This window comes from Equus przewalskii, chromosome 4 (assembly GCF_037783145.1).
Source record: "Equus przewalskii isolate Varuska chromosome 4, EquPr2, whole genome shotgun sequence".
NCBI lineage: Eukaryota > Metazoa > Chordata > Mammalia > Perissodactyla > Equidae > Equus > Equus przewalskii.
Genome location: NC_091834.1, coordinates 83,491,610 through 83,735,402, shown reverse-complemented (window position 1 = coordinate 83,735,402; position 243,793 = coordinate 83,491,610). Strand labels below are relative to the sequence as shown.

Here is a 243,793-nt window from a genome sequence, read left to right as displayed (position 1 = left end):
ACCCCCCAAATCTACTGGAAGCACCAGCCCCTCTCTCAGGGGCTGGGTAGGGTCATGCCAAGGGTGAGGCCAGACTGAGTGCCCAGGGGTCAATGTGGACAGATCTGGCCAGGCTCTGGGGTCCCAAGAACCTGGCATTGAATCCAGGCTCTGTGGTTGACTCCCCTGGTGACTGTGAGCTGCTTACCCGCTTTCTCTCAGATTCCTCATCTGTAAAATGGGAGGGAAGGTGCCCTCCTTACATATGTGGGGTACCGGCTAGAGATCACAGAGGAGCAGTAATAAGAGCTAAGGCCTGCATGCCGGGGACCATGCAGGGGGCTCCTTGCAGCCATTAACTGACTTAACCCTCACAAACACCCTAGGAAATGGGTGCTATTAGAGCTACATGTCACACCTATGAAAAATTAGCCACCGAAGTTAAATGACTTGCCTGAGGTCACACAGCAGAAAGCGTCAGACCCAGGATCTGACTTGGCAGCCCTGGCCAGAGTCTGCTCTTAGCCTCCCTTCCACCCAGCCTCCCAGGGGACCTGCCTTATGACAGGCACCATTTTCCTTAACCCTGGTGGGAACAGCGCTGCCACTTCCCCGTTCTTTTTCCGGTGGCTGGCCCTGGCTTTCCTCTGCTCCTGTGAGCTTAGCTCAAGGCCAGCTGAGGCCAGCGCTGGCTCCAGGCCTCCCCTGCCCCTGCCGCCAACAGCTCAGGCCCTTTTAGGGGCCCACACTCTCAGGGAGAGATGCTGCCCTCTCTTAAGGTGCATGGAGAGTGGGCTGGGGGGACCTCTAGTCCCTGCCTGGGCTGGGGGGAGGGGTGGCTTCTGACTTGCTGGACTTTATGGCAGGGAGCAAGACTGCTTTGGCAGGACTCATGGCTCCGCCCTCAGTGTCCCTTTGCCTGTGAGCTTGGGGCCCATCCCCACCTCCCCCTGCTTCCCAGCTGCACTGAGGAGTTTCCCAGCCTTGCGGGCCTACGTGTCCAGCTTTCCTCACTTCCTCCCTTTGGCCCCCTCCACCCGCTGAGCCCAGGGCCCTGCCCTGCTCCTGCCCTGCCTTCTGCCCCAGCTCCCCACTCAGGCCAGGCTTGAGCTCAGAATGTGGAATATGGTCTGGGATCAGCCAGTGGAGGGAGGTCTTGGCATTTGGGGCCAAGCCTGGGACTGCTGGAGTGGACGGGGTGGTGAGTAGAGTCCAAGAAAGAAATGTACAGGGGGAGAAAGGAGGAGGAGACCGGGGCCCTTGACTTCTGAGACCAGTGTCATTGTCATTCACTGAGCACTTAGCATGTGCAACCACTCCCCTAAATCCTTGATCTGCATAATCTCACTTAATCCTCACCACAAGTCTGTAAAGTTGATAGTACGATCCCTAGTTTACAAACAGGGAAACTGAGGCACAGAAAAGTTAGGGGTCTGTCTAAAGGTACATGGAATTGGCTGAGCAGGGACTCGAACCCAGCTCAGTCGGCTCCTCCTGTAAACAGGTGAGAAAGGGAACATGGTGATGGGGGATGGAGGAATCCAAAGGGGCAGGGAGACCATCTGTCTCACAGCCCAGAGCATGAATTCGTGTTTATTTTCAGGGTCTCCTCCAGGATCACATGCAAGAGACGTCCCTCTTACCCCCTCCCAGCTTCCTTGAGGGCTGGGGCTGCTCTCAGGGGCGGGGCCGCTGCATCTCTGAGCCAGGGCTGGGGTCAGGGTGGTGCTGGGGCCCAGGGGTCCAGGTGCCCAGCAGCGAGGCAGGCGCCATCGGGCTGGGATGACAGACACCAGAAGCCCTACCCTAACAAAGACTGGGCGGGAGGAGGCCTGGTGTCTCCCCACCCCGCCTCCCCCAGCGCCTGCTGAGCCGCGACCACAGACAGCGAGGCGGAGCGAGCATGGCGGGGCCCCCGGCAGCTCTGCTGCCCCTCGTCCTACAGCTCACGAGCCTGGCGCTGGCCCCCGGGGCCGGCCGAGGTAAGTCAGGGCACCGAGGACTTGGGGGCCGGCCAGGAGGGGCCCCACCTCTCGCTCAGCCCAGTCGGAGGGAAGAAGCTGGGGCTGGGCAGCCTCTCGCGGACCTCTCCCGCCAGCCCCAGTCCTCCCCGTCGGTGGAAGAGCCGGAGCCGGCGCGGTGGGGGAAGCACCGAGGCCAAGGCACCGGGGCCAGAAGCGGGAGGGGGCTTCCCGCTATGGCCTCGGGAGGAATTCCTGCAGACAGTGGTGGGGGAGAGGCTGCCCTGGAATCTGGGAGTCTGAAGTTAATTATTTGTCTTGAGAAAGAGGAAAAAAAGGAGGCCTGCGACGGGAGCTGACTTTGAGTCTCCGTGTCTGGCTTTCACCCAGGAAGACAGGCGGGAACAGGGGGTCATTGCAGGGACTGCACGGGGAGGAGGGGGGAGGGGAGTGGAGGACAGTTCCATGGGGAGCCATCAGGAACAATCAGGACCTCTTTCTGCAGATCTCTCCAGGCAAGGGGCTGACTCTGTCCTCCCTGAGGGTCCCAGAGGACCCCAGCTTCTCTGCGTCCCCTTTATTGTGCCTGCTTAAGCAGGACTGGAGGAGGGATCCTGGGGGATGGGGTGAGGCCACATGCAAGTCAAGCTGTGGTGGAGGCTTCCAGATGCTGAGGCCCATCGTTGGCCACCCTTCCTGGGGCTGGGAGGGAAGCTGGGTACAGGAGCCATACCAAGACAGAGAGCCGTTCCAGGTGACAGGATTCCTGCACAACGGAGGGGGATGGGAAGATGCACAAGAGTTTGGGCGCCTGCATTTGTGTTAGAACAAGTGTTAGAACCTGGGATGGGGGGACAGCAGGGCAGGCTGAAAAGCTGAGTGGCACTTGCCAGGTCACATTTGGACTTGCTGCTGGGAAACTTCAGATGTGTGATTTAGGAAGGTCGTGCAGAGAGAGGAGGAGCAGGTGGAGGCAGGAGGCTGCCTCCCCCGCCCAGGCTCTGCGGCCTCCTGAGTAGAGGAGGAAAGAGGGGACGGATTGAGGGATGACTGAGTGAGACCAGAGACAGATGGGTTGGGGAGTGGGATGAAAGAGGAAGCTGAGCCCCAGTTTTCTGCGTAGGTGGGGATGGCATTAACCAAGCCAAGGAACTCAGGGCAAAGCAGGTTTGGGAGAAAGAGGACAACTTAGGTCTTGGACTAGAATCTCTAACCGCCCTTGGTGGTGGCAGTGGTGGGAGGAGTGGGTGACGTTGTTCCTTTGCATCGCAGGACTAGTGTCCATGAGAAACCCTTTTAGCCACCCCAGGCCTGGCTTTACTAATGAGCTGCCTCTGTGGGAAAGACCCTCCCTTCTCGCTCTCCTCTCCCTCCTCCTCTCCCTTCTCCTTTCCGTCCTCCTCTCTCACCTCCTCCAGTCTTCCTCCACTGCCCTGCCCACCTCCACTGGTGGGAGAGGAGTCAGCCTACCCTCCCATGGCCTTTCCTTTCCTGACTTAGGAGAGGGATCATCGTGAGGTGAAAGTGGCCATCCCAAACCCAGGCCTGAATCCAGACCCCCACTTTCCCTCAGCATAGTGTCTTCTAGAACCAGGGGCAGGCTGTCTTCCTTTGGCCCAGTGCCTTGAAAGCTAGTGGGGCCCTGCTGGCACCTTCCCCAAACCCTTCATGAAATGCAGCCAAGTCCCACTTTCTGGAGCCTACCCTCTCCAGGGTGGGGTCCCAGGCCCCTCTGCCGCAGGCCTGGAAACCCGTGGCAAGGCTTGGGGGTGGGAGCAGAGGGAGCAGTTGCCTCTCCCTGTACATAGTCTCCAAAAGCAGTGCCCGTTCTGACAGGTGAAGACAGGTGGTTGGAGGGCGGGGTCTGCTCCCACCAGGCCCCAGGCACCCTACAGCAGCCCTGCCTTTCGCGTGTCTGTCTTCCTCTCCTGCACTTCAGCCTGTGCTGGCGTTTGGGGCCTCCCAGCACGACCTGTCAGCTCCCCAGGCTGCCCCTGGCCAAGTCCTTGGCCCAAATGAAGATGAGTGACCTTGACAGGCCCCCTATGGCTGGGACCCCTGCAGAGTCAGGGCAGGCTGCAGGGAGGCCCTGGGCTACACGCCCCATGCCCCAAGCAGGTCAGGGTCCCCGGGGCTTGGGCCTGACTAAGAGGTTCTTGCTACTTGGGAAAGCTGACCTGGGTCACTTTTGTCCACCCAGGGCTCCCTCTTCCTCCTTCCATGCTTTCACTCCAGCACCCTCATAGACCATATCTCCTTCCCTGGACGGTGGGTGGGCAGGTGGACAGGGGTGGGGCGCAGGACAACATGGTTGGGAGGAGAGAACCCAGGAAACCTTGCTAGCCCCTCACCCACAGGCCCACCCTGGATTCTTATGTCTTCAGGTGGAGCCATGCCCAGGGAGCACCGTGGGCTTGCTGACATCGATGACTACCAGCAGCAGGCACCTGCCCACTCAGCCCCTGCTGGGGCACCCCAGGAGCAGTGGCGCCCCCTGGAGGCCAGGCTGGGAAGGCTGGAGGCTGAGGTGACCGAGCTCAGAAAGCAGGTACCATTGGAAGCTGGTGGGTGTGCATGGGGTAGGGCAGGCCTTGTGCAGTGGGAGGAGGGGAGAGAAGAGATGGGCTTAGGGGGGCCCAGGGGACCCTAAATAGAGTTTTGTTTCAAATGCGTATGGAGAGGTTCTTTTCAGAAGAGTTCCTCAGGTCGGTCCACATGAAGAGCCTCCAGGGTAGCTGATTTGTCAGTCCAGATGTTCAGTTCTTTCGTGCATTTGGCAAACATTATGGAGCACCACTGTATATAAGCATCATCAGGAGAGATTTTGGATGGACAAAGAAGTCTTTAACTGTTCGGCTAGGGGGATTGTGTCCTCTGCTGTCCAAAGGAAAGGCCTGGGGGCCCCATGCTCCCTAGGAGCCTGTCCAGCCCCCAGGCCCTGAGAACTGGGACGGTTTGAGTGGATGCTGACTGGAAGGGGACCCACCTCTGCTCTGGAACTGCCAAGTTTCCTTCTCATCCGGCCTCAGTTTTCACACCCCACAAATCTGCAGGAGCTGGTGGGGGAAGCTGAGCCAGCTTTCAGCCCCCAACCTCTTTCCCCCAGAACAAGGAGCTGCAGGTGAAGGTGAGGCAGCTGGAGTCCTGTGAATGCCGCCCAGCTGCTCCCCAGTGCTGGGGGCTGGGGCGGGCCTGGCCCCAGGGGGCTCGCTGGGAGCCTGATGCCTGCACAACCTGCATCTGCCAGGATGGGGCTGTGCGCTGTGACCCCAAGCCCGGCCTGCCCCATTGCCATGGTGAGCACCATCCCATCTCGCTGGGACCTCTCAGGGCCTGAAGATGGCCCTGAGCACCTGAATGACAGCACCGTCTCCTCCTCAGGCTGCAGCCATGATGGTCAGGCCTATGGCAATGGGGAGACCTTCTTCCCAGATGCCTGCACCACCTGCTGCTGCCGGGTGAGTTCCTGTGATGCCCCCCCCCCCCAATATCGCGTACCTGTCCCCTTCACCTGTATACCTGTTGCTGTAGCAGGTGAAGTGATAGGGTCTGCTCCTCCCCCCAAGCCTTGCACCTGTGGCCTTCATCTGATTCTGAGTAGTTCTACTTTCTGGAGTTGAACCCCTACAAACACGCTGGGGCCCCCAGACCCCTCTGATTCGGGCCTGGCACACAGTGGCATAGAGGACAGAGGATGGAGTTGCTTGTCTTTCGACATTGCCCCCTTACCTGTGGACCCTCACTGTCCCTGCTCATCCATCTGCCCCTGTCTTCTACCTGCCTGTTCTCCCTCACTCGGCTCCACATCCACCTTCTTCAGGCCTTTCCTTCCTCACTCCTCCATTGAGGAAGCCCTTGGTTCCCTTCCTAGGCTCTCTCCACTCTGGGGAATTTGCTGGCACCTGGAAGAGATGGTTTCTGGGGGTCCAGAGCTGCAGCAGATGAGGGAGTGGGAGTAGGATGTCTCTCTTCTGCCCTTGGACCAAGGGTAGTCCACATACCCTGAGCCAACTCAGCCTCTTGCTCCTCTGGTGTGTCCCGGCCTGGGGTGACGTTTTAGTTCTAGAAGAACTCCAGGGTTCTGAGGCCTGTGTAGCTACCAGTCTGCTTCCCTACAGGAAGGAACCATAACTTGTACCCAGAAGCCATGCCCAAGAGGACCCTGCCTGGAGCCAGGAGCATGCTGCCCGCACTGTGAGCCACGTCAGCCTTCTGCCAGCCTTGGCCCAACTCCTGCAATCATCCTGGGGCCCCCAGAGCCTGCTCTGCCACCTGCTACATGCCTGGAAGGTGCCTGTCCACTCATGCTGGCAGTGCTGGGGAGTTCAGAACACTCCACTCAGCAAACACTGCCTCAGCCTGGGACTGAGACGGAGGCTCTGTATGATCTTTGTCCTGTCCTGAGGGAGCTTCTAATCTAGTTGATAAACTGTATAAACTTATAGCTAATATAGCACCAGATTTAAGATCCAATGACCAGGTTAAGAGATGTGTAGAAAGACAGTAAGCGGTTAGATGGTTAGTTGCCAGAGGAGGGGGCAGGAAGGCAGGGGGAGCTCACTCAGACCAGGCAGACGGGGTGGTCATTTGACCTGGATTTTCAAGGGAAAGTGGAATTTTACTAGGAGAGGGAGTACTTGAGGGCCTTCTGGGCATAAGAACTGGGTGGGGAGAGGTGAGTCGCAGGAAATTAGTCTGGGAAGGCCAGTGGGAACAAACCACTGTCAGCCTTGCAGTTTGAACTTTCTTCTGTGGACAATGGGGAGTCATTGAAGGCTGAAGAGCCAGAGAGTGGTATGTTCGAAGAGATGTTTTAGGAGTATTCATAGGGTATGGGCTAGACACAAAGAGACCAGCTAGGGGGCTCTTACAGCAGTGTTTAGGCCTGGAGCCAGGGAGGGCAGTGGGCTGCAGAAGGAGGGGTGTTTCCAAAGAATGGGCAGGAACTGGTGACTCATTGGATCCCACAGAATGATGGACGAGCTTGGAAAACTAGGAGGGCAATGGTGCCAATGATGTGGAGAGAGCCAGGAACTGGAGGCAGTGGCTCTGCTGGGGGGTGTAACTAGCTCTTAGTCAGGGAGATAGGGTGGCCAGATTTAGCAGCTAAAAATAGAGGATGCTGTGTACAGGGTGTCCTATGTCTCATCTGGCAGCCCTACCCCAGGAAGACTCTCAGCTACTGGTGCGAAAGTGGGGCAGGGGCTCAGGAGACCAGTGAGGCCTGGGAGTTTTGGCCAGAGATGAGGAGTGAAGTCTTAGGAGCTGATGGATCTCATAGAAAAGGGACACACACAGAACTTGTAGGACACGTGCCTCAGGGCCACTGCTAGCCCATGTGATGTCTTTGGCAAAGAAAAAAGAAAAAGGCACCCTTTCCTCAAGACACCTCACTTCCCTCTTCTAAGATAATGGAAACATGCTGATTATGTTAAAGTCAGACACTTTACTGCCATCAGCTGGAAAGCTGTAGTAAGTACAAAAATCTCTGAGGTCTGTCACCTGAATGGTGCCCCTTTGATGTGGTGTCCTCGTGGGTGCTTTCACCCAAGTCCTCCAGGTCTCTTACTTGGGGGCCTGGACCTGGTTTTACAGGCTGCCCTGGAGGCCACAGGGCTGGGGACACGTGGCAACCAGAGCCCTGTGTCATCTGCACCTGCCAGGTAAGGGAAGCAGGGCCTGGCCCCAGCCACCACCCACGTCCCTGCTGCTTGGCATACCCCAGGCCTGGCAGTGCCAAGCCCAATCTGGGGGCCAGACAGGGCTGCTGCTGCCAGCCAGGCATTGAGGTCTGGAGCCTGCTAGGCCTGCTCAGCCAGCAGGGGAACCCGGCTTGGGCAGTGGAGAGGGAGGGAGGGCTTAGTGTCTGCCCCGCAGGCAGGGACGGTGCGGTGCCAGGGGCCCTCATGCTCAGAGCTCAACTGCCTGGAGAGCTACACCCCACCTGGGGAGTGCTGCCCCATCTGCCGGCCAGGTGACCTCCCCGCCCTGCCCTGCCCCTCCAACCCCTCCGCCCCAGAGGGTCCAGAACCTACCTGGGGTCATTCCTTCCCTCGGGTGATGTCTACCCGCCCTGCTCTCTGCTGACCAGCCTGTCATCCTGGGAACCCTCCCCAGGCTGTGAGTATGAGGGGCAGCTTTATGAGGAGGGGGCCAACTTCCTGTCCAGCTCCAATCCTTGTCTCCAATGCTCCTGCCTGGTGAGTCCCTCCAACCTTTGCCCGGGCCCTGCTCCTCCTTGGACACCCCCTGCTCCATCCTGGGCCATGCCTGCCACTCTTTCAGCCCCTCATATGCCTTCCAAGGTTGGGTGCCAGAGAGATTCTCCCTCCGGGCCAACCCTGGGCCCCACCCCTCCAAGGGTGCCCGACACCTGCTCCCCTGCCCTCTCTGGGAGCCAGCCCTGAGGCATTACAGCTGTTGGTGCATTACAGAGGAGCCTGGTTCGCTGTGTACCCATGAAGTGCCCGCCCAGCCCCTGCCTGGAGCCAGTGCTGAGGCCTGGGCACTGCTGCCCGACCTGCCAAGGTGAGAGCCCTGCCCCGTCCCCGCTGGAGCTCCAGGGTGCTCTTAGGCGATTTCTTCAACTCCAGAGCCCACTCTGCTGGCCTCTTAGTTGGGGGTTCCGTCTGTGGGGCAGTGATGCCCAGCCATGCCTGCTCTGGAGCTGGAGTGCCTGGGCTCAAATTCTGCCCTTGCCACTTCGTGGTTGTGGGCATCGGAGGGAGTTACTCACCTCAGTTCTGCATTTGCAAGGTGGGGATAATGATGTTCTATACCTTCATAAATGTTGATTGTTATCTGTGTTGTACCCCTAAGATGCGGGGTGGGCCCTGGAGCAGACCACTAGAGGGTGACACTGAGTCGCACGCCAATACTACAGCAAAGGCAGGATTAGAAGCAGGTGCCCAGATACTATGGCCACCAGAGGAAGGAGCCCTAATCCAGCCTGGGCACAGGAGGGAAAGCATCCGGGGGTGTGTGTCCCGCGTGCCCCTTGAGGAGGAAGCGCAGTTAGCTAGGTGGAGGGCGGCGGGAGGCAGAGTGCGTTCCAGGAGGAGAGGGCAGCCGGAGCGAGGGCTGAAGGCCGGGGCTAACGCTCGGTGTGAGGTAGGTGTCTGTTAGGTGGGGAGGTGCAAGCAGGCACCAATGGCACCTCCAGTGAGAGGTGGGGAGGGGCCAGACAGAGCTGGGGAGGTGGGCAAGGCCGTGCTTGGTCCTGGAGGGCCTGGAAAGGCAGGCTAAGGAGGTTGGGCTTTACTCTGCCTGGGGTGCTGGGAGTCCTGGGGGGCTATAGGCAGAGGCATGTTCTGCTGTGGTCTGGGCTCAGGGGAGAGCCCTCAGAGGGCGTGTGGGGGAGGGTGGGGGGAGGCTGAAGCTGGGGTCCAGGCGGCTCCTGCCAGGCCTCCTCTCTGCCCATCTCCTCCTCACCTCCAGGTTGCACAGAAGGTGGCTCTCACTGGGAACATGGCAGAGAGTGGACTGCACCTGGGGACCCCTGCCAGATCTGCCAGTGCCTGGTGAGCCCTGATGCTGCTCCTGGGCTCCCCCACTCCTTCTTGCCCCCAGGCCCTCCATATTCATTCCCTCATTCCACCGAGCACATCCCATGCGCACTGTGAGGGGACAGAGATGGAGAAGACCTGATGATGGGCGCTGTGAGGGCGGGGGCTGGGTCATCCTTGTCTGTACGTCCCCTGTGAGCGCAGTGGATGTGCAGGATGGGTTTGTGAGCCAAACTCAAGGAGCCTACAGGCAACAGGAGGCCAGACAGGACATGAGAGGCAACACAAGCTCCAGGGAGGGAGAAACGCAAATTGACTTGAGGCATCTAACTGTGCTGTTCAATCCATAGCCACTAATACATACAGCCACTGAGCCCTTGCCATGTGGCCACATCAGATTTCAAGGACTTAGTACAAAAGAAAGGAATCTAAAATATCTCATTCATACTTTTTGTTGATTCCAAGTTGACATAACATTTTGGCTATGTTGGATTGAGTACAATACATTATTAAAATCTAGTTTCATCTGTTTCTTTTTACGTTTTGAAAGTTGACTACTAGAGAATTTAAAATGACATATGTGGCTTGCGTTATATTTCTATTGGGCAGCACAGATCTAGAAAATCTTTGTGGAGGGGGAGGTGTGTACCTAGGTCTTAAAGGGTGAGTAGGATTTGAGCAGCGAGAAATGGAGACGGACACTCCAGGTGTTATAGACTGAATGTTTGTAACCCCCCCAAATTCATCTGTTGAAATCCTAACCCCCAAGGTGATGGTATTAGGAGGTGGGGCCTTTGGGAGATGATGAGGTCATGAGGGTGGAGCCCCATGAATGGGATTAGTGTCTTTATAAAAGAGACCCCAGAGAGCTAGCTCCTCTCTTCAGCCATGTGAGGACACAGCCAGAAGACAGCCAGCTAGGAACCGGGAAGGGGGCCCTCACCAGACGCTACATCTGCCACAGTCTCCAGCCTCCAGAACTGTGAGGACTCCATTTCTGTTGTTTGTAAGCCACCCAGTCAGTGGTATTCTGTTATAGCAGCCTGAATGGACTAAGACACCAGGTGTGGGGAACAGTCAGGACAAAGCCTGGGGCATGGGGGTGGGGACACGGAGGCCTAATGTCCGGGCAGGGTGCGTGCTGAGGGCTATTTCCTGGGGACTGATGCCAGAGCCACAGAGCTTCCCGACAGCCTGCCAAGGACTGTGAGGACTCCATTGTGAAGGCCATGGGGCCCCTGACCCCTTTGCAACCATGTGCTTCCCCTCCCTGTTCACACCGACCCCTCCCCAAGCTGTGAGAAGAATCACTGGCTGCCCAGACACTAACGAGGCTGGAGGTCTCGAGCCCAGGTGTAGGTGTGAACTCAAGGTGGGGATCTGTCTGGGAAAGGCCATGGGGAGCAGCGGCAGCTCCTGTTTAACTGCCAGCTTCCAGAGGTGGATGCCACACCAAGACACCCTACCTCATTTCATCACTAAACAAGGCTATAAGGACAGAACCATTATTGTCTCTTTTTTGGGGGTGGGTAAACTGAGTCACAGGGAGCTTCAGTAACATGCTGGCTTACACATCAATATAAGTGTCCTAGGGCTCCTGTAACAAAGTGCCACAGACTGAGTGGCTTAAACAACAGCAATGTATTGTCTCGCGGTTCTGGAGGCCGGAAGTCCAAGATCAAGGTGTCAGCAGGGTTGGTTCCTTCTGAGGGCCGTGAGGGAGAGTCTGTTCCAAGCCTCTCTCCAGCTTCTGGTGATTGTCTGGCAATCTTTGGTGTCTCGGCTTTTGCCTTCATCTTCATGTGTTGCTCTCCCTGTGTGTGTGTCTGTGTCCAACTTTCTCCTTTTTATAAGGACATCAGTCCCTGGGTCAGAGGCCACTCCACTCCAGTATGACCTCAACTTAATTGCACTGAACTTAATCTTAACTGCATCTGTAACCTAATTACATCTGCCATGACCCTATTTCCAAATAAGGTCACATTCTGAGGGACTGGGGGTTAGGACTTCAACATATGGATCTGAGGCAGGACATAGTTCAAATCATAACAGCATCTAATAAATGGACAGCTGGGACTCGAATACTGTTTCTGCCACTTTGCTGAATTCTGATGGCCCCTTTCCCCTGTCCACTCTGCCCGCTACCAGGAAGGCCACATCCAGTGCCGTCAGCGAGAATGCACCAGCCTGTGCCCATACCCTGCCCGGCCCCTGCCAGGCACCTGCTGCCCTGTGTGCGATGGTGAGTCAGTGGGTGGAGCCTGGAGAGACTCAGAAAGCTGACGGATGGCCCAGCTAGGGTCTCCCACAAAAGGACAAGACATAGGGTGGTGGGGAGCCCTGAGGAGGGTCTAAGGCACACTCTTCCCAACAGGCTGTTTCCTAAATGGACGGGAGTACCGCAGCGGGGAGCCTGTGGGCTCAGGGGACCCCTGCTTGCACTGCCGCTGTGCTGTGAGTGTGGCTGCCTGGCAGGGAGGGCCTGGCTTCCTGGCCTGCCTCTCACATGCTGACCAGGCCCTGTTGGCAGAACGGGAGTGTCCAGTGTGAGCCACTGCCCTGCCCACCTGCGCACTGCAGACACCCAGGCAGGATCCCTGGACAGTGCTGCCCAGTCTGTGATGGTGAGTGGGGGCTCGAGTCACCAGGAGAGGGGCAGGCACTGGCCAGAGACAGGCTCCGGGTGTGTGTGTGGGTTGCTTCCCTTGGACAGTACAGGGGAAATCCTTTATAAAACTAAGCTCCTGTCACCATGGGTGAGGTACGAGTTCTCACCTCATCTTCCCGTGGCAAACTGGGCACCGTGGTGAGGCCCCCGCTTCTGGGGGTGAAGGGAGACTGGCAGGGCCTCCTAGAGGACACAGGTGGCTGCCTTCATCAGGGTGAGGGGTGGGTACCTCAGTGGTGTGAGGCTTCCCCATCAGCCTGCAGCCCTGTCCCCCGGTCCCTTTGTCTTCCTGCCCAGGTTGTGAGTACCAGGGACACCAGTATCAGAGCGGGGAGACCTTCAGACTCCAAGAGAGTGGCCGCTGCATCCGCTGCTCCTGCCAGGTAGGAGGTCACACCCTCTCATGCCCCAGATCTGTCTTATCCCTTGGGGACTTCTCACCCAGCCTCCTTCCTAGGCTGGCGAGGTCTCCTGTGAGGAGCAGGAGTGCCCGGTCGCCCCCTGCACCCTGTCTGACTCTGGCCCCCAGCTGTGTCCAGGTGTGTGTGTATGTAGGAGGGGGGGGGAACAGCAGCAAAGGGGTGCTGTCCACAATGGCTGGAGATGGAGGGGTGTTCCTTCACAGTAAGGAGGGGGCATTGCTAAGCCCACCAAGAGTGCCAGAGTTTGTTCAGAGGCTGTCATGGGGATGGCAAAGCCAGGGTCCTAGGAAGGACAGGGATGGATGGAGGTGTCCGCGTTGCCATGGTGACAGCTCCCTTGTTGTAGCCTGCGTGCTCGATGGAGAGGAGTTTGCTGAAGGGGTCCAGTGGGAGCCTGATGGTCAGCCCTGCACGGCCTGCTCCTGTCAAGAGGGGGTACCCATGTGTGGGGCTGTGCTCTGCTCCCCAGCCCCCTGCCAGCACCCTACCCAGCACCCTGGTGAGTGCCCCACCCCGATCTGGCTTTCTTCTCTACTTTGCCCAGCCCCCACCCCCATCAGCTGGGCTCTGATCAGCCTGCCCCACCCAGGTGCCTGCTGCCCCAGCTGTGAGAGCTGCACCTACCATGGCCAAGTGTATGCCAACGGGCAGAACTTCACGGATGCAGACAGCCCTTGCCACTCCTGTCGCTGTGAGGTACTTCCCCAGGCTTGCTGTTGCCCTGTGGAGCCCCTCCTGGGGCCCGTCGCCATTGCCCTCTCTCCTGCTCCCAGGATGGGACTGTGAGGTGCGCCTTGGTTGACTGCCCTCCCACAACCTGTGCCAGGCCCCAGAGTGGACCCGGCCAGTGCTGCCCCAGGTGCCCAGGTACGTGCTTACCCCATCTGTCTGGCCGGGGGACCCTGGACCCTGCCCTCCCAAGGCCCCGTGGGCCCAGCACCTACCTTAGAAAGCAACAGCCTTCTGAATTGTTTTCGGTCGACACAGCTTGGAACTCTCTGGAACCCACAAGGTGTGGGTGGGAGGGAGAGTAGAGGTTTGTTTATCCCTTCGGTTACTTCACCACCCTTCCCTCCCATCCTTCAGTTCCTCTCCAATACCTCCACCACTCAGATTATTCGTACATCTACCTGTATAACACAGGGTCATGCGACAAACGTGTGGGTCTGCCATGCAGAAACTGCGTGCTGGGATGCAGTGTGCCCTGATCCCTGCCCGCATGGAGAGTGTGCTAGGGCGCGTATCCCAAACACAGCACACACACGCATGAGCTCTTCAGCTCTTCAGCCTCAGAGGCACACACAGCTGTCTGCAGGTAAAGGGACTCAAAGACACACACACACACACACACACACACACACACACACACACACACACGAATGTGCTCAGAGAAATACCTGTGCTGCAGGCCCAGCCCCCATCCTCCTCTCCCTCCATGGGACAGCTTCCAAGTGGCCCTTACACAGTGGCTCTGCCCTCAGACGGTAGCCTATTCCTAGCCCTGTCAGTCTCTGGCCCCACTCCTGTCCCCTCCTACTGCCCAGACTGCATCCTGGAGGAGCAAGTGTTTGTGGATGGCGAGAGCTTCTCCCACCCCCGAGACCCCTGCCAGGAGTGCCGGTGTCAGGAAGGCCATGCCCACTGCCAGCCTCGGGCCTGTCCCAGAGCCCCCTGTGCCCACCCGCTGCCTGGTCCCTGCTGCCAGAGCGATTGCAATGGTGAGGTGGACTGGATGAGGGGGTGGTCTCCTGAGATGGCCTGGCCCCACCTGTGAATGTTTAGAGCTGGGAGGGTGGCATGCCCAGGGGATGCCTCTCCCAGTCCATAGCTGCCCCCTCCCTCAGGCTGTGCCTTTGGTGGGAAAGAGTACCCCAATGGAGCTGACTTCCCCCACCCTTCTGACCCCTGCCGCCTGTGTCGATGTCTGGTGAGTCGGCGGCCTGGGTGAGAGCAGGAGTCCAGGGGAGTGGGGGTGGGACTCGGGGAGGCCAGAAGCGGTCCATCGCTGTGGGGGTGGGAGGGTGGGGGTCTCCTCCGCCTCCCATCGCTAACCCGGCCTGGTGTGGTCCGTCTGCCCCTTGCAGAGCGGCAACGTGCAGTGCCTGGCCCACCGCTGCCCGCCGCTGCCCTGTCCAGAACCGGTCCTGCGGCCGGGAGAGTGCTGCCCGCAGTGCCCCGGTAGGAGCCGCCGTCTCCAGCCTCGTCCAGAAGCCCCCTCCGCAGCCTCTCCCCGAGCCGCCTGACGCGCGCTCTCTCGCTGCAGCCGCCCCCTCCGGCTGCCCGAGGCCCGGGGGCGCTGGCCCAGCCAGCCACCAGGAGCACTTCTCCCCGCCCGGCGACCCCTGCCGCCGCTGCCTCTGCCTCCACGGCTCCGTGTCCTGCCAGCGGCTGCCCTGCCCGCCCGCGCCCTGCGCCCACCCGCGCCAGGGGCCCTGCTGCCCCTCCTGCGACGGTAACGCCTTGGCGGCGCCCTCACCACCTCCGCCACCCGCTTTCTCCGGCTCAGCCGGGGAGCCTCGCCCTCCCCGGTCCCTCTCTATTCCTCTTACTCCGTGTAGCCCTTTCTTCAGCCCCAGACGCGGCGCCACCGGGGTGTCCCCCTTCCTCCAAGCCCACCACTCCCAAGTCGGAGTTCTCACTGGGAGTGTGGGAGTGCCAGTCCGCAGGGCCTGGGAAGTTGTGGGCCTGGTAGACGGCCGCCACGGCTCCGCAGCCCTGCCCTCCTCGGCTGCCCCCTAGGCTGCTTGTACCAGGGGAAGGAGTTTGCCAGCGGGGAGCGCTTCCCTTCGCCCACTGCCGCGTGCCACGTCTGCCTCTGCTGGGAGGGCAGCGTCAGCTGCGAGCCCAGGGCCTGTGCCCCTGCACAGTGCCCCTTCCCTGCCAGGGGTGACTGCTGCCCTGCCTGTGATGGTGAGGGGCAGGGGGCTGTGGGGGTGGGAGGATGAGAGGGCTGGGTCACATCATCTTTCCTGCCCTGGAGTGGGTCCAAAATATTTATTACAGTCAGAAAAAAAGCACTGCACTAAAACCTGGATTTTTTCCTGCCACTGATGCTATTTGGCTGTTTTACCCTGGACCATAATCTTTCTGGGCCTAATTTTTTTCAATTTAAAAACAGTACATTTTAAAAATGTATATTTTTGTAAAATACACATAACACAAAATTTACCATCTTAACCATTTTTAAGTGTAACTCTGGGCCCAATTTTAACTCCTGTAAAAAAGAGGGTTGAAACTAGACCCAGTTACCCAGTCTTCCATCACTCTTGTACTATGTTAGCGATTTTTGCTACATACCCTTTACCACCAGTAACTTTATTGAATATTTTTATTCAAATTAACTCACTTTTTAATCTAAATATATTTAGAAAAAAGTCTTTATATCGTACTGTAAATGGGAAATTAGACTTTCTTGGAATAGAAGATTACCATAAAAAGGAATACAATTAAAAATACAGTATTAAGTTCTAGTCAGATCTTTTCCCTGCCAAGGCTTTGAGCCTGGAAGTCACCCTCTGCTTTGTTTTTTTTAAGACTTTATTTTTTTTAATTAAAAAAAAGTTTTTTTTTGAGGAAGATTAGCCCTGAGCTAACTGCTGCCAATCCTCCTCTTTTTGCTGAGGAAGCCTGGCCCTGAGCTAACATCCGTGCCCATCTTCCTCCACTTTATATGTGGGACGCCTACCACAGCATGGTGTGCCAAGTGGTGCCATGTCCACACCCGGGATCCGAACCGGTGAACCCCAGGCCACCAAAGTGGAATGTGTGCACTTAACTGCTGCGCCACCGCACCGGCCCCAAGACTTTATTTTTTTAGAGCAGTTTTAGGTTCACAGCAAAACTGAGAGGAAGGTACAGAGATTTCCTGCCTCCACATGTTTATAGCCTCTCCCATTATCAACATCCCCCTGGAGAGGTGCATGGGTTACAGTTGCTGAACCTGCATGAACACATCGTTATCTCCCAGAGCGCCCTCTCTCTTTTTAAAAGGAGGTCCGCAAAGGGCAGGCTGCCACCAGCTGGGACCCCCTCCCCCCTTGATTAATCAGAAGGCTTGAAAGAACATTGGAGAGTTGATAGCTTGGGACCACCTGAGTCATCTTTGGCTACTCCTGGCTCCCCTGGCTAGGAAAATTGGTGCCTCTAGGCGGGCAGTGGCCTGCTGAGTATTCAACCCCGGGGACAGATTCTGCGTGGGTCTCTTCCTGTAGATTGCAGGCTGAAGGGGAGAAAGCATGCCCTTTGGCCAGTCCACCCTGGCCCGAGACTCCTTTGCCCGCCAGCCTGGATTGAGCCCTCCCCTCCCCCCAGTTGCCTTTTCGTCTTTGAGGCCTTGGACTCAGGCCAGGCCCAAGGGCAGAGCCGGATGCCCTCTCTCATCCCCTCTGACCCCCGCCCTGCCTCTCCCTGTCCTCTCTGGAAGGCTGTGAGTACCTAGGCGAGTCCTACCTGAGCAGCCAGGACTTCCCGGACCCCCAAGAGCCCTGCAATCTATGTACCTGCCTCGGAGGCTTCGTGACCTGTGGCCGCCGGCCCTGTGAGCCTCTGGGCTGCAGCCACCCACTCACCCCGCCTGGCCACTGCTGCCCAACCTGCCAGGGTAGGGCGGCACCTACCCCTCCACTGCCCCTTCTGGCTCCAAGTCACCCAGTCTCACCACCGTCCCCTGTCCCCTGAGAGAGCCACACAGCAAACCCACACCCTGTGTCCCCTCAGACTCCTCACGCCATATCCATGCCCTCCTCTGTCCCCGCTGTCACCTCACACTGACTGTTGTACTCACCCAATCACCGGTCCCTGTGCTTCCAGGCTTTCCTGTTTTTACATTGTCTCACCACCTTCCTAAAATGTCACATCACAACTCAAAACCGTTCAGTGGCTCTCACTGTCCTTGAGTCACCCATCATGAAGGGCTCCTGCTTCCTTAGCCTACCCTCCCAGCCCAGCCCATCTCTCCCCTCCATTCCAGGTGTGCCCATCCCCTCACATCTTCTTCCCACACTCGCCCACACAGACAGAAAACTCTAGGCAGTGTGTGATCCAGCTCCAGTCCTCCGCCCCTTCACGTGTGCAAATCTCGCCACCTGTGGTCTGGCTGAAGTCTTTCCTCCCACCCCTCACCTTCCCAGCCACTTTTCTCTCCCTCTCTGACTCTCTAAGCTTTGGTAGAGGTCCCCAGGCTCAGCTCTGTGTGTGTGTGTATGTGCGCACGTGTGTGTGTGACTGTGTGTGTATGCGAGTGTGCATGGGTGGGTGTGAGTGTGACTGTGCATGTGTGTGTGCATGTGTGCATGTGCGAGTGTGACTGTGTGTGCGTGCATGTGCCTGTGTGAGTGTGTGCATGTGTGAGTGTGCGTGTGCAAGTGTGTGTGTGTGTGTGTGTGGCAGCAGAGGGCCCTGTTGGTGGCAGCTCTTCCATTGTGTTCCCCGCTCTGCCAGGATGCCTCTATCATGGGGTCAAGGCTGCCCCTGGAGAGACCCTTCCTGACCCACTTGACCCGACCTGCTCTCACTGCACCTGCCAGGTGAGGTGGCCCTTTGAGCAGTTGGTAACCCTTCATCCCTTGATCCTCTTCTCTGGCCAGGTCCCACAGTGCCCTCTGGTGGGACGGGGTTGGATTCAGGTCTCCGGGGCCAAGGGAGGGGGTCGGGGCCTGGCAGGCTCAGCAGGGGCACCCCACCGTGGGGCAGCGTGAGGGTGTGATGACACCGGAGTCAGGAGGTGGCACTGTGACCTCTCTCCCTCAGGAAGGTTCCATGCGCTGCCAGAAGAAGCCGTGCCCTCCAGCTCTCTGCCCCAACCCCTCCCCAGGACCCTGCTTCTGTCCTGTTTGCCACAGTGAGCTCCCTTCTGCATGCTGATCCCCCATGCCTGTCCCTGCCTTCCTGCCAGACCTGAGGTTGGACAGGGCAAGGTGACACAGCCCTGCACCCAGGAAGCATGTTGCCCACAGGCTGCGTCTCTCAGGGCCGGGAGCGCCAGGACGGAGAGGAGTTTGAGGGGCCCCCAGGCAGCTGTGAGCGATGTCGCTGTCAGGTATGGTAGGGAGGCGGCAGAGGGGCTGGGGCAGGGGCTGGGCCCCGGTGTCTCCAGGGCACTCGGCCTAGGAGGCAAGTCACTGACCCTGCCTCTCCTGCAGGCCGGCCAGGTCAGCTGTGTCCGGCTGCAGTGCCCACCCCTGTCCTGCCCGCTCCAGGTCACAGCACAGGGGAGCTGTTGTCCTCGCTGCAGAGGTACGCCGGGCTGGTGGGGCTGCCGCCTTGTTTCCGTGCCTGGGCCCGGTGCCCCTCTGTCTGCCTCCCCATCCCCACCCCAGTTCTCCTCCAGCCTTCCCACCTCCCTGCCCACCCATCAGCCCTCCCACATTCAGCCCTTGAGCTCTCACCCAGGCCCACCTTCAGCTCTTCCTGCCTGTCACTGCCCCTGGTCTGCCCAGACCATCTCCCCCTCCAGGTCTTATCAGAATCCCCTCAAAGCTGCTCCCTTCCTAACCACACCCCATTCACAATAATCATAGGGATAATTAACATTTATTGAGCATTTATCATGTGCCAGGCCCTGGGCCAAGCACTTTATATGTATCTCATTTAATCCACACAGCAACCTCTTCAAGTAGCTACTATTATTATTCCCACTTTACAGATGAGAAAACTGAGGTACAGACAGGGGATGTAACTGACCTGTGGTCACTCAGCTAGTAGACAGCAGAGTCTAGATTTGCATCTGGGGCCATCTGGTGCTAGAATAGGAGCCTTTCTTAGCCTGCCCGTTGCCCTTTGCCCCGTACACTGCCCAGCATGGTGTAGTTGCCACAGGACCTGCCCTGCGAGGTAAGCAGGACAGACGAAATCCCCGTTTAACAGATGAGGAGACTGAGCTAGTGATAGAGCCTTTCCTTCATTCCACATGCGTTTATTACATGCCTGCTGCATGCCAGGTCCTGGTGCTGGTGCTGGGCTGCAACGGACAGTGCCTGCTGCCTGGCACTTGGGCTAGCAAGCAAGCAGACATGGAACGGGGTTACAACCCGGGTGTTCTGACCCCTACCAGTGTCTTTCCCCTCCACCACAGCCTGGACTTCTGCCCCAGGCCACCTTCCTACCCTATCCCTGCAGAGCCCCCTCCTGGCACCCACATGCCCTGCTGACCACCGGGGTGGGGGTCAGGGGCAGACATGCAGAACCCTGCCTCAGAGCTCATCCTGCCCACCTGGAACGCAGGCTGCCTGGCCCATGGGGAGGAGCACCCCGAAGGCAGTCGCTGGGAGCCCCCCGACAGTCCCTGCTCTTCCTGCGTGTGTCACGAGGGTGTCGTCACCTGTGCCCATGTCCAGTGTGTCAGCTCCTGTGCCCAGCCCCACCAGGGGCCCGGTGACTGCTGCCCTCGATGCTCTGGTACTAGGAGCCTGGGCGGGGTGGGGGAGGGTGGGGGGCAGAGGCCCAGCATCTCCCTTCCTTTGTACAGGGCTGGGCAGCAGAGATGGGCTGCTTCAGGAGAAGTGGCCCCCATTCTTATACACACCCCAATCACTGAGGCTGGGGAGCACTGGGGGGCAGGGAACCCCACCCCCTGGCATTGCCGTTCTGCTCTTACCTCACCCCCCCAAGACTGTGAGCATGAGGGTCGGAAGTATGAGCCTGGGGAGAGCTTCCAGCCGGGGGCAGACCCCTGTGAAGTGTGCATCTGTGAGGTAGGTAAGGGCGACACTGAGGGACGGCGCACCATGGGGGGGCAGACTAAACACTGCAGGGAGCAGGCGCCGTGGGAGTCAGAGACAGGAGTGTGTCCCTGCGGCCAGGAGGTGAGGCAGGGGCTTGGGGTGAAGAGCAGAACAGGGCTAGGAAGTCTGGGGTTAGGCACAGGGCACAGGGCCGAGAGTGGGGGAGGCAGTGGGCAGGCCCTCCTGGCTGGAGTGTAGGGTGGGTGTGTACAGGAGGTAGTGGGGATACCTGGGAAGTGGTTGGGGGCCGTATTGGGAAAATTGTACACAGAAAGGTAATGGTGAGCCAATGGAAGGTTTTCAGCAGGTGAATGACACCATAGGTCAGGAGATTAGGCAGTGGGGTTGGGGAGGAGGATGGCCTGAGAGTACAGGAGGGTCAAAGGTCACATGAAGGTTCAGGCCCAAGTGACCAGAAAGAGAAAGGGACATCATCTCTGGGGGTCAGGCATGGGATGAGGAAGAAGTCTGGGGAGACAGCCCAGAGGAGGGATAGGAGACGGAGAAGCCTGGAGTCCAGGAGACGAGGGCAGCTCTCAGCTTTTAAGGCCTGGCACCCACCCGCTGCTCACTCATTCTTGTAGCTGGAGCCTGAAGGGCGTCCCAGTCTTCGCTGTCACCGGCGGCAGTGTCCCAGCCTGGTGGGCTGCCCCGCCAGCCAGCTCCTGCCCCCTGGGCCCCAGCACTGCTGCCCCACCTGTACCCGTGAGTCCCTGGATATGGGGGTAAAGAGGGTAGGGCTGCCACCCCCAGAGTGACCCTGGAAGAGCCAGCCAGCTCTCCTCCTCAGTCCCAGCCCTTTCCTGAATCCAGTGGATTGTTCTGGAAGCCCATGCCCTGGCATGTGAGACCTGCACTGCCCCAAGGGGGACTGAGGAAGTTGGCAGGGACCCCTTGACTCTGGAGCTGTACATGGTTTGTGGAGCATCTTGCCCACAGGTGGCACTGCCAGGTGGCAGTTGTGTCTGCTCTGACTTAAGGGCAGTGATGTGGGAACCAGAGAGGCAGTGAATGGCCCAGCTACAGACGTGGAGAGAGCTGTTCTTATCAACACTTGCTAGGATGTGCTTCAGGGGAAGAGAAAAGGACTAATTTATTAAGCATTTACTGCATGCCATGCACCGTATTTGGTGCTTTTAGTAAATAATATCTCATTTAATTCTCACAGTTACCCAGTGAGGGAGGTATTATTATTCCCTTTTTACAGCTAAAGAAACTGAGGTTCAGAAAGGTTGATTAATCTGCCTAAAATGGCACAGGCACGAGCGCTGGAGCCAGGACTGGAACCTGGGGTACCTGGCTGTTTGAGCTTCCTTGTGCTGTTTTAGCCAGAAAATATGAAAGGAAGTGGAAGGAGGAGCAGGCCGGGTAGCCTGGTGGTCCTTAGTGACTTCAGGCTGAGGAAACCACACTTTGCCCGTTTCCAGGTCCCCCACTCTAGTATCCTAGCAAAGTTCTTTTCGAAAGTCCAAACTTTTCTTTGCTGAACCAAAAGGAAAGAGGATTTATCCTTCCTGGAGTCAAGGTGCTGGGGATATGGGTATGCCCTGGGCCCAGGAAGTCTGGGGACACAGCGGGTAAGTGGGGTCAACTGGGATTTCATTTCCTGCCTCCCTTTCCACCCCCCACACCGTATTCTTGTCTTCACAGAGGCGCTGAGTAACTGCACAGAGGGCCTGCTCGGGTCTGAGCTGGTCCCACCAGACCCCTGCTACACCTGCCAGTGCCAGGTGAGCCCTCCTGCCTTTGGAACTCCCACAGACCTCTCTGCTTCCTCCTCTGTGGGCTGTGGCTGCGACTGCTCTCCTGCAGCAGCTCTGGGCTTCCCATCCACCCCGACATTGGCCCACTTGTCCTGAATGTCACATTCCCCCTAGGTCCTGCTCCCTCCCTGCTGTTCTCTACCTGTGGTATTCTCATGCCCTTCTCCAGGACCTGACCTGGCTCTGCATTCACCGGGCCTGCCCTGAGCTCAGCTGTCCCCCATCAGAGCACCATATGCCCCCTGAAAGCTGCTGTCCTGTGTGCCGGGGTAAGTGCCCAGCCTTGGCCGGCAGCCTCAGAGCATGAGCCCAGGGGGGAGACAGGAGGGGTGGCATCCATAGGCCAAGCCTGGGGTCTGCACTCCAAATGCAGGCTTCATTCTTTTGTAGAAATTCACTGGAGTGGAGGGAAGACCCATGAGATAGAGGGAGGCAGGGAGTGAAGCCTGGATTCTCAAGGCCTGGCCTGAGGCTTGTTAGTGGGCTCAGGGACCCCAGGCCCATGAGCAGGGCATTGCACAGCTGGGCTGGCAGCCAGCCCAGAGGAGGTTTCTAGCCTCTGGCTCTTCGGGCTCACAGGACCCTTTAGACACCCTGAGCCCTGGTGCAGGGCCTGCCAGCTAGTAGGCCGCCTGGATCCTGGTTGAAGAAATCAACACCATCAGGGTACTAATTGGATGGAGTGGGCACCCTCCTGCTATGGGCCTCCAGGGTGATCTTCAGGGAGGAGGGATGCCTCTGGAAGGACAATGCTCCCCATCCCCATTTCTTCCTCCTCAGAATGTGTGGTGGAGGCCGAGGGCCGGAAAGTGGCAGATGGAGAGAGCTGGCGGGACCCCAGCAACGCCTGCATTGCTTGCATCTGCCATGTGAGCTGGGGGTGGGAGGGGAAGGGGAAGAGGAGTTTACAGATGGATAAAAGGAGGAGCCTCAGGACACTGGACCAGTGAATATAGGGTCGTTGAGGTCATTAGAAAAAGGTGCCCCCTCTGGGTGAGAGGGGCCAGAGGCATCCCCGCGCTGAGGAGGGGCTGCAGCCTGGATTTCATCCCCCACTTCCACATGAAGTGGGTGTTCTGGTGGGGCAGGGGCAGAGAGAGAGGGCCTGCTGCTCAGACGGTGGCCCAGAAGACCCCCGGAAGTGTGAGGCCAGGGACTCCAAGCCTTGCCCAAAGTCCCTGGAGCAATGACGTTTGTCCTCAGCGGGGCCACGTGGAGTGCCGCCTGGAGGAGTGCCAGGCCCTCTCCTGCCCCCAAGGCTGGGCGAAGGTCCGCGAGGCTGGCCGGTGCTGTGAGAGATGTCAAGGTGCGGGCCAGGACGATGGGGGTCGGGGGGAGCTAGACCCAGTGTGAGGGATGGGCAGGGAACCCTCGCCCCTTCACGTCCCCTCAGCCCCCGCCCAGTCGTGCGCGCACCAGGGCCGGGAGGTGGCCTCCGGGGAGCGCTGGGCCGTGGACGCCTGCACCAGCTGCTCCTGCGTGGCTGGCACCGTGATCTGCCAGAGCCGGCTCTGCCCGCTGCTCTCCTGTGGCCCCGTGAGTGCCGCGGTTTAGGGCGGTGGGCTGAGTGGGCACGTGGCACCGCCATCCTCGTGCAACCGGGCGGGCGGGCGGCTAGGGCTGGGCAGCCGCCGCAGAGCCGTCGGGGACCCGGGGCCGCGCAGTTCCTGATGCGGCCACGAGATGGTGCCCTGACCCCATTCGTAGTGAGTCCAGGGCGATCGTGGGTCCGTAGGGCGGCTCTGCGTGGGCATGGCGGGGAGGGCGACGTGGCTGACGGTGTCTGGGGCTGAGGCCAGGACGAGGCCCCCGCCCTGAGTCCTGGCAGCTGCTGCCCCCGCTGCCTGCTCCGGCCGGCTTCCTGCATGGCCTTCGGAGACCCCCATTACCGCACCTTCGACGGCCGCCTGCTGCACTTCCAGGGCAGCTGCAGCTATGTGCTGGCCAAGGACTGCCGCGGAGGGGACTTCAGGTGCGCGACTTCCTCTGCCTTCTCCCTAACCCCCTACATCCGTCCCTGCTGACCACCGCATCCTGGCCTCTCACAACCACAGTGTGCACGTAACCAACGATGACCGAGGCCGGGGCGGCGTGGCCTGGACCCAGGAGGTGACGGTGCTGCTGGAAGACGTGGCTGTGCGGCTGTTGCAGGGCGGGGCGGTCATGGTGAGTAGAGCAGAGGAACCGAGGAAGGTCAGTCCCGCGCTGTCCACTCGTCCGTCTGCACGTTGCCCCTCCTCCCGCCTGCCTTCTCCTCCAGGTGGATGGGCGCCGGGTGGCCTTGCCCTTCCTGAAGGAGCCGCTGCTGTACGCGGAGCTGCGGGGACGCACCGTGATCCTGCACGGCTGGCCGGGGCTCCAGGTGCGGCGCCAGGGCGAGTGGGGGCAGGGGAGGCTCCCAGCGCGGCCTGCTGTCTCCGGCCTGTTCAGGCTGCTGTTTCTGTAGAGGGAGCGGGGATACCAGCCACATGCCGGGCCAAACGAGGCCACGGAGGTGAGAGGGTTCTGCTGGATTCTCAGAGGAGAGAAATCAGGGTCAGAGACCTCCACGTGCAGTGAAAGGGGTTCTGAGCCTGGATTCTAATCCCCCAACACATTGGGGCCCTTAGGCCAGGACCACTCCTCTCTGGGCCTCGGTTTTCTCCTCGGGGGGCGGAAAATGGGGGAAGGGCTGGGGGGGGGGGGGGAGTCCGGTGATGTCAACTGAGGTCTCCTAGTTGGTTTCAGAGATTCCTCCCAACTCCCGTGTCAAAGAGTAATTCATTCTCGGCTCCAGCAAGAAGCACAGTTTGCAAATTCATAAAATAAGGCTTGTGTACACTTATAATCCAGACTCGAATCGTGTTTTGTCCTCTGTAAGGCCTGAATGCCCATGAGATAGTGAATCTCTAGAAGTGGGTTGCATTTCACCTTGGAGCCCAGTTCAGGGCTGTCGATGGGAGAAGTTGCCCTTCTGCGGGAGCTGTGGTCAGCTCTTCAGACTTCTCTGAGGCCGCGTGCCAACTTGGCCTCAGCCAGGGCCACAGCTCACGTGTGGAGAGCCTCCACCTGCCCATTCTCCTCCCCTACAGCAGGGGGCGCGCTGACACAGTGCATGCGGCCAGGATGGACTGCGGGCTTCTTGGGGTCCCTACCTCTCCCCACTTCCCAGTCACAGCCTCTTCGCACAGGTGCTGTGGGATGGGCAGTCCCAGGTGGAGGTGCGCGTGCCCGGCTCCTACCGGGGCCAGATTTGTGGGCTCTGTGGGAACTTCAATGGCTTTGCCCAGGATGATCTGCAGGGCCCTGGGGGGCTCCTCCTGTCCACTGAGGCTGCATTTGGGAATAGCTGGCAGGTGAGTGGCACAGGAACCCCGGGGAGAAGGGGCACAGTTGAGCATGAGTCTCAGAGCAGCCCTCAGGTATGAAAAGAGGGGGGCTTTGGGGCTTTCAGGATTTTGAGGGGGCTTCTTACCTGTCATGGTGCTGGGGAGGCAGGATGGCCTGTTGAAAGAGGCCTCATCATCTGAATCCCCAAGCCCTGCTTTGCCACAGACTGGCTGTGTGACCTTGGACAAGTCACTTACCTGTTCTGGGCCTTGGTGTGCCCATCTGTAAAATGGGGACAAAGGAAAAGTAGCTGATGCTTCCTTTGCTGTTTTGTAGGAAGGTTTTTGAGGCTAAAACAAAATAGTTGGTGGGAAACTCTTTGAAGAACATAGCATGTGGATGCTGTCACATCAGGGCTGCTCTCCCCACATAGGTCCCAGAGGGGCAGGGACCCGGTCGGCCCTGTTCCAAGGGTCGTGATGTGGATCCGTGCCGGGCAGTAGGTTACCGTGCCAGGCGTGAGGCCAACGCGCGGTGTGGGGTGCTGAAGTCCTCCCCCTTCAGTCGTTGCCACGCCGTGGTGCCACCGGAGCCCTTCTTTGCGGCCTGCGTGTATGACCTGTGTGCTTGTGGCCCTGGCGCCTCAGCTGACGCCTGCCTCTGTGACGCCCTGGAAGCCTATGCCAGCCACTGTCGCCAGGCAGGGGTGACACCGGCCTGGCGGGGCCCCACGCTCTGTGGTGAGGGGGCAGTGCCCAGTGTGAGCTGGGGAAGGGGGTGGCACAGAGGGCTCAGGTCTGGATAGGGTAGGTACAGGGAGGGCCACAGGGGTGAGCATGGTGACTGGGGCAGTGCTGGGGGTGCCCCTGTGACGCTGCTCCCCCTCTGCCTGCAGTGGTGGGCTGCCCCCTGGACCGCGGCTTCGTGTTCGATGAGTGCGGCCCGCCCTGTCCCCGCACCTGCTTCAACCAGCACGTCCCCCTGGGGGAGCTGGCGGCCCACTGTGTGAGGCCCTGCGTTCCTAGTTGCCAGTGCCCGGCGGGCCTGGTGGAGCACGAGGCCCACTGTATCTCCCCCGAGGCCTGCCCCCCAGTCCTACTCACCAGGGACCAGCCGCCCAGCGCTCTGCCCAGCTGGGAGCTCCAGGGGGCAACCTGAGCCGGACGACACCAACTGGGACTCATCAGGCCAGAAGCCTCCCCTTAGAGAGCAGCTCCCACCCTGGCTGGAGCTGCAGAGACAGGGCCCTGCCCAGCCACTGGGAGCTTGGGCCCATGTCAAAGACCCCTGCCATGTTGAGTCAGAAGCAGTAAACTCAGGGCCTGCCTTAAGCTTTCTTGTGTGTATGCGTGCTTCCTTCTGGTGCTGGGGTGGCAGTGTTGGCTGCCTGGAACATGGGGTCCAGAGGTCAGTGTCCCCAAAGTCACAGTGGTGGCAGCTGTAGGGGCTCAGCCCTGGACCTTGCTCACTCTTTGTGCCTGCATCCCTGGGCTGCCCCCACCGGCAACACCCTGGTGCTGCCTGGGAAACCCTGCAGTGGGCAGAAGGAGGACCCAGGTGTCCTGGTCCTAGCCCTATGCTCACATGTCGCAGGCATGACCCTGTGGGTCCTTCTGTGGGACCCTCTGTGGATCCATGTGGAATCCTGCAGGGGCTGAGGAGCACAGAGGAAGGTCTCAGTCCCCACATGGCATCCCTTCTCCTCTTGGTTTGGGGCCCCCTGAGTGCTCAGGTACCTCCAAGGCCCCTCTAAGGGCTGGTGACACAGGGACCCCATGGCTGGGTTTGGGGATCAGAAGAGACAATAGACCACGATGAAATATGGACACATGTGCAAGTGTGCATGCGTGCACACACACACACACCCACACACCCCTCAGAAACCCAAATAAACACAAGCACATATACCTGTGTGCACTCACAGCCACACCCACCCCCCCATGGACATGTGGGTAGGGGGCACACATGCAATTTTCGAAGACATCCTTGTAGGAGAAAGAACATGGGTTTTGAAATAGAAAAAAAATCTATTTCTTTGAAAAGAAAGGTCACTTTTCACCACCTACCTGCTGTGTGAGCTTGGTGCTTTAGGGACCTTAGCTAAAAGTTCAGCGGGGACTTGATTCTCATTGCCCATTCCCTAGTATTTCAACAGGGAGGGAAGGGAGAGCGTTGGGCTGGGTTGAGCCCACCGGCCAGCTTGTTCCGCCCCTTCTCTGAGGCTGTTCTCTGGGCACAGAGAAGAGAGTTGTCTCTGTTCTCTCCTGGAGTGGTTACAGAGCAGCTCATGGCAGCAGAGGTGGTGACGATTACAGACCGCCTCGTGTGTACGTTCCCTCTCCCTGTTATAACTTACGCAAACTGTGTCCTCATCCGATGTATCTCACATGTCTCGAGGAGTAAGTGGAGTGACCCATGGACAGCACTCCACACGTGAACAGCCTGGAGCCAGCACTCGGGGAGGGCTCACCCTGGTCCTGCCTGTTACTGCTCACACTCGAGGACCGTGTTTCCCAGAGTCTGTTCTCTCGGCCACCTGTCTCCAGATGAGGGAGACATTGCCACGTGTTGGTTAGGGCAACTCACTCTTGGGGGCCCAGTTTCCTCATCTATAGAATGGGGATGAGAATGAGAGCACCTCCTTCATGGGGTTGCTTCGAGGAAGGATGACGTGTACGTGGCCTTTTGTATCCTGGCAGAGAAGAAACTGTTGGTAGCTGCTGCCCATGTTGGTCATTATACCTGCCTGCATAAGACAGTTGGGAGCTTCATGAGTGTAGGTACATAGGTATGTGCAAAACACATCCTCGCTTGGGATTGCAAACCAGCATATGCACACATCTCTCTCCATCAGGGTCACCCTCACTCCTTGACCCACAGTGCCACCCCCGTGGCTAAGTAACCCACATCAGAGTCGGGCAGAGTCCCTGTGAGACTTGGCTCGGGTCCAGACCCCGGGTCAGATGTCAGGGCCCTGCATTATTGAGCTCAGGAGCCTTTGTCTCCTCCTAGCTCCTGTCCCCAGTTCCTGTCCTCCTCTCTCCAGGCTCCAGCAGCAGAGGGAAAGGAGGAGGGGACATCTGCCCTGGCCCCCCACCCCATGGAGCAGGCAGCCACACCTGGGGGCCTAGGGCTGCCTTGTAGCCCCAAGCAGGCCTTGGCTCTGTACCAGCATCTCTTCCAGCGCCCTGCAGGCCTGGGCCAGCTCCGGGCTGCACTGCAGCAGGTGAGGGCAGCAGGGCACTGTCTCCAGCAGGGCAGGCTCTCTGTGGGGCCTGACTCCACCTTGCCTCTGCAGGTGCAAGAGGGCCGGGCCTGTCCCTCAGGCCTGGAGCTGCCCACCATGCTCCTGGAGATGGAGCGGAGCCGGTGGGCCCAGGAGCAGGTAGGTAGGGGCTGGCCAGGGAATATGGCAGAGGATGGGGTGGGGGTGGGGGGTCCCCTCACGCCCTGACACCCCATCTTTTTGCAGCTCCTGTGGGACTTGGAGCTGCTGACCGGGGCAGGGCTTGGCCTCTTCTGGCCTCCTTGGGCCCAGTTCTGTGGTCCGAGGGACCAGGCCTCGTGTGCATGGAGTCAGTGCAGTAAGCCCTGTGGTAGGACAGGTGGGGGCTCTGAGCGGCTGACGAGAGGGGTGAGCAGGGGCATGGCTGAGGGTAGGGGGGTCGTGTGACATTTGGGTGATGGGAGTGGTGGGGGCAGTGGAAGGAGGGAGGGCTTTGGAGACAGATGGATCTGGGTTCAAGTCTCTGCTCTGACATTCCCTGTGGACTGTAAGTCTGTTTCCTCGGCTACAAAATGGGGTAGATAACAGCTTTCTCTCAGAAGGCTGCTGGGAGGACAGTGACCTCATACATGTAAAGGGTTTAGCGCCGTGCCCAGCCCACGGGACCTGCTCGTTCTGTGCAGGCTGCTGTTACCATTCCACAACTAACTCTATGGCCGAGTCAACTGCGTGGTGATATCTAGCAGCCTTTAGGCATGGCTGTAGCATGGGAAGAAGCAGGCCTGCAGGGTCCCAGGGGGCAGAGGCACTGATGCCCAGGGTGCCCCTGAGATGATACACTGAGCAGCTGCAGCCACAGGCCCCTCCCTCCAGGCCTGGTGGCTGGGCCCACTCCTCTAGGAAGGAGGGTGCTGTGGTGACTGGAGAATAGGAACATGCCTCCCAGTCCTGACTCAGCCACCAACTGCCTGAGGCACTTTGGGCAGGTTAGCAGCCCTCTCTGTGCCCAGGCATCCTCAGCTGTAGCAGGATGGGGTGTTGCTGATGACCACTAAGGAAGTGTCTGGCCAACATTGTTGGCCAGGACTGCAGTCTCATCTGAAGGCTTAAGTGGGAAGGAGGGATCCGTTTCTAAGCTCCTTCACTTGGAGGGGAAAAGGGGAGTCCCACAAGGGCATGGAGGCCAGGAGGAGGGAGCACTGGGGGCCCTCTTAGAGGCTGCCTATCACACTGGGAGATGATGCCCTGTGTTGGACTAGGGCACCCCCCAACCCTCCCAGAGTTCCAGGCTGTGCCCATCGCCCCAGGCTGGAGACTCCCTGAGCCAGAACCATGAGCTCCTGAAGGGGTGAGTCTTTCTCCCAGGGAATTCTGTCCACTCCGTGTTGCCACACAAAGTGACCACACACTGGACCCTTTTCCCTGTCTCCTTCCCCAGTCCTGCCCAGTGCCCCCTCTTCGTGCCCCAGGCTCCTCCTGGGGTTCTCACTCTGTTGCACTCACATGGTTGACCCACAGCTCCTGGAAAGGGGAACCCCAGAGTTCCAGTTCCTGGGATGCAGTGGTGCAAGAGTTGGGGGAGGCTGCCCTGGACTGACTTTGGGTGTTGGGGTGGGAAGGCTCAGCAGCCTGTTGGGGGTGGGGAGACTGGCAGACAGACTGCCCCCACTTTCAGAGCCCAGACGCAAGAGGTGCATCTGAGGCAGCCCTTGCACTCCTGCAGGGGGCAGGCGGTGGACCCCTCATCAGCCCTGGATCTGGGTGAAGCTGGGAGTGACAGAGATCCAGGGTGGGAGAGCCCTGGCATGCCTGCAGACCCCACACCTGGTATGTTGACAGGAGGGGTCAGCAGCCAGGAGAGCAGGAGCCGCTGGGCTGGGGTGGCCAGACCCCACTGTGGGGAGATGGGGACGTCCCAGGGTTCCAGTCCACTCCTCGCTCATTCTTCATCTCCTACCTTTTCATTGGGTGCCAGGGGCATCCAGGGATGACAAGTAGGTTTTATTTTATATGCCAATTCCACCCGAGTGGTCCTAGCTGGCTCAGGCACTGTGTCCAGGAGGATTCTGAAGCTAAGCTGGGGCTCAGAGGAGAGTGTGCTGGGAACGGCTGTCCATGGCTGCCCACAGAGGAGGGAATAGAATAGCAGCTCCATGCTGCCTATTTGCCACCGTTATGCCAGGCATTGGGGATACGCAGAGCACAAGAGAGACCTGGCCCCACCACCTGGTCCTGCTCTAGGAGGAGATCACAGCCTAGTGAGAGAGCGTGACAACAAAGAGGCCGTTAGGATTCACGGGGGAGGGATGCTGAAAGCCTGGGGTCTGTTAATTTAAATGAAACAGACTCTCAAATGATTTGTTAAATAACAAACCTAGCAAAGCTATAAGCTTTTAATTGTTCCATCATGCATGTGAGAGAAGAGGAAAGTGCCAATGATTATTTTCTGATTGACAGAGAAATTTTTACACATATATTATCTCTTGGCAATACAGAGATATCAATCACAACATTATTTCTGGAGAAATAAATTATCTAGTAAGACAACAGATTGGAATTATGGGGGGAGAGAGATGGAGGCTATTTTCAGAGTTCATGGCAATAATTTCTAAAGGCTTGGGAGTCTTATTAGACCCCTTTGTTCAGAAACTCTTCAAAAGACATTTATTTTCACAGAGAACATTCCCATTTGGTTACTGTTATGAATATTCACGCGTTCATATTGCATAAAGATGGAATATTCTCATGAAAGTTCTCAATTTAAGACCTTATGAAATCAAGTTCTTTTAACTAGTTTTATGGATGCAGAATGACTCTCCTTCCTCCACAGCTGCAAGGGAGCAGCGACATTTCATCTCTTTTTTTAGATTCCTTTTGTTAATTATGAAGACTTGCAGTTTTTAGGCCAGGCTCTGGCCTAAAATTTCACTTCTTGAATTTCATTTGATTTTGCTGTCACTAAGAAAGAGCTAAAGAGAATTTTCCTGAATAATAGTAAAGTAAGGTACACACAATGGGCTGGCCGGGCCTACCAGAACAAAGTGGGGTGTCTTTATGAGGGACTGAGGAGCCCGGCAAACAGTCCCTTCCTGCTCCCAGGCATCCCCTGGTGGTTTTGAGGAAGAGGGTATGCAGGTTTCTCTGAGGTGGTCTGCCTGGGCTGGGAGGATGAGGAAGATGGGGTCAGCTGTCGGGAGGCAAACCTGACAAGCAGGCACACGGCAGGCTATGTAAATAAATGTGGAATGAGGAACCACGACAGCCTTGAAGTTCAATACCAGCCCTCAGGGCACCCCCTCCCCTTATGTGCTTGGGACTCCATAGGCTTCCTTCTTGGTTCCAGTTCAGGTGCAATGTGTGTGAGGGGCTGGGATGTGAGCAGAGGGCTCCCAACATCCGTCTTTCTCCCTCAGGTTGCTTACAAGAGCTGAACCCCACCATCACCAGCAGCTCTGGGGAACCAGGAAGCTCAGAGTTCAAGGTGACAGTGTTGAAGCATCCTAAGCAAGAACCCTCTCAGATTGGGGATGGCAGAGGTGGGGTCTGCCTGGGAGGAGGCTGCTGGGGTGAGGTGGGGCCACCTCCTGTAGCCAGGTGGAAGAAGGGACCATCGCTGAAGCACCTTTTACTCTACAGAACATGGGTTAACAAATTCAGGAATCAGGCAAGGTCTGTAATGGAAGTGAGGCCCACTGAGGCAGCCCCTGGGGTCTCCAGGCTCCCCTGGGGCAGTGGACCCAGAATGAGGTTTCCCTGACGAGCCTGAGACAACATGTTCCTCCTTCCCAGGACCTGGCCCGAAGGGAAGAGAGGGGCCAAGCTGAGCCTACCACCCAGAGGCCCTGTCAACTGCCATCCAGGAGCCAAAGGGGGAGAAAGCTCACTCAGGGAGCCCCAGGGCCCTCAGGCCTGCCCTCTCAGAGCCTGCCCGAACCCCAAGATCCTCCTGAGGGGCTAGGCTGGAGTCTGGGCCAGGAGAGAGCAGAACTTCAGAAACTGCTGAGGATTGAGATTCCTCAGAGTGAGAGAGAGGAGGACCCTCAGGAACAGAAAGAAGAGACCCCCCAGGGTCAGAAAGGGGAAGCGCCTCCGGGGGAGAACAAAGAAGTTCCTCGGAGTCAGAGAGAGAAGACACACCAGGGTCAGAGTGGGGAGCTGTCTCAGGTTCTGAGGGTGGAGGTCTCAGAGGGTCAGAGGTGGGAGGCCCCCCAGGGTGAGAACAAAGAGGCTTCTCAAGGTCAAAGAGGAAATCACCCTAAGTGCCAGAGAAACGGGGCCCTTGTGGAGCCGACTAAGGAGACTCCTCAGGGCCGGGAAGCAAAGATCCTTCAGTCTGCCGAGGACGGAGGCCTTACCTCACAAGGCTGGGAGGGGGCTCAGAGAAAGGCATCCACACAACCCCGGGAGGAAGGCGACTCCCTGGGAGTTCCGGGGGACTTCTGCAGGTCCCTGGGGGAACAGATGCCAAAGCCTGGGGAAAGGGAGAGGCCAGGCTCCCGGGGAAGGAGCGCCCAGCTGATGCAGCGTAAGACCAACGGCCAGAGACCAGAGTCGGCACCGGCCGCGGGAGAGCAGAGGGCCGCCAGGGACGGGGCGCGGGCTCCCCTTCCATCCCTGAGGCCCCCGGCCCGGCCGCTGCCCCCAGGCCCAGGAGCCGTGATGCTAGCGGCCCCCGGCCCCGGGGGCCCTGATCAGCAGGAGCGCGATCCGCACGGGTTGCAGCACCCGGGAGGAGGCCGCGGCCCGGCGGCGCAGGAGCTGGGCGAGGCGAGGGGGCTGCCGGCGGGCGGCTGCGCGGGGCTGTCGGGCGCCCCTGGGGAGCGGAGGAGCGGCGAAGAGGCCCCCAAGGCCTCGAAGGCTGCGTGGCCCGCGCCCCCGGGCAGGGAGCAGGCGGCGGCGAGCGTGAGCGCCGCGCAGCAGGAGACTGCTCTGCAGCGCCTGCTGGAGCTGCACCGCGAGGCCCGGCGCCGGCGACGGCAGGACCGCGAGCAGCAGCACCTCCGGGTGCGTCCCCGGGCCGGGCGGGCCCGCTGGAAGCCGGGGCGCCGAGGGGCGGGCGACGGGCCGGCCACTGACCGCCGCCTCCCTCAGGTCCTGGAGCGCCTCCGCATCGCCAGGAACCGCCACTGCCGGGTTCACCCGCTGGGGCCTCCACCCAGCCCGGCTCCGCTCCTGCCGCAGGCAAGACCTCCCGGGGGAAGGCGCTGGGGCCACAACCAGCTTGCCCCGGCGGGGGCGGGGCCGAGCTGGGGGCGACCCGGGTCCCTTTGAAGTGGGTGCCCCGCGCACCTGCTACGACACCTAAGGAGCGCAGGAGGGGCGGGTCTGCCCGGGTGCCGCCCCTTGGTGGCTCCAGCGAGCCGGGGGGCTGGGAGGTGAGGGCGCTCAGCGCCCGGCACCGCCCCAGGAGGACGCAGCGGGGCAGCGGCGCGCCCTTCGGGAGCAGCTGGAACAGGTGCACCGGGAGAGGACCGGGCGACTGCGGGCCCTCAGGGCCAGGTGAGGGGGTGGGCCGAGGGGTTTGTGGGGCGGTGGTGGTCCTCTTTCTTTGGCGTCTGGGATGACAGGCTACTTTCTCCCCAGGAACACCCAGAACTTCCAGCAGCTACTGTGGTCCCCTGGCGCTGAGGAGCCTGCCCCTGGAGAGTCGCGCTCACCCTTCCCCGCCCCCTCTAGCCATTGCTGAATCCTCAAGGGGATGATTAAAGAGATGGCGGTTAAGGAAATAGCAAAAGGAAACCTGCAGGTCAGCAAGTGCCGTGGGTGGTGGTTTCAGAAAGGCCCATAATGCAGCCTCAGGGCCTGGGAGAGCCACAGACACACAGACACACAGACACACACACAGCAGCTTCGCCCCACCAGGAGGCGTCGTATTTCCTCTTCCCTCCCCTAAGCCCACTGTCTGGCCCAAGGTCAGAGGGCTAGGTCCCGGGGGTCAAGCAGTGCGAAGGCCCCGTTCTTGCGGAAGAAGGATTCAATGCGGCACGTCTTGCAGGAGACCATTTCTTGCTTCACTGGGGGCCCTGGGAAAAGATGTCAGAGGCCAGGAATGGGTTCCTGGGAAAGGGAGCCATGCCTGCATAGCCCTAGGAATCTGCCCATGTTGTATACTTTGTACATGTAAAGAAATAAAAAGTACTTCTGAGGAGTGGGGCTATGAGAAAAGAGGGAGCTGGCTGGGTGCCCGGGGTCAGTAGTGACGGCAGAATGTGGGTCAGCATCATTACCCCTGGCCTCAGGATCCTCCACGGAGGGAGGGGGAGTAGGACACCTGGCCTGCTTGTCACAGGTGCGGAGTTAGACTTCTCTGGGAGAAATGGGGCTGCGTCTACTTCCTGCTCCCCTTCTGGGGCTTGCCTCCTGCCTTTGTTGGGAAATTGCTCCCTTTACTCCCCCTTTAGGGCCCTGGGGAAAGCGGGGGGACTTTTTAGGCAAAATCTCAACTGTGTTTATCCCCAACCATCCACCTTTGCTGCGCAGGCACTCCAGCAGCTGGAGAAAGACACATGACTGTGTAGTCTCACTTGAAATTCATGACCACAGACAGCAAAGCGACACTCAGCATCACTCAGAAATCCTGCAGCACTCCCTGGCATAGTCCTTTTCCCACACCTAACTCTTCCTCTCTCTCCCAGCTGATGACCTTGACTCAGCCTCACAGAAAAAGCAGACTCAGTCCAGATGGACGGCCTTCCTGCCAACATCTCCCTATCCCTCTCTGTGCCCCCTGCCTCTCCTCCTGTCAGATCCCAGCTTCTCGAACTCCCTGGGTGAGCCTGCCCAGTCTCCCAGCTTTAAAGAGCACCTATATTCCGATGACCCCAAATCTGAATCTTCAGCTCTGACCTTGCTCCAGAGGGCCAGACTTCCAAACACAGTCGCCTCACTGACACCCCCAGCACAAGCCTCCAGCCCTGCCCCTCTCCCAAGTCTTCCCTGTCCGGGCCACTTCAGCCAAACACCTGGGCATTACCATTGCGTTCTTCCCCCCTTCTCTCATTCAATCCATCAGTGAGTTCCATTGATTCTTCCTCCAAAACATATCCTGAATCTATTTCAGGTCTACTGCTAATCACCCTAGTCCAAGCCACTGTCATCTCTTGCCAGGATAATTCAAAATGGATGCCCACTCACCTGCTACTCTTTCCCCTGAAAAAGCCCTTACCCACAGAACAGTGAGGGTTTTTTTTTTTTTTTTTCAAGTACATCAGTGTCACTTAGCTGCTTAAAACCCTCCACTGGCTTCCCCTTGCACTTAGAGTAAAACCCAAACTCCTCCTCCTTGTCATTTAGCTCTCAGCCTTTAGGTCTGCAGAGGCCTTGCTGACAATCCAGCCTACAGCAGCACACACCCCTCCCCTCCCCCATCACTCCCTAGTCTCATGACCGAGCTTGTCCCTCTCAGACATTTCCTTGCTCTTGTTTATGGCCTGGACCCCTACTAGGATGGACGCCCTCAGAAAGGAATGTCCACGTATCTGTGTGTCTAGTGCCAACAGCACTGCCTGGCTCGTGGCAGGTGCTCCGTGTTCATGAGGTGAATCATTTCTGGGAGGTTGGGGCTCACCCAGCTGCCAGCCATATGTGAAGTTGGTGGTGATGGGGAAGAGGTAGCGCATCTCTGGTATATCCAGTTTTCGGGTGTTGAGGTAGCGGTAGCGCCCCTGGAAGTCGTGGGAGATGCCTTCATACAGCAGGGCCCGGGTGGCAGGCAGTACTGGGTACATTTCTGACTGAATAGGAGCCTCCAGGGCAGGGCTGGTGGCCCTGGAAGGGACTGCTTTGGGGGCAGGTGGGGGTGAGAGTGGGGCTGTGGGGTGCAGAGTGGGCAGTTTAAGGGGCAGGTGGGCTGCAGCCTTAGCCTTCTGCTTGGCCTTCGCCATCGACCCATACTTGCGGTGCCATTCACAGCGCACCATTTTCTCCCTCAGATATTCCTCCTTCCAGAAGTTCTGCCGCAGCGTATCCATGTTGAGTTGACGTGACATGGTGGCAAGGGAAGAAAGAGTACCAGGGTGGCTGCCGCTGAGGGGTGAGCACAGCAAGCAGAGTCCTTCTGACAGCACGTAGCTGCCCAGGGAGAGTCACCCGGCAACCAAGCCTCACCTCACACAGGGCCAGGGTTCTACTTGCCATGCCCTCAGCAGACCTCACATGCCTTGCTTCCTGAGGCAGCCTCAGGCCAGGGCCCATTGGCTAAGAGCCTTGATCCCCAAACCTCTTGCAGGATCCAGGCCTGGTCTAGTATCACAGACTTCCAGCTTTCCTGTGCTTTCTGCTTCCGTCCCTTGGGGTGAGGTCCTCTCCCAGCCCAATACAGACTGAAGTGGGGGAGCTAGGAGCCTGGGCACCAGCCTCCTCCTGTTCCTCCCCACCAGAGCTGGTCTTCTTTGATTCAGAGCACCAGTTCTTGAGTTATGGCCTTCTGGCACAATCTTCCCAGTACACCTCGTCTACACCCGGGTCTTTGGCCGAACCTTTTCAAGCCCTGCCAATCTAATCCCCTCAACAGCCTCACCCCACAAGTGTCCGTTCTAGCACCCAGCCTCAGTTTGGAGAGAAGAACATTTCTTTAATTTAACATCAACAATGACTCTATGTAACAGCACAGGGAAGAGGTAGTGGAGAGAGAAGACACTCAGGCTTCCTGTTCCCTAACCAGCCTTGATTTTAATGGCAGAGCCCCGGCAACCTAGAAGCACCTCACCTAGCCTCTCAATGGAGTGGGAAGGGCAGGGAATTGGAAATCAGAGGCTCAAAACTACAGAAGGGCTGATGGCAAGCCTGGGGAGAGGCCTGGAATGGAGGGAGGGGCTGTGGGGAGTCCCCTAACGCAGGTCTTCGGCCGTGAACATGCCCTTGGCCCTGCGCAGGATGGAGTCCTTGGTGGCGTCATAGGGGTGCTCCTTGGATGGGATCTCCAGAACGGCCGGAATGGAGCGCTGGTGGGCATCGAGCGCGTGCCGCACCATCTCTGCGATGTACTGGTTGATAAGGATGATGCCAATGTCATCCCGGTTTAGAAACTGCCTGTTGGGAGAGATGAGAAGGGAGTCCAGGGCAGCCCATTCCAAGCTGGTGGGTTGGGTTGCAGAGGAGAATGGGCTTGACCCCGAGAGCACAGAGGACAGGGGAAAAGGTGACTACACTAAACTCCCTCCATTCTATCCAGAATCAATTTCCTTCAAAAGCTAAGGGCCATGGCTGTCAGGGTTGGCATCTACGTCCCCTGCTTGGAAGGGGACTGGTGATGAAGATTAGGGTGCATGCCAGTGCATTGTGTATGCTGCCTTTGGGTAGGAATGGGAGAGGATAAGAATATATACGTCTGTCCCTTTATTTTTGCATAAAGAAAGAAACAAAGTGGTTATCTGTAGGGGTGGAGGTGGGAGGTAATGAGGTAGAAGAGGACAGGGGTGGGAGTGAGACTTCTCAATGTGTATACCTTGCAAATACTAATTTGCAAACCACATGAACACATTAACTTCTCAAAGGAAAGCAAATTAAATTATTTTTTTTAAAAGAGGGCTAATGAGACCACTAAAGGCCTCAAGGTCTATGCTGATGAGGTGCAGAGGGGAAGCCTGGCACAAGCCCATAAAACAGCAAAGGAAGAGGCAAATCAGTAACGAAGGCGTCACACTTCCCGGACAGAGAGAACCTGGCACTGGGATCTTCCTTTCTTGTGATCACCCATTCATTAATTTATTTATTCATTAAAAACTATTTACTGAGAACCCACTCGTGCCAGGCACTGGGGGAGGTTCAACTTGATGATCTCTGAGGTCCCTTTTGGTTGGAAACATGGCAAGTTCTTGGAGTAAAACTTGTCCTTCTCCCATTACAACTTGGGTCATTTTACCAGACTGCTTAGAGATCAGCCTCCCGGGTCAGGGCCTCTCATACCCCAGGCAGCAGGAACCAGTCTCAGCCAGCAGCTCAGGGCCCGACTGTTTAGGGGGAAACAGGTCAGAGTGGTTTGTTCCTGAGACTTGGCAAGAAAGGCCCCAGAGAAGGGGTGAGGAAAAGAGTTAGTAGGCTGGCATCATCAATGCTAGTCACCAGGACGCCTCCTGGATTGAAGGACATGCCTGCACCCACACCTTAAAGCTATCAGTCTTGATCCAGGGCAGAAAATGAGGACTTCAAGTGCAAGGTCTTAGCAGAAGGCAGGACAGAGTCCTGGTATTCCGCCCACTGTGCTCAAGACAATGGGAAATTCCAAGGCAGACAGGAGAGCTGGACAAGCAGAGTGTGGACCTGGCTCAAGAGAGGCAGGAACGGTTGGCACTGGGTTCAAATCCCCAATCTGCCTCTTCCAAATGGTGTGACTTTGGTATGTGCCTTAACCTCTCTGAGCTTTAGTTTTCTCACCTGTAAGTGCGAATAATAACCCATACCTTACAGGTCGATTGTGAGCCTCTAAGGGAGATGCAAATACGAGAAAGCCCGGGACCACCGCCTAGGTATTCAGTGGATGTTTTGTTCCTTTAGGGATCAACTCGCAAAGAGTCGAGTGCTTGCAGTGCCGGGAGCCTGCTCTACGGATGAACTGGGAGAACCCCTAAAGAGGCGCCGAGACTGATCCTCTCCGGAGGCTGGGTGCTCTGGACGCCCCGCTACCGCGGGCAGGCGGAGTCGGGGGGCGGCGCCCATCACGAGCTCTGTTCCCCTTCTCTCCTGACACACCGTCATGTGAGGGGGAACTCGTGGACCCGACGCAGCCTCGGCCCTGCCGAGCCCCAAAAAGGGAACTTGGGGCGCGGAGACCTCTGCTCCGGAGCGGCGGGCGGACCGACTTCTCTGACCCTCGAGGTTGGGATCTGACCCTCGGTCAAGGTCGGTAAACCCAGCGCAGGCCCGCCCGCCCGGTCCCCGCGCCGCCCCCGCCTTCCTCCCGCGCCCCCACAGCAGAGGGTCTCGCTCAGGCCTTGCGGGCTACCGTACCGGAAAGTGTCTTCGATCTCATTGATGGGTGTATCTTTCTCCACCACCAGGAAATTAGGGTGGCGGTTCTTGTTAAGCTCCCCTATGCCGCCCAGCAGGAAGCCAGTCACCGTGTCCTCGTCTCCGATCACCGCAATTAGCTTCCCCCTCCCTGCCATCCTCGCAGCCAGGCGGAGCTCAGCCGAGACCACCTGAAGTCACCGAAGCTCCGCCTCCGCAGCGCACCGCCTTTTCGGCCTCACCTCCCGCCCTTTAGACATGCGCAGTTCCACCACTCCGCCTCCCGGGACATGCGCATTAATCGCAAAACCGCCTGGATCTAAATACGCCTGCGCCATAAAGAGAGGCCCGAACTCGGGGACTACAATTCCCAGAAGCCTGCGCGGCCCCGCGTACTTGTCCAGGGTCGTAGGATCGCTCGTTCAAGGAACGGCTTGGAGTCTACTGCTGGGAGATGCCGAGTCGGCAAAGAAAAGACATGACTCCTGTTCTTGACGGCAAGATCTATATCCTGTATGTATGTAGGTAACTATGGCACATAGTTAACAATCAGTACATACTTATTCAGTTAATAAAAGGATGAACAAGTTAGCGATGATACTGTCTAGTGAAGTAGAGCTTCAAGTGAACAGGCAATTACAAAGCGGTGTGTGAATTGCTAAAATGTGAGAAGTACGCGGAAGCAGGCATCAGGAGTAACTAACCCAGGGGGCGAAGGGGCACTCAAAGAAGGTTGCCAGCAGGATGGGGGGGGGGGTGGAAATGAGGACGAGAGAGTGTTCTGGGCAAGAGTAACAGCATGTGCAAAAAGGCTTAGTGACTAGAGAGCATAAGTGCCTTCAAGAAAAATTAAAGAACCCAAGGAAGTTATCCTGCGGACCAAGTTGTCCTGAAGCCGCTGAAGGATTTTAAGAGAGAGAATGCTATCTCAAGATTTATGTTTTGTTTTTTTTTTTTTTTTTGAGAAAGATTAGCCCTGAGCTAACATCTGCTGCCAATCCTCCTCTTTTTGCTGAGGAAGACTGGCCCTGAGCTAACATCTGTGCCCATCTTCCTCTACTTTTTATTTGTGGGATGGCTACCACAGCATGGCTTGCTAAGCGGTGCCATGGCTGCACCTGGCATCTGAACCCCTGAACCCCGGGCTGCCGAAGCAGAATGTGTGCACTTAACTGCTGTGCCACCAGGCCAGCCCCCAGATTTATGTTTTAGAGAGCACTGTGCTGTCTGCAGAGGCAAGACGGAAGGGGGCAGGGTGGGGAGGAGAAATGTTGCGCTTAGAGATGATGGTGGCTAGTGCTCAGGTAGTAGTGATGGGGACTGTGGAGAAGTAGATGGAGTCAAGAGATATTTAGAGACAGAATGGACAAAACCAGTTTTTGGGCTGGATGTGTCTGGGTAGTGAGAGAGAGACTGAAGTGACTTCCAGGTTTCTGGCCTGTACAGCCAGGTGGACAAGCAGAGAGCGTGAACTCTGAGATGAGCCGGTCAAAGGGGAAAGGGCTGCCCTGTCCTACTCCATTTTAACAGGCACCCTGGCGTCTGGCATGTGATTTGCCACTTTAGAGTGCTTGAGACCGCCAGAGGGGCTGGTCTAGTGGTTATTTGTACGGTAGACCTGGGATGGGGCACACCTGGTTTGAATCTCTGCCCTGCTCCTAGAGGTATAATTTTGGATTCATTACCAAAATTCTCAGGGCCTTGGTTTCTCCAGAAAATAGTAACCCCTCCTCAATGGGGTTGTAGGACTAAGTCAGATAGAACCCATAAATGCTCAGAACCCAGGACCATACTGTGGTTGGGGGAAAGCAGCTGGCTGGACATCTGTAAACACAGCAACACACGGGTGGAGGGCGGCAAACCATCCAGGAAAACACCCACATCTGGGGGCGAGCTTGGAGGGAAGGCAGAGAGTAAGGAAGGGTGTGCATAGAAGCACCTGCCTTAGTGCCTGGCATGGAACTGACCCTCAGTTGCCACGAGTGGTTGGTCCTTAAGAGAACGGATCTCGCCTTCAATGGGTTTGTCAGGTAAAGCAAGGAGCTGGGACAGTGCCACATTCATCACTCACTCCTTCGTTCAACCAGTGTTTATCAAATGTGGCCACAATTAGAGGCTGAGGATACAAGATTGATAAAATATGGCTTTTGTCCTCTAGGAGCTCCCTGCAGGACTGAGGGGAGGCTGAAAAATATCACAGGGAGGGCGGCATACAGAAAGAGAGGCCCTGGAGGGGTCTTGAAGGGGCAGGATTCGGAGTGAGGAAGAAGGGAAAGAAAAAAAGAGGAGCAAGGCAGATAGGCTGCTGAGTGAAGAGAGGAGGGGGGCTTGGAGCAGACCCACCACCTCGTGCTGAAATGTCCGGGGACAGGACTAGAGTTGGGGGATCAATTGAGTGAAATACTTCTTTGCTGCTCTGGCCACTCAGTTGCTCATTCGTTTATTCATTGGTCACACCTGTCGGTATCCGACCTCCCAGGGTCAGGGAGCTCAGTCTGGTGGGGGAGGCTGACTCACAGATACATGGTCACAGATCAGGGTGGTAAATGCAGCCAGAGATGTGCCCCAGGGCAGTATGGGAGCTGGGGTCTGATCCCGGAGGGGCAGGGAGGGGTCCAGGAAGATGAGGGTGGGAAGGCAAGAGTGTGCCTGGGTAGAGGCCCAGACTGCAGCATGGGTGCCCAGAAAACTAGAGGCTGTGAAGAGGGGTCGGAGGTGGAGGTGCGATGGATAGTGGGCGCGCTGCCCAATATGGGGGGCTTCTTGGATGAATGGGTGGGGAGGCTGGTGCCTGAACCTAAAGTCCTTGTTAGGAAGAGTAAACTTTAGCCTGGAGCAGGACAGAGCCAGAGAATGGCCCTGAACCAGAGCGGGGTATAATCCCTTTAATGTGTCCCCCTCTGGCTACAGCAGTCAGGGAGGGGGGATGGATTCGGACTGAGCTGGCTGGGGCAAGGGAGGCTAAGAGACTGATGCAGGAGTTCAGGAGGGAGACCCTGAGCAAGGTCAGGGCTGGAGGTGGGGAGGAAGCAGGGCTAGCTTTGCCCCAGGACCTGCCTGGAATGAAGGTTCCTGGATTTGCATGTGGTTCTGCCTGCCTGCCTGCTGGGTGAGGAGCATTTCTGTGAGTCAGCGCTCACTGTTTTAAGGTCCTAATTTGGAGAACATCTTTGAGATCAGGCTGAGCTGAAACTGGCCTCCCAGTGGTCCTAGGGCAGTCTTCTAAAACGTAGTGTCCACCTCCCTCTCCCATTAGATCTTTAGGAATCTGAGGACCGATCCCACATCCCTGAGCCCCACGTCCCTGTCCCTTAACACACCCCACCTCCACCCTTGGGTCTTTCAAGCACCCCACCAACATCCCAGACCTCTCCAAATAGGTGGCCCAGAGGGGTGGCCCTCTGCCCCAGGCCCTTCATCTCAACCTGGGTCAGTCCTCCAGGGGACAGCCAGCCGGCCTGTTCCTCCCTGGGGCCTGATTTAGTGTCAGCAGGCCAGAAGGTCACCAGCCATGGAAAGTAAACGCAAAGGAACAGCCAAGCCTCTGCGACAGGCCGCACTTTATTTGGAGTTTTCCACCTAAGTGGCTCCCAGCTGAGTCGCATGACATGTGCAAAAGTCCCCCCAGAAAGCTGGGCCTCGCAGTGTGTAAAAAAGGCCCCCAGTGGGGCAGAGCTGTGCAACCATAAAAAAAGAGAAGTCAGTCCCCCAGGAGCCTAGCTGGGGCGGAGGATAAATCACCCCCGGCTGGGCCACGTGCCGATGCTGCCACTGGTTCTGGGTCTGTTTTCTTCTCTGATTGTGCTTGCTTTTCCAAGTCCTTAACACTCTGGGGTTGTGGCCACAGAGGGGCCAGACACAGTCCTCAGCGGCAAGGAGTATGGCCGGCGGTGCGGTTTGAGGGTAACCTCTCTCACACACACAGACGCCCCCACACATGTGCTCCCCCACTGGCCTCAGCCCATCAGAAAACTCAGGGCTTCCCTGGCCCCCCTAACCCCCCGGCCACCCTCACATCACATTTGAGGGGAGGCACACTGCCCTGAGACAGACAAGGCCCTCCGCCCCCGGGGGGCACAGCAGGGTGGGGAGGCTGTGCCTTCATTTCACACCCCAAGGCAGGTGTTTGTGGTAACTGATTCTGCAAGTGTGCATCTGGGTGTGGCACATTTGTGTGTGTGTGTGAGTGTGTTTGGCCAGAGGTGGGGATCAAGGCTGGGGGAGGCACTTCTGGGATTCAGGGCACATTGACTTTGAAGGGGCTTCCGGGGACACTTTCGTCGCCCCACTTGACGATGAGGATGTAGTCTCCTTTCTCCTTGACGGTGTAGGTGACGTTGTACACCCGGTTCCCCATGTGCTTCACATACACCTCCTCACAGGGGGTCTTGGGCCCGTGCACACCCACCATCATCATGTTGGTGCCTGGAGGGGGCGGCAGTGAGAGACAGGCTCACACCAGGGGCCCTGGGCCCCCGCCAGTCCCTACCCCACCCCCATGTTCTTGCACACTTGCCCACCCTGGGAGGCTGCCCCTCTCCCCCTCAGCATGCCTGCTTTGCTGCAGTCCACGGTGAAGGAGTTCTTCTGGCCCACAAAGGCCTGGGACAGCCCGGGGCCCCGCGTCACCACCTTGCTGGCATCCGAGGAGAACTTGGGGATGGAGCTGTAGCTGGAGCCCCGGCTTGAGGATGACTTGGTCACAGTCTCCACCAGAACCGTGGATGTTTCGTGAAGGCTGTGGCCTCCCGATAGCCGGGGACCTGAGGGACAGAGAGGAGTGGCCATGAGCTGGGTCAGAGGCCTGCCCTTCCCTAGGCAGCAGGCCCTTGGCCAGCACTGACACTCCCGTGGGACTCAGGGTCCCGGGCCACGTTCCCTTCCTCAGCTGTGGCATCCTAGGAGAGGCACCCTATTCCAAATGAGCTTGGGCTCCGGGCTCCAGGGCAGGCTTATCCTGAGGTCTGGGGCCTCTGATGGCTCCATCCCTCGCCCCACAGGCTTTGTCTGGGAACTCAAGCCACAGGATAAGAGTCTTGCTTTAGAAAGGAACATGCATCCAACTAATCCTTCATGCGGCTTCCAAAAGGACAGCTTGCTAAATATTTACTGAGCTCTGTCTTCTGGGAGGCTGGAGGGCAGAAAGCTAAGCTAAAGCTTGGGGAGCCACCGCAGGGGACAGATTAATCAACTGATGGACAAAAATAAAGAGGAAACATTTGGTTTTTAAAAATAATTCTTCACAACTCCACAGAACGGTGTGTTACGTAAAGCCAGGCCCACCTTATTCCTGATAACTTGTCCATGATGTTTGAGGCAGACTGTGACCCGGATGTGAATGGCCACTGGAGCCATCCAGGATGGGCTGGGCTGCAGGCTGGACTGGAGGGACCTTCTCCCACTTGGGGCACTCACCTGTGACTTTGGCCTTGAAGGGGCTGCCCACGATGTGCTGCGGGCCACCATACTTGATGGCGATGAGGTAGTTGCCAGGGGCCATGGGAGTGTAAGTGACCACGTGGCCCTCAGGACATTCCCGACAGTCCAGCTGCACCTTGGAGGGGCCATCGATGGTGACAGACAAGGCCCCTGAGCCCGCGTTCAGGGTGTTGACAATGAACTCTGATGATACACCTGGGGGCCAGAGGTAGCAAGGCTGTAGGAAGGAAGGTCTTGGGGCCTAAAGCTGGGATGGGCCAGGCCCCAGGCTCCCCGGAGCAGGCCTCTGTGAGGACTCATGAGTACCACCCCTACCTCTGGGCAGAGTAGTACAGGACTGCAGGCTGAGCAACCCACTGTTCACCCCTCCCCAGCCCCAGCACTCACCTGTAGTGCCTCCCTCCAGCCCGGGACCATAGGCTGACACCAAGCCTGGGTCCCCAGCTTGGCTCTGCTCCCCAACACGGATCTTGAAGGGACTGCCAGGGATGTGGGCACCGTTGAACTTGACATCGATGGAGTGGACGCCATTCTCGTGGGGGATGAAGCGGATGGTGTGCTTGTCTGAGGGGCAGAGGGTTGGTGGGTGAGTTTGTCTTCCCCCCTCCACTTCCCAGAAGCACGGCAGGGGTGGGCAGGGGCAGGGCCAGCTCACCACTGTCCAGCTCGGAGACGTAGCACTCCTCCACCGCACCCGAGGGCGTGTGCACCCTAGCATCGATCACGCCCCGCGCACCATTCAGCTGCACCGCAAAGGACGCTGGCTGGTTCACCTTGAGCCCCGTCTCCTGCGCAGACCATGGAGGGTGCTCAGACTCCTGGGAGGGTCTGGCGCGCTCCTCTGCAACTGGGCACTGCTCTTACTGTATGCCCAGCCCGGAGGCTCCCACCTCTCACCCCCACTGTGGCTCCTGCCGCCAGCCCAGCTCTAGGACGCTCTCAACAAGGCTGCAGAGGGAGGCGGGGGCTGGGTTATGGCCCCGGCATGCATCTGCTGGGAGGGGGGGCCACCTGGCTGTGCTGGGCACAGTGGGGTTGAGAGATGATGTGCCCTTTCCCGGCTGAGGAGGTAAGACCCAGACACTGTAAAGCGAGCCTGACGGTAGAGAAGCCAGTGCTAAGATGGTGCTGTGAGGAAGAAAAAGGAGTGTGGCCTGGACTGGCCTGGGGTCGCTCCATGGAGGAGGTGGGCCGATGGGGAGGCACTGGGGGAGGTGAAGATGAACCTGGGGATGGGGCATTGAGCTCAGTTCTAGGGTGGGATGGGGAGAGAGGCACAGGGACTCCTGAGGCTGGTAAGACTGCTCTGAGGGGCACCTAGAAGGGGACATGGAGCCCCCTGCTATACAGCAGTGAGGGAGCGGGGACATCTCACTGGCCCTTCCAAGATCACTGCTCAGCCCTACATGGGCCTACCATTATTGACTCCTGCCCATGTCTCAGAGTGGCAGAGGGGCCCCACTCCCTGGCACACACCTGGAGGCTGGTGACAGTGAGGCGGCGAGCATCGTCTGAGAGGGAGGCCACAGGCACCACAAAGGGGCTGTCTGGGATGTGCTCATCATTGAACTTGATGGAGACCTCATAGTCACCTGGGGAGGGGAAGCCAGTCAGCATAGGCCCCAGGATGAGGGTCAGCAGGGGGGAACCACCCCTACCCCAGCCTCATCCCAGGACAGGCTCCTTGGGTCAGGGCTCAGCTCTGGAGACAGACATGCATTCCCAGCGGTGTGGGGTGGAGGAAGATGGGGCAGAGAAAGAGCAGAGGCCTGGGTGAAGAGTCAGTTCTGTAGCCCCAACCACCTCCTGCCTGGTTGGTGAGCAGAGACCCAGTCTGGAAGGTCAGGCAGGTCCAGCCCTCATCCCTATTGTGGACACTCACCTGGTTCCTGGACAACATAGGAGACCCCACAGGAGCCGTCTTTGCGGTCCTCAAATGCAATCTCTGCCTTGCTGGGACCCTCCACAGCAATCGACAGGCCCCCGGCACCTGCTTCTCGGGTCCAGATGCTGAACTCAGCTGGACACAGGGAAGTGGGGCAGAGGTGGCTCTTCAGGACCATTGCCCATCCTGCTAGCTGCCCTGCCCCCATCCCTCCCTCCTCACTACCTGTCCCTCACCTGGCACGCCAGCCACACCTCGCTCCAGCCCTGTGCCTCCAGCCCGCACCTTGTGGGCACCACCTTCACCCAGTGGCCCCACAGTGAACTGAAAGGGGCTGCCGGGCACGTGCTGGCCACGGTACTTGACAGTGACAGTATGGGGCCCCATCTCCTGGGGCACAAAGCGCACGCTGTATGCACTGTCCTCCCCCTCGACGATCTCTGCGGCTTCTGTCTTGCCCGATGGGCTGGTCACCTGTGCGGTCATGTCTTGAGAGCTGGCCTCACCTGCAGGGGGTGGGGACTGTCAGGGTGACACTGGGACTGCTCCCGGCCCTGGACCTTCCCTCCCTCCTCAGTAAAACTGCCTCTTCCACTCAGACCAGCCCTGGCTGGCTGACAGCACTCTCCCCAGCCCAGCCTCCCTGTGAGGTCCCTGGCCCTAGCCCAGCCCTGCTCACCCTCCTGCTGCCGAGAGATGCTGCCAAAGGAGCCCAGGCGTTCGCGGCCCAGGAAGTCCCCGAAGACCGCGGGGAAGGGGTCTCCGCCAACCTGGGTGGACTCCTCCACCCGCACCTCACGCTTGGTTTCTCCGCCCCGGGTCTTGCTGATCTCCGTGCGCTCTGTGCGGGTGTACGTGTGGCTGCTGCGCGTGAAGGTGCGTGTCAGGCGCTCCTGGGCAGACACCATCTGGAACCAGTTCCCTGTGGGACACAGGGAGCCAGGGAGAGGAGGGAGGTGAAAAATGAGCAAGCAGGACAGAGACCCCTCGGGGCAGGCTCTCCACAGGCCCTCCCCAACGCCCTGCCCTGCCCAGGCTCCTCCTGGCTCACACCTGGGATCTTGAGGTTGAGGTCACAGGTGCTGCCAATGGTGGCGATGGAAGGTGCCTGCCTGCGCCGGGTGATGCTTTCCTTCATGCGGCCCTCACCGGTAACCTTCACAGTGAAGGGGCTTCCTGTAGGGGGAGAAAGGGCCGGTCAGGCATCTCACACTGCCCGCCTCCAGCCTCCAGACCTCTCCCTGCCCAGCCACAGCCCAGAGCCTTACCTGGCACATGCTTGTCAGCAAACTTGATGTTGATGATGTAGGTGCCGGGTTCAGTGGGGCAGTAGGTGACTTTGCATGTGCCATCCTCCATGTCCTCACAGTTGATGTCCACCTTGCTAGGGCCTTCAATACTCAGCCCCAGGCCCCCATAACCTGGCAGGAAACAAGGGACACATTTCCCTCAGTCCCTGCCACCCACTACAACTCTGCTCTCCCCTCCCCAAACTGCGGCTCTGTTCAGAATGGGCACCCAAGGTGTATAGTAACCACTAACGAAAGATAGATCAGCAGGAGGAGAGGGTGTGAGCAAGGCACTGGCCCAGAGGGCCAGGAATAGGTAATCTGGAAAATTCCCTAAGGTAGGCCTCTTGGGTTCCAGTGAGCCAGGGAGAGGCAGAAACTCAGGACAGCTGAGCTTTCTCTTGAAAGTGAGAGAACCGACACGAGGACATTCACTTTCCCCTACATGGGCCCCAGAATGTGAATCCCAACAGAGACTGGGCCAGGACGTTCAGGGCAGAGGCTTTGGCCAAGGGGTTGCTGGGCAGGAAAGGACAAGTCCTCACTGGAGGCATTAGCGGAAATGAGGGGTCTCTGGGGCAAGAAGCACCTGCATTACGAGTGTCCACGATGAACTCCGCCACCTGGAAGGTTTGTCCCTCGGACAGGCCCTTGCCCCAGACCCGCACCTTGCTAGCGTCCCCGATCTCAGAAGGCCCCACCAGGATCTTGAAGGGGCTATTGGTGACGTGCTTCCCACTCTTGCGCACGCTCACCACATGCTCCCCAACTTCCTTGGGGGTGAAGGAGATGCCTGTGGAGGAGAGGGGATCAGTCATAGAGCCCTGGGCCTGGCAGAGCATCCCTTGGGCTCCTCTCAGGCCTCCAGAGGCCCCACACTTACCAATGTGCCGGTTGGGCAGGCGCTTCAGCAGGCAGGGCTCCTCGTTGCCCGAGGGGGCACGGATGCTGGCGGTCAGCAGGCTCAGGTCACTCTCGGTGATCTTCAGTGACACATCCGTGGAGGTGCCCACGTTTAGCTGTGACGTCCTCATCGAGTCATCGCCTGGTGGGGGAGATGGGGTACCGGGCAGTTGTGACTCCAGGGTGGCCCTACCCTCCTGGGGCTCAGGAAACCTCCTGGCAGACCCTGCTGGACTCAACAGACTGGGGACCACTCACAGGCAGAGAGGCCCAAGGCCTGGGAGAGCACAGTCTTCATTCACATGTTAGCTGCCAAGGATTATGGAGAGGCCCAGCACCCCAACTGCCCTGTGGATGCCTCAGTCCTGAATGGGTTAAATCCCTAATTTGTGTTTTTTAATCCTGAGTCACATAGTTTCTTGGAAACAAAACAGTAGATTGGACCAGACAACAGAGACCCCTTACTGGCTGTATGGCTCTGATCAAGTTGCTTACCTCCCTGGGCCTACTGGTTTCCTCAGCTATCAAAAAGGATAATCAATACCCTAACTTTGCAGGCATTACTTTGAAGACAAATGAGATGATGTGTTTCAAAGCATGGGGGGTGGCTGGCTGTGTCTCACCTGCTAGAGAGATAGAGTGTTCTCAATCTTTATCCAAAAATGGTCCCTTCCATCTCGAAGGGCCCCTACCCTAATGCTCCAGGGTGACTTGAACATGCTGGGCTTATACATTTGTCGTGTGCTGGGGGAGTGTGTCATAGGCTGTATGTGCCCACACATTCACCCACCTGTGATCTTGGCTGTGAAGGGGCTCCCCGGGATGTGCTTGTCATCAAAGCGCACGATGATGCTGTAGTCTCCAGGCGCTGTGGGTAGGTAGGACACCGTGCAGGTGCCATCCTTGTTGTCCTTGCAGGTGATCTCTGCTTTGGACGGGCCCTCCACGGCCAGTGACAGACCCCCTGTAGGTGGAGATGGGGCTGAGATCAGAGGTCCTGCCCTCACTCTTGCCCCTGGCTGGCCCCTACCCCAGCGCCCTGCCTACAGCTCTCTCACCTTCCCCAGCATCCTTGGTGACAATGGTGAAGGTGGCCGGCTTGTTGACCATGCCATGGCTCAGGCCTGGCCCGTAGGCACTGACATGGCGGCTGTTGATGGCATCCACATAGAACTGCAGGGGGCTCCCTGCGGGGTGGACAGAGAAAGGGGGCTGGGTCAAGAGTGAGGACTGGGGCTGCCTGAGCCCAACTTGGCCCCCAGCACCTTCCAGCAGCCTCCCTGCTGAGCCTTACATCTCTGCCATAGGGGTCTGCATAATGGAAGTCTATCAGCCTCCCTAGTGCCTCACATGATGTCTGCACATAGCAGGCGCTCAATAAATGTTTGTTGAAAGAAGGAAGGCAAGAATGAAGTTGCTATGGGCTCCACTCAGCTCAGCTCAACTCAGCTCAGCCCAGCCCAGCCCAGCCCAGCCAGACCCGACTCACCAGGGATGTGGTTGCCATCATACTTGATCCCCATCTGGTGCAGGCCTTTCTCAGTGGGCGCGTACCTCACTGTGATGGTGCCATCCTTGTTGTCGGTGATATTGGGCCGGGCAGTTTTCCCAGAGGGCATCCGTACCTCCCCTGCCAAGCAGACACAGTTATGTGGGGGACTCTGGTTTCTCCTACTTCAACCCACCTGCTGCCCCAGGCTCCCAGTCCTGTGTGGTTCTGTTTCCACCCCAGAGGTTAGGCACCTCGAGCAGTGAAAAGAACCCTGAACTGGGAGACAGAAGGCTTGAATCTGAGTTCCAGCTCTGCCCAACTTGCTGTGTGACCTTGGGTAGCTCGTTTCCCCTCTCTGGGCCCCAGTTTTCATCTCTAAGACAAGGGGCTGGACCTTGAAGAAGGTGTCCTCCCTCTGAGCCCTCATGCCTCAGGGCCCCAGGGCAGTACCTGTGAGCTCCCCTTTCTGCACGGTGAAGGGGATGACCAGGTTGAAGGGCCTCAACATAGACTCCATTGGCTCCACAGGCACCACTGGCTCCTCTGTGGCCTGTGACAGGTGAAAGGGAATAGTCATTGGCTGGGGAAGGCCTGAGGAGCTTGGCCTGAGCCATGACTGAAGTCAGAGAAAGTGAGAAAAGAACAAGGTGGTTAATGGTGAAATCAGAGGGCAAGACAGGCGTGTCAGCTGCAAGAAAAGAGGTGCTGTGCCAGCTCAGGATTCATCTGCCCAGCCTGTCCCCCACCTCCTCCACAAGATGGCCCCGAAACCATGCCCCAGCCTTAGCTGCTGAGGGCTAGGGGAAGAAATGAAGGAAGAGGAGGAGCAGGACGAGGTCTCGCCCAGGTGGGTGGCAGCAGTACCCAGTGTGTGGGGTAGGCGCTGGGCCGGTGCAGCTGCAACACGTCAGAGGGCTCCTCCACGTGGGGCATGGGGTCACACGCCTGGGAGGCAAGGCATGGGAGAGCACAGGATGTGGCAGGCCAGTACACACCAGCTTGAGTGACAGGAAGCTGACTCAGAGAATGACCCAGGGACCCCCAACCCTGGGCTACCCACAGGGCAGGATGGATATCTTGGGTGCTTTACCCTCTGGAGGGCTTCATCGTCCTGCAGGGCCAACGGGGGAGATGTGTGGGGACAGTGGGCCCGAGGGCCAGGGAGGAACATGGCAAGTTCCTCCAGAGAACTGACCAACTGCCAGAGGGCCCAGAGGAGGGCTGTGCTCACCTCCCAGGCTGGGAGGCTGTGCGGAAAGCAAGGGCTTGACTCAAGCAGTTGGCCCAGAATTCACCAGATGTAGGGACAGGTCCTAGGATTCTTTGCTGCCCCTAGGAGGGCCTGGGCCCACCTCCCCAGCCACCCTCTAGCCTGGCTGCAGCGTGGAACTTACCAGCACATGGAAGGGACTGTTGGGGATGTGCTCGCCTCCAAAGCGGATGGTGATGACGTACTTGCCCGGCTCGGGCGCTGTGTAGTAGATGTCAAAGGTACCGTCATGGTTCTCAACCACGTCCACGTCGAGCTCTGCCCCATCCGGCGTGGACACTGTGCATGTTACCTTCCCCTTGCCTGCTGCCTTGGCGTCCACTGTGATCACCGTCTCCTCCCCGATCTGGATGCGGGGGCCTAGGCAGGCACCTGCCACACGGAAGAGCCTGGTCAGGGGTCCGTGGGGGCTGTGCCCAGCTTCCCTCCATTCCCAGCTGCCCCCACCATCTCAGCCCACAGCAAGAAGAGAAAGGGCACTCACCCAGGCCATGGCCTCCAATGGACACTGGAAATAGAGAAGAGTGTGAGGCCATGCAGCGCTCAGGAGTGGGGATGGGGGCAGGGGAGGTGGGAGGGGAGGGCTTTCTGACCAACAGTCCCCTGGGGACTGGGCCAGGGACCTGGAAGAGCTGTGAGGGCTGCTGGATGGTGAGCAGGGGCAGAGGAAGCGGGGTGGGAGCCCACCTGTGACGAGGCACTTGCTGGCGTCCCCAGTGGGCAGGGCATGGATGCGGAAGGGTGAGTAGGGGATCTCGTCACCGCCGTACTTGATGGTGATGGTGTACCGGCCACTCATGTCTGGCAGGTAGGACACGGTGTATGTGCCATCCCCATTGTCTCGGATGTTGGCCTTCTTGGGCTTACCCTCGGGGTCCTAGGGGAGAAGCAGAGGTCAAGCCCTGCCTGTGGGCAGAGCCTGATGTGGGAGGTGGGCTGCACATGGACTCACCAGGATCTGGACGGTAAGCAAGCCCTCACCAGCATCCCGGGCATCGATGGTGAACTCCACAGGCAGACTGGCAGGGATGCCAGCGGCGTTGAGGCCAGGGCCACTGGCCCGCACCTTGCTGGCATCATGGGCTGGAAGCACCTTGATCTTGAAGGGGCTTTAGGGGCAGAAGGGATAGACAGTTGGCCAGGGGGTCGGAGTGGGGGAACGATCTCATTTGGGGCCTGGAATCCTCCCCGTAGACATGAGCAGGGTAGGAGTGCCCTAGAGCTCAGCACAGCATGGGAGCCCAAAGCTGGGCCTCACCTGCGTGGCACTTCCTGGTCGGCATACTTGACGGCTACCGTGTATGGACCATCAGTGGCCGGGGTGTAGTGGACAGCATGGGTGCCATCTCCATTGTCACGTATCTCCACAGGCTCAGCCACACCTGGGCAAGGGGAGCAGGGTCAGCAGAGCCTCCTGGCACCCTGTCCCGCCTCCCTCCACCCTGCCCCAGCTATCCCATACCTGTGGGGCCCAGCACAGCCACCTGCAGGGGGGCCCGGCCAGCCTGGCTGCAGTCCACCGTGAAGGTCTGGGGTACCCGGGCCCTGACACCGGCCCCCAGCCCTGGTCCTGAGCATTTCACTTTCCCGGGGTCCACCACATCCTTCACTGGCACCCGGAACGGGCTCCCTGTAAGGAGAAGGACATCAGCCCCTACCCACCTGCCTGAGAGGATCTCTCTGACACTGAGGAACCAGGAAGAAGAGGCCTTCCCCACTTTGGAATGCCCCAGGGAGGCCAGACCAACATGTGCAAATGTTTAGGAACTTGCTAACAAAACATAAACAAGGATAAATAAACTTGGCTGCAGACTGAGGCTGGGCAAATCTCATTTGAGCCACAGCCCTGGAATAAGGCCTTCCTAAGTTAAGAAAATGTTAAAAATGGGATATTTTCAAAAGAATGCATTTTTGACAGTATGAAATTAGGAAAGTTAAGGGGGGAAAAATATCCAATTTCAGCAGGCCCAAGTTACGCAATAACTGAAGCTGTGACCTGCCCAGCAGCCTGGCCCAGCAGGAGAGCAGGGGAGTTCTTTGCTTTGTAGACGGAGAGAGCAAGCACGAGGCTGTCCTCACTGAGCCAGGGAGAGCGGCCTGGACTGTGTCTGAGTGACCGAACCCATGAAGTCTGGCACTCCAGGCAAAGGACCAGGAGGCCAGCATTGGGCCTCTGGGAATGAACCGGAGCACCCACTGCCCTGCCTCTTGGCCACAGCCTCGGAACCCACACGTGCCTCCTATGCGTCCCCCGCTGGCTGGACTTGCACCCATCCAGTTCTAGGAATGAATTTCCATATCCCACTTCCTTGTAGTTTCCCTCTCACTGAGCGAGCATCCTGCTGCCCTCCCTGAGCCCCCCACCCACCCTCTCTGCACACCTGGGATGGGCCGCCCCCCAAAGGTGATATTGACGTCATAGTCTCCAGGGGTGAAGGGGATGTACTCTACGGTGCAGCTGCCATCCTTGTTGTCTTTGCAGGACATCTTGGCTTCCGAGGGGCCCTCGATGGCTAGGCCTAGGCCCCCAGTGCCTGCTCCCCTGCAAGACGACACCCATCAGCTCCACTACGACAAGTGAGTGGGGATGGAGGAACAGCTGAACGGGGCTGAGGGGAAGGAGGGAAGGCCAATGAGGGTGTGGCTGAGGAGGGATGAGCCACAGGGGCTGATCTGAGACACTAGGGTAGGTTTGTTCCTGGGTCACCTTTGAGAGGTGATGGGGTGGGGATGAGGCACACACAGAAGGACAAAGGGGGAGAGCAAGCGGCTGGGATTGGGGTGGCCACAGTGTCAGGGTCAAGGTTAGGAAAGTGGGAGGATACCTGGTCTCCACAGTGAAGCGGTTGGCCTTGTTGACCAAGCCACCCTCCAGGCCTGGTCCATAGGCCCGAACACGCGTGGGGTCACAGCCCTCGGTCACACCCACTCGGAAGGGACTCTTGGGCACAGCTACGTCATCATACAGCACCTCCACCAAATGTACGCCTGGAAGCCGGCCACACGGAAAGTCAGGGTGTGCGCGGCCCCAGCACCCTCCTGCCCTGAGAATGCTGTGATCAGATCCCCCATCCCCGCCCAGCCGGCCCCTCACCCTCTTCATAGGCTGTGTATTGCACTCGGTAGGTGCCATCCCCGTTGTCCGTCACGTAGGTGTCCGTCTTAGCACCCGAGGGGTTGAGCACACGAGCCGTCACATGGTTCCCACCTGTGGCTGTTAGGGATCTTGCATCCACAGTGAACTCAGTGGTCACCTCACGCAGGACACCTGGGTCCCAGGAGAAGAGAGCTCAGCATGGGCTGGGATCAACCTTCACACAGTTGCTCACCCCTCTTTTCGTCTCCCCGACTCCAAGGCTGCTCTTCCTTTCCACTGACTGCTTCCTAGCGTGAGCCAGGCCACCCTCTGCACCCCTGTGAGCTCCAGGCCCTGTCTCCCACAGCCCCTGCCTTTGCTCGCTTCACCATATGGTGACATTCTGTTCACGTCAGTTGCCCCACCAGGCTGAGGGCCGCTCATGGGTGAGTCTGGGTCTTACGTCCCTCGCCCACCCTCATGCCTAACCCAGGGTCTGGCCCCCAGCAGGTGATCCACTCTCATTTACTGAATGGAGCTGAGCTGTCTCCTGGCTCTCGTCACCCCCTACCCCAAAGCTTTCCCTCTGCACTGCCTAGAGCAGGGTTCTTAGCTTTCTCAGATCAGGGACCCCTTAAGCTAATGAAAGTTAAGAATCTCCCCAGAAACATGTCCATGGGCAGATGCAATTGTGTCACAAGAGCAGAGACAAAGCTCCACGCCCCGCCTGCACCCTTGGCTGCTTCTCTGGGGTGTCTGAGCCCTAAGGACGCCAGGGCTGTCCCCAAGTCCTCCCTTCAGACTATGGTGCTCTGCTAAGCACTCAGGCTTGCTTCCGTCCCTTCTGCTGCCTCCCCTGGCTCCCTGACGGGCTCCTGGCTCCTCTCTCACTCACCGTGCGGCTCCACACCAGGCCCCGAGACCTTGACTCCACTGGTGTCGATAGCGGGCTGCACATGGACGCGGGTGGGGAATTTGGGTACGGGGTGCCCACCGTACTTGATGGTAATAGTGTAGGTGCCGGGGAAGGCGGGGCTGTAGGTGATGTGGTAGGTGCCGTCAGCATTGTTGTGGATCAGCACCTCGGCCTTGACGCCAGCGTCTGACAGGATCTCGATGGTCAGCTCAGCCTCGCCCGCCTCCGAGCAGTCCACAGTGAAGGTGGCTGCCTCACCAGCCTTGCCACGCTCCAGGCCTGGCCCACTGGCCCGCACCTTGCTCGGGTCGAACACGGGCCGGATGGTAGCCTTGAAGGGTGAGCCGGGGATGTGGGCTTCGGCGAACAGGATGTTGATGGTGTACTCGCCCGGCTCCGTGGGCAGGTAGCTGACCGCACATGAGCCATCACCATTGTCCTGGCACTCGATCTTGGCCTCACAGGGGCCCTCCACAGTCAGCCCCAGGCCACCGGTGCCAGCCCCCTTGGTGTCGATGGAGAACGGCGCTGGGCTGCCTACCAGCCCACCCTTGAGACCAGGGCCATAAGCACAAACCTAGAGGGAAGAGCAGGTATGTGAGTTCCCTACACTTGGCCTCACCCGTGCTTGGCCTTCATGGCCCCCCACCCAGCCAGGCATCTTCAACTGTAGCAGCTACTACAGACTGAGGCCCTATAACAATTCCAGGTGCAGAAACGGAAGCAGAGAGATTAAATAATTTGTCCCAGTTAGTAGACTTGGGATTCAAGCCCAGGTCTGATCCAAGGCCAGGTTCTTACTAACTAAGCTGTCTCAAAAGGAGGTCCTGGGGTGGGGGATCGCCCTGGCCCTGGGTCCTTGGCTGTGCCCACTCCAGGACATAAGGCCCTCTGACCTCTGCCCCTGTGACTCATCCATCTTCCCTACAAGCCCCTAACTCCCAGCTCCCATCAGCTTCTATCTCCTCACCTTGGAGGGGTCGGGGGGCAGGACACCCTCCACAGTGAAGGGGCTGCCAGGTACCGGGTGGCCGTCGTAGGTAATGTCCACCTTGTAGGGACCCTCCTCAGGAGGCATGTAGCGCACAGCCTGGGCTTCAGCTCCGCCCCCAGGCTCCAGCTTGCAGGGGATCGGTCGTCGGGAGGGTGAGGTCATCCGCACATCCAGCTGGCCCTGACCACCAGCCCCTCGTGTGTTCACAGAGAATGCCTGTTCTTGCCCCACAGCCACCTCTGCATAGGAGGCAAGGGACACCGTGAGCAGAGGCTTCAGCCTACCCCCTCCTCCAACACCCCTCACTCCAAGGGCAGCTCTTGCCCCACTTACTACTGTTGAGGCCTTGAACTTTGACTTTGCTGAGGTCCAGCGGAGGTGCCACATTCACCACAAAGGGACTCTTGGGGACGGGGTCCCCACCATAGGTCACTGTCACTGCCATGTTGCCCTAATGGATTCAACAGGAGGTCAGAACTAGGTTGCTTAGACAGCCTGGCAACATGCCCTTGGTCAGTGTGGACCTAGGCTCAGAGATCCACAGCCAGAGAGGATGGGAGGCAGGAAAGGGGCCAAGATCCAGAACTGGCCCTATGTGAGGAAGGAGACCCAGGACCCCCATCAGCCAGGACAGGCAGGGGCATGGGAGGGGGCAGAGCCCACCTGCTGGACGGCGGTGTACTTGACGGTATAGGAGTAGTCGTGGTTGTCGATGATCTCAAAGTCCCGCACAGCCTCACCCTTGCCGGCCCCGGCAAAGTGCACGTCCAGCTTAGCCTTGCCAGCTCCCTTGGTCAGCACCGTGAAGTGAGTGGGCTTCCCAACTTCTACACCTGGGGAGCCCACCCAGAGACAGTGGTGAGGGCCTGGCAGCCACCTAGCGCAAACCCCAGCCCAGCCCAGCCCCTGCCCAGACACCTACCTGTGCGGTTCAGCCCAGGGCCCTCAGCCTTGACCTTGCTGGCATCATGGGATGGGTCCACCTTGATGTGGAAGGGGCTGGCAGGGATCTCCTGCATGGAGAAAAGGCTTCGTCATGGTGGACAAGGGCAGTCTCTGAAAGAGCCCCTTTTTTTTCTTCTGAGGCATGCTCCCCACACACAGGAACGTGCTCAGTCAATGGCTGTGGAATTGTCCCCAGATGACAGCATCTCAAGCTGCTGGTTTAGAATTGGGAGGTGTAGGCCGCTAGTGAGTATCAAAAGCTGAGGGCAGGGTACCTGGTTGGCAAACAGCACCATGATGGTGTAGCGGCCGGCCCCTGGGGGTGTGTACTTGACTGTGAAGGTGTCATTGTCATTCTTGATGATGTCAAAGTCAATGTCAGCCTCTGCGGGGCCCACCACGCCGGGGGCGCACTTGATGCCAATGCTCACATCGCCTGAGGGTAGGCAGACAGGAGGCCATGAGATGGGGGCTCAACAACCTGCCCCACCTGAGCAGTCCCACTAGAGCTCTGCCAGGAAACAGCTCTGCCAGGAGTACTAGCCCTACCCACCCAGACCCCGCCCCAGGCCCCGTCTCCTACTCCCCCGCCTGGCTGGTGCACCTTGCCCCGCCTCGCTGCAGTCCACGGTGAAATAGGTGGGCTCGTTGGCCTTGAGGCCCGTCTTCTCCACGCCAGGGCCGTACACCTTCACTTTCTCAGGGTGACTGCCCTCTCCCACGTTTACCTGTGGGAAGGGGTCAATGCTCAGCATGGTGCCCCTCCCTCAAAGCCCATCCTCTTCCCCAGCACTAGGCGCCTCAGCCTTAATGGGATCAATCTTAGCTCCTTCGTGGGGGCCTTGAGGTGGGGAGCAGTGACCAGGGCCCAGCGACAGCCGACATCTCCTGCATAGGGCTTCACCCTCCCTCTGGGACCCCTGGGCAGTGGGCACCAGGCAGGGTTCAGAGGACGCACCCGGAAGGGGCTCTTGGGCACGTTGACACCTCCCCAAGAGATGATGATGGTGTGTTTAATGGGCTTGGTGGGCACGTAGGAGCAGCGGAAGATGCCGTTGCCAGTGGTGAAGACGTTGATGTCGATAGGGCAGCCGTCGGCGTCCTGTGGGCATCATCCGAGCAAGGTACTTAGAGCACTCTGGCCTTCTCAGAGCACCGACGCCCTCTGCTGGCTTGGGGCTGTCCTCCCTACCCACCGCCAACACCCAGCGCCCCAACCGCCATAGACCTCAGGCCACACAGCCTAGTGCTCTGCGTTCTGGTGGCCAGGGCGCACCCTGGGAGCCAGGAGACAGGGCTCTAGGCCGTCTGCATGGCCTGGTCTCCCAGCCTAGGTCTCTGAAATATGTTGGCAGGGGGGAGGCTGGGCTAAATCAATCTTCCTCAAATTGAATGATGAAGCTTTTAAAGAATTAGATACTTTTGGACCCAAGAATATGTTCATTAACCTCTAGGGATCAAGGGACGCCAGTCTGAGAAACTGACCTGGGAATCCAATGTCTTATTCAATCAAACCATCTTTTAACTACAAATTATTAGTATAAAAATACGTTTTTGGTAAAATATGTTTTTAAGATTATTATCAGTAAGAAAACAAAATTTCAAGTTTTCCATAGTTCTTATGGACCCACAAGAATCAGTTTTATGATGCCCAGAGGCCCCTCTTCTAATCTACCCCCACCCTCTCAGGGTCCCTGCCTAGGGCAGTGAGGGGCAGTGGGATTAGGCAATGCCCCACCTGGGCATAGAGCTTCAGGTCTCCCTTGCCAGCTGCAGAGGCATCAATGGTGAACTCCGCAGGCTTGTCCACGATGCAGCCAGTGGGCTCCAGGCCAGGCCCAAAGGCCTTCACCTGTGCAGGAGCAAGAGAGGAGGGCTGGGTTGGGGACTGGAGGAGGCGCTGCTCACCCCATCCCGGATAGTGTGCAGGAGCCGGGACCACACCTTGTCCGGGAAGCAGTCAGGTGGGGCTGGCTGGATGTGGGCAATGAAGGGCGAGTCTCGGATGTCCTCATCATCGCAGATGACATGCACGGCGTACTCCCCGGGCTCAGTGGGCCAGTACCGTACATCGCAGGAGCCATCCCCCTTGTCATCACACTCGATCTTGGCCTGTGAAGGCCCCTCAATGGAGAAGCCTAGGTGCAAGGTGGGGAGGGTGAGAGGGCACAAGAGGCAGCCTGGACATTCAGATAGGTCCCCCATCACTCCCACAACACCCCACCCCAGGTGTCCCCATGTACCATCTCCCTGTCTCATCTGGACACTCCCTAGCATTCCTGCCTCTTGTCCCCTAGTCACTCCCCAGTGTCCCTCCATCACACCACTCCCCAGCATTCCCACCTGCTGCCACCCGGCCACTTACCCAGTGTCCCCACCTCCGTGCCAATGGCCTCCACCACAAAGTCAGCTGACTTGCCCACCTGGCCAGTTTCCAAACCAGGCCCCCAGGCCCGTACCTTCTGCGCTCCTGCCTCTGGGCTCACCTGTACCTCAAAGGGACTGGGCAAAGAGGGAGCTGATGTCAGTACTGTTGGTGTGCCCCTGCCAGAGGGACCCCTCCTCTCTTCCCTCAGAGTCCCAGGTAGCCCCTCTCCCACCTCCCACCCTGTGAGGGCCCAGACAGGAAGGCATGCGGGGAGCGTGATGCTTACCTGCGGGGGATGGCATAGCCGCCCCACGTGATGGTCACCACATACTTCCCAGGCACCACAGGGTAGTACTCACACTCGAACACACCGTCCCCAGCCTCTCGCACCTTCACCAGCTCCTCTGTGCCCTCTGAGGAGATGTGGGAAGTAGGGGGATCAAAGGTCTGCAAGTCCCAGCTCCTCAACCCCCTCAGGGAACCCTTGGGATCCAGGCCTAGCCTGAGGGCAGTGCTGCTGGTGGGCAGGGACCACACGTCATCCCTGTGCATAGCAGCCCAGTATAGCATGTAGGGCAGAGAGGGTCATTCCCAGCTTACAGACTGAGAAACTGAGGCAGAGAAGAGATAATGTGCCTGAGGTCCCAGGGGACTTCTGGTCAGTGTCTCTTTGGAGTCTCCCCAGCAGGGAGTGGTGCTAGCTGTCACTGCCCTGAGGGAGTCAGAACCACTGGCCAAATTCCCTCCCTGTTCCCTGATCCCCACCACTGGCCCTGGGCCCTGGCACTCACTTGGCCCCTTGACTGTGACCTTGAGCTCTCCGCTGCCAGCGCCCTTGGTGAACACCTTGAAGTCAGCCACCTCTTTCACCCGCACACCCTTGGGCTGCAGGCCCCGCCCAGAGGCGCGGCAGGCATTGGGGTTACAGGCTGGGGGGAAGAGGAGAGGGGAGGTTGGGGGTACTGAGCGGCCCTGGACAGAGCCTCAGCCCCTCACCACTTCACTATGCACAGTCTTCCTGACCCCCTCACAGGCACAGGCCACAGTCTCATGCAACCCTCCCATGTGCTCCTTGGTGTCCCCAACAAAACTAGGGCTGCTGGGAGCCATGCTGGGCAGGGAGCTGGCCACAGCCCCCCTCAATCAGGCTGGTCACAAGAAACCTTTCCTGCTTGGCTTCTCAGAGTCACTCTTGCTTGGGACAAAGGCATGGCAGAGCCTGGGCAGAGAGTGGAGTGAAGAGAGGGAAAGCCCCTTCACCCACCCCAAGGCCATCCACCTAGAGCCATTTGAGCCTTCTCAGAGCCCCCATAGCAGCTTTAGGAAGTAAGTCATGCCACAAAACACTCAGCAACGCCATGGAACCAGAGATAGTCCATATAACATGAAGCCTGCCACAGATCACAGGCAATGCATGGAAATCAGCCTGCCACAGAACACCTGCCACAGAACACCGCCACAGAACACCGCCAGTGGCAATGAACCCAGACCTTGCTACTGAACGCAGGCCAAAGAACAGTGATCTCAGCCTGCCACGGAACACATAAAATGGCATGGAACCCATGGAGTGCCACAAAACAGGCGATGACACGTAATCCAGGCCCACAACGGGACACAGGCAATGGCACGGAACCTAGACCTCATCACATAAATCATCAGGCAAGTGGCAAAGAAACTGGATCTGCAATGAACACAGACAATGGCGTGGAACCTGGGGCCTGTCACAGAATGCCACGGAAGGGGGAACGATTCCACACCACCTGGGCCATGCCACACAGCACAGGTGAGGCCAGTCAGCTATGGCCATGCCTGGCCCCGCCTTCGCTGGAGAGTACTAACGTGGCACCACTCTCTTGGCCTGGTGGACGATGGGCACGGAAGGGGCGAGCGGTGGCAAGGGCTCTGAGTGGCAGGGAGAGAACCAAGTCGGGGGAGTCACCACCTGAGGGTCTGGCATATGAGTGCTCACCATATACACCCCAACCCGTGTGGCCCTGTTGCTTCCCCCTCAACCCTTCCAAGGTGGCACCTGTCTAGTATCCTTCACTGTGGTCTCCTGACCCTTCTCAGGGGGTAGGGGGAGGAGAGACGACCAGGACATCTCTCCAGAGCCCCACCCTCTAGCTGTTCCTTCTGCCTGTTTTAAACCTTCAGCTGGCTCCCCATCTGCCCCTGAATTTAGTGCTTTGTTTCCCATAAATCCTCAGACCCGGAATTGGTGACAATTCTCTCTGCGTCCTGGCCTCGGCGAGGGTGATTGTGAGGATGGGTGAAGATCCTTTACCTTCTGCCACATGGACGGGGAAAGGACTGCGGGTGATGGGGGCACCAGCGAAGGCCACATGCACTGTGTGGGGCCCCTCCATCACAGGCCTGTATGTGCAGCGGAACGTGCTGTCGCCCTTGTCCTCCAGGGCCACCTCCACTGTGTCCCGCCGGCCCTGCGGGTCCACGATCACCACGGCAACATCACCAGTGCCGGCCCCTACCACAGACAAAGGACATCAGCCCCTGCTCTGGACACACACAGCTGCTTGGGGCTCCCTCACCCTGAGACCACCCACCCTCTGGCTGGGACCTCTGCCCGAGTCTCCCATCCACACTGCCCATGCACAGTCAGGGGCTGCCTGCCTGACAGCCCCCTGGGCCCCATCCTTACCTGCAGTGTAGATGTCAAAGTAGGTAGGTTTGTTGGCCACATTGCCCACAGGCTCCAGGCCAGGGCCACGGGCTGACACCTTGTTGGCATCCCCAAGGGCCATGCCCACATTCACCTCAAAGGGGCTGCGTTCGATGTTCTGGCCAGCAAAGAGCACAGTCACCTGGGGGTCAGGGGTCAAAGGTTAGCTTCTAGGGGAGAGCAATTCTGAGAGGGAGTAAAGGGGCAGAGCACAGCCAAGGAGGGTGAGAGGTGGGTGGCTAGTGCCCCGGGGCGGGGCAGAGTGCCAGCTGAGAGAGGGGTCCACACAGCCAGAGCCAAGGATGTGAATGGAATGGGTAGCCCAGGGGCGGACCTGTAGGCAGATACCTTGTGCAACCCAGCAACCTTAGGCACGTAGGAGACAGCATAGGTGCGGTCCTTGTCATTGTTGGGAACCACCTTGGCCTATTGGGAAGGGAAAAGATTGGAAGTCACAGTGGCTGTAGCCACTCTTGACCCCACAGTGCCTGGCGGCCCCCGTGGTGAAGCCTCCCCCAGTCTCTAGCATAGCAGGTGGCTCTGGCAGCCATCTCCAGGCCATTCCTCTTGTTGGCCTGTGGTCTCTGGTTCCAAACCCACACTAATCCCTCTTATCCCCAGCAGCCTCTCCATACCTCCTCGGTGTGGCCCTCAGGATCCTCAATGTAGACCAGCACCTCGCCCACACCGGCATCCACCGTCTGCACGGTGAAGTGGGCAGGCTGCAGCACGGTGTTGCCCTGGGGCTCAATGCCTGAGGGGCAGAAGGCAGAGCCACATTACTTAGGGAGATCTATCCCAGCATGTGCCCAGCTGCCTGGGGAGGGCTGACAGGGGCTCAACACATACCAGGCCCATAGGCAATGGCCTTCTTGGGGTTCAGCTGCTTGGAGCGAACAGGGGCACCAGGTTTGAGCTTGGCCTTGGGGAACTGGGACAGGTAGGTCATGACAGAATGCTCATCTACATTGGGGTCCACAATCTCCTCGGGGGCAATCACCTGCCACAGGGAGGAACAGAGTTACAAGGTGCCCTCCTTAACTGGCAACTCTGGTTCTCATTCACATCCTGACCAGGTTCCTGATAGACCCAACCCCCACCCTTGGCCCTCCAGCCCCTATACTGTCCACCCACCCCGAGCACCCACTTGGGGCACCCATTTGCCCCAGAGCAAGGGTACCTGGGGCACCCCGAGCCAGTCGTCCGCCTGCTGCATGGCCTCCCGGGCGTTCTCCACAGGCTGGTTGGGATCCCAGGCCTCCCAGTCAGGGCAGAGGCCTGGAGAGACGGTGGAGGGAGACGATGATCAGAGGAAAGCAGTCAGCCAGAATGCAGAGCATTTGTCATCCAACACCCTCACAGGCTGTGGAGTCACACCCCCTCCCACGCAGCTCTAGGCCCCTAACCAGCCAGGTTCCTGCTGACCCCTGATATTATGGCCCATCAGCTGGGATGCCCATCACTCTTTAGAGGCACGGCAGCCCTGCGTAGCACCAACAATGAGGCCTTTCTGCCCTGGCTGACGCAGCCTGGCACCAGCCCTGCCAGCCGGCCTCCTGCCTGCCCAGGCCCCAGCACAGACCCTGGACACCAGACCCCTGTGAGGACACCCCCAGACCCCTCCTGCCTCATTCCAGCTGCCTCGAGGGCAGGAGAGGAGGTGAGAGTCCCTGCCACATACGCCTCAGACCCATCCCCGAGGTCTCCTCAGAGCTGCCCTCAAGTCCTAGATCTCTAAGCCCTTCCCACATCCACCTGAGGGCATGACCCCCTCTCCTTCCTAACTGCCCACTTGGGGAAAGTAAGGATCGAAGAGCCTGTTAGGAGAGGATGGGCTCCCCTCTGTGGCACCCAGAACCCAGCCCTCCTAACAGAGGTAATGCTGAGGCAGCCCCAGATCACTCCTGCGGAGGGGTGCAGGGGTGAGGGGGTGCTTGGTCCAGGCCAGAGCTGGAGGAGGGGGCGATGCTCCATAGCGGGGAGGGGGCCGGCTCAAAGGCTGGAATCCATGACTGGCCGGAACAGCTGAGCTCACTGCTGGCAGCCGCATCAGCTACGGGCAATGGCTCAGCAGCCGGGAATGCTTCCCAGGCAGCGGCGCCCCCGCCTCCCACCCCCTGCTCTCCAGCTGACCCTGGGCTGAGGGAGGACTCTCCCAAGGGGCCATGACTCCCCAGAGGCAGAGCTGACCCACCCTGCGGGGAAGACCTATCTTCTCAGGAGGTGAGGGTCACAGGGTCGGGCTCCAGCCTGCGAAGCCTCAGTCTCCTTAGGGCCCTGAGCTGCCCCACTGACCAGGCCAGGACCTATGTTGAGAGAGGGCAGGACTGGGTCATCTGCCACTGGGCAGTGCCACACCAGCCTCAGGCCACATCATCCTGGGCCTCAGCCCCTTCTCAAAGCTGTCCCAGCGTCTCACAAAGAAGAGCCTTCTCAGGGTCTAACTCCTCGCCTTCTTGCTACCAGTCCCACCGCATCTCCTTCCTCTTGGCTGAGCAGAAGTGGTACCCATGTGACAAAACAGGAAATTCATGGAGCAAGGATTCGAGGCCCTGGGCTCTGGTTCAGTTCTGCCAGGGAAGCTGTGTGGTCTTGGACAAGTCCCTGGCCCTCTCTGGATCTCAGTGTCTTTGTTTGTAAAACAAGGGGTTCTAAACCTTTTCTCGCCACTGCAGGATCTGGCATACCCAACAGGAAGGGTCTGACTCCAGCAGTGATTCTCAGCTGGAGCAGGGGGCAAGCCCCACAGGTGGTCCTCATCCCCTAGCCCTAAGATATGCATTCTGATAACCACAGGCCTCAGTACCACCAGCTCATCCCAGCTCTCCTTTCCAGGCCAAGGGCTCCATGGCAGGCCTGCTAGCCCACTCACCAGGGGCACAGTTGTCCACCAGGGCACCCAGAGCTTTGCCATCCTGCCAGTCGCGGTTGAAGTTAGTGATGGGCAGCTGGGGCACCTTGTTCTGGATCCAGCCAAGCAGACGCTGCTTGGGCGTCTGTTTGCGGGCATCTTCATCATCCTCATCTTCCCACATGGGCATGGAGATGGAGTAGTGCAGGATCAACGTCCAGATCAGCCCCAGGATCAGCTTCAGGTTCCCATCCACGATGGCCTTGCTGTCTGCAGAGCAGAGGGAACAAACTGGGCTCAGGGGGACCCCACGCTCTGCTGCCCAGACCCCTCTGCCCCCACAGCCCCCTCCCTCCCCTCCCCAGTTCCTGAGGCAGCTGCTAGAGAGCTGGGGTCAGGCCTCCTACCTCTGGAACCCACCTGCTTCTCTTCCTCCCAAATTCTCTCCCTCCTGCAAGGCCCAGCCCAGAGGCCACCTCTTTTATGAACCCTGGAGTGAGGCTGCTTCCCATTGTGCTCCTGTAGCGGGTACTTGCACCTCTGTCACAACACTCAAGGGGGCTTCCTATCCCTCCTATTGGGCTGTAGGCATCCATGCAATTATCTAGGATTGGAAGCCTCTTGGGGGGAGACACTGTTTTGTTTCATTTTTCAGCAGTTTTTTTGAGGTATGCTTGACATACCACGAACTGCGCGTATTAGAGAGTACAACTGGATAGGCGTGGACCATATGCAAATACCCATAAAGCCATCGCCACAAGTCAAGATAATAAACCTATCTATCCGTCCCCTAAGTTTTCTTGTGTGTACCCCTTGGTGATCCCTCCTCCACTTCTGCTTGTCCCCCCTTCCCAGGCAACAACTGATCTGCGCTCGGTCACCATAGATGAGTTTGCGTTTTCTAGACTTTTACATAAATAGAATCATACAGTATGCACTCTTTTCTGGTCTGGCTTCTTTCACTCTAGACACTGGATTTTCTCTCTCTAGACTCAGAGCCTAGAACTTAGTAGGGTCTCAATAAATACTGGTGGAATGAATGAATATTTTAAAAACTGAAGTCGGAGAGGAGTAGGACCAACCTGGTTCCAGCCAAATTCTTCTCGGGACGCCATAAAAGGCTTTTGGAACAAAGTTCTGGGAGGAGGATGGGGGTACGGTGCATGCTCCGTTAAGGCTTGAAAATCATGTTTTCAAATGCTGGGGGCCAGCAGGATTTCACAAGAGCCAGGAGAAATGTCACCCACGTGGACTCAAGTCTCAGGAGGTGAGGCTCTGCCCATTCCCTCCTCTGAGGAATACGATGGACCAGAACGAGTTCCCTAAGATTTAGGGGGCCTAGTTCCCCTTTAACAGCCAGAAAGAAATATCCAGGAGCCGGGGGTGGCCTAGAGTATAGATCTTTGGAAACCAGCTTATTTGTAATGGACAAGCAGGCCTTAAATCCATCAGCTTCCTGGAGCACTGCTTTCAGGAGGCTGGGAGGGGATGGAAGACTCGGCCTTGTTTACTGATGTTGCCAGAGAGATGGGAAAGGGTGGGGCTGGAGGGGCCGCCTTACACATCTTTTCCTGCCCGCTCTAGATCTTGGGGGATGGGCTGCATTAGGAGACCGAGGGTTGGGGAACCCTAGAATCCCCCATCCACCCCCACCTGCCCCCAGGAGGGCAAATCTCAGTCTTTCTGTCCTTCTGGCCTTGGGCTCTGGTCCCCTTGGCTCCCCCCACCCACTTTCACTGATTCATCCTTCCTTCCCCAGCAGCTCCCCAGCCCTCCTCCTCTCCCCCTGGCTCCACTGCAGCACAATGGTTTGGCAGCTTTCAGATTCCATGACACACTCACTCCCAGCCTCCCGGTGCAGTGCTTTCTCTCTCAAACACACAGGGCCACAACACTTTCACACAGTCTTGACACCCGGTGCCCCACAGCCTCTCACGACCCTGACAGCCTCCAAAGCTGGTGCTCACACACTCAGAAGTGCTTCTTGAAAACTGGAGCCAGATCCCTGGGCGGGAGGCCTTGAGGCTGCTGGGGTGGAGGTGGGAGGGCTGGTGGGGGGTCATTCATATTTGCTGCAGAGAGAGGTCTCTCCCCGGCAACTGGCCCTGGGCCAGACAGCAAGTGGTCTGGTGCAGCCAGGGGCAGGAGAGGGGCGGGCCCAGAGTCCCACTCTGGTAGCAATGACCTTCCTCTCCCTTACCCGCCTCAGAGGGTAGGTAGAGGAGGGGAGGTCAGCTCAAGCCCAGCTTCCTCTCTCACACCCCATGAGCCACCACTTCTCTGTCTGCCTAGGGATACCCCCAAAGGAGTGGGAGGAGCCGACAGCCAGTCTCTGAGGCCACCCCAGGCCTCAAGTGGAGGGGGAGGAGAGAGGGCCAAGAGAGGGAGGTGCCGGGACAGCTGCTGCCCCCTCCAGCCCCTCCCTCGGCTGCTGGCTCAAGGAGAAGGAATAGCAACTGGGGAACAGCTGCGGGACAGAGCTGCCTCACAAGCCTCTTTGTTCCGAGGGGCTGAGGGGGTGGTAGGGGCCGGGACAGGGATAGAGGGGTAAGAAGGGCACGCAGCTCCTCAGCCCAGGCTGAGTACCCTCTCCTTCAGGTGGACTTCTCAGCTTCTACTCTACTCCTAGATATGGAAGTGGGGAGTCTTTCCGACCCCCCTCCCAAGTGCCCAGATGCTCAGTTTCAGTCCAGAGACAATACCCAGAGGAGGCCCCCTAAGCAGCCCCTTCCCACCTCAAGTGGGACAGAGGGAACTAGAGGAAGCAGGATGCTGCTTCTGGCGAGGAACCCCTTTACATGTTGTCAGGGTCAGGCAGCCCCTGCCGCCTGTGCCCCCTCCCCTCCAGCCTCAGCCTCGGCCCAGCAGCTGAATTGCTGACAGCTTATCTCATCAGCGCGAGTGAGCCACTTGGCCCAAATGGGGAATGGCTCCCCTTCCTCTCAGCGGGAACCGAGGAGCTTCCCTCCCGCCCCTAAACCAGCTTTTGCTTCTTCCCCCGCTACTCTGAGCCGGCCCCTCCACAGTTGAGCCAAGGGGCTGGAGCCAGGCACCGCCATGGGGGAGGGGAGAGGTGCGTGCAGGAAGGATGAGGCCTGGAGAGGGGCTGAGTGCCCCCACAGCCGGGAGGGGAGGGGAAGGCTGAGTAGTTTCCTATAAAGTCTTGGTGAGGCCCTGGCTCTCCCCTTGGAGACCCCACCTGGGACAGTCAGTCCTGTCTGTCAAATCCAAGCGTGCAGGGGGATGACAGCCCCAGGGCTGACTGTGTCTGACCCCCCCTCCACACACACACACACACACACACACACACTCCCACTCAGAGCCCTCTGCCCCACTACACATACCAGGGCCCCCTCCCCCATCCCCTGTCCTCAGGCTTGTCCTTCTGGAAAGCTCAGAGACATCTGCTGTGTCACGGAGGCAGGGCTATTTCCAGGCCAGAGAGGGTGGGGTGGGGGGGCAGTACTGGAGCAGGAGGAGGTAAGGCCCAGAGAGGGGACTGGACAGGGCAAAGGGCCCTGGACTGACCTCAGCTGCTAATTCAGGAGGCCTAGCGATGCCCTGGGGGAGAGTGGGGGTGGACAGACATTCAATTATCTGGAGAAGTTTCTGGGGCAGCCTAGTGGGGGAGGCACCTGACCCCATGTGAAACTCCTCTCCTGTGGCCCTAGGGTGCATCCCCCGAAAGGCCTCTCTGGTAAATCACAGCAGGACTCTTAGGAGCTCAGCAGACGGGTAGGGGGTCTTCCCCAAGCCCCCAGCCTGCAGAGACGACTGCAGGGCAGTGAGGAGAGGGGCAGCCTCTCGCCACTGGGAGCCCACCCTCTGCTCCTCGGCTCTCTAGCCTAGAGTACCTCCCCACCCCCACCCAACACTGACACACCTTCCAAATCTGGTTACACTCAATGACTTCCTCCCTTCTACAGGCTTCCCCTCCCTCCCCTCAGCCCGGACCGTTAGCTGCAGCCAATCCCGGCTTAGGGGGTGGGTTGGGGCCAGGCGCGGACGAGCGGGAGCCCCCTCCCGGGAGGCTGAAGCGGGAGGAGGACAGGCAGGGGTTAAGGCTCCCTGCGCTCGCTCAGTGCCTTTTTAGGTTTCTGAGGCTGGGCGCTGCCTGCCCCGGCCCCCGGGCCTGAACCCAGCTGCTGAGCACATGCCTGCCCCGCCACCAACTCTCCCTCTACTCAGAGCCCTTGGATCAGGCCGTGGTTGGGACCTGCCTTCAGCACGCTCCTCCCCTGTGGAGGTGCTGGGAGGCTGGGAAGCCATTTGCTTTGTCTTGGGGGGAGATGCCCCCAGCAATCACCAACGGGCACTGACCCTGTCCTCTCAAGCATGGGCTGGGTTGCCCGATGGCAGCAAAGGGGACAACGAGTAGAGGCGGGTTGGTGGGAGTGGGTAGGGGGAGGCTGAAGCTGGAGGACTCAAGAACAGTAAGGTCTGGTCCCCCGGCCCCCTCCGGGATGCTGGCTCTCCTGAGCGGGGTGTGAAGGCAGCGCCCGCGTGGCCTGCGTCAGAGGGCGGGAGAGCCGGGCCAGGGTCCTCTCCCTGCGCCGGGCGCCGCGCTCTGCCCTCTCTCAGCTCCCCGCGCCCATCGAGCACCTGTGTCCCCTGCCCCACGGGCCAGCCCAGCCCCGGGGCACTCTCGCCCTCCCCGCCCGCACTGACCGATGGACACAAGCTTGATGTGCTCGCGCTCGAGGAACTCGAGGGCCACGGACACGTTCTCCAGCTTCATCTGGCGGAAGTTGGGACGCGGGTGGAACTTGCGATACATGCGCTTCTGGCTGAGCACCTCGAGCAGCGCGATGAGGCGCAGCCCGTCGCTGAGGTCTCGCTGCAGGTCGGTCAGGCGCTTGCCCACGCACTTGAGGTGCTCGTTGCACCAGCGCGTGAACGTGTTCTGCTGGATCTTCTTCCACGGCGCGTCCTCCGCCAGGTCCTTCTCCGTGGACGGCATGTCGTCCGCCTCGTCGCCCAGGCCGAGGCCCGCGGGCTCCGAGTAGCCGCTGTTGTTCATCATGCTGGGGCTGGGGCGCGGGCTGGCTTGGCTGGGCTGGGCGCTCTTGGGGCGCTGTCGGGGCGCGACGACGGGGCTCGCAACTCTGCGCTGCGCTGCTCTCAACTTCTCTCGCGCCCGGGCTGGCGGGTCTCGGCGGGCCTCCTCGGCTCCTCGGCGGCGCGCTCTCTCTCCCTCCGGGGGCGGAGCGGTGCTGGGGAAGTGCGGGCTGGGCCGGGGCGGGGGGTTTAAGAAGCCCCCGGGCCGCGCCCCCCCCCGCCGCGCCCGCGGCCCCCGGGTCCACGTCAGAGCGCCGGCCTCCCAGGAATGCCGCCCGGGCCGCGGGTGGGGGCCGCGCCGCCTGGCCGCCCCGCCTCCTCCTCCCCTCCCCCACGCGGCCGGGCGGCGGCTGGGGGCTCCCGCCCCCGCTGGTCTGCGGCCAAGGGGGGCTCGGTCCCTGGTCCCTGGTCCCCGGGGCCGCCGCGCTGGAGAGGTGGATAGCGGAGCTGGAAGGTGGGAGGCGAGGGCACCCAACACTCCAAAACTAACCATTGCCAGTCAGAGATGAAATATGCCCCCTCCACACCTCGTGGGGCTAGAGATAAATAGGGAAACTGAGGCCAGTGCTTAGGGCCAAATACACTGATCTGGTGTTGACAGAATTTTCTGTCTGAGTTGGTGGCAGGGCCGTTGACAGGGCCTAGGAGTCCTGGCTCCTAGCCCAGGGTATTGTCCACCTGCGGACAGGGAAGGGAAGTGTGTGTGCTTGTGTAGACGACTGAGAGGAAGTAGGGACACAGTGCAGGCCGATTAGGGAGAAAGGCTGGGGGGTGGGCGCTGCTCCATTTACAGGTAAAAAGCCTCACTTGAAGCCCAATCTCAGGGACCCAGGGGAAAGACTAGGCTGCCCCTGACTCAGTGTCCCTGTCACCAGCCCGTTTAGCCTCATCCCCTCATAATGAAACTGAGTTTAGGAAAAGAGTACCCAGTGAGTCACACTGTGCCCCCCTCCCTCAAGTCTGACTCAACCAAGGTGATGAGATGGGAGAGAGAAACTCTGCCCCAGAGTACCAGGGAGCCCCCTGGGCATTGTGCCCATTTGGGCCACAGGGCAGATCCTTCCAGCAAAAGGGCCAGTTAGCCAGACAGAAACAGGGAGAGCCCTGCCCAGAGCAGCCAAGGGGAAACGTGACAGGGGCTGGTGGTCAGGGAGAGCCTGAGGGAGCCAGCCAGGAACCTAGGCAGGACTGAGCTCAGGGCAAGCCAAGGGCGGCTGGAGGCCTAGGGAATGGTGACAGAAAGGAAACTGAGGCACTCAAACAGAGGAGCTGGCCTGGGATGGGGTGTAAGAGCTATAGACTATACTTATATAAGGAGAATATGCATTCTGCAATTCTGTAGTATACGTGTATTCCATATATCCTGGTACCCCCTTTAGGCCAAACTTCCTCAGCTTTCCTCTCCTTCTAGACCCAGTAAGTTTGGGCCAAACAGCCCCTCAAGCTGTGTGATGGCTGAAATTTGGGAAAGTTCTGAGACCTTATAGGTGAATCATTCTACCTTATTCCTCTTCTCCCCTCAGGCCCAGTGCAAAGGAAGGGGATAGTGGGCATCTTTGAGGTCTATCTCCCCAAGAGCGAAATGAGGGCAATCCCCCTTATGGAGCTCAGAAAGAAGTTCAGGGGTTTTGCGGGGGATAGTGCTTATGGTGAAAGGGGTCCATGAATGATTTCTTTCCCTTCTCATTAGGTAGAGAGGGGGAGGAGTAGAGAAGGGACCAGAAACAGAAAAGGGACCTGCTGTGCATGCCTTGTTGGGGGGGAGCTCTGGGGGCCCTGATAGTGACAGGCGAGGTATAAATAGCTTGAGCCCTTCGGCTCATGTTCTGTCGGCTGCCTGTGACGAGGTGCTCAGGAATTCCACTCTCTTATTGGCACCCCCCTCCCTATCTCCAGAACTCTCATCCCCCCATGCCACCTTTGTCCCATGGCCAAAACCAACCATCAGGCATCAGTGCTGTCTGTCTACTTGAGAGGCTGAACTCTCCGGTGGAGACATGCCCAGCTCCTGGGGACACATGACACATAGCTGGGTCTCACAAGGGAACTCTGTGTGTGTGTGTGTGTGTGTGTGTGTAAAAAGGTAGATTTTTGGCACCCAGTCTAAGGTGCCAGGGTTCAGTGATGTTGTCTTTGAAGCCCTGATGAAGAAACTGAGGTACAGCTCTGAGGAAGAATTCATTCCTTTCCCTGAGCTGTTGGGGAGGAGAGAAAGGGATACGGTGGGTTTGCTTGGAGCTGACAGCCCCTTTACAAAGCCTAATGGCTCACAGTCCTGTTTTGTGGGCCTTACCTGAGGTCCCCCAGTCAGTTGAGGGCCTCTGTTAAGTTCAGAGGGAAGCCAACAAGTGGAGACAGAACTCCCGCGTCCAGCCTCCCCTCTCCCCCTTGGCAATCCCTATCTCCAGGAGAAGTCTGTGTGCTGGCCCTAGGGCTGCGAGTGAATGATTGGCAGAGGAGTCTGCCCAGTGCCAAGGATGGTTCCCGGCACCCTTCTCACTCCCCTCCCCCAGAAACTGGAGCCTGTTGCTCTCCAGGATAAATCGGGGCCTGACTCAGGCCGCAGCCAGCCAGTCACAGACAGCCTGACCCAGGCGCAGGTTGGTGACTCAGTCCTCAATATAGCCCATGAGCCCAGAGCCCAGGCCCCAGGCCTGGCCATGAGGGCTGGAACAGACCGTGCGCAATGCTGGTCCTGGGGCCTGCCAAGTGCGGCCCCCTCCCTGAGGAGGGCGGATGTGTTCCTCCTCAGGCCTGGCAGGGGCACATAGAGGGGCTTACAGGGGGTTTCATCAGCTGAGTATTTGGGGTAGTGGTGGCTAGGGCCATAGGCCGTTTATAGCCCCCTGACTCACCACTGGCTGACCTGTCTCAGGAGACCAGGTTGCCTGGCCTTTCACCTAGCCCTGCCTTTCCCATCAAGGGGCACTGCTCATCAGCCACTGACATTGGCCATATTTAACTCGGGCTGAGCAGAATCTGAGTGAGTGAGTCCAATGGGCCATGTTTGAAAATCCTGTTTTTCCTGGAGCTAGGGACCTTTCCACAGTCACCTGTGATGATACCTGGCTGGCCAGACTCACAGCAGGTGCTTTGATCAATCATTGGTACTGACTGTGGCCCTGACCCAGGTGCCAGGGACAGTGTGGGAAGTGTGGAAAGATCCACAGGCTGAATTCAGCCTCTTCACGCTGGTTCTGTAATCTTGGACAGGTAATGTAACTCTTTTGGGCCTCAGTTTTCTCATCTGTAAAATGGAATTAATAGTACTCTCATAGGGATTTTTTTTTTTATGTGTGAAGATGAAAGGAGATAACATGTAAAATGATTAGCATTTTACATGTGCCTGGCAGCTAACAGGTGATCAGAAAAAAGTTAGTTTGCTTTCTCTGCTGGTATCTTGGGGACGACGTAGGTTCTGGTGAGCTAGGCCTTCCTAACAGTTCTGTCTCCATCCCCTGTGGAGTCCACTGCCAGGATCTCCTCTGCGCTCCCCTCTTCCCTTCCCTGCATCCCAATACTCCACCTGCCAGAATCAGAATCAGGGTACTTCTGATGTTTAGAACCACCCACCCTGCCCCCCAATAGCAGCTGGTCTTTGACAGGAGTGGCAGGTGGCGTGGTGGTGTGCTCTACCATGTGGCCGGGGAAGGGAGAGCAGAGGGGGCTGTTGTGCAGAGAGAAAGAAAGCAGTTATGTAGAGGGCAGTAGAGGGAAGACCCCCGAAGGTGTTTTGAGTCCTTGTTTCTATCTGTACCTCGGCCTGGGGATGTGCCTACTTGTGGCTCCTGAGAGACACCCCTGTAGACTTAGCGCTAGCTCAAGTGACTGCTTCACATTCAACACAGAAATCTCTTTCGTCTACGCTGGTAACAGTGTACCAACAAGACTAGGAGGCACAAAGCCCAAACCAGTGAAGAGGATGGTGACCTAAAATGAGACAACAGGGGCAAGTGTCCTAAAGAGAAGAGTTCTGTATTCTAAGCCAACAGACCACATTCCTGTCACTGCCCAGGCTCTAGGTTTGGGTCTGGGAAGGACCAGATAGAGTCCCGAGATGGGGCCGACTGCCTACCAGACTGTGACCTCCATCTTGGCTTCTAAATCCAAGTCAAACCAGTGATCCTCAGTGGTAGGTGATCTTCCAGTACTTTCCACCACATATATTCTCAGCCAACTGGTGGCCAGAGTAAAGTGGATAAAAACCATGGTCTCACTATACTCAACAGCAAGGGCCAGTGGCCAGGTGGGTTGTGAAGGAATTTCTTCAATTAGCTTACGACTGAGAACACACAATCCAATAGAACTGAGGGTAGTGCTTCTCAAATTGGGTTGTGTATACTGCTCAACTGGGGATCTTATTAAAATGCAGATTCTGTGTCAGTAGGTATGAGGTGGGGTCTGAGATTCTGCCTTTCTAACAAGCTAACAATGCTGAAGCTGCTGGTCCTTGGACCACACTTTGAGTAGCGAGGGGCTAGCCCCACCTAAATCAGTGCTATCTTCAAAGACGAGCCATTTAGAGGGAGGCGAAAGGGATGTGTGGCATTGCCCTCAATCTGCCTAGGTGCAGCCCTATTTATAGGGGCTGGTCACGATTTCAGCACTGACCCCAGGCCTGCTAGGATGCACTCCCAGTTCAGCCTTGTCACTCTTCTGGGCTGCATACAACTTTAAAATCTCCTAATTCTACATGTCCTTGCTACTCCCCCTCGGAAAACGCTGGAGAAGAAATGAATCCATTTAGTGCTTAGCAGTGCCCACCACTGTACACACCCTAGAGGTATGCTTTGGATATTTGGGTGAATGAAACAAACTCCTTTGGTATCAGGTGGAAAGGAGGAAGGGAGAGGGCTCCCAGGAAGCTAGCAGTCATGGGGGCCATTCTGTCCACTGTGGCTTATGAATACACTTGGGGGCGTTCATAGGAAACATTCATGATGAGACAACCAATCACAAATGGTTCCACAGGAATGAAGATAAAAAAAGGACACTTGTAAATTATCCTCATCATTCTGCTTGTCCCCACTTAGATCCATTCTCAATCCTCTGCCTCTGCTCCAGAAGGCTGACCTTGAAAGGTTATGTCACCTGGGCACCTCTGCTTTCTGGCTCCCAGCGGGGGTCAGCCAAGGAGAGGTACCAACAGGAACCTGGGCGGTGGGAAGAGAGGGTGGAGGAGTACGTAAACTCCCACCTCATCACGGCTCTGACAAGAGCCGCATCCCCCTGTGGCCACCATGTGTGTCTGGGGCCCCTTTTCAGGCCCCCAACTCTTGCTGCCTCCCTTTCCCCTTCAGGCCTGGGATGGTAGCCACTTCCCACTGTTGCTAGTGCCGGGGGACTTCCCTATTCCTTGTTGGTTCTCCTAACTCTGCCTTCGGTACACAGTCCCTTCGTCAAACACTCCTCAGTTAAAGCTTCTGAGTGTTTACTGCCAGGACCCTGAGTGATTAATAAGTCATCTCTGAGAGCAAGTCCCTTGAGAAGTCATAAGGACTAAGCCATGAAGGCTCACACGCAGATCTTCTCAGGGCATCCTTCTCACAGTAGATGGGTACGGGCACAGATCCTAAGGGCAGGTCATTTGGCCCTCCTCACACAAAGTACCCAGGTCATTCCATTCCTCTGTGCTCAGGTGAGTTCCTTGAGATAAGGTTAATATGTACAGATGAATCCATCTGTGATTCAGCTGGCAGCATAGGAGCCAGCCTCGTTTCTGAGGTCATTTGTAGGGTGAGAAATCGTATTTAGCAGCCAGACCTTTATGTGAGGTACCTGGTTAAAGGGGAACCACTTTGTTCTGGTTGTGTTGTGAGGTATTTAACAAATAAAAACCCACAAAGTCTCATGTGATAAGGCTGATATTTAATTACAAGGAACCCAAGTTCTTATACAAGGCAGGAGATGGGAGCTAGCCGCTCCCCATAAGCCTTTCCAGCCTGGGTGACTGAGGCTAAGGAGATGGGGACACACAGGACGTATGGGTGGGGCGGGGCTCTGGCACAGTGTGTCCTGCCCAAAGTTGAGGGTTGTGGGCACTGGGGATCTGCCCCCTCAGCTGGCCCTGGTCTGCCATCACTCCGTGAGGCAGACCTCTGTCTCCTGCGGTCGCATGTTGGGTAACACATACAGAGCCACAGCTGCAATAGCCAAGAACACCATAGGCTTCCACATCCCAAACATGTTCTGTGGGGACCAAAGACAAATGGTGAGTTCCCAGCCTTCTGAACTCCTCCCTAAGCCAGAGATGCCCTGCCTACTGGTGCTGGAGAGACACCCCAGGAACATCATGGTCTAGTCCCTCTTACCTCCTGAGTAACCGCTGGAGGCAATGTAGCCTTAGTCCTGGCACCACTAGATACCTGGAACAACACTATACGTATCACCTGGGATGACTGCCTGTGTTCATGCCCCACGGGATGAGAATACCAGTTCCCGTGTGTCACGGCAAGCTCAGGAACCAGACTTCAAAGTGTATCCAAGTGGTTGCAGTGAGAAAGGATCTGATGCCATGGCAAGAAAAAGAGGGTAAATTTGGGCCTTTAGGGTAAGTGACAGCACCTCATTCGCTTTATGGAGGAGAAATGAACTCAGAGTCAAAAGGATAATAAGACTGATCCCTCAGTCTTATCTGAGGTGAGTGAAGAAAGTACACCACAGGGTGCAGGCAAATATGAGGCTGTTAGGTGGCCCAAACCTTTTAAGGAGAATGATGTTGGTTCAAGGAAATTCAAGGAAGCTGGTCACTGGCCCTGGGAAGCAAATGCCAGGGTCGTTAAAACATCCCCAGTCATTGGGTTTGTTGACTGACTTCCTGGGGCTTTGTTAGAGTATGCTGAGGCTTCCACACTCTACTGACCATAGCAAATTCTGTTGGTTCATGGGACAACAAAAAAGGCATCATTTAGGGAACATGAAATCTTAGACAAGAAAATACATGCTTCCAGAAATAGTTCCTATTTTTTTACTGTATTACTTGAAAGACAGAATTTGGGTTTTGAGTCATAAGCTATGGCATAAAGTAACACAAGGATGGTTTTAGGTAAGTATGGAGTATAGCCCATTAATGTTAAGAATGCATTTGCTAGGCCAGCCCCAGGGGCCTACTAGTTAAGTTCAGTGTGCTCTGCTTCAGCAGCCGGGGTTTGGTGCCTGGGTGTGGACCCACACCACTCCTCTGTCAGTGGCCATGCTGTAGTGGCAGTTCACATACAAAAAGAGGAAGATTAGCAACAGAGATGTTAGCTCAGAGCAAATCCTCCTCAGCAAAAAACCCCCACAAAAATAAAAAACACAAACACCCAAAAGAATTCATTTGAGCAGAGAACAATGGCTCTAAAAAGAAGATTTTAAGCCAAAAAAACTTCCTACCTTTGTAGAAATAGTTACTAAGAATAGAAGATATGAAATCGAAAGCAAAATGATATTGGAGGTAGATATACAGAGTAATTTCTGTAAGAAAATAACTGAAAAGGGAGCTAGAAAGAGTATTTACATGCTCAGATGATTATATCCTAATGTGCATTACTAAAAATGTCAGTCTGATGTTCTTAAAGGAGGAGAGAGCTGAAACCCATAAACGTGAACTGGTGCCCTTTATACCAGGCAAAGGCAAGATTCTGGAGCTGGCTGAGCAAAGGGCTGGACTGGGTGTCCCAAAGGGATAAGTCGTGTCAGGCTTTCCTTTCAGACTGGTTATTAAATTGACAGATCAAGAAAATCATGTTTTTGGACTTAAAGTGTTTGACAAGATTTTCCATGACATCCATGAAGAGAATATGAGGACAGAAGAGTAGGATGACAGCCCAGTTTGTTGTATGACCATTTCTTCAGTGACCAATGAGCTGGATTAAAGAGCCTGGAGAGACAACATTCTAGAGGCTCAGCCCTCATCTGGACCATGGACAAAGATGTGAAGGCGGGCTTGCCACCGCTGAGGATGATGCGAAGCTGGGAGGGAAAGTGAATACTCTGAAAGCATGGAGTCAAGATTTAAAAAAACCAAACTTCACAGGATAGACCAATAGATGATCTCTAATAGGGATGAATAGAAAACTCTGCCTTGGATCCAAAAAGTCAACTGAGGTGGAGAATGGGGAGAGGAGGCTTAGCATATGCAGTGTGCAAAAGGGTTTTATAAACAATACATGAAATAAGTCAACAGTGTGACATTAATTATCAAGAGAGCTAATGTGATCCGAGGCTGCCCAGAGACAAGTACTGTCTTCCTAATTGCTTGGAAACAACCAAGGAGAATTGCTCAAAATGAGGGGAGAGCACAAGGGGAAACAGGATTGGAATTTTATCTGTTGCTAATGTTGAGTCCTTAGAATCCAATTCACAATATTCTGGCTTGTTACTTAACCTCTCTATGCCTTAGTTTTATGACATATAAAATGATAATAATAATAGCTACCTCATGGGGTTGTTGCAAGGAGTAAATGAGTAAATACAGGTAAGGCAATTAGAACACTGCCTGGCACAGAGTATGTACTATGTAAGTGTAAGCTCTTTTTATTATTCATGTGGTATTTTTATCATTCATAGAGTACTTTTATATACATGGACTCATCGGAGCCTCACATGAGGAAGGCAGAGGTTTTATCATCCTTTGCTTACATTTGAAGAAACTAACATTCAGATTATACATTTTGCCCATTGGGACAAAACTGTAAGAAGCAGAGACAGACTCAACCAGGTTCTCTGACCACTGTCGGCCACACTTTCTACTTTACTATGCTGCCTCAACTCCTGGATGGGGAGCTGCATATTGGGGCGTAGCCAGCCTGTGGGCATAACAGGCTACCCCAAGAGGATACTTACCCAGGAATCCCTTTCTCTTTCTGTGATTGGGCCTGGCTGGTTTGAGTTGGTGAAAGGTTACGGCTGAATGCTTTGGGTCTCATCCCATAGAGACTTAGAAATCTGGGAGTGTGCAGGTGAGTGTGCAGGTAGAGGGGGAGACCCCTGTCACTAAAGGAGTTAAAGACTGTCTGTGGGGAATAACTAAGAAAGGAGAAGGGTTGAAGAGGAAAAAAAAGTGAGAGGTAAAAAAGGAAGGAGAGGAAAGGAAATGGTGTAAGTGCTACCAACAAACGCTTCCGCCACCACTCTGAAGCTGTGCAGTCAGTCGACTACACTCCATTTACAGGGATGTGAGAAGAGAGGGTGAGGGGTGGGTGTGGCAGGGAGAGACTGAGAAAGGAGCCAAAATAGGCCAAGAGAGAACAGTTATAGGCTCCAGAAGGCAGGTTCTACCTTGGGCCATAGACCACATTCTGCCTCCTGAATTTGGTATCCTGTTGACAGACCAGATTACATGGACTGAGGCCAACTAAAAGGTGCCCAGAATATATCAGCCTTGATTCCCTGAGAACACTCGCATCTCTGGTTAGTGGAAACTTTTCACCAATACCACATTCTCTCCAGAAAGCCTAGCTTGGGAAGCCAATTACAAAAAAATCTTGCCCCCAAAAGGGATAAACAGAGAACTACCAAATATTTCCTGGCATTCGTGTTCTGATTTTTCTGGAGGCCAGAAGTCCCGGACCAGAGGACTTTTTGGCAGAAAGTACATAATATGGTAGGGGTTTCAGTTCCATTTTCACCAAGGTTGAAGGACGAATTGAGGCTGCCCTCATACAAATGCCCCTGCGGGGGGCAGGAGGCAGTGTGTCACAGCTCTCCAGAGCTCCTCTCTCACCCACTGTGGAAGGCAGTGATTCCTTATTTTGCCCTCTGGGTAGCAAGAGTGGTGAGAGATTGGCTCTGGGGCTAATCAAAGACAAAGAGCGCCCAGGCCGGCCTTGCAGACAAAAGTCAGCTGATCAGAAGTGGTGAGGCAGCTTTGAAAGCAGCAACAGTGCTGGGATCATCCAATTTTTTCCCAGCCAGAGGACAGAAACTCAAACCATGCCAATGGTAAGCATTCCAACTCCCTATGTGTTGCGAAGACAAGCTCAGAGATGTTATGGGCTTTGCAGTAGCCCAAGGAAAAGCCAGGGACCTCAGACGTGAGTATCATCTGTTGTAAAATGGCAATAGCAAGAAGCAAGCAGCTGAGAGAAAAGGGGAAGAGGAGAGGCTGGGGCAACCTGCACCTCCCTGTACCCCTCAGGAGAGGACGCAATACCAGTACCTGCGTTAGGACGACGTCTCAGCCCACCAGCACCAGAGCAAAGCCGATATGACCACCAGGCCTACGAGAGGCAAGGAGAAGATGGGGGGGTTGGGGGCAGGGGATGGCTGCAACATATCAAATGAGAAAGAAGCACAAGGAGAGACCAGGAGATGAGAGGTGGTATAAAAAGACATAAACATATGAATCCAACAGATAATGAAGATGAGAAAACAAAGGGAAAAGAGAAAGAGATCAAGAGGTTAAACCACAGGTAAGGCAGAGCAGCAGTATTTCTTCTCTGTCACTCGGGCCTGGTTCCTCCCACTGGAAGCCTGTAGGAGATGCAAAACTGAATGGGTTAGGCAGTAGCTTAGCTCCAAATCAGGTGCTGGGTCATTTTCTGGCTTGTCATAACCCTCTCATATCCTGTAAAGCAGGTTATCTGCCCCTAGACCTTTCTTATAGGTTACTAACACTGGAAAAGTAAAGCTCCAGAGAGTAAAGCTGGGCTTTCTGAGATGAAAGGATGTATACTTTGCCTGGGTCACCCTAGGAAGAGCCAGTCTCCTGCCAGGCCACCTGTCTCTTTGTTAGCCCATTTGTTCTGGCTGCTTTCCACTAAGTCTCAGTGTTCTGGGCTCTGGCCCCTACAATCCCCTAGGAGTCTAATGCTGTCATTGTGAGATAAAATGCACTAAAAAAGCTAACAATGGAGAAGGGCTAGTTCTTTGACGCAATTATTCTTCCAGAGAGAAACTGAGTTTGCAGGCGGTAACACATATGTCAGTAGAGCTGCCAGCAAAAGATGCAGGACCCACTGGGGGAAAGGGACACCTCCATATGGAGACATAAGGAATGTGCTCGACTTTCAAGTAGGAAAATCAGGTCTGGCATTCAGAAATGTGGCACCCAAGGCAAGGAAATCTATGAGGCTCTGATCCAGCACCTGGTGGAATATGATGAACTCAAAGCAATATAAGACCGGGCAAGAGGCTGCGGCTACTCCTACTTTTCACATCCTAAGTAACAGTTCTCTGCCACAGGGTGAGCAGAGACCTGCATGCTGGATCCCTAGCCAGTGCTGCAGACTCAGCTGCTGGAAAATTCCAGATATCCTTAGAGTTGACTGGGACATCCCACCACAAGAGACTTGTTTTCTTCCCCTGTGTCTAGAGGGACAGAAAGAACCTGTCCTGTAAACTGCAGATTTATTCAGGCAGTACTCAAACTCCTCAGGGAACGAGAGCCCCCAGTTATCCTCAACCAGGTTAGGAAGTCAGGGGTACATACCTGTACAGACGTACCAGTTGTGAAAATACAGAAATACTTTTGTACAGTTGGTAAATTACCCAGGATACTCCCACCCCAATCTCTCAAGATCCAGGAACTAAAGGGTTAGGGCTCTGACTGGTCTCCCTGGACTGGCCAATGCTCCTGCTGTACAGACTGAAATATTTTCATTATCACTTCTGATCATCCCCTGCCCCCACCCTCATACCCTGTAATATATGGAGCCCAGTGGGTGACACCAGCCTCCCCACACCATTAACAGCAACAGCAAAGGTCAAACCTAACAGGGCACCATGGGAGAGCAGGGCTGAGGGACTTGCCCAGGCTGACAAACTTCCCAAAAGACTGACAAAAACTCCCCAAAGAAGGCCTTGCACTGCCCGTGTCCTTAGTGCAGCGCTTAAGGGGAGGGTGAAGAACCCTCTCGACGTAAGTTGCAAGGGCTACCACATACATGAAAGGAGGTAGGACACAATGACCCCACCTTGGTTCCCAGAAAAGGTGGTCTTTGCGAGACAGTTCCACAGCAAATTGGTCTAAGCGTGCCATTTCCCACAGAGAGCCTGCTCTCTCCAATCCCGTCTCCATTTCCACTTTCCCCAAGTGCTATGCCTCAGAGCTTGCTGGCTTCTACTCCTGTAGAAGTCCGTCCTAGGGCTGGTCACCCCTGACCACTGGGGCACCTGAGCCCAAGAGCCCATTTCCCACTTGACCCAGCCTTTGGCTGTGGTTACCTTTTTGCTCTCAGAAAGACTGAGGGGGTTGTTTTCCTCTGAAGCTTCAGGGCCAGAGTCATCGTCTTCCTCATCTTCATTGTCTTCTTCCTTGCCCTTCTGGTCTTGGAACTCTTCATCTCTCTCCTCCTGATCTTCTGTGGACTCAATCTCTGTAGGATCTGGTTGCTCAGAAACTAGTTCTTCCCAGGACTCCTCCTTCATCTCCCCTTTGATTTCCTCCTTTTTTTGGTCCTCCATTTCCTCTTTCTTTTCCTCTTTTGCTAGTTCATCTAAATCTTTGTGGCTGGCCTTGTAATAGAGCACCACCTCCAGACTCTGTGGGGCGGAGGCAGGGCAGGATGGGGGATGCCGTTACCTGAGAAGATCCCTTCCCTCACGGAATGCCGAACTATCTCAGAACACTCTGCTTCCCAGCCTGTCACAACACACAGGCAGCACTGTATTCTGGGACTAAGTCCATCTCCCTGCACAGTGTGGAGGGCAGTCACACCCAGCCTCTGGACTGATATGTCCGTCTGGCCATTAGCCATTTCAGACAGCTATCAGAGCCAAAGATTCTCGAGCTCTGCACCTCACCTGCTGCTTCCTCCCCTTGCATGGCGGCTCCTATTTGACCCAATCCTCTTTCACTTATGTGTACACAACTGCTTTGACTAAATCCCTCTCTGGGGCATGTGGCCCAGGATGAAGAGGGGCTCCAGAAAACTGGGCTGGACTAACTGAGGCAGTCATTCAGCCTAGGGCTGTGGTCCTTTTGGGCTGTAACTCTACTCTCCCCTTAACTTCACAGGAAAAGGGACCAAATTGCTATTAAGATGGAACTACTCTAGACAGATTAGAGATCCCAAAGCCTGTAGCTTCTCTACCTCACCTGGTCGGAATGGTGGTGATGATTTTTCTTCCCAGGATCTCCTCCACCTTTCTGCTTATCTGGGCACTAAGGTTATTACTTACCTTTCTGCTCTCAAAGCTGTCCTCAGGACTGTCCGAACATAGCTTGGTCACCTTTTTATTCTTAACCCCATTGGCATTCTTGTTCATGTTCTTATTGCCATTCTTCCCCTTGGTTTCTTTGGTAACAGCGGACCTCTTCTCTTTGAGCTGGCGAAGCTCTTCCTGGCAGCACTGCAGCTGCCCCTCCAACTGCTCCTGCACCGCCAGGAGCCGCCCCTGCTCGTCCATGCTAGCCTGGTACTGCAGCTGCAGCTCCCGCAGCTTGCTCTGCAGTTCTTTGATCTGTTGGCAGTGGAGGGCCGGTCACTCCCAGCCAGGCCTACGCGGTCAGCCTGGGCCCTGCCTGGAGGTCCCCACCTCAGAAATGTCCCTGCTAAAGCCCACGGGGAGTAGACAATAAAGAAAACATTCAACGGTGGAAAATGAGCCTCTAAAGCAGTTTTACAAAGAGTTTCTCCCTAACTTGAGGTACCTGATCTACATCTGAAAGGATCAAAAAAGGATGATTTAAATTATGTTTTATGGTGAGCCGTCTGGGGAATAACTACAGGGCTACCCCTTCTGAAGCTCAGGGCTTTCTTATATAGCTGTTTTTGATGGGAACTCCTACTTCCCACGCTATTTCTCTAACAGGTACCATCACCTAAGGAACCGTGTTGTATGCTCCTGAGAGTGTACCTGGGATCCCGCGCCTCGCCCTGGAAACAGAGGCAAGTTCCAAGCCTGCTCCTTAATCTCTGGTTTTGTCTTTCCTGGCTTCTGGCAGCACATCATGGTCTGCTCGGTAGGTACCGATACTAAGCAACCTAGGCCCACATGTTTCTTGCTCTCTGAACCTCTCCCGTGCATACACAGTGACCCCCACTGGACTGTGCACTCCTCCTGCCAGAGACAACACCTTCTGTCCTGTTCCTAATAGATGTACAACACTTTTCTTGCCATTGTAAGAGATTCAAAAGAAGGAGCTATGGCCCTGTCCTTGAGGTGCTTGTAATCTAGTTAGAGATACAAGACAAATACACATAAAATAACGAAAGAAAATTGGCAGGTGAAAAAATGTAACTCCATAAAGAGCTCTAGGACAGAGGAAAAGAGAGAATAGAGGTGGCAAAGGGAAAAAGAGAAAAATTATTCAGAGTCTTGATCAGTAAATCCCAGCATGGTGGGCACCTGAAAAATATCCCTCAGCAATGCAGCGACCACCCGGCCTCCTGGGATTCAGTCCCTGCTCTGTCCTCTGACCAAGAAGAGGGCAACTCTGCAGAGCTGGCAGCGAGCTCTGTCCCTCTCTCCTCAGCCTCTCTGAAAAGGCCATGACCTCCTCTGGCTCTAGGGACTCCTAGGAGACGCCCTGCCTCCCTGACAGCAGTTACCTCATTCTTGTCATTTTGGGAGGCAACAGGCTTCTCCAGACATTCCATGCACTCCTTGAATTCTTTTTCACAGGCCTCCAGCTCTTCCTTCAGCTCTCTCTGCTTGTCCAGCAGCTTTTTCATCCGCTCTTGCAGCAGGTCGTGCTCCTCCTGGCTGAGCTGGTACATGGCCTGCACGCCCTGCAGCCTGATCAGCACCTTAGCAACGACAGTCTCAAAGTGCTGCGGAGGGTAGGGGAGTGATGACGGCACTCTGAGTAGCACCTGCATTCCACCCACTCTCTTTGCTACGACCTTTCTTGGATACAAAACAATAGCCACAAAGATCTGAAGCTGCCCAGGGAGAATACTGCATTTCTTCCCATAAACAGCAACATGAGGGGCCAGCCCACTGGCATAGTGGTTATGTTCAGCACACTCCACTTCAGCAGCCCAGGTTCATGGGTTTGGATCCCAGGCATGGACCTACACCACTCCTCAAGCCATGCTTGATGTGGAGGCATCCACAAAAAATAGAGGAAGATGGGCATAGATGTTAGCTCAGGGCCACTCTTCAAGAGAAAAGATTGGCACCAGGTGTTAGCTCAGGGCCAGCTTCCTTTAAAAAAAAAAAAGTGCAACGTGACTGTGTTGATGAAAAGTCCTGAATCTTAGACCTCCATCCAGTATGGAAGCACCTCCATGTTAGATGGGCAGACTGCCTCATTTATTTCCAGTAAGTTACCCAGCTCAGCTCTGACCCCATTGCCCACCTCACTTCTTGTGCCTTTCCCCTGGTAACTTATCTCTTAATAAGACAAGAACCTTCTTTCCCCATCGGACCTGTCATCTGGCTACTATTACCTCTACATCTTCAGGCTCAGCAGGCTCATCGTCAGTGTTGCTGCTGACATAACTCTTGTGACAGGTGTCAGAGCTACTGGTGCTGCCATAACTCCTCTTATCGTCGATGCTGCTGCTGCTGGTGCGGTAACTCTTCTCACAGGTCTCACTGGTACTGGTGCTACTGTCATAGCTCTTGAGAAGGCTCTCATCGCTGGCCTGGGTGCTACCGTAACTCTTGTGATAACTCTCGCTGTCATCAATGGTGCTACCATAACTCTTGTGACAATTCTCACTGCTGGGGGCCATGCTACCATAACTCTTCTTGTAGGACTCAAGGCTCATTTTTATAGAGGGGGACTGGACTTGGAGCAGCTGCATTTCTTCCAGGCAGAGCTGCAAGTCGGCCTGCAGCCTCTTCCGTTCCTCTAGGAGCCTCCCCTGCTCCTGCTGCAGTAGCTCCTGCTCAGTCTGACTGGCCTCATACAGCACCTGCAGAGCCTGCATCTGGTCGATGATCATCTTGGACTGCCGAGAGTGGGGTGGGGAGACATCATCGTTACTCTAGACAGTACTGCGCCCCTCCTGGTGCAGATATCTGGGAGCACACTTGACAGAACTGCACACTCCAATCTCACCACACCCTAGGTCTTTGACTTAGCCTACAGGTAACTGGCATGGGTCAGTTTCTTGCTCACTGAGGAAAAACTTCCCAGGGCAGATACTCCATGATTTCTGGGCTTCCATTTCTGCTGGTTTATGCACTCTGGTACATCCCTGTCCTTGAAGCAGGGCTGAGTGAGTCTCAAGATCACTCTGGCTCCCTTCCCTACCCTCTTCTCAGTCAGATGTACCCACTAACATGACCTTTAGCCTCAGTCCCCCCCGACCCTCAATTCTAAAATCAGCCCTGGTGTTGAATGTGAGCACACAAAGAATTCCTTCCTCAGAAGATGTGGACTTGGAACCAAGGTCTCCCTACACGTCCCTTACCTCCTGCCCCAATTCTGAATCTGGCCTCTGGGCATGTTTCCCAGGTCCTCTCGGCCTGGCTTCTTGGCTGCTGATGCCCACAATGAGATCTGATCGGTTAAGGAAATACTTTATACCTGATTCCTGGTCTCATCAGCTGAAATCTGATGCCCCTGGAATCTGACCAAATCTCACAGTTTGGACTTCTGCTATTCCCTGGATCTCCCTGTCCAGACCGATATCTGAATAAATAGCTTTAGCCTAAATTGAAACTGTCTACCTGCTTTTCCTCGCCCCCACTGACACATCAGACCAAATTCATCCCCCAATCCTGAACAGACGTGTATGGAAATCTCTACCAGTGTGACCTCAGAGGCATGACCCCTTGCTGGGGCTTTAGATGCATCAATTCCCTAGTCTAATCCCCTGACCTGGCTGTTATTGCCACCAAAGTTCCAACGAAGACAGTGCGGTCAGTACCAAGAACCCCACATGCTAGGAATTCTTCCATTGGAAATGAATGGCCCCAGATTTGCTTCATGCAGAACAACAAAAGGTTATAGATTTTGATCATGGAAAAGTGTACTTCTCAATTATCAACCAGCTCATGAGGAAAGGATGACATGTTTAGAGTCATTCCCAAGGAATCCAAACAAACACCAAGTTGATATTACACATCTGGAAAACGATATGTTGAAGGGATTAAGTCAAATTGTCAGGAGATTATAGACTTCTGGGTCATCCCGGCCCTAAGTGCTCACAGTGCTTCAATTGGGCGGGCATCTGGGTGAGGTCCCCAGGCCGTACCTAAAGCTACATCTTAATGAATACAAGAGTGGTCATGGCTGGGGAAGGGCAGGGCTTTAGTCTCATCCTTACTCCTGGCCCTACAGGTCTTCCTAACCCTGACCCTTCAGTGGAGCCCCTTTTCCTGCCATGCTGTTGTCCCCAGGACTGTCTCCCTGCATCTTGTGTTGGTTACCTTGTTATGACCACATTTTGAGGACTTAGGTGATTTGGAACCCTCAGGATTCTCCAACACTTCCCGGAAACGAGAATCTTTGAAAAGTTGCAGCTCTTGGTGCAGCTCTAATTGTTCTTTTAATACACTTTCTTGATTCTGTATCAGTTTTTTCTGCTCCTCCTGCATGCCTTGGTAGAGCAGCTGTAGTTCACACAAGTCTTGTAATTTTGTAAGCAGCTCCTGACTCTGTGAGGTAGAGTGGAAGGAAGGGGGCAGGAACTATGGTGGTTATATGGAAAGACCGTGGCCTCCTTCCTGCTGGGGACCCCTCCCTCAGGAGTCTCTGTGCTGGCTCTGCACAGCCCAGCTGGGCCAGGGGGAATCCTTCTATGGAGACCTGCTAGTTGAGTAGCAATGATCATGTATGTTCAGATATATTTTGTAGTTTACATGGTGCTTTCAAGTACATTTCCTCCAGATAGACGAAATATCTAAATATAAAATGCTGGACAGATTCCAGAGCATAAAATGTATTTTAAGATTTAAAACCCTAATCGGCTATATTGAACTTTTTGGTTTGAGGAGACTCGTGAGAAAGGAGTGGTTGGTTAAGAAAAGAAAAAGTTCAATCCCCACCCTTTTATTTTTCCCAAGTATAGTCACACCTGGGAAGCTTCTCAAAGCAGCTTTTCCATAGTTAGCAGCCATCCCCTGGCTGTGGTTACCTTATGGAAGAGACCAGATTTGGGGAGCGGGAACGTGAGCCTGTGCAGCTCTTCTTGCAGCTGGCCCTGCTCCTCCTGCATCCTCCTCTGATTCTCCAGGAGCTCACACTGCTGCATTTGCAGTTGCCCCATCTCCTTCTGGCTGGCCTTGTACTTTTCCTGCAATTCTGTCAGTCTGGACAGCACTGTATCACACTGTGGATGGGGCGGGCGTGGAAGGGTGGTTACTCTGTAAGGTATTTCTCTGCACTGTGTGGCTAGCAGAGCACTTCTGTGATTCACCAGGGTCTCCCTGACGGTACAGTCACCTTGGACTGATAACCCCAAGCCACACTGTACCTGCACAGGCCGAGATGCTGAATGGGAACCCCAGTAGGCTGCTCGGGACTGCTGTTTGGCTGTGCTCTAAATTTCACCTTCTAGTCCCTTCTGAGGGCAGTTGCAGAGGAGGTGTTATCAACATCCCTCCCCTCTTATTTCCCCACGTCTTTTTCCTCTGGCCCTTTCCTTTGCCATTTTCCCACTCTGCTGGGAATTCTAGGTCCTGTTACTCTCATTATCCCCAGATGTTTTTACACCTAATTATGCTCCTTACCTAAAGACAATTTCACCCTAATTTTTTCCCATTTTTCCTTTCATAATCATCTTTTAAGATCTTTAGAAAAGTATGAGCTATTGTTGAATTTGGGTAGAGAAGACAAAATCATCCCATAATTCCAAAAACCTAAATCTTCTAATATCGAACTAATCTTAATGCTATTTCATGACCAGAGAAAAGGTGGCTCTGTATGCCAGCACGCATCCCCCACCATAGTCTCTTTCACTGGGAGAGGAGGTGACGAGCAAGTCGTGGGCCCTCTGGATCCTTAAATTGAGTGGGAATGGGGGAAGAGGGAAATGTGAGCCTGGCTGTTGAAAGGCAGGTGGACTTTTGGGGCAGACCCAATAACCTGCCCAATTCTGTATCTTCTGAAGGCCTTTCCCTGGGGACACAGCCTGCCGTTGGCTGTGGCAAGAGCTACTGAGTATTCTGGCATAATGTGACTTGCTCTACCATCTTTTGAAAATCTTGTGCCTTTTCTCCATCACGCTTCAATATCTTACCATTTTCTATCAGTAATCAGGAGCTGAAAGTGCTCAACACAGAGTGACTGATAATGACTTACATTTTACACACTATGGAAAAAAAGAAAATGAGGAAAGCCTTATTTACTACCAGGATCTATTACTAAAAGGAAGTGAGATAAGCAGTATTCTGTTCAATTTAAAGAGGGTAAAATTCAAGCTTATAGAACTTAACTACTCTGAAGTTGCAAAATCCTGGAAGAACCTAGGTCCTTCTAATGCCCAATCAGTGCTGTGGGCACAAGACTATGCCATCTGACAAGAGCCTCTGCAATGTGACTCATTGCAAACTGCACCCTCTCTTCCTGCTCCTGATAATCACGATTGTGTGTTTGGGCCTATGTGTATGTTCTACCCCACAAATGACAAGATATCCTACAGTTCTAATAACGAGGTGTAAATGTCTACTCACGCGGAATCATGTGTAAAACCTTCAGGTGTTCAGGCTGGATCCAGATGTACTGATCCTACCAAGCTGTGGCTCGGGCTCAAGGTCAAGGCACACTGTTTTAAAGGCAACAGCATGGGCTCTGCCTCTGTTTCCTGCTTTGCCACACTCGGCTGGGACTGGACAGAAGCCCATCAAGCCCCTTGGGCGGATGACTTCATCTTCTGCCCCATACCTCCTTTCTCCAGAGGAAGTGCCCAGGAGATCCCACCTCTTAATTACAATTACCTTATTGGCACATTTTGCCTTGTCCTCTGGGATGGGCTGGGTGGTCTTGAGCTGCTTCAGCTCCTGCTGGCAGAGCAGGAAGTCCTGCTCCAGCTGATCATACATGTGCTTCTGCTGCTCCAGCTCATGCTTGCTGGTCTGGTACAGCTGCTTCATCTCCTGAAGCTGGGTGTGCATCTCTGTGTTCTGGGGCACGGGAGGCAGGCCCCACCATCATCCCAGGAACCCCTGTGGCTGCACTCTTTCCTCTCAGGCAGGGACTAAGGGGATCCTATCCTGTCCTGTCCAGTCCCAATTTCATCCCAGTGAGGGCTACCCGAGATGGACCAGTCCCTACCTGGCTCTGCACAGAGACCTTTTGGGGCTTCCTTTTTGGGGAGGTGGGGAAGGGAAAGGGCTTCCTTCTCATAGGCTAATTTTCTGGTTTAAAATCAAAGGAAGCTGCGAGCATCATGACTCTGAGATCACCTTTCTACTAAGCACCTCTTTACCCCTTCTCCAACAGCTACTCACTCCATAGAGCTCCTACCATTCCCACTCCTCCTCTGTACTGTTACTCTCACAGAAGACTTCGCCTTGCTACGTTCTCCCTCACCTGCAGCTTCTTTTACCTTCTCACAGCTCTCTTGGAAGGAGGCCACCATGTCCTTGAGGCGCTGCACTTCTGCCTCATAGTACTGCAGGTCCTCCCGCAGCTGTTGCTGCACTTCCTGCAGCTTCTCCTTCTCACATGTGATGTTCTGGTACTGTAGCTGCAGCTTCTGCAGCCGGCACAGTAACTCCTATGGTGGAGGGGGGCTTTGGGTAGTACATCCGGGATCCTCAACCCACTCACTCTTCTGCCTGAGCCACTCAGACACGGACAGTCTAAGAATCGACTTCTCCCTGCCCTGCACTTCCTGGTTGTCCTCTCACCTAACGGAGTACTCGAGGGTGGCTGGAGCGCGCCTGTGGTACTGCACAGGTGAGACTTGTTTAACTCTCTTCTCTTATTCACCTTCCCCAAAACCTCTTAGCCCCTAAGTTGCCCCTCACCTCTGGGTGCTGTTACCTTCTCACTTTGGCTTTCTATGACTGTGGATTTCATGACTTTGAGCTGCCGGAGCTCAGTCTGAAGTTGTAGTTGCACCTTCAAGAGCTCATTCTGCTCATCCTGGCTAGCATCATACTTTTGCTGCAGGGTACAGAGTCTGGTCTTCAGCTCCTCATTCTGTGGTGGGGAGGATGTAGGTAGAACAGTTACACTCAAGAAACAGCAGACCCCACTACAGACCAGTTTGGTTCTTTTCCAGACGCAGACATCTTGAGGAGCTCCCACAAGTCTATGGTTCGGTTTCTTCTCTGAGGCAGACACTCAGTAATAGCTACCATTTCTAGAACGCAATGCTACGTGACTTCTCCAAGTGCTCTCCAGTAGACTGTACCCTTGGTTGCAGGGCCGGAGTCAGCAGAGCACACCCTTATTCTGCGTTCATCCGCCCCTCAAGCAGCAGCTCCATGTAGGCCCTTTTGCTCTCCCCAAATGCCCTTCCCCTGTCAGTGTTTACCTGGGTGACGTGGGAAGTCTGAAACCGAAGCACCTCATTCTGTGCACACTTCAGCTCCCTCTGCAGCCGTCTCTGCTCCTCCTCACTGACCCGGCGATGATGCTGTAACTCTTGCAACTCACAACACAATTCCTTACACTGTGCGGAAAGGGAACAGGAAGGCTGATTTACTATAGGTACCATATGCACCGCAAGAACAGGCTTATGCAGAGTATGGCATTCCTTTTATGGAATATTTACATCAGGCAAGCAAGTGAGACCCCAAAGTACTATCTCCTGCCACAGTGCATGCCTCCTTTGTCAGCCCTGTGCCTAAGATGTTTCTACCACAGGCCAGGAGAAGGTAAAAGAGACACAACGAAAGGGGCCTGCCTTTCCCTACCTTGTTCTGCATGCCATGCATCTGCTCTTCAGCTCCCAGAAGCTGCTGTCGCAACAACTGGGTTTGAGGATCAGGCTCTAGAAAATCCATTTCTGACGTCTGAGACTCTGACGACATCATACTCTTTAGTGTTTGGGACTCCAGCCACCTTTCTGTTGCTCTTCGTGTCCTGTAATCCAGAACCCCAGAGCCATGTTTGGGAGAGACCTCTGCCTGGCATCACCTGTCAAGTATGCTTGGTCCCGATGCCTTCATTTTAGGCAAAAGATGGTAAGGAGCCTTCTATTGTCATTTACCTCTCAAATAAACACACTTGGACGATTACAGAGAAAGTCCCCAGCACCTCAGTCTGCACAGGCACGTTAGGCTCTAGAAGACCCTAAGAACACTAGTCCAACTGGGCTCAAGGCTGGGCCTGCTGTGAAGCCCGCTCCAGTGTGGAGGCACTATGCCATTAGACTGAATCAAGTCTGTGTGGACAAGAAAGGAATCACTTCTGATCTACTCTAGGGCAGAACAAACCAGACCCCAATGCCTAGAAGGGAAGAAACTAAATTTTAGACCTCATTCAAGTCTAGTCCTGAGATAACCGGGTTGGATCCCCATGCCTGCTTTAGGTGGTATCTATACCATTTGGATACCATGAAAGATCAGCTTTCCAGGAGCAGAGGGGGCCTCACTAGCCTGGCATCTGCCTTCACTGATTCTACTCAGGGAAGAGCCCAAGGCAAAGTCCGACAGAGCCCCACTGGCCTCCCGGCTATACCTCTCCATCTCCAGGTCTGCAAGCTGCCCTGTGAGGCTGCTGTTGCTCTCCTGCAGAGCCCGGTACTCGTCGTTCAGGAAGCGGTAGCGTTCCCGCAGTTGGTGCAGTTCTTCTGCAGAGGTCAAGCGGAGAGAGGTGAGATCCTGGGAAGGAAGCGCTGGTGACCAGCCCCAATTTTCCTGCCTAGAAATCTGATAGTGGAAGGCTGAATAGCTTCTCTTTTTCTAAATACAGAGGAGATACCACATGCGGAGGCTTAGAAGACAGGGCCCAGAAAATTCCACACTGCAATGTGTCTTGGTCCTCTTTCAGGTAGCTGCCCTTCTTTTTATCTTCCCAGATTTGCCCTGTGTGCTCATCTGCAAAACCCCAACCAAGGCAGAGTCTTGAGATTTTAGGAGCTTGTGAGGGTTTTAATTTTTGGTTTATTGTATTTAAAATTCCCATTGAACTGTTTGTGATTACCTTCCTACTATGCTTTTAGTACAAAAGCTGAGAGATGTGAACTGCCATGTCACACTGCCAGTCCTGGCCTCTCAGAGACAACTCAGGCATCCTGAATGTCCTTTTCACTACACAGAATAAACTGGCCTGCATGTGGTCAAGAATTCTTTCTGATGACCTTTTATCTGCTGGCAAGAAAGTCCATCCCAAACAGACCCACATGTCATCCTCAAGAGACCTGGCTTAAATGCCCCAGCAAGTGTACCTCAGTACCAGGTACCAATACTTCTTAATGCTGCAACCGTACAAACATTCATATCTGTTTTGTTTCTTCATGATTAAGAACGATTTCTCTATTATTAGAACACTAATTCTACTGACATTTAAAGGACACTAACTTGCTCTACTTAGAACACAAGGCCTGTCTTACCTGCAGATTCAACACCCTGAAAGTCACTTCTAATGTTCCCTCTTTATTCCAGTCAGAAGTCCTTGGAATACTGCAGATTACCATAGAAGGAAGGAAGGAAGGAAACTAATCTTTAATGAAACCAACCATGCGCTGAGCATTAGACTTGGTGGTTTCGGCCTTAGATTCAGTTAGTGTGAGTGCCTTCAACGTGCCAGGCATTTCACTGAATCCCCCAAATAGCTCTGTAAGGTTTTCTTTTCTTTCTTTGTGCAATAAACTTTTAATTTTAGAATACTTTCAGATTTATGGAAGAGTTGCAAACATAGTGCAGAATTCCCCGGGGGAATTCTCACTTAGTTTCTCCTATTGTTAACATCTCACCGTGGGTACCTTTGGCCTGACTAAGGAATCAACACTGGTACATTACTATTAACTAAACTCTACACGTTATTCAGATTTCTCTATTTTGAGAGAAATCGGGTCCTTTTCCTGCTTCAGGATCCCATCTAGCTGTAAAGTTTTATTAACCATGTTTTACAAAGGTAGAAACAGAGCTTCAGAGAGATAATAACCAGACTAAGTTCATCCTGCTAGTTAGCAGAACTGAGATGCTGAACTCAGGTCTTTAACTCCAGCCCAAGCCTTTCCACTGTGCTAGCCCCGCTCTCCTAGCACCACCAGTCCAAAGGCTCTTCTGAGAGGCTTGGTACAGCCGGGAAAACTTGCAATTCTTTGATTCCTTGTTGATTGCCCCTGCTTGACCTGGCATAATATAGGGTATCCCATTATGCCCAGATCATAAATCTAGCCTCAGAATAAAGGCAAACTCTCTGATGTCATGAATCCTAGCAACCAGCTGGGAGACTCACTGTCTGAGAGCAGAGCTCCGAGCTTTGAGTACCTCATGTATTACTGGAAGTAACCTCTCTTCCTCTCTAGTTGTCTTGTGCTCTGATTTCTTGCCCTCTAAAGATTCTACTTTCGAGAGGGCTAAAGAAGCCTAAGAATTACCATCCTGGGACATGGGACCATGACTAGAGGCCCCCCAAAAGGTGGCCTGGCAAAGCGCCATGATGCCAGAGCAGCAGGAAGAGTTTCCCAAGGTGAAAGACCCCTATACTCCCATCCCAGAACTGGAAGCCTCCCCAGGAAGGGCTTTAGCATAGTCAAATTCACAAACGCCCAATGGCTCTCCAAGGAAGAATTCTCAGAGTTCATCTCCAGGGTGCCATTTCTTACACCGCTATGCACTGGTTTGTGACATCCGGGTAAATTTTTCTCCCTTATAGTCTTGAATTCAACCTGGAGGGTTTTTTAGAGGCTCCCAATTCATGATCTAAGTCCACCTTCCCCCATCTTCTTGCATACTATCTCCTTCTACTTTACTGACAGACTAGGAGGAGGGCTTCCTCTCTCATACCTTGCATCTCAGAGAAATCTGAGAGACTTAAACTATTGGATGGGTCAGAGCTCTTCATTTCCATTTCTGCACGGAGGGAGGCGATCTCCATCTCATACTCTCCCCGAATGCGGTCCATGTCATCGAGTTCATTCTGCATCCGGCAGAGATCCTCCTGCAGGGATGCTATGTCGCTCTCATGTTCAGTTGCAGAATCCTCTGCTGCTTGTCGCAGATTGTGGATCTCAGCCTGGGCCAAATGCAACTCCTGTTCTATTTCCTTAAGTTCACTTTCCTTCTCACGCTCTAATAGGGAAATCTCCTCCCGTAGAGACCGCAGCTCACCTGCAAAGCCCAAAGGTTGGAACGTTAAGAGGATAAGTGAACTAATCTACCATGTTGCAGAGGCACAAAGTTAAAGGTAGATTTATTTCTCATCTGGAAACTCCTGACAACCTAGTCTCTACCCCGTCAGAGAAGTATAGCTTCATCTGGTGTGGAATAAAGGGAATACCTAAGACAGGAACAGAGAGTGAAGCTATGTAGTAAGGGACAACAGAAAAGTAGATTTTAAGGCTTGGCACCAAAAGCAACAATTTAGGCTACTACAAACAAAAAGTACTAAGTGCTTCTAAGGAATCGCCTGACAATGAAAGACCAAACCTAATTTACAGTATTCTACTGATGCCCTGAGTCTTCCCAAAAATTCCCTGACTAAAAAAATTTACACAGGGGCTGGCCCCTTGGCCTAGGGGTTAAGTTCGGTGAGCCTTGCTTTGGTGACCCAGGTTCACACATTCATATCCCAGATGCAGACCTACACCACTCATCAGCCATGCTGTGACGGCAACCCAGATATAAAGTAGAGGAAGACTGGCACAGATGTTAGCTCAGGGCTAATCTTCCTCAAGCAAAAAGAAAAAACAAAAAACTTTACACAGACTATCCTCATCTATTCAGTCTTGGAGCTTGCAGGCCTGGTGTTCTAAGTAGAGCAAGTTAGTGTCCTTTAAATGTCAGTAGAATTAGCATTCTAATAATAGAGAAATCGTTCTTAATCGTGAAGAAACAAAACAGATATGAGTGTTTGTACCACTGCAGCATTAAGAAGTATTGGTACCTGGTACTGAGGTACACTTGCTGGGGCATTTAAGCCAGGTCTCTTGAGGATGACATGTGGGTCTGTTTGGGATGGACTTTCCTGCCAGCAGATAAAAGGTCATCAGAAAGAATTCTTGACCACATGCAGGCCAGCGTACTCTGTGTGGTGCTGAAGGGAGTAGAAGGACATTCAGGATGTCTGGGTTGTCTCTGAGAGGCCAGGACTGGCCCAGCCTGAGACTCCCATGAGCTGCCTGTGGTAAGTACTGGCCCCAAACAATGTATATTTAGAGTTCACAGCTGAAACTCAAACGTAGGTTCATCACATGATAACCAAACATGGGAAAATAACTTAAATGCTGATCGATAAGGGATTGTTTAAATTGATGATGGTTAAATAGAATATTATACAGCCATTTAAAAGAAAGTGGCAGATCTATAGAGAAAACATTGAAAAGGTTTCCATGATATATTAACTAGAAAGAAAAATGAGCTCTAAAATATATGTATTATCTTATTTTTGCAAAAAATATTTATATGTATAATACACAAAGACACAGAAAAAGGTCTGTAAAGATCTATGTTCCAAACCATAATGAGTAGTTGCTTCTGAGGGGTGAGATAGCATGTTGTGGGGACTTTCACTTTCCATCTCACATATATCTGTGCTGTTTGAATTTTCACAAGCAGGCTCCATTTTATAATAGATTGTTATTCACAAAAGAAATGTATCAGAGCTCTTAGTATCTGTGGAACATCTCAGGGTTTCTGAACACAGGTGCCCATCTTGGATGAGGAGAACCTAAAAGTGGACAGTAAAAGGCACTAACACCAATAGAGAATTCAGGATTTGGGGGCCAGGATTAGGGAATTAACAAGGATTGGGTTGGGAGAGTCAGGATCTTCCCGCAAACCCTTTGCAAGAGACATTGTCCCCATCCCTCACCCCCAACTCCTGTCCATTCTACTCACCATTTCAACTTTTCCTAGTCTCTCCCCCCAACCTCCTCAAAAAACTAAGCAAAGTCCTCTATTAATAGTGCTCTCATATCACCTTGTCCTTTGCAGTGTGTGTGTATGAAACCCTGGTCTCCCCCTCACTAGGTTATAAGCTTTATGAAGGCAGGGAACATGTCTGTTTTGCTTACCATCGCAGCTCCAGGATCCATCATAGCACCTGGCATAATGCAGCTCAATAAATATTTGCTGTATTCATGCATAAATGAGGCAGGGGTTCATCTATGCAATAAACTTTTACTGAGTACTATGAGTACAGAATTACATGTTTGGGTGTTTTTTAAAAATTAGAACATAGATGTTTGAGAAGAAAAATTTGGACATCCTGCAGATATAAACGCTGGATGCTCAGGAAGCTCTCCTGCCCTACCCCCGCGAGCTCACATGTACGGCTCCCGGCCCATCTTTTGCCAGTCTTCCCTTCTCTAGAACGGCCCTAGCTGTCTCTCTCCTATTCCAACAGTATTAATTGATCCTCACCTCTGGGCCAAGCCCAAGCATCTCCACTTGGATTCTCTGACTTCCTTCCTATTTGAAAGAAACAAAGTCCTTGCTCTACCCTCGGAACAGCACAGAGGCGGCCTGACTCTTGGAGTTTACCGTCTAGTGAAGGAGACACATAAGTTAACTGGCTATTAAAGATAAAGGCCCTAGAGCCTGGGGTGGGCTTTCCATGGCGGGCTGACCCACTCCTTACTATGCCCTTCATGTTAGGGTTCAAATCTCATTTAGGTTCTCCCCTGGCGTCTAGCCCTAAAACACTACATTCTCAGACCCACTGGGGAACGGAGGAAGGTCTCCCTCAACCTAAGAAAGGTCTTAATTAGGAACACGAAGGGGCGGGGCCCGCCCGGGCGGAGGGGCGGGGCCCACGGGCCCGGGGGCGGGGCTTGCCCGGGAGCTGGGCGGGGCGGACACTGGCCGGGGCGGGCCCTGCTGGGAGTTGGAAGGGCCTGACCCGGGTTCCGAAGGACGGGCGCCGGTTGACAGTGGGGCTGGAGCCGTCGGGGCGAGCCCGAGGGCCCGGGCGTCGGGCTGCGGGGCAGAGAAGTCGGTTCTCACTCACTGGTTATGGCCTCCATCTCGTCGGCCCCCCCGCAACCGGTCTCCCTGGGGGGCCTCCCGCCGCCGGCCGGTCCCGGCCCCCGCGGGGCTGTGGCGGCCGGAACGGCCTCAACACCACCTGCCTCTGAGGCCGCGCGCGCCCCCTCTCGGCGGAAACGGGCAACGCGCGTGCGCGAAGACGGTCTGCTTCCTCCCGCCGGCTGGGGCTTGGGCGCCCCGCGCCCTCCCTCCCTTGGACGAGATCTAACGCTAGAAACCACCCTACTGAGTGGGGAATCGCTCTGAAACTTTTATTTCCCCGGGCAGTGGCCTACCGGCATCGTTACTTAGATTCTCTGACTTCGCTCCTATTTGAACAGAAGAATGTCCCTTCTCCAAGCAAAGGCCCTTTTCTGCTCGGCTGGGTCATTTCCTTCATCATACAAACATGATCTAGTGTGTCCTATCTCAAAAAACCCAAAAAGCTCTCCTTTGACTTCATTTCCCTTTCCCCTATTTCTCTGCTTCTCTTCAAAACATGACTACTGTAATTATCTGTACTCACCTTCTCTATTTCACCTCCCCTTTCCTCTTCAATCCCAGTCCAGTCAAGTTTCTACCTCTGCTGAAATGCCTCAGAGCTCTCCATCTTGCCAAATCCAACGGCCATCTTACTTGGCTTAGCAACTTTTGACACAGTTCATCATTTCTCCTTGAAGCACTTTCTGCTCTTGGCTTCCAGGGCATGAAATGCTTCAGTAGCATTTCAGGTCCTACCTCACTCTCTCTCTTTTTTTTTTTTAAAGATTTTATTTTTTCCCTTTTTCTCCCCAAAGCTCCCGGGTACATAGTTGTATATTCTTTGTTGTGGGTCCTTCTAGTTGTGGCATGTAGTTGTATATTCTTTGTTGTGGGTCCTTCTAGTTGTGGCATGTGGGACGCTGCCTCAGCGTGGTTTGATGAGCAGTGCCATGTCCGCGCCCAGGATTCGAACCGACGAAACACTGGGCCACCTGCAGCGCAGTGCACGAACTTAACCACTCGGCCACGGGGCCAGCCCCATACCTCACTCTCTTTTGTTCGTTTCTCCTTCTACACTGGACCTTTAAATACTGTAGTATCCCTGAGATTGGACCCTTTTCTTTCCTCTTCCTATATCTCTCCATGTGACTCATGATGCTCTCCCGTGGATTTGAATGCCATCTATATGCTAATGACTCCCAAATTGATATCTCCAGCCCTGATTTCTCCCCTGGTTCTAGATTCATATATCCAACCGCCTCCTTAACAGATTTACTTAGATGTCGAGACCCATTTCAAATTCAACATGTAGGAAACATGTCTTAAGTGGTTCCCCTCACCCCTAAACTTGTTCCTCACCAAGTCTTTGCCATTCCAATAAATGACATCACCATCCATCCAGTTTCTCAGGGTAAAGTCTTTTTTCATGTCTCTCTTATCCACCACCACCCCTCCCCCAATCCAATTCAGCAAGTCCTGAGGGCTCCACCTTCAAATTATATTCTGAATCATCTCTATTTCTAATGCTCTAGTCCAAGCAACCATCATCTCTTGACTGGACTGTTGCTATAACTCTATAACTTGCCAACCAGACTCACTGTCTTGCCTCCTTTCTCTCCATCCAATTTCCACACAGTGCCAACATGCTCTTTTAAAATGTAAAGCAGATCATAACACCCTAGCCCTGGGTAAGACACTCCCCATGTCTTTCCACTATGCTTCGAATAAAAGCCAAACCTCTCAGTTGGCCTACAAGGCCCTTTGTAATCTGACCTCTGCCTGCCTCTCACAATGCTCTCTTACCAGAGGCCTCCACATGCACTTTGCTCCAGCCACAACGGCCTTTGTTCCATCCCTGAAACACATGCAGCTCATTCTCACCTCTGGGCCTTTGCAGGTGCTGTTCCTTCTGCCTCATGTGCTCTTCCCTCAGATCTCTGAATGACTGGATGCTTCTCATTATTCAGGTCACATGTCATCTTCTCAAAGAGGACTTTTCTAACCATCTATTCTAAAGTAAACTCCCATCCCACCCCATGTCCCTGTATCATATTGTTATATTGTCTTCATAGCATTTCTTGCCACCTGAACCTGGGTTGTTTATTTTCTGCCTCTCCCTATTAGAATGTACTCTTCATTAGGGCAGAGATCTGGTCTGTCTTATTCCAAAGCTGGTCCTCCAAGTATATAGAATCTGTTAAATAACAAAAATTCAACAGAGTAAATTTGAAGATCTAATTGGCTTTATTCAATGACTCATGAATTGGGCAGCATCCCGTCTAGCAAATAGAAAGGAACTCTGAGAAGCTGTACAAAATGGAAGGCTTTTATAGGCAGAAAGGGGCAGGGACAAGGAAAGAATGGATTACCTCATTTTTCTTTGGGGGATAGAAGGGTCCATAAATTGGATTACCTCACTATTGCTGACAGGGAAATTCCAGACTAACTGGTTAAAGGCTACATTCCTGGGAGAGGCTGAGACTGCAACCAAGTCTTGGTTTGCTGACATGGCAGCTCAGCACAAGTAACTCCATTTTGGGCCTGTTGTATCTTTTTTAACAGCACTCACTAAGCGGTTGATAAACAAATGAATTAGCTCCATTTTACAGATAAGAAACCAAGTCTTGGGCAGGCCCTGTGGCCAAGTGATTAAGTTTGGGCGCTCCGCTTCAGCGGCCCAGGGTTTCACAGGTTCAGATCCTGGGTGCAGACCTAGCACCCTTCATCAAGCCGTGCTGAAGCGGTGTCCCACACAGCACAACTAGAAGGACCTACAACTAGAATATACAACTATGTACCTGGGGGCTTCGGGAAGAAGAAGGAAATAAAAAAGATTGGCAACAGATGTTAGCTTATGGCCAATCTTAAGAAAAAAAAGAAATCAAGTCTCAGAAAAAAAGTCTTGCCCAAGACCACAAAGCTTGTTATGTGGCAGAGCTGGGCCCAAGAATCTAGGTGACCTGAGACCAGTGCTCACACTCATTTCCCTGTGCAAGGCGTCTCCTGCCATTTCCCTGCTCCACCTTCCACGCTCCACCGTCTCCTTCTGCTGCCTCTACCTTTGTCCCTTCGCCTCCACCTTTGCTTGCTCCTCTCCGGGCCCACTTCCTGGCCTTCCTTTTTTCTCCATTTATACTTTCCTTTTGGCTTGATCTCAGTTTGCCCTGGAGAGTCCCTGCTGTTTTCTAGGGCAGCTCCCCTAAACCTTCCGGAAGCCCACAGAAGTAACAAAAGCTGCCTCTTTATTTGGCAGTGCAGCGGAGGGACACCAGCGTTGCAGCTTCCCAAAGACAAAGGGACGTGGGCGTTAGAAGAAAGGGATTTGGGGGCCACAAGCTCGGTCCTAGGGAGCAAGAGAAGCATTCTCATCTGCTTCCCTTAGAAGATGCATAGAGTCCCCTCCCAGGTGCTTCTCATTGACTCCTCCCATGATGCCCTTGGAGGGATGGGGGGAAAGCAATCTGGTTTGGAATTCAGTCCTGATTACCCACCCTGGACACTGATCAGAACAAAGGAAAAGGGATGCAGGTGAAGGGAGGAGGCTGGAGGAGAGAGTTAAAAAGGAGAGAGTTAAACTCAGGGAGAAGGGGTGAAATGGAAGAAAAGAAAGGGCAGGAGAGGACAGAAAAGCCAGGAAGAGAGGCAAAAAAGAAAAAAAGAAAAAAGGTAAAGAGGAGAGTGGAGAGACAAGGAGAAAAGGGTGAGATAGGAGGGAAAAATGAGAAGAAAGTACTGAATTAGGTTATGTTTGTCTGCTCTGCTTTAGCCAAACCCTCAGGACAAAAGTATTTGGATGGCCACCTGCCCTCCGGTCTGAGTGCTGGGAATTACCTTGGAGCTGCTGGATCTGCTTGGTGAACACCTCTGCCTGCTGGGCGCTGGCCAGCCGTTCATCCTCCAGGAGCCCTGAAGAGAGGTGGGGAGCCGGCTCAGGCCTGGGATCCAGTGAGCCCAGAGCCTTTGGGCCCAGGCCCTCTGGCCGCATCACAGGCACTCACCCTGCAGCTCCAGAGAGTCGTCTTCATGCTGCCCTGCCAGTTCCCGGGTCTCCTCCAGCTCTGCCACCAGCTGCAGCACCTGAGCCCTCAGCTCCTCCAGCTCCGTTTCCGTGAGGCTCAAGCCCCGGTGCTTGCCAACCGACAGGGAGCCCACGCTGCCACCTTTCTGCACTTGATCTTCCTCTTCTTCCACCTCTTCTTCCTCCTCTTCCTCCTCCTCTTCCTCCTCATAGAGAGCTGGGAGTAACACTTCCCCTAGGAGAGACACCCATCCCGCCATGGAGTCAGAGTCAACTTCCTTTCCACATAGAGGGCCCTCAAACTCACTGTCCCAGGGCAGAGATGGTATAATAGTGCCACCTGGTGTCCCCCAAGGAGCCCCTGGGCAGGACCTGCACTCAGGATGAGTCCTCAGGTGTGAGGGTCAAGTGTGGAGGTAGCTCATCCCCTCCCAGCCCTGTCTGGGTCAGTACTGCACCTGGTGGCCTCCTATTACTGCCTTTGGACAAACTGAGCAGCCGGTGCTGGCTCAGCCCCAGGAAACCTGCACAACGATACTTGCTTCTCCCAGTCCTGGTCTCTGGGTGGTGGGACAAGTGGTCGAGAGGGGATTCAGACTGGGTGTGTCTTTAGGCCAAATGAGGCAAGAATTACAGTTTGGAGGTTTGCAGAAAGTTAAAAAGTTATCCAGGTGGCTTGTGAGGAATTAGCCTTTCCATAATCAGAAAGCACTGCCTGTCAGAACATAGAGAAAGAAAACACCTGAATGAAATGTTTCTAAATGCTTTACTGGACAAACACTGGAGCCCCCTGCAAATGTATTCTGTCAGATAGCCTTGTGGAAAAGCAGAGGTCTCCTCTGCCATCTGGAGCCTCTGAGGCCCCTCCTCCCACGCTGACCGCCAGGCAGTTTTCAGGGGCAGTCTGAGGTTGCACCTGTGTGTAAAAGGAAGCCTGCCATTTTAATGCATTAAGAAACTGGGGTGAGCTGGTCCCCAGCCTCTGGTTGGTGAGCACCCCCTCCTTTGCTGCAATGCAGTTCTTCTAAATAGCAAAATCTTGTCTGGATGGTAGTTGTTTGCTTTGTTTTAAAATTCTGAATCCTTGGTCTTACTTTCTCCAGTAATAGCAGCCTAGGGTTCATCTGGGACCCTTGGCATTATCTGTCCCTCTTGGGGGAGCAGGGTTGCCCACACTGAGTGTGCACAGGGGCCCAGGGACACTTCATAGGAAGTTCTGGAAAATGGACCAGCATCCTTCCAGGGGCCTGGTGTTGGCAGCAACTGCCAAGTCACATGGGTGTGGTGGGGATACGCGTGTTGGCCTTCTCACCTGCCCCTCTCCCAGGCAATCTCTTTCAGGCAGTAAGCCATCCTAGAGAACCAAAGCCACAGGGCTTGCACTTGAAGTTAGTGGCGGTGGCACCAGAAAGACAATTCACATGCTCATGTCCCTGCTTTTCAAAATAAGAGACAGCTTGGGATCTGGGTCGGGACGCGGTGAGAACAAACCCCCTGCTGAAAGGCTGCTTCAAAGCTGTGTCCAGTGAGGCCTCTTTCTCTGTCTGGCAGCTCCCCTGGGACACACAACCTGGTTAGCTGGTGATTAGGGCCCCAGAGCGATGCACCCGGAACTTCCCTCAAAGCCAGAGCGAGCCCTGAGGAGGGGCAGAGCTCAGACCTGAAGGGTGGAGGGTCTCAGGCGAAGTAGGGAAAGGGCTGTGACCTGGCTCAGAGTTCTGGGGTCAGGGGGAGGAAGGAGGAGGAAAGTGAAACTGGGTGAAGGAGAAAGCAAGCTTTTTGGGAAAACTCACCCTCCATAGCTTGCATCCCCCGCCGTTCCAGGGACCCCCAGCGTTGGCCTTTCTTCCTCTCACAACCCTCAGACACCTCATAGGAGCCTAAAGTGGTCACCGTGGGTCCTGTGAGCAGGGAGAGGGGAGGGGTTGTGGGATGCAGTGGGCTGCTGGGCACTGGGGTGCAGGGGGAGAGAAGGGGACATGCCTTCTAGCCCCTGGGAACCCTGGGGTTTTTAATCCGGGTGGAAGTGCTTGGCTCCCTCTGCCCAGCCCTGCGACTCCTCTCCCTCAGCAGACCCTCAAGCTGGGCCTGCGGGGACCCCGCCCTGAACTGCCCAACCTCCTCAGCACCCTCTGTGCCAGGCTCCTCACCCCTGCACACGCAGAAAGGGTGTGTGTCTCTTAGGCCCAGAGGGGACAGGGAGGAGATGGGCAAGGATGGAAGAGAGAGGGCAGGAGCCATTAAAGAGGCTGGAAGGGTGAGGTGGTGCGTGGAAGGGAAGAGAGGCGATGGCGGGGGGAGGTGAGTGTGGGAAGGGGTTCTGGGCCAGAGCCGCTCCCCTCCCCTACATTCTCTCACTGGACCTAGTCCACCCCACCCTCGCCCCGCTCTCCTAAGCCTTCGGGGCAGGAGGGGCTGCAGGGTCTGGAGCCTCCAGGGCTGAAAGCACGATTGGACTGGAGAGACGAGATGAAGAGGGCTCAGGGCAGGCACTGCCAGGGAAGATGCGGCCGGTGTGGGGAGGACACAGCCGGGAAAGATGGAGACCGGGTCCGGGTCGGCGGCGGGATGGAGGGAGGAAGATTTAGGACCGAAAGGTGAGGAGCAGTGGACGGAGGGAAGACGTGGGGGTCTGGAGGGAGGAGAGATGGAGAAGAGGAAGGAGTGGCGGTGGAGAGGTGAGGGAGGGGCAGCTCTGACCTGAGCCGGGGCAGCTCCAGCCCGCAGCGCCCGCGCTGGCCCCGGCGCCCGCCTCCATGGCCGCTCGCGCCGCCGCCGCCGCCGCCGGGAGCAGACGCCGCAGCAGCGAGGCCGGGGACCCGGAGCTGGGAGCTCAGGGGGAGGGAGGCCGGGCCGAGGGGGCGGGGCCTGGTCCGGCCACCTGACTCCACCCCCGTCCGCCGCCGCCCGGAAGCCCTCCCTCCGCGCGGGCTCCGCGACCCGGTGCTGGTGGATGGACCGGGGGGGGGGGGGGGGGGGGGGGGGCGCGGGGGAGGGGCGAGTGAGCGCGTCCCTTGAGTAACCCCAAGGCCAGTGCCAAGGAGAGTAGGGAGCGGACGGGAGCCTCTCGGGACTTGAGGATGCCCCACGACGGAGAGACAAGATCCCTTGGTTCTGGCGGTGGTCCTGCCCGGAGTTGGCCGCGCCCTGGGACCCCCTTAGCGCCACGTGTCACTGCCGCGTCCTGCTCAGTGATGGGGGAGGAAAAGGACAAGGATGGACAAATCCTCCCGGCCTGTTTCCTCCGAACGCTCAGACATTCACCGAGCAGGGCCGGCGCCCCCCACCTCCGCAGTCAGCGCGGACCCGCGGCCGCCGGCCCCTGCCCAGCGCGGTGGCCTCTCGCGCCCCAGAGCTGCGTGAGGGCAGGAAGAGGGGAACCGAGGCCAGCATACGCGAACTGCGTGACCCTGTCTCTGCTTTTCCCGCGCCCCCACCAAGCCAAAACCAGGGACCCTCTTACGAGGGCCCGCGCCGTGGCCCCACGCAGCCCTCTCTGCCCGGAGACCTCCTTTCCCCACCGCCCTGCCTTCCCATCTGGCCCCAAACCCGGAGGGCTGCGAGCCACGACCCCCACCCACCTTGCCCCCGTAGCCGGCTGGGAGTGGACACTGCTGATGTGCACTCTCATAGAAGGGAGATGTGGAAGCCCAGAGGGCTTATTTGTCTGGTCAAGGAATGTCTGCCGGGTGCCGGATCTCGACGAGACAGTAGCTTTCGCATCTCTGCAGGTCTCAGCCAGGAAACGAGGGGATACACTTGGGAACTGGAGCGTCCCAGCACATCCAGAAAAGTGTTGGGGCATTCCTAAGCCAGGGACACATACCAATCCCTTCTCTTGCATGTCCACTCGCAAGGTCATGGGCATATATTGTCTGTGTCCACCTCTGCAGGCTCCGAGGTCACAAGCCCTCTGTATTCCGCAGGAAAGAAGCCCTTTGCCTGGACATCCCCTACTTATCCTTCAGCCCTCGAGGCAGCCTTCCCTGCCGCCCCACCCTGACCCCATTAGAAGCCCCTGCTCTGCTCCACCCTGTCCTCCTTCCCTCTAGGGCAGCAGGTCACTCTGGGTTGTCAAGGTCGGGTTTTTACTCTCTGTCTGCCCAGCTTCTGGAAGGTTGGGAAATATCTGTCATTTTTGTATCCCCAGCATCTGACAAAGTACCTGACACATAGAATAAATGAGTAAAAGTAAATCTCCCAACCACACAGTTAATGCTCTGTCTTATCATTTAACATATGATTTCACACTCGGAGTTAAATGTTGCCTATGAACAATAACGTTGCCCCATAAGTCCCTCCCTCCCTCTCACACCCCTAGCCTGGTGCTCTGAGAGATGATGAGCACAGTTCAAGGAGGTTTCGTTTGCTCCCCAGACAGGATTCCACTCCAGATCCTGTGCTCAAGGTGATCCAGTTGCGGGAAAGTCTGTTGAACAAGCTCACAGAGATCCCTTCCGGAGGGTCTGCTGCATGTATCAGGCCTGTCCAGACTTGGGGAACCCGGCAATTGTCAGGGATGGTGGAAAGGGGCTGGCATTGGGAGGGTGGGGGGCATAAAGCTCTGGGGACTGACAGAGCCTAATGCTGGAAGGCCAGTGGCTGTTCTGCCCCAGCACAGCTCCTTCTGGTTCTGGCTCAGCCAGCAGGCTTAGCACTGGACCTTGACCGCTGACCTCTTGGCTGATGGAGGGAGAGGCAGGGGAGGAAGTCCTCAACTGTGACATCCAGGGGTCCAAGCTCTCCTCAGGGAGCTCTGATCCTGAGTGTTAGGACTAATTTCTCCCTGGCTCCTGGGGTGCAGGTCACCATTCACCCTTGATCTCAGGAGCATTCAGGGGGACCTGAACCAGTTTGTTCTCAGGACTCACACCCTGGCCAGACCAACACTGGGTTGAGGGTAGGGGTGCAGTTAGGAGGCAGGAGGAAAAGGCTTAGCAGCTATAAAGGGAAGTGGACCGTGGTTCAGGGGTGCATCTCTGAAGGGCCAGGAGTGGTGGGGTTGCCAACCAGGTGATCAGCTTAGGGGGATGATCTGAGTTAATCCTTGTAATCCCTGGACTCAGGATTTAGCCTCCCTCCTAATCCCATCCCAGGAGATCATCCTCTCTGAGGACTGATGCGGCCATTTATCCCCCTTTACCCTTATTTTTAAATGCCTAGATCCCTTCATTTAAAAAAAGTGAATTTTTTAAACATGCGGAAAAATACAGTACAGGGAATAACATAACGCGTATCCACGTACACACCACTGAAATCCAAAGACTGCTCGTCTCTTGCCACATCTGGTTCAGAGATCGCTCTTCTATTTATGGTTGTATAGTTTTACTTTATACGTGTGTATCCACAAACAACACAGAGTATTGATTTGTGTGTTTTAAAAATCTATCTAAATGTGTTATATTGTACGCATTCTTCTGCAAACCTTTTTTTTTACGTTTATCCATGTTGTTTCATGTAGCTCCAGTTAATGAATTTTAACTGCTGAATACTATTTCACTGCTTGAATATACCACAATTTATTTAGCCATTCTTCTGCTAATGGGCATTTAGGCTGTCGCCAGTTTTCCGTTTTATAAGCGATGCGGCAGTGGACAGTGCTGTTCACGCCTCCTTGGCATAGATGTGAGCTCTTCTCTAAGTTAAATGCCTGGAATAGAATTTCTGGGTCATAGAATATGTGCATCTTAAACTTTACTAGTTATTGCCAAATTGCTCTATAAAGTGGTTGGACCAATTTACCTTCCCCTAACAGTGGCTTTCAATGCTTGTTTAGATTCACTGACATGTTTATAGATTTCTCTGCTCACTGTCTTCTTGTAGGCCACTCCTTCCTTCTTATTTCAGTTTCCTTCTTATGAAGTATATTCTTTGGTGGCATTTCAGTGAAAGTCTTCGAGTGGTAAACATTCTCAGTCTTTGCCTTAAAATGTCTGTATTTCACACCCTTTAAATGAAAATTTAGTGGGCATAGAATTTTAGAGTGACAGTTTTCTCTTGGCCTTTTGAAGATATCCTATTTTTTTCTATAAGCTTTATTGCTAATAAGAAGTCAGCTGCCAATATAATTGTTATCTTTGTAGGCAAACAGGCTTTTTGTTGTTGTTGTTGCTTTTAAGATTGGTCTCTTTCTTGTCAGTATTCTGCAGTTTCGCCACAATGTGTTTATAAGCTCAGGACTCTTCAACCTGAGGACTGCTGTGTCTTTCTTCCATTTTGGAAAATTCTCAACCATTATCTATTGGAATATTACATTTCCTTCATTCTCTCTGTCTCATTCAGGACATATTACACATATGGTGTGATAGGTTCTCTCATTCTTTCCCTCATGTCTTTTAACTAACTTTTGGGGCTGGCCCGGTGGCGCAGCAGTTGTTTGCGTGGTCTGCTTTGGCTGCCGGGGGTTCGCTGGTTCGGATCCTGGGTGTGGACATGGCACTGCTTGGCAAGCCATGCTGTGGTAGGCGTCCCACATATAAAATAGAGGAAGATGGGCACGGATGTTAGCTCAGGGCCAGTCTTCCTCAGCAAAAAGAGGAGGATTGGCAGCAGATGTTAGCTTAGGGCTAATCTTCCTCAAAATAAATAAACCAAACTATTCTTTTGTATTTTCTCTCTCATACTTTTCCCTTTCCTCCCATATTTTGAGTGATCTCATCAGCTCTATCGTCTAATTCACTAATTCTATTTTCAGCTGGGTCTGCTCTACTGTTTAATGAATCATTGAGTCTTTAATTTCAAAGGTATGTCTTTCATTTCCTAATGTTTTATTTGTTTTTTCCCCCTCAATAAGCTGTTTTTTTCATGGTGCAATATTTTCATTATAGTTTATTTTCTCGTCTTTAATCTGTAATACTCTTAAGTATACTTACATAGTATTCCATTATGCACAGTTATTGGCGTGTTAATTCGTCTGTTTGTTGTGTCTGCCGACTCTTCCTTATGGTGAATTTCTTCCTTGTCTAGTTTATAAGACTTTGTTGTAAGCTATTCTTCAGCAGATGTTTTTGCTCGTGTGTGTATGTGTTTTTAGCGGGAATCCCATAGAGCCCTGGGTTGTGAAAACATTCTTACAGGTCTCTTTCTTGCTTCTCTGGGGCTGTGTCATGTTCCTAGGAATTTCAAGGGTCCTAAACCAGCTCTGTATTTAATTTCTCAGCTTGAGGATCCAGCATGATGCAGATAACATAAGTCCAGATGCAACACAAGCATTTGCTCAAGCTTGGGACTTCAATTTCTCAGGTTGATTTGTATTTCTATCCCTTTTCTCTGCTTCCTTGGACTGGTGTGTGTTGTTTTTAGTTTTTTTTCCATGGACTAGATAGATCTTTGATGTTCTGAGCTTTATGCAGGGGGCTCGGTCCCATCTCCTTGTTTCTGGTGGGCTGAAGTCACATATCCTAGAAGTGGAAGCATGAAAACACAGTTCCAGGTCCCCGGGCATATGTCTATGTCTGAAACACAGGATGGGCCACAGTGACAGCCTCTTCTTGTTTTTTCTTTGGCTTTGTATTCCTTCTTTAATTCTGATTACCTGGGAATTTCCCTTTTTAAAATAAATTTTCGCAGTTGTCCATATTTTAATTTTTAAGTTCTATTTGATGCAACATTTCTGTGTGTGTTTTAGGGGGCGCTGGGTGAGGAGATGGCTACATCAGTTCAGTCTGTCACATTGCCAGAAGTTCCCTTCTGTATTCTCTCTATGTTTAGTATGATTCCTAACAATCTTATGTCTGTAAGGTGCATTACAGTTTGCAAAGGGCTTTCACATAGAGTTTCTGATTTAATCCTCCTAACAACTCTGAGAAATAAGTATTACGGTTCCCATTTTATCAAAAGGAAAACTGAGACTCAGAATTGTAACTTTGATCCTAGCTTTTGGACTTTGAATCCAGTGCATTTCACATCTTGAGTTTTACTTGGAGGGCTGGGCTTTTTCTTTTCCTTTTTTGTTTTTTGAGGAAGATTAGCCCTGAGCTAAATACTTCCAGTCCTCCTTTTTTTTTTTTTTCCTGAGGAAGACTGGCCCTGAGCTAACATCCGTGCCCATCTTCCTCTACTTTATATCATACATGGGATGTCTACCACAGCATGGTGTGCCAAGTGGTGCCATGTCCACACCCAGGAACCGAACTGGTGAACCCCGGGCCCCCGAGAAGCAGAACATGCGAACTTAACTGCTGCACCACCGGGCCAGCCCCTTGCCTTTTCTTGACATCCAGCTCAGGCCCACCCCACAAATTATCTTGATCTCTTGCTCTTTTTCTGAGGCCCTCTGAGAGGCTGCCTTTCTGCCTAACAAAGTGCAACCCTTGAGTCTAATCTTCTCGGCTTCGGGCCCTAATGCTATGCCACTCCCCTCCTGCTCACTTTGGCTTCAGAGGACATAATGGGGTGTATACAGGCCACAGGCTATGAGGATACTGATTGGCAGCTTGTCCTCAGAGTCCTTTATTTATTCACCACTACTGCCATCTCTTTACTTCTACTCTGGAAAGGGCAGTCAGTCTATATGTGTGTGGCAGGGGACTGGAAAAAAAAAGTGCAGGAAAAGAAGGGCTCGTCCGGGATTTGAACCCGGGACCTCTCGCACCCTAAGCGAGAATCATACCCCTAGACCAACGAGCCACTGATGGTTACCCCTGGCCAGATGTCCCTTCCCTGCCACATCGGCAGCAGCCACAGCTCGTGGTTTTGAGAGGAGGCCTCTCTTCTCCTCCTTCCAGGCTGGCTCCCAGCCCAGGCCGGCTGGGCTCCAGCCGGCCTCGCCCCTTGGCTCTCTCCTGCTCCTCCCCGGCCCACTGCGGAGCCACAGAGATGCCCTGGTGCTCCAGGCAGGGCCCCTTCTTCCCCGTGACCAGCCGGTTCTCTCCCAGGGCTGCTGGGGAATGGCAGAGAAGGCCAGGTTCCAGCCACCTCCACTTCCCAGGGAACCCCTGGCTTAGGGAGCCTGTCTGGAATCTCCCGTACCCAAGGAAGAACCATCCTTCTTTCTTACCTCATGATCAGACCACCAGAAAAAAATCCTCCAAGCCCAACAGCCTCCCAGGTGAGGACCCAGAAGGCCATCCCAGATCACTCTTGACTAGGTGACATTTGCTAAATTGCTCAATTTCTTCATCTGTCAGTTGGGGAAGTAACACCTGTCCTGTCTGCCTTACAGGGTAATTTGAGGACCAGGTGAGAGGATGTATGGGAAAGTACTCTGCAAACTGTAAAGTGCTGTACAAAAGAAAGAGGTTATTATGATGACAACATGAGGGCAGGAAAGTGGCCACTGAATGCTTCCTGTGGGCTGGGCATGTGTTCTGTGCCTTACAGATCTTATTGAACCTCCCCACAACCTTGTGAGGAGGTTCATCTGTGATAGCTGTCATCTTCATTGGAAGAAAAAGAAATTTGCCTAAATTCAGCTGATAAGAGACACATTTATCTGAATCCAAAGCCTGTTTTAAACATAGTACACACTGCTACCCAGACTTTCTGGAAAACTAGAGATGAGAATACATCCTGTACATACCCATTCTCCCTCTCCAACCCCAGCCTGCCCTGCTCATCCCGCCCAGGGAGGCTGCTGGGAGGAACCTGCCAACAGACTGAGAGTGGCCTGGGTGGAGGTCCTTGGGGCTGGGAGTTTCCCAAACGAGCGGGAGAGGGGAGATCATGCCTCAGAAACTGGGGCTTTGTTGGAGAACCCAGTGGGCTCAGCCAGACTCTCTTTTGTGCTTCCACTGTACCACATCCATCACACCCTGGGGACCCTTGCTTGCTTCCACGGGGACTGCCCTCTGTGAGGCTGGGAGCACCAGGGGCCAGAAGCCTGTCCTATTTGGGTCCTGCTCTGTATCCAGCACTTGGCAATCCTGCTCACAATACAAAAGGTTCCCAAGCATTTCTGTGTGCTGGGCCTTGTGTAGGCACTTTACCAGATTAATCTCATTTCATCCTCACAGCACAACTGTTGTTGTAGACATTGCTTAGCAAGTGGCTGTGGAATGAACGAATGAATGAGCAAGTGAAAGGAAGCCAGGAGTGTGCACAAAACATCACTATGACAACAGATATTCAGGTGAATCCGCATCACTTGGCTTGAACTAGAAACATAAGCCTGAAGAAACCTTCCTTCCTCCTTGTAAGCAGGCTTCCTAATGAACCATCCTTCTCTTGGTTAGGTGGGAAGAATGGCTCTCACTTTAGAGAATGGATTGGCCAGCATTCCTTCATACCCAGGGGATGAAGTTTTATCTCCATCCAGGAGTGTCTGGACCAGACAGCTGGCTCTGCTAACTAATCATGGCCAGAGAGAAAGGCAACAGCTCATCCAGTCTAAAACCAAAGGGACTTTTTTGGGTATCTGTTCCCCAGTTTTAAACTGGCTTATAAATAAAAGTACACTCGGCACGTCATTCCATTACCTCAGCACACATTCCCTAAATCGTTCCTCTTGGTGGGTGTGCCGGGGAGTGAGGCTGCTCCATGCAGGCCTCCGAGGGTGACTTTGCTGAGAATGTTTCAGAGCTGAGTTGGGGGTCGGGCCCCACCCAGTGCTTCTCTCTGGGGGTGCTGTTGGAATTTAAGGCAAGATCATTCTTCTTTGTGTGGCCTGTGTGGAGCAGTGTCCTGCCCACTACATACCAGTAATCCCTCCTCCGCTATTGTGACAGCCATAAAACTGTCACACACAGTTCCAAATGCCTCCAGGATGGTGGGGTCCAGGGCAGGAGTGCCACCCTGGTGGAAGTCCGTAGGCACCTACCAAGTATTTTTTCCAGGCTAAAATTACTGTGGCTTTAGTCTAGGCAGTAGGACTTTAGGCCCTCAATGACTCATTTGTCTCTGTGTTTAAAAAGCCACAGATGGAATTCTCTGGGGAGAATCGTGGCTCTACTCCGGAACCTTCTTCCATTTCCTCCCAGGCGTGAGTATGGCTTTAGTCAGGCAAATCCTTGGATGACTCCTTATTTTCACAAGAGCATGTTGACCTTTTTCTTATCTCATCACTTGTCTGGAGAGCCTCACCGTCAGTATTTAACAGACAACATTGTCACAACACTTCATCTCAAGCTCATTGTCACCTCCTACATCAAAAACACAGCAACAAGCAAACACTGGTTGCCTCTGGAGAGGGGAACTGGGTGGCTGACTGGGAAAGAAACTTATTTTTCACCGTATATTCATTTGTACTTTCTGAATTTTTTGTACTTGAGCCCTGGTGTATATATATATAATCCACTCAAAAACAGAAATTAAATTATAACAAAACTAAGCAGAGAGAAGCAATGATTGCAGAGGACAGAGAGGAATGCATTTCAGGTCTCCCGAGAGCTGAATTGTCCTCTGGATCGAGCAGCCAGCAGAGCTGGTATTGGCGCCCATCCTAATGGTTCTGGTTCATGTCCAGTTCCAAACTGTGCTTTGTGTCAAGTCAATGTGAGGGGATAGTAGCAGGCTCCATCCCGTGAAACTGGTTGTTGTCTCTACTCAGGAGTGTTATTGAGGAAGTTGTTTATAATATCACACTAATGTCTCCTTTGTGAAGTCCCTGGGGAGGCATTATTGTCTGTCATAATCCCAAGAACAGTTGGTTTGTGTTTACTTTCTGGACACTGACTTATGTAAATGAGTATTGCTGGAAGGCACAGATGTGTGGTCCGTTGGTAGCAAGCTCCAAGGGTGGTCATATTTCAACTTCATTCCTCACCCTCGAGCTCCCCTCTGCTCTTTCTCTTTCTTCTTTTGCTCCTACATTTGATTCCTGATTTCTTGTTGTGTCCCATATATTCCTGCAAGCCTCCCTTAAACTATTTCTGGAAAAGGTGGGAGTAAAAATGAAGGCACTACTAAAGAGAATAGGAAAAAATAAACTCTGGAACTACTTAGAAAATATCCTCTTTTTCTAGGACTTTCCTTTTTTTCTGGACAATTAGAATGATCGGAAAAACAGATTTTCTATGGACTGTTTTCCATTCAGTTCTGGGCGTTTGTAAGTCTAAATCCAAATCAACGGTTCTCAACTGGAGGGGACGGGAGCAGGGGCCGATTTTGCCTCTCAGGCAACATTTGTGTCTGGAGACATTTTTGGTTATTTTGACTGGGGTGGTGGTGGTGCTGTTGGCACCTAACGGGTAGAGGCCAGAGATACTGTTAGACATCCTACAATGTATAAGACAGCCACCTCACAACAAAGAATTGTCTGATCCAATATGTCAGTGGTGCTGAGGTTGAGAAATCCTGCTCTAAATATACCTAACATGACCTTCTGTAAAGCCTTAGTGTATTATCTTGTTCGTAAATTAATGAAGTGACTTTAAATCTGAAAAGGGCACTATATATATACATACTAAATGCACTTAAAATGTCTCCAGTTTTTATCTCATTATCCTCGTCCTTTACCACAAGCCCCTTCCTCCAAATCTCCCTTCCTCCTACTTTATGGCTTCAATGACTCTGGAAATTCTTTGTCCTTTGCTTAGGTGCCAGTGAGTCTCTATGCTTGGGTAAGGCTCTTTTTGGGCTGAGCCCCTCAGGGAGCATCTGCCCCCTCTTAGCTGGGGCTGGGTGGGCCCCAGATTGGGCCCGTTGCCCCTCCCTCTGATGTGGGCTGGAGTAGCGTGGGTAGGGACTGTCTGGGAATGCGTCAGGACAGTACTTGGAGAGGTCAAAGATATAGCCACCTGGCCTGGGTAGTGGGAGTGAGAGGGCCTGGGGTGTCTTTGACCTACATCTGTTGGGCTGGCAGCCCAAGCCCAGGGGCTACCCTTGAAGACTCCTGTCAGAACCATTTGCAGAGGTAGACACCTCGATAGAACCCTACAGAGAGCTGAGGCTGACTCACTCCATTCAGCCCAGGCTAACACAGCCAACTGCCCTGCCCAGGGATAGGCACCTTAAACACTGCCTTCAGGGACGGCCTCCGGCCCTGGTCCTAAAGGCTTGCCCAGGCCAAGGGATGTGCTGACTCAGGCAACCAGGTGGAGACCAAGTGGCCTTGCAATTCTTGGACCCTTAGCTGGCTCTCACCAGGAATCTCTGCCAGGAATCCTACCTGTGGGTGAGTGTCTGCGTGGAATGTGCGTGTGTGTGTGTGTGGGTGTGGGCACATGTGCATGAAAACGTCAGTCTTTCAGAGATGGCTAACAAGTCTCCATCAAGCCTCCTCTAGCTCAGGGTTCAAGGGACGTAGATTTTAGTCCTAAAGTGTGGCCTTTGGGAGTTTTAAATGGAAAGCCTGAAGTGTTGGCCCAGCTCCTCTAACTTGGTGGGAATCAAATTCAAATTCTTTTTAATTTTTTTAAAGATTGGCACCTGCGCTGACATCTGTTGCCAATCTTCTTTTCTTTTTCTTGTCTTCTCCCAAAAGCCCCCCAGTACAGAGTTGTATATTCTAGTTGTGAGTGCCTCTGGCTGTGGCATGTGGCTCGCCACCTCAGCATGGCCTGATGAGTGGCGCCATGTCCGCACCCAGGATCCGAACTGGTGAAACCCTGGGCCATCAAAGAGGAGCATGTGAACTTAACCACTTGGCCACGGGGCCGGCCCCTCAAATTCTTTCTGTGCTGCAGTGGGTAGCAGCCAAAAGCTCTGCTCAGCTTTCAGACCTCCCGTTCCAGTGTTTGCTGGGCCCCTTGGAGATTCCTCCGTGCATAGCCCAGCAGTCAGCCTAGGCACTGGGGGGAGTTTATACACAGATTTGACGGCTACCCCTTCTGTGGCTTCCTTCATCCCAGGAAACCTGCCTTCAATTTGCGGCTGCTCTGGAGCCCCAGACCCTGTCCCCTGACTCTTCAAGCCAATCAAGGCTGGGCTTTCTGCTTGAGTTCCAGCTGCTCCTTGCCGTTCAGACTGGAGAGTGTTCTCAGGAAAAAATCCTTTTAAATGTAGCTAGTTCCCTTCATTCAAGTCGAGTCCTTTCAGTTTCTGCCTGCTTTGGGGGTACTTTACAGTGCTTTCAAGTAGTTGTTTTTCATATTTTGTCCAGAGTTTACAATTTTTAACCTATGGGGTGGATTCATTTGATGCAAACTACTCTGCCATTGTTACTGGGCCATCCTTTCACTTTTAACTTATCTATGTTTAAGCTGTGTCACTTTTGTCTACATTTTGATAGTCTACTGAGGTGGGGAAGAAGACCCATCCATGAAGGCTGAAGTATGGTGTTGAGCTTAAGTGCAGGTGCAGCTTAGAGCAGAGCTGGCATCATAGGGGCAGGCTTCACAGGCGAGGTCTTTGCGAATTAGGCTGTGAAGGCAGGGCAGGCTTTGGATGAGCAGATAGGAGGAAGACTGTGGGAGCTTGGGCACTGCTGAGCTAAGGGCAGGGACAGGCATGAACATGAGAGGGGCACAGTGTGAGCAAACCAAACCAACCACAACCCAGCTGGAGGAGGTCTGAGTAGGAAAGGTACGCTCTCTGGGGAGACTCAACGTGAGGAACCAGAGGCAGCCTGCAATGCCTTAGACCTCTAGGCATTGCCACATTGCCACTACACTGTGCCATGAAGGCTATTACTAAGCTCCCAGGGCGCTCCTCATTCTCTGCCCCTTCCTGCAGCCTGAGGCTGGTTTCCAGGCTGGCTGAGAGTCCAAGATCTCCGGAGAGGGAGACTTAGAGGGCACCTTCCACAAAGGGACAGTTGGGGCACAGAAACCTATAGGATGTAGTGCTGTCAGAAGCCAAATGGAGATGGCTGACCTCAACAGCTCCATTCAAATGACAAAAAAAAAAAAAAAAAAAAAAAAGCAGTGGAAGCATCTTTATTAAATATGGGTCAGCGTCTCACAGGCCCCAGTGAGCCTGTTCATTCTGGCACCCATATTGCCCTTCCAGATTCTTTGAGCTCAATCTTTTATCCTCTGAAGAACACACAATCGGCTTTGGGGCCGCAAAATGAGGTTTAGGTGGGGGCTTGGGGATCTTTAATCCCAAATTTTGTCCTTAGGAGGCTTAGGATCAGTACTGATCATTCAGGGAGTCCAAAAGTGGCTTTGGAGGAGGGCTTCTTCGTCTGGGTCAGGGAGAAGCAGTGGTGGGAGGATAATCTATAAGAGGAATCAGAAGGGGTGGGGGACATCCTATGAGCAAAATGTCAGAGGAGGAGGAATTTTTTCTGTACAAGAACATCTCCTCGGTGAGGCCGTGGGATGGGCCTCAGTACCACATCGCACCTGTCTGGGCCTTCCGCCTCCAGGCAGCCTTCCTTGGCATTGTCTTCCTTGTAGGGATGCCACTTAACAGCCTGGTGCTGGTGGCGACATTGCGCTACAAAAAGTTGCGGCAGCCCCTCAACTATATTCTGGTCAACGTGTCCCTGGGGGGCTTCCTTGTCTGCATCTTCTCTGTCCTCATCGTCTTCATTAACAGCTGTCATGGATACTTCGTCTTTGGCCCCCATGTTTGTGCTTTTGAGAGCTTCCTGGGCACTGTAGCAGGTACTGCAGGGGAAGGGGGCTGGGGGGAGGCAAAGGATACTGCTCCAGGATTGGAACCAGGGACCAGGCTGTTGGGTTAGAGCAGGTCCCTAAGGAGGAGTTTGGGGGAGAGGAGTTTGATGCTTTTTTGAATACTCGGGTACAAAGTAGCCCAGACTAGAGTTTGACTGAGTCCCAAACTCTACTCCAACCATAAGTTCTACTCCATGTCTTCCGTGCTTGCTCCACCCTGTCTGTATTCTACTCCACCTGCCAGGCTGCACAGGACTGTCTACCCCATTATCCTCCTGTTTCACCACAGGTCTGGTAACAGGCTGGTCACTGGCCTTCCTGGCCTTTGAACGCTACATTATCATCTGTAAACCCTTTGGCAACTTCCGCTTCAGCTCCAAGCACGCACTGATGGTGGTCCTGGCTACCTGGATCATTGGTATTAGCGTCTCCATCCCACCCTTCTTTGGCTGGAGCCGGTGAGTGCAGGACAGTGGTGCTAACAGCCAGCTCAGGTTGGTGTGGGTGGAGAGTTGGGTATAACCTTTTAGTCTCTGACCTCTACTTTTTAAAGAGCTGGCAGAGTAGGTGAGGGAAAGGGCTCTGGGAGATAAGTGCTAAAGTTTACTCTGCAGTTGGAACTGCTATAACCTCTGCTGGTGAGGACAGAAAATCCTCCCTGCCTTCAGTCGTTGGGCATCCTTGGGGATCTAAGTGGAGAACACAATCTGGGAATCTCAGCTCCCACTCCACTAATTCTTGTGGTGAGCCTGCGGTCAGCAAGTGCTTGTCTTTCTTGTTCGCTGGGTAAGTGCTTGGTCCCTTACAGGTTCATCCCCGAGGGCCTGCAGTGTTCCTGTGGCCCTGACTGGTACACCGTGGGCACCAAATATCGCAGCGAGTACTATAGCTGGTTCCTCTTCATCTTCTGCTTCATTGTACCTCTCTCCCTCATCTGCTTCTCCTACTCTCAGTTGTTGGGGGCCCTCAGAGCTGTGAGTGGGTTTTGTGAGGGTCAGGGAGGAGGGGGTCAGGGGGCTCCAGGTGAGAGGTAAGAGTGAGTGTTCTAGAACATGACATCTCGAGATGTCCATAGCCAGGTAATGGGATATCTAAAAGTAGTGAAGGAAGTTGGGGCAGGGACAATGATGGAATGAGGAATAAGGTGGAGTAATCCCTGCTCAAATATACATGTCAAGAGATGCACGTGATCCTTTCCAATGTCACAGACCAGAGAGCCACCTCCATCTCACCTTCCTCAAGGAAGGAGAGTCGAGGGACTAGGCCAGACGCTGGGACAGAAGAGAGGCAATTGGCCCAGATGCTACCTGGTAGAAAAGCATCCAGAGACCTGGGAGTTGAGGGCTAGGAAGAGGGCGTGATGTTCTCTCTGTGCTCTGCCCAGGTTGCAGCCCAGCAGCAGGAGTCAGCTACGACCCAGAAGGCTGAGCGGGAGGTGAGCCGCATGGTTGTGGTGATGGTGGGATCCTTTTGTGTCTGTTACGTGCCCTATGCTGCCCTTGCCATGTACATGGTCAACAACCCTAACCACGGGCTGGACTTACGCTTTGTCACCATTCCTGCCTTCTTCTCCAAGAGTTCTTGTGTCTACAATCCCATCATCTACTGCTTCATGAATAAGCAGGTAATACTCTCTATTTACATTCCTGAGACCTTAGTCCATAAGACCTGATTCTTCTCACCACTGACTTTTAACTCAGAGCACCTTGGACTCTACTGAAAGGGTTTCTAGGGGTGAACAGGGAAAACCATAGAAACCCTCAGTAGGCTGAGAAGCCCTTGGTAAGCAGAGGGAGGAAGGTGAAATCATAGAGGCAAGATAATGGAACCCAGGGAAAATGGAACTTAGACCATAAAAATCAAGTTGCTCCAAAGGGCAGGATGAGAAGTTTTCCATTTTGTTAAAAAACTGATAGATCAATAGTTCCCCTAAATTTCTAGTCCTTCCATTTCAGTTCTTAATCCTTTCCCTTCCAACTTCTAGCCAGAAAGAGCATATGTGAAGCACAGAAATCACAACATATGCATAAGTCTCTAAAACAGCTTATCATCTGAAGGTACCAGGTGGCCTCATATCTCAAATCCTGAATCTGAGCTAATAAAAAACCCAAACTCAGATGAATCTAGGAGAGTTCCTCTCTTCTAGGGCCAACACCTTGCTTTGAAAATTATTAATAGTTATTTTGTTTCCTCGATCCCAGAGATAGATTCAAAACTAACATGAAGCCTCCTGGATGGAAACAGCATTGGCAGTCCTTTCCCAATCGGGAGCACCTTCTAGCAATGCTGGGGTGGGTGGGCAGACCTGCTCTGGGGCTGCTTTGGACAGTCCTCTTGGGAGGCACCTCTTGTGAGGTTTCCCAACAGCGGGGCCTCCGAGTTAGCCAGAATGTGTAGGGACTATTATTGTAGACCCAGGAATAGTAAGTAGTCCTAGACTGGAATCTAGCTAACTCTCAGGATTGGAAAGATATATTCAAAACCACAGGAGATCCTGGGTGTGAGTGCTGTTCAAGGTTTTTGGGATACAAAGAATGAAATCTTTTTTCCCCACACTTCCTGACGTTATCTCCTCTGTACCGTCTGCCAAGGGGGCTATCTCCAATTCTGCCCTTTCCCTCCAGTTCCGAGCTTGCATCATGGAGATGGTGTGTGGCAAGGCCATGACAGATGAGTCTGACATCTCCCAGAAAACAGAAGTTTCTACTGTCTCTTCTAGCCAAGTTGGCCCCAACTAAAGAGCCATATTGGCCTATTTACATCAACTAGGATTTTCCATTAAAGGAAATTTCTACTTTCTCGGTCAAAAACCAAACTACTAACAACACAGAACACAGATGGGAAAGAGTGATGGAATTTGGGGGGTCAATTTCCCATTTTCCTGTTATTCCCTTCCTACCTACAAAGCCCCTGTTCCAGCTGGTTGACTTCAGAACACTCCAAAGGCCACTGCAACAACCATCAGTTTCTACTTCTAAGTGGAAGCGTTCATAGCACTTGGAGAATCGATTTCCACACTCAAGGCAACTATAAACAAGCATGGCTGATTTTCTAGTGTACGGCTAACAATTCTTTTCCTTTTCAGTAACATTGTTTTTCTACTGAGGATCTGTTCTGAGGTGACACATTCTGCATTAGGACAAACTACGAAAACACCTTCAAAATGGGGGACAAAGAAAAACAAATAAAACATTTAGTAGGCCCCACATGAGTTTGAAAGAATTTCTCTCTCTGCCAATGGTCGCTATAGCTTTGGCAGGGACAGCCATGTCCATGAGCCCCTGAGCCAGCATGAACTGTTTTAGGTGCTTCCTTTCCCCTCTCCTCCTATTTGGCTAAATCTGTCTTAGGCTGTATATTTGCTAAAGTTAATAGTTTAATTCCCTTCATGTTCTCACAATGAATTTGGACATCTTAATACCATTTATAAACTATACCAAAAGGTTCAAAAACCTGTTTTACCTTATACCGGCTATACCCCCTGAAAGAGCCTTTTTGAAATAAAAATCCAGATAAATGTTGTGTGTACATTCAGGGATGGTCTGTGTTTGGAATCAGAGAATTAATTAACGAGCAGCTGGGCTCCACTCCAGTTAGACGGCCGAAGGGAAGCAGAAAAGGGTCACAGCTGTAGTGAGAAGGGTGCTCGAGATTTCAGAAATAGGAGGAAAGGAGAAACCAACTTGGGAGAAGGCAGGAACTTCTCTGGGCTAGGGAGGGGGTATGCTCAACCTTCTAGGAAAGCTCCTTTTCCATGACTCCATAATTCTAAGCAAGAGTTCCATTTCTTAAGAGAATAAAGGACATACATATTCACAATGAATGTAAACAGTTTTATTTAGAAACAGATAGGTACCTGTTTGCATTACAGAATATAAAACTTGGTTTACACTCTATAAAAAATAACCAGTATCCAAATTCAAGAGAGCTAGCATTCACAGAACACACAATGTGGGTGTGCAGCTACTGTTCACCAGCCTCAAGCTTGATTTAAACCAAAATGATAATCCAGGGGGATTATTAAAGATTACAGTGCTTGCTGCTTAGCACCCAGCATCCAGAAGTTGCCGTCTTAGCAGATGAAGGTTTGCTTTCTAGGTGCGTGACTTTCACATAAAGCCTGGGTTCTCTGCACCTGGTGAGCTGTGAGGCTCTCCTGCCTACAGCTCATGATGTGCCCTCTCTACCTACGCCTGGGTTGGTGGCATCATTAATTATCTCTGGTCTTCTTAACAATAAAAATGGGGAATCTGGAGGGCAGAGAATTTTCATTCTCCTATATTGGGGTTAAACTTAAAGAGTTTATCCACTCTCAAGGGGTCAGTGTGAAGGCCAGAGTGAAGTTACACAATATGTGGCTTTTTACCAGGCCAAGTAGCCCACCTCAACACAATCATGGAAGACCAAAGGATATACCTAGGTTCAGATTATAATAATCACCCAGCACCACCTGAATGTATTATCCAGAAAGATAAATGAAATAATAGAGGTTAAATATACATATATTTATCTTAGTAACCTGAGGGCTAAAGACTTGGAATATAATAATTCTTCTCAAAAGAGGTCCAACTGTAAGAAAGGGACCAAAAAAGATAGTTTGTGTCATGTAAAATATGGGTAAAGTGAGTTGGGAACAGAGGATGGTTTCTTCAGCTCTTTCTACAGCCCTCTCTTTGATGAAGACTGGCAATCTGTGGATCCAGGATAAACTTGTCTTTTGGCAGCAGGGAGTCAGAGGAGATGGGGGAATAGGGAATGATGGATCAAAGGCAGAAAGGATGAGCAATGGTCCTCAAACCAAAGAGCCCTCTCTGTAGGCCCTCTCATCTTTGAGTCTGAGCTCAAGCTCTCCGGCTGACACAAAAACAGGCCTGGTAGTAAGTGGTTAGCATTCTGAGGTATGAGGATCCCTGGTAAATTCAGCAGCACGTGGTTTTTGGAAACCAGCCCACGAGATAAGAACACTGCAACCAAGCTCCTAACTAATACTGCTATTTAACCACTGTCCGAAAGAGAAAGGGAAGAAAAAAATCCCCACTATAGTGGGAGGTTCTAAGTTGCCATATAGGATGGTCCAAATAATCTTCTCTTTATCTTAGGATTTCTTAAGAGAATCCTCATTCAGTGATCATTTCTTTCATTCAAGGCACTTTCAATGATATGATTGGAAAGGAGTCCACTTTAACTGCAGTGAAAGCAAGACTAGTTCCTCAGAACACCTGGGGAAATAGGAGCCAAATGGGGCACTTACAGTGATTCAATAGGCAAGGCAGTCTTGAGCACTGCAACAGATGCACACCCAGAAAAGTGTGCGCCCTGGAAACACTTGTATTTTTCCTTTAGTTTTCCAGTTGTTTCTATGTATAGCTCTCTAAAGAGATCACACTCACGACTTGATTGATTTTCAAGACACTGGCCCTAACTCTTCCCACCACAGCTGCGCTTGACAAAATTAGCAAACAGCTAGTCCTATGGGAAAGGAAAAAAAGAATGAATGAAATCAAGTTGAGCCAAGTTTTCTTACAGCACAGGGATCTGTCCTTGCCCAGATAACACCAAGATCAGCTGCTGGACCTGAAGCAGCTGAATGGAATATCTAGCTCCTACTACTGATGACATATACTTTCAATAGTCAAGATTAAGTGTTATCTTTCTAAATCAAATTGTGGGGTATATTCTTTCCCTTTTCTCTCTCCTGAACATCTTTTATTGATCTCAGGCTTAGTTAAGTCGGAATTATAAAAATTATATGGTAAGGGTCGAGAAAGAGTGAAGGGCTAATGTTTGCCTACAAGAGTGAGTTGAGGATTTTGATCCTTCATATCATACTCCCAACCAGAGAACAAATATAAAAATAAACACACCGTGTTATACATAATACAAAGTGTAAATCTACAAACACACGTGTACTAATTAGAGTTGTTCCTCAGAAGCACGATTTCCCTCCAGTCGCTCAGAGACGAGGAGGAATGGGGACGGGATGGTTTTCGTTACGCCTTTTCATGTCTTAAAAAGTTTGTAATAACAGTCTCAGTAGCGCAAACAATTTCATGTGAAACCAAAAGCTGTAAAAATAAATTACTTTTGAAGAAATGTGGGTTCCTCTATCTGCAGCTCAGAATTCATCATGTCGTACTAAAGCCTCACCAAAATCTGTGGCCTGGCTGCCCACAAATAAATCATACTTGTCAACAATCTCCTCCTTGGTAAGCTTGCCATCCTGAAATTAGAGAGAACAGTGAATTCAGACAAAATATATCTCCCATTCTAAATTTAGAAACACTGCTATAGAATAGGCGTTAGTCAAGATTTAAGATTCTAAATTCCGCTAAATTAAATGTGAACTCAACTCTCACCCCATGGCCTACCCATACACACGGAAGAAAATAGCGATTAATACACTTTTCTTATCAAGAAAGTTAAAAGCGGAAGAATGGAAATAATATAGCTCAATGACTCAATGCTGGAGACATGGGTTTGTTTCTTGAGAAGATAATACTCCCTTTTGAGCAAAATGTGGGACATCTCCTAGATATGAGTAAGAGATAGTCAAGAAGAACTGGGTAAAATACTTCAAGGTGAACAAAGTCACTGCCTAACAGCAACAATGAAATCTACTAATATCAAGCCTAGTCCTTACCTCCACTATGCCCTAGCCACCAATCAGATTCAAGATGCAACTCAAATGAAGGCGCAGACACTCATCTCAAAAGTTAGCTAGGCCAGACTCCCAAGGGACGACTACCTGAGTTTCCTTTTCTCACATATCTCAGGACACAGCATCTGGCTACTGAAGTGACTGAGCAAGAACTCAAAACAGACTAACCTTTAAAAAGGCTCGATGATAAGAAAATGCATTTGAAACTAAAAATGAGCCTAACTAAAAGAATGTTCAGGATACTAAAACCCCCCATCTTTAGATTGATTTTCAGCTTACTCTAAGCAGAGCATTCAAATCTCTGAAAAAGGTGACCGGGCTTAGTGATAACACCACTCTTAATGAACTAAATGCCTCAGATAACTGATCAAGGACAACTTTTTTTTTTTTTTAAAGATTGGCACCTGGGCTAACAACTGTTGCCAATCTTTTTTTTTTTCTGCTTTATTTCCCCAAACCCCACCCTGTACACAGTATATCTTAGTTGCAGGCCCTTCTAGTTGTGGGACAAGGACAATTTTAACAGGATCCAGAGAAAAGCTGATTTATAACCTACTACAAAGGACTTAATTTTAAAAAGCATATTTGACTTAAAGAAGGAAATAACCAGCTTTGAGTAGGCAAAATGAGCCTATAATAGGTAAAAGAACAAAGAAAATAAAAAAGCAAAGAAAATTTCCTGGAGATCCAAAGAAACAGATGATGCTGGGCATAGGCTACATACAGAGGCTCTTTTCTGAAGGCTGAATTCCTCCAAAGCTATGAACACTGGGCAAAGGGATTTCTAAACGAGATCAGATAGCTAGTGCTGCCCTTTAAGTTTTCAATCACCAACTCTAGATCCGTAGCAGACTTAGACTAATTAAGACCTTAAATGCTCTATGAACCTTAATAGGAACTTTTTAGGCAATCCCCTGGAAACAGACTTGGATCACTGCTAGACTGCTGAGGCCTGGCCAGACTTACCTTGTTCTGGTCTGATTCATAGACCAGGTGCCTGGCTTCTGCCTCTGCATGATCATAGTCTGAGGGGAGGATCCAGTCTTTGGTCTCTTCCTTGTCCATCTTTCCATCACGGTTCTTATCTCGAAACTCAACAAATTGTTCTCTCTCTGTCTTTACCCATTCGGGCTCATCGGCATTTCCATCATGGCTGTACATGTCACCTTGTGTGCACAGACATACAAACAAATGAAATGAGAAGATGACTGACATTTACTTCAAAATAACAAAGGAGGTAAGGAAGTGGATGTGGATTTGAAAGGACTGGCCATGGGCTCATGGGTGTTGGTGGTGGGCTTGGGTACACAGGGATTCATTATCTATTCTATCTGATTTTGTCTATATTTGCAATGCTCTATAATAAGCTGAAAGAATAAAAACAATTCAACGGTGTATCTCTGGGGACTTCTTATTGACGCTAAATGTAAGAGGCAAAGACCATTTATTTCTTTATAATCTCTCTTGTCAACAGGGCAGAAACTAGCACATCCCTAGAAACTGGAAGACAATGTTTGGGAGACTTTTAGCTTTACAAAGCCCAGCACCCCCGACGTAAGTGTTCACGTTAGTTGATTTGCAAAAGAAAGCAACACACACACAGTTGATAGTTTTAGTAGTTTCAAGATACAATTCCTCTGCCCTTGAATCTTATGACGGGGAGGGAGACAGAAATATCTCCTTTTGGCCTCAATGCTTAATAAACGATGCTACTTAACAGTTATAAAACATAATTCCTTTCCTCAGGAGGTTCAAATGAGTTCCTCAGTTTCAGCAATGGTAATAAAGTGGAAAAACCCAAGAATGAAAAGATAAAATATTTAAAAGTAGAAATACTCAACTTTGAAACGAGCTCAGTAAATGCACCCAGGCACTCATTTCCACTATGCTGATGAACTCCACTAAAAAAAAATCATTTTGGAAAAAAATCCTATCTTCCATTGCTCATCCTTCTTTCTCTAAAAAACTCAAGGTACATCATTGAGTCTTAGAAGAAAAAAGTGGTCAATATTCAAGGAGTAATTCAACTGGGATAACTCTAGAAAATAAATAGCAGGTATAATTAGACAAAATCTGAGTAAAAGAGTGACTGGTTCAATGCAGTTTAAGTGACAGAAGTAGGGCTTAAGTCTCCCTTTCACACTTAAAATAAATATTTCAGGTAAAGTTCAGAGGTCTAAAAACAAACTGATATATGAAAAATAAAACCAGTGGTATACTAAAATTAAGTTACTATGAGTAAATATAAGGATGTGAAATACAAAATTATCTAGTATCTTTCAAAAGGAATGACATTTGTAACAAAAGTCTTAATGTCATCCATCTCTTCTCCTTTACTTATATTAATTTCCATTATAGTAATTGTGAAACAATGCTCAACTACTTGCTACGAGATGCAGCTCCTTTTTTTTTTAAAGCAAGGGGGAAATTCTGAAATTATTCCAAGGAAAATGAAAACAGCTTTTTGAGAGAAATTAGCCTTGAAGGTGTAGCATCCAAAAAAAAAAAAGGGAAAGGCTCTAAGAGGAGTCAGCCCCTCCCGGTTGCTTATCACCCACCTGTCTCTTTTATTCCATTCCCTACCTTCTTCTCCTGGGCTTCCTAATGCCAGTCTAAGCTCCCTGCAACTCTTTACTGTCAAGTCCGCAGGGCATCTGGGATGCGCTGTATCAGTGCTGCCCAGTAAGGGAGCCACTAGCCAATGAGGCTATTGAGGACTTGAAATGTGGTTGGTTCAAACTGAGATGTGCTGTAAGTATGAAACATACTTTCGAAGACTTTAGTATGAGAAAAAAACCCTCAATAATTTATACTGATAAAATGTTGAAACTATGGTTTTTTAGAATATTAGGCTAAATAAAATAAATTATTGAAATTAATTTCATCTGGTCATTTTACTTTTTCTGATGTGGCTATTAGAAAAGTTAAAATTACATATGAGGCTCACATTTACATTTTGATTGGACAGTGGGGTTACAGATACTTTATCATGACCCACTTCTTCTCACACTGGTCTGGCTTAATGATGTGCTGAGAGCTGGGGTAAACTGTTTCTATGGGTGAACATATCTTCCAAAGCTTCTCAGCTTCTTCTAAAAAAACTATGAGAAATAGACTTACCAATATACTCTTCTAGATCAATGAAACCATCAGCATTCTTATCTATATCCTCCATTGTTTCCTAGACGAAGAGACTATTAAAGTTAGTATTTAGGCATTTATCATTCATTAAGACACACACATATATGTGTACAAATATACTAGTATATGTGTATGTGTGTGAATATGGTTAAACCATAGGAAACTGCTGTTTTTCTAGCTAAAAAACCAGTAAAATACTATCAATTTCTAATGCTTCAACCTAAAATAACTATGAGTCTTCTTGGAGGAACACCAGCACTGCTTAATAACAAACCACCCCATCAAGCCCATGATGATCTGGTTGCCCTAGTCATGCTAAAGTCATACTAACAGACGTGACCAGCAAGTACGCCTATAGCTATAGTCTGGTTTATAGTTAGCTGCCTTCTGTGAGAATTCTTCAGTATCACTGTAATCACTCAGTGTCTGATCAGTGGTCACAGGATTTTTTAACAATAGGATTTCCTCCTGTGCTTATAATATGAAGCCACTAATGAAATGGCAAAATACATGATCTGATGCTAAATATTGTCATACTAAACAGAAAGCCAAAGACACTTAAGATAAATGACTTGATCAAGGTCACAGAAAAACACAGTGACAGAGCCTGGACTCTAAATCTTGCCAGTACTTGTACAGCAAGTCATTCTTGTAAATGCAGAGGACAAGCTAAAGAGGAAAGACAGTGTAAGCAAGAAAAAGAAACTGAGCTTCCATTGAGAATCCTTTTTCTCACCCACCTGTACTACTATATCTTTCATGTAGTCGTACTCCTCAGGGTGCAGGAAAGCTGTGAATTCCTCCTTTGTGGCAATAAGGTCTCCATCCTTGTCTGCCATTTTAAACCTCCGCTCATCTCGAACCATCATCTGTTTATAGTTAAATCCATCATCAGGGTCTGGATCATCTAGAAAACAAAAATTTAGGTCAAATCTTAAAGGACTTCCAGAAAACATGAAAATGTGTGGGCTAGGGAATCAATTTCCAAGAAAGATAAACCAATCAATGAAGAAATAGCCCCGGATTACACAGGTCAAATTCCAACAGTATAAAGACATTCATTTTTGGGCTAAAGCTCCAGTAATCAAATGCCTCAAAGTCAGGTCCAAGTTGAATATAAATGTTTGCCATCCAACACGGAACCCTGGCTGCTAGACTATGTAAACAATTATGTAATGCTTGAATATTATTGGTGTTAAGGATATTAAAGGGCTCAAGTTTTCTAGTTATATCTGGGGGACACTGGCAGTTCTAAAGTCATACTGTCTGGGTTTGAATCCTAACTTTACCACTTCCTATCTGTGTGACCTTAGGCAAGTAACTTAACTGTGCTTCAATCTACTCATTTGTATAATGGAGATAATAACAGTGCCTGCCGCGTAGGATTGTTTTGTGGTTTAAATGAGCAAATAAATCCAAGTGTTTAGAATAGTGCCTGGCATATAGCTGGCTTTTAAGAAAGTTAGCTATTGCAATTTTTATTAAACATTCGGCTCCCATCAAGAAGCTAGATATCAAAGGCCTTCTATCCCATATTAAGGCCACTTGGATTCAAACAGAACACCACTCTTTGAAAGGTCATACTTTAGTTTTTTCAGCCAACTCAGAAAGCTACCATGAGTTACAAGCACTGCTTGTCCCTATTTATGTAAGATTCTAGAAAATGCAAACTAACCTAGAGTTACAGAAAATAGGTCAGTGGTTGCCTACAGATAGGGGATAGGGAAGGTGAGCAGGATTATAAACGGACATGAAACTTTTTGGGGGTGATATGTTCATTTATCTTGACTGTAGTGATAGGTTCACTGATGAATACATATGTCAAACTCATCAATTGTGCATTTTAAATATGTGCAGTGTATCGTATGTCAATTATACTTCAATAAAGCTGTTACAAAAAATAAACATTAGATCAAAAACGAATTGAATTTGGACCTAACCGTTTGTTAGGATGTTGAACTGCACAAGCAGTAGTTATTCAGTCTCTATATAAGAATCTAGAAGAACGAAATTTAGTTTCTTTAAGCTGGAAAAATGTGAAGATGTTAACTGCAGAAAAGGAAAAAAACCCTTTTCAATCCGAGTTGTTGTGTGGACTAAATAAGATAACATGTGAAGATATTTTAAAAAGTAACAGACATCACATTAAAGGTAAGAAATGATTGCTCCTGCAACATACTGATCAAATAAAAAAGATATGGCACTGGTTTTATAAAAAGACCCACGGGGTCCCTTTAACAATAACATCACACTGCTGACTTTTCATACTGTAGTTCAATCTTCCCATAATTTAAGCACAGTTGAAAAAAAAAAAAACTACTGCTCTATTTTGAGAGTTGAAAAGCTTGAAGCTTCATTCTTTGTTGAGTGTCAAAATTCAGTATGACAGCTTATTGAATCATGAGGCTTTGGGGACCATATATGTGTATACTCAAAACCATAATAGGTTGGAGATGGAGAACTTAAGGAAAATACCACCTTTCTCAGATACTAAGTCACCTCTTCAAAACATAGTTTCAATACCAACTATGTAACATAAATGAATAAAGATAACAGAAGACAGACAACTTATACATTAAGACTAGATTCTTAGCTAAGAGTCCTTCTCTCTTCCTTAGGGTAAAACGTGGTGACTGGAATCAAGTAGCCTGATAGCATGCACATATATAAGGAAGAAAGAGGAAGATATAAAACTTATTTTTAATGACTCATGTGCCTATCGTCACTGCTTGGAGTGCTGCATAAGTTTACTTTCCTGCTGGCCTGCACACAGCTTGGGGAGGCTCTGATCTAGTTTTGGGATAAGCAGGGTGGATCTTAGTATTTCATATTTTACTTGGGGCAGAGAGAGTGTTAACCTTCCTTTTGTGGAAAGCAGATTAAGATAGATTTTAATTAAAAGCTAGATGATTTATACCTGAACTCAAAATTGAATCAGGAACACACTCTCAAAAAAAACCTCAGTCCTTCAATAAGCCGACTCATTACCCCCTGAGCTCTGTCCACTCACATGCCTCTAGGGAAAGATGCCTTATAAAGACATTGCTTCTCCAGCCAATGCTTCAGCTTATGCAGTCTCAGTCAGTAGAAATACCCATTACATTGAATCATTCGCCCTGTGAGGCAACAGAGCTCTCAACAGATTTTTATGCACATAATCATACAAAGAGTTTAAGATTCATTCTGGGCAGCAAGTGAGTGTCTAGGTGTGAGCTGAGATTTATTAACACACCATTCTGTTTAGATCACCAATAGCTTACCCTTTGCTTTATAGTTATCATTAATTCTAAATAAATCAGGAGGGTGTTGGGTCTCAGAGAGCAAGAAGCACTGATGCCTCTCCATTTGCGCTGACGTTTTAATACATGTGTTTTTAATTGAGTGAAGGCTATGTTTAGTTCTTGGCTAAGAGTCAAGCATGGAGAGAGATTGCCACTTTAGTTTTAGGAATGAGAAGAAGCCCAACACAGAAATAAGTCTCTTTGCCAGAAATGCGTGCAGTTCCGTAATTAACATGGACAGCTGGCTGTCCAGCGAGGGAAACAGATCATTATATACTCACTGACTGTTACTCAGTGGTGAACACCTGCTTTAACCCCAAAATTTGCCTAATTTCCAGGATAAAATGCAAAAAGTAACATTTATACATTCTTTCCTCAAATTGTAACCATGTACAACAGAGGAACCTAACAAAAATATCCAAAGTCATCAACTCAGTAAGATCGCCACCTAGCAGTCAGCAGCAGGCAAGTGTAATAAGTAAAAGAAAATTACTAACAGGTGGCCCAAGCTACCACATCAACAGAAAGCAATCCAAGTCACGTTTATTTGCCTTGAAGCATTTGCAAAGCAGGCTGATAAACTCATGTGCCAGAGAACACAAATGGGAAATTTTCATTTCTAAACTTCAGTAAGCAGACATACTGAAATAGTTAGCTTTTTATCAAGGAAAGCTACTATATGTGATCTTTATTTTATTAAGAAAAGACAGTAAATATCCTTCTATCCTCACCAGTTATAAAGGACTCTAATTTGGTTTGAATTTCAGGTGCAACACTTCAACGTGATCACGTCAAGAGACATCTCAAAGCCCCTTGCTTTGCACTGTTGGAACAATGCAGCCTTTGAAACAAGATCTACTATAAAAATGGTCTCTCTGAGGGATGGCAGAAAGAAAAATGCTAAAATATATCTGAAATGCTAAAGATACGGAAGATGCCAGACCTTAGAAAACCAAAATTAAACAAATCAAAAAATAAATAATATACACTTTAAAATGAATAAAATAAAGGGAAATCAGTTCAGCATCAAACTATTTAAAATAAACACAATTTATTCCTTTCTTTCACTGCGTGACCCATTTGTTTCTTTGACTCAAGACCATGGTCTTTGCCAGGCTGACATCTTGCCCCTTACCCAGGTAAGTGCCATAAGTCACGTTTCTGTACTCATCCCAGGAGATTAAGCCGTCTTGATTCATATCAAACTCCTGCCATTGGTTTTCAACATTGTCATATATGTATTTCTTCTGGGCGTGCTTAATCCAGGATTTCAGCTCCCCCTCGGTCACAAACCCATCTTTATCCGCGTCTATTTTATCTACAATCATTCTACAAGACAAAACAGTTACGTTTCAAGGTGCCGGCTCCACAAGGCTTTTTCCCCCAGATAGTAGGGACCTACCTAAAACGTAGCCGTAGGTGGCATTTTTATACTCCTCCCAGGAAACGAGGCCGTCCTCATTGAGGTCATGCCCCTTCCACTGTCGCTCTACATCCTCGTAAATCCAGCGCTTTTGTGCAAATTTAATCCAGTCTTTGAGCTCATCCACAGTGACAAACCCGTCCTTGTCGCCATCTATTTTACTTACAATCTTTCTGTAGAAAATGCAGAGAAATCCAGCAAGAGGTTAAAAGGACACAAGGCTCTGGACTTGGCCAGGTGTGTGCTGTGACCACAGGTGTTGCCCAGGGCTAAAGCATGGAAATAAAAAATTGTCTCCAGAACAAAAGCGCCAGACAGGCAACTAAAAATTTTTCTCTTAAGTGGCCCATTACTGGTCGGTAATGAGCCATCTGGATAAGGCAAGCACAGTCCATGGCTGGTGCACTTGGATCCAAAAGCAAACCCAGTCTATCCCTTTAGAAGTAGGTTTCAGCCGAAGGTTAGAATTCAGGAGTGAATATTCATACCTATCTAGGTTCTCCACTCTTTGTATCAAACAACATGCAAATCTCTGTATTTTTCTTTATTGTTTTTAGGAGAATCTCGAGTTCTTGGTAAATAATCATAATAACCACTGACACGGTTTTCTAAAAATTCAAAAATTTAAACTAGACTTTAAAAAATTCAGCTGCTGTTAAAAAAAAAGAGAACTTTTTTTTTTTTGAGGAAGATTAGCCCTGAGCTAACATCTGCCACCAATCTCTTTTTGCTGAGGAAGACTGGCCCTGAGCTAACATCCATGCCCATCTTCCTCTACTTTATATGTGGGACGCCTACCACAGCATGGCTTGCCAAGTGGTGCCATGTCTGCACCTGGGATCTGAACCAGCAAACCCCAGGCCACGGAAGCAGAATGTGTACACTTAACTGCTGCACCACCGGGCCGGCCCCAGAGACAACACTTTTATTAAAAATATAAAGATATCAAAAATAGTCCCGGGGGCCAGCCCGGTGGCACAGTAGTTGACTTCGTGTGCTCTGCTTTGGTGGCCCAGGGTTCGCAGCTTCAGATCCTGGGTGCAGACCTGGCATCACTTGCCAAGCCATGCTGTGGCAGAATTCCACATAAAATAGAGGAAGATTGGCACAGATGTTAGCTCAGGGACAATCTTCCTCACATATGCACACACAAAGTTCTGGGATCACTTAAGCCTCAAGTCAAGATTATTAAACAAAAAAATCAGGTATATAAAAACAGAAGCATGCTTATTCTAAAAAATGGCTAACAGCTTATTATACACTATGTTGAACTGGATTTTTACATATAACCACGAAAACCAAGAACTCTGAGGAAATTATGTGGTAAGAAAGTATATCCTTGATTATGAGAATGTTAATAAGCTGAGAGGGTTAGAGTGCAGACAATAAAGCAAAAACTACAAAAATAAAGAATATACTTCGCCCTTCATGAGTTTCTTTCTTCTAGCTCTGTCATCTTAATTTAAGGGTTTCAAAATATGTGCATGATACGAAAACTCCTGTTTAAAGACGCAATCACCTACTTACAGAGGCTTAGACAACCTATGTAAAGTCATACAAGTAAGCAGCCCAGTTTGGAATAGGAACTTCAAATCACCACTTCCAGCAGAATTGAAATCTTGCCATACTCTTATCCTCTATTATTTGCAGGATCGAAAAAGAGTGTCAGTGGGTAGCAAGTAATGTCTTTTCCCAGTTTGTGTTCATTTCATGAATACAATATTGGAAAGTGATTAGAATTAGAGTATTAGCAACACTATGAAAAGAGATTTTCATCTTGATATAGTGTTAGCCATAACTGTCTATTACTTCAATCCTATAATCAACAAGCATTTTCCTCCAGAAAACGTGTAATCTTGTAGCTTTTGCTCTAAAATGTTAATAGAAAAGGTAAAGCAATAAGAAGTCTTCTCTTAAATACCCTCCTCTATCTACATGGAACTAGGACAAAAAAATTCTTGCAAGTTTAACCCTGTAGAGTTTCAATAATATTAACAGATTAAGTTATACCAGTATTAAAGACTTCTGCATTATCTACAATGGGATCCAGTTTGTGTCCAAATGGTATTGGTTATCAATAGTGCCACTGCAACATTAAGGAAAAAAGGGCAAGGTATCAGAACCCCTCCCACTCCCAAAAGAAAATTTTAAACTATAACAAACAGCCTCAGAGGAGGATCACTCAGATAAAAAAGAAATAAAAAAAAAAGCTTTATGACTGGGCTTTTCTAAATGAAGCTGGCTGAATGCCATTCTATTTATTCCAACAGAAACATCCCAAATGGTTTAATCCAGAGGTTGGCAAAATTTTTCCAGAAAGGGACAGATGGTAAATATTTTTTACTTTGTGGGCCACATAGGTCTTTCACATCTTTTTTTGTTTTTTAACCATTAAAAAATATAAAAAGTCATTCTTATCTCTCTGGCCATCCCAGCCTGTAGGCAGCTGTGAAAATATGCTGGAAGTGGGCACGTTCTATTTTAGGTATGAAGCTCTAAACTCTAATCTTTAAGAGCCTCTGTAAATTTATGAAGCTAATTGCGTTGTATTCCTGACACTGGAGAACCCTACAGATGCAGTTACAATGCCACTAACCAAGCATTTATTCCAGGACAGAAACAACACACTTAGGGGACCTTATGTTCTTTCTCCTAAGAGGTAACACACGCCTCTACATTTTAAGAGGCATAAGAAAACTGGTTTTTTAAGAATCTGGGTCAGTAAGTGGGTTCCAGGAGGGTTCGTAATATTCCTGAAATTTTCAGTATGCAAAATTTTATATATATTCATATATGTGGACTTTTCTGAGGAAGAGTCCTTAGCTTTCATTAGATTCCCAAAGGGGCTGGGCCTGTGACCCAAAAAAGAATGAACTGCTCTAGTTCATTTCTATAGCAAATATATCAAGGGTGAGAACTTTTTTATATTAAGGACCACCAACTCAAAATAAACCCTCATTTGAAGGACACATACATGAAAATTAAGTATGCTTAGACTTCTTTGGGGGGCGGGGGAAATGAGAATACACATGAAAGAAAAAGTGTTCTATTTGTCAACATTCTTATTAAGAAAAAAGGAACTGAAAACTGTATATTGTTTTAAAATGCTTCCTGTGGTCTTTTAGAAATCATAACTAAAGATTTGAAAATAGCAAATTTTTGCAACTACAGGTATAAACAACGATCTTATCTCCTAATAATTACTTGCCTTCTAAATAGACAGAAAAGAGGGGGAATCTGTTGTTCCCAACATCTGGTGTACAGTCACTTATCCAAACAATGTTTAGAAATGCCAGTGAATATAAGTTTAAAAAAAAAAAAAGTTCAACTGGAATTCTTGCTTCCAACAGTACATCATCTTATAAACTGGACATATTTGTCATTATCTCCAAAATTTGAGAGAAACAAATAGTACTTAGTTCATTCATACATTCCATGAAAAACATGATTTTAACCATCTAATTTTAATCAAATACAGAGTTTGCTTATGTGTTGAACTTCTGATATTCACTGATGTCAAAAAGGAACATTTTCTCTCTACTGATTCCACTACCTGCAAAGAGCCAGAACATCCTGATTGACACCAAACCCAAGGGCTCTTCATTATTTAAGAGTTAATTCTGCAAATAGATATACGCAGACCAAAATGTGGGTTGGACATGCACGTTATTAATAGGCAAGACATGAAGACCGTGAACACCCTCACCCATCCCTATTTTCAGTCTGAAATATTAGCACAGTTATAAGAGTAAAATGAAAAGTGGGCATCGTCTCTCAGAGTTGGAAAAGCAACCTAACAGAAAACTGACACTAATATATTCCTGTTTACGTCCTTTCAAATGTCTTGGTATAGTTTCTCACTCTACCTAGCAAAATCTTTTGATTATTTCTGTCAGTGATTAAGAACAAAATATTGTACCTTTCAGTTAGCAGATAACCTCATGAAAGAATAAAATAAATTTATACTGAAGAATTAACCAAAGCAAATCCTATAACGTCTTCTAATCACAGCACTACCTATGACAGCAAAATATTTTTGGAAATTCCTATGTGGTACAACTTTCTAGACAAATCTCCTGATTACAGTTCAGAAAGTTAAACCAATGGTGCTCATTGAGGAGAAAATGTTCACTAAATTAACCTGCTTTTCCTTAAAAGGCAAGTCTTTGGAAGAGCCAAAAAGACATTCTCAGATCCTCAGTTAGAAATTATCAACTGGGATTCTACCAAATCAACTCTCTAGGTAAAAAGCTGTCTGCTGAGAAAGCCACATAACCTGACTATGACCTGGCTGTTACTGAAACAGCAACTCATACTCTGATATTAAGATCATTACTTGTTATAGTCTTCTAAAAGGCAAGTTGGGTTTGTTTTGGGGTTTTGTGTTTTTTTTTTGGTGAGAAAGATTGGCCCTGAGCTAACATCTGTGCCAATCTTCCTCTACTTTGTATGTGAGATGGCACCACAGCACGATTTGATGAGCAGTGCGTAGGTCCACGCCTGGGATCTGAACCTGCAAACCCCGGGCCGCTGAAGTGGAGTGTGTGAACTTAACCACTACACCACTGGGCTGGCCCCTGGTTTTTGTTTTTAATTAAGCAAATATCTGAGAATGAAAACAAAGAGGGTGAAGGGCACTCTTGGAAATCATAAATTTAACAGAAATTAGTCCAGGAGTCTAATTTGCAGTTTATTATCTACTCTAAGACTTGGCTTAGGCAACAATGAATAGGTCACAGATAGTTTTAAAAATTGAAAGCAGCAGGAGTGAGAAGCTCAATGTTCCTTTGAGATCAAGAAGATGCAGTTCAAGATGGGTCCTGTAGGATTTGGTACTTTCACGTAAAAATGACTTGACTTTGTAGAATGAGGTAAAGACTGTTATTCAGTGGATAAATGTATAAAGCAAGCACTTAATTAAATTTTAGCAGCAGCAATTCTGTGGTTAGCTTCCCAAAAATGTAGCTCATCACAGCTTTACTGGGTGACTGAGCCAGGAGAGAAAAAAAGCATGAGCTGATTTATAAAGAAATGTTATTACTGTAACTAGCCCCCCCAAGAGCTGGCACCTTACCCAAGTCTTTCCTTGCTCTCTTCTGGTGTCAGCTGATCAAAAGTCTTTGCTTCTTCAGCACCCAAGAAGGCATCATGGTCATAATCAAAACTCTGAGCATCATTGTGAACCTTGTCACTGAGTTGAGGCTCATGGTGTACACGGTCCTTCTTTTCTGTGGGCTTGCTCAAGGCAAAGGCTGTGCACAGGGACAGGCACATAAGAAACTGTCGCAGGTCCATGATAATCAGATCTTAAAGAAAAAGAAAGGTAGTTAATTCAGAAAGCATTCTGCTTAATAATTAAAGAAGAAATTAAAAGCTCACATTCAGTTAAACTATTAATTTGATATTATCCTAAATATTATTACTTAACCCATAAAATAAGTACGGTAGAATATCAGACTTTCCAGCTTTATGGTGAGAAATTTTAACCAGTTTCATCTGATTGTAGGTTGACAAGGAATTATAGTTAAAACATCCACCTTGTGATCAGTCTCTCTTTTAAAAAAATACCAAAGCAGAACTTTAATCCTTTTGCCAAAATTCATAAGACTTAAAAGTGAAAGGACCAAAATTTAAATCCACACCTACTGACTCCAAACACTTTACTTTTTGTACTTTATCAGTGGTCTGGTCTTCAAACCCAGCTAGTTATTAGAATCATCTTGGAAGCTTAAAAAAATTTCCTCTATTGAATTAGAATCTCTGAAGTTGAATCCAGGCATTTGTAGTTGTAAACACTTCTCAGGTGATTCTGATGAGCATCAAATTAGGAACCAATGAAATATTTGAGCGGTTTCCTTGGCCTACAGCACCAACTCATCTTCCATGTCCAAGCTCAACCTCAAATTACCATCAAAGATCAAACCATTCAGATGGTGCGGTGATAGATAGCAACTGCTTTATCATTTCGTATATTGTGCTTCTCAAACTTGCCCAGGCATAAGGACCACCTGGAGTACTATTCAAAGTACAGATTCCCAGGCCCTACTCCATACCTTCAGAATCTCTGCAGTCACAGCTGATTCTAGTGAACAAGCACAAGGCTTTATGGAAAAATGTGACCAAAAAAATTGAAGAGAAGCTGCAATATAGTAACCTGTTTAGCACACACTAAGATACCCCACAGTACTATCCAGAAAGCTTAAGGTCTTAGAGAAAAAACCATAAAATTAAAAGTCAAGGGGCAAGATCTTCCAAGGTATTCATATTTTAACTAATCCTTCATCAGTAGAGCATGGATTCTGGATGCTTTTCCCCCTCTGGTGAGAATAAGTTTTTGCAATTTCACATTCTCTCTTACTCATTTCCTTTTATGACTAATGGCTCCCTTACTGGATAGGTAGGTGGTTATTAGGCACACAGCTTGTTGTGGGTTGAACTGTATCCCCCCTAAAAATATGCTCAAGTCCTAATCCCTAGTACCTGTGAATGGGACCTTATTTGGAAACAGGATATTTGTAGATGTGATCAAGTTAAAATGATGTCATACTGGATTAGGGTGGGCTCTAATCTAATGACTGACTGATGTCCTTATAAAAGGAGGGAAATTTGGACACAGACACACAGAGAAAAAAAAGAACACCATGTTATGAAAAGATGCAGAGACTGGAGTGATGCACCTACAAGTCAAGGAATGTCAAGGATTGCTGGCAATCACCGGAAACTAGGAAGAAGGAAAGAAAGATCTTCTCCTGGAGCCTTCAGAGAGAGAGCATGGCCCTGCCAACACCTCGATTTCTAACTTCCAGCCTCCAAAACTCTGAGAGAATAAATTTCTGTCCTTTTAAGGCACCTAGTTTACGGTAAATTGTTAAAGCAGCCCTAGGAAACCAAAACAAGGTATTAGTACAGAGGGACACTGCATCACGTGAAAGTTAAAAGCATTACCTTGTCCCACTCTGCAGGTTAAACCAGCCACAGACTTCACCTTCCCCAGGATCTCACTAGTGGAATGACCTAGTAGAAGGGCTCACGTTTTATATGTAAATATTTTTCAAAATATGAAAATTCTTTCAGCATAGCCTCTACCTTAGTAGTTCTCAGTCCAGTCTGCACCCTAGAATCACCTGGAGAGTTTTCAGAAAATATGACTACTAAATCCCACCCTAATCATTATTTTTAAAAGGTATCCAGGGTGAGGACCACCACTTTAACCAAACTATCAAACAGCCATAGTGATGTCTTAAGAAATCTGACCCAAAAGTATACTTAACATGAATAAATTGCATATATCTGATCCTGCCTCAAAGTTTCGGGAACTAGAATGAAGAGAGTGAACTTGCGCCAGGGTATGAGGAAATTAAGCCAATAGATTAGACATAGTTCAATGTATCCATTTTTCTTGTTAATGCGCTAAGGAAGTTACATTGTATTACCTTGGATTTATAGAGTCCTTTGGATTCAATAAACTAAAAAATGCTTAGTACAGCTAATGGTGAGCATGCTATATAAAGTGCCTTAAAAGCAGAAGGAAAGCAAATAGAGAAATATGTTTAATCCCAACACAACCTAGAGAATTGATAATACAAAGGCACAACCTGAGGCCTCTATGAACAACGTTCAGGCTGTAAAAGGGCACACAAGGGCACTGTATGCAACCACAGGGAAAGCAGCTCAGTGGGGGAGGGTGGGAAGGTTCTGAAATGGCAGAAGAGGATACATCAATAGAGAGTAGAAAGTGTTCTAGAGTAAACAGGACAGTGACAATAAGACAAACAGAAATATAGCTAAGGAGATAAGAGGAGGCAGTCAGTCCTCAAGTGCCCATTCTCAAAAAAAAAAAAAAAGGGAGTCTCACAGGATGGTGGTTAAGACTGATGAAAACCCATGACAGGAAGCAATGTGAAAGCAAGACCAGGAGACCTTTAGAGAAAGGGGAAAACGTGGTACTTTTCTTAAGCTGTTCCCACCAATGTTAGAACTCAGCTATGCTTCTGAAAGTTAATTAACATTTTGTTTCATCCTATCCCATTGAAACACCCAAATTCATCCACAAAGATACTTGTACATAGGAGTTCAATGATGATAGTTTATAATAATTTAAAAAAATGGAAAACTAAACCAGAGAGCTAGTAAATGTATATTAAATCTATATTATGGGACGCTACACAGAGGTTAAAAAGAACGAGGTGGATCTATCTGCCCTGAAACTGAGAACTCACCAAGATACGCAAAGTGAACAAAAGACAAGTTGCAAAACAATGTCAAGACCTCACTTATGTAAAAAGCAAAACCAAACAACCTCCTCAGCTTGTTTATGTTTGTATAAAATATAACATATATGGACAAAAACAGTGTGGAAGGATAAACATCTATCTGTAAACAGTGGTAACCATTAGGCTCAAGGGAGAAGAGATAGGGGTGGTAGGGTGAGGCCAGTGTGAACTTTAATACTGTACTCTGTTGTGTTGCCTATTTTTCATAAATGAGCACACACTCATGTGTATTACCTTTTTGTGTGTATTACTCTTTAAACAATATTATAAAAACTCTTTTCAATATTAGGTACCAGAGCAAACATTTTCAAGGCATTTCTCCAGATTGAAAGAGAAGACTGAAGGAAAAACAGATATCTATTCTTAAGACATAAACCCTATTTTTAAAGTAAAACATACTACTCTAGAATAACACCCCAGCCTACCCTTCAATGATTCAACTGATCATCAAATCAGTGGAATGGTAAAGAGAAAATTAAGAGATTTACTGGCTCTATTAAACATCAAAATGAATATGGATTTATTTTAGGGCAAAATGTAACTTCCATCTCAAACTACAAATAATTCCTTAGACAAATAAAACACTTTAGAGACAAGAAACAAATTATATGTTCTTGTTATTTTGTGATGTATCCAAAAAAATATCTATAATGTTAGAAGCTTACCGAATCAAGTAAAATCAAGTCACTGCAGCAGAGGGTTTTCATTATGCCTATTATTTAGGGGATGTCACATTTAGGAAAATTTTATAAAGGATTAATTACATCCCTAGAATAAAATATCCTAACAAGTCTTGCATAATACCCTAAAGGCGTTTGCAACCCCCAAATGTTACAATATGAATAAATGCTTAAGCTCATTAACACTATCAGGGCCTGGCAAGGATATTGCACAAAGTTTTGATACATATAACATATAGAAATGTAACAGATTGATTCACTGTGATTTAGAGGGAAAATTACATTTAAGTTTGAGGCTTAACATCTTGATACAAGGGTAAGAGAAGAATTCCAGAGTAAAGGCGAAGTGATCTGGCATGATCACTTATCCATCTCTCTTTTCCTCCCCTCTCTCAATGAAACTTTCAATCTCACCCCTCCCTAGGCTCCTCCATTCTGTCAATCAACACTTCTCAGGTCTCCACAATCCAAAACCAGTCTTTCCCAGCCCCCACTATTCCTTCAAGCTTGCTCTTCCCCTTCCTTCACCCACACAGTCTCTAGAAGTTGCCTCTGCTTCCTCACCACTTACTGTCACCCTGAAATCTGGCTTTCTATCTACCACTGATGAAACTGCCTAAAAGGGTCATCAAGGACCACCTGATGGACAAAGCCAACGGTCCTACCCTCATCTCTCTGCAGTTGAGCAATGAAAAACCTGCACTTCAACTTCTTTTTTTAAAAATATATGCTCTTTGTTAGCCAGCCCTGGTGGTCTAGTGGTTAAGGTTCGACGTGCTCACTGCTGCGGCCTGGGTTCGTTTCCTGGTCAGTGAACCACATCACCCGGCTGTCAGTTGTTATACTGTGGTGTCTGCGTGCTGCCGTGCTGCTCAAAGTTATGCCACTGGTAGTTCAAATACCAGCAGGGTGACCCATGGTGGACAGGTTTCAGTGGAGATTCTAGACTAAGACAATCTAGGAAGAAGAACCTGGCCACCCACTTCTGAAAAACTGGCCATGAAAACCCTAGGAATAGCAGCACAGCATTGTCTGACACAGCACTGGAAGGTGAGAGAATGCTTCAAAAAGACCAGGCAGGGCTCTGCTCTGCTGTACACAGGGTCACTAGGAGTTGGAATTGACTCCACGGCACTAACAAGAACGCTCTTTGTGCCCACATATAATATACCAACTCCTGGCTATTAGATACTTTAACAAAAGGCCTCTTGTTTTATGAATATAGACACTAAAAAAAGGACTGTACTAGATTTATCTAATTCTATACACACTTAAAAATGTTCAAGTAGAAATAAAGGATATCCCCCAAGATAAAGGATATTTTATGTGGGAAGTTGTGAGAAGAGTATAAAACAACTTTTCACACAAGGCATTTGAAGAAGTACATTAGCGCAGTTATTTCTGAAGCATCGTTCTTTTCAACCAAACTAAAACCGAATGATAGAAAGCTAAATGATCTTTCTCTTTCTCCTCCCCCATCATCACAGCTACACACACATCAATGGATAATTAGGAAAATATGTGATACAAATGAAGGATTTGGTTGTATGAACTTTAATGTGATCTAGAAGGTGAATCAGTGGTTGTGAAAAATGCATCTCCCCATCTCCCATTTCGCAAATGACATATAGTCTCTCTCTCTCAAATTCTATCCCTCCCTCACCCAGGGTCACATCTAACATTTTTCTTTGAAAAAAAAAAAAAAAATCTAGACCTGCATCGTCTGGGACAGTAACTAGCCACATGTAGCTACTAAGCACCTGAAATGTGGCTAGTGTGAATTAACATGTGGTTTAAGTGTTATACTTTATATCAAAAGAATGGTATTTTATATGTATTGGATTAAAGAAATCATTAAAATTAATTTCACCTGTTTTAAATTTTCATCTTAAAATTTAAAATTACATATGTGGCTTATACTATATTTCTACTGGATAGTGCCATGTTAGAGACACAAACTAAAGGGCTAGAACCAAAAATATATCAAATTAACTATCATCCTTTTGCAGTATTTCATCAATAATGGTCTTCTGCAAAGTTATTTTCACAAATTGTTCCAGTTAACTAATAAGGAGAAAAGATTAATAGCATAAGCTTGAATTTCTTTCAATAACAATGATGAGCCTTAAGAATCAGTTTATTTTATCCATTCAAAAATTTCCTTGACAGTTCTAAATTTTTGCCATTTCCTCTCTTCCTTCCCAGTCATTTTTGGTAAAAATCCATTGGTCACAGAACACTTGAAGTAAATTACTTCAGAGAAATTTAGATGTCTGGATTAAATTCAACTTTTCAAGAACATTAGCATTGAGTGATCCCACAGTCATTCTGGTTGACCAAAGACCCATTGCTCAATGTTAACAAGTGGGAGAAATGGGTGTGGTGGTAAAATTCCAGTTCTCTGAGCTGGATATTCAGCAAAAAAAAGACATTCCTCTATAATGCAGCAAAAGCAGGACCTCACTACTGAAGCGTCTACTTTCACTGTGGTTTTGGGGGAAAAGCCTGATAGCAATTTAACTATACATACTAAGTTGCAGGTTACAAAATCTAGAAATTAAAGCTATCCGGTTATCTATCTGATATTCTTCACTTAAAAACTTTAGTACAAGTACCACCAATGGATTATCACGTTAAAGTAATAATGTTATCCTTCATGATTTGATAAAAGTTATGATGACACCATTTATTCAATGTTTCCTTAGTGATGGAGCAAATTTACAATAGTTCATTAATACATTCTAATCAAATTATTTGTGTGACTGAGGGCACAGATTTCTAAGACAGCTGAGAATATAAAAGTGCAAAATTTGGCTGTAGAAGAAAAGCTTTGAGAATGACAAACTATTCCTCAGGCTTCATTGGTTCTATAACCAAAATATTTCAGTACAAGCTTTAAATTTTTCTGGCCACAGAGTGAAAAATTTTAAGAAAAAAGTTCTTGAAAATTTGGGAGAAAAAAATTTACTTTTGGCTGATGAAACTTTAATACATAATTAATTGCGACAGAAATGCTATGCAAAGCGTAGGGACAGCAACTTGGGTTTCTAGTTGAAATTTTGCTGTGCGTGTCTAACATGCAAAGCCCTTGAGAATTTGGTAGTTATTTTAGCTCAACCTCCTTTTGGTGTCAAATGTCTATAAATAATTTTAAAATCCTAGATGAAAAGAACTATCTACTATGATCACTCCAGGTGGAAGCGATCTGCAGCCATTTCTCTAAACTTTTATAAAACTTGTACCACTCCACAGTAATGAGCATAGGCTACTGCAAGTTGTCTCCTATAGGAGACATCTATAAGCTCCCCTATGGGTGCTACATTTTCGGAAGGCAGGGATCTCAGCTAAGATACATTAATATCCCTCTATAGTCCCTAATACAATGCCCTGCACTTTTTATGTACCAGTACATTTTACTGGATTAGTTGGACGGTACTTGGCAGCAAGGTAGTGCCTGCCTGTCGGTGTTCCCAAACTCCCAATGCCCCCTACCGGATCCGGCCATCAGCCAGCAATAGGCAAAGTGTTATTTCAGTTGTCTTAACTCTAATACATAAATTACAACATCAACACCCATATTTAAGAGTTCATAGAGAGAGGATCTAGGACCTTATGGCCTAGCGAGCATCTCCAACAGCGCTACCTCTGTCCTTCCAACACCTCTGGTACACCCATGTTACAGAAAACCTGTGTTAATATCAAAGTACTGATCTGCTATACTGGTGCAAAGTACATAAAATGTCATCACTATGTACCTTTTGACACATCACTGGATGAATGGGAGCAAACAATTATATTGAGAGTGATGATGAGTTGATTTCAAAGCTGTATCTGAGTACTATCCACTCAGGTGTACTCAATTCATCTTTGCCAGCTCATGGTTCTCCTGGTTGTGATTCTCAAAAGAATCCTACTGCAGATGCCTGAATGACTGTAAAACTCAGAATAGGCCTGGGCAAACTCATCCTTTCTACACACAAACACAATTCACGAGTTATCTCTAGACCCTCATTTGTACTATACTACATAAATTCTTCAGTGATGGCCATTGTTTGGCACTTGGTTAACTAAACTTACTGAAGGAGGTCAAACACGCATTTAGCTTGCGTCAAGTTTCATTCTATGGCAAAGAATAATTTATCAGAGATTACAAGGTTCTCTATCTCCCAGCTATAAAAACAAATCAGAAGTAACCTTATTCCTGATTCATTAACCTTGACTTTATAGTCTATGCCAGGAAGTGAATAGGAAAGAAACTACTCTGGGAGTTTACACGCTTAGCAATTGAGATCAAAGGCCTAACGTTTTAAGAGGAGACCCAAAAGCAGCTTTCAAAACTGCAAACCACCCTATAGTCTTAATCAGGGCAGCTGTAGGGAATTAAGTTTACTTCTGAATACAGCATGCCAAAAATCAAACTAGGATCTGGGGCTAGAAGCAACAAAACAAGGTAAAAATACAATTTCCTAATGAAGCTTTTAAAACTATTTTCCATCGTTGACTGAAGTACGCAGCCAAACAAAGCAATTCGCAACATTCCGCTTTTCTCTAAAATTACAGAGTTTTAAAAAAATTTATAGTGTCTTCAAGCTTTCTTTCCCCCTTGTTTCTACACCCTCAAAGTCAGCGAACACGACTTTCTTGGCAGATGCACCCCGCTCTCGGGATGTGGCCTCGGGGCGGGGCTGGAGGACACGAGCGGGGCCGTGAATGGGAGGTGGCAGGGAGCTGTTACAATAACACTACCTGATGCCCTCCGACCTTCAGGAGGCAAATAAGAGTGACCGAGGGACTCAGTGAGTGGCGGGGCCCGGGGGCGGAGAACGTGGCAAGCTGGGCACAAAACAGTACCCACAGGCCGCACAGCCGGGAGCCCGAGTTCGCGAGTCCCGGGCCCCTCTGTGACCGCGCGGGAAGGCGAGCGGGGGGCTACCACCCAGGCTGTGCGCCGAGGGCCCTGGGGTCGCGAGCCAGCTCAGGCCCCGGTCCCGAGCCAGCAGAAACACAGGCCCCGACTGAAAGAAGCCCAGGCTGGCGCCGGGAGCAAGGCCTCAGGACAAAAAGAAAGCGCAAAAGGACGAGGCTGCTGAAGGAGGCGCCGAGCACCCCCGTACCTACCTTTGCTCGCAGCGCTCACAGCCCAGGGCGCCGCGGCCGCCGCTCACCCACCGGCTCAGCTCACGCGCCCAAGCCCCGCCCAACCGGAAGCGACTCCGCGCCCCGCCCCTAGCCGCCTCGCCGGCGGCCTCCCGACCAATCATTAACAAACCCGCCGTTGACGCATAGCTGTCCGGAACAGCCATTGGCCCCGCAGTCGGCTTGCCGGGATTGGCTGGAAAGCGCCACGTCCCCGCGAGCGCGCCGAGTTGCGTGGCCCGGATTCCCGCCCTGCTCTGGTCCCCGGGCCTGTGGGGTTGGCGGGCCCCAGCCCCCTACTCCGGGCGGCGTGTGGGCGCGGCTGTCTCGCTGCCACGTCCCGGTTCGCAGCGCGTGACTCGGCCTCCACAGAGCTTCTTGGATTACCCTGCTGCTACTTCATGCTCATAAGCACCCAGGGCCGAATTAATCCGACTGTATCAGTCCCCCCAACCTCTCCTTTCCGCTTAAGCGCTACCGCACTGATGGGGTAGCCTAGAGGAGCTTCTGCCCTCGTTGCCTCCAGTGTATTTTTCAGGTCCGTCTCCCATCCCTCCCTCTCACTTATCTTGCGCTCTGGCCACCACCATCTCCGTGTTCCCGAACCGCCTGCCCTTTCACATCTCTATGGTCTGTCTTCATCAAGCGGCCTCCTCCGCTTGAGGTTCAGTGCGTTTTCTGAGTCTGCTTTGTGAATGCCAATAAAAGTCCCAGTTCACAGAAATCCTGGCTCAGATGTTAGCTCTAGAAGCCTTTCGTGACCCCACTAGGCATTCCTCCCTTATTTGCCTTCATAGCACTTGGTATCTTCAGTACAACTTGCCAAATTTTGCTATAAAATGCTGATTATCCGTATGTCTTCCTCTAGACTAAGCTCCAGGGTAGAGATCTGCCTTATTCATCTTTGTATCTACAGGTCTGAGCTTGCTGCCCAGCTCGAAGTAAATGCTTAATCGTGTTAAATGAAGTGAATGAGTGGAACCCATTGCATGTGCCTGATTGAAGAGGAACTCAGGAAATTACTTAATTCATTTACGTGTTGTGAAATTAAAACAAATATTAAATGAGGGCTGCTATGTTTGCAACACAAATGGAATATAAACCTACTGTGTTCTTAGCACATGAAGCCTCTATACTTTAAAATCCAGTTGAGACAAGTAGTATGCTCAGGAAAGAGTTAAATACAAAGCAAGTTAGTTTACTTTTAAGCACCAAGATTGGGAATTCAGACAGAGAAGCTGACAGTGACCTCTCTGGTAGCCAGAGAGGGCTTCCTAAGGAGATGTGACTCAGGCAGGACTAAGGAAGTCCTCAATGCACTATTCAGAAGAGGAATAACAGGAACAATGGCAAGTTGGGGACAGAGTTGGAGGTAAATTCTTAGGCCAGGTAGGGGATAAGGGAGGTAAAAAGGGGTGGGGGGCATGAAGGGAAAGCATAGATGGTAAGTTTCTCCAGGTAATGGAAGGTCTTAACAATCTGAACAGCCTGAGCTGAAGGCAGTGGGAATTGTGGGTCTTCTGAAGGTTTCTAAGCATGTCTCTATGTGGGAGGTGGAATGGATTGAAAGCGATTCTTTCAGGGAGGCACGTCTCCTGATAAAGATTAACTATAAAACAGGCTGCATCAGGAGGTATTTAAAAAACTTAAAAAAAAAATGCCTCCTTGAAGTCAGGCACCATGCTAGGGTGCCAGTGAACCCACAATGAAGAGGGCAGAGTCTCTGCCTTTGAGGTACTGCAGCCTAGTGGGAGAGCCACTCATCCTGGAAGTGTCCTAAAGGAGGTTGTCCTAAAGGTAGTTGGACTCTGGCAAGGATGGAGCCTTCCAACCCTGAGATTCCCTGTGGATAAGAGCCTAGCCTGGCCAGAGAAAGGGAAATGGTAATGAATGCTTATATACAAGTGTTTTTTTGGTCTTTAGTTTTTGTGCTGAGGAATATCCACCCTCTGTTGCCAATCTTCTTCTATTTTGTATGTGAGCTGCCACTGACAGATGAGTGGTGTAGGTCCATGCCTGGGAACCAAACCTGGGCCGCTGATGCAGAGCATGCTGAACTTAACCACTATGCCATCAGGGCTGGCCCCAAGAGATTTTTAAAAGTGGAAATAACAAGTCCTAGATTTAGTGGCTGAGCCTCAAATTCAAAATATGCATTAATCAGACCTCTATGAACAGTAGCACAAACAATCTCATATGAAGTTGGGATGAAAGAAATGAAGGAGGACCACTCAAAAATGTAAAGTTTTAATCATAGGAAACTGGGAGAATGAACTAGAAGAGTGGAAGACAAGGGAAATGATGAGTTAAGTTCAAAATATAGTAAGTCTAAGGTAATGGGAGAACATCTAAAAAGAAATAGCCAATAGGCTGGAGGAGACACTTAGAAGGGTCATTGGCCAGGAGGCAGCTGATGGAGCCATGAGAACAAATGAGCTTTCTGAGAGAAAAGCAGATTAGATTTCCTGGGAGCTCCAGAGTTAGAAGGCAGGTGGAGGAGGAAAGGACTTGGGGACGACACACATAAGAAATGTCACCTCAATTGCACTCAAGGCCCACCTACCCCTGGATTCTGTCTCTGAGAGAAGCACTGAAGGACTATTTAGGGCAGCTATTATGATGCCACCCTCAAAAGGCTGATGTCTTTCAAGCATCTCAACACTGCTCATATGGTGCTACTCAACATTCAGTCTACAAATATATTGTTTTCTGTGTGCCAGATACTGTTCTAGGCACTAGAGATACAGTAGTGAACAAAATGGACTACACTCTCTCATGGTGCTTATATTCCAGTAGATAGCCAAGATAAAAAAGCAAAATATATAGAATGAGAGGTGGTAATAAGTACTAAGAAATCAAATAAGGCCAGAAAGGAGATGGAGCATGGGGACTATCAGGAGTGGTGTTGCAATCTTAGAAAGGTGGCCAGGGAAAGTTCATGAAGGAGGTGAGAGGTTTGTGAACATCTAAAGGTGGTGAAGAACATTCTAACGGAATGGCAAGGACAATGGCCCTGAGCTGAAGTATGCTTGGAGTGTTCGAAGAGCAGCAGGATGCCAGTGTGGCTGGAGTGCAGTAATTGAGTAGGAGAGGACATGAGGTCAGAGAGGTAGTAGTGGGGATGGGAGCAAAGGGGAGAGGGACACCATATAGGACTTTTAGGCCACTGTAAGGACTTTAGCTTTTACCATGAGTGAGATGTTGTGGAAGAGACTGGCTAACTATTTACCAAACCGTTTCTTCTTCATCCTGTGAATGCAGCTAGACTACCTTTCCCAGCTTCCCTTGCAGTGTGGACATGTGATTGAGCTCTGGCCAAAAGAAGAGGGGCAGAAATCATGTCCACTACTTCCAGCACTGGCCATACAAACCTGTCATGTGTGATTCTCCAAGCTCTTTCTCTGTCTGTGGCAACCCTAGAAACCATGTAGTGCAGATGGCAGAGTCACAACATGCAAGGAGCCCAGTTTCCTGTTAAAGAGCCATTCACTGAACAGGCACACCCTTTTTGGACTTTCTGTGAGAAATAAATTTCTATTAGTTATTTTATGCCTTTGATATACTGGGTTTATCTCTTACAGAGCCAGCATTACCCTTATACAGACGGGAAGCCATTGGAAGATTTTGAGCAGAGAAGTGACATGAGCTAAGCCTTTAAAAGGTCATATTAGACTGAAGAGGGCGAGGTTAGAAACAGGGAACCCACTTAGGAGGCTTTTGCAACAATCCAGGTGATGATGATGATGGCTTGGTCCAGGGTGGTAGCAGTGGAAATAGTGAGAAGTGTCAGATTCTGAATATAGTTTGAAAGTAGTTTAAAAGGATTGCCTAGGGCTGGCCTGGTGGTGCAGCGGTTAAGTTCGCATGTTCTGCTTCTCGGCAGCCTGGCGTTTGCCGGTTCGGATCCCAGGTGTGGACATGGCACTGCTTGGCACACCATGCTGTGGTAGGCATCCCACATATAAAGTAGAGGAAGATGGGCACCGATGTTAGCTCAGGGCCAGGCTTCCTCAGTAAAAAAGAGGAGGATTGGCAGCAGTTAGCTCAGGGCTTAATCTTCCTCAAAAAACCCCAAAAAACAAGGATTTCCTGATGTGTTCGTAACGGAGTGGAGAGAACAAGAGGAGTCAAGGGTGACTCCAAGCTTTTGAGCAACTAGAAGATTGGAGCTGCCATTTATTAGGATGGAGAAGACTTTGGGGGGAGCAAATTTTGGAAGATAATATTGAGATATTGGTTTTGGACATGTTGAGATGCCTCTTAGACATTCAAATGGAGACGCTAAGTAGGCAGTTGGATATGTATCTGTGCAGTTTGCAGTGGTCTGGACTAGAGATATAAATCTGGGAGTAATTGGTATATATGTGATATGAAAGCCATGGGTTTTGATTAGAAGAGACCCAAGGACTGAGTCCTGGAAATTTCTAGTGTTCAAAGATGGTAGAGTGGTATTGATGAGAAAGAATCAGCAAAGGAAATGAGAAGAAAAGCTAGTGAAGGAGGAGGAAAACCAAGAGAGTGTAGTGTTCTAGAAGCCAAGTGAAGAAAGTGTTTCACAAGGAAAGAAGTAATCATGTATGTCACATGCTGCCATCGGTGAGATTGGTTTTAGCAATGTGGGGATCACGTTTGGTGGGGTAGCGGGTACGAAAACCTACTGGAGGGGTTTGAGAGAGAATGGGAAGCAAGAAATTGGAAACCTTTGGGGCCGGCCTGGTGGCACAGCGGCTTAGTTTGCACATTCTGCTTCAGCAGCCCAGGGTTCGCTGGTTTGGATCCCAGGTGTGGACATGGCATCACTTGTCAAGCCATGCTGTGGCAGGCATCCCACATACAAAGTAGAAGAAGGTAGGCACGGATGTTAGCTCAGGGCTAGTCTTCTTCAGCAAAAGGAGGAGGATTGGCAAGCAGATGTTAGCTCGGGGCTAATCTTCCTCAAAAATAATAAAGAAAAAAAGAAATTGGAAATCCTTTCAAGGAGTTTAAAGGGGTAGAGAAAAAATGTAACAGAGGGGCCAGAGGGGCCAAGAGAGGTTTCATTTTGTTCTATTTTTAAGTGGAAGAAATAATAGTATGTTTAGAAGAAATACCAGCTTGTTTATTACTGGTGGGCAGGATCTAGGGGTGAGGGTCAAATTGATGATGTAGGAAAAAGAAGGGAATGGTGCTGAAGCAATGTCCTTGAGTAGGTGAGATGGGATGAAATCCAGTATCAAAGGAGGAGAGCTGAACTTTGCTTAGAGTGGAGACAGTTTTTCCATAGTAAAAAGGAGAGAAACTAGGTCTATGGGTCTGGTTCTAGGTAAGTGGTAGACATGGTGGTGAGAGCTTGGCGTTCTCTTTCGATTGCTACTATGTTCTCAGTGAAATGGGAAGCTGGGTCATCAGGAGGCATTGGGGATTTGAGGAGAGAGAAGGTGTGAAATAGCCATTCAGCAGAGAGCAGATGAGGGGAATACAGTGTGATCTCCAGGCAATATTAAGGACCCTCGTGAGGCTTATGACTACGACTTCGAGGTGAGACTGGTTAGTACACCATGTGATTTTCTTTAGGCAATGGTGCAGGCATGGAGTTGGTGGAGAGCTAGACTTAGCCAAGTGAATAAAGTGGAAGAGACACACAGGTGTTGAGGTGCATGTAAGAGAGTGATAATAATAATGATTCATCACGTAATCTTGGGGGGGGAGCAGGGGAGCGAGGATGAGAGGAGAGTGAACGACAGTGAAAACCCAGGAGCAGCAGCAGATTGTAGGATTGGGAGGGTCAGAGGATTATTGGACTTGGCGGGAAAGATAGGAGGTGGGATAGCTGGAGAGTGGATAAAGGGGTGGTGTGCAGTTATTGATGAGAAACTCTCAGGTAAAATCAGGCTAGTCAGTGGCTGAGGAGGGTGGAGGACAGGATCGCTGTTCAAGGAACAGTGACCAGACTATGGGAAGATTCATCGATGTAGCTATTGAAATCACCAAGAATTACGACATAAGTCATCCTTGGAAAGAGTGATGATGATCTAGGAGCTCACTTTGTAGCCCTCCAATCGTTTCAGTCTGAAAACCACTTCAACGAAGAAAAAGACCCTCCTAGGATATCTTTTTTTTTTTTTTTTAGGAAGATTAGCCCTGAGCTAACTACTGCCAATCTTCCTCTTTTTGCTGAGGAAGACTGGTCCTGAGCTAACATCTGTGTCTATCTTCCTCCACTTTATACATGGGACGCCTGCCACAGCATGGCTTGCCAAGCGGTGCCATGTCCCACACCCGGGATCCGAACCGGCGAACCCCAGGCTGCCGAAGCAGAACGTGCAAACTTAACTGCTGCGCCACCAGGCCAGCCCAGGATATCTTAAATCAAAGCAGGACATCTAAAAAACCTTTCCACTTGGAAGGTTGGACAGGTTTTCTGAAGTACTCATAGTCTGGTTTATTGAATGTGAAATATTGTGCATTTTAAACAGAGGCCAGTCCATGGGCCATCTGAGAGAGACTCTCTTGATCGATGATTTGTGAACCTCTCATTTTATCTATACTTTGAGCCTGAAATCTCTGATTCACCTATGCTTCGAGCCTGTATCTCCTTTTTGGAATTGCTAATTTAATAAACACTATAACAAGGTGTGTCGACATTTCAATGGGGTGCCATATGCAAAAGAAATTAAGCCAGTGTTTGTAGGACTCAGACATGAGCAAACTTAGAAAGTGTGAACACAAAAGAGAATTTTCCCTACCTCACACACCTTGTCTTACTACCTCCTGCAGGAGCCTTTCTGCAGCCTCAACCCCAAACCTCCATTTGGAACACCAGGGCCAGGCTAGCAAGTCTAAGTTAGGGAATGGGCTAAGGAAGAAGGCCAAAGCTTGAATCAGAAAAGAGGGACTCACAAGAAAAACCAGCAGAAAGGGAAATTTAAGGAGAAGCCCTTGGCTGGAATTCATTTCTGATTCCTCATACTTGTCCAGAGCAGTCTGAGCACAGAAGAAAACGTATTTCTTTTTTGGAATATGGCCTTACTTTCAAGTTTTAAACTAGATAAATAGAAGCTCCATGAGGCATCTCTCAGTGGTGTATTTCTTCTCTTGTCCTCTTCAGCTTCTCTCCCAAGTCTCTTTTGTTTCCTTCCGTTACCACCTCTCTGTATCTCCCCTCATCTCTGACTTCCTCCGTCCACCTTCCTCTTCACCTCCATTTTGTTCTTTTTTAGTTCTCTCTGGCCCTGCTTCCTTCTCCTCCCTTCTCTCCATCTCTTGGTCCTGGCCATCCTGAGAGCATGTCTTCTTGTGTCTGCCTGGCGGTGGAATGGAGACAAGGCGTGGTGATGTTTGTGGTGGTGAGGATGTGAAGTTACGGATTGGAATAATGCTAGAATAATGCTTCTCATCTTGGATCCATCCTCCCAAATGGTTCTCCAAGGAAAGGCTATGCTATAGATGTGAGAGGATTCTAGTTTTCCTGTAGTTGCAGCTTTCTCCTCCCCTCCATCCAGAGAGACCCCTCGGAAAGATGAATGCTGCACAGTGGCGTTGGCGAGGGCTGCATAGATTCTCCCAAGTGTGAAAGGGTGGTTCAAATAGAATTTCCTGTTAGTACAGGAGAGAAAAATGCTCAATAGGATATAGCTTGCCTAAAAAGCTCTTTTGTGCATACCTACATACTTAAATTATTTTTAAATTGTCAACTATTAATAACAGATATTTTTTAAGAGTTCGTGGCTTATTGATAATATTTTACTTTAGAAAATATAAACCACTCCTACCTTCTTTAGGAATCTATCTCTGATCAGACAGAGGCACATAGGAAGTACTTAATGAATGTTTGCTAAATGAATACATGGATGGGTGGATGAGCCGTGGAGCATGGAGAGATAAGGGCTAGGACCCAGAGAAGTCCGACTCCCACCCCACCCCTCCCAGCCTAGCTCCCTCTTACTATCTGCAGCAGAAGGTTGGGGCTCCCCCAGAACTCTGGAAAGGAAAAGGGAGAGCCAACTCCCTACCTCTTCAAAGGAGGAGCCCACGGGAACTCAGCACCTCACGCCTCCCACCCAGCAGGGAGAAAGCAGCTCTAGTGACAACAGTGTCATCCTGGTCTCTATCCATTCAGAGCCACTTGCAGGAACTCCCAGGGGCCTCTGAGGGCTCTGGAGGTGCCACACTTAGGGTTTCACTCAGCCCAGTTGGAGGTAGAGAAGAACAGGGCAAGAAAAAAGAGGGCTGAGGTGGCTGTGGCTGGCACCCCCACTCCCACCCCACAGCCTCCTGGAATCACCCCCGGACCCTAGGACCTGAACCTCGGTGAGAATTCCAGACCTGTCCCATGAAGGCAGCCAGATTAATCCCATGACTGTACCTATGAGCAGGGTCAGCTGTGGCCTCGTGCAGGCTGCCAGAGTGCTGAGGAGTGAGAGGGGCTGTGGTCCAGAGGGGTTCTCTCGTTCCCACTCTCCACAGGTGAGCGAATCCCTCCAACTGAGGTCGCGGGTGCAGGGGATGCAGTCTTCACTGGGAGTATCTTTCTCTATGTCAGAAAGGGAACGAATTTGTTTGTACTTTAATTCACAGAGCATGCTCACAGATTATGGCCAACATTTGAGGGGTGCTTAGTATGGGCCAGGGACTGTTCCAAACAATTACATGCATTAATGCTCTTTTAATCTTCACAACAACCCAGAGAGGTCAGCACTGCCATAGTCCCTATTTTACGGATGAGGAATCTGAGGCCTAGCAGCCAGTCAGCTGCCAGAATTCTCCCTCTTTTGGAGGTTAAGTAACCTGCCCACAGTCATATAATGAGGAGGCAGAGCCAGGATTCAAAGTCAGGCAGCCCAGCTCCAGAGCCCAAGTTTTTACCACTACATCATGTGAACAAAGCTGTGCCAGCAAAAGGAGAGAACCTACATGGCTTGGAGAGGTTAACTGAGTGAATTTCCCCAGGAGATTCAGTTAACTGAACTGGCAATGGCCTTGAACCCAGATGGCCTTAAGTCAGAGCCTGTTCTTGGTCCACTTGGCTTCAGCTACTCGAAGGGTGGCTCACAGCCCAGCAGCTTTGACATCACCTGGGAGCATGTCAGAAATGCAGTTTCAGGTCCACCCAGACCCACTGGATCAGAATCTGCATTTTAACAAGATTCCCAGGGGACTGTCTGCACGTTAAAGTTTGGGAAGCACGGCAATAGGCCACACCACTCATCAATGGGGAGTTGAAAGGGTTCAGCCACACAGGTAAGATTTGAGATGCTGGATTTTCCAAATGTAGCTCTCTCTCTCTCTCAATTTTCATTCAAAAGTTCCAAGAGGCTGGGGTGTGACTGTCCCTCCAAACTAAGAGCAGACTACTGAGCCCAGAGAGAAAAGAGAGCTTTCCTCAGCTCTGAGGAAAGAGAAGTGTCCTGAGGACATCCCAGGATGATCAACTGAAATCAGTCTAGGGACGTCTTGGGAGCGGTAGTTTCCACGACATCAGATATCCTCAAGCTGTTCTCTCAAGTCCCAGAAATAAGTTTGACATATTCTTTCTGTTTTCCTCAACTCTAACCTCATAGGGTATGGTCTATGTGTTTGTGTGTTTATGTGTGTGTGTATTTGAATGTATGTGCAAAACCAGAAACGAATCACCATTGTATTATGGGTCATATAACATGAGACAGCATTCATAGATTTGGAGAAGATCTGAGCCAGCGTCAGCTCTCCTCACCATTTAGAGCAGGGGCTGTGAACTGGCAGCTTCCTGGCTTAATTTGGTCTGCAGTTATGTTTAGTTTGCCCACCAAGTATTGGCCTATATTGTGCTTTAAATTTTTTGAGGGGGGGAAGAGTAACCCTGAGCTAACTACTGCCAGTCCTCCTCTTTTTGCTGAGGAAGGCGGCCCTGAGCTAACATCCGTGCCCACCTTCCTCTACTTTATACGTGGGACGCCTACCACAGCATGGCGTGCCAAGCGGTGCCATGTCTGCACCTGGGATCTGAACCGGTGAACCCAGGGCCACCGAGAAGCGGACTGTGCGCACTTAATTGCTGCACCACCAGACCGGCCCCTGTGCTTTAATTTTTTATGGGGTGGGGAATATGTCACATAAAAGCCCAGATTTTTGGCTTATCTTGAAAAATCAGAGTATCTGGCAAAACCAGACCTGTGTTCTAGGATGGCAAAAATTAATTGAAGCCTTAATTGAAACCTTCATTTCTAGTTGCCACTGTCCCCACCACTCCCTATTGTCTCCTCAATGTTGAAACCAAGTGTCAGCCAAGCTATCCTTTTGCTTATAATAGAACTGAGAGAAAAGTTAACCACTTCTTATATCCATGTCACCTAGACTCTTTACCCATTTACTCTACCTGCAGACGCTTGAGTTTATAATCCCTGGAATAGATGAAAGTTGGCAGAGGTCCCCTGGGATCTACAGATTTCTCTAAATTTCTAAATATAACATGATATTCTGGCTGCCTCCTGAGCCAATTTGGAGGAATAATTTATTAGTGGTGTGGTGCACAGATATTAATTGAGCTCTTGTTGTGTTCCCAGCCCTGCTGCTGTCGATAATTCAGAGGAATGAAAAAAATTTAGCATTGGTTGAGGAAACAAGACTGAAACCTACAAAATAACTCAGGAATAATATAAGAGAGGTTATAACTAAGGAAAGGTTCGTCTGGGCAGGAAGGTGTTGTGAGGTGTATCTGGAATGATAGGACTTGGCGTCGAGCATTGTCAGAAGGGAGCAGATGGGGATGAATGAGGCATGTCCCCCATAGCTAACGTTAGGCTAGAGGAGAAGATTTGGACTGGAGAAGAAGATGAGGCAGAAAGCTCCTATTTGAGGAGGAGTGGGTGATTAGGTGAGATGGGTAAGATGGAAGAAGTTTATGCAGGATCATGCATGCCAAAATAAGTGGATTTGGGGTAAACCAGAACCTGGAAATAAATAGGGAGTGGCTGCTATTTCCAGAATGTGTCATGCTCTCTCCCAGAGATTCTCCTCCTAGAATGCCCTGCCTCATCCACTTCGCCCATACCACTGTACTGTCCTCTAAGACTCAGCTCAGCTATGTCCCGGGCCTTCCAGGACAGCTTCCCTGGTGGAGCCAGGGACCCCGTCTTTATGCTCCTGTGGCACCCCAGGCATGAGCTTTGAATGTTGCCTGGAAAGAGAGGTTTTGTAATTTTGGAGTTTACCCATTTGACTCCACCAAAAGATAAACCCCTTGAAGGAGGTACTGTGTCTTTCTTCACTGGAACTCCAAAGCCTTCAACAGTGTCTGGCACTTACCAAGTGCTCGATGCATGGTTTTGAATGAATAAATGAATGAATGAACTAGCAGAAGATTACTGCAGTAGACCAAGCATGAGGTGATAAGGTGGACTAGGGTAGCATCTGTGGGAGTAGAAATGAAGCAGAGAATATAAGAAACATTTCAAAGAAAGAAATCGGTAGGATTTCGTGCAAAATTGACTACGTGGCCAAAGGGCCTAGAGGAACTCAAACTAAGGTACAGAAGGATGATGGTGATCCTGACAGCACCAGGAAAGTTGGGTGTGGACCTGGAGGGGATCTTATTCCTACAACTGCAGAGCAGAAAGTTCTCCGAGACGTGGGTGCCCTGTGCCCTCCGTTACCTGAGCTATCCTTTTTGGTGTCCGTCTTTTTGCTGCTCCTGGAACTCCAGCCATTTCAGGATCAAGGAAATGAGGATCAAAAGGAAAAGAATAGAACATGAAATTCTCATTTCAAGTCTTGTTTCTAGTTATACTTTTCTTGATGTGAAAGCTTTAGGGGTAGATATAAATATGAAAAAGGCCAGCTGTGGCTATACTGAGTGGGTGTGATGCATATTAAAGTGGCAGAAGACAAAATAAGGAAGGGGGAGGTGGGATGTGGTGGGGCGGTGGGGAGCGGAACCCACGCTGCTGATTTTGCTGAGGAGGAGTGGATGCGACTCCATCTGTTCAGTCCTGTGTCTCAGCCATTTGTTTTATTTGCTGTAAGTTGCATGTTGTTGCCAATGTGCAAAACCTGGTATAATTGAAACCAGACTAGAACCTACCTGAATGAGGAGAAAAATCCTCACTCAGGGCTTTGTTCTGGGAAATTAAAGAGAATAAACTAAATGTCTGCACTAAGCAATTATTGAGGTAACAGTGAAGCAAAAATTCATTTTCCCCTATTTCTTGCATCTCTCTGATCCGTTTTGTACGTGACAGCCCAGACTAGGCTGCCATAGCTTCCTGGCTGGTCTCTCCACACCTACTCTCCCTCTCTTCAAATAGACTGTCACTGCAACAGCCAACATGACCTTTTCAAAATGTAAATTGGATCACTTCCCTGTTTAAAATGCTGCTAAGGATCCCATTACATTTGAAGTCTAAATTCATTCACGTGGCTTCCCAGGCCCTGCCTCGCTCGGCACCTCCCCACTTCTACTTATGTCCTTCCACCTCCACCCCACTTCCCCATTGGCCTTCCTTCCCTGTCTCTAAATGCACCCAGCTTCTTCCTCAGGATGAAGCTTCAGTCTTATGTGTTCCCTTAGCCTGCACAGCTTTTTCTACCCTTTATCTGGCTTCTCCTTCAAGTCATAGTCTCCTCTGACCTTGTGGAAATATTAAAAGCTGTCTGTGCCAGAGATTGCCAATAGGCCCCCAGTATCCCTTTCTCCCCTCTCTCTTGGGGGCAGAGTATCTGACTCTGTGTTGGCACATGGCTATGTAGACTAGAGAATGCATTCCCCATCCTCCTTTGCAGCTGAGTGTGGCCAGGTGACTGAATTGTGGCCAGTGAATATAAACAGAAGCTGGCCTTCAAACAGTAATAAAAACACCTGTGATTTAACATTTTGAGACAGTTAAAAAGTTGCTTCAATATATCTTGCTATATTAGAGTCCAGCACTGTCTAACTCAGCAACGTGACATCTAACCCAGAAATTTCTTAATTGCGGATTTCTTTATGATATACAGATTGATGACCCTAGTATAAATTCTTTAATAGTAGGCAACTGACAAGTCTTTTTCTTGTGTTAATACTTGTCTATTTCCAGCCCAAGTTAGCGTTAATAATACAAGGTAATATTTATTGAGAGTTTACTTACATCTGCTTCTACGTCTGCTGAGGAGCACGTCAAGCACTTAACGCGTATGCGCTCATTTGATCCTGAGAATATCTGCGTGAGCTTGGTACTATCACAATTTCCATTTTACAGATCTGAAAACTGAGGCCCAGAAGAGCAATGTGCCCAAGAGCTCATGGTTGCAGCAGTGCAATCTCTCTACTACGAGAGATTGCCTCCTCTGAGCTCTACTGGTTTTCAGTTTTTCACCAGCACTCAGAAAGAAACCTTTCTTTTTTTTGTTCTGTCTGAGTAACAAAAATCGCCTTCTCTCTGACACCTCCTTTTTCTCTTCTGGTGACATTTACTAATTTATTTCTGTTCTCCCTTTTCTTACTCTACAAATCAGGTTCATGAGGACCCTGGTTCCCACTTTATCCTTGCTCTCTGTGCGTGGTGCCCCATGGTCTAAGTGCTCTCAGCTCCTATGTCATACCACCAGTCTTAAGACTCAACCCTAAGTCATCCGTACATACGGGGACACTTCCTCAGGCATGGAGAAGCTGGGCCTGCACAATGGAGCTTTTTAAGAAAATGACCACAGAAGCTCCATAAAGTCTAAGCAGAGGCCAGGTAAGTAGGTAAAGGAACCCAATGGGTAGACGCTGTTTTAAACAACATTTTGGTTATTTCTTTGTAGGGTTAGGAACTGGATTAGGAATTAAGTTTTACTCTTCCACCTGTGTTACCAACTTACTATTTCATTTTTTATAAAATTCCTCCTCTGGAGTCAAGCCTACCATGCTTGCTGTGTAGAGAAGGAAAATAAGGCACAGAGAACTGAGAAAAGGTTGTCTGAGTCAAAGATAAAGACTGGATACTGAGTGGCAGTGTTTCATGCCCCTCCCTGTGTTCAGTGACCAAGTCACTTGGTTTCTGGATCTCACGGCCCAGACTATCAGGGCTGTAGAAAGACATGTCAGGCTGGCCTGATTTAAGTCTTGTACCTGAACTGGTTGTGCTGGTGCAAGTCGGCAAAAATCTGAGAGAGGGCCTCACTCTCTCCCTTGGCCATCAGCTGCATGAGGCTGTCACTGGGCTGGGGGGCTTGGAGTTTCTTCTGTACTAACTGGATGGAGAAAAAAAGCAAAACCAGGTGGTTAAGGCTTTAGGGTCTCTGCATTTTCCTAATATCATGGTCCAGACCCTAAAATGTTGGAACTCAAACTGTTCCATTGGGCAGCCATGCCAGCTGCTCAGAGAGGCCATTCTGAGGTGTATCTGTTTGTTGATATTCCCTGTATCGCTATAAATATCCTTTGGTGCCTAAGGATAATATCATCGTTGAATACTTTAAGTATAATTTAGTAGATAAACTATTCTTATTAACATACCTTAATATGTTATTGAATATCCCATTAATGTAAACTTTAATAAAGCTTATGTTACTTGGTTTTATATTTAAATGTAGGGGGATCAAATATTTATTGTAGGAATTTAATGAATATTTTAAAAATTAATTCCTATAAGAAAAATCCTATACTGAGCTGCTTTTCCTGCCTGGTAAAACTGCTTTCTTTCCCGTTGCCTGGGATACCCTGAAGTGCTCCAGTTGGGCATGCTGCTCATATTCATCCATCCATCCATCCATCCATCCATTCATTCAATATTTATTGAATGTCAACTATGTTCCAGGCACTGGGAATAGCAGTGAAAAGATAGATAAAAATCCTTGCCTTCATGAAGTTTATGTTGTCAGGCTTGTATTCATCACACACTAAGGCCTGGTGCAAAAAGGCCCAGGTGGCTTCACTGATGAATTCTATGAAATATCTAGAGAAGTAGTAATACCAATTCTTCACAGACTCAGAAAATAGAGGAGGAAGGAATACTTCCCACATTATTCCATAAGGCTATTATTATCCTGATACCAAAGCCAGGATATCACAAGAAGACTACAGACCAATATCTTGCACGAATATAGATGCAAAAATCCTTAACAAAATGCTAGCAAACTGAATCCAGGAACATTGAAAAACGATTATGCACACCAGGACCAAGTGGAATTTGTTGCAGGAACACATGGTTGGTTTAACATCTAAAGATCAATTAACGCAGTGTCCTATATTAATAGAATAAAGGGCAAACCACATGATCATCTCAATAGATGCGGAAAAAGCATTTGACAAATTCAATATCCATTCATGATAAAAACTCTCAATAAACAAAGAATAGAAGAGAACTTCCTCAGCCTGATAAAGGGCATCTGCAACAATCCACAGTGAGCGTTATACTTAGTGAAAGACAATGTTTTCCCCTAAGATAGAGAACAAGGCAAGGATGTCTGCTTTTGCTACTTATATTAAACATTGTACTGAAGATTCCAGCTAATGCAATAAGGCAATAAACAAATGGATCCAGATTTCAAATGAAGTAAACTGTCTTTATTTACAGATAACATGTATCTATGTAAGTAGAGAATCCCAAGGAATCTACAAAAACTACCACAACTAATGAACAAGATTAATACACAAAAATCAATTTTATTTCTCTATACTTTCAATGAGTGATGCAAAAATTAAATTAAGAAAACACAATTCCTGGGGCTGGCCCCGTGGCTGAGTGGTTAAGTTCACGCGCTCCGCTTCGGCAGCCCAGGGTTTTGCTGGTTTGAATCCTGGGTGCAGACACAGCACCACTCATCAAGCCATGCTGAGGCGGCGTCCCACATACCACAACTAGAAGGACCCACAACTAAAAGTATACAACTATGTACCGGGGGCTTTGGGGAGAAAAAGGAAAAATAGAATCTTTAAAAAAAAAAAAAAGAAAGAAAACACGATTCCAGTCACCATACTATCAACAAGAATCAAATAGGAATAAATTTAACAAAAGAAGTGCAGAACTTGTGTACTGAAAGCTACAAAACATCGCTGAGAGAAATTAAAGAAGATCAAAATAAATGGAAAGACATTCCATATACATGTATTGGAAGACTTGATATTGTCAAGATGGCCATTCTTGCCAACTTGATGTATAAATTCAACACGTCCTTATCAAAATTCCAGCAAGCTTTTTTGTAGAAATTAACATTATGTGGAAATGCAAAGGATCTAGAATAGCCAAATCAATTTGAAAAAACCGAAAACAAAATTGGAAGACTTACATCACTTAATTTCAAAACTTACTATAAAGCTACATTAATCAAGACATTGTGGTATTGGCACAAGAATAGGCATACAGATCAATGGAACCGAATTGAGAGTCCAGAAATAAATCTTTACATTTATGGTCAATTGATTTTGGGCAAAGGTGCCAAGACAATTCAATGGGGAAAGGATAGTCTTTTCAAAAAATAGTGCTAGGACAATTGTATATCCACATGCCAAAAAAAAAAAGGTCGTTAGACCCTTATCTCACATCATACACAAATATTAACTCAAAATGGATCATATACCTAGACGTCAGAGCTAAATCTATAAATTTAGGACATTAGGATTTTATTAGGATAAAATCTTTGTGACTTTGGGTTGAACAAAGAGTTCTTAGATATAACACCAAAAGCCTGATCCATAGAAGAAAAAATTGATAAATTGTACTTCATCAAAATTCAAAATTTTGCTCCTCAAAGGACACTATTAAGAAAATGAAAAAATTCATAGACTGAGAGAAAACATTTGCAAATCATATATCTGATAAAGGACTTGTATCCAGAATACACAAAGAACTCTTACAATTCAATAAGAAGACAAAACTCAATTTTAAAATAGGCAAAAGATTTCAATAGATGTTTCACCAAAGAAGATAGATACATGACTAATAAGCCCATGAAAAGTTGCTCAACATCATTAGTCATTCAAGAAATCCAAATTAAAAACACTACACATCCACTAGAATGCCTTTAATAAAAAAGACAGTACCAGTGTTGGTGAGGATGTGGAGAAACTGAAGCCCGTGTGCATTACTGGTGGGAATGTAAATAGTGCAGCCACTTTGGAAAACTATTTGCCAGTTTAAACATAAACTTACCAGATGACCCAGTGATTTCATTTCTTGGAATCTACCCAAGACAAAGGAAAACACGTGTCTATACAAAAACTTGTACACAAATGTTCATAGCAGCATTACTCATAATAGCCAAAAATTGGAAACAATCCAAATATCGATCAACTGGTGAATGAATAAACAAAATGTGGTATATTTATACAATGAAATACTAATCAACAATTAAAAGGAATGAATTATTGATAATCTGTGACTCTGCCATAGAGTGGCCCCATGCTATGATATGGATGAACCTGAAAAACATTATGCTACGTGAAAGAAGCTAGACACAAAAGACTATATATTGTAGGGTTCCATTTATATGAAATGTCTCAGAAATATGAATAGAGACTGCAAACAGATCAATGGTTGCCTAGGGAAGGAAGTAGGAACAGGGAATGACTGCAAATGGGCATGAAGGAAGTTTTTAGGGTGATGGAAATGTTCTAAAACTGGATGGTGGTGATGGTTGCACAACTCTCTACATTTACTGGCAGTGTTGAACTGTACACTTACAATGGGTGAATTTTATGCTTGAACCTTACACCTCAATAAAACTGATTAGAAAAGGCCTAAGGCAGGAATTGCCTTCACGGGGTGCTCACATACCAGCTCGCCTAAGCTCTACAGCTCAGCTCTGGCCTTGGCTGGAAGCAGCAATGGTGCCCACTTACCTTAGAGTCTCCTGAGGGGCTGCAGCTGTTCTTGGGTACCAGGCAGTGAGAGACAAGAATCCTAGGGTCTTTGGTGGTGATGGACAGGCCCGTCTGCAGAATTTGAACCAGTCGGATCCAGAAGTGGAAGACAGTCCTGGGATGATCAGGGTGGAGCCTTAGGTAGTAGATCTTCTCGGCGACTGTCCTCAACTGCAGGATGCGCTGAGGGCGGTCGCAGATCTGGAGCTCCACAAACTTCAACGGGAGAATCCTGAAGGCACAAGGGAAGACACACATTAGCAACCCCAGTGCTTCTGATCCGACGCTATCTTCATTAAAATGAGGAGTGTCTCCTTCAGGACTGAGCCTTTTTGGGGTAGGAGAGAGAGTGCTTAGCACAGTGTTGCTCAAACTTTGAGGAGACCAGATGCACCTGGGGAGTTTGTTTAAGAGGTTGACTTCTGAAAACAATCCCAAAGATTCGGATTCAGTAGGTCTGGCCTGTGGCCCTGGGATCTCCATTTTAACCTCCACCCTGCCTGCCATGATTCTCATGCTGGTGTTCCCTGAATCCTGCTTGAGAGAGACAGCCTACAAGGAAGGTAGCTGGAATTATAGGGTTTTTCAATTTCCTTCTTGATAGCACAAAGTGAGCTGCCCTCCTCTGCCACGGAGTTGGCCCCATGGTCCAGCTTGTCCATTCATTGACCTTAATGCCTCAGTTACTCTTCCCAAAGGAACTAAGGTTCAAGGAGCTGGCTTTGGATCTAATATCGGTCAGCGTGGGGTGAGCTATGCATGCTATAGGTACACTCAGAACATAATGGAGAGATTTAGCACTGAGGAAATGTGAAGAAATGAAGAGTTTACCTGGACTCTTGGGAATATCTAGAGATTCTTGAGATATCCTATAAATTACTTAAGATACTGAAATATAAAAAAGGGCTGTTTCATCCCAGACAAGCATGATGTCACTATATGCTACAGTTCTAAGCGAGATTTAGTTCCACTTACTTTACTAGTAGGAAAACTGAGGCACAGCAAGTAATTCATGACTCAAAAATTATATTTTTGACTGGAACCTGCATCTCCCAACCAGTGCTCCACCTGCCAGACCTCCTGGCTTCTTTGCCCCTTGGCCAAAGGCGGAGAGATTTCCTAAGATTCAGTGGGGCGAGTGCAGCAAGAAGGAAAGCGGGGATGTTGCCCGGCTCCTCTTTCCTGTCAACCTTATGCCTACCTTTGCCCAACTTGGCCTTGATGCTTCCAGGGCACCTGCTGTCTAAAACAATTAATGTCCCTGCTGACGACTTCTCTGCTTTCTCCCACCCCGAGTTTAGTTACAAAGCAGCCTCCGCTCTGGGTCCACGCCTCGCCCTGCTTGTCCTTCATTCCCATCTGCGTTGCTTACCTCTTCAGGATGATGTTTGGGACTGTAGATGGTCTGTTCCATGTCTGGCTCTGCCCCTGGTGCCATTTGACACTGGCCATGAGGAGGATGTTGGGAAGGGGCAGACAGGGCACGGAGGAGGTGACCCCAAGGGCCATGGTGTTGGAGGCTTTGTACATGTCTATCCAGTTCCTGTCCTTTTTGACCTGCAAAGCAGCCCCACAGGCACCGTCTGAGCGTTTGACAGAAGCAGCGGTTTTAGCCGAGAGTTTCTCAAACTCGGCATTATTCACGTTTTGGGTTGGATAACTCTTTGTTTTCGGGGAGAGGGCTGTCCTGTGCACTGTAGGGTGTTTAGCAGCATCCTGGGCCTCTACCCACTAGATGCCAGTAATACTCACTCCCGCCCCAAGTTGTGACAACCAAAAATGTCTCCAGACAGTCCCAGATGCCCCCTGGTGGTGGGGGCAAATCACCACTTGTTGAGAACCCCTGTTTCGGTCTATATTGGTTAAGCAAGCGTAATAGTATTTGTATTTTCTGCTACCAGCAATTGCCCACAAGAACCATAACCCAGGAGTTCCCTGACATGTGTCATACTTCTGTGAATCCTCCCCGGACTGTTTCCTGGCTTTTCTTTGAAACACTTGTCTTTTGGGCCTTCTTTGAGAGGCCCTGTTTTCTCCTGTACCTTCCCTGCACTCTAAGGTCCCTTCTAACTCCCAAGTCCTGTTTATCCTGAGTCCCCTCTGGCCTGAGGAGAGCCCAGGCAAGGAAACAAGAATGCACCGCGTGCGCATTGTACCCAGGCCTTCGCCTCCCGTGTTCGCGTATAACAACCTAGGCCAGTCCAGCCCCTTTCACAACAGAGGAAACTGGGATTCAGGGTGTGCAGGTCACCTGACGCGAAAGCAGTGCACTAGACTCTGAGCCCAGGTCTCTCTGGCTGCTCAGCTCCTATTCTTTCACCAAAGAGCATTTCTGTTCCGAACCCTCAAAGGGCATCTTGTTTCACTGCCTCTTTGTTCGTCTGCTTTGGCCTGACAGCCTGGGAGAGGAAGTAAATGGAGGGATTCCGATACCAAATGCTCCATGCAGAACAGAGAACACCCGACCTCTCTTCCAGGAGGGACAACAGTCTGCAGGAGAACTGTCTGGGGCTCTGCAAAGTCAAGGTCCAAGGTGGGGGCCTTGCATTCCAGGCCCACTGACTTCTCCTTGCCTCAGTTCTTACTCCACTCCAGTCCCAGGGACGGACTCTCCCGGTCACATCTTGGGAACAGGTTTAGAAGAATCAAGGAGCACCATTCGGGGCCACCCAAGGGTACCTGGACAAAGTTGCTTTCAAACACCACTGAGTCGGGAAACAGGTTGAATTCTGGAGAATGAACCATCTGGCAGAGCAGTCCCTCCTCCACACCCAGGCCCACTCCAGGGTATGGCTCCTGATCCACAGGCAAGAGGTCCCTGAGTTCTTCCCAGGCGTTCAGGGAAGGGAAGGTTGGATAGGATCTTGTGACTTTTACTGTCTTCTTCAATTTGTACCAAGTCTTTCTCTGTGGAACTGATGACATTTCCGCACAAGCTCAGGGGCCCACTGCACATTTGTCCTGGGATCTCTCTCTTCCCTCCTGGCCTTGGGCAGCTGGCCAAGGCCAGGGACCGCCAATCTGCTCACAATGATGAATGGATGACATCATGAAAAACCAGGGCAGGCCTGCAGGAAAGGGAAATGCAGAGGAACCTCCCTTTTCCTCCAGAGTGCTTTTCTGGCTTGGCTATGCCCTGACATTCCCCAGCACTTCTCGGACCTGAGGATGTAGCTCCCTCAAACCTTGCTGAGACACGCAGAAAGCAAGGAAGGCAGGCTGTTGGGAAGCTCCTTCCACTGTTAACAGGAAAATATCCTCCCTGCCTTTCAACCCTCCCTTACTCTCAATGCAACCTACCCCAAAGAGTCTTAAGGGCTGTTGTCTATTTAAGACCTAGCCTTCCTGAGCTTTCCACCATGTGGGCCCCCACACGCCCTGGTTTATCTGCAGTAGGCTTTTCCGCTTCTGGAAGGAGTTCAGGGCTGTAGGTGCCGGCTCTGTGCTCTGCTGTGGATGGCTGATTGCGTCTGCAGGCCTATTTCCCCAGAGGGTCAAACTGAAGGAGCAGTAGAAGTAATTAGGTTCTCAATCAGAGGCTGGCTTTGTGAGGGTTCCAGCTGGGAGGAATAGAACCCTGATGAGCAGCCCCGCTGGATCCACAAGCCATCCCCTCGCTCAGAGAAAGACAATGTTCCTCATCCCTGAGCCAGAGGAAGAAAGAGCCCAAGTCCTGGGGTGGCTAGATTAGAGGCAAAGAACCAAGCAGGCTGCCCACTATTTAAGGCCATTTCAGTGCGAAAGCATATTGTAATTTGGATAGAACTCCAGAATTTATTAAATAATGTATTAACCATCAAGGTTAAATGCAATGGATTTAGAAAAGCAATTTCACAACCAATCTAGGCACCACAGAAGCACAGGCGTTTATTTTTGTATCTCATTATCAAGTCAGGGTGAGGCTGACAGGCCCTGAGGCTGCCCATGTCTGATTCCCTCAGCTCCCTCATCTGGCCATTTCTATTACACCCCTGCTCAAACACGGGAAAGCAACATCCTCATTTTCTTTTGTTTACCATGTGGGAAAAGTATCCTCTGTGGTAAGAATCTCTGAGGACGGAATCAGAGACCATGTCCTCTGGTTGACATTTCCCTGGAAATGGAACACACAGTACAAAAGCGACAGTAATTAATAAACTGGAACAATGCTTTTCGCAGTTAAAGCTTACCCACAACAGTAAAGCTCACTGGCTCAGACGTATGGTTTGGATGTATTTGGCCACTGAGACATTCAAAAGTCCCCTTCAATTGAGATGACTTTTTCTCTTTTCCATACAAGCCTGTTGAGCCCACTTCTGTGGTGTGTGGAAGAAGCTTTAGACTCAGTCTAGAAACTAATCGAGAAAGCAAGCTTTTAGCTCTATACAAAATGGTAAGCAATGACATAAATGGTGCTATAAGATGGGTACTCTTTCCTACCTGCCCTCACCAAACCTCAAAAACCAGCACATTGAATCTTTTTAAAAAACATTTGACAGATGCTTAGCTGCCTATCCCAATATCCATTCTCTTCATTCATTTAGTAATAGAATGTCTGATTTTTTGTTGCACACAAGTTTCTGGAATAAAGATTTTATTTCCTGGTCTACCTTACAGCTAGATAAGGCTGTATGACTATGTTTTGGCAAAACAGAAATAAACTCAAGTGCTAGGTGCAGTTTCTGTGAGGAATCATTGTAGGAAGGGGGCATGTGCTTTTCCACTCCTTGTTTTTTTTCTTCTGGCTGGAATATAGACTTGATGCCTGGAGAATGAGCAGCCCTATTGGGCCATGAAGTGGCATGCTAAGGATGCTAGCATAGTAAGATAAAAGAGCTCCAGTTCTTTGATGATCGTAAAACTATCATACTAGTTCTGGACTGTGTACCTCCAGATTTCTTTTACGCATGAGAGAAATAAATTAAGGTTTTCTATTATATTGAGCCAGACTTAAAACTAGGTGATACAACCATATAAAACTGCTATCTACTCTTCTGGACTGATTTTACAGGAAATGATGTTACTATTTACCAATAATTCTAAGCAATGAAGAAAATAGGGTTAATTTACAAGAAATAAGGACCTTAAGAATGACACACTTGTGGCTTCTGGGGAAATTTATATAAATATATATTCTGATTATTTGAGAAACTCATTGCTTTTATCTGCCTGTGTATTCAGTGATGTTGATGCTGCCACAGTTGTTGCCTTTTGCACATTTGGCAATGAGCACTTTAGTGACAGTCTCCTCGCCTATGTTGACTGTCCTTTGGTTTGAGGCTAAAGTCACTTTGGCAGTGTCAGTTATCATTTCAAAGCTTGCTCAGGAACAATCAGGATATCTGGTTGTCAGTTGGGACTGGATCCAGGTTTTGTGGGGTTTAAAGCTTATACAATTGTGGAGACTCTTAAAAACAAAAAGACTGGAGGGAGGGCAGAATTAGGAGTTATTATTTAATAGGTACACAGTTTTAGTTTGGAAAGATAACAAAGTCCTGGAGATGGCTGGTGCTGATGGTTGCACAACAATATAAATGACTGTAATGCCAGTGAACTGTAATCCTAAAAATTGTTAAAATAGTAAATGTTACCATAATAAAAAAATTCTGGAACATAAACAGTAAAATTTTAAAAATCTCACAAAAGTCTGATACAAAATTGCTAGAGGTCCTCCTAGGGTCTTGGGAGGGCCCAGGTGAATAAAAGACCCTGAAACTTAAACTTTACTATCTTCATGGTAAATCTGTCTCATTTAAACCTATATCACTATTAAAAAAGCTTTATTACATAAGCAGTACATGTGCTTTGTAGAACATTGGAAAATACAAGTTTAAAAAACAAACAGAGTATTCCTACCTTCCAGAAAACATCACTGTAACAACGACACGTGCGTGCATACCAAAAGGAGATCATACTCTAAAAATTGGCTTATAACCTGTTTGATTTAGTCAATACTCTCTACCTTTGTGTTTCAGTGTACTTTCACCTCATCTCATTTAATTTCCAGGCCATACTAAAATTTCTCCAATTATTCTTACAATAATTTGGATATTGATTTATCCAAATTAGTATCCAAGCCAGGGCCACACATTCTCCCTAAGTTTATTTTAATCTAGTACAGTCCCTTTTTTGGGGACACTTACTAGTGGAAGCAATTTAGTCAGCTGTCCTACAGAATGTCCCACCTCCTGGATCTGTCTGGTTACTTCCTTGCAGTGTTTAGCCCGCTTCTCTAGCTACTATAGTTCCTGTGAGATAGAATTTGTATTTAAAAGGCTGATGGATTCCGGCAAGCATTTTTTTAATTATTAAAATCATCACTATTTCTCAGTAAAGAGCTACCATGGGATCCATGTAAGAAACTGCCCTCCTCTCCTAATGAACATCCATAGGAAACTACACATAAAGAGCACATATCAGAAGAAAATGATTCCAAGAAACAGAACAAAGTCTTTGAAAAGAATTTTCTCTACATTCTCAAGGAAATTAGTTTCCCTATGAAACAAAAAAATCAGAGATATCAAAATCAGATGAAAAAGGGTCTTGAAAAGTTAAGGAAAGAATAGAAGAAAACCCCACTAAATATCTGAAAGTCACATTAGAAGCCACAAGAAGTAGAGTTGACATGGCAGAAAACTGAGCCAGTGACATGGATAACAGGCTTGAGAATGTCACACAGAACACAATAAAGAGGGGCAAAGGGATGAAGCGACTGGAAAGAAAATGATAGATCTGTAAGACATTTATGTTGATCCAACATATGGCTAGAGTCCCTGATGAAGAGGGAACAAATGGAATTGAAAACGTAGTCAAAAACCTAAAAGGAAAAACCATTTCTGAAACAAAAAGGCTCAATTTGGCAAATTAACAAGATTTACTATATTCCAGGTAAATTGAGCAAAGAAACCATTGAGACCAGAACGGTTCTTGTGAAGTTCCTAAATCTTAGGGATAACAAAAGCATCCTACTACAGACATCCAGATAGAAGAAGCAGACAATCTATGGAGGGGAATAAAATGAGACTGGCCTCAGACTTCTTTTCAGCAATTTTAGATGGCATAGGACAATGGAACAATGTAAAAAGAATGTTGAGGAGGAAAGGATGTGACCCAATAATTCCATAAATGGCTGGAAATTCATTCAAGCGTACAGGTAGCAAAATAATCTTAAAACGCTAAGCACACTGGAATAAATAAATCCATAAGCTGGTTCTTTGAAAAAAAAGAAACATTAGATGAACCACTAACTAAGAGGTGAGTTTTAAAAAAGGAAAATATAAAACATAAAATTTGAAATTAGAAAAACACAAGTAAGTACAAATAACGAGGAAGTACAGGCTTCTGGGTAAAGATAGTGGCACGAAGCTGTCACTTAGTGTATAGTCTAGGTAGCCCAAAGACCCCAAAATATAGTGACTTAAACAAAATAGAGTTTTGATTCTCTCTTACACAGTAGTCCCGTGGTAGGCAGTCCAGAACTGGTAGAGTATCTCCACCATTCTCAACATATGGCTTCCATCTCTGGGTTCCAAGGCAGCTGCTCCAGCTCCTGCCATCATATTTGCATCCTGGCCAGTGAGAAGGAGGAAAGCAGGGGAGTGCACACTCATTCCTTTTAAGGGCACGACCTGGAAATGGCATAATCACTTGCTCATATCCCATTGGTCGGAACTCACTCACATGGTCACACCCAGAAACAAGGGAAGCTGGGAAATGTAGCTTTTAGCTGGGTGACCATGAGCCCACCTAAACTGGAGAGTTCTCTTATTTATTATTTAAGGATATTGGGAGGTAATCAGCAGCCTCTGCAAAGAAGCCATGTCACAGAATTATTCCCAGTCCACAGTAAATATATAATAATTTTTTTTAATAGCAAAAACTTAACTAGTGACAACCTACCAAGGAAAGAGGTTGAATGGTGGCCAAAGGATAGAGAAAACAGAAAATCTGGGTATGGTCTGATAGGAGAGAAAGAAAGCTAGTTTAAATAATTGTGTGTTCTCACAAATTCTCTCTCACCTGCCCCCTTGCCCCACCAATTGAGAGAGGCAGCCTGAGGGAGTGAATAATCAGCTCAGGGAAAACAATGGTAAGAAAAATCTTCAAGAGTGCGAGCCCCCCCTGGATGGCAGTGCCGCCTCGGCAGAGGCAGTAAAGCCCAGCTGGGCTCGCCAGGTTTCAGATCTTCAGGCTCAATTGACTAAGATCACTCCGTGAGAACAGGATACACTCCCAACTAGAGCAGAGGACGTTTTAAACACTGTCAGGAGAGAGTGTAGCCCAAGTTCTCACCTGGATGGACAGTCCGGAAGAGATTGGAGATGACAAGTGTGTTGGAGTGAGGGTGGAACCAGCAGGACGTACCTGTGGGGTTGGGAAGGGTGAAAGAGCCTGAGAAGCCGGCCATGGCCTGGCTGAGATTGTACTGGGCGCAAGTGATGCTGTCAGGGACTTGCTTTCCTGAGAGCTAAGGAGAAGGTGTGGGACCAGCAGAGCAAAGGAGCCTCCAGGAGCAGCCCCAGTGTGAGGTGGAAGTAGGAGAAAGTGGAGACAGCGAAGGAGGCTAAAAAGTTGCTATTTGTTCAGATATCATCAAAGTCAACAGGGCAGTATTCAGGAGAAGGTCCATACTCCAAATAGTGGTTCTCAATCCTGTCCGACCCAAGTCCCCTTTTCATGACAAATATTTGTAACACCCGTTTTACCATTCTGAAACAAAATTCAGTGATTATAACCTACCTATATATTATTTCAAAAGTTGATATGCTACTCAAGCTGTAATGTAAAGGGGAAAAACCTGTAATAAATATATACGCCAATATGTAAAGGTTTATGCATGATTCTGTTAGAAGTCATAACGAAATCTAATCAGAAGCTTGTATTCAACACAGTAGTTCCGAAAAAGGATCCGTAAAGGTGTATTGGATTGGCTGCTCAAAAACAGTAAAACTCCATTATAGACTGCTAAGTGGGGTCCCAATAGGCAGTCGGGGTGGGGCGGCGTTACTGTGAAGTTAGTAAAATGCCTGGGTTTAGCCTGCTCAGCCAAGGGGCTTGGCAGGTGCACACCCGATCCACTGGAGTCCCGGCTGCGATGTGGCGCCGCCTGGTGGCAGTTATCGGCTCTGTTTATATAGGCACGTGAAAGAATCCGGGTCTTGGCGTGAGCCGGCCCCTTGGTTTAGCAACTAGACTGGCCGGAGACTGCAACCAAAGGTCTCAGTGATGACGGGAATGGGCAGGGTGGAGACTGATGCCTGTGAGAACAGGCCTGGAGGCCACTGCCCTACTGCCCTCTGGCCTTGGATAATCACAAGCTGCCCAAAGCTCATGCTGACCTGTTTTGGGCTTTACTTTTCTCATCCGAGGAGTATAGTCCGTAATAACAGCTATCCCACACAATTATGAGAATTAGGTTAGATTGTAGATGTGGAGACACTTTTATAAAAATGCAAAGCATTTACAAATGGAATAGCCTGAGTATGCATGTGTGACAGTCTCGTACTACTAGTTGTAATGTTCTTGCCTCTAGACATGGCCTTTGAATGGCGGTGAGGGGAGGGATGGAAGTGATGGAAATTCCTTTCCTTCTTTGTGCAAGCCAATGTGCTTAATGGGAGGTTTTAGGGGTTATAAAACCAATTTAGAAGAAACTATGAGTATTTCTTTGTATGGATACATGGTGTGTTTCCAGTTACTATTGCAACTAACATCCAAAACAATGTTTTGTTTGGACACAATTAAAAATTTTGGTGATATTTTAATTTTAAAAATCCCTATCCCCAATGGGGAAATTGATTTATCCTAAGTCAGGCAGGAAACAGAGACAGAGTGAACACCAGAACTGCCCACTCTCAGAATATCTCTAGATTGTTGTATTTCTGGTCGTTTCCATTCAAGTTATAGTTCCTGTAAGTGGCCTTGGCCTTAATAATTCTAATTTTCATTTTAAATGCTCATTTTATGAAGCTTTACCACTCTCAGTGGTTGTTTCCCTCTTTTGAAACCATAGTCTTGGATTTCTCAAGATTGATCTCTTATGGGCTTTTTGTTGTGTTTTTTTCAAAGCATGATAAAAAAGACTCTATTTTGGTGGGGGGACTATCACAATAGGTGTTGGGACCAGTGCGATGGGACTTTGCCGTGGGGGAGAGAGATTGGACTCAACATTGAATACAGCCTGGGTGAGTGGGGCTGTACAGCCATGGAGCAGGGTGGGCGTCAGCAGATGGAAAATTACTGAGGAAACATCAGGGGTCAGGGGATTCTGGCTAAACTGACCTAAAAGGATTCTTGCTGAAAATGAGACCGTTGTCTTTTGTTGTTTTCTAAATCAGTGGCCTGTGGTTCTGAGAGTTCCTTAGGGAATCCCTTGGTAACCCCAGGGTACAGGTCAGGACCGCTCATTTCTACATGGTCAGTGTCCCCAGCCCTCTGCTTCCCCTTCCTGCTGTCCCATCAGCACAACTGGAGTCTTCATTGACCAGCTGTTGATTATTTTTCTCAAGACATACAAGGGCATTTGGGAAGCTTTAATCTCATTTTCATCACACATTTTAAGTGGGTCCATCTTGGCATTATTCCTTGAGGACATTTTCTCTTTTCTCTGAATCCCATTTCAGAGACTTTAAGATGCATTCTTATATTATTTTTGCAAATGTCATGTCCTGGTGGGCTCTAGTTGACTCTGGATAACAATGTTTTGCTCATTTTCTCTTTTAAATAATGTATTTATTGGCCCTTAAAAGCTTTACCAGTCCCTTATGTGGTGGTATTTTCATCTAAGAAATAGTCTCTGGGAAATCAATTTCAGTGATACATCCATTCAGCAAAGGCCGTAGTTTATTCCCTTGTTTGGGGGGAGGAACAATGTGGGGCAGCCAGAGCTAGCTATGGCAGAAATGGATTTATTTAACAACACATAATTGGGTGTCCTGTAGGAAGCAGGCACTGGAGGATACACAGACAAATAAGACACCTGTGGCTGCCGTGTTTGCTTACACAGCACCCACTTTTCTGGGAACAGTATCACACCAATTAGACTTCATGGTTGTAAGAACAGGAAGTGGCAAGCCAACCTACACCAAAGGGAATTTATTGGAAGACTACCTGGGGGGGGGGGGGGTGGTCTTGACACAACTGAAAGTTAAAGGAATCAGGCTGGGGGGATTTCTGGTTCTTGGTAGGAACCAAAAGAGGTGCAATAAGCTGGATGGAAGCTTGGCTGTCACACAGCCAGAACTGCCTGGTCGGGATGCTGCCCACACTGCCACAGCTTCACAGGGATGAGTGACACCCCTGCTCAAGATTTAAATTCAGGAGGGAGCATCCAGTTAGCCAAGTCCATACCATGGACCTGAAGGGTTAGGGGATGGAATGGTTACTGGATCTAGGAAAGAGGACATTGACTAGAAGAGGCTGCCATGAGAGGAGCAGCTTTTCTTCTGTTACGGGAAACAGCTAACCTTCCGTGACTACAAGAGAGGCAATAACTGTCTTGACTCCATTCTCCTCTCTCTCTCTGATCTTCTGCTTGGACCTCCCACTGGCCAAACCTACCTGGAAACCAGAGGGCCTTTGATATAGCCTCTACGGATCAGCTTGAAGAAGAGGCAGGAACCGAAGGAGTTCTGGGGCACAGAGAGGGTGGCAAAGGGAGAATGGATTTGGGGGGGAAAAGGAAGATAACTGGCACAGGTAGGCACAGGGTCCAAACTAGGATTCCTGGGACACTGAATGTTAGATGGAAAAATACAAGGACAGAGAACACGGTGGAGACTTATTTGTGCCAGTGACCGTGTCCCAAACAGACCATAAGTTAAATCCAAGTCGTACATCCTTGGTGCTGCCCTGGGCCTGTCCTTTCCAAGCCTGTTTCTTCAACTGTCTCCGATTCTGTGAGCCATCCTCAAATGAACAGGAAGGTACGGAACCCAAGCTCTTTCTGCCTAAGAGTCATTCCTGTCGCTTGCAACTGAAGAACTCTGATACAGAAATTGGGACTAGAGAGTGGATGGTAGGGAGTTTATTATCCTAACAAGATGGAATAGAATGCAGCAAGATTCCACTAATATTCTTGGGTGGGAACTCAACTGTCAATGGTTCACAGCTAATTAAATTATCGTGTGTTAATAACTAGGACCATCTGGCTACAGAGGGTATCTGGGGAATAGGTGGCCACTGCCTTAGGACAGTATAAGGGTAAGAAGAATTGCAGGACTGGGGTAGGATGGGAGCTTCTGATGATACCGAATAACTTGAAGAGAACAAAAAATGAAGAGAAAAAACTCAGATTTGGTTCTTTGGATTGTTGAATTACGCAGGCTGTTGAAGTCACAGCTTCAATTGAAAAGTGAGGCACAGCGAAACAGAGGGAAACTCTAAATGGAACAGAGACAGCTGAGGAGCCTCGGAAGACCCAAACCCTAAATCCTTCTGAAAACTCCCCACTGCCATCTCTTGTGAGAGGAAGCCTTCCCCTCTTGCAGGAGGATACTAAAAATTCCCCTCAGTGTTAGTAGGCTAGTAACGAGAACTCACTTCCATGATGCCTGGGGGGTGTGGGTAGATCAGTGTAGGAAACAAGGCAGGGAAGAGAAAGTATTTACCCAGGAAAATATTTTGTAGAAATCGGACAATTTATACAGTATCTGTAAAGTCTGGGAATATTTATTAGGATAAATTTTAAGGCACGCCATCAAGGAGGAAGAACATAATTTTAGGTCTGATTTTACTGATATGGGGGCTCTTACCAGAGATTACGTAATGACCGTGCTATTTCTCACAGCTCTGTATGTTTCCAATAGTTCGCTGTGTTGGCTAAAGTGAACCTGGATTCAACCTGGTTCACATTCAAGAACAATGAGAGGCCAGAAATTCCTTGCTGGGATGTAGAAAAGGAATTCAAAGGCTTTGGGAGACAAGGAGGCTAACTTGGATCTATCACGTTCCTGTTGCCATCCTCGCCCAACTCTGTCCTCTGAGAAGACCCTGAATGCCTGCACATCTTCAATGTTTTGAGAAAGCACTAGAATGTTTAATAGGCTCTCTCCAAGCCAGTAAATGGGCTTCGTGATCTCAGTGGAGAAGAGGACTCTGGGGAAGAGTCAAGGAGCTTCTGCACAGTCAAGCTAGGTAATCAGAGCCGAGAATGCTTTAACCTTTCGAAAAGTGTGTCTGCAGTGAATTAATCAAGGGTGCCTTGGGGACATTTTTCATGCCTTCTGACTGCTTGCGCATTGTGAAGTTTACCTCCTCTAGGAGGAAGCCTGACCTTACTTCCCAGCCTCCTTTTCAGCTGAGGTGCATCCTGTAACCCAAGCAGACATACCTGCATGAGACATTGACTTTGGAGCAAGCAACATAAGGAAGATGGCACTGCGTGGAGTCTCGTTTTCCTGGGTCAGGTGGCAGTAGAAGTGTCTGAGTTGAGAAGACAGTGACGGCAGACTCCTGGCCCAGGGTCACGAGTGGGAGCTGTGCAAGGGCAGTTGCAATAGTCGGAGAGTGGGGTTTTTGTTGGAGGAGTCCTGCAGTGTGGTTGGGCTATTGGTCCTTCTCCTGGTTGTGTAAGACTTTAAGTCATTTTTCTCTTCCCTTTCTGGAGAGTGTGTCAGCTACTGGATAGCCTTTAAAACGTTCGTTCTATGCTTGAATTAGTTAGAGTTGTTTTTTGTTGTTTTGGGTTTTTTTTGAGGAAGATTAGCTCTGAGCTAACATTTGCCACCAATCCTCGTCTTTTTTTTTCCTTTTTGCTGAGGGAGATGGCCCTGAGCTAACATCTATGCCCATCTTCCTCTATTTTATATGTGGGACGCCTGCCACAGCATGGCTTGATAAGCGGTACATAGGTCCACGCCCAGGATCCAAACCGGTGAACCCTGGGCCACTGAAGCGGAGTGTGTGAACTTAACTGCTGCACCACTGGGCCGGCCCCTAGATTTGGTTGTTGACAACCAAAAACTCAGGACTGATTTAGGGTCTCTAGGAATAGAATTGATAGGCAATGACTAAGGTCATTTGTATCATCAAAAGAATGCCAGCTCTGATGATAAGGTTAGAGAACCACGGCTGCTCACCACTTTTCAGTCCTCAGGTAATGCTCAGACCCAAAGCTCCTCAAGTGAAGGGAAGGCCGGGACCCTTAACCAAGGACCCAATAAACACTGTGGAGCACCTTCTAGGAACCATTGTCTTAGGCATCCCCAGAGACCTTAGGCCATTTACAGTGATAACGTGTCCTCATAAAAGGGAAATACATGAACTTTCAGGGACCATGGGCTATTGACTCTGAGTTAACACCAATAGGGGGTTAACCCAGAATGCTACTGTGTAGTCTGCCAGTCAGAATGGAATCCCTCAGACACAGTGTTGAACGAAAAAACTGTTTCAAAGGAACACACAAAGTATAGCACCATCTGTTTAAACACTTCGTCCCTATGCTGAAACATGCATGTGTGCAAAACAACCTACAAACCACTCGAAGACAGATAGATAGATAGATACATAGATAGATAGATAGATAGATAGATAGATAGATAGATAGATAGATAGATATAGATAGATAGATATAGATAGATAGATAGATATAGATAGATAGACAGACAGATAGATAGATAGATAGATATAGATAGATAGATAGATATAGATGGATAGAGATACAGATATATAGATAGCTATAGAGATACAGATAGAGAAACATGATATATTCAGAGAGAGATAGATATAGGTATATAATTTTTTAAAACATGGAAATTATAAACAGCAAATTCAGCATAATAATCATTCCTGGGTTTGAGGAATTGCAGACTCAACCAAGGAGGGTGACAGAGAGTCCTCAGCTGGACTGCCAGTATTTCTTTTCACAAACTGCATAGTGAGATACAAGTGTCTCCTGCATAATTTTTACTTTAAGTTTTAAATTATTTTCATCAAAATTTTACATGAACATAGTTTATAAAGTCAAGCAGTTCTCAAGGCTTATTATCAAAAATAGCAGCCGCTTGTCCATACACTCTTCATCCTCATGTTCATTTCTCAGAAATAACTTCTTTAAACTTTTTTAGATATTTCTTTGAACAGTTATCTTCAAATCTCTCAATGACACACTTATATTGCTATTTCTTGATTTTTCAGTTTTGGGTATTAACTATTGATTTCCAGTTATGGAAGATGATGATCTAATCTTCATCTCCCTCCTCTCCCACCCATTCCCGCCCTCCCCCGCCAACAACTGTCCTTCATCCATCCTCCAAATATAGTTCTTGTTATCTTTGATTAAATCTATATTCCATGTTTAAGTATTATGAATAATCATAAAGTATATACTTGACATATTCTTTTTTGTACAACTTTTCCTCTTGGAGTTAATAATTTGTCACCTTTTTGTTTGCTTGGTTTTGTATACCTATTCCTAATACACCCCTAAATTCTGCCATATGTGTAACTCTAAACATATGAGGCATCCCACCAATTTGACCTTTGTGAAGATGTATTTAGCAGAGTCCCCTCTTTGCTCCAATAAGCCCTGACTGCTATGCTGTCATTGTGGGCTCTCCCTTCAGCATCCTGCATGTCTCTTCACTTCTTTGCTCATTGAACCCATCTCTTTTCTGGGTCCATGTTTTCCTCTTTCTGAGTTTACTTCATTTTAACAGAGTACGTCCTTCAGGAGTTTGCTAAGAAAGAGTTGTACGAAAAAATTTCATAACTAGCATGTCTGAAGTTTGGAGATTTTAATACCGAAGGGTGGAAACAATTCCACCAGGGCCAACAAAAATCATTCCACTGAATGAAAACCGAGCCTGATGCTGCCATTTTGGGCTCCTCTTGCCATTAGGGGAACATAGTGCTTATGTATAAAAGGGGGTTCTGGAGCTGTTAGGAGTGGACTGACTCTTACTGAAGGCAAAAAGAGTTGCTTCTACAAGGTGGGGGCAAGGAGGAGTAGGAATGGAACCCAGATAATCCCTGAGATGCCTCTTTATAGCACCTGCTTAGTTAACAGAAGAGCACATGACTCTACACGTGCAAGACCATCAGTCCTTGGGTTTTCCAGGAATGAAGGTTTGTGGTCTCCCTACCAGGATAAGAACCCCAACCAGCTGAGGCGCTGGTCAGAGCAAAGAGTATATGGAATGGGTTGTAGAGGAAGGGAGTCATAAACACTAGCTACTGCCTTGTCACCAAGATTCAGAAACAAGAACTAAAACTCCCACTCACATTTCTTTCTTTGCAGTAATATATACAATTTAAATTACTCCTTCTCTCATTTTTGTACATAAGGTATCTTTGTGGCTATTCAATTAACCATTTGGTCTAGAAGCTCTGGAATATGAAGGCAAGGGATCAACAAACCAGGGGACAAATGGACAGGCCCAGTGAACCCAGATTTGGAAATGGATGCAGTAACTGAGGAAGTTTCATGTTTTCTCTGTAAAGAGATCTTTTCCCCCAAAATAGAGGTATAATGTTAGTAGGAGATTACTTTTAATAGTGAAAAAAGTTGTAGAATAAGAGTGTATGTGGGTTTGGACAGTGTCAGAGAACCCAGGTCTCATGAAGGATGGCAAGGAGAAACAATTCTCCAAAGAAAATGACTGAGCAAGCCAGCAGAGTGACTTACCACAATCCCAAAGGAGCTCAAAGCAGACAATGAGTTGCAGCGGGTCAAAGCAAGACAGTTCGTTACTAACACAGCAAACAGCAGGAGCATCAGCATCGTGATACCAGCAGCCCTGACCCCAAGTCCCTCAGGGCAACACAATGGGCCCAGATGAGGGCCATGCACACAGTGGATGCATACAGCTAAGGAAGCCAGGGCTGAGGGCTCAACAAACTGTAACCAAACAGTAACTAAACCAGCACCCTCTCCCCGAGAGCATGTGGTCGTAAGGTAGTCATGCAGTAGTCACCTTGACCTACTTAATTGCCTATGTGACTAGCTATAGAAACAGCTCCAGGTCAGAGGACAATCAGGCCTTGAAATCTGACATACTTAGCAAGGACGTGCAGAGGTGCCTGAGGCCCATGGCAGAGTGCCTCTTCCAACAGAGAACAAAGAGTCAGCCTGTGACAGACATTTGTTATCAGCCACCAGACATTCATTCCCCATGTTGTTGTTTTGTAATACCCCTCCATTTCCTTTGCTGAAACAACCCAGCCTGCTGCAGGGTTTGATGAGATGGTCAATTAGCCACTCCTACCTGAATCCCCAGAGCTGTTCTAAGACTGGCTCTTCAGCTGTCCCTTTGATCCTGTGAGCAAACCCCTATCCTTCCAATCAATTCTTTTTGATTTAAATTAGAGCTTTTCTTACTGGATTGGCCATCAAAGAACTCTAACTAATATAAAATGGTATCTATTCTCAAAGTGTTCATAGTCCCATGGAGGAGATAGACACGTAAACAAATAAGTACAATGATGTGAGAAATGCTATAATACAGGCATGCAGGGTACCGCGGTAGCATGGAAGAACTCCATCAGTAAGGGCAAGTATCATGAAAACAATAGTAGAAAATACAAGGAAAGTTATTTGGGTAAAGTGAAGGATATGCGACATCCTTGCAGTATTTAAATACATGTGCATTACAGAAACCACCAGAACTTGGGTATGGTGGGAATCTGAGCTTTAAGGGGAGCAGTGGCCAGTGAAGAAGCTGGAGAAATAGGCTTGGTTATTTATATCAAAGAGTTTGGTTTTATCAAAGGGAAGCTATAGTCAGATTTATGTTTCAGAAAGACTGCTCTATTAGAGGTATGGAAAGAAAATGCATTGGGAAGAAATCAGAGAGCCACCAAGAGTACAGACTTTGGAGTTAGACAGACTGGGTTCAGTTCCCAGCTCTGCTACTTACTACCTCAATGACCTTAAGCAAGTTCTTGAATCTCTCTATGGCTCAGGTTCATCATCTGGAAAATGTGATAATAAGAATATCTACCTCCCAATGAGTTGTGTGGATTAAGCAACCTTTATAAAGTCTGAGCATAGTGCTTGGCACATAAAAGTGTCCAATCAAGTCAGCTATTATTGTTATAATGATGACGGAGTCTGGGAGACCAATTGAGGTTATCACAATAGTCTAAAGAGAGTTGATGGAAGCTTAAACCAAGACAATAGAAGTGGAGGTGGAGATCTCTTAAATGTTTTAAACACACCTTATTAGTAGAATGATTTACCATTCATACAGGGAAACTTTTGAGAGTGGAATGGGTACATTTTAATAATGACACTAGGACAACAGGCATAACTTGGGAAGTATGGTCACCCTTCACATTAGCCTCTTCTAAGTTCAGCTTCTAGATGTCTCTCACCAGCAACAATAATGCTCACCATATTTGATTGTGACATGGGGAAAGGAAATTTGTTTTGTTAGTATTTTTATTGGAGGCAGGAGGAAACCCACGAACATTAGGTGTCCTCTCAGCTTAGATATCTTTTCTGACCCAATAGGATTTACTGCTCAGCCCAACTGCGCATGTACAAGGGGAGGGTAGTTATATTCTTTCTCCCTCCATCAATATATTTCCTACAGTGTGAAAACACGTCCTTCCAGCCTTTATTTGCAGACCAAGTAGCTCAAACATCATGGCAACCTTAATGGCCTTTCTGTGTCTCCAAAATAGGGTTCGGTATCCCTCCCATACCTTTCCTAAAGGCATGTAACTGTCCATCTGTCTTGTTCTCTCTAATATACCCAGCATTGAGCACAGTGTCTGGCACCTAGCAGGAGCTCAATAAATACTTATTGAATGTTGTGGTAGTATCCTCCAAGTAAATATTCCCCACTTGTCCGGAGGTTGGCCAAAGCTCCTGCCCCATCCCTGATACACACAGACACTGCGCTTCCAGTTTGCTTTCATTAGGTCCTGAGTAGGAAGAGTCAATTAGGACTTTCATTGATGGGTGGTCACCATCTTCCTTACCAGAAGCCATGTCTTCCTTAGCAACCAAAGTTTGCATGGCCCAGGGTGAGTCTTTATAGCTTTACCCTAACACAGGCAGTGGGGCGATAAAGACTCAATTTCTTGCACGAGGTAAGCGGGCAACACAAAGGTGTCTTCCAGTTGGTCACTAGCATTCTCAGGATTTCTTTCACTTTGGGCTTGTAGCAGCCCAGCCCGGTCCCCCACCCTCCCCCTCTGAAAGAGGAAGCTGGATTTCTCCCTAGGCCCTTTCCTCTGGACTAGCTTTCTTGGCTGCTTTAGGGTTTCAATTGAGCAGAGACAGAACGTTTTTCCCACTTATTTTCACAAGGAGTGATCTGCTGCTCCTAATCATTCCTTGCCCAGCCTGGAGCCCCCACGGCACAGCCGACAGCAATTAAAGACTTACTTGGAGGTTTATTGGTGGAAGGACAGAAGCACTTTGTTATAAACACCATCTTACCTCTCTCATGGTAATTTGGCCCACAGTGGGAAAACAGCATTATAGGAGGTTGTAGCAAGTGCACTGAATGAAGCCAGGGAAGAGCACCCCATTTTGGCTAAGTGTCAGGGTCCCAAAAAGTTCTGTCCTAGGGAACTGGCTACAGGAGTCTGAAGGAAGTGCTCATCTGGATTGTCTTGTTCCCAGAGGCTGTGACTCAAGACCGCTCTCATGGGTACATTCATATTGATCGGAGAAACCACAGGTGAGAGTGTCTTGTGGCAGCTGTCGGAATTGTCTACTTCAGTGGCAGGATCGGTGTTTCTGTTGGAGCCCAGGAATTTTGAAATCATTTAAAGCAATAGAAGAAAAAGAAGATATTGTTAAAAATCTAATTTAAAAACTGTTTTCTAATTATGTCTTTCCAGTACGAATGCCTCGAACGCAGATGTGAATATGGAAATGATGGGCAGTGACAATACGTATATAGGATATGACGTATCTAAGAGTGACTCGAGGAGAGAAAGCCAAGCAGGAGTGAGGCCAGAGCTAAGGCCTGCTCTGCTGAAGTCAAACAGACATTCTCCAGCTCTTAAGCGTTGCTTTTATTTGTTGAGAACCTAACGCATCATGACTCAAAGACAAAATCGGAACCCACTGGATCTGCCTGATGCCCACTATAACCTGCCAGGCATCAGCCTAAGGGCAAAGAAAACAGTTCTTCAAAAGAATAGCAACTTAAAAAAAAAAAAAAATCACAGCCACTTGTTCTGTCTAGAAAAACACACAGTGTAGCTAAAATGTTTTTTAAAATTTTGATTCCAAGTGAAATACGTATTTATTTTAAATGAAAAAAATAGAAACCATAAAACAGCACCAAAAAGAAAATAAAAATCACTCACACTGTAACTATTCAGACACAACTGCAGTGAGGTTTTTCTTTAAGTGAAAATATTTTTAGAATTATTTAGCTAGACTAGCAATATGGCCAAATAATCTAAAAACCTCTTTGCCACAAAACACCTAGAAATGCTGGATAAAATATAAAAAGCATAATTTTAAATGCATTGTTGAACTCACAAAAAGTAAAGAAAAATCCCAGGGGCCAAAAATTAAAGACCAGCAAAGTGAATGTGAGCAGAAGCCGGCACTGCCCGAGGGACTTGCCAGTCTTGGTCACCCAGGGCAGGGGTTTTCATGGGCATGTGACACAGGAGATAAGGTCTTGGGCCCAGGCTAGGTGTGGTGTTAAGTGAGGTTTTTGCATAAATCCAGGACTTTCAAAACTGCATTCTTGGCAAAAAGATACACCAGAAAGCAATCCACCCGGTACAGCAAGCTCATCTACATTCACCCGGATCCTAGGTCAAAAGAAAAGTCTCTTCTGAAATTTCTTATCTTTGGGCCTGTCCTCATGCTAGTTTGAAGTCTGAAACGAAATGGTCCAAGAACTCCCAAGCTGAGAAATGAACATAAACAACTTCTCTTGAGCCAGTAATATCTCCGAGGCACCTGACAGAAGCAAACTTAACAATGGTTCTTTGGAGGTCTTCCCCCTCCCTTCCTATAAGTTAGGCCAATATGAGTCCCACATGTTTGAGATGAAGATCTGTTTGAGATGAGCTAAAGACAGCTCCAAGACCCACGTGATATCAGTATCTGCGTGAGAGGAAGCAGGCAGAAACAACAGGGTATCTGATGTACCTAAAAACCGGAGCGCTCCTAAATTTCCCACAGTCCCTCAGTGGTGAGTGCTGGTGGCAAATTTAAGAAGAGAGCTGGAAGTTAAGTGTGAGGGGTCAGCGATGAAGTCTGAAGGGACTGGAGTGGTCTATGCCTCATGAACTCTCCAAACCATCAGAACACTCTCCCTTGCAGGACACAGCTTCAAGCTAAGGAAAAAACCACTGGAGATTGAATTCAAATTGAGTAAGATAGAAGCAAAGGAAAGAGAAAGGTCAGCTAAAGATAAGAGAGAGGAATACGACCCGGGAGGGCCGGAAACACTTCACAAAACGACACAAGAGGGAGCTCTAGAGCTGGAACCAGAAAGCTACCCTGAGGAGTTCCTCCTCCCCAAAGGTTCAGGAAAACCATTTCAGGTAAAAAGCAGCATCAGTAAAGGATCATAATCAAACGCCACACAAAATTATATGAGAAAGAAAGAGGATATGAGGCATAATATATCCATATAGCACATAAAATAAATCCATGAAAGCACATGAAAAAGATGTGCCTACAAAATGAGAAGAAACTGCTACTTGGCATTTCAAAAGGAGCCAAAAGAAACTAAGAAAATGAAAGAATACATGAAAGACCAATAGAAGTCAGAATTTAAAAGATTTATAGAGGAAGTGATAAAGCTGAGAAAAGCATTAGACATTTTCAGGAAACAACAATTATTTCCAAAATGAAGCCTTAAACTATAAACAACACAAGAGCAAAGAAAGCAGATAATGCCTTAAGAGAGAGAAAAGGCTAAAGGGAAGAGAGTTTAAAGAATACAAAAGAAAGAGAAAGTGACAGATCTCGTAGATGGGCAAAGATGATCCAACATACAAACCATAGGAGCACCCAAAGAAGAAAATTTTACATTGTAATTCAAGAAAACTATCCTGGAACTGAAAAAAAGAAAACACTGGAAAGTACATATAAGGCACCCTATGACCTGGGAGAACTGACCCAGCATGACCAGCACTGGGATGCTGCCCCAGGGCGAGGCCATAAAAGCTTCGGGAGAGAGGATGTGTGCAGAGTTCTTTTTATAGAGCTGCTGCCTCTTCTCCCTGAAACTGAAAGAAAGGGGCTTCTGGGACCACCCAGAGAGCTTGAGCTGTGGTCCCTGGGGCAGGGAGACCCAGTAGGTGGGGGCACAACTCCTGCCCAGAAAACATGGAGGACGGTAGAGATGGGAGAAGGGGTTTCTTTGGTGGTGGAATGAAGAGGAGTTGCTTCTGTGTTCGTAAGGCATGGTCCTCCTCTCCAGTGGCCAAAGTGTGAGAGGGCATTTCCCGAGGACCAGATGTGGGCTGTATCAGAGAGAGAGAGAGCCAGCCTGGAGCCACTGTAAGTCCTACCCAAGAGGACTCCCTTAAAGAGTAACGGGTCTCTGACAAGCAGGGCCTGGGTGGCACGGATGCCTGCAGAGCCAGGGCCTGAGGAGGGGTGGTGGCCACACGCAAGGAAGGTGTCACAGCATCACCAGATTTGCAGTTGGGGGTGCGGCAGATGGAGGGCTTCAAAGAACCCAAGAAAGCTCAGAAGAGGGAAAAAGTCAACTTTAAACATGCGAACAGAAAGAGCGGAGTGACAACCCAGTCCCCACTATGAAAGGTCATCTTAACATGGGGCCAGACTGAGAGAAGGGAGAAGACATGATCAGGGCAGAGATTTGATAATTTTCAGGCACTAGATATTTTACTTTCAGAATTGATGCTACTTTTGCAATTTAAAGGGACCAAAGGACCTTTTATGTTCTAAGAGGGAGCCCACATGCTATGGGGCCTGCCCAGAACCGGCTTTTTATCCAGGGGCAAGAGGAAAATTCCTCCCACTGAAAAAATTATAAAGAGAAGACAAAAATAAATTTGCATTTTGGTGATAACCTACAGGTTGTAGTTGTTCAACATACTGGATACATGATCTTGTTTGGGGTTTCTATCACTTGTTACAGAAAGAGTCTGATACAGTTACTTAGTAAATTAGTAAAACTTTGTAGCCAGCAGTGGTCTCCCTTTTGGGTTACTGTCTAGTCTGTCCATTTTACAGAAGAGATAGATGAGGCAAAGAGAACTCAGGTTTTTGTCTTACCCCAGGGACCTTTGTGAGCTGGGGTTGGAGATAGTCAATAGGATCTAACTCCATGAGTCTGCTTTATTAGCATACCCTTCTTTGAATCAATTTCTTCCTCCCTTTTATTGAGCATCTTCCATATGAAAACACTGGGGTTTGCCTAGGAAATATTCAGATCAATCAGCCACAGACCCTGTTTTCAAGGACAGGCTTACAACAAAATTAAGGGGAAAAGTCACATGCATACATGTCTAGAATAAAAAGAAGGAACTGAGATAGGTTGGCATAGGGTGTCGCTGACCCCACCCAGGCCTGTTTGCTGCGGGAAGGGATGCTGGGACTGCCTGCATGGAAGACCCACCTGTCTGCTGGGAGCTGGGACCTTCCTGCGAGATGTGAGAAACTGCCACTGGTCTGCTCGGCTGCCAACAGCATGAAGCTTTCACTGGGCTGGGAGGATGATGGGAGGCTGCTTTCTGGCTGGATGGAGAAATGGACAGTCAGATGATGAGGTCTGCTCCCTGATAGTTCTTGGCCTCTTTGGGCCAGAACCTTGAAGGCCCTCACTTGAGTCTTCCAGCCTACCCCTGGGGACCTGTTCCTCAGACATTAAGCCCCAGAATCATCAGACCAAAAACGAGGCCCCTGGAAAGATCACCTCCTCTCTCTGATGGGCTGCTGTGACTACCTCACCCAGAACACAAGATCTGAACATTAAGAACCAGTGCAGGAGAGCTCCGCAAGCTGACTTTGGAAGTCAGTGATCGCATACCTAAAGGATACGACTTATACGAGAGGGGGAAAGTGTTTGGATTTTGAAATCTGAAGGTTTTAGGCAATCTAATTTATCAAGCTTTTCCTTCCTGTGCTTCTACCCTCAGCAGGTCCTGGAAAAGCCTTCTATGTGTCAAAAGAAAAAAAAAGTCTTAAATAAACTGAAAGGGAAAAGCAAATCCTTGGGGGAAATATTTGTGAAAACTTGTGATTAAAGGGTTAAAATTCTTGATGTATAGAAAGCTTTATTTTACAAATAGATTTAGAAAAACACAAGGCTGCCAATAGAAAAATGGCCAACACAACAATGCAAAAGAACCATGTAATCATGTTCAAACTTGTTGAAAATGAAAGAGAGGCCACCTTTTTAGCTATCATATTAGAAAATCTGTTAAAACTGATCCTTCTCAATTGTGATCAGGATTCAGTGACACAGACACTCATATTATTGGAGAAAGTATAATTTGGTATGAACTTTCTGGAAATAATCTGGCAATATGTATCGAGAGCCTTAAAAATGTTCACACTCTTTGAATTCTGTTTCTAAAAATCTATTCTGAGAAGACAATCAGAAATGTGGACAATACACATAGATGCTTGTTTTTAGCATCATGTATAATAATGAAAAGTTAGAAACAACTCTAAACGTCTGATGTTAGAAGAATGGTGAAGTAAATTTTAATTGATTAATACAACACAATAGCATGAAATTATCAAAATGATGTGTATGAAGAGCTTTCAAAAGAAATGGAAAAGTGCTTATGATATAACCTAAATTGAAAAAAGCAACATTCATAAATGTCCTTAATGTCCTCGAATATATAAATTAAAAATTAAGTTAAAATGAAAGACGAGAAGGAAATACGCCAAAATGTTCCAAGTGATTGCTTGGGGCTGGAGAGAAGTGAGGGTGATTTTTCTGTTATTTTCTCGTTTTCCTCAGTGAGCATTATTCTTTTATAATACTGAAAAAAAATCGGCAAAAACCAGAAAACAATTTTTATGTGAGTTAAGTACTTTACCGCTCTTTTTTAGGAAAACGAAATTAATTTGCTTTTTATGCTTGTAGACCTCAATTGGGTGTGTGCATATCGTGGACCCTTGAAAATGAAGCCTGCTCGTGCCCCCCCAACAGTGGACTTTAATATCCATCAGTCCTCACGAGGCTTGATCAGATGCCTCTGATTCCCCCAACTCTCTACGGATCTTGGCCAGAGGGCCCCACTTACTGTTGTTCCGGTGGAGCTGCTGGACATCTTGGGCACTAGGCAGTGAGTGAACTGGATTCTTGGGTCTTTGGTGGTGATGGACAGACCTTGCTGCAGAATTTTCACCAGGCGGATCCAGAATTGAAACACTGCCTCTGGGTGTTTCTCGTGGAGCTTCAGGTAGTAGATCTTTTCAGTCACTGTCCTAACCCTCAGGATGCGTTGGAGCCGGTCACAGATTCGTAGCTCCACATACTTCAGAGGGAGAATCCTGGACACAATCAAGAAATTCCCACAGCAGAGAAGCCCATGATTTTAATCAGTCCGGTGCCTACCTAGACCTTGGCTCAACTTCACTAGGCTCCCACCTCTGCTTGGGGGATGCCCAAGGGAGAAAGCTCGTGGTCTGAAAGTGGGAATGATTACTAAGACCAACTCTTCTTTAAGTTCCAGGGCCTTAGTTATTAAAGAATCTGCCCACATCAATAGCAATGGCTGATAGTCAACATATAATATCTCATTTAATCCTCACAACAACCCTTTGATGAAGGAAAGATAAGTATTATTAATTCCATTTTACAGATTTGGAAACTGAGGCTCAAAGAAACTAAGTGATTTGCCCAAGTTTAGATCTTCTTACATAGGAACTGGAACTAAGGTTTTCTGACTCCATTTCCAGGACTCCTTCTTCCTATATCCTGATTAACCGTCTTGAAAGAGTAAGGAGAAGGATGGATGTCTCCTACACTTCCAGTACTTTTTCTTCAATCTCAATACCTCATAATCCCACTTGACTTTCATACCCCTCACCTTTTTTCAGAAACTCCCTAAGTCTATTTTGACAAAATAAAAATAAGCAAAAGGAAGCCAAGATCCTCAAAAACTAGGCTGAGACAGGACCAGGTACTCCACCCACAGCACCAAGCACAGTGCTTGGTACAAACAGATACTAAGTAAATATTTGGTAAATGAATGAATGAGCTCTACATAGTTTATACACTAAAGAACACGGTGCTTTCTTTTCATCTAAAGTCCAGCTGCAAAACAATGCAGTCAGTCATCCCACCCTTTCTGGCCCCTCCCTCAAGCCTTTCTGTACCTGCTGAGGGTGATGACTGGAGCACAACCAGGTGTGCCCCGGGTGGAAGACTGACCCTGGGGCCAGGTGACGTTGGCCATCAGGAGGACGTTGGGGAGTGGCAAGGAGGGCACCGAGGAGGTCACCCCAAGGATCACAGTGGTAGATCCTTTATAGACATCCAGCCAGTTCCCGGGCTTAGTGACCTAGAAATCAACACCAGGTACAGGGGTTAGAGAGAAGCAAAAGACAAGGGTGGAAGGTATAGGTGCTAAAAAGTGGCACTTCAACTTGTGACAGGCTTGGAGCACCGGTGGTGCTTGCAGGCACGTGGCACATTTGGTGGGGCCATGACCTGCATCCATCCTTTTTGTTGGTCTCCCCAAATAGACTTAAGCTCATTGCCAAAAGGAACGCCATATTGCCCTTCTTCATGTCCTCTGCATTACCTAACTTTAAAAGGATACACGAGTAAGGAAAAGCTGAGTTGCATTAAAATTTTATTCCTCCATCCTTGGGTAGAAGAAGCCAGGACAGGTTTCCAATGGTCTGGAAGGGAGATTGTGTGAAGAAAGTTCCAGAAGGGGAGGGGAGCAAGGAAAGAGCTGTTGAATGGGCAAGACCCAGGCAGTCCAACTTGAGACAGGTTTGGGGAGCTTGCCCCAAGATGAGGTAGGGCCTGGCTTGTTGCTGGGTCTTGAGTGTAATGAGGACCTCTGCTCTTGCAGCTCCAGGGGTTGTGGCATGACAAGGAGACTAGATGCCTGGCACTGGGACAACAGTGTCTCAGCTAAGACGTCCTCACCTCACTGTCCATGGCAGGCAGAGAAGCACCCAAACTGCGGCCTCTGAGGAAATACAGGGCTCTGAGTAAGGAACAGCAAAGGGGTGGCTCCTATGTTCCCAAGACAAGAGGACCTTTGCCCAATGTTCTAGACTTTGTAAGACCACTGGGACCATTTCACAGTCCCAAGTGGAACTAGGGACAAAGAGAAAGCCCCGGGGATGATTGAAATTTAAGTTCCCACAAACCTGAACAGACGGTGCTCCAAGAAAAGTGAATTTTGATTTTGAAAAAAAAAGTGACATTTCTTGGAGCTGCATTGTGGAATGAAACTCCTATCACCACAAATCAGAGAGGGATGCACACACTGAGAGCAAGTGCTAAAGAAACCCTTGTGGGTGATGCTGCTTGGAGGTGAGGCAGTGAGGGTGATGCTGAGGAGAGGGATGGAGGGAGCAGCACAGCGGTGTGGGCGGGTCATCTCAAGGAAACCTTAACTCGGTGGTCGAGGGTCAGCTTCAGCAGGCAGGCCTTCCCCCGCCCCGGCACAGTCTGAGTTTCCTGCTGCCTGAGACACTTATCGTCCAGCCAGAGAAACTAAACAGTTCTAATATTAGGCCAAAGAGAATATACGAAGAGAATAAACCTGCTACCAAAATAGAATCACATCCAAACAGAAATGACTAGAATTTGGTGTCCCAAGTCTGGATCTCCCATGTTACTGCTCCCTCTCCACTGAGAGTGTGTTAGGAATGAGTGCGTCCCCAGGTTGCCCGCTGATGGCCCAGCTATGCTGCTCCCTGGGGCAGCACAGGGACCATGGAGCACCGAGAGCCATGAACCAGCTTTCTGAAATCTGAGGGACTTCCATCAGAGAGGAGCTCGCTGCTCTGTGAAGAGTCTCCTAATTAAGCCAATTCCCACCTCAAACTGTTTCCACTCTCTCTCCCCTGTAACTCCCTACCGCTTTTCAACTCCATCAAATGGATTCTGGACTGCAGACCCTACCTGAGCCTTCCAGCCTCCTGCCTGAGGCAGGCACTTGCAGTCCATCTACCTCGGATTTCCTCTCCCTGCTCTTCCACTTACCAAAGTCTCAGCAAGATCTCGAAGAATAGCTTAAGGCCCTGTCTTCTGGGAAGCTTTCTTCAACTGCGTAAGTCCAGAGAGAGCGCTCTGAATTCCCTCGGCCCCGCTCTCTGTGCTCACACTTTAGGGATTGGCTGGTCAAACCATCTGACATAGAGCTTTCTTAGCAGTTACTATTTTGTAATACGCCCTTGACACCTACAGATTCATAAGCTTCTGAGCCAGGGACACTATCTGTTCTCTCTTTGCACCTCCTGCTGGGCACACAGCTTGCTGATTAACTGGTGATGTCACACCTGCAAAGGAGCACAGGTGCGCAGGTTCTGGCCAGATCATGAGAGAGTGATGGGCAGCACCTCAGTAAGATGTCATACATATTAAAATAACTGCCCCACATCCTTGAGGCTCCATGCTTCCCAGGCCACAGATGCTCACTTCCATTGGTCACGTCACCACCCTTTGGCGGATGGTAGAATCTGGCCAAGGCCCATTTATCCAGGGGCCTTGCTCTCAAACAAGGCTGTTTCTAAACCATCCCAGAGAGAGGAGGTTAGATTTCAGAGCAGGGATTCTGACAGCCACCTTCATCCCCTCTAACCAGCCAGTTTGCACTAGTGGCCCCAGGAGGATGCCTGTGGATACTGCCTGGGGAGTGAGCTCTGATGTCTTCTTTTGCAGGGTATAACTCTATTTCCTTAAAGCACGTGACCTGCAGGGAGCCCCAGGATGCTATAGGCACCAAGAGGTGAACTTAGGACCCAGACCCTCTGGTTTCTCTAGCCATAGTGGCTTCTTTCTCCTCCCCAGGGCTTTCAAAGGCCACAGCATTTTTGGACCAAGCCCTGGGAACAGGTTTTGGAAAGGGAAAGAAAATTGGTCCTGAGCTGCACAAGGGTACCTGGATAAAGTTGCTTTCAAACACCATCGAGTCGGAGAACAAGTTGAATTCTGGAGAATGAATCAGTTGACAAAGAAGGCCATCTTCCACTCCAAGTTCCACTCCAGGGCCTGGTTCCCTGACCTCACGTGGGAGGCCCCTAATTTTATTCATTGGTTCTTTGGAAGAAGGGGCTTGGGAACATCTCTGGGGCTCCACGCAGACCCAGCCCACCTCCAGGTGTTGGTGTGACCACTACTCCCCGCACCTCCACAGCTCCACCTCCCCTCCTGACTTACGGGCTGTCCAGCAGGCTGGAGAGCCTGTCAGCTCACAATGGCAGGAATGACATCAGGGAATGTGATGGGTGACAACAGGAAAGGAAAAAAGAAGAGGAAAGGAAGGATTTGGGGTGAGGAGGGTTCTTCTTTCCCCTTTCCTGCTTGCTACAAACTAGCCGTAATGTGGCCTGTTCCATGTGTCACTCAATCTCCCCCCAAACACGAGTAAAATGACTCTCCCAAGATTGTGCCAAGACAGCAGTGAGCTGGCCCAAACAGCAGGGAAGGCTCTCGAGAAACCCTCAGGCTTCAATCCTCCCCTTCACAGTGAAGCCTCACAAACTTCCTAAGTGTGAATTATTCACCTAAAATCAGGCCGTCCCCCGGCCAGCAACGCTCAGACGGGGGACAGCACTTCACCCCAGTCTTCCCTTCCCCATCTCATGGGATAAAATGAGAATTTTTTTTTTTTAAACACCAGGTGGTTAACAAAGCAGAGAGGTTTATTTATTTGGAAACAGCGGGCCAAGAAAGAATTAGTGACCCAGGGGTATGCTGGAGCCAGTGCAAAAAAGGTCACGAGATCCGATTGTTAAATTTTCAGGCACTTTACAAGCCAGTTGTTAAACACAATCACCATTAAAAATTATCTAAACTTACAATTAAATTATATAAAAAACAAAGTTAATAAACAGCCCAAACTCATCACTTCTTAATTACGTTTTACTCCTCTCTATACCCTGAGGATATTTGCTTGTATGTGGTAGAAACACCATACAACAGTGTACTGCTGTTGCGTATCTCTTCTCTGTGTGTTCAGGAACTTCACGCTGGTCACCATCTTGAAACCAGCTACTTGAGAGTTATGTATACCATGGAAATCAGCAAATGCCAAAAGTGAGGCCTTGATTTATTGTTTTGTTGACTGTCTAGACTAAAGTGATAGAGAAAATGTTAATGACGCAGACTTAACTTAAAAGTGTGTCTGTAGCTGTTATATTGTGGGCACAAAAAAATATGAGGAAATAGCCTTCCAGTATTTGTAAGCTATTCTCTGATTTAGGAAAGAAGTTGCTTAAGTCATTGACAAACATGTAAAGTTCCAACATACAATTTTGCTATTTCACTTCTGCCTTATTCATTAACGTAAGTGGAAAAATCAACAGACACTCAGGTTGGAACTACCCTTGTTTGTTGCAGACTACAGCTGGGCAGCTACCAGGCTCTCTCAGTTTGGTGCTTATTCAAGGAGTAAGTCAAGGGGTTAAGTCAGTTCTCTCAAGTGTTTTGAACTCTCAGAACACACTGCTCTGGTCCCCAGGAGACCCGGCTTAAATCTCCTGGTGCTTCTCCTACCACCCCTGCTCCCAGCATCCTGCCCCCCCCTCCGCCTCCTCCATGGAGGCCTGTTTCTCATTGGTGCTTCCCCAAAGTTGTTACATCAGAAGCAGGAGTTTATATCTCATTGGCTTATTTTTTCTTAAGACTTGCTCATCAGAAGAGAAAACTAACTTTTACCTTATTTATTGATACAAAGTCTATAATACTAGAAACTCAAACATTCAAACAACTTTCAAGTTTACTACTTTTGCTTTCTTATCATGGTACTCTCTGTTCTTGACACTTTTTCTCCTTTCCTTGTAAAAGAAATAGGAAGTTTCGTTACAGTGTTGTAGCACATAAACCAAAAACTTAAATGCACAGAGAACATCAGCATGGCCCCGTGTGCTGGAGTACCTCACTTATTTGTGAAGTAGGCTCTCGTTTTAAGCAAGTAGAATATTCACTGCAACATTGTTTGCAATAACCTAACACTGGAGACAACCTAAATGTCCAGAGCTAAAACAGAGCGCCAGTTAAATAAATTATCATACATCCATATGTTGTAGTTTGTAGTCATTAAAAGAATAAGGCAGGCACTGGCCTGGTGGCTCAGTGGTTAAGTGCGCACATTCTGCTTCGGCCGGTTTGGATCCCAGGTGCAGACATGGCACCACTTGGCAAGCCATGCTGTGGTAGGCATCCCACATATAGAGGAAGATGGGCATGGATGTTAGCTCAGGGCTGGTCCTCCTCAGCAAAAAGAGGAGGATTGGCAGCAGATGTTAGCTCAGGCTAATCTTCCTCAAAAAAACAAAACAAAACAAAACAAAAAAAGAATAAGTCAGCTTTATATATACTGATATGGAATGATTACCAAGACTTATTTTTTAAAAAATACGCTATCACTTGGGTAAAAGGAATAAAAAAAAAGATATATACTCATATATCCTTGAACACATCCAGACAATTTCTGGGAGGAGAAAAATACGGTTGCCTTAGGAGATGGAGGGCATTGCTAAGTGTGGTGACAAAAAAAGACTTCTTTTTCACAGTATGCTTTTTTGTACTGTTTGAATTACAGTCACGCATTGCTTAATGATGGGGATAGGTTCTGAGAAACGTGTCACTAGGCGATTTCGTCGTTGTGGGAACATCGTAGAGTGTACTTACACAAACCTAGATGGTACAGCCTCCTACACACCTAGGCTACACGGGCTAGCCTATTGCTCCCAGGTTACACACCTCAAACTGTACTGAATACTGTGGGCAATTTTAACACAACGGTAAGTATTTGTGTATCTAAGCATAGAAAAGGTACAGTAAAAATAAGGTATAAAAGATTAAAAAATGATACCCCCGTACAGGGCACTTACCATCAACGGAGCTTGCAGAACTGGACGTTGCTCTGGTGAGTCAGCGAGTGAGTGGAGAGTGAATGTGAAGGCCCAGGACGTTACTGCTCACTACTGTAGGCTTTATAAACACTGTACACGTAGGTTACACTAAATTTCTTTTAAAAATATTTTTCTTTCTTCAATAATTAATGTTAGCTTACTGCAACTCTTTTACTTTATGTTTTTTAATTTTTTTAACTTTTTGACTCTTTTGTAATAACAGATTAAAACAAACACATCATACAGCTGTAAAAAATATTTTTTCTTTATATCATTATTCTCTAAGCTTTCATCTATTTTTAAATTTTTTAAAAACTTTTTAAAGCTTTTCCGTTAAAAACTAAGACACAAACACACACATTAGCTTAGGACTACATGGGTCAGGATCATCAATATCACTGTCTTCCATCTCCACACCTTGACCCACTGGAAGGTCTTCAGAGGCAATAACGCACATGGAGCTGTCATCTCCTCTGATAACAATGCCTTCTTCTGGAATACCTGCTCAAGGACGGCCTGAGGCTCTTCTTGAGGAGGTGTCACTCTTTTCAGAAAGATGTCAATGCTGGTTTGCTTCTTTTCTTCATTATAGATTTGCTTCTAAGTAGATAATGCAGCATGAACATTCCTCTCTATTCATGAAAACCTTTTGCTGTTGGGGTCCATGTTTTCAAACTTTTTAAGGAGCTTGTTGAGGTCTGCAAAAGCTTTTGCTAAACACTTCACTGTGAATTTTCTTGGGGCTTCTTTTTCTTCCCTGAAGTTTCCTTTTACTCTTCTTCAGCTCTGCGTTCCTGTTCCAGTTCCAACAACCCCTCATTAGCCAGTTCCTCAGGATCCACCTCTAGGAGCTCCTCAGTGTTGTCTTCATCTACATCCAGGTTAAAGTTGTCTTCCATCTGAACCACAGCCTTGTTGATTTTGCAACGTCCTCATCCTTGGCGAATCCTTTGACATCATGGATGAACCTCAAGTGTCTTATTCCAGATGCCATTCATACAAACTTTGTGATACACCCCAAGCCCAGGTAAGGTTCTTGATGCAGTCACAGATGTTGTAATCTTTCCAGAATTGCATCAGTGCCTTCCTCAGTTGCAGCAATAGCCTGGGCAAAGGTCCTTCCTCAGGTAGTAGGCCTCAAAAGCTGCTATAACTCCTTGATCTATTGGTTGGATCCAAGACATAGAGTTTGGAGAGAGAAACACTGATTTGATATTGGAATGAAGATCACCTACGGAATGAGGATGTCTGGGAGCACTATCAACAATAAGTAAAATCTTGAAAGGTATGTTCTTCTCCAAACAGCACTTCTCCATTTTGCCAGCAAAGCAATTCAGGAGAGCATCTTAGAAGAGGAGCTGGGTCATCCATGACTTCTTATTGCTCCTGTAGTACACTGGCAGTGATTGCTTATTGATATGCTTGAAGGCCCTGGGGTTCTCACTGTGCCAGATCACAAAGGGTTTCAATTTGTAGCTTGCATCATTGGCCCCAAGAAAGACTATTATCCTGTCCTTTAAAGCCTTGAAACCTGGCATTGACATGGCTTCCTTATGGATGAAGTCCTTTCAGGCATCCATTTCCAGAATAGGGAGCTTTCGTCTCTATTCAATATTTGCTCTGACAAGTAATTTTCTTCCACAATCAGCTTATCCATAGTTTCCAAAAATTCTTCAGCTGCCTTCACATCAGCACTCGCAGACTCCCCACTCACTTCCGCATTACGTGATGAATGACGATTCCTGAATCATTTAAACCACTTAAAGCTAGCAGTAAATTCGACATTGCAGTTGGGCCCAGCCTTTTTATTCAATATCACAAACAAACTTTTTGCTTTGGTTGTGATCATCACAGTGCTGAGAGGGAAATGCTTCCGTGTCTGGTCTTCCATCCAGGTCATTAGAAGTTTCTCCAGGTCTGGCAGAGGCCCTTCTCAAATTTTTGTTTGTCTCATTACCTTCAATGAAGAAGACACTTTAACAGCTTCCGTCACTTTGTTCTCGTTCTTCAAGATCATAGCTATGTTGGAATGGGACATGCCTGACTGGCAAGCAATAACCATCACTGATTTTTCACCTTTGTAGTCCTTAATCACCTTTAATTTTGTTTCTGGGTAATCACTCAACATGACCTCCTACTGGCAACATTAGCAGTGGATTTCACACTCTAGGGGTGATGACGAACAAAACAACATGAGATTAAATCAAGCAAAGAGAAAATGATGCAATCAAGAGACACGGTAAACATGAGACGTATGAGGCTGCTGCCGGAGCAGCACGGCATACTGCTTTACGGTCAACTCTTTTTTTTTATAAGTAGAAGAGGACACCCTAAAATAACAATAAAAAGGACAGAATAGTAAACATATAAACCAGTAACATAGTCATTTATTATCAAGTATTATGTATGTACATTAAATATCTGTGCTACACTTTTATATGACTGGCAGCACAATAGGTTTGTTTACACCAGCATCACCACAAACATGAGTAATGCATTGTGCTACGATATTACAATGGCTATGATGTCACTAGGCAACAGGAATTTTTAAGCTCCATTACGACCTTATAGGACCACTGTTGCACATGCTGTCCATCGAGTGAAACGTCATGATGTGGAACATGACTGTATTTATCATGAGCATGTATTCTTTTTTTTTTTGGTGGGGAAGATTGTCCCTGAGCTAACATCTGTGCCAATCTTCCTCTATTTTGTATGTGGGATGCCGCCACAGCATGGCTTGATGAGCAGTGTGTAGGTCTGCGCCCGGGATCCGAACCAGCGAACCCTGGACTGCCAAAGCAGAGCACACAAACTTAACCACTATGCCACTGGGCCATCACCTGGTGTATTCCATTTTTGAACAAATACATTTTTTAAAATATTGAAGAAATTTCTTATATGTGGCTTTACAAATCTTTACCGAGAAGTAACTATGTGCAAGGTATGCTATATATTGGAAGAATCATTACTAACTCTAAAAGTAGTCTGATTAGAGTGGTGGACATGTGGTCAGGGCTGTCTTAAACATAACTATTTACTTCCTGAGGTAAAGATACATATTTGAAGAAATAATGTCTGGAAATTTTCTAAATGTAGTGAAAACTATAAAGCTACATCTACACAAGGAATAAGAACACTAGAAATTGTAAATATATGAGTAAAAGTTTTAAATATGTATTTATATCTATATAATTTTTAAAGTTCCTTAAATAATAATTGACTATTTAAAAAATTATAACAATGTAATACATAACATCAGGTTTAGAACATATGTAGAAATAAAATATATGACAAGAATAGCACAGAGAATGAGAGGGGAGACATAAAGGCGTCCTGTTGCATGGCTCTGACATAAAAAAATGAAGTGGTATAACACATTAACAAAATGAGAAACAAAACCACATGATCATCTCAATAGACGCAGAGAAAGCATTTGACAAGATCCAACATCCATTTACCATAAATAAACTGGGTATTGAAGGAAAGAACCTCAACATAATAAAGGCCATATATGACAAACCCACAGCCAACATCATACTCAATGGACAAAAACTGAAAGCCATCCCTCTGAGAACAGGAACAAGACAAGGATGCCCACTCTCACCACTCCTATTCAACATAGTACTGGAGGTTTTGGCCAGAACTATGAGGCAGGAAAAAGAAATGAAATGAATCCAAATAGGCAATGAAGAAGTGAAACTCTTGCTATTTGCAGATGACGTGATTTTATATATAGAAAACCCCAAGGAATCCATTGGAAAACTATCAGAAACAATCAACAACTGCAGCAAAGTTGCAGAGTATAAAATCAACTTACATAAATCAGTAGCATTTCTATATTCTAATAACGAACTAACAGAAAGAGAACTCAAGAACACAATCCCATTCACAATTGCAACAAAAAGAATAAAATATCTTGGAATAAATCTAACCAAGGAAATGAAAGATCTATACAATGAAAACTATAAGACTTTCCTGAAAGAAATCGATGATGACACAAAGAGATGGAAAGACATTCCATGCACATGGATTGGAAGAATAAACATAGTTAAAATATCCATACTACCTAAAACAATCTACAGATTCAACGCAATCCCAATCAGAATCCCAATGATACTCTTTACAGAAAGAAAACAAAGAATCCTAAAATTCATATAGGGCAACAAAAGACCCCGAATTGCTAAAGCAATCCTGAGAAAAAATAACAAAACTGGAGGCATCACAATCCCTTACTTCAAAACATACTACAAAGCTACAGTAATCAAAACAGCATGGGACTGGTACAAAAATAGGCACATAGATCAATGGAACAGAATCGAAAGAACAGAAATAAAACCACAACGCTATGGACAGCTAATCTTCGACAAAGGAGCTGAGAACATACAATGGAGAAAACAAAGTCTCTTCAACAAATGGTGTTGGGAAAACTGGACAGCTTCACGTAAAAGAATTAAAATCAACCATTCTTTTATGCCATTCACAAAAATAAACTCAAAATGGATCAAAGACTTAAAGGTAAGACCAGAAACCATAAAACTTCTAGAAGAAAATATAGGCAGTACACTTTGACATCAGTATTAAAAGGATCTTTTCAGACACCATGTCTTCTCAGACAAGAGAAATAATAGAAAGAATAAACAAGTGGGACTTCATCAGACTAAAAAGCTTCTACAAGGCAAGGGAAAACAGGATTGAAACAAAAAAACAACCCAGCAATTGGGAAAAAATACTTGCAAATCATATATCTGACAAAGGGCTAATCTCTATAATATATAAAGAGCTCACACAACTCACCAACAAAAAATCAAATAACCCGATCAAAAAATGGGCAAGGGAAATGAACAGACATTTCTCCAAAGAAGATATATGGATGGCCAATAGGCACATGAAAAGATGCTCATCATCACTGACCATCAGGGAAATGCAAATCAAAACTACACTAAGATATCACCTTACCCCTGTTAGAATGGCTAAAATAACTGAAACAAAAAATAACAAATGTTGGAGAGGTTGTGGAGAAAAAGTAACCCTCATACACTGCTGGTGGGAATGCAAACTGGTGCAGCGACTGTGGAAAACAGTATGGAGACTCCTCAAAAAATTAAAAATAGAAATACCATATGACCCAGGCATCCCCCTACTGGGTATCTATCCAAAGAACTTAAATCAACAATTCAAAAAGACCCTATGTTCACTGCAGCATTATTCAAAATAGCCAAGACATGGAAGCAACCTAAGTGTCCATCAACTGATGATTGGATAAAGAAGATATGGTATGTATATATATATATATATACACACACACACACACACACACAACGGAATACTACTCAGCCATAAAAAACAATAAAATCATCCCATTCACAACAACATGGATGGACCTTGAGGGTATTATGCTAAGTGAAATAAGCCAGACAGAGAAAAACAATCTCTGTATGACTCCACCCATATGTGGAAATTAAACACGTGGACAAAGAGAAGAGATTAGTGGTTACCAGGGGAAAGGTGGGGTGGGGGTTGGGTACAAGGGGTGAAGTGGTGCACCCACAATATGACTGACAAATAATAATGTACAACTGAAATTTCACAAGGTTGTAAACTATCATAATCTCAATAAAAAGTAAAAAAAAAAATTAAGTGGTATAACAGCATTTGAAGGCAGACTGTAATAAGTTAAAGATGTCTATCGTAAACCTGAGAAAAGAAGAACCACTAAAAAATTAAACAAAGAGGTACAGCTAATAAATCAATAGTGGAGATAAAATAGAACACAGGAGAATTCTCAGTTAATCCAAAAGAAGGTAAGAAAAGAGGAAAAGTGAAATAAAGAACAGATGGAAAGGGCCGGCACGGTGGCACAGTGGTTAAATGCACATGTTCCACTTCGGCAGCCTGGGGTTTGCCAGTTCGGATCCCAGGTGCAGACACGGCACTGCTCAGCAAGCTATGCTGTGGTAGGCATCCCAAATATAAAGTAGAGGAAGATGGGCATGGATGTTGGCTTAGGGCCAGTCTTCCTCAGCAAAAAAAGAGGAGGATTGGCAGCAGATGTTAGCTCAGGGCTAATCTTTCTCAAAAAGAAAAAAAAAGGAACAGATGGAAAACAGAAAAGAAAATAACAAGGTGGTAGATTTAAACCCAACCTTATTGGTAACTACACCAAATGTAAATGGCCTAAACACTCCAATTAAAAATCAGATATTGACAGACCATATAAAAAGCAAGGCACAACTATATGCTATCTACAAGAAATCTACTTAAAATATAAAGACATATAAGTTAAAAGGATAGAGTAAGATAAACTATGCAGCTACTAATCCTAAGTCAGCTGGAGTGGCTATACTAATATCATACAAAGAAGACTGCAGGGTAAGGAAAAATACAAGTAATAAGAAGGGACATTTTAAAAAAATAAAGTGGTCAGTTTATCAAGAAGACTTAACAATCCTTCTTGTTATGTTTCCAAAGATATGAAGCAAAAACTGGGAACTAAGTGCATAACTAGACAAATCCATAATTAGAGTTAGATATCTCCTCATTCTCTCAGAAATTCATAGAACAAGTAGATAGAAATCAACAAGGATACAGACTTGAATAACACTATCAACTATGTAACTGACACTTACAGAACACTTCAGTGGCAGAATCCACATTATTGTCAAGTGCACATTGAACACTTACCAAGATATAACATATGCTGAGCCATAAAAGAAGTCTTAATTATACAGGGTATGTTTTCTTACCATAATGAAATTAAACTAAAAATCAATACAGAAAGATATTTGGAAAATTTCAAAGTATTTGGAAATGAAAGAACACACTTCTAAATAACCCATCATCAAAGAAGAAATCACTGGGAAATTATAAAATACTTTGAATAAAATGAAAACATATCAAAATTTGTGAGATGCAACTAAAGCAATGCTTAGAGGGAAAATTATATCTTTATGTGGTTAAAGAAGAAGAGAAGAAAAGTCCAAAAACCAATTACCTAAGTTTCCATCTAAAAAAGAAAAAAGGAAGAAAAAAGAACAAATTAAACAGAAGGAAGTAAATAATAAAGAGTGGAAATCAATAAAATAGAAAGCAGACAGAAACAAATCAAGAAAACCAAAAGTTAAAATTGTTAAAGAGAGCAGTAAAATTTATAAAACTCAAGAAGCCTGTCACTAACATGATCTATAAAAAGAGAAGAAACAAATTACCAACCTGGAAAAAAAGAGAGAATATCACTACAGATCTTATGAATTTTAAAAGTATAATAAGGAAATCATTTAAACAAATTAATACTAATAAATTTGACAACTTAGATGTTTTACACAAATGCCATCACATAGAAATTACTAAAACTGACAGGGAAAACTTTAACTTTTTAAAAACTAACCTAGGAAAAATAAAAAAATATACATATATTAATAAAATAAACTGAATTTTTAATTAAATATCTCACCACAAATAAAACTCTAGGCCCATATGGCCTTGCTGGTGGAATCCATCAAACATTTAAGTGATCAACAATATTTATCTTCTACAAACTCACAAAATGGAGTAGGAAACAGTTCCCAACTCATTTTATGAATCCAGCATCAGTAAAATAAGATAAAGACAAAGCAAGAAAAGAAAGCAACAGACCACAGGTCAGCACTACTCATGAACACAGACAAAAAATTCCTTGTCAACGGCCACACAAAGAGAGAAACAGTGTGTTCATGCACTAGGAGAGTCAATACTAAGCTGTCAGTTCATCCCAAATTGATGTGTAGATTCAATAAAATCTCCATCACAATTTCAGAAAGCTTTTAAAATAGAAATTATAAACAGAAAAATTGATTATAGGCATTTTAAAAATAAAACTTTGAGAGGCTGACCCCATGGCCTAGTGGTTAAGTTTGGTGTGCTTTGTTTTGGTGGCCCAGGTTCAGTTCCTGGGCGTGGACCTACACCGCTGGTGGGCAGCCATGCTGTGGCAGAGACCAACATACAATGGCAACAGTTGCTAGCTCAGGGCGAGTTCTTCCTTAGCAAAATAAACAAATAAGTACAAAAGTTTGAATAATACATTCACAAGGTAACAACATCAAAAAGGATCAAAATGGGGGCGGGCCCCGTGGCCAAGTGGTTAAGTTCGCACGCTCCGCTTCGGTGGCCCAGAGTTTCGCTGGTTCAGATCCTGGGCACGGACATGGCACTGCTTGTCAGGCCATGCTGAGGTGGTATCCCACATGCCACAACTAGAAGGACCCATAACTAAAATATAAAACTATGTAGTGGGGAGATTTGGGAGAAAAAGCAGAAAAAAATAAAAAGATTGGCAGCAGTTGTTAGCTCAGGTGCCAATCTTTAAAAAAAAAAAAAGTATCAAAAGGGAGACAGTGAAGAGTCCCCTTCTCACCCCGACAACCGGCTCAAGGTCCCACCACCCTTCCCCCAAAATGAAGCCACTGTTGTTATTTTCTTGTTTATTCTTTTAGAGAATGTTTATACATATTTATGCCAAGATAGTACATTTAACTTTCCCTGTCCCTTCTTACCTAAGGATTAGCACACTATTCTAATTCTAATGAGCCTTATGAATATAATGTCCTCCAATTTAGAATTCTCAGATTACATAAAACTACCTGCTTTTATCAATTGTTTGATTCTGCATCTCATAATGTTAAGTAAAATGGGAAAAATGAGTCCAAACTGCACTCATACTATTACAATACAGAAATGCCTGATGTATAAGGACAAGGTTTAAAAGGAAACATAATAAAAACAGTTCATGTTCAAGTGATGACTTATGAGTTATTAAGTTGGTATACGTTTGCCATAGAAGCAATTCAAGTCTGTGGGCATTACTGATGGTCTATGGGCAAGGCAGCATGCAAACGTTGTAAGTTACATCCGTTTTATGATTTTTTTTTTTTTACATAGGTTTTCTCAGGAAAAAAAATCTCACATGTGCCCACATAAGAATTACCTCAGGGGTGAAAAAGCTCATTACTGACATATTTTGCTATATTGCACTTTGAAGACTTCTTGAAAAAGAAAAAAAATCACAAGATGATAGTGAAAAAAGAGCTGCATACTGGGAATCGACTGCCAATTAGTTCAATGATATTGTCTAATCCCCTAGTTTCCCTCTGTAGTAAAATGAAAAAATCCTCACTGTCCAATACAGCAGCCACTAGCCACATGTGACTATTGAGTAACTGAAATGTGACTAATCCAAATGGAGATGTGTTGTAAGTGTAAAATAATCACCAATACAAACACACGCTTGCTATAAAAAACAAAGAATGTAAAATATCTATCTCATTAATAACTTTTTATGTGGATCACATGTTGAAATATTTTTAATATTCTGGGTAAAATAAAATGTTAAAAATACCTTTTCCTGTTTCTTTTCTTTTCTTTTTTTTTGGTGAGGAAGACTAGCCCTGAGCTAACATCCACACCAATCTTCCTCTATTTCCTATGTGGGACGCCTCCACAGCATGGCTGATGAGCGGAGCAGGTCCGTGCCTGGGATCTCAACAAGTGAACCTGGGCCACCAAAGCAAAGTACACAGAACTTTAACCACTTGGCCATGGGGCTGGCCCCCTTTTGACTTTTTAATGTGACCATTAGAAAATTTTAAATTATATATGTGGCTTGCATTATATTTTTATTAGACAGTGCTAGACCAGTTCCTCTCTTCCAACCCTTAATACTCTGTTATCTGCCTTAAACTTTAGAGGCACAGCCCTTCACATACAGAAGGAATTTCAAATATTTCCTTCTTCCTTAGATCCCACCAGATGGCACTAGAGTTAAGGCCTCAAGCTAATAATAGGGATTTAAAATTTGTACTTGCAGGGGTCAGCCCGTGGTGCAGTGGAGTTCCTGTGCTAAGCTTTGCCAGCCCACGGTTCACTGGTTCAGATTCCGGATGCAGACCTAGCACCACTTGTCATGCCATGCTGTGGTGGGCATCCCACATATAAAGTAGAGGAAGATGGGCATGGATATTAGCTCAGGGCCAGTCTTCCTCAGCAAAAAGAGGAGGAATGGCAGCAGAAGTCAGCTCAGGGCTAATCTTCCTCAGATAAAAAAAGATAAAATTAAAATTAAAATTAAATAAAAATTCAGATTCTCTTAAGAAGCTTTTCCTTAACATCTACCTCCTGCCTGCAAATAACTATGTACCCACTGTGCTATACACATATTTCTATCATAGAACCGTGAAACATTACTTATTTGTTTACGTGTTTCTCCCTCTACTATCTTACGTACGTTATCTGAGGTAGGTAGTGATGAGATCCTAGTTGATGCCCGGCACCCAGTAGGTGCTGTAAGCAACGTATCAGGATAGTCCAAGTCATGCTGCAATAACAAAAAGCCCCAAACCTCAGTAGCTTAACACCACATAGGTTTATTTCTCATTTACACGGTATGTTCATCAGGGATCAGTTGAGGGCACTGCTCCACGGCATGCACACTCCAGGACCTGCACTAACGGAACTGTTCCATTTGGAGCACTGCTGGTCACTGGTGGAAGAAAAAAGAGGGTTTTGGAGGGTTTTGAAGCAGTGCTAAAATGCTGCAACCTAGAACTGACACAGTCACTTTGACTCACAACTCAATGCCCAGAATTCATGGCCCCATCCAACCACAAAGGCGTCAGGAAATGCAATTCTATTATGTGCCTGGAAGGCAAGGGCAAATATATTTGAAGAACATTAATGACTACCATTAACGACCCTTCTAGTTAATAATGATTCAGCTCACTACTATCCCCTCACGCAGGTGGAATACATTCACCATACCTCCCCCAAAGGACACAACCCAAGAATTCCATCCAGCCGCAACATCAAGTTCAAATTCAAGAACCTCTGAGTGATGCACAAGTTTTCATGCCAGTTTTGAAAGTGGCTCGAGATAATCTACAAGTGAAAAAGACAGGCCACGTGCCCCTACGCCCCTACACATCTAACGGAGTGATGGAATAGGGACAGGATAACGGCAGTAAGGGAAGGAGGGGAAGAATGGGAGACACAGTAGCCTAGTGACTATGATGTTCCACAGAGCAGATGTGAAGGCCCCTTTCCCTGGGGGAAGTGAATATTCCTTGATTAGGCCCCAGCTGTGCTTCCTGGGAAGGCGCCCTTAGGCAACTGTTCTGTTTTCAGCTACTGAGATTTCAGGGTTGTTGCTGCAGCATAACCTAACCTAATGTGTCCTGGGCTGATATGGAGACTGGAATCTAGATGAGCAGTGTTGCATATTTCAAAAACAAAAAACCTTGATTATATGACATTAACTTACTTAGGGGCACCAAAGAGATCTTACTGGAAGCTGGAAGGATGGCAACTCATGTTATACAGTAGCCAGGTATTTGGTAAAACTTGTCTGCAGCAACTTCGAAGACATACATTATCTAATCTAATGAGTTAGGAGAGTCAGAACAGAGTGTTAGCAGCATGAATTGGATACTGTTGGTTGCCACTGACAATGCATCACAAGACAAGCTCAGATGAGAAGTGGCCAGCTTGCAAGCAGGCATAAGGGATCTAGAGAGACTACAGAGGTCAATGGGCTTGCAGGACTCACAGAAGCAACTGCTTCTCATCTCTAATTGGTAGTTGTTAAAATTGAGAAATATCTGGAATGACAGATGTCAACTCAAACTTAGCTTGGTAGGTAGGGTGACCAACCATCCCGGTTTGCCTTGGACTGTCCCAGTTTTAGCACTGAAAGTCCTGCATCCCGGGAAATCCCTCTGCCAGACTACGAGTAGTCACCCTACTCTAGGAAAGATCAAAACAATGCTATGCCCATCATATCTGTTGTTGAAACCTTAGAGCAAAGACCTCGTTAAGGATGCAGCACCCAATAAACCACTTCAATTAAACTAAACTGCTTGGGGAAGAGACTTAAGGTGCAGCTCTCCAACTGAAAGTTCGAAATACCCCAAACTAGTCGGAAAGGCATGAGGATGAGAAAATATACCAAATTTAAGAAATATGTCTAGAAAAAGGACAGCTACTGGCACATGAAATTGCCTGGAATCAGAGATAAAAAGCCAACTATATTTTTGAGAGTACCATGCTACCAAAAGACGAGTCACAAAAGCCCAGCTAACCACAAAGGACCAGGGACTACCATGTTACTAGGTGCCCAGAAGCCGGGAAGCTGGAAATGCTTGGTAGACAGCACTAATGACTACCACAGCAGAATAAATAAAAGTGATGCCCAAACCACTGGCTTCTGGGGTAGTCACAATTAAGTTTAAGAACACTCAGGAAGCAAAACTGGTTCAGCAGAGGACACCATGCTCCAGTCTTACCCTTTGGCAGAAGTCAATCAAACTCATCATACATAAAATAACGCGCACACCAAGAAGAAAGTGTGAATAGATACGTATATTCCCACAGGCAGAAGAGTGAATACACTCCAACATGAGGTGAGGGATGAAGGAGTGGTGGATACAAGAAAAAAAAACCCTCCATTTTTGCAGAAAGGCCAAGCTGCTTAGATCTGGGAAAAAGCAGAAACAATCATCTGTGAGAGAGGGACATTCTACCAGCTGACCTAGAGAACAATCACAATTGAGTACTCACCCTGGTGGTTAAGAGGGCAGAAGAAAAAAGCCAAGGCCTACTAGACTGTTAATTCTCTTTCCCCAAAGACTGAGGTGAGGGGGCTAGAAGAAATCACTTCTCTCTTTCTTCGGAGATGGACAGAGGCAACAGAGGACTGCAATAGTCTTGGCCTAGGCTCAGAAAACTGGTTGATACAGGGCAGATGCAACTGCCCCTGCCTCCAAATTCAAGTTTATTTACCTTGTTTTAAACACAGTGTTTAAGTACTTTTCTGTCCAAAGTTTTAAGATGTTAAACTACAAATTAAGGCCCTTCCCTAACACTAATTTCAAGGGCAGAAGTCAACATGACACATATGGGAAATATATATGCAACTTTATTTCATTAGAAAAACTCATTTAAGCCACATGGTGGCCACATGCCTATGTCCTGAGAAGGGTTTGTCATCTGACTGCCCCCTTCAGACCAATGTACACTATGTTGAAGAAGGACTTCAAAATGTAAAACAATGAGAACTGGACATCGAATATTCCATCTCCCCTCCCCCTACAGCCAACCCACACACCTCTTCAACTGTTATCCACACAGAGGAGTTCTCAAGAGGAGAAGCCCAACACCAAATAAACTGACTATAAGACACCCAAGTCCAAAGGAACTCTCTGCAGTTGTTTAGGAAGTAGGGTTGAAAACCACCATCTTCCAACAGCTGCAGTTGAGCACAAGCCCCCATCTTAAGAGATGTCAGGGCCACGCTGCCAAGGACAGCAAGGCATCCGGCTGACTAAGGGGAGAGGAATGAGATCACTCCATCCCACCGCCATAAGCCACCCACTCACATCTGTGTATTAAACGGGCTCTTTTTCCAGGTGAAGAGTCCCTTCAAGGGCCCAGTAACAGTTAATTCTCTGATGACACTGATGCTGAGCTTGCCTGCCCAGGAACTGGGACACCCGGCTGGACACGTTTAAGCCAGTGTTCCAAGGTTACAGCCGGTGGACGGAGGTCTTATCACACCCCTCTGGATGGATGGTCTGGAAGGCCCTTGGCGGCCGTGTGCTGACTAGCTGACTTCTGGTGGTCCAGGAGCTCCCAGGCGATGGGCTCTCCAGTAAGCCCTCCAGTGACTCCATCAGTCTAACGAAGATGGAGAGCAGGGTCAGCACCACACCTAAGAGATACAAGTTCAATATATGCTTCATGGCTGAAAGGGTCCCACGCCTGTGTAGAGCAGTAGAGTTGCCTTCTGCTTCTGGAAGGCTTCTGGATCCTGAGGAAAGAGAAGTGAGGTTAATCCACAGCCTTTTGTGACATGCGTGCGCCTGGCCCTGACTGTCTTCCCACGGAGCTAAGGGAGAGGCCTGGCCAGTCAAGGAGACAGCGACCAGTGGATGTTCTTCCACAGCAGAAACTCCAAGTATATTTACACTCTAAACTCCACGGCTGCGGGGCCAGTCTTGCTTTCTGGACTAATTCACGTGCACTCCTTAAAACTTTTACCTCTCCTGCCAGGAGCAATGCACAGTCCCTGTGCCACAGTCCAGGGAACAGAAACCTTCCGGAAATAAAGACAGAGCCCTTTCGTGGAGGGGAGTGGGATATACAAACAAGCCTTTGAAAAAGCAACTTACCTTGAAATTTCCCTCCCATTTCAGTCAGGTTCGAGTTAATCACTAACTTTTTCAAAGTCAAACCTATCAAGTTTACCTATTTAACAAATACACCCTGAATACTCATAACGTGTTAGGCACCCTGGAAGGTACTAGGGCCACAGGGAGCCCTGTAGACGTGAACCCTGCCCTCATGCGGCTTACAGTCTAGGGGTGACAGGGAAGAAAAGAGGCAGTTACTACACACAGCGGATGCTTTGGGAGGGCATGACATAGACGCCTAACCCAAGACCGCTGAGCACGGGGTGAGCCACCTGGACCCTAGTTAGGGCCACGCCGGGAGAAAGCAAAGGCTGGGACAGCTGAGTAAGAATCTGGGTAGGGGCGGGACGAGGAAGGCAGGCCCAAACCGGGAACGAGAGGCGGCCGACCCAGCAGGCAGCCCAGGGGACGGGGGCAGAGAGTCCGGGAAGCCCATAGGATCGCTCACCTCCAGGAGGAAGGACCGGGAGTGGCCCGCTCGCCGTTAACAGCCCGTCGTGCAGGAGTCGGGAGGAAAATCAGCCCACAAGCAGCGCGAGATCACAATCTACAAGACTCTCGAAAGACAAAAATTCAGGCCGCAGCAAGACGCAGAGCGAAGCCGGCCCCGCCACCTACTTATAGCTGCGGCCCCGCCCCGCCCCTGGGCCCGCGCACGCGCACTCGAGCTCGCACGCACTCGCGCCGACGCACGTCCGCCGGCCCGCCCCCCGGCCGGGGTCCGGGTTTTCCTGCAGGGCGCGGGGTTCGATGTCAGAGCTGTTTCAAAAAACAAATCCCGTGGGACTCTGAGTCATTGAGGGCGGCGGTGGGAGTAGGCGTGTGTTAGCTTCCACTGACTTCCTGCTGTAGGAGACCTTTGAAGGAATCAGAAAGCTCATTTCCCCCCACCCCACGTCGGTGGAAAACACAGCTGAGGCGCCCCAGTCCAGGGCCCGCGTATTGGGTGGGATGGAGTCTGGGCAGCGGAGGATGGGTTCGTCACCAGAGAGTTCAGCAAAGCACAGATTGTCAGAGGGCATCAGACCCCCACCCCACCCCCTGCTGCCAGTTTTCTCCATTCCGGGGACTTCAGAGCCGACTTTGTTTCACTTCCTACCCTACAAGTACCGAGATTCCAGCCGCCACCTCCCACGCTCCGTTCCAAGTCCTGAGGTTTAATTTGCCATCCATCTCTCTGGAATAGTGAGGCCCTTTTACATCATGTTAAATTCTGCTTTCTGTGGAAGTGTGTCATGTTACTTAAGAAAATGTGAAATACTCATCTGCCCCTGGTGTCCGAGCCTGACTGCTTATGGACGAGTCACTTTAAAAAACTTACTGGGCCTGGGTTTTCTTATCTAAAATGTGGCCACTAGATGATTTTTAAGGATACTTTCAGATTGAACCAAAGAGCAAGGAGGTCACAGTCCAGCCTTAGGCCCAGATTTAGGGCCTGGGAAACTTAAGTACCCTGCACCACCCCAAACCAAAGAAATGTAGACGTTCTGTCGTGAGAGCACCCGATGGCAGATCAGACACTGGGAGTGGAGAGGCCACTGGGAGGGAACATCCACGCCGCCATGCAAGGGAAGGCTGTGGGTGGTTTCACCGCCTTCTTCCGGAGGAGGGGGAGGGGAGTGGGCCAAAGCTCCGGAGCAAGGGACTCTAGGCGGGTCCACTGAGCTCTAGGGCTGGCAGTTCCGCGTGACCGGGTCAAGCGCCCCGGCTGTATGGGCGAGAAGCCGGGAGCTCCCACGGCTTGGCCGGCTCTGCTGGAAAGGGACTGAAGAGCGGGAAGGGAGGAGCCAAATCCTAGCTGGGACCTTTCCCCTACTTTCTGGCCTCTGTGTCTTCAGTTGGCGGGGAGGAAGGGGGGAGCCGGGAAAGGAGAGAGTTGCGATAGAGACGTGCTGGCAGGCACTTTGAAACGTACTTTTCTACTCAGCCCGCGGGAATTTTTGGTCCGTCGTTATAGTCCTAGAGTTTCATCTGCTTTTGAGCTCGACTCAGTGACTCTTCTCGCGCACTGTTGTTAGGAGGGGCTCGAGCTCTGAAATCACGCTGCCAGGTGTCCCAAACACCGCCTCTTGCTGGCTGGGGGCCTTGGGCAAATCCTTTAACTTTACTTCGATTTCCTCAGCTGTTATATGGGATAATAATAGTGCTTACCTGGAAATTAAATGAGTTGATCTGTGTGAAGCACCAAGAACGGTGCCTGACATATAGAAAATGTTACATCAGTGTTAACATTATCTGGATCATCGACTACAAAATTTTCCAAGGACAGACTTTGTTCCTAGTAGCCTATGAGTGAACGCAGGAATTCCACAATAACTCTATGTGCTCTGCTTGTTGTGAGCTCTAAATTTTTATTTTCACACAGCTGGAAGGAAGAGACAGGCACCTCTCCAACGACTCCCTCTCCCCCAGATTCACTGCCACTGTCTAAAGGTTATGACACATTATAACCAGGGTTTGGGTGAATATAACCCTGTGCTTTCCCATCTATCAACTACAAATGTTATTGACCACCATCTCTGTGTAAGTACTGGGCCTACCCAAATCAAGATTCTTGTCCTGTCTCCACCACCTTGACCAAGTTAATTACTCCCTTTAAGCCTTAGTTTCCTAATCTGTAAAATGCAGAAAATAATATGTAAAACATAGAGTTGTGAGGATTAGAAATAATGCATGTAAAGTTTGTGTCACATAGATGCTCAATAAATAGTAGCTATTATTTTACTGAAACGTTTTAAAGGCAGGTCTTGTCCTAAATAGGCTTGTCACCTGATTGGGTAAACAGGACCTAAAAAAGATAGCCGGTGACCCAAGGCTATGGGGTAGTGGTTAGAAATTAGTCAGACTTGAGTGTGAATCCTGCTCTGCAATTCTCTAGCTATTCTTGGGCTCTGCTTGCCTCAGTTTCTTCATTTATAAAATGGGAGTAATAATAGTCCTTACTTGTCTACTAAGATTGTTGTGAAGATTAAATTAAATAATGGATGTAAAGTACCTAGTATAGATTAAGATCAAAATAAATGGTAGATATTAATCTTATTACCTCCAAGGTAGACCATGATAAATGTCCTGGAGTGCTTGGGAGCCCATAAATGGAGGAAGAGAGAGAACTGGATGGTAGAGAAATATAAAGTAGGGAATAACTAGGGTGGGAATGCTTTACTTAGGGACCTGGAATTTTAACATTTACCATGAGTGAATGGAAGAGCAGAACAAAGTAAGCATTCACCAAGTAACTGACTTTTGCCAAGCATTTTGCTAAACGCATTACATATATTACTTAACTTAATTCTCATAACAAACCTGTGAGGTAGGTATTATTACCTCCCTTGTTTAGTTTTAACGATGACTTTTCCATCAAAGGAAAAAGAGACTTCTCTTCAGCTATTCTTTTATTCGTCCTCCATATCTCAATTCCAACAAGTTTGCTCTGGGAACCCTTTGCTGACCCTCAGACCCTTGCTATAAGCTCCAGTAGCATGATCTATATTTCCCTCACTATTTGTTACCTTATCCTTAATTGTATTAATGTCTGCTTCCCTCAAAAGCCCAAAAACGTCAATGAAAGGAGTATCTGGTCCGATTTTGTCTCCATTCCATCTCAGCACCTGGCACCACATAGTAGCCTATCAATAAATATTTGTTGATTGAAGGAATAAATGAACAAATGATTATCTTACCCAGCATCTTCAGTGAGTGCCCACTGTTCCACCAAGGGAGGATATATAGGACCCCAAGACAAACCCTCTTCAGGTTCTACCTCTTCCTTGGGAACTGCTAAGGAAGGAAAGCTCTTTATGAGCCGTGCCCTTGTCTTTAAGCCCCACAAAAGAAATGATTCCATAGTTGGCCCACGAAGGAGTGCCATACTAAGAATGCAGTATCTTCCTTCACAAATTGATCTCATGATCCAAGGTCCATTTAAAGAACGTGTCCCTACCTTGCTGGCAAGTATAAATTGGTACACTCTCTATGGAAATCAATTTGGCAATATCTGTAAAACTAAAAGAATGCACCTGCAGTTTAACCTAGAATTCCACTTTTAGGAATGATCGTTACAAACTCCTACATGTGGAGAATGGAGTATGTAGAGGCAGTCATGGCAGCACTGTTTGTAATAGCAAAAGATTGGGAAAAAACAGCACAGCCTATGAGTAGGGGACTAGTTAAGTAACTTACCAGTACCAGGCTTGCACATTCATGCAATGGGTTACCATAAAGCCAGCAAGCAGTTTTTTACATACTGACACATCTCCACAATATATTGTTAGGTGGAAAAAGCAAGTGTATAATGTGTGTGTAGTATGCTACAGTTTTGTTAAAACAAACTGACGAGATAGGTTGTCCAAAATGAGATACCACATCCTACCCACTGGGAGGGAGATATATATATAAAGAAAAAGAGAATAACAAATGTTAGCGAGGATGTGGAGAAAATGGAACCCTTATACATTGTAGTCGGGAATGTAAAATGGTGCAGGTGCTGTGGAAAACAATTGATAGTTCCTCAAAAACTTAAACATAAAGTTATCATATGACCCAGCAATTCCACTCCGAAGTATATACCCCCAGGGAACTGAAGACATATGTTCACACAAAAACTTGTACCCAAATGTTCATAGCAGCATTATTCATAATAGCCAAAAAAGTGGAAACAACCCAAATGTACATCAACTGATGAGTGGATAAGTAAAACGTGGTACAATGGAATATTATTTAGCCATAAGAAAGAATACTAATACATACTATAATATGGGTGAACCTTGAAAGCGTTATCCTGAGTGAAAGAAGTCAGAGACAAAAGGACACAGATTGTGGGATTCCATTTACATGAAATGTCCAGAAAAGGCAAATCCATCGAGACAAAAGTAGGTTAGTGGTTGCCAGGGGCTGGAGAGAGAGGTGAATGGGGAGTGACAGCTAATGGGGACAGAGTTTCTTTTTGGGATGATGAAAACGTTCTAAAATTAGACAATGGTGATGGTTGCACAACTCTGTAAATAGACGCTAGACCACTGCACTGTATACTTTAAAAGGGTGAATTTTGGTATGTCAGTTATATCTGAATAAAGCCATTGTTCTTTAAAAAGGTGGGCAAATTAAAGACATCTTCAGATGACAAACAGCAACAGAGAGTTAGTCACTATAGACCCTTACTAAGGAAACTTTTGGAGCATGTACTAAGAAGAAAACTAAACCTAGAAGGAAATAGTGACATGCCAGAAGAAATGGAGAGTAAACATTTAGAAAACATGCATAAATCTAAGCAAATTATTATGACTACTCAAAACTATTTTTAATAGTAATGATTACTTTGGCAGAGTAAAAATAGCAAGATGAACCAAAAGAATTGGTAAACATTTAAGATGAGAGCAGTGAGCAGAGAAATTTGAACAAGTTGTCTTATTTGGAATAAAGGTAGATATTGATTAATTTTAGCCACTTTAAGTCTTATTGAAATGTTAAAGGTAGCTCTTCCTCTTCCTTCCCTTCCTGAAGAAAGTCTCTAAGACTTTGGGTAGAACAGAGCAGGTGTTTGCAGTGAAGGGGAGGACCAGTGGCCCAGAATGGAATGTCTCTTTATTCTCTGCTGTCTCCTCAGTGTCTGGATCACATTCAATAAATACTTGTTGAATGAATAGATGAATGAATGAATGGCTCACTCTCTCACTTCCTTCTGAACACTGATCAAATGTCATTTCTCAGGGAGGCCTTCCTAATCATTCTATATAAAACAACACCTCCCATCCTCCCGATCTCCCTTACTCTGCTTCATTTTTTCTTCACAGTACCCCAACACCACCAAACCTATTTTATATGGATTTGTTAATCATCTCTCTCCCCATACCTGAAGATAGCTCCTGTGGACAAAGACTTGGACTGTTTTGTCAATTACTATATACCTAAACCCAGAGCAGTGTCTGGCGTATGGTAGATGCTCCACAAAATTTAACAAACGAATGAATAATAATTTTTGTATATCTGAGATATTTCTTTTTTTAAAAAAAACCCAACTTCTCAGTGATTGGTTCTATATTTATTTGTATTTGTCATGCAACAACATTTTAACAATGATCATCTCTGGGTCATATAATTATGAGTTTCTTTTTTCTTTTTTTCCCCAAATTTTCTCCAGTGCACATCTGTTACTTTTAAAGTCACAGGAAAAATTAAAATTTAGGGGCCAGCCCCGTGGCTAAGTGGTTAAGTTCGTGCGCTCCACCTCCTCGGCCCAGGGTTTTGCAGGTTCGGATCCTGGGTGCAGACATGGCATCACTCATCAAGCCAGGCTGAGGTGGCATCCCACATGCCACAACTAGAAGGACCTGCAACTAAAAATACACAACTATGTACCTAGGGGCTTTGGAGAGAAAAAAGAAAAATAAAATCTTAAAAAAAAAATTAATAAGGTTTTGTAAATTAATTGCTTGTGCAACATTGTGACAACTACAAACATGCAATGAAGGGAAAACAGCCAAGTGAATTTGGATGGGGAAATTGGGTGAAGAGTAGTGGCAGCTGTGGGAGGTGGGAGTGGAGTAAGAGGGCTGTGGCCATGCCAAGCACCAGAAGAAGGTGCTCATGGAGGCAACAGCCAGCCCCGAAAGATGGGCAGAGGTCACCCAAGGCAAACAGTGGCTTCTTCATCCCCTACCTGTGCCATGGGCCTCAATTCAGAGTCTGGTTCTGGTACTAACCAACCACCGACTGGGGCAAGTCACTTCTCCAAGCCTCGGTTTCCTCATCTGTGAAATGCAAGGCTGAGTGAATTGAGCCATCTCTAAGCCTTTCTGCCTCAGAGGAGTGTGATTCCAGAACCTGTACTACGAAGCTGTAGCATGTTGGGGGGTAGGGGGAGTGCGGGGGCGTGAGAGTCCCCAAGGCACAATAAGCTCCATTTGGGAAATGCTGGATGAGCAATGCAGGGTAGGAAAAACAGTATTCAAAACTATATGGGCCATATACAGAGAGAGACTGACAGGATATACTCTTAAATATCAACATTTTTCGCTAGACAGGACCCTTTTATTCATTACTCACAACAGGCATAGTGCCTGGGGCCTATAAACTTTTTAACAAGTTGAAAAAATATTTGATGTATGGAAAACAAAACACATCGGCTTCAAAATTTTTTAAAGGGCAAAATTGAAAGTTAATAAACCTTTATTCAAAGGTCTACAAAATATGACATTGTGTCAGTTAGACAATTTCAACTCAACTTGATAACTTTGAACGTGGATTGTGGGCACATTTTAATGTGATGGGGGCATCCTATAGTAGGCATGTCTGGGGCCTGTGGTGGTTCTTAAAGTGCATGAGTGGTGGATTATGAATTAGTTTTATAGTTTCCTGTAGTTTCAAGTTTTCTACTATAAGCATGTATTATAAGAAGAAGAAAAAAACTCAAGGAATGTTTTGAAAAAAGCATGTTAATGAAAAAGCTTAGGAAAAATTTGGGCTGAAGAATCCCGTGTTTCCTCATCTCAGTAAAAGCCTCTGGACTATCTGGTCCTCTGTCTCCTGTAAGAAGAATCAAAAGGGAAACTCAGAACATGTATTTAAGGAGTTTCCTCTTTCTGTGCTGTCCACCAAGTTATGTCCGTTCAACAATTTACAATACATCTGTGTGTTGACACTTTGCTCTCTCCTTCTTTCATGGAATCATAAAATTACTCAATGTTCAGAACTAGAGGAAGTCTTCCTTCCTCTTGTCCTCTTGTCTTGGCCATCATGGTGGGCACTCTGAGAATGTAGGAGCCCAGGTCGGCTGTGACCCAGCTGGGTCTGGAGTCAGCTTCATGGTGCTTGGCAAGTGGCTGCGGGAGCTACAGGAGGAGGCAGATGTCTTGCTGTCTTATCAGGAAGGTGGAAGTCGGGGTAGAGGGCTTGGGAAGCAATAGGGTTCTGATTTCCATGCTGTTTTCATTCATAATTACAACTCCTACTTCCCTTCTGTGTGTGGCTGCACACACGCCCTATATTTACATATATGTGCACACGTGGCATGTTCTCCCTCTCCCTGACCGGCTGGCACATTTCCCCAAGACACAGACGGCCATAATTTCGGCTACTAGCTGACTGACCCCATGGCTGTGCTCCAAGCTGGCTAGTAGAGGGCAGGGGGCTGCCCTGCTGCCTCTTATCCCAGCCAAGAAGGGCAGAAGCTGCTGCCAGGAGGTGTCCAGTCAGAATCTCTCTCTTCCCCTCCTTGATCACGGCCCAGTCCCTCAGCAGCCTGGCCCCTACCAACCCCCTCACTGCCAGATCCTGAAAGGCAGCTAAAACTATAACGTATCTCATGGTTCCCACTTTGAGAGAAAGGGTTACTTTAAGATTTAAAAGTACATGATCTCCTTTAGTCTGTGCCTTGCACAAACCAAATGCTCAGTTGTTATCTGTTGATGAATCTCTTCTCACTCACAAGCGCTAAAGATCATTAAGTCCCCTGAGCTCACTAAACCCTTTAGCTAGACTGAACCTGTACCCTCTCTGCCCATCCCACCCACATCACCAGGCTCAGACTCAGCCATGCCACTGCCCTGCCTGGACAAATCTCTTGCCCTCTCCAGCCTCAGGGGCCTCATCGTTAAAACAAACTGAGTTCTGTAATTCTCTAACGTTCCTTCTGTCTGGTTAGATTCTATAACTCAGTGCTTCTATGGGGTCTTGCAGCCTCCCGTCCTCAGGCTGTTGGAGTGAGTTCATTCCATTCCATTGTCCCTGCCTCTTCTCTCTCTGCAGAACAGGGAAAAGTCAAGGTGAAGGAAGAAGAAAGGGGTGTGGAGAATCTCCTATCACAGCAAAGAAAACAAGCAGCTTTGGGACTCGCTTAAAATGGGGGCTACAGAAAAGAATGAGCTTGGTGTGTCATGGGATGTGTAGAGTCCAGGGGGCTCTGAGCATGTACTTAGGACAGGTGTGTCACATCAGGACAAGTGTGTCAGGACACTTGTGTCCATCAGGACAAGGACACTAGGAACCTCTGCACTGTCAGTGGCTCCGAGTCTGTTGATGTTCTCGTCGGTGTGATTCCTGGGGCCCTGGAGTGCCAGGGCGGCTGGCTTTCACAGCCTCCTGATGCAGGTCACTTAGTCAAGGGGCATGTGACTGTTGGTATTTTTGTGTACCTGAAACAGTGTGCTGGGCTCATCACTGCAGGAAGTTCAGCTTCTTTGGTTGGATTAGTGAATCACCTGGTAAATAGGGTACCTGGTCTGCCTGCAGCTCCCTTACTTCTTCCAAGTCAGGAAAGGAGGAAAGTCCCCCAGTGCTCCCTGAGGCCAGCACATCTAAACAGCGCCTTCCCACAAAGGGGATGCACTGTGAAAGTCACCTTTATTTCCTGAAAATCAGGCCTCATTTATGAGGCCCCTAGTGGGAAGGGCATCAAGTCAAAATCATCCCATGATTTGGAGACAAGGGCCTGGAACCCAGCTCAGGAACCAACCCTGCAGTTGCTAAGCCCCCAAGTCACATCGCCTGGTTGACCAGGAAAGGACATTTTCACATGCCAGACAGCCTGAGAAGTTGCTGCTATCATCAGAGCCCAGATTTCAACTTGCCCTGCTCCTGAGGCTGGGCTCCCCTGACCTGTCAGGGCAGAACAGAGTTGGCCCTGCCCCGGGGAGGGTCTTGCCCTCCTCCTCCCGGAGCCCTCTCCCCAGGACTGCTGTCTACCTGTCAGAGGTGGATTTCCTCCCCAGAGGGTGGGCTCACCTTCCAACCCCTTCCCAGTAAAGCCGCATTCCTGCTTCCAAAGCAGGAAGCTCACCAGTGTATACTTCTGATTTTTCTGGCTGCTTTCCCCAATTTGGAACATCTGATCATCCTCTCTGGCCACACAGCAGTCCCTCTCCTGCCCTCTTGCTTGTCTGAAAGAGGTCTAACCCAGCTCTGCTGCTAAGCTCTTTGCATTTTCTGTTTAAGTCCTCCTTTTCACATGCCTGAGGTCCACTTACCCTCATTTAGTCCTGGATGCTTTCTTGCAAAATTAATATGCTAAGTTCCAGGAGACACATCTCTCCAGTGGTCCCCATCTAACCATTCATTCATTCCTTCTGCATTTGTTTGGCATTGTCATTTTTCTGTTAAAGACGTCATATTTTTCTTATCAATTTTCCAAGTTTTTATATATATATATATTTTTATTTTATTTTATTTTTTTTTTGAGGAAGATCAGCCCTGAGCTAACATCTGCTGCCAATCCTCCTCTTTTTGCTGAGGAAGACTGGCCCTAAGCTAACATCCATGCGCATCTTCCTCTACTTTATATGTGGGACGCCTACCACAGCATGGTTTACCAAGCGGTGCCATGTCCACACTCAGGATCCAAACCAGCGAACCCCGGGCTGCTGAAGCGGAATGTGCGCACTTAACCGCTGCACCACTGGGCCAGCCCCTGTTCTTTTAGTTTTTAATTTTGATTATTATGGCTTTCAGTTTTAGATGTTCGATTTGATTTGTTCTTCAAAGCTCCTTCATCTTTTTTGATAGTGACAAATAAAAATGGGAAGCAATAGGATATATATGAGGAAGCCATTTTGGTATAAACCTAATTCGGCCTGACTTTTTTTTTTTTCAAAAGGGCCTGACTGTGGCTATTGAGCACCATTATATATCTGCTTAGATGTTTCCTATGGCCAGAACAAAGGCCCTTGAGATAAACGTGCAGCTTCCCTCCCCCTCCCACATTGGCATTTCCTTAGGGATAAGCATCTTTCCTTAGGCTAGGAACTGATTGCTGCACTCACCTTTGACCACCCAGCTCACCTGTGACCACTCAGCTGGAGACAACAGAGACTGCCACCATGCTGTGTTCACTGAGACAGAAGACCTACCTGCTGTTTCCATCAATCGCTGTTCCGACAGAGCAGTCTCGCGACTATTATGAAAGGGACATTTCAATCCTATGTGAAACATCCTCTCTGGGGGTATATAACCACTCTGTGCACCCCACTTCTTTGGTGCCCTTTCTTCCTTCGGGAAGAAAGGCCCCGGGTTATAATCCTCAGATTTAAGCTCAGAATAAACTCACCCAAATTTTCATTTATAGATTGGTTATGGATTATTTTCATCGACAGTAGCATATGGTCCTTTTCTATATTCAGTTTCTTCTTATTTTTCTTTAAATATTTAAAAAATTCTTATTTTTACCTCTGTACCTAGTAATTATATTATAGGAAGATGAAAAGAGTTTTATGCAACTGTTTATTGGGTATGCTGATATTTGCTCACAGAGGCTTTTTTCTATGTTTTTGGTTTTTTGATTTGTGTGTGTGTGTTTGAGCTTTACTTGTCCAAACTTTCTGTGTGGGAGTCCTATGCAGCCCGGAATGAGGGACAGCTCCTCCATAGACGCTTTGTGTAAAGCTTCTTCAAAGATCCACCAATCCCTTCCTCATTCTGTGAATGTTTCCTTTTGTGTTTTCCCAGTCCACACTGTAGTAGACATTCTGTTTTCTCATTCACCTGAAGGGCAGGATTGGAAATTCTCATCAGAAACTTTTTTCCCAAGTCTGGAATGCAGGTAGAGAGAGACACAGATCTCTGACCCCTCCCTTGCTCCCGCCCACCCTTCCTTGAGGTCACAGCCTTGAGGGCCCAGCTCTGTGACAGGCTTTGGTTATGGAGCTCAGCCGTCTCCTGAAGGACGGCCACAGCTTCAAGGCTCCACTATGACAACTCTGGTTTTCAGGCTTCTCTTTTTTTCTTTGCTTTGTATGTTTGTCTTTTGCCCTGTAGGTTTCCTTTTCTTTTTTTCCTTCAAGCGCTGCTATCCATTTAAAAGAATTTGTTGTGTTTTAGGTGTTTTGTATTGGGAAGATTGTCCTATTAACTGGTTCTTTATTGCCTGAAATAAAACTCCCGGAGGAAAAAATGCACCAATAAACACATGATTTCCAGTGTTCACAGCCCCCACTGAAACCCTTTGTGGATCCATATGCTCCAGAAGATGAGTTAAGCAGCTAATGGAATTGCTACTGCTGACCTCTCTGGGTTGACCCAACTAGAATGCATCACCCTTAAGAGGGGCTTGAAGTGAAATCAGTGCTAAATCTTTCAAGTATTGAGGAGGAGAGATATTATCTCTTTCTGAGACTCTTACTTCCATCACCCTCCACCTAATTCTCCGCTATAGGGCCCTAGGGGAAGACATGTGAAACATGGTGCCTGGCCCAGAGTAAGTGCTCAATAAATATTTGCTGACTAAATGTTGAATGTATAACTGAGTCATCTTGTCGCAAGACATCTCCTTGATTTTCTGCAGTAAACTTCCCTCTCCGTTGGTGTGACTAATCCCCAGGCCAGTGCTGGAGAATAAGTTTGTTAAAACATTGATACAGAGAAATAAAGTGCACTGGGGTGGTATGCAATGGACAATCATTTCAGATTAGTCAAAGAAAGCTTCTTGTAGAGTGTACTTAGGGTTGAATGGTGAAGAAAAAAAGTGGGTTGCTCCAAAGCTTACATATGAATTGTGATTAGTGATATCTAACACTTATGGGACACCTACTATGTACCTTCACTGTTCTAAATTCTCTCCAGGGGCTGGCCCGGTGGTGCAGTGGTTAAGTGGGCACGTTCTGCTTTGGTGACCCAGGGTTTGCTGGTTTGGATCCCAGGTGCAGACATGGCACCGCTTGGCAAGCCATACTATAGCAGGCATCCCACATATAAGGTAGAGGAAGATGGGCACAGATGTTAGCTCAGGGCCAGTCTTCCTCAGCAAAGGTAGGAGGATTGGCAGCAGATGTTAGCTCAGGGCTAATCTTGCTCAAAAAAAAAAAAAAGGGAAAAATAGGGAAATAAATTCTCTCCATATATCAATATACTTAATCTTCCCAACAACTCTAGGAGCTGGGTATTATTATGATCCTACTTTATAGATGAGGAATTGAGGCACAGAGAAATTAAGTAACTTGCTAATAAGTGATTGAACTCAAACCCAGGTAGTGTAGCTGGTGAGTTCCTCTGCTAAGCTATTGCGCCACAGAGCCTCAGCTGGGACCTGGGTTCCTACACTCACAGCTGTGTATTGTTCCATAGGACACGTCCTCTGGAGCCTTGGAGGCTTGTCTGTGCACTTCTCAACACTCCAAGTGACCTGTTCTTTCTTTATCTGGTGAACTCTTATTTATCTCTTCAGACTCAGATGAGATTTTTGGCGCCTCCAGAAACTGACTCTAGTTTGGACAAGGGCATCAAGGACAAACGGGAGGGGAAGAATCTATATCCTATGATTAAAAAACCAAAAATCGGGGTGGCCGAGGGGTCATAACAGTTAGGTTTGCACACTTGGCCTTGGTGGCCTAGGGTTCTCCAGTTCGGATCCCAGGCGTGGACCTACGTATCGCTTATCAAGCCATGCTGTGGCAGGCGTCCCACATATAAAGTAGAGGAAGATGGGCACAGACATTAGCTCAGGGCCAATCTTCCTCAAAAAACCCCCAAAAAACAAAAAATCAATAGATTGATTATATGAAGCCAACAAGGAGACATCCATGTTGTCTATGGGGACTGGGATGAAACCTTGGTTGTGTGTGTGACAGGGAGTAGAGCTGGGAGGATTGACTAAGTCATGTTTTAGGAATCTTAGGAGGGACTCTTGGCATCCTAGTTCTTAGTTTGTCTTTAATTAGGACTGTTTTATCCAGAAGGTGAAACAGAAGTGGTTTGTTGGAAGCATGCTGTAGTCTATTCCATATAGACAACCTGCCCGCCCAAATGTATTTTCCTTTTAGTGTGAAATCCCCACCTTTTGGGATAAAGTATTGTCCCACAAAAGGCACATTTTACAACCATGTACCGAGTTGGAACTACGTGCCAGGCACCGTGCTAAGCACCTTCCATGTTTCATCTCATTTAATCTTCACTTTAATTCTAAGAAACAGGTGCGATAATAATTATTATACATCTTACAGATGAGGAAACTGGCCTCTGAGAAACAAGGGGAACTCACCTAGGCTAACACAGCACAAAAAATGGCGAAATCAGGGCTGAAACCCAAGTTAGGAATCCAGGCACTTTGCTGTTCCTCGCACTCCTTCTCCTGCTGAGCCTCACATTTGCGCTTTCTCTGCGCCGCCCGCCGTATGAGAGTGCCCGGGGCCATCAGGGGAGACCACTCCTTCTTTGCAGCAGGAATTACTCTACTAGGGAAGTCCTAAGCTGGGGAAGCATCACTATTTAATGCAAGTGCCTGGATGATACCAAGTATGTCCCAGGTAGGAAGGGAAATCTAAGTGAGACCCCCCGACTTGCGGGGGTCAAGGAGTGCCTTCCCTGGCTGGACAGCACTGGTGTCCGTCCGAAGATCCGAGGGGCCCAGGACTCCCCCGCGGTGTCGCAGCCCTCTGCTCACCCGCCTGCTCCTTGCTGCCCTCTGGGTGGTCACTGCTCGCCGTGGCCGTCCATCCATTCATCCATCCATCCATCGGTCAGGTCGCATACTTGCCGCCTGCGGCTGCCCAGCACGTGGAAGGAAGCGAGCGGGCAAGCCCCGGCTGGGGAGCCGAGCCTTGGAACCCTGAGCTGGCGAGAGCAGCGCTGTCCTGGAGATGGTGACTCAGCTGGAAGCTGCCTGGGCTGCCCCTAATGGGAAGAAGCCTGTCCTCACCTTCACCCTCCAGCCAAGACTTCAAGACAGGGAGAGGCCCCACCAACCGACCGACCGCAGGAGCCAGAATGCCTGCTTGAACAAGAATCTCTGGTTGCAGGGAGGCAGGGTGGGCAGGCCTGGATGTGATTTGGTGTACCAGGGACTCCCAGTCACCTCGAAAGCCTCCCCCTTCTCAGGTCTTAGCAGGTAGGTCTGCGAGTGCCTTGGGGTCCTGTCTTAGATTGTCCTCCAGGTGGAGGGGCCTCCAGAAGGCCATGGTCCCAGAACTCAGTGAGGCAGCTGCTCCACCTTCCTGAGGATGGCCACACAGCAACATGAGGAGGAGCCCTAGGGAGCACACAAAGCCTGGGCCAGAATCCTAAACCCCCTTAGGGTGGCAGAGTCCTGTCCAACTCCTGCCCTCCCCCCAGTCTTTGTGTAACACGTGTCCACATGCACTCTGTAGGGACCTGAGGTGGCAGCAGGGAAATGACTGAGCAGGAAGGAGGTGAAAGGTCCCTGTCCAGCTAAGCCTCCAACTGCACGCATGACATCAGCAAACCTTGGCTGGGCAGGGAAGTCAGAGGGATGAGTCTTTCCCAAAAGCTGGGAAGGGCATGGATCTTGCCCAGGTCACCAGAGGTCAAGGGCTGAGCAGCCAGCTTGAAGCCTTCAGTGGCTTCTCAGAAGCAGTGTCTCCTTGGGGACAATGTCTATCCTGACTTATTTTGCTTATAATTTTTTTTAAAGATGGTGAAGTTGGTGTTTCACAAAAGTGGTGAGGTTGGTGACAAGAGATTTTCACATATTGAGGTGTGTGGGGTAACTTCTGTTTCAAAACTGATTGGAACTAAAGAAGCCTGACTTATGGCCTATTGAATATACATTGCACATCTGCTTTAACCATTCAAGAACGCACTCTCTTAAGGTAAGAATGTGTGCCTTCTTGGGGCTGGCCCGGTGGAGCAGCAGTTAAGTGCGCACATTCCACTTCAGTGGCCTGGGGTTCGCTGGTTCGGATCACAGGTGCAGACATGGCACTGCTTGTCAAGCCACGCTGTGGCAGGCGTCCCACATATAAAGTAGAGGAAGATGGGCACTGATGTTAGCTTAGGGCCAGTCTTCCTCAAAAAAATAAATAAATAAAATACAATTAAAAAAAATAAAAAGAATGCGTGCTTCCTCTCCTACACCCTATTGGTAATGTCTGTATCAGTCTCTTTCTCAACATCAGGGTCATGTTGACCTGCTAATTGGCAACTGAATACCTCTTTGAAACTTTGATGAATATGCATCCTGGCTGTGTTACGTTCTTTGTTCTAAAAAGGTCTAAGACTGTACTGGAGAATCACGCTTCTCCAGGATGCTTTCTTCCTTTCTGGAAAAGCCCTTCCAGGGAGATAATCTGCACCCTGGTGCAGATAAAACTCACCTTATCTCTCTTATCTTAGAATAGTTATTGGTTATTTTGTATCAACATTGGTGTTTTAGGTAACTCAGAGTCCCAGGATGGAGATGGGTGTGGGCATCAGCCCTGGCCTGGGATGGCATGCCCAGAAGCCACTTTGTGGACATTAGATGACAAGCATGTTGAAATTGGCTGTTCTAACACTACCCACCCCAGCCTCCTGTCTTGTGCAACTTGAAGGTTCCAAAGGTTTAAATAGAATAAGCCAAATCGTCTCCTCAGCCGTGGTCAGAATTCTAGTGTCCAACCCTCAGCTAGAAAGTAAGTATCATCTTTGCTCCCTACACTTAAGTTTCTGATGGGAGCAATGAGATGTCTCCAGGCCTCTCAAACTCAGAATGTGTGAAGCGCCACTTTGCTATGTCGCCTTGCTTCTGACCCACTGCCCTTGGTGGCTGAGGGGTTAATGCAAGCCCCTCCTAAGCCTGGAACTTTCTCATCAGGGCTCTGAGAATGCAAAGCATGTCCATAACTAGGACACCTGACAACCAGGACTCAGACCAGGCTGGCCATCAAGGTAGGATGCTAGCCTAGGATCGGTAGTCTTAAGAAGGTAGTGTCCAGATGTGGCATGATAGAGAAGATTAATGTGGGGCTCGTACTGTTGTGTGCAGGTTTCCTCACACACACAGACACACTTACGTCACCAGCAAAGAGTCTTTACATGTGGTAGGAGTTCCATAAATAGTTGTTAAATGAAAAATTTTGGCTAGGTTTTGGACTAGAAAAGAGTCAAAAGCAGTCATAACCATGCCCCAACCCTTTGCACAACTGTGAGGTGCAGCTAATTCCTGTATACTCTGTGTTTCTATTCCAGGGCCTTTTCCTGTGCTGTCCTGTTTTCTACATGGAATGTGACAAGAGATTTCCACATATTGAGATATATAGGGTAACTATTTGAGTTCAAAACTGATTTGGCTTGAACTAGAAAGCCTGACTTACGGGCTATCACACATACACTGTACATCTGCTTATCCATTAAAGTGAAGAATCTCTCTTGAGATAAAGAATGCATCCTTCCCCTCCTACGTACACCCTATTGGTAACAGCACCCTATTGGTAACGCCTGGATTAGTCCCTTTCCTGGCATCATGGTCACGTTGACCTGCTAATTGGTAGCTGAATACCTCCTTGAAAATGTGTCCTGGGTGTGTTTAATGTATCTTCTTTGTTCTAAAAAGATATAAGACTGTACTGAGACTCATGCTTCTCTGGAACACCTTCTAAGGTCTTCCCAGGTTATAATCCTCACTTTGGCTCACAATAAACACACTCCAATTTTGATTTATAGGTTGGTTATGGATTATTTGCGTCGACATTTCTTGGCATAGTCGCAGCAGGATTTCAAAGAATCCCACCAGAGACCACCTGGGATCGACACTGAACTGGCATTCGGTGCCAATAGGGGCCCATTGAGCCTCCCGGATCACTGTGTTCTTCAGGTGACCTTGCTGAGTTCTCCTGAAACCCGGACCTCCTTATTTTAAGTTGACAGTCCAGAGTTTATGTGAGCTGTTTCAAACCTTAAGACTAGGTGTCTTAGGGGTATCGGGACATACCCTAGGTTAGAGGAACCTAGGGGGAATTTCCTAGGCCAGGGGAGCCTAGAGGGAACTTTGGAGTGAATGGGGAAGGCTGACCTTTTAATCTGGCTTTATATTGTAAAGAATTGCGTTTATATAAAGTCTGAACAAACTGCTTGACAGAGAAATGAGAGACTGATGTGTTCAGTTCTGAAGAAAAGGGACATTGCTCCTCCTGGCTGAAAGGCGTTCTCAGGCAACTGAGGACCTTAGCAGGAATGTTGGAGGGTCAAACCCTCACGACGTATAGTGGTCCCATAGGGAACTCCACTGTCATTCACGTTAATCAATTAAAGGCTGGTCTGGGGAAGTTCATATGAGGGTTGGTCTCCAGAGCTCCGAGTCCCCACAGCGATTTTAGGCTGCTGGCGGGAGAAACCGAGGCACATAAGAGAGTATTTACCACCTTTCTTTAGGGAGTAACACTCACAAGCAGCACATTTCTGACGCACTACGCTGTCCCTAGGAATTGTTCAGACTTTATAGCAAAACAAAACTAAAAGAAAAGCGGGAAATTGAGCTTCTAAAAGCCGACTGGGGGCTAGCTCAATGGTGCAGCGGTTCAGTTCACATGTTCCACTTCAGCAGCCCGAGCTTCACCGCTTCAGATCCCTGGTGCGGACATGGCACAGTTTGGCAAATGCCATGCTGTGGTAGCCGTCCCACATATAAAGTAGAGGAAGATGGGCATGGATGTTAGCTCAGGGCCAGGTTTCCTCAGCAAAAAGAGGAGGACTGGCAGTAGTTAACTCGGGGCTAATCTTCCAAAAAAAAAAAAAAAAAAAAAAAAGAGGCATCAAATGAAAGACTCTTTGCAGCCTGTTGGAAAGGACCATACCAGGATGAGAAGCAGATGGCATCTGTTGTAGACAGCTCTCCCAAGACTCCAGACCAGGCCTGTATTCCCAACCCTGTGTCTCCACATTTAAACCTTTGTTATGCTTAAACGGTATACCTATTTTATAATTGTTCCATTTCAGGTTTCAAAATACTATCATACTTAAAGAAAGTAACTGATTTGGAACAGACTGGTCTTGAAGGCCAGGCATTGATCAGGTGGGTCATAATGGAACTCAATGGTTCTGTGGAACAAATCTCTGTCCTTGGCTACTGCCTGGATGGCTAAACACTACACCCTGAGTTTCCCTTGGATGCGGGGAAGGATTCAGACTGAGCTAGCATCTGTTGCCAACCTCCCTCTCTTTAAGGCCAGATGAGCTCATTCAGTGTTCCACTGGTATGACCACTGAGAAACTAGCCTTATTTGTTCCTCCTTTGGGGCTAGAGGATGTCATATCACATACAGAAGACCTTAAAAGTAGTGAGCAGGAATAGCCTTATTACATACTGAAATGTCTTTAATGAGAAAGGCTGTCCTTCAAAATAGAATGGCCTGGGGCTGGCTCCGTGGCCGAGTGGTTAAGTTCGCGTGCTCTGCTGCGGCAACCCAGGGTTCGGATCCTGGGCGCGGACATGGCACTGCTCATCAGGCCACGTTGGGGCGGCGTCCCACATCCCACAGCTGGGGGTACCTGCAACTAGGATATACAACTGTGTACGGTGGGGGGGTTGGGGGGCGGGTTTTGGGAGATAAAGCAGAAAAAAAAAAAAAGATTGGCAACAGTTGTTAGCCCAGGTGCCAATCTTTAAAAAAAAAAAAAACCAAAATAGAATGGCCTTAGATATTCTTACAGCATCCCAAGGTGGTACGTATAAATCATTCAAACTGAATGCTGTGGTCTTATGCCTGAGGAATCCTCCAATGTGTCATCTCTGCTAAAGTACAAAAAAAAAAAGCAAGTGAGTGCCTTAAGCAATCTTACACCTGATCTTGATTTGTTTAGTTGGCTCCCTTCTGGTATTGGCTTCCATTTGTGACCTGGATTGCAATTCCGATTTGTTTTTTTGAGGAAGATTAGCCCTGAGCTAACTGCTGCCAATCCTCCTCCTTTTGCTGAGGAAGACTGGCCTTGAGCTAACATCCATGGCCATCTTCCTCTATGTTATACGTGGGACGCCTACCACAGCATGGCTTTGCCAAGCGGTGCTATGTCTGCACCCAGGATCCAAACCGGCGAACCCCAAGCCGCTGAAGCGGAACGTGCGCACTTAACCACTGTGCCACCCGGCTGGCCCTGCAATTCCTATTTCTATTACTCCATGGAATTCTTGTATTGGTCATAATATTCAAACTAATTACTGTTTTCTCAGTGTTGTATGACTGGCATGCAAGCTAGAGTAATGATTGCTCATCACCTTGAGATGGTTGATGGATCCTACAACCCTGAATGAATCCCCTTTTATTAAGGCTATGCCTAAGAATTCATATTTTTTTTTTAAGATTGGCACCTGAGCTAACAATGTTGCTGATCTTTTTTTTTTTCCTGCTTTTTCTCCCCAAATCCCCCCTGTATATAGTTGTATATTTTTTTATTTAGTTGTGAGTCCTTCCAGTTGTGGCATGTGGGATGCCACCTCAATGTGGCCTAATGAGCAGTGCCATGTCCTCGCCCAGGACCTGAACTGTTGAAACCCTGAGCTGCCAAAGTGGAGCACACGAACTTGACCACTCGGCCATGGGGCCAGCCCCAATAATTCATTTTTAAGGTAATCATTTCAAGTATTGGATTACCTGTTCTATGATTGTTATAAACAATGTGACTATAAGAAGTCATGTAAAAGCACATGTGCAATGTTTGTGTGATAACCTAAAAATAATTGACAAATTACGTAGCCTATGAAACACTTTCCTTGTTAATATATACCTCTATGCTTGCCCACTATATCTGACTATTTCCTCCCAATGTGGATAACTGGGCAAATCAATGAAATAAAAGCCTAGGACCAAGGGACAAGATGGAGCCAGGGCAGGCAGCAACCACCCTGGCACCGAGGGACAATATTTTGATCAGCAATGCTTTCTATTGAAAGATTATTGATCAAAAGGGGAAAATGACAAGAGATTCTTCACATATTGAGGTTTACGGGGTAACTATTTGAGTTCAAAACTGATTTGGCTTGAACGAGAAAGCCTGACTTATGGCCTATCAAAATACATTGTTCATCTGCTTATCCATTAAAGTGAGGAATCTCTCTTGAGATAAAGAAGGCATCCTTCCCGTCCTACATATGCCCTACTGGTAACACCCAGATTAGTCCCTTTTCTGGCATCACGGTCATGTTGACCTGCTAATTTCCAACTGAATACCTCCTTGAAAATGTGTCCTGGGTGTGTTTAATGTATCTTCTTTGTTCTAAAAAGATATAAGACTGTGCTGAGACTCATGCTTCTCTGGAACACCTTCTAAGGCCTTTCCAGGTCATAATCCTCACTTTGGCTCATAATAAACTCACCCCAATTTTGATTTATTGGTTGGTTATGGATTATTTGCATCGACAGATGCTTCCCACCTCCTCCACTTGGCTGGCTCTTTCTTATCCTTTAAATTTCAGTCTAGGTGTCACTTCTTCCAGAAAGTCTTTGCTGACCTTCTGAGTCTGGATTCTGTGCCCCAATACTGTGCTCCCATAATGCCTATACTTCCTTTCTGCATTTGCACATATCACATGAGATTTGTAATCGCCCAATTCCTAGCCTGTGTCCTTTGTTAGACCATAAGGCTTGAGGGCAGTGATTACCTCTTGTTTTGTTCATGCCCATGCTCCTGTGCCTAGCACATAGTAGATGCTCACTAGATATTTATGAGATTAATGTGTTAGGGACACCTCTTCTCCTTCTGCTTCCTCCCCAGAAGCTGACCTGGAGTTCAACCACTTGCCAGGTGAGACGTAAGATTTACCTTTTGCAGAGACAGGTCTATTTTATAAAAATCTTCACACCCAAAGAGATAACATCTAACGCTGAAAGCTCAGGCACCTTAGCTGGTGTAGGGGTTTCTTCCTGCAAATAGCACCTGGGGGAGGCAGTCATCTGTTCTAGGGCTGATGCTGCTAAGAACTAACAAGAGATTTTCACATATTGAGGTATGTGGGGTAACTATTCAGGTTCAAAACTGATCAGCTTGGGGGCCAGCCCTGTAGCCGAGTGGTTAAGTTCACACCCTCTGCTTCAGTGGCCCAGAGTTTCCCCGGTTTGGATCCTGGGCATGGACATGGCATAGCTCATCAAGCCATGTTGAGGTGGCATCCCACATAGCACAACCAGAGGGACCTAAAACCAAGAATATACAACTATGTACTGGGGGGCTTTGGGGAGAAGATGTTAGCTTAGGTTCCAATCTTTAAAAAAAATTTTTTTAAAACCTGATCAGCTTGAACTGAAAAACTTGCCCTATGGCCTATCAAACATACAATGTACATGTGCTTTAACCAGTAAAGAATCTAGTCTCTTAAGATAAGAACTCCTACTTGCCCTCCTATGCCCTATTGGTAACACCCTATTGGTAATGGCCATATTAATCCCTTTCCCAATACTGGGGTCATGTTGACCTGCTAATTTGCAACTGAATATCTCTTTGAAACTTTGATGAATATGTACCCTGGGCACGCTTAATGTATGTTCTTTGTTCTAAAAAGATATAAGACTACTGAAAACCATGTTTCTCTGGAATGCTTTCCTCCTTTCTGGAAAAGGCCTTCCTGGGTTATAATCCTCAGTTTGGCTCAAGTAAAACTCACCTATCTCTCTCGTCTGTAGAATGGTTATTGATTATTTCGTGTCCAACAGAACTTATGGTGGGAGTGCGTGTGTGTGTTGAGATGAACTAGAGGACAGTTTTAGGTCCCGAGCAGTGCTTTGGTCCAGTGACATTATGTACAATGATATAATAGGCAGCTGAAAAGGAAAGGGGTGTGGGTCTGTCGAGTCTGCACGATACTGTGGGCTGGCAGAGGCTCTCTCAATAGCAGCAGCTCTCCATGAAGGAGATGTGGAGACAGGAGAGCGAATTCAAGAACTTATGTGCTTCATTGTTTTGTCAGTTTATTTTGTGCTGATTTAATCAGCCAACACGCTGTGATTATATGTATGTACATACATATGTATGTATAAATAACGTGCTTGAGGTTGAGGCTTGGGCATAGACAGATGGTTAAATTGTGTGTGTATGTGTGTGTGTGTGTGTGTGTGTTTCACCCCTTGTGGACACTGGTGTGTCCCTATGCCTTCAGGTCTGTCAAGGAAGTGAGAAAGGAAGAAAGGGGAAAAACAACCACCTACTGAGTACCTGTTCTATACCAGATACTTTATGATTTTTATCTTGTTTAATCCTCGCAACAACTCTGTAGCGTAGATTTTGCCATCCCCATTTTACAGATGCAGAAACTGAGACTCAGGGATATCATGTAACTTGCCAAATGACATCATAATTATTTGTGGTCCTGATAGTAACGTTCCGTTTACGTCTGCTCTATCATTTCCGGGCTGACTCCTAACTCAATGATTAGGGTTTGGCATCTAGGTCAGAACACAGACAAAAAGCACTGACTGAGTCCAGTTAAAAGGAATGGTTGCGTTCCGGCTCTGGTGTCAGACTGGCCACATTCAAATCCTACCTCTGCTCCTTTACTGTGTGACTTTGGTGTTAGGTTGGTGCCCTTGGTGTGTTACTGCCTTTTTTTCAAAAATGCCATAAATTTCTCTTTATTAAGTAGTCAGGTCCAAACCCAATAAATATTTATGTCTTAACAACATAGCCATTTGAAAAAATGATACACGTAAAATGGAAGAAAAAATACTTTAATTCATTCATTTTTTTCCTTAAAGATTGGCACCTGAGCTAACAACTGTTGCCAATCCTTTTTTTTTTCCTTCTTTTTCTTTCTGCTTTTTCTCCCCCAATCTCCCCTGTACATAGTTGTATATTTTAGTTGTGGGTCCTTCTAGTTGTGGCATGTGGGATTCCGCCTCAACGTGGCCTGATGAGCGGTGCCATGTCTGCGCCCAGGATCCCAACCCACAAAACCCTGGGCCACCGAAGTGGAGCGCGGGAACTTAACCACTGGTCACAGGGCTGGCCCCTAATTCATTCTTAAATTAACACAATTACTAATGGGATGTCTGTGACGTGGGGCATTGCATTATTTCCTTAACTTTAGAATCAGATTGAACACCGTCACGCTCATTTCCTCTTCCAGGCTAATTTCTTGTTGAAAAACCCAGTTTTGCAAAGATATGACGTCATTAAAAGGAATGCAGTGCCATCTACTGTAGAAACGGTGAACTGCCTTGAGCTAGTAGTTGACATGGTGTCCGACAGATGTTGAGTATCGCGGTTTCCCTGAAATTTTTCAAATATCCTGCAGAACCCCACCGTGGCGACTTGGAGCACCTTGGCGCGGTTTGGGAATTATGGTTTTAGGGACTGTCCAAGGTCAGTTGGGCAATTTACTTATCCTTTCTGTGTCTTGATTTCCTCACCTGTAACATGTGGCTAGCAATACCTACCTAAGAGAATTGTGATGAGGTTTAAATGAGGTGTTTATAAAGCGGGTAACAATGGCGCTTGAGGCTCTACATTAGAATCATCTGGGAGAGTTAGATAAACATCATGGATGCCTGGAACCCTACCCACAGATGCTGATGTAATTAGTTGGAGTGGGGCCCAGGCATGCGTGTTACTTTTTTAAGTACCCCAAGAGATTTAAATGTTCAGCCAAGGCTGAGATTCACTGACCTAGCACATGGTAAATAGGCTATTTTTAAAATAAAAGGAATATTTTTATTATGGTTAGGCAGAAAGAACACAAACCTAGGTATCTGAAGACCTGGATTCTAGAACTCTTTTTCTATTCACTGGCTGTGTGATCTTGGGCCAATCACTTGATGTCTCTTAAGCTGTATTCTTTCGTGTAAAATGAGGATAATAACTGTGTCCAGTCTTAATTCACAGAGTTATCATGATGTGTGAAATAACCTGTGTGAAACTCCTCTTTAAACCGCATAGCACTATGCTAATATAAGGCATTGTTGGAAGGTAGATGTGATCTATTTCCTCAAAGAGTAACAAAAACCCAGAACACTTGAGGGCCACTGCCCTCTGCTAGTCTGTGCACCATGGAGAGACCAGCCAATCCACTGCTGAGAAGATGGAAACAGGTGGCTCCCATTCGTCCAGGGCACCTTCTCAGCTGAGGAAGGCCAACAGCCCATCTATGGAGTCACACACTGCAGTACTGGAAAATCCCAGAAGGGGGCAGCCTTGTCTCCCTCTCGACAGGGGTTTGAGTATAACCATCCTAGCCAGTTTGTTTTGAAAGTTTGTGAATGTTTATAGATTTTATTTATTTTTATTAGCCACTGTACCATTATACATAGGGTAATTACAGACCAGAATTAAAACCAGGGGCTGGCCCTGTGGCCGAGTGGTTAAGTTCCCGCGCTCCGCTTAGGCGGCGCAGGGTTTCACCGGTTCGGATCCTGGGCGTGGACATGGCTCCTCTCATCAGGTCATGTTGAGGCGGTGTCCCAAATAGCACAACCAGAGGCACTCACAACTAGAATATGCAACTATGTTCCCCAGGGGGCTTTGGGGAGAAGAAGAAAAAAAAGAATTAAAACCAGAATGTAACAACAATGTAAACACTGTAAAAGAAATGAGCTTCAGGCTCTTTGGCAGTAGATCTTAGCAAAAAGTTTCTCTAGATTTCTTTTTAATCATCATTTGGACTTTTGATGATTACATCTATATTCATTCTGGGCTTATATTTCAGCCATGCAAATTAGGTGTGCCCATATAATGAAAACAATAACAATGAAATAGTTTTTTCAATAGTTAGGAGACAAAGCACTAGTTTTAACCAGTTAACAATAACACTTCACACTTTCACTCTAAACATAGGCCAGGGTCAAGGGAAATCAAGTCCCAGGCCCCTAGAACTCACTCTCTGCAAAATCTGTATGAAAATGCATGGGGCTTCTATTTAACTCCACATATCATGAAAATACTAGCTACCACTTATTAAGCAACTACTATGTGCCAGATACTTCATTTACATGCTCATAGCATGTCAACAGAGGTCATGGTCATTTTCATTTTCCAGATGAAGAAACAATTCAGAGAATTTCTGCCCATGGTCACACAGCTGATATTGGGGGAGCCGAGGGAGGCCTTCTGTCTGCCAAGCTCGTGGTAATTCACTACACTACTCAGCAGTTCTAGTCCTGACCGCTTTGGCGTGGAGACTCTCTGAGGTCCGTCCAAGGCATCAGGAGTAGGTGTGTAGAGGAGGCGCCTTTTCCGGCAGCTCCCTTCTCTATCCCACCTGAGCTGCCCTAGAGCTTTTTGACCTGAGGCTCAGAGCTTACGTGGCACTCCCAGAATGAAGGGCCTGCCCATAGTCAGAAATTAAAGGGAATTAGGGCATGGCTGGAATAACAATATGAATCTGAGGAAGGAAGGAAGGGGCAGAAGGGTTGGATTTTTAGTCCATTGCTGGACCTTAATGGAAACTATGTTCATAACCCATGTGGGGTCTTCCTGAACCCAGGCAAAAGGGCAGCCGGAGGGCCTGTCTGTGTCATTGAGGGCCTCTGCACTGAGCCAAGGCTTTCTGTGGCAACTGTGAAGAGGGTGTTGGAAATCCTGGGTGGGACTAATCTTTAGAATAATGCAATGCTTTATAAGAACCCTTTTCACTTAGTGTTACCCTGCACCTTCTAAACAATCAACAGTTCTCTATAATACACATAGGAGATATTAAAGCTGTTCACCAAAATTTACCTCCTCTCTGCCTTCTGGCCTGTGGTAGGATTGCACTGCCTAGTCCCTGGTCCCTGGTGTTTGGCTGTGGCCATAAGATTAGTTATGGCCAATGAGATGTGAGTGGAAGTGATGCATCACTTCCAGGCTGGAGCATTTAACTGCCCTTGTGAGCCCTACAGAGTTCTCGTCCCCTCTGCCACAGCAAGTGGCAATGCTCCAGACCGTGGCTGCTCCTTCAACCCGAGTCTGGAGTGAGGGAACATGGAACAGAAGCCCCATCTGCCCCACAATGGATATGCAGGGTAAATGAGAAAGAAGGTTTTGTTATTTGAAGTCACTAGGAGCAGGTTTTATTGTTGTTGTTGCTGCAACATAACCTGGGCTCTTCTGGCCCATAGAGTGTATTCACCAGCTACCCATGACTGTGCGCTGAGCCAAGGTGGCGTAAACGAATTGTTTAAGGAGCAGGATGTGTAGAAGAAAAGGAATAGATTTTGGAGACAGATGGATTACAATTAAATATCAGCCCTGCCGCTTACCATATGTGTGATTTTAAGCAAATTTTAAAATCTTTTTCATACATGCTTATTAGAATTGCAAAAACACAAACAAAAAAACTGACCATACAAATGCACGGCAACGAGAACAGGGATGCAAAATAGTATAACTACTTTGGAAAATAGTCTAGCAGGTTCTTATAAAATTAAACATATATCCCATCAATCTCACTCCTAGTTACCCTAGAGAAAGAAACCTTATGTTTACACAAAAACCTGTATGTGAATGTTTATAGAGGCTTTATTCATGACTGCCAAACCAGAAACACCCTAAATGTCCTTCAGCTGGTGAGTAGATAAGCAACCTGTGGTATGGCCTTACAATGGAACACTACTTAGCCATGAAAAAGAAGGAACTACTGATATAGGCAGCAACGTGGATGAATCTCATATACGTTATGCTGCATCCTGTATGAGTCCACGTATGGGACACTCTGGAAAAGGCAAAATTATAGGAACGGAAAACAGCTTAGGGGCTGCCAGGGACTAGGGGCTGTGAGGGGAACAGCTGGCTACAAAGAGGCAGCACGAAGTAATGGGAACTGTTCCATATCTTGATTGTGTTGGTGGTTACACGACTCCGTACATTGTCAAAACTCAGAACTGCATATCAAAAAGAGTGAAGTTTACTGCATGAGAACAAAAAATTTAAAGTAAATTAAAAGCCAGACATAAAGGCCACATATTGCTTGATTACATTTATATGAAAAGTCCAGAATAGGCAAATGTATAGAGACAGAAAGTAGATTATGGCCTGGCCTAGTGGCATAGCGGTTAAGTGCACACGTTCTGCTTCAGTGGCCTGGGATTTGCACGTTTGGATCCCAGGTGTGGACATGGCACTGCTTGGCATGCCATGCTGTGGTAGGCGTCCCACATATAAAGTAGAGGAAGATGGGCATGGATGTTAGCTCAGGGCCAGTCTTCCTCAGCAAAAAGAGGAGGATTGGCAGCAGATAGCTCAGGGCTAATCTTCCTCAAAAAAAAAAAAGAAAGAAAGAAAGTAGATTAGTGGTTGCCAGGGGCTGGGGAGAGGGAAGAACAAAGAGTGACTGCTCACGGGTGTGGGATTTCTTTTTGGGGTAACAAAAATGTTCTGGAATTAGAGGGGCTGGCCTGGTGGTGCAGCAGTTAAGTTTACACATTCTACTTCGGTGGCCCGGGGTTCTCCAGTTCCAATCCCAGGTGTGGACCTACGCACCACTTGTCAAGCCATACTGTGGCAGGCGTCCCACATATAAAATAGAGGAAAATGGGCATGGATGTTTGCTTAGGGCCAGTCTTCCTCAGCAAAAAGAGAGAATGATTGGCGGCAGATGTTAACTCAGGGCTGATCTTCCTCAAAAATAAATAAATAAATAAAATGGTGAACTTTATAATAAGGGAATTATATCTCCATTTAACAAATGAACTTAAGAAAACCTTTCTCAGTGAATGTCCTCATCTATAAACTTAATATTCCTACTTGAGAGGTTGTTGTGTGGGGTGGATTTAACATGAGTGAAGAGTGTAGCACAGTGTCACACACTGGATGCTCAGTGAACGGTCAGCTGCCTTCGAGGACTCGCGTTCTGGCTTACCCACTCCTTGTGGCCGTGCGAAAACCAGCTCACTTCACTGAGCCTCACATTTCTCATCTGCAGAATGAAAGAGGTGGATGAGATGAGCCCAGATCCCTCCCAGTCTGGCGAGGACCTCCCCAGCACTCCTGGATTGATGAAACACCGAGAGCAATACCTTGTGTTTGTGCAGTTCTTGACATTTTTCAAAGCACCTTCAAGTCACTTACTTCGTTTGTTACCTCACCTAGCATTTAATACATTCCATCACAATGAGCATCACGCTTCAGAAAAATGAATGATGAACCAGCAGGAAGCCGAGGCCGAGGTGTGATGGGGCCGGCGAGTGGACACACGCTTGTGCAGGGGGGCCCTGGTCAGAGTGGCCGTGGAAGCCCCTGCGTGTTCACACCTTGTGAGCTCCCTGCCCCAAGGCCAGGACCAGGTGGCAGGGCCTCACTCCTCAGCGAGCATTCAGGGAGACCAAGCAGAGCTGCCAGTGCACTCAGTGGGCTTCTCACAGGTGCCCCACTCCAGAGCCCTTCCCCAGCGGGCTATTTCTAGGGGCCACAGAAACCCACTCTGCTGCAGGTCTGTGGTGATGTAAGCTTTCTAAACCACTTCCTGAATCTGCTGTCAGTCATGGGAGAGTTCTTGGTTTTGTTGGCTGGAAACTAAGCAGGGAAGTATCCCCTGCATTTCAGGACTGCAGATACGAGACTGTTTTTTCTTTCTTAAGAGTATGTAGGGAGCAGGAGCCCTAGGGCATCCTTTCTCTCTCTCTCTCTCTCTCTCTCTCTCTCTCTCTCTCTCTCTTTCTCTCTCTCTCTCTCTCTCTCATAGGCCTGTCTGGAATGTAGGTACAATTGTGTCAGGGTTCCACAGCTCAAACTGGGGACAGAGTGAGGGCTGCATAGGACCTATAATGGCAGGGTGATAAGGAGGGAGAATGGAGGATGAAGGGTGCACTGTAACCCCAGGAGATCTCATGCTGGCCTGGGGTCATCAGGCCCACCTTTGTACCCTGGAGGGGTAGAGGTGTTACCTCCCTTCATCTCACCCCAAGGCTGCCCTTTCTGGAATTTGGTGCCTTAGCCCTCAGCAGTGGCTCCAAGCTGAGCTGCAGACACACCTAAGGGAGAGGAAGGCAGTGCTGTGGATACAGCCCCTGCCTGCAGGTAACTAGGTGGGGCTGAAGGCCTTTGTGGGGCCCTGGGGATCTGCCAAGAGGCCCAAGTCTCCAGCAGGAAACACTGGGCAGCCCTCACACCCACCCAGAGGACTGAGTTGGGGTCTGAGCTGGAGTTCTTTTTTTTTTTTTTTAAGATTTTATTTTTTACTTTTTCTCCCCAAAGCCCCCCAGTACACAGCTGTATATTCTTTGTTGTGGGTCCTTCTAGTTGTGGCATGTGGGACGCTGCCTCAGCGTGGTCTAATGAGCAGTGCCATGTCCGCACCCAGGATTCGAACCAACGAAACACTGGGCTGCCTGCAGCGGAGCGCGCGAACTTAACCACTCGGCCACGGGGCCAGCCCCTGAGCTGGAGTTCTTTGGGGGAGAGGGTAGAAACAGGAGAACAGTTAATTCCTCTCCAAGCATCCCCTTAGAATGTCACAGGGGAGTGAGTGGGCAGGGCAGGAGGGAGACACAGCATGTGGGAACCAACAGGGACTCAAGGCCTGGGAGCAGGGTGGGGAGGGGATGCTCCCAGATGTGCCCTTCTGCTGATTAGGTGAGTGGGAGGCAATGCCTGGGGGGGAGGGTGGCTTGGGGGAGTGAGGTGGGCCTGGGACTACCGCTCCTGTGACTGCTCCCCCCATGACATCCAGGCCTTCACCCCAAGGAGAAGGCCCCTGTTCACTTCTCTGCCCCCTGCCCTCTGTCCTGCTTGCCCACTGGGGCAGGAGGCAGGAGGAGGCGGGGGCTGAGGTAGGCAGGGAGGAGGATGGGGCCTCTTTCTGGACATGGAACCCAAGTGCCCTCCCAACCTGGATGGGAACATCTTCCTTTTCCTGCCTTCATGGCACCCTGGGAACTGAAACGCACCCACAGTAGCCACTCCCCAGGCTGAGCAATGCAGTGACTGGGGTCGGGGCCTGCCCTGGGGCCTGGGCCCACACTGGCAGCACCAGAGCCCTGTGTCCCTCTGCTTTTAAGCTCCGGGCAAGGGCAGGAGTGGGTTGGGGTGAAGGCCAGGGTTTGTTGTGGCTTTGATAATGTCAGGGCCTCCCAGGCAAGAGAAAAGTGCAGTTTGCACATTGCTTACATATTTCTTATGAGGCCAGGCTGGGAAATGGTTGGAAATAAAAGCAAGGGAGGGGTAGGCAGACTGTCCTCAAAGACAAGCCCTTGGTGCCACTTGTGCTCCTGGGGGTGAGGGGAAGAGTGTCTCAGTGGGCGTCCAGTGCATAGGATGCTGTGGGCATGGGCACAAGGAGTTACTGTGGTCTTGGTATAGATGTTTCCTGAATGAGCAACCTCTACCCACCACCCTACTCCACCCTCACCCCTGCACCAACCCTGTGTGACCCCAATCTTATCCTCACTGGAGATGCAAAAGCATGCAATAGCTGGATGACACCTGGCAAAGCTGTCACGCTATTTAAGCCCTGGAGGCCAGGGCTGGGACAAGGAGCGGTGAGGGAGAAGTGTCACAGGGCTGGCACCTGGGTCCCCCTGCCTGCCCTTGACCCCATCGCTTGGACATGGGTGGCTGGCGGGGGTAGGAGTGAGACCCACCTCCTGCAGGACCTCCAATCTCTAATCTCGGTGGGCTACTCCTTTTCATCTGACCTCACCCACCTCCTTCAGGTCTGGGGCACAGGTGGGTGACTCCTTGCCTCTGAGGAGCCGGTGGGCAGCCCCTGGCAATCCACTTGGTGCTTTCCCCAAGTCCCACGTCCTGCATCATCTCCTCTGGCCTAAAACACCTCCTCACTCTTTCTTTTTCCTGCCCTTCATTCTGCTTTGCCCCCTTTTCTGACCCTGCTCCAGGATGCTTTGCCTCTGGATCCCTTCTTCCCCAAATGTAGGCTGGAGAGGAGAGACATCAGCCAGTCAGAATAGACTCAGGGGCTGGGGGGTGTGTGATTGTCCCTGGTCCTTGGCTCCTCCCTCCTCAGATTCCCATCAGCTTCGCCCTCATGACACCCTTGCCCTACGTCTCCTCAGAGTGTCTGAGCAGGTGTCTCCTGGTTCTTGTTTTCCCTCAGCCAGGTGAGATTTTTCTCCCCATTCCACCTGCTCTGGCAACACTGAAGACTCACCTGTCCCAGCCTTCTCCTCCCTCCACCGTGCTACAGCCAGCCAGAAGCTGTTCTGTTTCTATTGACCAGCCAGCTTCTCTTCCCCGAGCTAGTATGTTGACTGATGTTCCATATTAATTGTGTGTTTGTACTCTTTAGAAAGTGGTTCTGTTTTCTACCAGCCTCTCTATTTCTTGATAGAGAAGTGTGTGTGTGTGTGTGTGTGTGTGTGTATTCAGGTTTCTATAGGGTGTCCTTTCACATCGAGAGACAGTGATGTTCCAGAGTAGGCCAGCTGGATTCAGGGCGGAAGGAAGCTTTTGTGTGAGTGATGCCCCTGAAGGTTGCATTTGGCTCCTGGTGGCAGATAAATCAGGACGAGATGGGGCCCTGGCTCAGGGGAGGTGGACAACTGTGGGGAAAGCCCAGGGCCCAGGGAAACAGGAGAACTGGCTCCTAGCCCCAACTCAGGGACCACCGCAGGCCCCTCTCTCAGGCTTTCAGTGCTTTGCTTTCCTTGTCTGTCACATGGAGATACCACCAGTGCCCTGACCCAACCCGCAGACTGTGGAGAGGAGAGAGTGCTCCCTCTAGGATGGCCAGCTCACTGTCCTGGAAACCTCCCAGCTCGCTCCACCTCAGCACTCTTGCCTGTGCTATATTCCCTCCTTGGAATGTCCCCTCCAGGCCCCCTCCCCTCCTAAATCCTACTCCTTCAAAGACTCCAGCTAGTTCCTCCCTGATTACTCCAGTTGATAAGTGTTGGGTCTCTTCTTTCAACTTCCATAACATTCAGAGTTGGCATTACCCAATAGCATGTGATTGCTTTTTATTAGGGCTTCTCAATCTCAGCACTATCGACATTTTGAGCTGGATAATTCTTTGTTGTGAGGGGTGTCTCTATCCACTAGATGCCGGCAGCACCCCTCCAGTTATGACGACAAAAAATGCCACCAGACATTGCCAAATGAATCAAAATCACCCCCAGTTAAGAACAATTACCATATAATGCTATTTAGCTTTTTTTTTCTTGAGGAAGATTAGCCCTGAGCTAACATCTGCTGCCAATCCTCCTCTTTTTGCTGAGGAAGGCTGGCCCTGAGCTAATATCCGTGCCCATCTTCCTCTACTTTATATGTGGGCCGCCTACCACAGCATGGTGTGCCAAGCAGTGCCATGTCCGCACCTGGGATCCCAACCGACGAACCCCCGGCCACCAAAGCAGAATGTGTGAACTTAACTGCTGTGCCACTGTGCCGGCCCCCTATGATCAGATCTTGAAGAACAATTGTTAGCAAGGAACTTTGCTGTTTACAGAAATTTTGTTACAATGAATGTAACCCACGACAAAAATACTTCCAAGCTAAACTCCACTTATTTCAAGTGATGCTTACTCAGATCAAAATCTGAATCACAAAAGAATCGGAACCATCCTTTGAAGCCCACTGCAATGAGCTACACCTTGTATTAGATTCTCTACTGATGGTGTCAGGTTCTGTTCAAGGGAAGAGAAGAAGATGAGAGTTACTAGGAAGATATTTAAAGGCTCGAGTGTTGGAGTAAATAG

At 48.9% G+C, this 243,793-nt stretch overlaps 11 protein-coding genes, 1 long non-coding RNA gene and 1 other non-coding gene across 65 annotated transcripts; 4 read left to right on the top strand and 9 right to left on the bottom strand.

The window, feature by feature from the left end:
• The first annotated feature begins 1,812 nt into the window (after positions 1-1,812).
• Positions 1,813-26,659, top strand: KCP (kielin cysteine rich BMP regulator). 3 transcript variants are annotated; one of them, XM_070617652.1, is made up of 42 exons: positions 1,813-1,961; positions 4,325-4,488; positions 5,047-5,236; positions 5,322-5,398; positions 6,059-6,230; positions 7,536-7,603; positions 7,818-7,914; positions 8,058-8,140; positions 8,375-8,468; positions 9,378-9,460; positions 11,594-11,687; positions 11,820-11,899; positions 11,976-12,069; positions 12,411-12,496; positions 12,571-12,652; positions 12,882-13,034; positions 13,125-13,231; positions 13,309-13,402; positions 14,080-14,253; positions 14,380-14,462; positions 14,620-14,713; positions 14,799-14,987; positions 15,275-15,445; positions 16,959-17,135; positions 17,975-18,060; positions 18,284-18,374; positions 18,490-18,572; positions 18,676-18,769; positions 19,757-19,930; positions 20,144-20,226; positions 20,841-20,961; positions 21,907-21,986; positions 22,189-22,288; positions 22,800-22,888; positions 23,223-23,325; positions 23,413-23,555; positions 23,819-23,991; positions 24,074-24,185; positions 24,280-24,381; positions 25,190-25,354; positions 25,762-26,068; positions 26,224-26,659. In XM_070617652.1, exons 1-42 carry the CDS (start codon positions 1,883-1,885, stop codon positions 26,484-26,486), a joined length of 5,154 nt encoding a protein of 1,717 aa, XP_070473753.1. In that variant the 5' UTR covers positions 1,813-1,882; the 3' UTR covers positions 26,487-26,659. The 3 variants fall into 3 exon arrangements, with proteins under 3 accessions (XP_070473753.1, XP_070473754.1, XP_070473755.1); XM_070617653.1 differs by lacking the exon at positions 25,190-25,354; XM_070617654.1 differs by lacking the exons at positions 7,818-7,914; positions 8,058-8,140.
• A 3,336-nt stretch (positions 26,660-29,995) lies between these two features.
• On the top strand, positions 29,996-40,099 carry LOC139083063 (uncharacterized). Of its 2 annotated transcripts, none has more exons than XM_070617671.1 (5): positions 29,996-30,381; positions 31,968-32,035; positions 32,344-34,053; positions 34,138-34,300; positions 39,049-40,099. In XM_070617671.1, exons 1-3 carry the CDS (start codon positions 30,111-30,113, stop codon positions 33,823-33,825), a joined length of 1,821 nt encoding a protein of 606 aa, XP_070473772.1. In that variant the 5' UTR covers positions 29,996-30,110; the 3' UTR covers positions 33,826-34,053; positions 34,138-34,300; positions 39,049-40,099. The 2 variants fall into 2 exon arrangements, with proteins under 2 accessions (XP_070473772.1, XP_070473773.1); XM_070617672.1 differs by lacking the exon at positions 39,049-40,099 and having other exon boundaries at positions 32,344-33,558; positions 33,646-34,053; positions 34,138-34,271.
• SPMIP1 (sperm microtubule inner protein 1) lies at positions 34,399-36,674 on the bottom strand. The gene is made up of 2 exons (XM_008511718.2): positions 36,122-36,674; positions 34,399-34,577 (listed from the first exon to the last, which is right to left on the bottom strand). The coding sequence occupies exons 1-2, from the start codon at positions 36,540-36,542 to the stop codon at positions 34,468-34,470; spliced, it is 531 nt and encodes a 176-aa protein (XP_008509940.1). The 5' UTR covers positions 36,543-36,674; the 3' UTR covers positions 34,399-34,467.
• Positions 37,106-39,659, bottom strand: ATP6V1F (ATPase H+ transporting V1 subunit F). The gene is made up of 2 exons (XM_008511634.2): positions 39,502-39,659; positions 37,106-37,584 (listed from the first exon to the last, which is right to left on the bottom strand). The coding sequence occupies exons 1-2, from the start codon at positions 39,657-39,659 to the stop codon at positions 37,383-37,385; spliced, it is 360 nt and encodes a 119-aa protein (XP_008509856.1). The 3' UTR covers positions 37,106-37,382.
• A 2,947-nt stretch (positions 40,100-43,046) lies between the features above and the next one.
• FLNC (filamin C) lies at positions 43,047-70,907 on the bottom strand. Of its 8 annotated transcripts, XM_070617643.1 has the most exons (49): positions 70,278-70,852; positions 65,631-65,879; positions 63,939-64,036; positions 63,608-63,758; positions 63,394-63,512; positions 63,107-63,184; positions 62,738-62,900; positions 62,363-62,563; positions 61,918-61,980; positions 60,870-61,007; positions 60,365-60,491; positions 60,076-60,212; positions 59,655-59,848; positions 59,449-59,562; positions 58,669-58,812; positions 58,315-58,438; positions 57,986-58,146; positions 57,688-57,778; positions 57,429-57,598; positions 57,099-57,216; positions 56,742-57,004; positions 55,751-56,348; positions 54,874-55,047; positions 54,605-54,767; positions 54,161-54,321; positions 53,242-53,409; positions 53,038-53,161; positions 52,732-52,888; positions 52,467-52,656; positions 52,264-52,287; positions 51,904-52,151; positions 51,374-51,454; positions 50,960-51,059; positions 50,507-50,647; positions 50,076-50,204; positions 49,808-49,981; positions 48,998-49,159; positions 48,704-48,907; positions 48,094-48,246; positions 47,879-48,001; positions 47,505-47,747; positions 47,062-47,331; positions 46,823-46,960; positions 46,417-46,532; positions 45,596-45,728; positions 45,328-45,504; positions 44,917-45,135; positions 44,055-44,264; positions 43,047-43,926 (listed from the first exon to the last, which is right to left on the bottom strand). In XM_070617643.1, the coding sequence occupies exons 1-49, from the start codon at positions 70,630-70,632 to the stop codon at positions 43,739-43,741; spliced, it is 8,226 nt and encodes a 2,741-aa protein (XP_070473744.1). In that variant the 5' UTR covers positions 70,633-70,852; the 3' UTR covers positions 43,047-43,738. The 8 variants fall into 8 exon arrangements, with proteins under 8 accessions (XP_070473744.1, XP_070473745.1, XP_070473747.1 ...); XM_070617644.1 differs by lacking the exon at positions 52,264-52,287; XM_070617646.1 differs by lacking the exon at positions 51,374-51,454 and having other exon boundaries at positions 70,278-70,851.
• A 5,608-nt stretch (positions 70,908-76,515) lies between these two features.
• On the bottom strand, positions 76,516-106,286 carry CCDC136 (coiled-coil domain containing 136). Of its 22 annotated transcripts, none has more exons than XR_011539563.1 (19): positions 105,280-105,438; positions 104,373-104,480; positions 102,560-102,814; positions 102,393-102,467; positions 95,400-95,723; positions 93,124-93,235; positions 92,358-92,526; positions 91,976-92,113; positions 91,480-91,638; positions 91,040-91,210; positions 90,429-90,614; positions 88,628-88,822; positions 87,921-88,148; positions 85,988-86,494; positions 85,145-85,366; positions 83,772-84,053; positions 82,815-83,132; positions 80,809-81,122; positions 76,516-76,856 (listed from the first exon to the last, which is right to left on the bottom strand). XR_011539563.1 is itself a non-coding variant. In XM_070617656.1 (19 exons), exons 2-19 carry the CDS (start codon positions 104,386-104,388, stop codon positions 76,624-76,626), a joined length of 3,651 nt encoding a protein of 1,216 aa, XP_070473757.1. In that variant the 5' UTR covers positions 104,389-104,480; positions 106,161-106,286; the 3' UTR covers positions 76,516-76,623. The 22 variants fall into 22 exon arrangements, 18 of the variants coding, with proteins under 18 accessions (XP_070473757.1, XP_008509710.2, XP_070473756.1 ...); XM_070617656.1 differs by lacking the exon at positions 105,280-105,438 and adding an exon at positions 106,161-106,286 and having other exon boundaries at positions 80,809-80,869; XM_008511488.2 differs by having other exon boundaries at positions 80,809-80,915.
• On the top strand, positions 98,732-103,632 carry LOC139083064 (uncharacterized). The gene is made up of 3 exons (XR_011539568.1): positions 98,732-98,996; positions 101,815-101,967; positions 102,328-103,632. It is a non-coding gene; the product is annotated as an uncharacterized lncRNA (long non-coding RNA).
• A 4,849-nt stretch (positions 106,287-111,135) lies between the features above and the next one.
• TRNAP-AGG (transfer RNA proline (anticodon AGG)) lies at positions 111,136-111,207 on the bottom strand. Its single transcript has one exon. It is a non-coding gene; the product is annotated as a tRNA-Pro (tRNA).
• A 6,339-nt stretch (positions 111,208-117,546) lies between these two features.
• On the top strand, positions 117,547-121,547 carry OPN1SW (opsin 1, short wave sensitive). Its single transcript, XM_008510896.2, has 5 exons — positions 117,547-118,007; positions 118,309-118,477; positions 118,828-118,993; positions 119,404-119,643; positions 120,644-121,547. Exons 1-5 carry the CDS (start codon positions 117,653-117,655, stop codon positions 120,755-120,757), a joined length of 1,044 nt encoding a protein of 347 aa, XP_008509118.1. The 5' UTR covers positions 117,547-117,652; the 3' UTR covers positions 120,758-121,547.
• A 284-nt stretch (positions 121,548-121,831) lies between these two features.
• On the bottom strand, positions 121,832-146,741 carry CALU (calumenin). Of its 3 annotated transcripts, none has more exons than XR_011539562.1 (7): positions 146,594-146,720; positions 137,597-137,828; positions 132,502-132,695; positions 128,559-128,725; positions 127,798-127,858; positions 125,644-126,715; positions 121,832-124,239 (listed from the first exon to the last, which is right to left on the bottom strand). XR_011539562.1 is itself a non-coding variant. In XM_008511054.2 (7 exons), the coding sequence occupies exons 2-7, from the start codon at positions 137,815-137,817 to the stop codon at positions 124,135-124,137; spliced, it is 948 nt and encodes a 315-aa protein (XP_008509276.1). In that variant the 5' UTR covers positions 137,818-137,828; positions 146,594-146,741; the 3' UTR covers positions 121,832-124,134. The 3 variants fall into 3 exon arrangements, 2 of the variants coding, with proteins under 2 accessions (XP_008509276.1, XP_008509219.1); XM_008511054.2 differs by having other exon boundaries at positions 125,644-125,843; positions 146,594-146,741; XM_008510997.2 differs by lacking the exon at positions 132,502-132,695 and adding an exon at positions 132,235-132,428 and having other exon boundaries at positions 125,644-125,843; positions 146,594-146,726.
• A 6,773-nt stretch (positions 146,742-153,514) lies between these two features.
• Positions 153,515-171,995, bottom strand: GARIN1B (golgi associated RAB2 interactor 1B). 17 transcript variants are annotated; one of them, XM_070617630.1, is made up of 10 exons: positions 171,816-171,946; positions 168,404-168,480; positions 167,688-167,947; positions 167,067-167,455; positions 165,760-165,944; positions 164,367-164,619; positions 160,656-160,777; positions 158,221-158,264; positions 154,956-155,123; positions 153,515-154,186 (listed from the first exon to the last, which is right to left on the bottom strand). In XM_070617630.1, exons 4-10 carry the CDS (start codon positions 167,310-167,312, stop codon positions 154,173-154,175), a joined length of 1,032 nt encoding a protein of 343 aa, XP_070473731.1. In that variant the 5' UTR covers positions 167,313-167,455; positions 167,688-167,947; positions 168,404-168,480; positions 171,816-171,946; the 3' UTR covers positions 153,515-154,172. The 17 variants fall into 17 exon arrangements, with proteins under 17 accessions (XP_070473731.1, XP_070473737.1, XP_070473730.1 ...); XM_070617636.1 differs by having other exon boundaries at positions 158,221-158,258; XM_070617629.1 differs by lacking the exons at positions 167,688-167,947; positions 171,816-171,946 and adding exons at positions 170,510-170,614; positions 171,395-171,453.
• Positions 171,996-183,687: 11,692 nt separating this feature from the next.
• On the bottom strand, positions 183,688-209,876 carry GARIN1A (golgi associated RAB2 interactor 1A). Of its 4 annotated transcripts, none has more exons than XM_008510595.2 (5): positions 209,739-209,876; positions 190,606-190,790; positions 189,528-189,777; positions 187,886-188,004; positions 183,688-184,056 (listed from the first exon to the last, which is right to left on the bottom strand). In XM_008510595.2, the coding sequence occupies exons 2-5, from the start codon at positions 190,683-190,685 to the stop codon at positions 183,858-183,860; spliced, it is 648 nt and encodes a 215-aa protein (XP_008508817.1). In that variant the 5' UTR covers positions 190,686-190,790; positions 209,739-209,876; the 3' UTR covers positions 183,688-183,857. The 4 variants fall into 4 exon arrangements, with proteins under 4 accessions (XP_008508817.1, XP_008508761.1, XP_008508873.1 ...); XM_008510539.2 differs by lacking the exon at positions 209,739-209,876 and adding an exon at positions 196,312-198,289; XM_008510651.2 differs by lacking the exon at positions 209,739-209,876 and adding an exon at positions 193,634-193,770.
• On the bottom strand, positions 206,713-210,101 carry HILPDA (hypoxia inducible lipid droplet associated). The gene is given in 3 exon segments (XM_070617642.1): positions 206,713-206,848; positions 209,739-209,948; positions 209,951-210,101. Coding segments are annotated over 2 exon segments (189 nt in total). The 3' UTR covers positions 206,713-206,848; positions 209,739-209,910.
• Between the last annotated feature and the right edge of the window lie 33,692 nt (positions 210,102-243,793).

Excerpts from the sequence above, each read along its gene's own strand:
- ATP6V1F (XM_008511634.2), bottom strand. The coding sequence starts at position 39,659 with ATGGCAGGGAGGGGGAAGCTAATTGCGGTGATCGGAGACGAGGACACG. Across the intron at positions 37,585-39,501 it reads GAGATCGAAGACACTTTCCG|GCAGTTTCTAAACCGGGATG; the intron begins GTACGGTAGCCC and ends CTCTCCCAACAG.
- GARIN1B (XM_008510332.2), bottom strand. The coding sequence starts at position 167,312 with ATGTCATCAGTTCCACAGAGAAAGACTTGGTACAAATTGAAGAAGACA. Across the intron at positions 164,620-165,759 it reads CCAAACATCATCCTGAAGAG|GATTCTCCCGTTGAAGTTTG; the intron begins GTAAGCAACGCA and ends TTGTGCCTTCAG. Across the intron at positions 155,124-158,220 it reads CACCAAAAAGGATAGCTCAG|AGAAAGATACTCCCAGTGAA; the intron begins GTAACGGAGGGC and ends TTTCTGACATAG.
- GARIN1A (XM_008510482.2), bottom strand. The coding sequence starts at position 193,508 with ATGAATAAAATTAGGGGCCTCCCACGTGAGGTCAGGGAACCAGGCCCT. Across the intron at positions 189,778-190,605 it reads CCAGTCATCACCCTCAGCAG|GATTCTCCCTCTGAAGTATG; the intron begins GTACAGAAAGGC and ends GATTGTGTCCAG. Across the intron at positions 188,005-189,527 it reads GCAGCTCCACCGGAACAACA|CCAGAAAGCAGCCTCCCATC; the intron begins GTAAGTGGGGCC and ends TTCTCCATCCAG.
- KCP (XM_070617652.1), top strand. The coding sequence starts at position 1,883 with ATGGCGGGGCCCCCGGCAGCTCTGCTGCCCCTCGTCCTACAGCTCACG. Across the intron at positions 1,962-4,324 it reads GGCCCCCGGGGCCGGCCGAG|GTGGAGCCATGCCCAGGGAG; the intron begins GTAAGTCAGGGC and ends TTATGTCTTCAG. Across the intron at positions 7,915-8,057 it reads CTGCCCCATCTGCCGGCCAG|GCTGTGAGTATGAGGGGCAG; the intron begins GTGACCTCCCCG and ends AACCCTCCCCAG.
- LOC139083063 (XM_070617671.1), top strand. The coding sequence starts at position 30,111 with ATGCAGTGGTGCAAGAGTTGGGGGAGGCTGCCCTGGACTGACTTTGGG. Across the intron at positions 30,382-31,967 it reads GCCTGCAGACCCCACACCTG|GTTGCTTACAAGAGCTGAAC; the intron begins GTATGTTGACAG and ends TTTCTCCCTCAG. Across the intron at positions 32,036-32,343 it reads CAGGAAGCTCAGAGTTCAAG|GACCTGGCCCGAAGGGAAGA; the intron begins GTGACAGTGTTG and ends CCTCCTTCCCAG.
- FLNC (XM_070617643.1), bottom strand. The coding sequence starts at position 70,632 with ATGATGAACAACAGCGGCTACTCGGAGCCCGCGGGCCTCGGCCTGGGC. Across the intron at positions 58,147-58,314 it reads CTGCAGCGAGGCGGGGCAAG|GCGATGTGAGCATTGGCATC; the intron begins GTGCACCAGCCA and ends GCCTACCCTCAG. Across the intron at positions 50,205-50,506 it reads TGATGGCAACCACATCCCTG|GGAGCCCCCTGCAGTTCTAT; the intron begins GTGAGTCGGGTC and ends TCCACCCCGCAG.
- SPMIP1 (XM_008511718.2), bottom strand. The coding sequence starts at position 36,542 with ATGTCACGTCAACTCAACATGGATACGCTGCGGCAGAACTTCTGGAAG. Across the intron at positions 34,578-36,121 it reads CACATATGGCTGGCAGCTGG|GGCCCCCAGTGAAGCAAGAA; the intron begins GTGAGCCCCAAC and ends ATCTTTTCCCAG.
- CCDC136 (XM_070617655.1), bottom strand. The coding sequence starts at position 105,337 with ATGGAGGCGGGCGCCGGGGCCAGCGCGGGCGCTGCGGGCTGGAGCTGC. Across the intron at positions 92,114-92,357 it reads TGCATGGCATGCAGAACAAG|TGTAAGGAATTGTGTTGTGA; the intron begins GTAGGGAAAGGC and ends CTTTCCGCACAG. Across the intron at positions 86,495-87,920 it reads CAAAATGTGGTCATAACAAG|TCCAAGATGATCATCGACCA; the intron begins GTAACCAACACA and ends CACTCTCGGCAG.
- CALU (XM_008511054.2), bottom strand. The coding sequence starts at position 137,817 with ATGGACCTGCGACAGTTTCTTATGTGCCTGTCCCTGTGCACAGCCTTT. Across the intron at positions 132,696-137,596 it reads GAGAGCAAGGAAAGACTTGG|AAAGATTGTAAGTAAAATAG; the intron begins GTAAGGTGCCAG and ends CATTTTCTACAG. Across the intron at positions 128,726-132,501 it reads CACCTACGGCTACGTTTTAG|ATGATCCAGACCCTGATGAT; the intron begins GTAGGTCCCTAC and ends TTTGTTTTCTAG.
- OPN1SW (XM_008510896.2), top strand. The coding sequence starts at position 117,653 with ATGAGCAAAATGTCAGAGGAGGAGGAATTTTTTCTGTACAAGAACATC. Across the intron at positions 118,008-118,308 it reads CTTCCTGGGCACTGTAGCAG|GTCTGGTAACAGGCTGGTCA; the intron begins GTACTGCAGGGG and ends GTTTCACCACAG. Across the intron at positions 118,478-118,827 it reads CCCTTCTTTGGCTGGAGCCG|GTTCATCCCCGAGGGCCTGC; the intron begins GTGAGTGCAGGA and ends GGTCCCTTACAG.